The sequence below is a fragment of the Megalobrama amblycephala genome, linkage group LG23 (assembly GCF_018812025.1).
Source record: "Megalobrama amblycephala isolate DHTTF-2021 linkage group LG23, ASM1881202v1, whole genome shotgun sequence".
Classification (NCBI taxonomy): Eukaryota; Metazoa; Chordata; class Actinopteri; order Cypriniformes; family Xenocyprididae; genus Megalobrama; species Megalobrama amblycephala.
In genome coordinates, this window is record NC_063066.1 from 26,435,798 (window position 1) to 26,724,155 (window position 288,358).

The following is a 288,358-nucleotide window of genomic DNA, read 5'->3' on the forward strand; positions in this document are numbered from 1 at the left end:
TGAACTGGACCACCAAATTCGCCAACTAAACATGTCTACTGGTGAACTAGTCCTCATTCACTTTCATTATATTGAGAAGTTTGGCCAGAATATTCTACAGAATTTTGTGTTTCACAGAATAAATTATGGATATGGGTTTGGAACAACATAAGAGTGAGTAAATAATGACAGAATTTTTTTTCCCCCTTAAGAAAACATTTTATAGCAACTTAACTTAATACTGAAGGAATAAACTTTTCTCAGGCATTGGTCGAAAGGTCGTGTTCATTCATGTTTGACACAGTTCAACTCAGTGGGATTCTGGTTCTCAGCATGAATCCATCTTGTGAGAAAGGGAAAAAAACTAAAATCTTTCACTTGAGCCTTAGTGCTCTTAGCTTGAAAGTGTTCCCTTGGACTAATTTAATTTTAAAGCTGTAAAAGTTTCTTTGAAGTGTTATATCACATTATGGTGGCTTCCTGTTGAGGTGTGTGTGTGTGTGTGGCAGGGGACCTTCATGTGAGGCCTGATAATCTCTAAGATTAGTCATTCTCTCTCTTTCTTTCCCTCCATTTTTAACACAAAGCACCACCGAAAGACTTGCATGTACACATTTTACATGATACTTCCATTCTTGTTTTCCTGGTGTTTCAGTCTCATTGCAGGCATTTCATAAAGGGAGTGTTGCTGTAGCAACTGTTACCACCAATCTATTGGTGGTGAAGGACACAAAATATGAAAGTGGCTTCAAACTGGATGTTTTATTGCATTCATATTATACTATTATAGAGATATTTTTGAACCTCTATTTCCATCAGATTTGCAGTGTACAACAATATAAATGTACATGTTCTGCAAAAGGAAGATAAATGTGCAGTCATTATAATTTAATGTAAAATAACTGAAAAGCTCATTAAATGCGATCCATATGGCTCTAAGCCAAAAGATGCAAAATGGTCTGTTCCTCACATTCATATGGTTTCAGAAGACTTTATATATATTTTTTTTTCTGAAGAAAGCAAACATAAATAATAATGAAAACCAAAATATTAAATGTCATGGATGAATATTTATTGAGTAATCCACTATTTTGTGTAGAGAGGGGTTAAAAAAGAAGGAAAACTTGTAGAGGGTGAACATGACTTTAGAAAGATGGCAGCATTATTATTTTATTTTTACACAGAGATTTATATGCCAATGATGACAGTTCAATAATGGGGAAGAAAGCAGTTTTTTCCCAAGGTTTGCATACCTGTAATTCAAGAAGTATTAAAGATATCTCAATATCATTTTAGATTCTGGTTCTTAATAAACTTTTCTTTTGGTATCTTCATTTTAGGCTCTATGTCCTTCAATCCCAGAGATATGGGGATCTCAATACAATACATTTTCACTGGTCAGATGATGTCACTTCTCATACTGCTGATACTTTTTTTTTTTTTTTTCAAAAGAGGAATGTCTATAGAACAAATGATATTGAAACTAGAAATGGATCTGGTTTCCCTCTATGAAAACAATTGCATATAGAACATTTTGTCTGAGTGTCATAAATAATATCTTTTCCAGGTTTGCATACCTGTAACTAAAAAGTATTAAAGAATCTCAATATGATTTTAAATTCTGGTTCTTTGCAAACCTTTCTTTTCCTATGCCAATTTTTAGGTCCCTATATGGTTCAATCCCATAGATATTTGGATCTTAATGTGGCTCCATGTCTAAATAGTTGAATATTATCCATATTCAATGGTCAAAAAACAAATGTGGGTCCCTTTGCATAGAGCTGACACTTATTGTATTTAAAAGGGAATTTTCTGAAGAATAAATAATGTTGAAACTAGAAATGTAGCTTGTTTTGATGACATTTAATGATAACATCATTCTAAAATCATTTTTACCCTCTCTGTAATTTGGCTCCAAATCTCTGGTGAAAATTGTCATTTTCACCTCTGGTTGAGTTGACATGGTTGTTGTGCAGTCTACACGCAAGTAGATTTGGATACTCGAAACATTACCGTTGTAAGAGTCATTTGTTAAATATTTGTATTTTTGGAGCCTTTGTGTGCCGAGTCTTTTTCAGTTTTTTTTTTTTTAACCCTAAAAACTTAGCCTTGGGTAAAGTGACAATCCTCTAAAACCTACTGAATATGGCATCAAAGTGTCAATTTGGTGGTGCAGGATAAAAGTCGCTCAAGTGACATTTTCTAATGAGGGTGTTTTGCTCATTTCAAAGCATGCTGAATTTAAAAGGCATCACGAAATGTCTGTCTCTTTGGAAATGCTAGAACTCCTCAGTTCCTGTGGATAATGAGGTATATTAATGTGTTGTCTGATCTCTGATTCAGAATGCTTATCATGATAAATATTATTAGGCCAACTCTTAGCACCTGATTAAACTAGTGCTGAAGCTATTCTGATATGTCGGATAATCTGATTATCTATAAGATTTAATGGGATAAAGATACGGAGTGTCTATTTACACTAAATGCAAATAGAGTCCCTTGTTGGCAAATGCTATTTACACTAGCTCCGCCCACCAATGTCTGGTTGGGCCACTCAAGTTTTAAAAAAGAAGCATGAAATTCAGTGACTTCAGTGGTGTAGCAGTAGCAAATAAAACTTGCAGACCTGGCTTTTTAACGGAATCAACACGGGTTCGAATCCGCCTTTTGCCAAGCTCGCATTTATTTTCAATAAAACTAAAATAATACTCTAAAAGTGAAAATGAACTGCGAATGAGTGTTTAATAATATTAAAAGTGTTTATTGGAGAGGGTTAGGGGAAGATGTAGTGAGGGTTTTAATTCTCCCAATAAGGCAGCATCCATTTAATAATTTTAATAAATATAACCATTTACACCCTATGATATTATGGCATCCTGTTAATGTACAAAAATACTGCAAATAGTGCAAATAGTATCTGCCAATATAAAATATGGATAGCATCTAATTACTATTTAACCTACTCTTATTGCAAAGAACTGAAAGTTAAGAAAGAAAATAGAAAAAAAGAAAGAAAATGCTGCTATTGTCACAGTGTAATTAGAATATATTGCTATTTGCACCTAGTGCAAATAGCCGCTGCCATAAAGAAATGCATTTTGTATTCTATTTTTATTTTATTTGCAATTTTTTCTCAATTTTTGTAGGCCAAAAAGCTTTAAACTATTTAATATAAGAATACCGACTGCTGTTTTTACAGTGGATTTGCAGCCTTAGATTAAATCAACTCCCACAATTTCATATTCCATCAATTTTCTCCTTTTCCTTTTTTATTGACGTTTGTACATTGCTAATATTTTAAAGTAAGGGTTCTAATCTATAAATGATACAGCAGAGTATTACTTGAACTCTCTTTTGGCTGTGTGGCATATAAAAGCGGAACTCAGTAAGATTTGCGAAGCTCCCCCTACAGGTTCCTTCAGTGAATCACACTGTTGAAATACTCCAAGCGCAGCTCTGGACTACAATGACTACAACGCTCACCAGCGCAGTAGTTTTCCAAACAGTACAAGAAATCTTGATGGAGGTGGGACATTTTCGAAATTGTCTTATAAAGTCGTAATATATACATTGTTTTTGAATTACCGCAAAGCATTTTGTCACTCTCGCGTGAACGTGAACATGAGGCGAGATTGTGTCGGGTCGGCGCAGCTCAACTTGCAAGTGCTGTTTTTTGGCGTAGACGTGCCAGAGGGGGTTAGTGCTTGCCTCAAACACACCACTACAAGTCAATTAACCATCGTAAGGACTTAGAAAACTATTTATGAAGGTAAAAAAGTTACTTAGTTCTGCTTTAAAGGTGCTAAAGAGGATGTTTTGTTTTATACATTTTTGCAATATTACTTGAAACTGTCTTTACTAACTGATAAAAGACTATTTATTAGGTGCACTGAAAGTAATAATATTAATATACAATCATCTGTGCACGAGGTATAGGGCCTTAAAAACATCAGCCAATCGTTTAAACGCGATTGGCCCTCTGGCTTGTCAATCACTGCCGTGACGTTCCTTGTGAGAGACGAGCGCGGCTGCGCGCTCCAGTAACTTTCCACACTCCACAGGCGCCTGCATGCAATGTTTTTGTCAGGAGACAGGAGTAACAACTGCAGATTATGAGTTACCTGCGGTGAGTCCGACATAATGAATCCACTAACACGACACAGCGAATGCCGGTGGTAAACACTCGTGTTCCAATACTCGTGCACGAGTTTTGGGAGGCGTTCCCTTTGAAATGAGCTGTGAAGGAGGGGGGTTGTTCTTACGCATGCGCTCATTTCAAAAACTCACTAACAGTCTTTGGTTTCTCAGTCGACGAAAAATCCTCTCTATCACCTTTAATTTTTATCAAAATTTGATGATATTCATCACTCTATGGGACCGGAAGCATCCAGCGCTGTTTCTTTCAAAGCACATTAGTATCTAACACAAAAGAAATCAATTCCAAGCCTTAAGGAGGTGGTTAAATAAAGATTTACTGATGAATGATGAACATGCCAGAGAGAGGTCAATACATCCTCTCCCTCCAGGACATGACAACATTGCATTGAATATGACCTTGAAGTAAGTGGAGAGATGGCTTTTTTTTGTGTGTCTTTTTCTGAAACTGTGTTCTGAAACTAAAATCTTTTATTTTGTACCTTTCATGCTTTTTTTCAGTTCCCGCTGAGGTGAAGAAGCTCAGGGCTTCATGGGAATTCTTTGTTTTTTCTTTTCTTTTTTTTCCTCCAAATTTCCAAGAAATCTCTGATATCGTGTAACGGTTTTCTCATACAGAGATCTCTAAAGAATATGGAAGGCAAGAAAAATATCTTTCTTATTTGGTGATGATACCCTGTAGCATTTCTGTGGTTGGTGCAAGGACACGCAAAGAGATGCTTTGTGTGGTATTTATTTATTATTTTAATCATTCAGGGTCAGATATTTTAAACTGTTCAATGCAGGCCATTATGTATATACTCTTAATAAGTTTTTAGCCCTTTGATAAAAGGCCTTTATTCAATTTGTTTACTGTTTTGCCTGTGGAAATTGTATGAAACTAATAAACTCAGCTAACTAATTATCGCATCTGAACAGATTCGCCTTAGTCATAGAAGGAAAACAGGATGCAGATGATTTTATCCAATGCTGAAAAACTAGTCATAAATTAGTATGATATTTGCATTACATGTAGGATGATGCAGGGCTTTCGAGATTTATCAGTCAAGTGATTTATGGCTGTGAGTCTAGGGAAGGCTGAAGCAGAACATGATTGAAGTACCGCTTACATTTATAAAGACATTAAAGCATCTCAATATCATCATAATCTTATCAAAGTCTTTGTGTCTGTCCCTAAGTGAATTTGACTATAAAAGGACCACAGGCTGTATTAAATGGATGGGGGCATAGCTTAGCCTCTTGTGATTTTCAATGCATTATGTAATTATGCGTATCATTATGTGTATCTCTTTATATTATATTGTGGTGTAATTCCTAATTGCATTAGAAATCTTTATTCATTTTATAAATGGTTTGGTAAGAAATTTCCAGTTAAAATGGCACAGTGACCAGATCCATGGCCTAACAGATACTATGCAGACTCTAACATGCTGAACCATGAAGATTATGTGGGAAATGTGAGTTTGAATTCCTGATTATGACATTGAAATCCAACAAAAAACAACTAAGAACTAAGAACAGTATATATATATTATAGTAAGTCATTTGTTAAATATGTTTGAGATCAGTACATCAATGACATATTTCAGGCTGGCTACCATTAAAGGGTTAGTTCACCCAAAAAATGTACTTACTCACCCTCATGTCGTTCCACAACTGTAAGACCTTCGTTCATCTTCAGAACACAAATTAAGATATTTTTGATGAAATCTGAGAGGCATATGACTGATCCATAGACAGCAATATAATCAACACTTTCAAGGTCCAGAAAGATACATCGTTAAAACAGTCGATGTAACTGCAGTGTTCACCCTTAAATTTTAAAAATCATAATTTGTGTTCTACTGAAGAAACAAAGTCACCTACATCTTGGATGCTCTGTGGGTAAGCAGATAAACATCAAATTTTCATTTTTGGGTGAACTATCCCTTTAAATAAAGATCATGTTCCATGAAGATATGATGTAAATTTCCAACCATACAGATATCAAATATTGCTAAGGACTTCATTTGGATTTTCTCAATATTTTAATGTTTTTGCACCCTCAGATTCCAGATTTTCAAATAGTTGTATCTCAGCCAAATATTGTCCTTTCCTATAAAGCTTATTTTTTCAGCTTTCAGAAGATGTATAAATCTTATGACCCTTATAACTGGTTTTGTGCTCAAGGATGTTATTTTTATACTTTTTATGTTATGTTCTAAAATGTTAAGTAAGTTTTGTTTATGGTTTATGTCAACATGTGTTGTTGTTAAATGTTATTTAATTATGTTGCTTTATGTTGTTAATACAAAGAATAGGGCTCATGTGATGTCTTCAGAATTACTTAAGTTCTTGGAAAGTCATAAAAGTTCTGAAATGTTTGTAGTCAGATAATAGACCACATTTACAATTATCCATTTAGCAAATGCTTTTACCCAAAGCTGCTTACAATTGAGACTGGCCATTCATGAAGAAGAAAACCCTCTAGTTATTTGCATTCTGGGAAGAATTTGCTATAAAGTTTCCAGAATTTGCTATAAAGTTTCAGGCTATTTATAGGATATTTATATGTTCAACTGGGGAGATGTCTGACTTCATCCTCATGTTCACGAAACACTTTTTAGTTCATCCAGCCATCTTTATGAGGGGATTAACATCCTGGAATAGGGAAACATCATTAAGGAAGAATGTTTACAACTTATGTTGCACCTGGCACTGTAAAATGGCTGTTATGGGATTATACACAGCAATTATAGGACATAATGAGGTTTGTGAAATAGGCTGCCCATATCATTATGAATAAACCATCTAACCATGTGCAACAGTTGATGAGGCAATAGGTGTTGTGAGTTGTCTTCAGATGGATGGACTAAAAGATGAATCTACAGTCTATTACTCTTTTGTCTTCTTTCATATAGTCAAAAGTAATTACATAATAGAATGAATAGATAAATTGTGAAAAGAATCAGTACAGAAATTGTCTATGCATTGAATGTACATTAAATGTTTAATGTGGGAACACTATCAAAATGACAGATAAGAAAAAAAAATCTAAGTAAGTGATTCATATCTACTGAATTCTTCTGAAACTAATAAATGATTGTGAAACTGATGGAATTTAAATAATTTAAAATTCTCCACCATATTTTTCAAATCTCATTATATTTATTTGCAGAAATCCTTTTGTGTTCCAAGAAAGAAAGAAAAATGTACAGTTCTTAAAAAGGATTGATCACCCAAAAATGAAAATTCTGTCATCATTTACTCACCCTCAAGTTGTCCCAAACATGAGGTATGAATTTCTCTCTTCTGCCAAACACAAAAGAAGACATTTTGATGAATATGGGTAACCAAATAGTTGAGTAAATGATGACAGAATTTTCATTTTCGGGTGACTGAACTATCTGTTTAAGTGGTTCGCATTTAGTACAATGTCATGAACCCAGTAATAGTGTGATTGTTTATTTAAAAATATATACCAAAGTGATACAAGAACATGGTTTTACATTCAAATGGTCAAAGACTTTTTTTCTTTTCTTTTTTCAAGTTTATTTTGTACATTTATAGCACATACAAACAAAAGTCTTCAGGACAGTATGGACAGACAAGAAACAGGAGGCAAATGTTAAAACAGTGATCATCAAATATACAGTTTTTCTCCCTGAATAACAAATGACCTAAAATTTTGTCATCTGCCTTTTCTCTGTGACTTCCCTACTAAAAAAGGCATTTGTCAATGTACGCAATAATATATTTTATGAGAAATAATACACAGTTCTTTGTTTGTTTGCCAGGCATCATAACGTGTTGATTGAGGGTGGCAAGACTGAAATGTGACTGGTCACACATAGTTTAAGTGTCACACGTTAACAGTGAACATGACTGTTCTCACTTGGGCCGCAGGGGCTTCTTAGAAAAAAAGGAAAAACAGAACCACATCGAGAATTTCACACTGATATCATTGTGAATTCATGTAATAAAATGCTCAGAATCATCAGGGTTATTTTATGTTGTCCAGTGTTCAAAGTGAAGATTAAACAGACAGCTATACATGCATGACAGCAAGACTTCACATGAGGTCAAAGACATTTAAATGTAAGTTAGGCCAATATCTACACATGTATGAAAGTGAAATTTAAAGCAGAATGCCATATTTATGATCAATTACGCCTGTGTCTTAGAGAAGAATATTTGCTTATTTTACTCACTAATGGACTTCAGCATGATACATACCCACAAAAACACTGCTTTTATTTCATATTACAAAGACATTTTATTTGACATCTGCATACATGACAAGTCTGATGGTTCTCTCATTGTGTCTACCATTCCCCAACAATGCAAACAAAAGCCACCAATACAGTATAACAAAAAAAAAAAAAACTTTAATTGTCTTTACAGTGATAGTTTGCCCAAAAATGAAAATTCTGTGATCATTATGTGGAACACAAAAGAAAAATGTTTTTGCAGAATTGTACTGAATGCTCAATGCCGTGCATTTTCAATGAACAAGTTTACATTAAAAAAAAAAAGCACCATAATAGTATTACAAAAGTGGTCCAAATGACTTTTTGAAGTTATACTATAGCAAAATAAATCTTGTGTATGGATCATTTTGAGTCAGAATGAATAAGTATATGCAATTCACTAAACCAGTCTGAATGATTCATTCACAAACTGAACTGATCTAGTTTAACTCACTAATTCAATGACTCTACTTGTAATGGTTCACTGAATGGGAATTATGAAGATTATCAGTGATATTCACTTGAATTTCAGTTTGTTCCCATGCCTCAATCTCTATTCTTCATAAATGCTTGTAAAATTTTTTAACCTTTTTCCTTGTGTTTCACAGCACAAAATGTCATACAGAACGTGACTCGTGATGACAGAACTTTCGTTTTTGGGTGAACACAACTCATAAATTAACATTATACAACAAATAATAGATAAATTAACAGTAAACATTGAAAACATAATAATCACTTTTTTTCATATAGTCGAGTGCTGATTCACTCCTTCATGCCTCCTGAAAGTTCACTGTGACGTTTAATTTTACACTTTTCCCCTTTGAGAAACAGTCTACCATGCAATTGACACCCGTGCAGCAAGTGTTGCATTGCAGGCCTTCTTGAAGTTTTCCTCAGATAGCACGTCGGGCGAAGTTCGGCGGGCGTTAGATGACAGTGCAACGGTGACTGGTGTCCGGGCTGACGCTAGACCCTCCGTCGGTTTTGACGGTGGTCTTGGATGAGCTGATCTGGGACCGTAGCTCTTTGTGATGGCAGAGGCGATCGCGGTAGTTCTGGGCGAATATCAGCAGCATGAGGGGGTTGATGCAGCTGTGAGAGTAACTTAAGCAGATGCTGATGTTGTACGCGTACACAAAGGCGGTGGTGGGGTGATAGATGCTAAGGTTGATCACCTGGATGACATGGTAGGGAGACCAGCAGACCAGGAACAGGCCGATCACCATCAGAACTGTCTTAGTGGCCCGTTTGGCCCACACCGACTGCTTGCGTTTGACCCGCCGGATGGAGCGGAACACGTGGTACAAAGTGAGAGTGTAAAATGTACTTATTATAATCAGGGGGACAATGAAACCCAGCATGGACTGGTAGAGCGTGTACCAGTACATATCTTGTGGCCCATCCAGGTCAATCATACAGATGTCCATGTTCTTTTTGGAGATGACTTTAGCGTATATCATGACTGGGATGGTCAGAAGGAAGCTGCCCACCCACACCATAATGTTGATGACGATGGTCCACTGAATGGTTCGCTTTTCAGACGTAGGATGTACGATTGCAATGTACCTGGGGAAAAAAAATTGTTCAAAATTATTAATGTCATCCAAACTCAGAGGTTGCTTTTTTTACGGAAGAGGATTAGGGCCAAGCAATAATAAAAAAATAAAATCATCTCGAGATTAAAGTTGTTAAATTTCGAGAAAAAAGTCGAGATAAAATGTTGAGAATAAACTCATTAAATTACGAGAAAAAACTCGTTAAATTTCGAGAAAAAAGTCGAGATAAAATGTTGAGAATAAAGTCCTTAAATTACTAGTACAAATTCGTTAAATTATGAGAAAAATGTCGTTAAATTTCGAGAAAAAGTCTAGATAAAATGTTGAGAATAAAGTCATTAAATTAACGAATTTATTCTCGTAATTTAACGAATTTGTTCTCGTAATTTAACGACTTTTTTCTTGTAATTTAATGAGTTTATTCTCAACATTTTATCTCGACTTTTTTCTTGAAATTTAATGAGTTTGCTCTGGTAATTTAACAACTTTTTTCTCGTAATTTAATTACTTTATTCTCAACATTTTATCGACTTTTTCCTCGAAATTTAACGTCATTTTTCTCATAATTTAATGAATTTGTTCTCGTAATTTAACGACTTTTTTCTCGTAATTTAATGACTTTATTCTCAACATTTTATCTCGACTTTTTTTCTCGAAATTTAACGAGTTTTTTTCTTGTAATTTAATGAGTTTATTCTCAACATTTTATCTCGACCTTTTTCTCGAAATTTAACGAGTTTTTTCTCGTAATTTAACAACTTTAATCTCGAGATGGTTTTATTTTTTTATTATTGCTTGGCCCTAATCCTCTTCCGTACTTTTTTCATAACTCATGAGACTTTTTTTTTTTTTGTTATTTTGGTGAAATACAAATAAAAACAGTTTGAATGAGACTTTATAGCTTTTATGGTAGCTCAGATAATTTGGCCTTGAATTTTTTATTTATTTTTTCTTTGCAGACAATGGTATCTGGGCAAATCTTAGATGTCTTCTATGTACTCTATAGAGTAAGTGTGTTTGATTATTATGATCTTTTTGTCCAGGGAAAAGCTGGAGACTTTAGCAAGAGTAATTTGATCTCCATTTGATCTCACTTTTTAGGAGAAACAACTGAGATATTAAAGGGTTAGTTCACCCTAAAATTAAATTTCTGTCTTTAAGTACTCACCCTCATGCCATAACATACCATACCATTAAGACCTTTGTTCATCTTCGTAACACAAATTAAGATATTTTGATGAAATCCGAGGGTTTCTGAAGCACACATAAGCAACAACGCCATTGCACCTTTTGAGGTCCAGAAAGGTAGTGAAGAGATCATTAAAAACTACAGTGGTTCAACCTTAATGTTTTGAAGTGACGAGAATACTTTTTGTGCACAAAAACAAAAATAACGACCTAATTTGACAATTTGAACTGTTGTCATACACAGTTGATGTAGTGAACGCAGTTCAGCGCTTCTGTGTTTATGTCCAAACGCCAGCTCATTATTGGCTGATGCTGATCATGCGACCAATAATGAGTCGGCATTCTAGTGTAGAACACGGAAGCGCTGAACTGCATTCACTACGCCAACTGTGTATGACAACAGTTCAAATTGTTAAATAAAGTTGTTATTTTTGTTTTGTTTTTGTGCACAATAAGTATTCTCGTTGCTTCATAACATTAATGTTGAACCACTGTAGTCACGTTAACTATTTTAATGATGTCTTTGCTACCTTTCTGGACCTCAAAAGAAGCAATGACATTGCTGCCTGTGTGTGCTTCAGAAACCCTCGGATTTCATCAAAAATATCTTAATTTGTGTTCCGAAGATGAACGAAGGTCTTACGGGTTTGGGACGACATGAGGGTGAGTACTTAAAGACAGAAATTTCATTTTTGGGTGAACTAACCCTTTAAAGAAATTGAATTTCTTTCATGTGTGACTCCATCAGTAAATTCACTTTTTTTTTCAGGAGTAAACTGCTATAAAATGCTCAAGTGCAGGGCTATTATTATACAACACAGAGATCTTGAAACTATAGGCCTATCATATAAAGAACTTTGTGTTTGAATAATCCGAAGCTTTCACTATAGATGATTCAGTAAAGAATCTGAGTTCTTGTTTTGTCCAAATTTTAAAACTACTAACTGCATCCATCCATTTCCCTGGTGGATTCCAGTGCATATAGTCTACATTTCAATAACACATTATTAAATAATATTGTTACATAAACATGTAAATTAAATTATACATATAATGTAGCTTAATTTTTGGCATGTACACTACCAACTTTCAAAACTTTTGGGTTGGTAAGAGTTTTTGAAAGATATCCGATATATTCATCAAGGCTGCATATTAAATAAAAAATGAAGTAAAACTGTAATATTGTGAGATACAGTTTAAAATAATCATTTTCCATTTTTAATATTTTTCAGCAGCCAATTTCAGTGTCACATGATCCATCAGAAATCATTCTAATTATGCTGATTTGGTGCTCAAGGTAATTTTTCTTATTACCAATGTTGAAAACAGTTAATGTTTTTGTGGAAATCATGATACTTTTTTCAGAATTATTTGATTATTTAAAACAGACATATTTTGTAACATTTTAAATGTCACTTTTGATCAGTTTAATACATTCTTGCTTGAAAAAAAAGAGTATTAATCTGCCACAGCTGTCTTTGTCTTACTCACTGGGGGTACAAGTCATTTTTTTAAGGCAGCTTTGTAGCAATATGTAGCTGACTTGTCTTGACTCTCGGAAAGCAAACCGGTCACATGCTACTAGAGCAGCAAAACAGCACAGCAAGTGACAGATTTCTAAGAAATGCATTTGCTCTGTTTGTATCCTAAAATCAGATAAAAGCTTGAGTACAAAATCAACAGATGTGTACTTTTCTCGAGTACAGTCCAAACACATCAGCTTCATTTTTCATCAAGTATAACAGCTCTCTTACTCTAGTCAGACAATATTTGTTTTTCCCCCTTGCAATTCCTTATAAAAGAAAAAGAATGTGTCTGGCTCCATGTATAATGTATTGCTCACAGTAGTAGCAGTGCTGCTCTTTAAACAGAATTTGGGATTATATTGCTTTGCAAAACATAATGAAAATGTGCAGCTAAGATACTTTATCTAAGTATCTCCAAGCATGTGACCAGTAAAAACCCTTTGGGAAAACAGCAACGGCACTATATGAAAAAGTGTTATAGAGGAGCTTTATCATCTAATCATGCAGAGGCTTTCTGGGGGGTTCATATGTCTTTGACACTCACAACTAAGCAAAAACTCTCCTCTGCACTTTATATTTTATGAGGACCTTTTGTATGTTGTGAGATATTGTGTGCTAAAGTGCTTTTCTGTGCCATAAATATAGGCTAAGTAAGAGGGTTTTTCAAAGTCACACACTGTTTATTGCTGAAGTATACAGTCTTGCAGACTTAAGATACAAAAATGATGGATGCAGTTTGCTTAAAAAGTGGATCACACCCTTGAGAGTTGCATTGATTTCTTTTTCTTTTTTTTTCCTTTTGCATACATTCAGTTGATTAACAGTGACGAAGAGCAGGGCTGTAATTTCATATAATTTGGTGAAAATGCTCTATGCTCTGTAATTAGAGTTGTAATTAGAGAATTCTATCCTTTTGACCTCTAAGATGAAAGAAACCTGTCAAGAACACGTCCAGGTCAGAAGTCACAGAAGGAAATTATTAAATTATATTTTACAAAAAAACGAAGCCTATTATTTCACACACAATGCAAAACATTACATTTTCAGTTTTTATAATAACTGCAAATCAAACGAAAAATTAAAGATATCTATTAAAAACTATTGTATTAAAATAATGAGAAATAGTTGAGTTCATAGTGGTACAGGGATGACTAATCCGCCAGTGGTTCCCTCAAGATTTTCCTATTGGTTTTTATAATTAAGTGTTTCAATTTATGAGTAATATAAGGTCTGTGGTAAATATAAGTTCATGATACTTGGATGTTTTGTTCTACAACGTTAAAGAGTTAGTTCACCCAAAAATGAAAATTATGTCATTTATTACTCACCCTCATGTCCTTCTACAACCGTATGACCTTCATTCATCTTCTGAACACAAATTACGGTATTTTTGATTAAATCCGATGGCTCAGCGAGTCCTCTATTGCCAGTAATGTAACTGAACCTCTCAAGATCCAGAAAGGTACTCAAAACATATTTAAAACATTCATGTGAGTTCAGTGGTTCTACCTTAATATTATAATGCGACGGGAATACTTTTTGTGCGCCAAAAAAAACAACAACAACAAAAAAAACACGACTTTTCATCAATATCTAGTGATGGCCGATTTCAAAACACTGCTTCATGAAGCTTCGAAGCTTTACGAAACTTTTGTTTCGAATCAGTGGTTCGGAGCGCCAAAGTCACGTGATCTCAGCACTTTGATACGCGAAACAACTGATTCGAAACAAAAGATTCGTAAAGCAGTGTTTTGAAATCGGCCATCACTAGATATTGTTGAAAAGCCGTTATTTAAAAAAAAATAAAATAAAATTTGGCGCACAAAAAGTACATTATTTTAATTTTTGAGTGAACTAACCCTTTAATTACACACCTCAAACGTTTTTATCTAGTTAGGCCTACTTATTACTAGACATAGCCTACGTTTGTTGTTGTTGTCGTTTTTTTTTTTTAATATTCCTGTTTTCAGTATGGTTGTGTATAATTTATGTAGAACAACACGTTCAAGTATCGTCAGGCCAACTTTGCAAGAGAGGTTAACAAAGTGTGACCAGCAGTAACAGGCTACTGCATTACGATCACTGCATAAATATTCTGGTATTCTCCCAAATGCATGCAACTCTCACCTGTCAATGCAGAGCACAGTCACTATCCCCACTGTTGTAAACTGGTTACTGACGTCCACCACCACCACAGCTTTGCACATGAAGTGCCCAAACACCCACTGTCTGTCCCTGACCAGCTGATGGATGTTGAACGGCATCACCAGCAAGAACAGCAGGTCTGCAATGGCCAGATTGAGAACGTAAACATCAGAGACCATTTTCTTCTTGCATGATGCCACAGCGTAGATGACCAAACTATTGGCCAGAACTCCAACTGAACAAAGAATGCCGTAGATAGTGGGGAATATGTGCATGAAAGACGCGATGTCAATGATGCTGTACGACGGGTCGGTTCGGTTCACACACGAAAAGTTGGACGAATTTGCAAATTCGGAATCGCAAAAAATTCCCGAGGTGTTCATCTTACAAAACTTTTTGCTTTAAAAAGAATAAATAAATATGAAAATGTGTAGTCTTAGTCTGGTCTGCACACGATTACGCAAGTTTTTACGCAGCGTCCTACTTCATATTCAAACAGTTTAAAGTTGTAAAAAGTCTCCCTCGGGTGTCAGTTGTCGTCCCGTTTTCATCTGCTTTGTTTTTCATTCAGTTCGCCGATGCCTCAGTATCTTGAGATATTGTTTTAGTACATATAAGTGCCCAAAAGCAGGAGCTTCTGTGCGTATTGTGCGCGTCTGTCTCTGCCAGTAGCTCTTTGAAGAGATGCGCGTGTCTCCACCCTTTTAGAGCCCTCTCTCCAAGCTCACCCATCACACTCAATATAGAAAATTATTTGATGACTCTTTTATGCACAGTCCTTAACAGCAAGAGCAAACTCCAGAGTCACAATCAATTTCTTTATACGCTATGTGAACCTGTTGCATGCACGTCTTATTAGACCTGTTATATATTGGCAGATGCTTTTATTTTAAGTTACTTTACCTATACATTTTATAATTTCATGACTAGGTGCTGCAAGCACCATGCTCTACTGTTTAAGACACTAATGGATGTTATTATATTCAGATAAGCTGGGCATTATCACTGTTCATTGTGTTGGGTAGATTAATTGTTAAATTGATTTTTCTGCCTAGCCCTTCTATTGATTATGTTCTTGTAACAGGTAAAGTACATATTCATTTGTGCACACTTTAAAACTAAAGTCTTATCTCCCCAACACACATCCTTAATCAAATATCGGCACCACTGCATTCCTGTAAAAACAGGCACTCCATCATCTTGTCTAGATTTTTTAAGGGAACACTTTTCAGGAAAGAACAGAGCATGTCTTTTGAAGATTAGAAACTTCTCCAATGATTAAAAAAAAGTAACTTAAGGTGCTCATCCTCTACCAGCACTGTGATAAAACAGAAAGGATATTGATGAGAAAAGTTTATACCAAAAAACTTTATTGTATACATTTATTGATTTTTATCCACACAGTGCTACAAATGAGATGTGTAATTGTGCGTGCAAAAGAGCAATGTAGCAGTCCAGTTTAGAGATGGTCTGAGTGGGTATATTGAATGCGTATTCGCAATATTATAATTATATACGCTTTTTTGGTATATTTACAATTTTTAAATATATTTTAAAGAAGTCTGTTATGCTCATCAAGGCTGTATTTATTCAAGAAAGAAAATACAGTAAAACAGTAATTTTGTGAAATACAACAATATTAAAAAACTTTTTTTTTAATTTAATATATTTTAAAATGTAATTTATTCCTGAATTTTCAGCATCAGTACTCCAGTCTTCAGTGTCACGTGATCCTTCAGAAATCATTTTCTGATTAGGTGCTCAATTATTTTGAATTATTATTGGTGCTCATTTATTAAAGGGTCAGTTCACCCAAACTAACCCTAACTAACCCTTTAATCATAATTCTTATTATTCTCAATGCTAAAATAATTTTTTTGCTGCTTAATATTTTTGTGGAAAATATTCTTTTTATTACGTTTTATTAACATAGTTCGGGAGGAACAAGTCAAATAAGCTACCCAATTATCATGTCATCTCAACCAGCTGTCAATAATCTGTAATCAACATATCTACCCAATCAGCATGAGTACAGGCCTATATATAATCACAGTCAAACACACCTAAGGATCCTCGACAGTTTTCAGCATCCCTCCACCACCCCGTCTCCTCACACTCACTGGGTCACTTCCAAGCTCGGAGCCCTCTCCCCAGACAGCACACCAAATACGTTTACCAATTAATTTATCTGACTTATTTGTAAGTGTGAACTCGTGAATCAGGTTTCTTTGCTAAATAGAAATCTTTTGTAACATTATAAATGTCTTTACTGTCACATTTTGTCAATTTAAAGGATTAGTCCACTTTTAAATAAACTTTTCCTGATAATTTACTCACCCCCCATGTCATCCAAGATGTCCATGTCTTTCATTCTTTAGTCGAAAAGAAATGAAAGTTTTTGATGAAAACATTCCAGGATTTTTCTCCTTATAGTGGACTTCAATGGGCACCAAACAGTTGAAGGTCAAAATTAGTTTCACTGCAGCTTCAAATTGTTCTACACGATCCCAGATGAGAAATAAGGGTCTTATCTAGTGAAACCATCGCTCATTTTCTGAAAATTAAAAAAAAAAAAAAATGTTTTAGCCATAAATTCTCATCTTGAACTAGCTATCTTCTTCTTCTCTATTAGAATTCCAGGAGTGTAGACACTGCTAAGCGTATTACTGCCCTCCACAGGTCAAAGTTTGAACTAATTGTTATATACTATTGAACTAGCATATTGCATATAAAAATTAGTTCAAATCTTTGACCTGTGGAGGGCAGTAATACACTTAGCAGTGTCTACACTGCCAGAATTCTAATAGAGAAGAAGAAGAGAGCTAGTTCAAGATGAGCTCATGGTTAAAACTTAAATAATTTTCAATTTTTTTTCAGAAAATGAGCGATGGTTTCACTAAGACCCTTATTTCTCATCTGGGATCGTGTAGAACAATTTGAAGCTGCAGTGAAACTAATTTTGACCTTCAACTGTTTGGTGCCCATTGAAGTCCACTATAAGGAGAATAATCCTGGAATGTTTTCATCAAAAACTTTCATTTCTTTTCGACTGAAGAAAGAAAGACATGGACATCTTGGATGACATGGGGCTGAGTAAATTATCAGGAAAAGTTTATTTAAAAGTGGACTAATGTTTTAAGAATAATAGCATTTATTAATTAATTATTAGTCTTTCTTACCTCAAACTTTTGAATGGTAGTGTATCACGGTTTCCATATTAAAATTGTTTTCAACATTGATAATAATAAGAAATGTTTTTGAGCACCAAATCAAGGTATTACAGTTTTTACTGTATTTTTACACCCTTGAGCATAAGCATATATACAACAATTGTAACTGAAACATACAATTCTTTTATTATGAGAGAGAGCACATTCCCGCAGTGTTATTTTAAAGTTTACAGCGCCTTGAATCTCTTTTACTCCACCAGAGAAAATAAAGGTGCTCATGATCTTCTCACACATCGCAGCGCTCTCCCACACTCATTCACTCTCTCTGCACACATTCATTTACTGCTGTCATAAATCCACCATATCAACCTCAAAACTGTTCAAATGTCACAGTTTTCACACTTCATTTTTCACAAGGAGATAATTAAAACTACAATGTGTGGAATCTGAGGGAACAATGTGTGTGTATGTGTGTGTGTGTGTGAGAGAGAGAGCATGTTTATGTTTATGTCTCCATAAAATTAAACTGGCTGAAGCACATTGAATGGTTACGTTGGCTTTAGCCTGAGGTTGACTGCATGTCTCGTGATTTGGATGGGTGACCAAATGATCTTCAGTCTCTCTGACATCTTTAGTCATGGTCTCAGCCTGGAAAAGAGCAATATACAATCATATTCCTATACTGTATGCTATATATTAGGTACTATGTTTATTCTCTTCTAGCATTTACAGTAGATCCATAAAGTATTTGGACACTTATATAATGTAATGCAAAATATAATGTATATATTATTGATCTCAAACTAATTATAGTGGAAAAATTAAAGTTCAGAAGCTAAAATTCAGCTAAATGTTTCATTGTCCCTCCCACAATTAAATGTTTTACAGAAAATGAAATACACAAGTATAACACTCCGACTGAATGATTTGAATAGCTGTGCAATTTAAGAGTCTTAACAAATAATGAAATGATGCTCTGTCTTTCTTTCTACTTTGCCTGTAAACCACTGTTATGGCCTTGTATAATTAAACTGAATCATTGTGGCAAGGTCAGCATTGACCTTGGAATTATTGCGCCCTGAAATAAATAATTAAAATCAATGAGTTTCAAGGTGAAGGTGAAGGCTTCGTTCAAGGAGCAGCGTAATTATGGAAAACTCGTCAAAATCTCCTGCTCAGCTGCCAATTTGTTGAGACTCATTACTTCACAGTTGGTTCATGCTTCTCTTTTCTAAGTCTGCTGATTACGAAAGGTAATTTGCAAATGTTGATACATGTGGATTCATTCATGTTAATAATGCATGTCCTCATTCATATTAATCAGCATAAGTAGATTGGTTTACTTCTGTGTTCCTGCAGAACTGAAAACTCCTTGTGTTCATATTGTTTTTGATACAGTCTTTTATCTCCGAAGCAATTAAAACAGTGTGCAATTTGCATTCCATTTTGTGTCACATGTTTTATTGCGATACTTAGTCAGTCCCTGATGATTATGTCACAAAATGTAACATAAACAGCAAGATTCCTGGTTGATATCCAGATATCCCCCTGAAAGCACTGAGGAATGCATGCTTTCAGGCAAATATTTCTCTAAATCGTCTCAAAAACAAATTCAAAAAGATAACAGAGAAAGCATGGACATGGCACTAAGATAAATGGCCCAAAGGAAAGGGGGTGGAGATGAAATAGACAGTATGGCTGTTTTACTTTGTGGTCACATGCCTACAAAGATCATATGTTTTGTAGTACTGGGAGATGTTTGGCAAGATAGCAATCTGTGTTTCAAGACTACTCATTTCGATCTCCAAACGCAAATCAAACCCAAAATGGTTAAGTAGCTTTGAGTCAAAGCTATTATGAATGAAAACATTAATGGCCAGCAGAGGGCGCTGAAGTGCAGCAGTCAGTCAGTATTCTGAACACAAACCTATTTCACAATCCACACACACACAGGTAGTTGGGGTAAACATACTTCTCCCGCTTTCTTGTCAGTGAGTGGTCGACAGTTTTGATTAATATAAGCTGCTTTAGTTGAACTCGACAGTGAACCTCAACGTTTTAAAATGTTTCTTTAGCCTGACGTGCTTCATCTTCCATTTTAATGAACAACTGAGGTGGTAAATATTGATCCGTGAGAAAAAAAGAAGAGAGAAATTGTACTGTAAATATAGTGTTTCTTGAATAATTAAAAAATATCTTATGTAGAGATTGTATGGAATAGTAAGAACATATCAGCAATGCAAACATTACCATAGTTTACTCTGTACAATCTTTATTCATAATTGTATTATTTTTGATGGTGTCTGTCCCTGTTCATTAGTATTGTATAGGTGCCATTTTTGCATTTTCTAAAAAAGTTGTGAGGCTTTGAATGGCTGCTTACACAAAGAGTATATGTAAATGTGATTGTAAACATGGTTCCCCTTGAGTCATGAAGTTATGGAACATGACACCATTTATCTTTGTTTCATCATCCCTGGGAAATAAATGGAATGTTGGTGATGAATTTCACATTAAAATTCAACAATAATCTCACTCAGACTTCTGACGAAGGCTACAGGAAGTAGCCAAAACTAGTAAAGCAGGTAAACAAACTGTCTGACTAAAAGAAACTTAACACAGAATTTAACTTAAGAAGACAGTGTGTATCTACACAACAGAATAATGTCACTCTATGGTCACTGCCATTGATAAACGGATAAAGCCGAAGTTTCTTAGATTGCTACTGAAGATCTGTGCTTTCACTGACTCTTCGCAAGATACACAAACTCACACGATTAGCCTATTCTGTCAAAAAGACATTATGAAATGGTAATTCTATCATTTTGTCTTTCAGTGGACTTAAGATACCATGTTTGAGCTGGTTTTCATCTCAGGTGTGATTTTTATCATTAAGAGAGAGGAAGGTGCATGTACAACCACTAATCAAGATGTCAAAGGAGATTCAGAGAATATAAAGTGAGTCATGGGCCAGCATTATTTAATTTTATTGATTCAATCGCATGGTTTGCTGTAGCCAAGTTTAATCAATTTAATTGTGGTAGTACTGATGGAAATTTGAATAATACGATCTGACAGGATTTGTGCTTTCACATTAAAGTTTATGAAACAAATGCAGTAACACTGAGAAAAAAAATCTTTGAACCTGTTCACCGTGCACACACACACACACACACACACACACACACACACACACACACACACACACACACACACACACACACACACACACACACACAGTCATTCAATTGTCATTTAGAAGATGATTTTTATCCAAATTAAAAGTACACATACTTTGTTCTAGAGGTTTTCCTATTCGCATTCCCATTCTTCAAAAACTATTCAGCCCACAAAGCATTTCAAAAGCAAAATCACATGAAAACCAACTACAAAAGAAAGCAACTGATTTATAGTCATTGAATTATATATTAAAATATAGTATATTTGAAGTTTATTGCAAAATATTCAGATATATACAAATATTTAAATATTTTATTTATTTATTATTATTTCTTTGAACCTTTTTTATGACTTCTGTATAAGAATATGATTTTTATTTAAAGCACTTTGAATTACCTGTGTATGAATTGAGCTATATAAACTTGCCTTGCCTTGCCAGGTTTGAGAGCATAAGGAGTAACATCATCCACAATGCTTCATGAGTGCTGGATCTCTCTCTCTCCGGGACTGTGAGTTGTGTTTATTAACAGAGTAGTGTGAGTAGTGTGTATTAGCAGCGACTTTGGCTTCTACAGAAACACGTACCATCGATTAACATCCTCAGAGCACACAGTTGGTCTGTCTTGAGAGGTTTATATGTTATCACTAAAAATCAATTTCCATATTTTCACTTCCGGAACCTGACTGGTGAAATTTATTATAGGGTTGAGTGCCTCGCTTAAGGGCACAATGATGATAGTATGGATTGAAGAGCCTGATCCTGGAATTTGTCTATTGCAAGGCCAAATTTTTAACCATTAGATTACCACCACCCAGATGCAGCTTGCCAGGTTCTTGCTAGATATAGTGGTCAATAAATCAGTTAATAAGCATGGTGGAGAGGGGATGCCGGGACAGTACACCATCCAAAACACAATATATCAGTTTATGTACTGTCAAAAAGCAAATGAAGCTTCAGAAACAAACTTAAACATAAGTGAAATGCAGCACTAAGTAAGTTTTGTTCACTAACTGATTGCTCATAATGATTTATTTGTTTGTGTGAAATGCTTGCAGCAACTATGATCTGCTCACTTAACGCATGCAGCATGAGTTCATTTCCGAATTTCATCCAAAACAAGGCATCCACACATAGCAGAGATGAGCATGAGAGTGAATGACACAGAACATTCACTGTACTGCAAACACCACCGCTGATTTATTTGTTTTTGTTGTACCACAGGGAAATGGGCATGAAATAGAAAATATTCAAGTCACACATGCACCTAAAGTTAAAATGAGGTTAAACCAGGGCAGAAATACAGTGTTTTTCACACTAACAGTGTTTCTATGGTGTAAGTTGAGTTGCTACAGCCATATATATATATAACATCTGGGTTATGTAATCAGATTCCAAAGATTAAGTAATTAGTTTATATTATGTTTTAAAATACTTGTAATCAGACTACAGTTACTTTTTAATTGATTATATAATTACATATTATTCTTAAATTAATATAAATTATTCAGAATTCATTGATTCTCCCTACTACTTATTTTTTATATTATAAATTTTCATTTCTAAAAAAGCCTACTGCTTATATATGCACAGAAGATCTTCCAGATTTGTGGAATTACACACAGACCAGCCACTAGTCATGTGAATATCACTAGAAACTGAGACCCAGTTAAGTTAATAAGTTAGGTCAATAATGTCTCCTCTCCACCATTAAGCTGGTGTCTGGTGGGCGTTCTGGTGCAATATGGCTGCCTTCGCATCATCCAGGTTTATATTTAGGTATACGGGTATTGTACAACCTGAATTCTGGGAATGTTGGGATGTTTTTGTTAATAGATAACAACAAATAGATAACAACAAATGTTTAAACTGAGAAATTTTACAATTTTATTTTGAAGACGTCTGGGCATCGGGGTTATGAGTTTCTGGAGTTTTGATGTTGGAATTTGGTCCCATTCTTGCATGATACAGGTTTCCAGCTGCTGAAGAGTTCGTGATATGGCAATATGTTCTCTATAAGTGAAAAATCTGGACTGCAGACAGGCCAATTCAGCACCCGGACTCTTCTACGACGAAGCCATGCTGTTGTAATAGCTGAAGTATGTGGTTTTGCACTGTCCTGCTGAAATACACAAGGTCTTCCCTGAAATAGACGTCATCTGGAGGGGAGGATATGTTGCTCTAAAACCTTTATATACATTTCAGCATTCATAGTGCCTTCCAAAACATGCAAGCTGCCCATACCAGATGCACTTATGCACCCCCATACCATCAGAGATGCTGGCTTTTGAACTGAATGTTGATAACATGCTGGAAGGTCTCCCGGAGGACACAGCGTCCGTGATTTCCAACAAAGATGTCAAATTTGTATTCGTCTGACCACAGAACATTTTTCCACTTTGAAACAATCCATTTTAAATGAGCCTTGGCCCACAGGACACGATGGCACTTCTGGACCATGTTCATATGGCTTCCTTTTTGCATGATAGATCTTTAGTTGGCATCTGCAGATGGCACGGCGGATTGTTTACACCAACAGTGGTTTCTGGAAGTATTCCTGGGCCCATTTAATAATGTCATTCACACAATCATGCCGATGAGTGATGAAGTGTCATCTGAGGGCCCATCTAATAAAGGTCTTCGGCCTTGTCCCTTATGTACAGAGATCTCTGAATCTTTTGATGATTTTATGCACTATAGATGATGAGATTTGCAAAGCCTTTGCAATTTGACGTTGAGGAACATTGTTTTTTAAAGTATTCCACAATCTTTTTATGCACTCTTTCACAGCTCTGCCCATCTTTACTTCTGAGAGACTCTGCCTCTTTAAGACTGCCTCCTTTTATAGCTAATTATGTTACAGACCTGATATCAATTAACTTAATTAGTTGCTAGATGTTCTCCCAGCTGAATCTTTAATTGCTTTTTCAGCCATTTGTTGCCCCGGTGCCAACTTTTTTGAGACCTGTAGCAGGCATCAAATTTGAAATGAGCTCATTTTGTGGATAAAAGTGTAACATTTCTCAGTTTAACCCTTAAATGCATGACTGTTTCGCCAATCATTCTTACATTTTCGGGTCTTTATTGACCCGGATCTATATCTAACACTGATGGATCTCTACCTGTCGTGATAATATAAAACTCCTCTGATATTAAAGTAACAATTACAGAAGACTAAAATAAAGCATATTTTGTTACCTTTTGGAGTTTGAAAGGGCTCAGTTTGAGCAGATGTTTTATGCCATCATCACTGTCCTCGTCAGAGCTCATTTCCCAGTAAATTCAGCAAATAATGGGTTAGTTTTATGTTTGAGGTCACAAATAGGAGCCCATTCATGATCTCAAATGTATTCTCAAAACTATAATTTTCAGCGTCTTCAAAATCAATATTTCGATCACTAACAGCTTCACCAGATCTATCCAGTAACAGTTACAGTCATATTTGATTGCGTTTAATACTTGCTCTGCAGTAAATCGCTGAGCCATTTCATGTTTTTCTTATTCTTTCGTTTTCTGTCTGAATGAGTCGTCACTTCAGCATTGTGTATCAGACATTGCCACCTTGTGGAATAAAGGTGAATTCCACTTATTCCGTCATCTAAGATTTAATTATTGTTGTATAGAAAAAATATATGTACACTCATACACACCTCGGGTCGTTAGCGACCCTATACAATTTTTACAGAAAATGAATACAAAAATAGGCATTCTTTAATAATTTTATGATTTTTTTCTTGTTATATTCTTTATAATGAATTGATTGAGGAATACCAAGAAGGTTGATGTCTAACTTTAAAAAATGAACGAGGAGGAGGGTAGTGAATGACGTCCCGGGTCACTAAAGACCCGAGGTATGCATTTAAGGGTTAAACATTTATGTTATCTATGTTCTATTGTGAATAAAATATTGGCTCATGTCATTTGAAAGTCTTTTAGTTTTCATTTTATTCAAATTTAAAAAACGTCCCAACATGTCCAGAATTTGGGTTGTAATTTATTGTAAAACAACTTACAACTTTGTTTTATTTTTAGGATTAGGCAAGGCATTTGTTGTTTATATTAATGCTTAAGGATTTTTCTTTCTAAATAATGATAATTTTATGCAGATGCATGCATATGAATCAGAACTGTGCTATGCTCAAGGGTCCTTCTAAGTAATCTGACCCGGGTCGTAACCTTCTTATCACTGGCTCCCTCCAACATCCAGAAACATGGTTATCTTGGTTAATATCTGGCTCTTGGCTGACTTTACATCAGTTCATATACTCCCTGAGAAATATTTACATTCTGATATGCTTCAAATTAGACATTTAGATGGCTCTAAAAATATTTGCCGCCATCATTGTGATAATTATCACTGAAATAATGTAGGCTAAATGCGCTTTGTGACATTCCTCTTCAACAAGGGCTATTTAATCAGTGAAAGCTCAGATTTATGGATGTATACGATGTACCACCAGCAAGAAACTGCTTTTTTAATCTCTCTGTGTTCTTTGCATATTTTTTCTTTCATAGTTCTTGATGCATGCAGCAAGCCTTTAAGCCACATGCCAGTAAATTAAAGGGTCATGTTATTGCACATTCATGTTAATAAAAAATGTCCAAAGGCAATGAAAAATAATAGCATACAGTGATTAGGGAATGAGCAGTCTATGAACCAGTGCACATGTGGCTATTTTAGCTTGCAGTGATAATTACCCAAATTGTGAAAATATTGCAGGTCAAAGGGTCTCCAGTGTTACTTGAAAACATACAAAATTATGCCAAAACATCGCTGTTATCATCATAAGAAACATTTTATAATTCTAATAAAATGTTATATTAAATAACAATATTAATTATATTAGTTATATTAATTTACACACAATTGTGTTTTAATCTTTAAATATTTTTTCCACATTATAACATACTATTCTCTTACATGATATATTTTTATAACTTCCATACCCCCTTTCTCTAATGAAAATTTTAAACAAAAGTTCTTTATTGTTATTGTTTTAATTGTTAATCAGTTTAGGTTCAAAATTTAGCTAGTTAGCATTATCCTGTTAGCCCATGCAGGTAGATATTGTAACTACACTGCTGCTCGAGATAAAGATAGCTGCAGGTTGGAGTAATGGGTGTGTTGAAAGGTGAATTCTTCCCCTACACCACAACCTGACAGACAGTTTTCGTGAGCAATGAAAAAGACCTTTCTCCACGCCCCTACCTGTAATTAGTTGCATTTAAAGGGATAGTTCACCCACAAATTGTCAAATTCTGTCATAATTTACTCACCCTCAAGTTGTTCCAAACCTGTATGAATTTCTTTGTTCACCTGAACACAAAGGAAGATATTTGGAAGAATGTCAGTAACCAAACAGATCTTGCCCCCCATTGATTACCATAGTATTTATTTTTCCTACTATGGTAGTAAATGGGCGCGAGATCTGTTACTGACATTCCCTTCAAGGCTCAAAATGGTTCCGAATTAGGGGGTTTCGTGTTGTTATGGTGACCCATCTAAAGATATGTTTATACCTTTTTACAGCTCTGTGTTCTATGCCAGATAATGACTCTCGTGCCAATAGTAGACAACACATGCTAAAACATTCCACAGTTTTAATAGAATAAAAGACTGACGCACTTGCACAGATAGAAATGCCAATACATTGTCAATACACACACAACCCTGAAGTGCCTCTCCTCCCTGCAAGAGAATATCAGTTGAACAAGAATCATCAAAGTGAAATGAGATGAGAAACGATTCTGTATCATACTGAACACACAGAGACAATCAAATCTCACACGAGTGGAATGTGATGTGGAGCTTGTATTAACTTAATATTTGATTTTAAAGCAGGCTTGCACACAGCACAGGTGTTAAATCACATGATTTTAGTGACCCTGGCTCAGCTGGTGCCTTTGTGCACGGGGACGAGGCATGTAATGCGTGGGCAAAGTTATGCTAGACTGTGTCATTAATTTCTCGCTGTGGTCAGGAATTCAGCTGACCGGAAAATTGCAGATACAAGATATGTATGTGGAGTTTTGGGACAAGATAAAAACTGATGATGAATTTCTTCCTTGGTGGTTTGTATACACAGAATTAGCTGTTTGAAAGTCTCAAGAGCTTTACAGCAAATACAAAGCTTGTATTTTGCAAAATGTAACGCTTAATTTAAGTTGCTGTACACCGAGTTTTGTACGCATTAATTATCACCGACATATGGTGAGTTTTACACTTACTGCACTTGAGAGAGGCACATTAGAGAATTGTGCTTAGTTTAATAAGAGTCGGTGCTGCCTTTTCCCTTTGAGCATTTGTCATGCATGGTTGATGTATCTTTCAGTTTTAACTTTTAAATGAGCTTTATTTCATTAGTCTATTTACAAATGAACGTCAAACGTGGTATACAGCTTTCTTTGTCAAGTCCATTCCAACAGAAGTTCATTGTGAAGTCAACAGAAGTCTTCCCAGGAGATTGAAACTTATCTGTTAAATCTGCAAGTTTGGCATGCGTAAGTATTTTCACAGTTGACCAAGCACTGTCTCTTTAGACAGTTCAACACCCTGTCTTGGCAAAGGATGAAGTGAACAGGACTCATTTGCATAGCTGTAGAAGCTAGGCTGCAGGCAACTCCTCCAGGCATTTGGTTTTGTCTCTTGGTAATGTGTGAAACGAGTTTTTGAAACTTTATTAGCAGAGACATAATCTAAAATGTATGAAGATAAGTGTGATAAGTCTCTTTAATTGGTTCCTGGGAGAGTGTTAGTGGTCACAGTGAATACTAGGGCAGCAGTGAGTCTTTTATGCTATTGTTTAGCATTAAGTGGTTCCCAACTGAATTTAATGTTGTAGAGTGAAGAAAAATTATATTTCTGCATGCTTAGTCAATGTAGTTTTAGCCTGAAAACAGATAGGCCCATTTCCCCTCAACCATCTCTGTAATGTCAACACTGTGCCACCTAGAGGATTTTTGCTGGTACTGCAACAATTCCAACAAGTGCAAACTCGGTCCTGGAGGGCCGCTGTCCCTGTAGAGTTTTGCTCCAACCCTAATCAAACACACCTGAACCAGCTAATCAAGGTTTTCAGGATTACACACAGGTGAGTTTTATCAGGGTTGCAGCTAAACTCTGTAGGACAGTGGCCCTCCAGGACCGAGTTTGCCCAGCCCTGTGTTAGAACAAACAGATTCAGTTAAATAAATCATTTACCTGCTATTTCCATCCTTATTGTGTAATTTAATTTAAATTAAACGAGATTTACTTTTGGTTGCCATGGAATCCATTTGTGTGGAAGACATTCAATTAACCCATTGTCCATTGCACTCTTATTTTACCTCATGTTCCTGTCATTCAAAATCATGAGCCTGTTTAACCAAATGTAATGTGACATTTCTAATTCTCTCTTTGTCCTGCATGTGTCGTCGGTCCCTCTGTATATTTACACAGTGTATCAGAGAATAGCAGGCGAGAGGCTCATTTTCTCTGCTCAAACAACTGTGGTTTGTGGGCTGCACGTGAGATGAAGAGATTCTCGTCTGTGGCATGGAGCAATGCGCCGTCATATCTGCAATATAAATGAAGTCTGGGATCTGCTGGCTGATGAGCGCTACAGATATGTATTAAGTATGAGTAGCCTATATTTGAATGGGATTTCTCGATTAAGGATAAATAAGGGAATTAATGAAGAAAATAATTTATGACTTCATTTAATGCGTCTTATGTCGAATCCGCACATTTACTGTACTGCTTTTTTACCCATTTTTGTAGCTTTATAGCCCCTGTTTACAATCAACTTTCATTGGGCAGAGGCAAAATTTTAAGGTAATTGCTGTAATTAAGGCAATTCATACTTTTCTTTTTAAGAAGGTTTGTGTATATTATAACGTTACAGGTTTTCTCAGTTGCTTTGGTGCATTTCTCACATCACTATTTACATTTGCACAACAGTTAGTTCAACCTCCACAACATTTAGTCATTTGTGCACATCATAGTAGCAGTTTCGCATTCCTTCGAACAAATTGCAAATGCTTTTGGACATGCATCAATTGCTTTCATACAACTCTCTGCTGTTTTATAACATTATCATTTGCTTATGTCATGTCAGTCAAAATTAACTATACTTGTGAATGCTGAATAGTCATTCCATATAAAACTAATAGTCCTCATTTCATTGCTTGAGTCATTACATACAAAAATGTTGAACTAGTTGTCAAAATCTGTCAAGCAAATTTTACACATTTTTTTTTAAATCTTTTTTTCCTGAAAATGTCTCCTAAATTGAACAATTTCTCTCAAGTGAATCTCAACTTTCACTGATGAGAAGGGGTGTGTGAAGCATTAGTTGCAACCAATGATAAGCCACTTCTCTACAATCACTGTCAGAGGTGAATCCCATAAACCCCCACTTTACAAGCATATACGAACCAAGCAGGACATAGTGTGTACCATTTCTACAATACTGTGACACAGAAATGGAAGGTCAGCCTCATGGAAGAGGGGTAAGGGTGCGGGGAAGAAGGGGAAGGGGACAAAACAGGGGAAGAGGAAGAAGAGGCCAATAGGCAGATCCCTGATGAAATCAGGGCTACAATTGTGGATCATGTTGTCAATCACGGCCTCACAATGGCTGAGGCTGGTCGAAGGGTGCAGCCAAATGTTGGGAGAACCACTGTAAATTCAATTATTCAAACATTTCGTTGGGAGAACAGGTGTGTATAAACGGACAGTAATTCAGCACTAAACAATCTGCACTGCACTACTGTCATCGTGTCATACATGAAGCTTGCAGTGGGACAAGAACGTGTCACTGTACATTTTACATTTAGACGTACAGCTTTACTGCATCACACATTTAGTGTATTGTAGTGTACAGTAGTGTTACAGTAAAGATTTGCCATATGTACTGCAATATTGTTTACAGTTGTGCACAGCTCTACCCAAAGGGAGTTTATGTTTGTTGCAAATAAGGGTGTATTTTTTCTTTTGCACAATGCTGTGAACAAATTAGAATTGCAAAGAGCATATGCAGTAAAAATGTGAAACATACATATTCAGTGTCTTGTACTCAGTTACCTCACTAAATACAGTAATGTGTAACTTTACTGTATTTTTCAAATGGCTGTGCATTTTCAGGTAGTGTCACCAAGATCTGACTTTTTTGCATTGGAAAACATTGACAGAGTAAACTGTCATAATGAAAACATGACAAAGCCATTTGACTATCTTGTTCATAAACAATGGTGTCAGGACTTTTCATCTTGATGACACCGACACTTTCATTGACATGAATACTTGCTTTTGAGGAATGACCTATCCATTTTGAGAAAGTGACACGCTTTTGCAGGTTATCAACTAGGTTTTGCAGTTTGTACTAATTGTTTTGAGAACTGCATTAACTGTTGTGCAAATGTAAATAGTGATGTGAGAAATGCACCAAAGCGACTGAGAAAAACTGTAACCAGTTTAGATGTTTTAATGTAACATTTGTCCAATTCATTTAAAGTAACCATGAAATTAAAGTGGACTATTCTTAATTTATGGAATATTGAAGTATTTACATAGTTTTCATGTGAGGCCACACCAACACCCACTTGGAGGGCAAAACAAGGCTTTCCTCCATTGCCCACCAGTTATTTTTATAAGGTTTGTAGTAAGTACTAATGTGGTAAAACATAATATAAAACCCAAATTCAACATATACACATTATTAATGATGCATACTATGTACAGGCAAGCAGATGAACCAAGAATATAAACAATGTCCAGTTTCATATTAAGCATTTTTTCCATAGAAAATGCATAACCATTTAGTGTGTTACTAAATTAATTCATATTCTGGGCTCATCTGTTCGCCTGTATATTCATCATCAATATGGTGCATACTGAATTTGATCTTTTAATATCACCGTTTTAGTACATTAAGGCACTTTAAGTGTTTTTCACATTAAATGTTTAGTTCACCCAAAAATGAAAATTCTGTCATTACTCACCTTCATGTTTGTCATGATAGGTGGTTGCAATAAAGCACACAACGAAGGAGATATCTTCTGGAGACATTTAATAGAATAATTCAAACAATAAACTGGAGAAACATACCACCTCACACTAGACAAATAAACAAACCTATATAAAGAACAGACAGAAACGGAGGGCTTATACACACATAGGAAACCGAGGAGCTAACAAGACTTATTAATAAGACACACCTGGACTAATCAAATCTGTAACCTAGGAGACAAACAGGTGGAAAACATGGATGACTGAACTAAATGAACAGAGAAGGTAACTAGAAACAACAGATAACTACCACTTTGACACTTTAAAAAGTTCATAAAGAGATTGTTAAACTAATTCATATGAATTGAGTTGTTTAGTCCAAATTTTCTGAAGAGACTCGATCACTTTTTTTTATGATGAATCATTCTGGTTCGGTTGAGCTTCTGCTTATGTTCGCTGATCAAGGTTTATATGTGAGTAAAAGCCTAAATTAAATCTGTTCATCATAAAAAGTGATTGAGTCTCTTCAGAAAATTTGAACTAAACCACTCAATTCATATGGATTCGTTTTCCGATCTCTTTATGAACTTTTTGAAGCGTCAAAGTGGTAGTTATCTGTTTATGGAGGCACAGAAAACTACGGTGGCCGGGAAGTGCAAAACAACATTACAAAGTGTGAAACACTTTTACGAAGCTCGAGACAAATTTACATTTTGGAAAACATTTTTACCTATAATAAAACACATGAGAAAAACACTTTTACCAAGGACGAAACGAATTTACATTTTAGAAAACAAATTAACAAGACGCAAAACACTTTTACCAGTCCTGAAACAAATTTACAATGACAGATTCTTCACGGAAAGGGAATGTACCATACACCGGAAGTGACGCGGTGAAAGGTGTTGTTGTTGGTGAGCGCGGTAAATTCGTGTTGTGGAGTAAATGACGTAAATAAAGTTTATGGTGACCGAACAGATTTCATTAAAAAAAGATTTTCATTTGCACTTCGAAGATGAACGAAAGTCTTACAGTTAGGAACGACATGAGGGTGAGTAATTAATGACAGAATTTTCATTTTTGGGTGAACTAACCCTTTAAACGTTTTAGAATGTCCCAGTGTTTTTAGTGATTGAAATAAAGCAGCAGGTGCTGTATATCAATCACAATTTTTTTGTTTTTCTGTGGAAAACTGACAAGCTTGTGCTGCAATTCTGTGGATGTTTTGCTCTACCTTTTTTGGTCCCATGCTTTCCACAGATGATACAAATACATATAAATATATTTAGACCACTAAACTTAGTGATTGCTATCAGGATGTGAAGAGATTTTCAACCAGCAAAAATGTTTTTGAAGCAAATCACCTACCCTGCCTTTAAAATGACCATTTTACAGCATTTATGCAGCACCAGGAGGCCCCTCTTGTGGTATATAACAACACTGCAGAAGCACAGTAGTTCACCCATTCTGTGACCACCACACTACATGTTAAGTTTTGCATGCTTGGAATAAAAATGTCCACTGTCTGCTAACTTTGACCATTTCCGCTAGGTACAGAGATGACCTCTGCTAGCAACCCTTTTTCAGTAAATGCCAGAGATGACATAAAGGTCTCGACGAGTGTAAAAGTCAGTATAATGAATCTGATAATGGCTTCCTACCTCCCTACTGAGTCTTCTCATGCATCACATCCAGTCTCACGCTGTGCGGGGGGACAGATTATCTCGTTATCAGTGACCGGCGCTGTGCGGTCAGCCCTTAGATTCTTTCACTGTCAACGTGGAAATCAGAGAGTAGGAAAAATGTCACTCATACACAAAAAAGAGTGAGAGATTAGCAAAATAGTGCAAGTTTATGTTTACTGTTTCTCTCATTTTCTAGAATATGTTTCACCTATAGCTCATTTAGAAGCATCCTCAACCTCTAGATTGACTGGCGGTCTCATGATAGTGGTAAAAATAGCATCGGCCCACTCAGAGTTGATTTAATTTACGAGCCTGGTGTCTCACTGTGAGAAGAGTGTGATGAGAATAGGGAAATGGAGAGTAACTATACGCACACTCTCTTAAGCTGAAATTGAAATCTGTGGATTTTGACTTATTGGATCAGAATGAAAGTGAAACGCGGGGAATGCAATTAGGACAAAAGTGAATTAAAAAAGAATGTTGCAGATGTAAAGAAAACATATTGAGTGATATGTCGGGTGTTACAATACAGACCCCATGACATTGCTGGACGTGCTCAGTTTGCTATCTTGTATTGATGTATTTCATTTCATTGATGTATTTTTACTCCAGTCTTCAGTGTCACATGATCCTTCAGAAATCATTCTAATATGCTGATTTGCTGCTCAATAAACATTTATGATTATTTTCAATGTTGAAAACAGTTGTGTACTTTTTTTTTCAGGATTCCTTGATGAATAGAAAGTTCAAAAGAACAGCATTTATCTGAAATACAAAGCTTCTGTAGCATTATACACTACCGTTCAAAAGTTTGGGGTCAGTAAGAATTTTTATTTTATTTTTTTGAAAAGAAATTAAAGAAATGAATACTTTTATTCAGCAAGGATGCATTAAATCAATCAAAAGTGGCAGTAAAGACATTTATAATGTTACAAAAGATTAGATTTCAGATAAACACTGTTCTTTTGAACTTTCTATTCATCAAATAATCCTGAAAAAAAATATTGTACACAAATATTTTGTACAATTGTACACATTAAATGTTTCTTGAGCAGCAGATCAGCATATTAGAATGATTTCTGAAGGATCATGTGACACTGAAGACTGGAGTAATGATGCTGAAAATACAGCTTTGATCACAGGAATAAATTACATTTTAAAATATTTTCAAATTGAAAACAGTTATTTTAAATTGTAATAATATTTCACAATATTACTGTTTTTTACTGTATTTTTAATTAAATAAATGTAGCCTTGGTGAGCAGACGAAACTTCTTTTAAAAACATTAAAAATCTTAGTGGTTCCAAACTTTTGGACTGTACTGTACATTACTATGTACCCAGAGCACCCCCTTGTGGGTCCCCTGGGGATCCCGGACGCAAGCGGAACTACGCGAGGAACATGAGCATAGATACACAATGAAAGTGAAGGTGTGAAGTGTGAGTGTGAAGATTGAATTAGCAGAGCAGTAGCACAGATGTACATAAAATATTGCAATCCACAAAACATAATGGGAGACATATCAGAGTTGAAAAGAGGACAAATTGTTGGTTTGCATCTCGCTGGCTATTCTGTGACCATGCAGAAAGTCATTGTGGTGTATGTATAGCTATATACCACAAGGGTAATGTTGGCATACCTCCACGAGGGATTAACCACATCCAACAGGAATAACTGTCGATGCCAGAGGAAGCTGTCTAAAAGGGATGTCCAGGTACTAACCCGGATTGTTTCCAAAAAAACATAAAACCGCAGGTGCCCAACTCACTGCAGAATTGAATGCGGACCCCGATTCTCCTGTTTCCACCAAAACTGTTCGTCGGGAGCTTCACAGAGTCAATATTCATGGCCGGGCTGCTATAGCCAAACATTTGGTCACTCGTGCAAATGCCAAATGTCAGTTTCATTGGTGCCAACAATGCAAATCTTGGGATGTGGACAATGTGAAAAATGAATTGTTCTCTGATGAGTCCATCTTCACTGACTTTCCCACATCCGTGGGAGTTACTCTGTGGAGAAGCTCCAAAGAGGCTTAACACCGGACTGTTGCTTCCCAGAGTGAAGCACAGCGGTGGATCAGTAATACTGTACTTGGGCTGCAATATGGCATTCCTTACTGTGCTTGATGGGCACATCACACCCAAGAACCACAGAACCATTCTGGAGGACTATGTGCACCTAATGGTTCAAACTTTGTATCCTGAAGTTGGGGCCATGTATCAGGATGATAATGCACCAATAAACACAGCAAGACTGGTGACAGAGTGTTCTGATGAACATGAAAGGGAAGTTGGAAAGGGAACATCTCCCATGTCCTGCACAGTCACCAGATAGAAATATTTGTGAACCTCTTTAGGGCTTCCCTGATTACCGCTAAATCGCCATCACCTGCTTTCAAATGGAGCGGCATTTAATAGCCAGAGCCGTAGTTCACTAGCCTGACGTGGTCATACTCAATTCTAGTTCGAATATGAGTCTGATACTGCTCCATTGGGCTTTGATTATGGGGGCGTATTTCAACCGATCCAGTAAAGACCTCAATTGGATAGACCTACAACCAATCAGAGCTACAGAGTAAGTGACGTATGTTGAGCGACGCATAGTTGTCAACAGAACTCTTCTTAGCGAGCATCGGGGCCAGCTGATAAATCAAACTTTTGCTGAATCCCGTAGGAAGGACGGCAAAGACATCTTTCCCATCGACAAATGCCTTGATCGCGGTCCTCTGTTCCTTTTTCAAAATTAATGCGCTGTCGATATCTTCTATAACGCACGCGATGGCGGAATCTACACATCTCAGTTCTTCAACAGCCATCATTGTTGTAAACTAATTGACCTTTCGCAAAGACCCGCCCCCCTTAGTTGCTGTTGCTTTGTCCGACAAGCCGTGGCACTGTCACGCCACACAGAGTGGAAAATACATAGCGGAGCAAAGAGGAAACTGACAACACATCGACAGACGAGACAGAGCAGGTTACTTATGATATTAAACAAAGTCCCAGCTTTCAAACTGTGTAGTTATTAAAAAAAATTCAAACAATAAAAACCGTTTTGTGGCTCTTTAATGGGTTGTGACCATGGCCATGACAGATTGCTGTAGCGCCTCAGCTCAAGAGGCTCGTGAACCGATCATCTCTTCCTACTAGTCCATTTATAGCATCAAATAAACATGAATGGACATGAGAATGAATGTTGTTTCAAACGCGGAAAGACGTCAATATGCACAATTTTTCAAGTTTAACTCCACCGAGGTCTCCTGACTGCTTTGTCGGACAAAATGGCGGATGCGGCATTCTGATTGGTTAGATCGCTTGTCAATCAAACTCTCCAAGCGCTCTTTGATGACGTGGATGATTACGTTTCTGGTGATAATCTGTCAATCATCACCCTGACAATGTGATTGGTCCGAACAGTTTCTGTTCGGGCATAATTACTCCTCTACGGATCGAGTCCAGACTGAACTCCCCGACCTCAAAATGTTGTGGGCGGGTCTAAGTTCGGCTGGCATCCAGGCTAGTAGTTCACTGACAAGCTACGCAATATCGCGTTCATTATCGCAGATGAATCGCCTTCGATAATGAACGCGATATTGCGTGGCTTGTCAGTGATCTACGGTTCTGTCTATTAAATGCCGCTCCATTTGAAAGCAGGTGATGGCGATTTAGCGGTAATCAGGGAACCGGCTTTACTGACGAAATGCACGTGACAATCGCATGCGATATATCGTCCAGCCCTAGCAGTAACGTGAATAAAGACAACCTTGGATTCCGTTTACCAGCGGTTTAGAATGACCCAAGGTTAACTATTTCAAGTGCGAAAAGCCCTTTATTTGGGGTATTTTGGAGGAGCAAGTCAAATATTTTTCTTCACCAGCATCACATAGTGACCTGGCCACTGTTCTGGAAGAGGAATCTTCCTGACTGAGCAGGACTATATTACTATATCTGTAATTCCCAAAACTAATTGATGCTGTATTAGCTGCAAAAGGAAGGAGACACTACACCAAATGAACAAATTATTGTGGTCTAAACCATGGTGTTTCAGTTTCATTGTCCAACCCTATATATAGGCTATCTAATAAGCTAAAAAAGTAAAATAAGTAAAAAAAAAAAAAAAAAAAAAAAAAAAAATGATTCCAAGGTTAAGAGGCGTTTATAAATATCCATAAACATCTATATCCATTATATATATATATATATATATATATATATACACAGACACACAGACACACACACACACACATTACATTTTACATTTACTTGTAAGTAATTAATTTAATTAACTGAATGAATTATAAGGATATTTATAAATGCTTCTTATTCTGGGAATCCATTTTTTATTTGGTTTGTTAAAATATATTTTTGTGGTTACCTCAGCTAAGGATTCATGCTGTGCTGCCTTAGAATTTGGCCAAGAGAAAATATGTTATTAGGCTGCATAATTAACATCAGCCAACATCTTAAAACAGCCGTCTCAATGGGAGAGCGCCTATCATGCCTCAAGATGCGGCCTACGGAAGCAGCTCACTAGGTTTTGGAACAGAGCTACAGGGTCTTGAAGCATTGAAATGCACACGCTGCGCTCCACGAAGGCACATGTGTGCATCTGCGTGCGGCTCAATGGGGAATATTAGAAGATAATTTCAAAGAGAAAGAGTGACTGAAAGAAAATGCTGCTGATGGGGCCTGGGAGTACACCCCCCATATAAGCCTTTAATCTACAGGTAGCTCGTTGCGCTCCTGGGCACAGTCAGAGAAGCATAAGTAGCTGTGTGAATTATTCGACGCCTACCGTGAGGGGTAGGAAAACGAAGAGAAAGATATTATGTGCGAGCTGATTAGCAATGAAGAGTTATAACAGCATGGAAAAGCTTGGGCAAACATCTCTGCAGACTGTCATGCCACATAGAGCAGAACTGCTGCCTCCATCTGCTGGAGCTCATGTCCAGTAGCACCAGCATGCTGATGCGAGCGGTAATGGAGATGATGATGGCGTCTGAAATCACTGAGATGGGATGGCTGGCATCTCTCTGGAGGACATTAGTGAACCAGTGTATTTGTGTGGGACCTCGTCTGTGCCTGCGTGAAGTGTGTAGGAGGGAGGGAGAGGACTCGCGGTGAGAGGGGAGGAAATCATTTATTTCGTGACCCATGTGTTCTTTTATGGAGAGACCTTGAGCACTATGTGTGTGTGTGTTTATATTTGTTAGAAGAGAGTTTTTTATAATGTGTGGCTGTGATGAATCAGGGGTGAAAAGGGAAACCAATAATAACGGTCAAAACAACATGATAACAGATTACAGTGAAATAACCTCGTGATGCAGTAGACGGGAAGACCTGTTCCCCTTGCTGCCTTTTTATGAGAATAGATGTGTATGTTTGTCCACTGTTCCATTTGCAGTAGTAAGTAAATATTATACAGTAATGGAGATCTTGTAACAAAGAGCCAGCCCTTAAAGTGAAAGATGTCTTTTACATTTGACTTTATTTGTTAAAGGTGAAGTGTGCGATTTTTGTCCAACTAGCATCACCATACAGGAGTTAAAAATAATCAAAAAGGTTCTCAAGCACTCCCTCTGACTATCTAAACAGATATGCCTGCTTCCAAACGCATGCCATTGGTTGAGCGTGTTGCTGTGTTAGACTGGTTGGGATGCTTAAACAAAGCAATGGTTTAATAGTATTGCAGAGGCCTTCTTTTCTTTTTCTTTTTTGGAAGAAAAAAAACCTACCTATAAATTGCTTAGCCTACTTATAGTTTTTTTTTCTATTCTGAATATTAAGCTGGGAGAAGAAAGTATTTTAACATAATTAATATATATTTGTTGCTTTTAGTTCTTCTATTCACTTCTATTCTATATGCTGTCTTATTGACGCCATCTCCGCGTCACTTTTACAACATTTCGAATCCCTCAGTTTTCACAATCTCCGAAAAAAGTGTAAAGTTAAAGTTACATAACATGTAGCCAAGTATGGTGTCCCATACTTGGAATTTGTGCTCTGCATTTCACCCATCCAACTGCACACACACAGCAGTGAGTATTGAACACACACCGTCAACACACAGCAGTGGGCAGCCATTTTTGCTGTGGCGCCCGGGGAGTGATTGGGGGGGTAGATGCCTTGCTCAAGGGCACCTCAGTTGTGGCTAATGAGAGTGGAAGAGAGCGCTGTTCATTCTCTCCTCCCACCTACAATTCCTGCCAGTACTGAGACTCAAACCCACAACCTTCGGGTTTCAAGACCGACTCTCAAACCATAAGGCCATCAACCAGAGCTCTGCTGCGTTCTCTTTTTGCCAGCAGACTGGGCTCTGTTCAGTGTTTTTTTTTTTTTTTTTTTTTAAATGGGTGATTCTCCAGAGGTTTGAGATTTAACATGCTCCATGTCAACCTTTCTTGCTCGTTGTGACAACTGACATAGTAGTCGCCGAAGCAACTTTACTATGGAGTCAAATTAATGCCTTAAAGTTTTGCACAAAAATAAAGTTTTGCAAAAAAAAAAAAAAAAAAGAATTGAGCAATAAAAAAATGTTTTGCAAACAAAAATAAAGAATTGCAAAGGAAAAATAAAGTATTGAGCGGAAAAAAATAAGTTTTGCAAACAAAAATAATAAATTGCAAAATAAAATGAAGTAGTGTAAAAATTAAAATATAATCAATTACAAAAAACAATGACAGCTGTAATCCTATTTTATCTTTGCCACATATTTTTCATGCTCAAACCTACTAAATCATTTGCAACGCTCATTTTATTCTGCGTTTCAGTCAAGCGTGCGCTCACGATACCGGTTTTCCTTTGTGCTGCACTTTTCTGTGCGGTTCTCTTTATGGCACTGGTTTGACGTGGGGGTGGAGTCAAGAAACGGGGGCACGCCTCCGCGAAATGCATTGGAGGGGAACGTAATCGGCGACAGGTGAAATAATTCTATGACATGCGGTGCGTTCCAAACGGGATATATCGCCCTCCGAAGGGCACTTCGGAGTGAAAATAATCATGGCCGCCATATTGAAGGGTCGTTCCAAACCGAAGTGCTCAAAACTGGCCACTTCAAAGGGCCCTTTGGAATGAAGGATTTCGAAGGGAACAACTGATGGACACTTCTGGCCCCCATGATCCTTTGCACAGGGAAGTTTGACGTCACAGAATGGGTACAGGAGGCTAGGAGTTCGATTTTAACTATAAAGGTATATATAATATTTTTATGTACTACTGTAATATTTATACGAGTTAGATTTGGTACATTATTATGGTCAAAACGACATTGTACTTCAACAAAAAAACTTTACAGCTCCCTTTATCAGTCCATTCAAATGTTTAAAATACATATATACAATATAGCCTACATGCGATAAACCTAAAATAAATAAATAAATAAATAAACTAACGTTAAATAAAGGGCGCAGCTTGCACAATCTACTCCTCCTTGATTGTCTCGTTAAGATGACGCAGAAGTGCGTTCCAAAAAAAGAGTTTTTTTGACCCCTACACCCTTCAGCCCTTCGAAGCTCTCACTCCGGAGGGTAAACCCTTTGAAGGGATTAGGGCATAGGGATGAGCCCTTCCGAATGGAACGCAGGGATGGTTGAAAATAATGGTTTGTTTTTGTTGGTTTGTTTAGCATATGTTGTCGCTGATTACGACCCCCTCCAATGCATTTCTTATAGTAATATGACCCGTATCACTGCCTGTTTCACTGCCTGTATCCACTTTTGTGTCCTTAAACATTCGTTTTTTGGGGTCGACAGCTTATAAAAACTTATTTCTGGGTTTTTTAGCTTGTTAGCTGTACACGTTGTCACACAGCAGCTTTAGGCATTGTTCTGTTTTTTTTTGTAATGAGTCAGAAAAGACGAGAAGGCAGCCTCACGCAATACAAAGTCAATGAGAGGGTTGGATTTTTTTTTTGCAAAACTTTATTTTTGTGCAAAACTTTGAGGCATTAATTTGACTCCATACTTTTCTCAATTTACTGATGACGAAACACACTAGGGTGAGTGATGTGTATGCACACCGTGAAAATCATCCAGACGGGTCAAAAATATAAACATTTAGAGTAAGCTTACCATAGTGAAGCAGGGCAAGACAAAAACGCATTTTGGAAGAAGGACTGATGATGTATTGACTCATTATTTAAAAGTTGTTAATTTTGAACAAAAACTACCTTTACATAATCTTACTGACCACAGTTTTGAATGGTAGTAATATATATATGCTACATATAGGCTATACATATATTCAATCAGTGCTACCAGAAATGATTTTAAATTTGTTTGACATGTTGTTCATTGACCGCATGGCCAACTTTAATGCCCCAATGGTCACATTTCCCATTTCACTTGCTTCATTTATGTCATTCTTAGGCGTGGTGGTGCAGAACTAGTTCTAGCTGATGCAAACCTCAGTTTGTCATCAATAGTACATAGTGCAATATAAAGAAAAGTGAAGTGAAATGTGAACAAAAAAAGAAATACATAAGACCATACTTTTATTCTGTATTTCCGTTTCTGCCATGAACACTTTGACCCTTGAGACAATTTATTTTCTGACCCATTTCAGTGAATGAATATACAGACCACTAGTGAGTGGTAAAAACACAATAACCTTGGAATATGTGACCCATTTTCCTGGTGTCAGCCAATCAAATGCAGAGCTGCAGCATAGCGACATAGAAGCAAAGGAGAGACTGACAGTCAGCCGCTTTATGCTGTGTCACTGTGCATGTTACACTGAGTTTGAGTGGCATTTAGATCTGGATTGCTGATGTTCTCTACTCTCGTTTTTTTCAAACGTATTTATTTTTATTCCCGGAGACATTTACGGCCCTGATTTCTCTGGCTGGCTAAATGCTGCCAATCTCTTGTGCTTTATGTTGTGACTACTGCAAGACAGTTACCCATATTTCTTTGCAGAGCTGCAACCAATTACAGAGCCCAGTCACAGTAGACGGTAGGACAAATGCCAAGAGCGCAGAAGCTGTGTAACTGGCTTCCATGTGGCCTCCCTTTACACAATCAGAGCATGACCCCTTTTCAAATAGAGACATTTCTGGAGTCGGTGTCATATGCAATAAAAACACTTTTCAGATTACTGTACGACATCTGTGTTGAAGATGACCAACCAGAGACTTTCAAAACGCTGTGTACATATGCTCTACATGTGTCACATGTTCAAAAGCATCACATAAGGCATTTGAACCGATTTATTCCTCGCCGTTCAGTTTGAATGCCCGCACACCTTTTGAAGGATGCAAACCTAAACATCTGTTTGCATCAATATTTTATATCAGTGCTTCCCTCATGTGCATGTTGCCTCGAACAGTATATGAAATATTTACTATGGAAAAAAAATGCCAAAGCAATCACAGTGAGGAATGGGCCATGGGAAAGGACCTGGCGTTCATACTATAGCAGGCCAGCTCTGTTAAATTCATAAGTTAAAGGCTCTCAGCCTCTATTATGATATGCCCTTACTTCTCACTGACCTGTCTTTTTTATTCACTCGGTAGAGGGAACATAAAAAAAGGACATTGTAATGAACATTACATCAATAATGAACACTGCTTTATCTGGATCTGCTTTCTGTTTTCTACAATATGGGAAAAGCATTCCTTGATTCAATACTAAAAAAACATAGAAGAAAATAAAATGTGACAGGAAAATAATATTTTTGATTTGTATGAGAGCAAGAGAGTTGCATGGAGCTCAGATGGTGTACCTACATGTAATAGCCACTGAAAAGCCCCCGGCTGATGTTTCAGCACGCTAAACAAGAGAAGACAGTTGAATCAACAATCTATAATCATTTTCCATAATTACGTATATGCAAATAAGAATAAATGTCCTTGTGATCATGTAGAATTTAATGAAAGCATGCCTTCTGAGTTGCGCTTCATAATTGCACAAAATTGATCCCTGTATCAAAACGGGAAGAGCCGGGTAAATTAGACAGTTCAGAGCAAATGTGTTTTCAAATATTTCAATATCTGAGAGAGCAGCAGGGAAGAATGAAATGGCAATGTGTTCTGTGAGAAGGTTAAAATGTTTTTTTTTTTTAACCATTAGAATTGTATTTAATAACCACCGTGGTGTCTGAACTACAGCGTATGCCATCGTTTCTTGGAAAATTGTTTTTCTGTCAATTAGGGAATGCGTGGTGAAAATGCAACATTGTGCAATTTAAATTTTGGCCTTCTTAAAATGCCAAACAATCAGCAGCAGCCTATTTCTACAGACATTTAGACTCAGTTTACATGTGTGTGATAATTACAGAAAACTAATTAACAAAGGGGTCCATGATCGGTGCTGTTGACACTGGCACAGTGCGGCAGAGTTGTTTTTTTTTTCTTCTCTATATTGAAGTCTTAGCAGATTATTAGGCAGTGGAGAGTTTCTCCCATCTTGTGGCATGTCTGAAAATGGAAGCACAACTTTTCGGCAGAATAAAGGATCCATTATTTTATTTTTTTTTAATCCAGTTTGCGTTGTTACTGGCAATAAAAGCCAGGGAAGTTATAGTATTAACCATCTGTTTCCTCTTATTTGGGTGCATTGACAGGCTAAAATAAAACAGCTCTTGACAGTGCATTAAGGTAGTCATTTTGCCAAGATTGAAGATATATCCGACTGTCAAAGAGTCAAGGATTGTTTACAGTGCAGAGCAGGGGCAATGACTGGACGTTTATTGCCATCCAGTCGGGTTGTATTTCACCATTGTACCTCAATCCACTGAGCTGTCATTGCATGCATGAGACCACTGCAGCTAGATATTTCCCAGAAGCCTCTGCTCTTTAACTGTCTCACTGTATTTGTGAGTAGGAATATAAAGTTGCCTTAACATCTCTTGAAAATCATCTAGGCTACTTTGCATCATAAAACTGATTTACTGTTTCTTTGAATTGCTGAGTAGTCACTTTCAGTGTGTGTCTTTGGCTGTTCTCTTTATGTTTGTATTATACAGTATAAAGCAGCATCTGTGGGTCAAATTTGGCTAACCATCGTTGGTACTAAACAAAAACATATTTTATGTACTGTACTATGCAAAAGGCAGTAGATATTGCATGATAATTTGATTGTGGTGCTTGCTTAGACAAGCCATATCTAGGGATGACAATATCATTAAAATTTGAGGTTGAGCTCTTCTGAATTGGGCAGGTGAGTGACCACCTAACAACCACCTAGAATACCTTAGCGACACCCTCACAATGCCTTACCACCCCACTGACAGCTTTTGTACCTTTTTTCTCTTAGAGTGTAACATACTGATATTCAGTGTTGGGGGAAGTTACTTTTAAAAGTAATGCATTACAATATTGCGTTACTCCCTAAAAAAGTAACTAAATGCATTACTTAGTTACTTTTTATGAAAAGTAATGTGTTACATTACTTTTGTGTTACTTTTTCTCACCTGGACTGGTCTTGCTTGTTTGTTTGTCAGCAGCAAAGACATAGGATAATAAAGTGAGATTAAATACATAAAGTATATTTGTGTAATTTAAAGGTGCCCTTGAATGAAAAATTGAATTTATCTTGGCATAGTTGAATAACAAGAGTTCAGTACATGGAAAAGACATACATTGAGTTTCAAACCCCATTGCGTCCTCTTTCTTATTTAAATCTCATTTGTTTAAAAGACTTCCGGAAAACACGCGGATCTCAACATAACACCGACTGTTACGTAACAGTCGGATCACTAATATGTACGCCCCCAATATTTGCATATATGCCAGCCCATGTTCTAGCATTAGACAAGGAAAGGCTGTATTAACGTCTGGATCTGTGCACAGACAAGGTAAGCAAGCAAGAACAACAGCGAAAAATGGCAGATGGAGCAATAATAACTGACATGATCCATGATTACATGATATTTTTAGTGATATTTGTAAATTGTCTATCTAAATGTTTCGTTGTAAAGTTACCATCGTTTCTTACTGTATTCACGGAGAAAAGAGCCGTCGCTATTTTCATTTTTAAACACTTGCAGTCTGTATAATTCATAAACACAACTTCATTCTTTATAAATCTCTCCAACAGTGTAGCAATAGCCGTTAGCCACAGAGCATAGCCTCAAACTCATAGAGAATCAAATTTAAACATCAAAATAAATAATTTACTCACATGATTCGATGTATGCACACAGCATGCATGACGAACATCTTGTAAAGATCCATTTGAGGGTTATATTAGCTGTGTGAACTTTGTAAATGCGCTGTAATATAGTCGAGAGCTTGTGTGGCAGGGAGCACGCAATTTAAAGGGGCGGCGCGCTGAAAAAACCAGTGTATAGTTAATGATGCCCCAAAATAGGCAGTTAAAAAAATTAATTTAAAAAAATCTATGGGGTATTTTGAGCTGAAACTTCACAGACACATTCAGGAGACACCTTAGACTTATATTACATCTTGTGAAAAAGCATTCTTGGGCACCTTTAATGTATTTAATTATTACAAGTTTGCATACAATCCTAAGATAGCATTTCACTGTTTTTATTAATTTTGAGGAATACTGAATGTTTTTGTGCAAGTGAGATGAGTAAATTCACATTTAGTCTAGATCTACAATAACCATCATGTTCACACAGTGCACACAACACCTCTACACTTTATTTCTCTCAACATGGAGACAGGAAAGCGGTCAGTGAATAAATGTGAAAAAGTAACTTGTGTTACTTATTTGAAAAAGAAACTTAGATATTTTGTTTTAAATTGAAAAAGTAATGCATTACTTTACTAGAAAAGTAATCTGATTACGTAACTCAAGTTACTTGATGCGTTACTCCTTGACTGCTGATGTTTGAATTGGAAACACCCCTCATATTTCCTTCAGAAAATAATAAGAAAGTTTTTTTGGTGGATTTGATAATGCTTTCAACAAATGTACATTTTTAAAGGACAAAAGGCTGTTAAGATAAGACAATCTGCTAGCCTACTTATTACACGTGAATAATGCTTTGCATTTGGCTGCCGCTGTTCTGCACTGAGATTCTTAGCAACCAAAGTCTGGTTTAAAAAAAAAAAAAATCTGCTTTTCTTATAGTGTGAAAATCTACTTCTTATTATCTGACATTCGTCTATGCTCTGCTACACATTTTTATCTCTTGTGACTCACTGAACTTCACACTGCTCTGCACCAGTGTGATATATTGACATATAGACAACAACTCTTGATATTTACAGAAGCCAAAAACAAACCACTAGCAAGAGTTGCGGTGTACTTCTCCATTATATGAAGCTTCCTCATCAGAAAGCATGTGTCAAAGTAATGAGGCAGAAATTCAACACTGCATTTTCTCACTGTGGTCCGGGAGAGGTGTGACATTGTGCTGTTCCTACTGACCTATGATTCACACCGTATCGGTGCAGTGAACATGGATGACTGAACTGTGGAAACACTGTTGGTTCTTGCTTCACGTTCTATAAGAGAACATGGAAAGTTCTGAGGCTCTATGAAAGGACTGAGATAGTAAGGCAACTCAAAATGAATACATTTCTATAACAAAAAGTTTATTTATTATGTATACAAATGTCAGTGACAATTTTCACATTGAAATGCTTAAGTTGAGGCTCAGGCATTCTACATTAGTGCAATACAATATACACCAATTAGGCATAACCTTATGACTACCTTCCTAATATTGTGTTGGTCCCCCTTTTGCCTCTGACCCTTCGAGGCATGGACTCCACTAGACCCCTGAAGGTGTGCTGTGGTGTCTGGCAACAAGATGTTAGAAGCAGATCCCTTAAGTCCTGTAAGTTGCGAGGTGGGGCCTCCATGGATCGGACTTGTTTGTTCAGCACATTTCACAGATGCTCGATTGGATTGAGATCTGGGGAATTTGGAGGCCAAGTCAACACCTCAAACTCATTGTTGTGCTCCTCGAACCATTTTTGCTTTGTGGCAGGGCACATTATCCTGCTGAAAGAGGTCACAGCCACCAGGGAATACCGTTTTCATGAAAGGGTGTACATGGTTTGCAACAATGCTTAGGTAGGTGGTACGTGTCAAAGTAACATCCACATGGATGGCAGGACCCAAGTTTTCCCAGCATTGCCCAAAGCATTACACTGCCTCCACCGGCTTGCCTTCTTCCCATAGTGTATCCTGGTGCCATATGATCCCCAGGTAAGCGACGCACACTCACCCAGCCATCCACGTGATGTAAAAGAAAATGTGATTCCTCAGACCAGGCCACCTTCTTCCATTGCTCCTTGGTCCAATTCTGATGTTCACGTCCCCACTGTTGGCGCTTTCGGCAGTGGACAGGGGTCAGCATGGGCACCCTGACTGGTCTGCGGCTATGCAGCCCCACAACAACAAACTGCGACGCACTGTGTATTCTGACACCTTTCTATCAGAACCAGCATTAACTTCTTGAGCAATTTGAGCTACAGTAGCTCGTCTGTTGGATTGGACCACACGGGCCAGCCTTCACTCCTCACATGCATCAATGAGCCTTTGGGCCGCCCATGACCCTGTCGCCGGTTCACCACTGTTCCTTCCTTGGACCACTTTTGACAGATACTGACCACTGCAGACCAGGAACACCCCACAAGAGCTGCAGTTTTGGAGATGCTCTGACCCAGTCATCTAGACATCACAATTAGGCCCTCATCAAACTCGCTCAAATCCTTACGCTTGCCAATTTTTCCTGCTTCTAACACATCAACTTTGAAGGCAAAATGTTCACTTGCTGCCTAATATATCCAACCCACTAACAGGTGCCATGATGAAGAGATAATCAGTGTTATTCACTTCACCTGTCAGTGGTCATAATGTTATGCCTGATCGGTGTAAGTGCAATATATAATCCAATACAATTTAGAAGAGGGAGGAAGAAAAAGTAGATATTTAATGCATCCCGGTTTCCACACAAATATTACACAGCTCAACTGTTTTCAGCACTGAAGACTGGAGTAATGGTTGCTAAAATTTCAGCTTTGCCATCACAGGAAAATTTTACATTTTAAAATATACTAAAATTGTAAACAGTTATTTTAAATTATATTTTTAAATTTTTTACTATAGTTGATCACATAACTGCAGCATTGCTGTTCATAAGAATCTTATTTCAAAAACATAAAAAAAAAAAAAAATGTGGACGCCAAACTTTTGAACAACAGTCGTATGTATTAAAATGTGACAGAAATCACCCATTTGCATGGCTAACTTTGGTCAGTTCAAATAAGTTGCAACTTCTGCAGATGATTTGCTTTAAATTAAATATTTTGTAAATACTTCATATTGCATAAAACTTCATGTTGCATAATTTTGGTTAGTTCAAAATTAATAATAAAAAAATAATATTAGGTCAGGATTTGAACCCATGACCTCCTTGCATGCTACACAGCACCTCCTGCTGGTATTTAAATATATTTTGGTCATGTCTTATCTCACCTAGAACACCGAAAGTGAGCTAAACCATTTAAACCCAGCAAGCTATATTTCAATCTAATAGAGCTCGCACATTCACAGCATACCCGTCCCTTAGATTTGTGAAACCTTTTTAATCCTAAATTTTACAGTGAAAGGGTGTCTTTTGTCTTGAGGTGAATGCTCATAAAGGCCCTATTATTCAAATAATGAACCCATCATCATCACCAGGCTTCTAACAAGTCAGCTTTTGTGTTGATACTCATTGTCATGAGAAATACGCATGACATCATGCTATCGTAATTACAGCATTCTCTGATCCTGTTCAATAATTCTCTGCAGTTCGTGTCAATAATAGGTTGAATGAAGCAGAAGCCCTGTGGAGCAGGTTTGATAGATCTTGATCACACTGGGCTAGTGAGACCTAAATGAACTCAAACTTCAATATATTCACAGCCGCTGTATTAATCCGCACTGACTCACCAGGAGCCTATCAGAAAACCTTGCATTGACCCAGCTCAACAGGAAATGAGTCTCTCTCTCTCTCTCTCTCTCTCTCTTTCTCTCTCCAACTTCAACAATCTCTTTTTTTTCTATAAGCCACTTGACTTCTAAATAGCAAAATACTTTGAATGACAGTTTCTGTGGCAGCCTAGCATGAAATGCGGAAATGTGCAGAAATCTACGACAGTCAGAGACATGCCGGCATTAAAATCAGTCCAATTCCTATACGCAAGTCAATGAGAGGCTCTAGTTCCTATTATCGGAAAATCAGTGAGGACTAGGTCTGGTATTAATTGCTCCATGCTCTATTTGCCTCATCCCCCCATTTCTACGTATGCTTGTGGAAGAGAAAATGGTGTCTGTAACCAATCAAAGACACTTTCTTATCAGGAATGCTGACAATTTACCAACCAGACCTTCACAAGGCAACATGGAAAATATGAAACACTCAATGCATGTGACCCCTCCATAAATAGCTCATTAACTCCTTACTGCTATAAGTCAGGAGGGACATTAAACAACCTGTAAGATCATTATCTAGTGTACAGTCTATCACTGCACACCAGTCAATGCAAAATACAATTATATATCCGCGGCACTGAGCAGGAGTCAATTCGAAATCCTATAATAAGCTAAGCAGTGAAAAATGCTATTACCCCCTAGGGTCTTGTAGGAGGCGCTGCAAAAAAACAAAAAACAAAAAAACGCAATGATGGTTTATTTCAAGTTTCATCACAGTGTTCAAAGTCTCCCACTCACCTACTTCTCAATCTAGCTCCCATGTGGATCTTATAGTAAAATGGAACAGCTCCCAAGTGACGGGCTTTACGAAATAGGGCTGTGCGACAGATGAACCTAATAGCGGAGAGTGCCGGAGGCACGTTAGTGAAGAACAGGCCTCAGTTGATAAGTCATTGAGTGAGAGAATCTTATCCATGCATGAGAAATTATGTCAAATATTACATTTATCTCACGAACCCTAGAACAGACCGGCCAACTTCCATTAAATGTCACAGCTTAAATTGCTCATCACAACACAGTAGAACGGTATTTAAAGAGCCTTTAGTTCTGTTCTGTTCTCATGAATGGATGATTTAAGATACTCAGAAAAGAGCTGAAAAGTTGACATTTTCCCGCTAAACATTTCTCGCTCCAGGTTTAAGTGTGCATAATTTCTCTTGTTGCCTTTGCTTAGGAATGACATTTATATTTGCTGATAAATCTGGCCACTATTATGTAGCCACAAGGTGGCGCTCACTGGACCCCTATCAAAGACTTCAGACATCAGAGCTTGATTCAGAAATGTCAGTTAGGCTAGTTGTTAAATAATGCAAAACCATATCAACATCATTCCCAAAGGTTTGATTGAACCCCCGAAAAAACGCCCAAGCATTGCGTTAGCAGAATAGACTCTCTCCAGGGCCGTGTTTACCAGTCCACAATTGGCCTCATTATGAGAAACATCAAATCTCAGTGCGGACGGGATCACTTTATTATAATCATTAATTCCATAGTACTCTGTGAGCTAGTACTCCCAAGTTTCATTTGTATTTGTGTGTATGTTTGGGATGAAGCCCAGATTTTCTAAGGCTCTTGTTAGTGTGAAAGTCAGTGCTGATCCATGGCTTCAGGGCTGGCTGTGAGTGATGTACTCTCGAACACGGCCGCAAATGTTACTAATCACATAGCAGAGGAATGCTGTGACCATGGAAATGACTGTGCCACGCTGATAACGGCCCTCACTGATGACATCATAGTGGTCTATGTGAAACTGCAGGGATGACTCAGTAGGGTGTGGTGAAGTCGTCATTACAGACATTCTCACACAAACCCCTTCCAGGGAAAAATTCCTCTGAGCCCCCATAAGTAACTTTAAACAGTTGATTGCAATAGAGACACACTTTCTTCAGTATAACAAGGAATAATTTATCACAAGCTTTGCCTTCAAAAATATACCCGTGGATACCTATAACACATATTATGTATGCAGCCTCTTTGTGTGTAGGAATACTTATTATTTTGCATAATAAGATTTATTATTTAACACATGCAATAATTATCACTCCATCTGCAGTTTGGATGTGTTTATACAGCTAAAGTACGGTGGCCCAGTAGTGCACAACACAACGAAATTAAAAAAGCAAAAAGTTCAGAACACAACGAAATTGAGCCACAACACAATGGAATAAAGCCACAACACAACAAAATAAAGCCACAACACAACGGAATAAAGCCACCACACAACGGAAATGCTCCCGACCACTAGGGGGCTCTCAGAGCTCAGTATTGTTATTCCTTGCCAATGTTTTATAGAGTCGGCAGTGATATGAATACCACGATTAGTTTCAACAGTATATAACCACTGTATATCGACATGAAATATTAATTCAAAATCACTTGAGTGCACAATATTCATATTTATACCTGTGAATGATTTGATGCGCTACCACGGCGAATGATGAAGGGAACGTCTGCCAATTCCACCAAGTGGTTAAAACGTATAATTTGTATTCATTAAAATTACTTTTAACATTTAAAAACAGACATGTTCAAATTACAAAGCTTGTCAGTCTTACCAACAGGAACTAACACGCTTTGGAGTTTGAACATGTCTTTTTTTAAATGTTAAACAAAGTCATTGTAATGAATACAAATTATACGTTTTAACCACTTTGTGGAATTGGCAGGCGTTCCCTTCATCCGTGGTAGGGCGTCAAATCATTCACAGGTAAAATATGAAGCTATTGTGCACTCAAGTGATTTTGAATTAATATTTCATGTCGATATACAACGTTTACATACTTACAACTAATCATGGTATTGATATCTTTGTAAGACTGTCGACTTTATAGAACATTGGCAATGAATACTAATATTAACGAGCTCTGAGAGCCCCCTAGTGGTCGGGAGCATTTCCGTTGTGTTGTGGCTTTATTTCATTGTGGTGTGAACTTACGTTTGCTTTTTTAATTTCGTTGTGTTGTGCACTACTGGGCCACCGTACTAATGACTGTGTTTCTCTATTGTTTTTTTTTTTTTATTGTTTTTTTATCGTACAACAGTAAGAAAATGTCCATAAAATCAAACACTGAAAAGTATTAATATCATTATGAACTGCATAGGCCCAAGAATATGCCAAATGATTAACATGACATGCTGAAAAGGAAGCAGACAATTTTGGTTTCTAAAAGGTCTCATGAATTTTGATGGTTTCATGTTCTCGGCAGCCAGTAATTCATTGCAGAATTGTTGTTGGCACAAACCATGTTTATCCTAGCTGCAGGTGAGCCCGTATTTAATGTAATCTGGCTTTTTCTTTAGCTTATATAGTTTTGTGCATGGTTTTTGAGGATGAGGGGATCTGAAGCAACCTGTCCATTTTGGCATCCATCTAATTTGGCTAGCTTTAACCAAGTGACAGATGATTTTGTGCCAAAATACTGTTTGAATGGATGCACAGCCTGTTATATCAAAAAACAAAAAATACGGGAAGCACTATTTCCTAGCTTTTAAAGGCCTATAAGTTTATTTATTTTTCTATCCTAACTAGGCATGATAACATTTGTCTCATTAGCATTTAGCATTGCTTTTCCTATGGTGTCCTTGATCATGTAAGAACAGACCTGCATGCAACCCACCACCTGAGAACCATTAGCTTAATGCCAAAAATCTAAATTATGTCATCATTTTCTGTAACATTTAGGCCTGGTTTCACAGACAGGGCTTAGCTTAAGCCAGGATTAAACCTAAGTTCAATTAGGACATTTAAATAGCTTTTATAAATGTACACCAGAAAAAAAACATTACTGGTGTGCCTCTTGAGATAAAACAATTGAGCTGCTTTCAGTTAAAACAGCTCAAACATGCATTTTAATCTAGGACTAAGCCTTGTCTATGAAACCGGGGGTTATTGTATGAACAAAAACAGTTCAATATAGTTCAGTACAGAATTTTTATTTTAGGGTGAACTATGCCTTTTAGACACAAGCTTTTAGAGCTGAAACTGGAGCTTTATACAGACAAAGAAAGTAAAAAGATAAATTATGCAATGGAAGAAGCAGAGCTCATGGCTCTTCACTTTTGTTAACTTCAGAGGGACATTACTGTTTTAAGCTATACATTTCAACACAGCCCTCTCACCCCTTAATGACCGGTATACGTTTGAATCAGTGCAAGCTGTTTAAGACTCCACGCTGAACACAGAGGTTGTGGAAGTTCTTAATTAATGTCTAGTCCAAGCAACTAATTTAGTGGGCTTTTTCTTCCTCTAGTGCCTGAAGAATAAGAAGTCATTGTTGTTAATGCACTCTCCCTTCTTTAGCTATAGAGTTTAGATTATTGTCTGTGTTCTACCACTAAAACAGTTTCCTCCGTGTATCTAATTGGTATTACGACTACCAATTACCACTTGGCTTCTCCTGATTTGTCAAACATTTATTTATTTATTTTCATTCCAGGGAACTGCAGCGCTTTCCCAACGGGCAACAACCGTGAGATGCGTAACCTGCGTAAAATATGAATTTCTAAGGGCTAAATGAACACAGCTGTCAATTACCCCAATGCTGTTTTATGTTCCCATAAAGAGAAAATTAGAAAATGCCATATGACACAGTAAAAAACAGACAGACTAGTTGCAAAAACAACATATTGAAGAGAATAAAACATTCACTTTCATGCACCGTCATCTTTTTTGTACGGCCATTATAGGTGCGATGCACATGTTTATTTTTTAATACATCTGGCCCCATCCAATAACCTGTTTATTGCTCCTCCACTTCATTAAGCTCCAAGAAAAAAACACTTGGGTATGGCAGATTTGCTCATTATATTTCACATTGGTATTCAGTCTTGTGAAGACAAAGTACTTGTCATCCACATTGCAGCCCCCTCCTCTACCAAAATTGCTTAGCAGTGCATATATAGTCTATGTCATTTTCTCACACATCGGTTCACCCACCCTCCCCCAAGAAGACTATCAAGCACATGAACACAGCCTCGTATGACACGCAGTCATCATAACTATATCATGCATAGATGTAATCATTTCCACTAGAGGTTAAAGTATGATTTTCATGATGGTTGTATTACTCTTTCACTAGAGTGGCCTCTCTCTCTCTCTGTTGACTGATGGAGAGGATAACTTGAGACCACTATTCAAACAGAATCTGAGATTCGTTCTGCTCCAAAGATGAATATTACAGTCTTGCATAAAATATAACTTCATTACGATTCCAGCTAAAATCTAAAACTCAATGCAGCGTTCCATTATGAATTCTTAGAAAATACAAAATAAATTAAATGACTATCATCCACTTGGCTCTATTCTAGAGCACTATGCCCTCACCATATAAACTGCTGAAAATGTAAGATTATTACTATTCATGCTACAGCTCGCCTGGGACTCACATCTCAATAACTTCCTATATGAGTCAGACCCACTTGCGCTGCACTCTGCACTGTTCTGAAGGGAAAAAAATTTCATACCAGCTGCTCATGTATTCACTTTTTTTATTATTTCTTACGCCCTCTTTTTCATATATAGATTTATAAGAAAGGATTAATTTTACCATGAGATTAAATCAAAATTAATAATAAGTCATTTAAACACAAAAAAGAGTTGCTTAAGAAGATATTTTAAACTGCCACAGCCAGGGGTGAGCCTGGTCAGTACCTGGATGGGAGACCTCCTGGCAAAAATTGGTTGCTGCTGGAAGAGGTGTTAGTGAGGCCAGCAGGGGGTGCTCATCCTGTGGTCTGTCTGGGTCCTAAAGCCCCAGTATAGTGACGGGGACACTATACTGTAACAAGCACCGTCCTTCAGATGAGATGTTAAACTGAGGTCCTGACTCTCTATGGTCATTAAAAATCTCATGGCACTTCTTGTAAAAAGTAGGGGTGTAACCCCGGTGTCCTGGCCAAATTCTCTTCATTGGCCCTTACCAATCATGGCCTCCTAATAATCCCCATTCATTGAATTGGCTCTATCACTCTCTCTCCTCTCCATCTACAGCTAGTGTGTGGTGAGCGCACTGGCGCTGTTGCACCGTGGCTGCTGTCGCTTCATCCAAGTGGATGCAGCACACTGGTGGTGGTTGAGGAGAAACCCCCAATATGATTGTAAAGCATTTTGGGTGTACAATTGTACATAAGAAAGTGCTATATAAATGCCTCATTGATTCATTAATTCATAAACTTAACCAAACTGGTGTTGGATGTTGGCAAACTGGCCACCAAGCCTGACCATCTGAAATGTGTTCAAAAAAATCATAAAACAACCAACAGACCAGCCTGGGAGACCAGTGGAGACCGGAAGACCATCTTAGGATAGATAGATAGATAGATAGATAGATAGATAGATAGATAGATAGATAGATAGATAGATAGATAGATAGATAGACAGACGGAGATATAGACAGACAGACAGACAGACAGATAGATAGATAGATAGACAGACAGATATACAGACAGATAGATAGATAGATAGATAGATAAATAGATAGAGATATACAGACAGATAGACAGATAGATAGACATACAGACAGATAGATAAATAGATAGACAGACAGAGATATACAGACAGATAGATAGATAGATAGATAGATAGACATACAGACAGATAGATAAATAGATAGATAGATAGACAGACAGACAGAGATATACAGACAGATAGATAGATAGATAGATAGATAGACATACAGACAGATAGATAGATATAGACAGACAGACAGAGATATACAGACAGATAGACAAACAGACAGACAGATAGATAGATAGATAGATAGATAGATAGATAGATAGATAGATAGATAGATAGATAGATAGATAGATAGATAGATAGATAACAGACTCCGCCCCTGGAGGCCACCGATCAGCCACTCTAAGGATGAGCTCCTGAAAAATTATAAAAGATTAAGCCAAAAAGTAAGACAGAGAGTGAGATAACGACAAAAAAACAAGAAAAAACAGCAGATGAACACCTTGGACTCGGGTAAAGACTGATTTTTTCTCTAGAAAATATATTTTAATAAAACAAAGAAGACTGGAAGCTGTGGATTAGCATCTGGCTGCTGGATCTCCACTATAACGCCTAACTGCAGTTTTCCCTCCAAAACGCTAAAGGATTTTTTAAAGGAGCTACAGCTGAAAAACTTCACACAATTGTTGATCTTCACTTGCTAAACAGAGAGGTGAGCACTTTCTGGCAAAAAACTTTAACAAAAACTGTATATTTTGATTATATTCAAGTGAAAACTCTCATTATTATAAGCTAAAAGCTAAGTTAAGCTGGCTGCAGTTTTGGCTCAGTGCCCAGTCTGATCAGTCTGATCGCCATGGCGACCCCGGCGCAGGCAGAGTGCAGGAAGGTTTCTTACCCAGAGAAGTGCAGAAGTGTGCAGGCCAGAAAAAAAAACACAAAGAGAAAACTCTCAGAGACAATCCTGATCTTCTGTGTGCGGACTACATTCAACTAAATGGGAAAAGAATTAAGAACAACCTCATCTTCTACACCACTCTGATTACGGCATGGAAATCAGCCATCTGTGAGGAATATACGCACATTTTTAAAGAAGGAATCGGTCGAGGTGGAAGATTAACTATATGCAAAGATGAAATGCTGGACACAGACAACCCCATCCTCACCATAACCTACTACACTAAAGGCACCTTCCTTCTTCAAGGCAATGAAGCCAGCCTAAACTCATTCGAGGAGACTTTCCCCCTGCTGAAGGCCAGAGTCGAGGAAGAGAGAGACGAGCCTCAAGCAAACGGCACAGACTCTGAGGAGGAAGACCCAGTCAATCTTTCACCTTCACCATCTGACCGTCGACTGAGAGATAGTTTAGCTTTGCTGGAACTGGACTTCACTGAATTCAGAGAACACACTCAACTCAAACTCTCAAACACACACAACACAAACATGTTCATCCAAGAGCTCAAAGATGAACTCAGGCAGCTGAAGAATGACACCAACTCCTCCATCACTGAACTCACAAGAGCTCTCAGAGAACTGAAAGAAGAAAACCAAACTCTCTGCACACAGATATGCAAGCTAGAGGAGGACAAAGAGAGAAAGGAAGAGAACTTCTCCAGACAGCTGCAAGAAATGAGAGAGCAGTTACAGAAAAACACAGAAGACAACACAATTCACCTCAGCACAGCTCCTACTACAGACTACACAGACAGTGAGCCTGCCACAAACACACAGACACCCGCAGAAACACACACATCACCTGCCCACCCTCCTGAACCTGATCCAGATGTTCTTCTCCTCATGGACTCTAATGGAAAGTTCTTGGACCCACAGAAACTCTTCCCACATCAGAAAGTCACTGCAAAACGATGCAGCACAACAGGCAGCCATCTACATTCCTCCAGCAGAATCCCCTTACCATGATGAGGAATATCTGAGCAACCTCCACACAGAAATCGGCCATTTCCAGGCCCAGGGAAATGTGCTGCTGTGTGGAGACTTCAATGCAAGAACAGGATCTGAACCTGATAACATAGATCCAAAGGGCAATGAATATGTCTTTGGCCAAAAACCCCTGAGCCTCACAAAAAAATCTCCCACCAAGAAACAGCCTTGACCAAACTGTAAATAAAAACGGTAGAGAGTTAGTGCAGCTCTGCCGAGCCTCGGGCCTGTACATTCTTAATGGCAGGATCAGAGGGTACTCTTTAGGGAGGTTCACGTGTTGTTCAGGTCTTGGAGCTAGTGTAGTTGACTATGCCATCACTGACATGGACCCTTCCTCCTTCAGTGCATTTACTGTCAAACAGCAAACTCCACTCTCTGACCATAACCAAACTAACATCTATATCAAAACTCATCACACACTAGAACAAAACAGGCTGGAAACCTGCAAAATGTATCAGGTCCAGCAGAGATACAAATGGGCTCCAGACAGCCCAGACAAATTTATCCAAGCCCTCAATTCGGAAGAACTACAAAATTTAATAAATACATTCATTAATAAGAAATTTGAAACAACTAAAGATGGTGTTAATTTGGCTACAAATGAAATAAATTACATATTTAAAAAAGCAGCACATAGAAGTGAATTGAAAAAGAAAGGCAAAAAATATACTAAAAATACCCCAAAAGATGAAAAATGGTTTGACTCAGACTGCAAAACATTAAGCAAACAACTTATAAAATTATCAAATCTGAAACATAAAGAACCAAACAACACAGACATCAGAACTGAATACTGTTCAAAACTAAAACAATACAAAGACACAATTAGAGTGAAAAAGCAACACCATCTGACCAAAAGTTTACAGGAGATAGAACATTCAATAAATCAGAATCAGTTCTGGGATATGTGGAATAATATGAGCACAACAAAACCACAAGACCTACCAATACAAGATGGAGAAATCTGGACAAAACATTTTGAAAATTTATATAAAGAAATCCCACCAAAACAACTCAATGACAATTATAATCTGATCAACCAAAATCTACAAATTTATGAAGACACAATTAAAAATAATCAAAATCCACTCGACTTCCCAATTACACATGAAGAATTAACAAATAAACTCAAAAGCCAAAAATGTAAGAAATCTTGTGGTGCTGACAGCATTCTGGGTGAAATGCTAAAACACAGCACACCTGAGCTGCAGACGGCTGTGCTCAAATTATTCAACATTGTTACCCCAATTCATAAGAGTGGGAATAAATTGGACCCTAATAATTTCAGAGGCATTTGTGTGAGCAGTAATCTGGGGAAGTTATTTAGCAGTATTTTAAACAATAGAATTGTAAACTTCCTTACCGAACACAATGTGCTGAGTCCGAGTCAGATTGGCTTCCTTCCAAATCACAGAACTACTGACCACATTTACACCCTACACACCCTAATCAATAAACACGTAAAACAGACCAAAAACGGAAAAATATTTGCATGCTTTGTCGATTTCAAAAAATGTAGTTTATAGTTTAAGATTATATTTGGCACGACGGATTATATTACAAACTTTTACAAAGTGGTGTAGGGGGTAAAGCTTACGACATTATTAAATCAATGTATTCGAACAACAAATGTGCAATACGAATTGGCAACAAACATACAGAATTCTTCAGCCAGAAGACAGGAGTGCGGCAGGGCTGTAGCCTGAGTCCAACGCTGTTCAACATTTACATTAATGAACTAGCGGTGCAGCTGGAACGGTCTACAGCTCCCGGACTCACTCTACAAGACAAGAACATCAAGCTCTTGCTGTATGCAGATGATCTGGTGCCAGGGACTACAGCAGCACCTGGACCTGCTGGAAGACTACTGCCAGAACTGGGCCCTGGCAGTGAACCTCAAGAAGACCAACGTTATGGTCTTCCAGAAAAAGCCCAGATGTCAGGAACACAGATACCAGTTCAGTCTAGGCAGCACCGCCCTAGAACACACGATGCAGTACACTTACCTCGGTCTTATCATCACTGCATCGGGGAGTTTCAGTATGGCAGTGAATGCTCTCAAAGATAAAGCTCGAAGATCTCTATATGCCATCAAGAAAAAATTCCAAAACTTTGAGTTACCAATTCCAATCTGGTGTAAAATCTTTGATAGTGTGATTCAGCCCATTGCGCTGTATGGAAGTGAGGTTTGGGGTCCACTCAGTGATCAGAGCTACGCTAGATGGGACAGACATCCAACAGAAGCCCTACACACAGAATTCTGCAAAATGATCCTAAAATTACAAAGAAGAACACCCAACAATGCATGTAGGGCAGAATTAGGCCGATTCCCATTGATTATTAATATGCAAAAAAGATCCCTCAAATTCTGGATGCATCTAAAATCAAGTCCCACAGAATCGCTACATTTTAAAGCATTACAAACCCAAGAACTGAACCCCGAAAAGAGTCCCCTCAGTCAGCTGGTTCTGAGACTTACTAACCTGACTAACTCTACTAACACTAACCAGTCTCAGACCAGCACTGCTTCTCCAAACATCAAAATAAACCAAATTTTCAAACAATCTAAAAATACATATCTGGAACATTGGGATGAGGAAACTAAAACACAAAGTAAATTACAATTCTATCGAACTCTGAAATCAAATTATGAATTAGAAGAATATCTCCAAAGTGTCAAAGACACAAAGCAGAGACGGATCCTGACCAAGTACAGGCTCAGCGAGCACAGTCTAGCCATCGAGACCGGCAGACACAGAAAGAGCTGGTTACCCAGAGAGCAAAGGGTGTGTGTTCACTGCAGGACAGGCGAGATCGAGACAGAGATGCACTTCCTCCTTCACTGTCAAAAATACATATCAATTAGAGATCTCTACTTCACAAAATTTTGTAACGTAATAAAGAACTTTACTGCCATGAGTGAAGTAGAACAAATAAAGTTAATATTAGGAGAGGGACCGACAGCAGCACTGGCTGCGAGATACGTGTGGATGTGCCACAGCCTGAGAGACAGCAGGTGAATGTGTGTAAAGTGTGTGTCTGACCTCAGTGTGTTTCCCTACCGTCCACCACAGTGACCCTCCGTACATGTGTGTGTGTATATATTTGTTTAACCACTGTGGTAACAAATGTTCAGACATGTTCTATTGTGCTACACTGTTAATTTAAGTTTAAGTTATGTTGTAATATTTGATAGCATTATAATATTTGATATTATTTTCTTCTATTATACAGATGTTTTTATTATTGTTTTATGTATGCTTTGGCAATATTGTATTATTTACAGTCATGCCAATAAAGCAATTTTGAATTTGATATAGACAGACAGACAGACAGATAGATATAGACAGACAGACAGACAGACGGATAGATAGATAGATATAGACAGACAGACAGATAGATATAGACAAGACAGATAGATAGATATAGAAAGACAGACAGACAGACAGACAGATATAGACAGACAGACAGAGAGATATAGACAGACAGACAGACAGACAGACAGACAAATAGATATAGACAGACAGACCGATAGATATAGACAGACAGACAGACCGATATATATATATATACAGACAGAGAGATAGATATAGACAGACAGACAGACAAATAGATATAGACAGACAGACCGATAGATATAGACAGACAGACAGACAGACAGAGAGATATAGACAGACAGATAGATATAGACGGACAGACAAACAAACAGATATAGACAGACAGATAGATTGACATCTTTCTGTCTGTCTGACTAGATAGTCTTGTTTGTCTCCTTTTATCACAAACATTTAAATAGCTCATTCTACATTTTTATTTAAAATAATTCTTACTTATGTATTTGTCTTTTTTCTTTATACAGTATTTTATATATTGTCTCTTGATGCTTAATTTATGAAGCTATGATTCAAATATAAAACAAATTTAGCCAACAGTTGTTGCCATGCCAGTAAATAAAGCACAGGAACTGAGCTGAACTGAAATAGTAGAGAAAGAATATGCACATTTCGCATTTTAAATTCAGTCAACAACCATGTAAAAAGTCCCTTCACACCTTTTAATCTTACATCATTGTGTTTTAATGCCCCCCACTGCGCAGTGCTCATTCAGCTGAACTTTTCTCGAGTTCTCGAGCCACTCCCAAACACACCTGATAACAGACTGACTGCTGGGAATCCGCCATCATACTCCTCCTCATTGAACTCACGGGGAAAACCGAAACTCCTCCTAAACACTTCACGAACTCTTCCATTTATCACTCGACCGGCTCTTTTAGTCAAGTTTTAGTGGATTATATCGTTTGGCTTTTGTTTAGCCGCTGGGAGGGATTATAACACACGGAAAAAAAACTTTACCACAGTATTTTAAAGTCTCATCCCTCCATTTTGAATCTGATAGGAATTTCAACAGTCTGGTGAGTAGGTTTTGCTTTTGTCTAGGTAGTTTAAATTGCATTATTTTAATTAATAACTCATAGAAAAGTGAATATACCTCATAATTGGTTCAGTATGTGTCTGTTTTGTGAATACAAGATAGACAGAAATGCGGAAGTGGGGTTTGTGGCTACATTGTTAGCTCGTTTCCCAACTTCATGGAATGTTTGGGATATTTCTCTCTCTATCGTTTCATATTTCACTTAATAAACACCCTGTTTTTTCCTTGTAAACGTCTTGTTAATCACCCTTTGACGAATTTAAAAGCGTCTCGAAAGGACAAAAAAGTCGATAACTTCTTGAAGTATTAAATAGAAACTATCCTGGAAACTTTGGTGGGGAATGCTAGTTAGCCGTTAGCTGCACGTCTCGTATCAGGACAAATGTGTCGGGAGTTTTCATCTTGAAGGCGTTTTATTTAGAAAAAAACGGGACATTGAAATGTTATCGTATGTGTTTTGTGGATTATATAACATTTTTTTTAAAGTCGCCTATGATTATAGGTTAAGGCGTTTGAGAAATATAAAATCCATTCGAGGAGTTTAGGGCTCCGCCTAAACCACAAACTAGGGATCAGGCCCTTCCTGTGAGTTATGCCCTTCGCAGTTTAATAATACAGGATGCAGACACTGTTGTCTACTGAAATAACAATGGTTTGTCTACCAAAAATGCAATACATATCATGAAAACACAGCCTGACAATATTTTTCTCTAAGCCCATTGATATGTAAAAGATAATGTACAGTCAGATTATGGTCATTATGGAAAAGTGAAACTACATCATCCCGTTTATTTCACGGCTACTCACCAAATAATTACTTGGACAGGTTTTTAACATTTTGGACAGATTTTTTTTAAATTTTATTATCTTACCTGTAAATTACCTCAATGTTGTCGCAAAGGAAAAAATATTTAAAATGAAGCAATCGATAACGCAATATAGCGCCAGTTTGAGGGAGTTGGTGGTGTGACGCAAGACATGAAATTAGCACCAGTTTCAGTTACCCGGATGGCTTTTTTGAAAAACAAATTTACCCCCCCCAAAAATAATAAAATAATTAGATAGTATTTAGTCTATTAGGCTCTTTCAGGCCTTAAAATGAATTTAGATAAACCTGTATTGTTTCCCATCAAAGATTGTTCTTTGACAGAAATAGAGAATATTCAAGTTAAACACCAATTAACATCTCTGTGTAGTAATTTTGTAAAAATGAAAAACAAATGAGTCAAAATTGAGCCAATTATTGAGAAAACAAAAAGAAATTTAATTTGTAGTTAATGAGGAAAAGTATCTATATTTAGGAAGGTATTATTGTCAAAGACGAATGGTATATATTCTAGATCTGTATATCTTTATCATTTGATGTGCCTCCTAAGGCGATTAAGGATATAGCTAAGGTAATTTATGACTTAATTTGGAGGAAAAAAGCTGTATTATTTAAAAAAGGAGGTAATTTGTAAGACTAAAGTGGGGACTTGTTCATTTTTCTTGGTACATTTAATGACAATTTCAAAATTAAATGGTTGATAGTTTATGAAGAATAGAGAAAATCTTTGGAATCTATTTCCTAATTATTATTTCATACTCTTGGGGGTATTTGCTTTTTGTGGAAATGTAATTTTGCTGTTGACAAAATTCTTGTTAAATTGGCCAGTTCTCAGAGATGAGACCAACTTGCATGGAAATTGGTATTGCACAATTTCTCACAGTCCAATTATTTCATATGGAGCAACAAAGACACATATTTAAAAACAAATCACTGTTCTGTCATACTTGGTTCAATGAAGGGAATATTTTAATAAGGCAGTTGGTTAATTCCAATGGATGTCTGTTGTAATATGCTAAATTTCTTTAAAGGTGCCCTAGATTATGTTTTTAAAAGATGTAATATAAGTCTAAGGTGTCCCCTGAATGTGTCTGTGAAGTTTCAGCTCAAAATACCCCATAGATTTTTTTTTATAAATTTTTTTAACTGCCTATTTTGGGGCATCATTATAAACGCGCCGATTTTATGCTGCGGCCCCTTTAAATCCCGTGCTATCCGCCCACAGAGCTCGTGCTTGCCTTGAACAGTGCATAAACAAAGTTTACACAGCTAATATAACCCTCAAAATGGATCTTTACAAAGTGTTCGTCATGCATGCGGCATGTATGCGTCGGATTATGTGAGTATTGTTATATTGTTTACTTCTGATTTTGAATGAGTTTGATAGTGTTCCGTGGCTAACGGCTATTGCTACACTGTTGGAGAGATTTATAAAGAATGAAGTTGTGTTTATGCATTATACAGACTGCAAGTGTTTAAAAATGAATATAGCGACGGCTCTCTTGTCTCCGTGAATACAGTAATAACCGATGGTAACTTTAACCACATTTAACAGTACATTAGCAACATGCTAATGAAACATTTAGAAAGACAGTTTACAAATGTCACTAAAAATAATCATGATATCATGGATCATGTCAGTTATTATCGCTCCATCTGCCATTTTTCGCTATTGTTCTTGCTTGCTTACCTAGTCTGATGATTTGGTTGTGCAGCTCCAGACGTTAATACTGGCTGCCCTTGTCTAATGCCTTTTATAATGTTGGAAACGTGGGCTGGCATATGCAAATATTGGGGGCGTACACCCCGACTGTTACGTAACAGTCGGTGTTATGTTGATATTCGCCTGTTCTTCTGAGGTCTTTTAAACAAATGAGATTTATATAAGAAGGAGGAAACAATGGAGTTTGAGACTCACTGTATGATAAATTCAATTTTTCATTCGAGGGCACCTTTAAAAAGTTTCATTTACCGGTTATTGTTCTTGACACAGTTTCAAAGAGTGGTGTTACTTTTAAAGAACTTTTAAAAAACACTGACAATGTTGATATTTTAAAACATCAATGTAACAATAAGCTTATGCTCTTTGTCTTTTCCTGAAGCAAGATTTTTTTGCTCTTCCTTATTTGGTGACATCTCTTGGGACAAAGCATGGAAACTGAAAAATAAGTTTTGTATCAATGAAATTAAGGAAGTGTCTTACAAAACACTTCATACTATATATATATATATATATATATATATATATATATATATATATATATATATATATATATATATATATATATATATATATATATATATATATATATATATATGAAGAGTTTCGTAGCAAAACGAGATAAATCCGTTTTTTTAATTTTTCAAAAATCTTGTTTTTTGGTTGTGCATTCCAATTAATATCAATTCAACTGCAGTTGGTTTGTTTTGATTTAAACCTTCATAACTTAAAAAATACAGCTAAGTAGCACCATAAAACAAAATAATAACATGATAACATAATAATAAACATGTTTTGACAAAAATGTTAAAAACGGATTTATCTCGTTTTGCAACGAAACTCTTCATATATATATATATATATATATAATATATATATATTACACACACATATGTGTATATATAATAAATGTATGTGTATATATTAGGGGTGGGACGGTTCAGATTTCTCACTGTTCGGTTTGTATCACAGTTTTAGGGCACGGTTTCGGTACAGTTATGTGCTATGTTCAGGGAAAATAGGACAATTGTCAAATAAAGATAAATAAAAACATAATCTATAATAAACTACAAGAAACGGCACAAATAAATACATGAGAGCTAAGATACAAATAAAATAAACGATGCTTTTCAGGTTTTTCAGGTATCAAACAGCTTTCAGGTACAGAAATTGAATAAAGTAATCAAATATAAAATAACACTACAGATAAACTTCTTTGAATAGTTATTATTGAATGTCTTACGGTTGTAGAACAACATGAGGGTGAGTAATAAATTACATAATTTTCAATTTTGGGTGAACTAATCCTTTAACAACCTTGTTGCTCACAATAGGTATGTCTTTAACTGTCTTTAACGGAGTAAATGAATGGTATATTTACATCTGGAATCTGACTTATGCACTCTATTGGAATGTAAAGAATGCTAATTGATGTTTTAAAATATACAAGCTTGAGTTCCAAGTTTTTCTGACGGTAACAAACCAATTCTATCTAAATAGCAATATTTTCCACCAAATTGAGCCTGTATATATGGAAATTATTCTTATTCATTTTTAATGTAGTTTTTTATTATAAAAGTACTTATGTATTATTCAGTTTTCTTAGGCCGAAGTTGAATGTCCTAACTTTTTATAGGACACATTTGAATTCAAAGGTTTTATTTTCAATGCATTGGTCATGCAACACTGACATCGCCCACTTTGTCTGCATTCCCTGACCTATATTGCAAACAATGTCCATTTAGTCTGGCTGTCTAGTGCAGACAGACCCCTGCAACAACAGCAGAGCCCTCAGGGTGGGCTGATTATCCCTGTCCTTCAGTGCAAGATTGCTGATTAATACAACTGTGGTCACCGTTTGAATGGAAATTAGATGAGTGGGCAGCAGAGCTACTCCGATAGAATGAGTATGGGTTTTGGTTAACAGTGTGGAATATTTACATCGTTAGTGAATGCAATGACTAAACGGGAGTCTGTCGTGTGACATTTGATTTGATAAAAGACACAGCCCCAGACCACTTATTTGTCTCACCACCCTTCTTAATCCATTGATCTTTTTTTTTTTCTCCTTAGAAACATGACGAGCATTAACACAGCAAACATCAACTTCAAATGGGATCCCAAGAGCCTGGAGATCCGCACACTGGCTGTGGAAAGACTGCTTGAGCCCTTGGTTACCCAGGTCAGCCTGCTTTTTCAGTTTTCACCTTCAGTTGCTGTAGTAATTACCAAAATCAGTTTTCCTTAATTTTTTTTCATCATTTGCAGGTTACCACACTTGTGAACTCCAGCAATAAAGGCCCATCCAACAAGAAGAAGGGGCGCTCCAAGAAGGCTCATGTTCTGGCAGCCTCTGTAGAGACAGCAACCCAGAACTTTCTGGATAAAGGGGAGAAGATTGCTAAAGAGAGCCAGTTCTTAAAGGACGAGCTGACTGCAGCAGTGGAAGATGTCCGTAAGCAAGGTATGCAAAAAAAGAGAAGGCTGCTAACTAGGGCTGGGGTTGACATCAGTTTGATGAACCATCATCAATTTTTAAATTTTAAAGGGATAGTTCACCCAAAAATGAAAATTTGATGTTTATCTGCTTACCCCCAGGGCATCCAAGATTTAGGTGACTTTGTTTCTTCAGTAGAACACAAATTATGATTTTTAACTCCCAACCGTTGATGTCTGTCAGTCTTATAATGCGAGTCAATGGTCACACAATTTATAAGAGTCAATAAACATGCACAGACAAATCCAAATTAAACCCTGCGGCTCGTGACGACACATTGATGTCCTAAGACACAAAACGATCGGTTTGTGCAAGAAACATTATTTATATAATTTTTTTTACCTCAAACACCACAATGTCCAACTGTGTTCAACTGCGGTTAGTGAGGTCTGATCGCGCTCTCACAACGGAAGTGATGTCTCGCGCTTATACATCAATGCGTGCGAGACATCACTTCCGTTGTCAGAGCGCAATCAGACCTCACTAAGCGAATGCTGAACGCAGTTGGACATAGCGGTGTATTAGAGGTAAAAAATTATATAAATACTGTTCGGTTTCTTGCACAAACCGATCGTTTTGTGTCTTAGGACATCAGTGTGTCGTCACGAGCCACAGGGTTTAATTTGGATTTGTCTGTGCATGTTTATTTGACTCTTATAAATTGTGCTACCATTGACACACATTATATGGCTGACAGACGGCAACAGTTGGAGTTAAATCAAAATTTGTGTTCTACTGAAGAAACAAAGTCACCTACATCTTGGATGCCCTGGGGGAAGCAGATAAACATCAAATTTTCATTTTTGGGTGAACTATCCCTTTAAGATCAATCTTTTATTTTATGCTGATTTCTGGTTGTGTAAACAAGTTCACTAAACATTATTTGTAGCGCCTCACCATCTAACAATTGCAATAAGTTTTTTGCTGTTACTTTTGATATGAAACAAAGTTTTGGCTTTCAAATTCTATTTTATAATGAATTTACGGACCATGTGAACTGATCATCCTCACCTCATTGCTACTAGTTATACTAGTATATATGCTAATTTATACCAGTTATAGTACTAGTTATATAACATCAGAAGGTATATTGAAACAAACAGTACAACTTACCGAAATGCATTCTGTCTTGTGTAGTCGCTCAATCAGTTTCAAGCATGTAAAGATGTCAATACAACAGCTTGTAAATAACATGTCACACAACATTACATTTATCTCAGGAAAGCCATTCAATATATATATATATATATATATATATATATATAATATAAAAAAGATAAAATATTTGCATTGTATTACTTAAAATGCAATATTTGACCTGCTAGTGATGTCTTGTATACATTCAATCAAATCATTATCAGATAAAAATTATTTTTTATGAGCTTGTGAATCAGTATCGATTCGTGAAATCTGTGTTAACAGTCTTAGTGTTGACACTATTATAAGTGTTCAAAAGTGACTGCAGCCATTGGAACAATTACAGTAAACGGGTGAATATCCTAATTTAAATAATGGCTTTAATCAGTGGTTTAATTTTCGTGTTTTCATTATCTGTCTGTGCTTATCTGCATGTGTGGATGGATTTTTGAATTAAGAGGGCTTGGCTTGTGCTATCAGAGTTGCTGCTATCATGCAGTGGAGTGTGTACTTCCCCCAAGACTGTTGTCCAGTATATTCCCTCATGTTGTTCGTCCTCATTACAGAACATCACTGGTATCTCTGCCGTGTCTTCTTGCAGAAAGAGGATGGAGAAGGCAGGTTAATAGAAGGGTTTAACCCTGTCAAATTGCACGACTCCTCATTTTTTCATGCCTTGTTTGCCATGCATTTTTTGATTAAAAATCCTGCTGATATTGATACGTGGGCATTGCTGCACTCTAGTTGGACTCATTTCAATATGATGCGATAGCCTCATCATACCAACATGAGATTGGAGGCCTTCAGTTTGCGGTGCAAAGTAAATTTGCCTGGCATTTTTGACACTTATTGCTAACTAATCCTAGGTATATGGCTATGCTCTCTGTGCTAAGGAGGGATTGTCACATTCATTAGTGAACAGCTTGCCTTGACTTGCTGCGCTGATCCATCAAGATATTTTTATTTATGCTCGGTTGCCAAAAATGAGAAAACAAGCTCAAAACAACTTGCATATGTACACGGAGTCTGCCAGTTGTCAAGGGTAATGTCAGATGTGGATAAGGCAACGCTTTACTTGTGCGAGACTTCAGGCCAAGTCTGTTGCCTTCTGTTGGCATGTGACAGAAATAACCTGTAACCATAAAGTCATCACCATACGTTCTCATTCGAAGTGAATGGCTGATGTGAGCTTCCCGACTTGGAATGCCCACTTCTTCTGGAATTAGTGTGGCATTTTGTACTTCTGAGATGCAGAGTGCAGGCTCAACCCACTTGTCACTTGTTGGAATAACATCTTTGTCAGTTTCAGACTCGGCACTCAGTGTTTATTGGCTTAGTTAGGGCTGTAAAATCTGTCAAGCGTTGGCCAGCACACTGCTGTGATGCTGGGGAATGTCACAATGGTTTTGGTATGCTGTCATTGGCTGTGGAATCCAGACACTGTTGCTCGCTGGTGCCGGAGACTGTCAGCTATGCAGTTTTGCTCGACCATGCATGGCTTGACTGATAATGCCACCATTGAGTGGGGTTAAAGCTTTCCTAGATTGAAAAGAGATCCCAGTACCCAGCTGTGTGTGGCTTACCAGCTGTTCTGCAACCAGGGCAAATGTAATCATTGCATAATGCACATTGGAAACCACTGAATCCTTCAACGATTTTCTCCCTAACAGCTCCAGAGTTGTTTGCTGCATGTACATTAGCATGTCTCCTGGGTGGAATGTGCCTTATTTACCGTAGAAACCAATTTTGATTGCTTCACACCTTTCAACGGGACGAAGGTGGCTGGGAATGAGAATGCCATCTACCTACCCTGCAAGGTATCTGGATGTTCTTTGTGCCTTCTGTAGACGTCCGCTTTCAAAATTTCTTCTCAAGCCACTGTGTTCCTCTTGTGAGCGCTACTTTAGAAGTGATAGATGTGAGTTTATTATGGGTGCACTGATCACTATCAGGCCTGTGAAAATGGTCTTATTGATTGCATCCTCTGGAAGGAATGACAGTCCCTGCAGTCCTTAGTTCTCCTGGCTTTTTGTGTGGTCTATGGTCGGATGAATCTATTTTTAAGTGATAGAAAAAAATAGACATGGTCTTAGAGCTACCATTCAACATTTGTGGAAACCAACACTTGCGCAATAACCCAGAAAATTTAGTTTTTCAGTTTGCTGTCATTCTGTGAGACTCGCTTCCTGTTACCAGGGAACACTGCACATTTTTCCATACATCAACAAAAGAAAGAATGAAACCCCCTCCTGAGCACAAGGCTATTACTGCCCCCTCAAATTGATTTTTATCTCTTTTCATTGAGTCAATTTCAGTTCAGGCAAGTTATGAACTTGGCCATTACTTGCACTCTTGACCGCTTTCATTGCAAGCGTTTTTATTTTTATGCTTTACTTGAGTGGCATGCAGAGATCTGCATGATTGTGTTCAGTTTCATTTGCCGACACATTCGACAAAACAACCCGATACTGTGTCGAATGTGAGGTTTGTGGTCGAATGACTGTGCTCATTCATTTCGATATTTTAAGCCGCTGTTACAGAAAAAGATTCATACACAACCGTTGAAACCTTGTCGCATTGAAAAGGTTTCAACATGAGCCAACTGGGTTGTGAAGGCAAGTGATGACACCCTTTCGCAGGCACATCAGATAAGACGTCAGTGTTATCCCGGGGACTCGACCTTCACTGAAAGAACTCATTTGGTGTGCTAGCATGTGTCAGAGAGCTCTGGCTATGAGCAGACTTGAATCGAGCCTTTGCTTTCATCAGTGTTTCACTGCTTCTGACTTTACTCTCCATCTAGCATTTCACAAAATGACATCCTAATGCAATTAACCCGTCACCCCCTAACCACTGGCATTTATCCTTGAACATGAACACCCACTGCCCTGGTGATTAGCTTTATATTTCATCTTGTTAGTTGTTGTTGTATGTAGTGGTTTGCTCTGCTTATGACAGACCATGGGGTGCCTGAATCAGATCTACCACTTGAATTGCTGGTTTAAGTTTTACAGTTCACCATGTAGTTCTTTGTTAAGGGAAACTATTAATGTTTTACCTCTGTCATGCCCATTGTTTACTGTGTTTGTGTGGCAAGGTTGCCACTAAAGAACCTCTGTAGCAACATCTGTACGTCGTGCTGTTATGTGTTCGTGGTCTTCTCGCTAATGACCTTGGACAGTATTATCATTGCCAATTAATGGAGGCAGAATTTAATCAAATAACGGACAATAATTAGGTCTCAGCCTTTAACATTTCAAAGGGCCGCTTTGGAAGTAATTGCATCTTCAGATGTTGAGTTATCTTTTATTTTGTCTTCCACATTGGGAAAAGATCATTTCTTTGCCCTTGCTGCTCTTGCATCATGAGGGCTATGAAAGAACAAATTAAAACTAATAATGAGACTTTGTGTATGAATCTTTTTCTCTAGGAGATTCCATGAAGATGGCCTCAGGAGAGTTTGCAGAGGATCCCTGTTCTTCAGTTAAGAGAGGCAATATGGTCCGTGCTGCACGCGCCCTTCTTTCTGCTGTCACTCATCTGCTTGTACTGGCGGACATGGCTGATGTGTACCAGCTTCTGCTTCAGCTCAAACTGGTGAGACACATGCACAAGTTTTTACTCCTTGAATAGTTGGTTGACTAAAAATTGAAAAACATATTTTTCTAAATCTCATATACACTACTGTTCAAAAGTTTAGGGTCAGGAAGTATTTAAAAAAGAAATTAATACTTTTATTCTGCAAGGATTTAATAAATTGCTCAAAAGTGATAAAGACATTTAACAATATAATAGATTTCTGTTTCAAATAAATGCCGTCCTTTTAAAATTCGAAGCTCCGATGTGGAAAACGGACGGAATCATGGAATCCAGTCAGAAATGGAACTTGTACTTATCACTGTATGAATGCATTTACTAAATTTTGGATGAATAAATCAAAATTAGGGCTGTACAATGAATTCATTTGTTATCTGGACTAGTGTCTGTGAATATCAAAGCTCAAAAAAAATCAGTTTCAATAAAAGCTGTTTTGTAGTAACAAGGAAGTTTTGAGTTTTGAAACTCTGTTCATGACCCCTTTAAAAAATACTGATTTTTGGTCATAACCAACACTGGTCACCTCAAAAACATTAAACGGCACAATTGTTTTCAAAATTTATAATAAGACTTATAAATGTATAATTTTAAAAATAAAATTCTTATTTTATAAATTAAAAAGTTATAAGGGACCAAGCATCAAAAATGCGATGGCACCTATTGCCAAAATACAAACAAATGGACAAAACTTTTCAGGTAAGTAGATATAGCCTACAAAAGAAATCTAATAAAGTAATCAAATTTAAAATAACATGGCATAGTTTTCACTGTATAAATTGATTGATGAATGCTTATTAAAGTTAAAGTTATTCAATCAAGACCAGTGAGTGATTTTCTGTCTTTTGTTGTTTGATTAACATTAATTGAGCAAACTGTGTTTTATTAGACTATTTATTAAACTGCTGTCACTTTAAGACCGAATGCACAGATCTAATATACTGATACACATCATATTTTCTCCTTAGTGTTTACCTCCACTTAATGACTTTTATTATCAAACTCCTTAATAACTCTTTATTATCAAACACTTCCCACAATTTGGCAACATTAGACTGCATTTTACAAAAATCACCAATTTAGCTTATTCCAACATTAAGTTTGGGCTTTTAGAGAGGAATGAATGCACACCGCTGAGAAGGAAATGAAAGGTAGGTGTGCTACATGGAATGTGGCTAGTTTTAAATAGCTTTACCTCAAGTATCTTTTCATAATCCTTGAACAGCTATACAAAAAAAAAAAAATAGATCTGAGCAGTAAATTGGAGACTAAGACTCGCTGTGTGAACGTAGCCTTACTGACCCCAAATCTTTGAACAATAGTGTAGTTCTAGACCTATATGGATTTCCGTGATTCTCACTCTATAATACAAGTTTTCTCAATCCATGTGCTAGCTTTGTCTTAAGTTGTTATATTTACATTTTCCCCTCTGCTGTAGCTCTCAAATCTTATTCACGTGTTGCATATTCATTGCCTTGTCACATTCACTTATGAGAATTGCAAGAACCTTTGGCGTCTGTCAAGAGTAAATTATGACACAGTTTTCATTTTTGGGTGAACGATTCTTTTAACGTTTTGATCACTCTAGACATGCCTGGAGGGGTTTTGTGAAAATCGGCAGAGTATGTGCCCGGCAATTTCCATTTCATTTTGGAGTTGCTCGCATCATGCCAACCAGCAGAAGCTCTCTGGCAAAGTATCAGACTGGTCTTTTTCAAATGCATGACACTTGTTGGAATGCAAGTTTTAAGCTGGAAATTAGCCAAAATGTTCTGTGTATATAACTGGTGTTACCATTTACATTGGAGTCTGCTGATATTTTGAACGTTCATATCTTGCTGTAGCACTTAGACTCTAAGTCCACCACTGATTTCAGATTTCTTTTTATAACCCCCTTCATTATCTCTATCCCTCGTCAGTCTCTGGATCTGAGAAAAAGCTAAAGCCGAAGGGTAGTGCCCCAGGGAACTGGCTTTGGTCCAGAAGGCTGAGTAAAGCATACGCAAAGACACCCGAGTTTTGTCCTATTTACCCCCCTGGTATATAGGCACTGGTCTTAGTGTACTTAGTACTTTTATTGCCCTCAGGCTTTATTGCTCAACTCTTATTGAACTTCTTCCAGCAGTAATTATATGTGCAGCAATTAGTTACTGTGTGTGAATATAAACACTTCATATAAAGAGAACCCTGCATGGAAGCTGCATGTTGCAAGCATTACCGTAGCCTTCACTTTTTCACACACGTCTTGGTTTTATATTAGATTTGTTTGAATTTAGTCTATAGATTGTTGGTACAAACTAGATTATATTCACTTTCTGTTTCTGCAAGCAACATGCTATTGAATCATACTGTGTAGTTCTTTATGCACCGTAGAGCGGTCTTGTCACGTTTGTGTACAAAATGATTTCACCATGTTGGCAGTGCTGTGAAAAACATCCCTCTCAGAGATTTCATTGGAAATGTATGATACAGGTAGATTATTTTTTCAGTGTTACAATTAGATTTTTATGCCAGTGTTTCTCGCTTGAAGTTTATGATGAACGTATGTGCAAGTGGAAGCAGAAGCCTTCTTCCGAAAGAGTAGGCACTGTTTTTCTCACTTTTTTTCTTCATTGAATTGTTCTGGAAGCTCAGCTTGAATGATCAAATGAAGCTTTTCAAGTATGCTTTTGTGACCCTAAAATATTTCTTTTGTCTGATTTTGTCTAATGTACTAAATAATGGTTTGTCTCATGCAATTACTGTATTAATTAGAATATGAAACTATGAAAGAAAATCATGATAGAGTTGGACAGTATTATTTGGCATTTTTCTTTCGCTTTTACTGTTGTGGTTGAATGAGATGCAGTGATTACAGGTGGCATTTTCTGGCTCACTGGTTACATCACTAATAATTTCTGGCTCACTGGTTACATCACTAATAATTTTTCAGTATAATAATTTTATATTGATGCCTTTTCAGTTGTTCTACTTCAAGTTTTTACAAAAATATCACAGGAAAGTATCCAAACATAATTAAAGAAATATTTCTCTTTCTCCCTCTCTCTTTCTCTCTCCAGTCCTAATGTGTCCTTGTATAGTTTATTAAAAAATGTTTCTAGCTGGTGAGGTGTCCCTATTAATAAAAGGTGTAAAATCTGAAAATAAGTTGAAAATATTCATATGTCCCCTAAGGGACCCTAAAATAGTTTTATAGGGTAAACATGAAAATGTCGCACTTAATGTCTCATTAAATTTTTTTTTTTTTTTTAGGCCATAGATTAAGGCTTCTTTTCTATAACGGCTTATCATACTTGACCCACAGGTGGAGGAGAGCCTGGTGAAGGTGCGTAATGCAGGCACTGAGCAGGACCTGGGTATCCAGTACAAAGCTTTGAAACCGGAGGTGGACAAACTGAACCTAATGGCGGCCAAGAGGCAGCAGGTAAAATGCAGCCACTCAATGCACCCAGTGCACCAAATAATCAGAGGAGATCTAATTTCATTCGAGGATGTACTGACTTTGAATAGCATTACATCCTCTGCCCACATGTGGAGCGAGGAGCTATCTAGCTCTGGTTGATGATTTTATGTGTATAACCTAGGGCTGGGAGATACAGCTAAAAAATTGATCACGATATAATGTTTCATATTGTTCGGTATTGATAATTATTGAAGAAAATTTAATACATTTTTTTTTTTTTTTTTTTTTTTCAAAAAAAGAACGGTAGAAAAAAAAAGGGTTGAATTTAACCAATGCATTTTTAATTAAGGCAAACAACAAATAATTTTAAATAAAAAATAAAATAAATAAAATGTAAACAAATCTTTCTTATTTACTTATTTTATATGAAGATTAAATAAATAAGTGTTAAAGAAACTTACAGCTGCACAATTCTGGATAAACTAAGAAACTTTTTTGTTTTGTCAAACTAAGATCACGATTCTGAATGAAACTAAACGAAATAACATAATTTACTAGAGGTTCTGACAAAATATTAATTGCTGCAGTCTATTTTAAAATTTTTAATTTATTTGAATTATTTTTCAAAAATCTGTTTGGATGTATGATTCAATGACTCACTCATAAATACTCTTGTTTCATTACTGGATGAATCAGTGTATTTGAAAGAATATGTTGAACGAAGATTCAACGTCAAATACATTTTTTTAACACTCGCTTGTCTCCACCTGGTGGTGAAACAATAATCGATAAATGCGTCGTTTTCAGAATCAAGTTTTTTTCAGAAGCTGATTTGCTCAATTTTGATCAATAACATAGACATTAGTGTTTATATCTGAACTGTAAAGTTTTATCCCAGTATTTCTGTGATAATTTGAATATTTGTAACAGAAATAAAGATACTGTGTGGTTGAAACAACAAACAATCTTCTTGGGACCACTATGGGAGCAAGATTGGGTTGGAGCAGCTAGAGTGACAAAATCCAAAAAGAATTGGGTCTTTGGGATTTTTTTTTTTTTTTTTGGGTTAATCAGTTTCAGTGGTAGTCAACAGTGATAGATTTCAGGATGAATTTTCCAGGTGAGCTCACTTATTAATAGAATGAACATTGTTTCTCCATTTGAGAGAGATTATAGTATCTTGACAATGCTAATTATTTCTCAGTTCGAATGTGGAGTTGAGCTGTTTATTTTATTTATTCAGTGTGATTTCCCTTCTCATGATACACCCGACCCTTCTAAGTTTATAATTTCGTGAATCAGTCAGCAGATGCTGTGTCCTCACTTTCAAGGTGCAAATTGCTTTGGTATTAAAAGATTTTTAAGTTTTTTTTGCTACCATCTTTGTGGAATGAGGAGTTCCTCAAAGATGGTTATAATAAGGACATAGAAGCACTTTGATAAAACAAAGTACCCACGACAAAAACACTTTAGAGATTAGAGGGCGTTTATGCAGGATACATTTCCTTTTCATACACCTAGACAGAGTGTGAATGGAGCAGGCCATTGATTTTTTTTTTTTTTATAAATTTGACACGTCATCTTAATGTTTCACTTAAGGCATGAAATGCTTAAAAAAAAAAAAAAATCAGTCCGACTCATTTTTACATAGAACGACAATTTAAAAAGTAGACAAAATGACCAAAACGGCCAATGTCTCCGCTAAATGGAAGTGGTAACATGGCATGTGTTTCTATGCTGCAGATTTGCCAGACTTATACGTTCATGATGTGATTATGAGTTGTGTGGGCCCTTAGGGGGGGTTGTACTTTGCTCTATCAGAGTGCTTCAGTGTCCTTATTATGACAAGGCTGTAACATCACCCCTAAATTTTCCTCCTTTGCCCTCTTTGTATGACAGGAACTCAAGGACGTCCATCACAAAGATCAAATGGCGGCAGCTCGCGGCGTCCTTCAGAGGAACGTTCCTATGCTGTACACGGCTTCACGTGCCTGCCTGCAGCACCCAGACGTGGCCGCGTACAAGGCCAACCGGGACCTCATCTACAAGCAGCTGCAGCACGCTGTCTCCGGCATATCTAATGCAGCCCAGGCTACCAGCAGCGAGGACTCCAGCTTCTCCCAGCCTGCAGGTGGAGGAGAGCTAGCCTACGCCCTCAACAACTTTGATGTAAGTCCATGGGCCATTGGATGTCACATTTTTGAGCCAGTTTCTCTGATCCAGACAGAAATAGCCAGCTAATAAGTGGTGTCAGTGGAGAATTGTCATTCAGCATCATGACCAAGACTAAACTGAGAATTGGCCTCCCTCTAATTGAAGGGATCGTGCTCTGTAAGCATTGTCATTTAGGGAATTTTTATTTTTTTTGCCTGTTACATTGGGACAGATTCCGTATTGTATCCTGCAGCGACATGCTTTTCTCAAAGGCAAAAGGGCAGAACAACAGGGAAACTTGTGCACTTTTCTGTAAGGGTGTGAGAAGATGGCTCTATAAAACTTGGTATGGGTTATAGATAGTAAAATATTCAGAATTCACAGAAAAGGTTGCAGTGAAGTGTTATGAAACATGGAGTTCTTTGCAGACTTTAGGCATGGCTTAAAGGGGGGGTATCATACACAGTGTCTGCCAATCTTGAGTACCTGTAGAGTAGTATTGCATCCTTCATATTTCCGAAAAGTCTTTTAGTTTTATCATATTTATAGAAGATGCATACACTGTACTGAGTCTTTCTGAAAAAAGCAGAGCTCCTGGAGACGTGCCTGCCGTGGGCAGAGCTAAAGAGTCATGAGCGCGCGCAGATTTTACGTAGCGATCGTCTGCAAGCTGCGACATTATAAATAAAAAGGGAACAAAAACGTTTGCGTTGTTTACATTTATGCACTTGTGCGCTGATTGCCAACAAAACACAGATATCTAATGCAGCTTTACTCACCACCCACTACAAACATACGTGCACAACTCAGTTGCTGCCACAGAAAAACAAACTTCATCCAGTGTTCCCTTAATGCTGGGTTCTTTGGGAAGCTGAAAAATGTAATCTTTCCATCACAAACAAAAACACACTCCTTCAGTGACGGGAGCTGCATCTCATTTCAGAGGCTGTGTCCTCCGGAGGTCGCATTTGAAGGCTGCATACGTCATCAAGGATGTCTTATTTAAGAAAAGTAACCATAATAAAATTGACTATTCATTGTGAGGTGTAAAATACTGTAATTTCTTTCTTACTTTGTGGTTACTTTTCTTAAATGAGACTGCCTCGATGTGTGCAGCCCCTGAATTGTTTAAAAATCTCTCTGCTTCTGTATCCCGACCGAAGCGCGTTGATGGGTGTGCTATTGCTCTTGCTCTTGGTGGTGTGTGTGTACGCTTATCAGGGAGAAATGCCTATAAAAGGAATTCAGCCCTTTATTACGTGATAAAGGGCCATACTCTGAAGAAAAAAAAAAAAAAACGGCGAAACATGACCACAACTGGAAGTTGTATATTTGGCACAGGAGTACTCTGTCATACGTCCAACTCGTGTTTTGAAACTTTGGCCATGTTTAGCATGAGCATCCAACTTCTTTAACAGTGTAAATAAGTCAGAATGCATGAAATGGCATTAGACCCCCCCCTTTAAATTTATTTTATTATGCCCATTTTTACAAGATGTAATTTAAGTCTCAGGTGTCCCCAGAATGTGTCTGTGAAGTTTCAGCTTAAAATACCTCACAGATCATTTATAAATCCATGTTGTAAATACTAGGGATGCAACAATAGTTAGCCCATGGTTCAATACATACCTCGGTTTTTTTAACCAAGGTTTTTGGTTCGGTTCGGTTCTGATGGCTTGACACATAAGAGTGTTTTTTTGTTATTCTATGCTTAGGCAATAGGAACAGTAAGAGGTTAAGAGGAAAAAATAAAAACGATTTATTGCAATACTCCTTTATTTTACTTAAAAGCAAAGAAAAGTCCACTAGTTCCTAGTGTGTTGTATAATATAAAACAATTTTTTATTTTAAAATTAACACTGACATCTCACAGCTGCTGGTAGCCTATGTACAAACTGGGGAACACATAAATTCCTAAATTTTGAAAATAAACATACATGTGAAGTTAGTAAACATAAATTGACCATTTCAAATAAACATACTTGTACTTCAGTAAACATAAATAAACCATCTTAATTAAACTTAACAGTACTCCAGTACAGTATCCTTCATTCAGAATGTAAAGTGCAATTTCACTTAAGTCAGCTATCTATTCCTATCTATTCAGACAGTGATATTGCTGGCTGATGGTGCCGCAGATGTGCAGTCATGTTGGAAGCGTTTCCATTTGAGTAGGCTACATGTGTAAAACAATGCTTGCAGACAGTCATTTTTTTGTTTACTGTTTTTTCTTCCTTGGCATTATACTCAAAGGCAAAACCGAAATGTCTCCACACCACGGATTTGAAAGATGCCGGCGTTTCATCGTACTGTAGCCTCACTTCACCGCCGCTCGCCATGTTAAAGTGTGGAATGATGGTTCAGCGCCCCCTAACTTTAGAGCATTGAATATATTTACTCGCGGGGAGGAGTTTCCTCATCTCAGCTCGTAGACTTACAGGCACACACAGTCAGTCAATACGTGCATAAATTATTTAAACGTAAAACCGAAAAAAACACAATTCACAAGCACGTATTGAACCGTGGATGTCGTACCGAATGGTTCAATATTATATTGAGAATTGTGGCATCCTTAGTAAATACCCATTTCTGACAACAGAACGAGCTGCTCTGCCCCGTCCCCTCTCTACGATCTTGCCTCAATCGAATTCTCTGCCAAATATTAACAAGACATCTGCTTGGTTTTGATTATCCTCTATATCGTGATCACTCTCACGGATAGCATAGTTCTTTCATCATTAAAGTTTTTTTTCCATGTGTTTTAAAGATATAACAGTTTAAACTTCTAATGGATCATTTTCTGACCACACTTATCTGAAGCACACATAGACAGCTGGCTGTCAGACGTCAAGTCTCGTGAGTAACTTCTTTCACATTTTGTTTTGTTTAAACTGTCAAATACACACAAGGTTCTGTCAAAAACACACAGTTCACATAAACAGTCAGTTATGTCTGTAAACGTAAATAGCAGGCAACGTTACAGAAATCGTATGTGATATTAGATCTGTGGCGCATTTCCTTCAAAAATAAAACTAATCCACTGCATTCAGCGGCTTAGATGTCAGTAAATGAAGACTTATGTTCACTCTTACATCCAACAACAAAACATCTCAATTACTTACCAGACATTGTTGTTGCTGCAGCTGCTCGAGCGTGGAGGAAATGCCAGACAGCGTACGGCTCGCTGAGGGAGGAAACTTTGGTAATGCAGGACTGTCAGTCTGCGGTTGTGGGCGGGGCCTGTGGCTAATATGATGTCACATTAGCACCATGGCTGAAAACATGTTGTTGGGAGACACTGCTTATGATTTATAGGGATTAAAAAAAGGAGTGGGTGGATTTTTATCACTATAGGGGGGTTGTGTACCATGCAAAAGTGAATTTTGCATAATAGGTCCCCTTTAATGTTTTTAAAACCCTTTAATTGCTGAATCAGTAATTCATCATAACAAATGTTTGGAACTGAATTTATCATATTGGCTACAGAAAGATCAGCCTTTGGCTTAAAATGCAAGGCTTGATTTTCAGTTGTGTGGAAAGCACACAAAGTTGTATTGTAGCTAGTGATGAAGAGGTACATATTGTGAGTAGGATCGAACAGCAGTTCCATCACCCTCTACAACTGCTCCACATGGTTTTATCAACAAAAAGCGCAAGAGCAGCAAGTTGTTGACAAATCCGGTGTGTGATTGAACTGTGCTGAGGAGACGGTAATCCACAATTCAATCAGATTATATGTGTATGTCCAAACAAAGCTGAGCTACTGACCTCAGAGAGTCTTTCACAAGTTTGAACTTTTGTTGCAGGGTTGAGTCAGGTCAGCACCAAAAGCTTATAGGGAAATAGCATGCCAGTTTGACTGTCTATGCAATGCATTTATGTTCTGATGTTACTTGTATTAATTCAGATCAGAGTCTCTACATTTAATTTGAGGTTAAGGGTAGCAAGTGATCATTAGCTATCCTTCATTTATTTGCGCTTTGAACAATGAGTTTCCTTCCAGAATAGGATGCGAACCATTAGTCTAACTGTTTTTGGTCTGTTGCACTCTGAACATTTTAAACAATCAGTTAGTGAAATAATAAATTCAAATGATATGCATGAACTGAAATGTTGCCATAGAGATCTTATAAAAGGAAAAAAAAAATGTAGGTTATAATGGCACTAGCTGTGTTTGAGCACTGGGTGTCTGCATACATTTCTTTTGAATTTGTTAGTGTCTAGCAAATGCAACCTGTAATAAGTCATAATAGATAGTTTGTTCCTGATGGACAGGGTGCATCAATGATTGCTAAATGCAGAATTTTATCAGCAATTTTTATTTGTTCGATTAGGACTGCATGATAATGGTTAAACTGATAATCATGATGATTTTGCTCAAATTATAAACATGATCATTAATCATGATCTAATATCCAGATATTCCAGAGAAAGATAAGTTAACGCACACACATGCACATATTACGTAGTATTATATTTACTTTTACTTTTATTATATAATTATCAAAAGGCAGAAATTTAAGGCCATTTCACTTCACCTAATAGGCCTGTAGGTGGTGCTACCAACTATGATAGCTTCATCAAACAGAAAATCAATTAAAAAATGGTGGCTCCTAATTTCAATAATTCCAAATGTCAAATTTTTACAGATGTTGCATTAGTGCAGTTATTCCCCAACCATGATCACAAACAATATGGCTGAGATTCATGTTTGGTTTTATTACAGTTTGTCACAGAGAAGGTTCACTTGCAAATTTAGTAGCAGCAAATCGCAGACGCTGCCTCGTGAAGGATCACAAATTGGCTGTATGACACTTCCATTCGAGCAGAATTTCACAATGGACATTGCTAAACTTTAACATGTTTGTCAGTGTTATCAGATTATCAGCGCTTTTTTGCAGCCCAGAGAGAGCATGTGCGCATGGTTGCCAGTTTGGGAAGATTAAAGGTGCCCTAGAATTAAAAATTGAATTTACCTTGGCATAGTTGAATATCAAGAGTTCAGTTCATGGAAATGATATACAGTGAGTCTCAAACACCATTGTTTCCTCCTTCTTATGTAAATCTCATTTGTTTAAAAGACCTCCAAAGAACAGGCAAATCTCAACATAACATGTTACGTAACAGTCGGGATCATTAATATGTACGCCCCCAATATTTGCATGTGCCAGCTCATGTTCAAGGCATTACACAAGGGCAGGACGTCTGGATGTGCACAGCTGAATCATCAGACTAGGTAAGCAAGCAAGGACAATAGCGGGTTTAAAGAATTTAAAGGGGCCGCAGCCTGAATCGGCGCATATTTAATGATGCCCCAAAATAAGCAGTTAAAAAAGTGAATAAAAAAAAAATCTATGGGGTATTTTGAGCTGAAACTTCAGACACATTCAGAGGACACCTTAGACTTATTTTACATCTTTTAAAAAGACGTTCTACTGCTCCTTTAAGTAAAACATTGTACAGAAAACATATCCTTTTAAGAGAAAAGGTTTGATTGAAGGTCTGATTGGGGGATTTTTTGCTCTTGACGTGGTAACCCCAAGCAGTAAAGATGGAGGCCCGTTACCAATGCAAGATAACGGAAATGTCAGATAGTCAAAAGTTTTCAGGACAAATAACCAGCGGGCCAATATCACAATCACTTTTTTTTGGTTAAAAATTATCCAAAATACTTTTTTGAGCAAGTACATAATCAGCCATTGTTCAAAACTATCTCATCATCTTTGCTCGATTCACAATGGTAAGCTTGTAATAATGTTTTATAATAAGAGCGACATGGTGGATTTCGGCGGGAAATTTGAGCATGCAGCAGTTCCTCTGCGTCATTACGTCACGTCCGTAAACAGAAAGCAAGGAGTCCAGGCTAATCGGTTTTATCACGTGAGGACGCAGCTTGTAGCGGATCATTTATAGCCTGTTCTCACAGCAGCTGAAATAATTAAACTTATCATTTTGATGGTGGATTGTAATCCAGAAAGGTCCAAATGACAATCATCCGTGACAACTGAGATTCATCCGTAGCCAAAAAGCAAAAGACTTTGGACTGTTGAGTGGCTACAGAAATTGAAATCTACAGGTAACGCTAATACACACTAAATACACAGTCATGCAATGCTGATGTTGTTACCATTAACAATTTGAGAACAATATAACAGTAATAATTTGCACGGTTTGACGTGATCCGAGCTAAGCGATCGTTAGATTTAATCATCATTGGCAGCGCAATTTATTGTAGGCCTAATGCCTTTTTCCTCAGTTGGTCAGAACAAAAGTGGCAGACATGTTACTTGTTCAGATGATATTTTCCAGTGAAAATTCTTATATTGGTCATACTTTCAAGACATAGAATCTGTGATTCTGAAGTTCAGTATCCACACTGGTGCAATGACTGACAGCAAGCATTAGATTCATCCGCGCTGACGAGCCATGCTGTTGCACAACGCACATACAGATAACTGTTCCGCATATGACAGCAATTGCAGGTTTCAAACAATAGATGGCGACAAAGAGGAAAAATCGCGATTTAGTGTGTAGTCCTATGTTAAATTCCATATAACTTTATATGTAAAATTGAACAAATGCACAAAGCAATAAATCCTAACAAGCTGTAATTGGGTTAGGATAATTCCTGAAGCTGTTGTGCTAGGTTTCCTTTCCTCCTATTGGCTATTCCTACTATTGGCTCACTACAACCAATTAGGTGCATTTGTTTATCGATTTGAATTTATAACTAAAATATACACTGATCAGGCATAACATTATGACCACAGACAGGTGAAGTGAATAACACTGATTATCTCTTCATCATGGCACCTGTTAGTGGGTGGGATATGGTAGGTAGCAAGTGAACAATTTGTCCTCAAAGTTGATGTGTTAGAAGCAGGAAAAATTGGCAAGCATAAGGATTTGAGCGAGTTTGACAAGGGACAAATTGTGATGTCTAGATGACTGGGTCAGCATCTCCAAAACTGCAGCTCTTGTGGGGTGTTCCTGGTCTGCAGTTTTCAGCATCTATGAAAAGTGGTCCAAGGAAGGAAAGTGGTGAACCGGCGACAGGGTCATGGGCAGCCATGGCTAATTGATGCACTTGGGGGTGAAGGCTGGCCCGTGTGGTCCGATCCAACAGACGAGCTTCTGTAGCTCAAATTGCTCAAGAAGTTAATGCTGGTTCTAATAGAAAGGTGTCAGAATACACAGTGCATCACAGTTTGTTGCGTGAGGGGCTGCATAGCCGCAGACCAATCAGGGTGCCCATGCTGACCCCGTCCACCTCCGAAAGTGCCAATGTGAGCATCAGAACTGGACCACAGAGCAATGGAAGAAGGTGGCTTGGTCTCATGAATCACGTTTTCTTTTACATCACGTGGATGGCTGGGTGCATGTGCGTTGCTTACCTGAGGAACTCGTGGCACCAGGATGCACTATGGGAAGAAGGCAAACCGGCAGAGGCAGTGTGATGCTTTGGTCAGTGTTCTTCTAGGAAACTTTGGGTCCTGCCAACCATGTGGATGTTACTTTGACACATACCACCTACCTAAGCATTGCTGCAGACCGTGTACACCCTTTAATGGAAACGGTATTCCCTGGTGGCTGTGGCCTCTTTCAGCAGGATAATATGCTTTGCCACAAAGCAAAAATGGTTCAGGAATGGTTTGAGGAGCACAACAATGAGTTTGAGGTGTTGACTTGGCCTCCAAATTCCCCAGATCTCAATCCAATCGAGCATCTGTGGGATGTGCTGAACACATAAGTCCGATCCATGGAGGTCCCACCTAGAAACTTACAGGATTTAAAGGATCTACTGTTAATGTCTTGGTGCCAGATACCACAGCACACCTTCAGGGGTCTAGTGGAGTCCATGCCTCGACGGGTCAGAGCTGTTTTGGCAGCAAACGGGGACCAACACAATATTAGGAAGGTGGTCATAATGTTACGCCTGATCGGTTTATGTAATTGCACAAATGTCAAAGTAAATGTAGGTTAATTTCCCACCATTGCTAAACAAAAAAACAACCAAACCAAAAAAACAAACAAAAAACTGCTTTTGGCTGGTAGCGGGTGTTTTCCCTGCTGATGTACAAAAAAAAAAAAAACATCTTAAAACTCTCTACTGATCTGAGTGCAATTCGTTTGTATCTGTAGTTTTTGCGTTGACTGAAGCAGGTGCCTCTAATGAAGCTTGAAGCCGCTAGAGGAGTGTTTACAAACTGTGTTTCTCTTGAAGTGCAGAATATACTGTTTTTATTTGCTGCTTTGAAATGGATGCTTTCCATCATGAAATAATGATGAGAGAAGGCTTTCTGAGATGAGAGATTAGCACAGCACTTAATTTCATCTTTAACTTTCCTAATTAGAGCGTGTCTATTTCAGCTCATGTCCACAATTCTGTTATGATTTGTATACATTTGCCTGGGCAACACAGCTTGATATATAATGTATGAAGTCAATGCACTCAGCATCCTCCTGTTAAATTTGCGAAAAATCAGTCACTGCAGGTATTTGTCTTCGTCTCTTGTGGCAGGAGGGTTTGCTCATCAGATTCCCTCTGCCTTGACTAGCTGTTGAAAGATTTCTCACACAATGGAGTCAGGAGTGGCGTCGCCCTGCTAAAGAGAGAACCAGCACATCAAATCAAAGCATGCCACTCTGTCACCATTTGAATTTTTTTTTTGCAAAAGTGCATTCTCATCCTCAATTCTGGGGGCTTTAATTATTGGAGTTGTTGTGTTTTGTGAGTTTTTGTTCTCCCTTTGTTTCTCCAAACTGTCTCTGGGGTTGTTGGCTCTGAGTTCAGGGACTTTAGAAAGCACTGATCTTCAAAATCTGCTGTCTCTGGGGCTCACATGCTGTGTTACTATATATATAATCTATGTAGATATAGATTGAGAATCTGCTATATATATATATGAAAATTATATATTTATATCTTTCTCTTTCTGCTTCCTCGCTCTCTTAGGATGAAACCAACCATTTTTTTTTTTTTTTTCATCTTGCTCCTTGACTGCAAATACATCTGGATGTTGATTGACTAATGCAGAATTCATTAGTCATCTACAGAGCTGTAGGTGTAGTAGCATGAGTCAATCTCTCTCTGTTCTTGCACTTTCACTCCCCTCCACCCATCATTCGTTCCCTTTTTCCCTTTTACACACTGCAATTATCTACAACAATGAACTGACATCCTTTTTTTCTGCCTCTGACTGGAGCCCAGAATGCATTGTTTGTCACTTTTGTCGATGGACTTATCAACTGTATCTTTCATCTTTGTTTTACGCCCAGGGTTGGATTCCACCGCATTAGGCCTTTTATTGTCATTTGCCAGTCTCTTGTCCTTTTCCTTTTGAGCTCAAAACCATTAGGAAGTGTTAATTTAATCATGTGAAGCCAGACTGCAGGATGCACCGTGAGACAAAATTTAAAGCTGGCAACAAAATTAAGTTGCATGTGGTTCATCAGATTGAGTATCTGAGAGAGGCAATAAATCTGAGCTGTTTTAAATGAATTAAGAGTTTTCAAAACGATTCATTTGTGGTGACCTAAGGCTAATGGTGTAACATGGTTAATTGTAAGTGAAGCAAATGTCCTGATTTTTTTTATTTTTTTTATTCTTGGCCAATCAATACTCGGCACAAAGCACATCGAGATTTCTCGCAGCCTGCAGCTCTATCCGTACCTGCGGCTGCTAGAATTATCTGTACCTTCAGACCTCCATTATATTGATTGTGCTGTACTATGTGATTGGCCCAGTTTTTACTCTTGACCTTGCATGCTGCTTTGGTAGGAATGCTGTATAGAGCTCATCTCGGCAGATCGATCAGTGCACAGTTGAATTATTATTACCATACCACTTTCTCTTTTAATGATTTCCAGTGATAACTCTTATAGTCTTGTTTTAGCCATTTTGAATGATTTAACATCAGCTAACCCTGTGTAGTCATTGCCTTGAATCACTAGATGACAATTTTTTTCCAGACTGTTTCATAGTTGTTGGATCCAACACAAACATCTTTAATAGTCTTTAATCTTAATCTTTAATCTTTGAAATTTATATTAGTAGTTTTAGCTGGTCTCAAATGGATTCAAGAATTGTTAAATTTCACTAGTATCTAAAATATTCGGTGTCATAACCTTATTTATTACAATATAGGTAGGCTATACTAGGCATTTACTATATTTTATTTTATTTATTTATTTTTTTGTGGTGGGGCCAGTGAAAATTTATTGAATTCATTGAATAAAAAAATCGAAATCGAATCAAATTGACACCTTGAAAATCGAATCGAGACATCTGAATCGATACCCAGCCCTAAAATATTATATATATATCATTTTTTATATAACCTGTATAGCAAGGCTCCAGACTCAAACTTCAGCGTTAGCGTCAGTTCTGGCAGGTCACGTCAGTCAAGCTCGCATCAGCTGACTCCCAGGTGACTTACATCTACCTACAGGAATACAACGCCTATCACAGCATCCGTATATAAGCTCTTCAGTATTATCAGCAGCTATTCCATTTCTCAGGAGCAAATTACCCTCCTCCATCCCCAGCTCCTCCTCTCTTCAGTCAGGATTGGCCTTATTATTCCCCTGAATCGGACTAATTCTTGAAATATGTGTACAGTACATGCTAAATTATGACATTTAATGATATCTGCATATGTTGGTCCTGTTCTGTTTACCCTAGGGGTTTATTGCTGCTCTCCCTGCTCTTATCCATGCTAGGCTGCATGGATGCGCAGGGAGTTCTTGCCCAGAACAGAACCATACCGCCAATACAAACTCTATGCATTGTTAATCATATTTGACGATAGTGGTCCTGACAGAATTGCATTTTGCAACTTTTTATCCTGCCGGTGCGACTAAATTTTGTTAAATGTCACGCTGGTTCCACCACCACTTTTGCATATGAGAAACATCAAACGGCAAACCAAACGAAAGTGAAATGAAATGGCGCTACTAATTTGAGCTGAGCTGCACAGACCATTGATCAGCCCTGAGCAGTTAGACAGAGTAGTACGATTGCAGAACGGGCTCGCAGGCCGATCTCGATCATGCGGCACCGTTACTACTCAGCGCATGGAGATCAATGAGAAAGCGGAAAACCAGGAGAAACATTGTGCCATGAGTGAACAAGTTATAGAATAATACATAAACATAACGTATAACCCTCAGATGTGATCCATGACGCCAATAAAAATAAACCATCCACTTGTTTCTGATGCTGGTATCCTTCTGAAGTCTTCACAGAAATGAGCAAATTAGCTGTTGACAGGACAGGATAGGATGCGTTAACAACGAACGTTCCTTTTACACTTCCATTTACTCTTCCGCTTGTCCTCTTGTCGACAGACTCGAGTGCGTGGAGTATGTATGTGGAGTAAACTGAATGCACATTTGTGTGCTGTATCCAGTGTAGACAGCGTCAGCAATTTATAAATGGTTTTATTTGATTTTGACGCAACGCTCCCATCCGGTGTAGGCAAGTGCCAGCCGTTAAGTGTAGGGATGGGAATTTTTCAAAAATATTGTATTAGAATATTTGGACTCAAAAAAAAGAAGAAAAAAAAAGGAATATTCGAATACGTTTATTTAAATGACGTTTAACGAGAGAAGTTTTTTGTTTATTTTTATATTCATTCAAGTTTTTGTAACATTTTGTAAGCTTACAATTAGGCAATATACACAAGCTTATGTTATATCTTAAGGTTTTCTTTTAGTTGGAAACATTAAACGACGTGTAAACAAAAATATATAAAGAAAGCATTTAAGCTCAGAGCAAATGGAAAAAAATGCTAAGAAAGCAGACCGTGCCAATTATCATACGGAATGTACATATACACTTGAGTCGGCTTATGATTATCATGTTTATATTGTTTCACATGTTCATGAGGAGAAAAACAATATCATCCACATGTGGAATGTGTTCTGCTGACAGACGTTTCTAACAGCACTTGTTTTCTGTTCTTAAACCCATCTCCCTCGACATTTTGCTATCTGTTAAGGTATCATCTCTGCTCACTCGGGGTACAGCTGCACTTACCTACAGTCGTGAATGCAGTGATGGACGAAAATCAAAACCTTGATTAATTGAACATTTTACCTCGATTATGGTTAATGAATGATTATTTTATTTATTTATTTATTTATTTTTTGCCCTCATAGTTCACTGACAAGGTTTGCAGCTACTGTAAATATGCTTGACTATTAAAATTGGGATATTTTTTTCCTAATGAAAGAGTGACATAACAGCTCACTTTCAGCAGTTATTTTATCTATGGTTTGTAACATTTCTTACAGATTTCTGCTCGTTGTAAATCAGATAAAGAGAAATTAGCACAGTACCAGTACGTAATGAGAGTGATTGCGTATGTGAATTAGTCATACCGTCTCTCTATTAATTGCGAAGATGTGGATTGTAAATAGTTACTTTAAAAGTAGAAAAATACATGCTATAATAAGTTGAGTTTTTAAACTGAGTGTTCGTGCCGCGATGCAGCTGCGCGAGCACAGTAGCTCGAAATAATATACATCCAGTCGTCTAAAATCGCTTGAATGTCCAAACTGGGAAACCTTAAAACAAATACAACTGACAAAGTTTAGTGAAGACGCAAGGCTCACTGCTCGCGCACCATCAAGTGTTAAACCGGCGTTCACCTTTGTGTTGATTTAATGCCGCTGACTGGATGGGGCAGAGTCACGTGGCTACATGCGGTAGTATGTTTTTTTTGGGGGGAGTATTAACAGGATTAAAAAAACGAAATAACCGACATGGGAAAATAATGTCGGTTAGAGGTTCTGAATTTTGGTGTAGATTACTTTTCGATTAATCGTTCAGCCCTAAGTGATGGACAGTTGTCTTTCCTCAGTTGACTAGTGTTTGGATTTCATGTGATTTCTCATTGTGGTGATGATGATATAACTCTGTTTCATTAATTCATTTGATCAAAAGTTAATTCTTTTGATGCCACCCAGTGCATTTAATTATAACTGCGAGTTTAAGCATGCTTGGGATTTATCATGGATTCACTGCATTTACGGCCAGCAAAGCAACATAGCTAAATTCGAATGGTATCTTTATTTTTGAATAATAATTACAGATCGAATATTTGACTATTTGTGCACATCTATTTGAGCTGGTGCCATGATGTAAAACTATTCATCAATGTATTGTTTTGATGCACCAGTGAGACTTGGTCATTGACTGTTAATCATGCAGACACCTCTGTATATTAAAACTGCTCAAGCTGGAGATGTGGCTGATCTATTCTTAGTAGTAGCTGTTTCAGGAGACTAGACATCCTCACAAAGGAGAGGCGGTCCTCTGCCCAACCAGATGCCATCTGTTTAAATGGCAGGAAAAAGTGGGTGTGAGTGTGTGTGCACATGAGATGGGGAATGCTCAATACCTCAGATCATGTGTGCCTTTAATTTCCTGGTGACCGTGCAGAAACTTCAGCACACATGCACATTTTTTCCACATCACTTCTTGCTGCTTAATTTGAAGCTGGAACAACTTTGCAGTGAGTCAGAGAGAGAGAGAGAGAGGCTTGTTGCCATGCCAACGTGACACGCAAGCAAAGGAGGTCAGATGAGATGAGACTAATAATCTCAGATTCTTACAACTGAATTGTTGAATATTTTACTGTGCAAATGACATCAGATGAAGGGGATTGTCACTTTTTTTGAAGATTGATTCCACCTGCTGCTGTTCTGCCCATTTACTTTCTTTCTTCCTAGGCAGCTATCCCTTTTCTGGCACATTAGTGACTCTTGTCATCGTTTTAATTTCATCAGACGTTGACAAGTTTATTCTTTGAGAGGGGGAGTGTGATGTCCCCAAGTGAATGTACCCAGCAGAGGGCATGTAGGGACATCTAAAATGTCATCCTGGCTCAAAAAGGAAAAATAGCAATGATTTATATGCACAACTGCATTTTGTTGCCCTAGGCTGAACTCCAGTTGCTCTGCTGTTTAGGGTTAGTAGCCTTAAAGATATGCTTTTACTAACTACGGTGTTTACCAAAGCGGTTCTCTCTGTTGAAGACTGGACTCGGTTTACATGTCTGTGATCTTACATAATGTGCAGTTAAGCTTGATTTTTGTCCCATTTGTTTCACTTTTCTTTTTTTTTTTTTTTTTTCTTTTTTTCCTCCTGTTCAGCCCCAGAAGACGGTTCAAATGGCTTTTAAGATGCCGTCTGTTGCATAGAGTTGATTTAAAAGGCATAGAAGTGCACAGGCAAGCTAATGTAGCCTTTGATTGAGCAAAACCCGTTGGCCTGAAATTGCATGAGGAGCCCCAGACCATCATCTCAGATCTTTTGAATTATTGATTCGTCCAATGAATATCACAGCTTGTGCCTCAGCGTCCAGAGAGATAGATTCCAAAGTCCTGTTCAGGCCACACAGCCAATAATGACGGTCGTTTAACTGTCAAACTCTTGTGAAGTTGGACATTTGGTATGTGAAAGCATAAATCTCACTTTTTTTTCTCCCCTCAGTTTGTAAAGAAATGCAGTATTTTAGAGCATAAGATGTTTTTAAAAGTAGAGGGAGCAAGACGATTGAGGAAGATTAAGCACTTTCTCAATATTAATGCACTATTTTCTCTCTTTTTCTCCCCCTGCAGAAGCAGATCATCGTGGACCCGCTGAATTTCAGCGAGGAGAGGTTCCGGCCTTCTCTTGAGGAGCGTCTGGAGAGCATCATAAGTGGCGCCGCCCTCATGGCCGATTCGTCTTGTACGCGTGACGACCGGCGCGAGCGAATCGTGGCTGAATGCAACTCTGTGCGGCAGGCTCTGCAGGATCTGCTCTCTGAGTACATGGGCAATGTAGGTGCACGTCAAATACTGTTTTTCCTTCTCGTTTGCTGCTTTTCCCCCCCTTCTGCAGTCCCAAATCCCTAAATGACGACGACAAGTACCCACCTGCTACCAGAGACAGACGCTCTCCTGCAGGGAAGGAGAGGGGAGTTTTATTTCAGGGACAGTGCACACATCACGTTCGCCGGGCTGTGTTGTATAAAGACCTTCAGTCTCAACACAATTTGTCCTGTGCCGTCTGGCTTTTGAAGAGAGGGGTTCAGCACACACAAGCCCCCTGCTGAGCATTGAATTGTTTGACTGCTGTTGTTTTCAAATAATTCGCTTTGTTTGCTCACCGGTATTGGTTTTATTTGTTTTCTTTTAGCTGCATCATTTATTGTTTTGTAGTAACATTCTTTTTTTTTTTTTCGCTGAAAGTCCTGAGTAGTTTAAAGAAATATTGGTTGAAAGCAACCGTTTTACACCCCTGCGGCATGCAGTGCGGTGGGTGATATGATATGCTTGTGGTCAGGTTGGTAAATGAAGAATTTGTAAGTTCTTTGACACATTTGGTTGTATTTGCCCCAGACTGAGAGAAAATTGGCCACTTTTAGGCCAGGCTGGTGTGGAGTGCTCTATAATTGAAAAAAGAAACACATGCAATCATGTAAAATTTTACTTTAATTCCCTACTTTAAAACCCCTAGCTCATTTCTCATTATCCTTCTCAGGCTGATTTATTCCTCCGATTTCTTAGACGCATTGGATGTCTTGCTTTGTACCATCACTGCTTGTCTCCTTCTATCCTTTCTTACCACATTCTCTCTAAGGCAGATATATATATTTTTTTAACCAACCTCTTGCTCCATCTACATTTTGAAATTGAGTAGCCTTTTTCTTTCAGACCAGTCAATTTTTGTTTTTGTTTTGTTTGTTGGAAATAACTACAGATCTTTTGCTTTCTAAATATCTAGGGAAAGCTCGTAATCTGTATTGCAAAGAGTTTTTCATGCTTGATGGCCCTTTTCAAAGTTCAAATAAGTTCTATGCCCCTAGCACACGGTAACATAATTTTTCTGTCACACGTTAATAGCGGTGTGTGGGCAGCCGAAGTGGTGTTGTGCCACAAACCGCTGAAGATGATGTTCGGGGAGGCGATGTCTCACAGGTGTCAGCGACTATTTATGTCAGTCTTTCAAAACGTCAGCAAGCAGCAGGTCCTCGGCTGTCTGGAAACATGGCAATGTTCTCTGCAACCTGAGCTGACGCGCTCCAGATGGCTCGTTGCTGGTTCTGTGTAACTCCAGACCAGGACCGTGAGCGAGCGCCTCTGTCATTACTGTCCATTTTTAACTCTGCGGAGTGAGAGCCTGAAAATGGCTGTCTGATAACATCTAGCAAAGGGTTTGGCATGGATAAGGCACAAGCATTCAATAAAAGTCAAATTACACATTCGATTTCCAGTGCCATTTCAAGTGATCCTCATGAAGAGTGCTTATGCCTGGAATGGAAAAATCATACCAGATTGATTCCAGCCAGTGATAGTAATCACTAATATGCGGCTATCTGTGTAATAAGCTTGCCATGTCTTCCCATATTAGCGATGTTGCCATGACTGCGTGAGAAATGCTAATATAATTGGACAGGACCTATTGAAGAACCCCATCTTATGTATAGAATTTTTTATGTCCCTGCACAGATAAATGATATAGAGCCATCCTATATGTTCCCACAAAGATAAATGATAGAGAGCTGTCATTTTGAATACACAAGCACCGTCCATGAGACTTTTCTGTGATAGTTTTTTTTTTTTTTTTTTGCTCATCCTTTGTACTGCTGGTTTATTTTAGCTACAGATTCATCCAAGCAGTGTCCAGGATGTTTCAAAACAGGTTTTCTACTTGACTAGGCCTTTGCAGCGTGTCTGCCCCAACACACAAAACACTGCTCCTCAGCCCTGAAGCGCAGCTGACATGACAAGGCTTTGGCTGCTCACTCGTTCAGATAGGAGAAACAGATGAGGGAGATGATATGTCCATTCTTTTCGGCTACTTTTGGAGCAAATCCTCCTGGAGCCTCTGGATGCTTTGGCCGGCACTTTACCTGACAATACCTTTCACAAGCTCTCTTAAAAAACCCAGTGAGCTATTGTTTACATAGGCAGCAAATGACTTTAGTTTTAGCATGTTGCAAAGCTAACCACGCAATACTAAATATAAAATGTAGAGTCTGGAGTGTGCCTGCAATGTTGCCTTTGTAGGCAGCCAAATTCAAAAGAACATTTCTAATGGAAATCTTGTGTAACCAATGTAAAAGTCTGTCACTGTTAATCAATTTAATACATACTAGCTGTATGAATGAAATTAATACTTGCAAATAAAAATATTATTATTATTTTTATTACTATTATTAGAAGTAGTGGTAGTAGTAGTATTATTTTAAGACATTAACTTATCTTTTTTTCATCTTATGGTGTATGGACAGCCATACACTACATTAATTTTTCTCTTTTTGTTAATCTGAGAAAGGGTTATACAATATTTGTAGATGGATTTAAATGTGGATGCAGTCTTTTAAATCTTGAGGTGCTTTCTTTGAAGTCTTTTGCCATATTGCTAACATTTGGGCATCTCTGGAATTTTAATGCAGGAAAAATTTTCTTAACATCTCTTTGTTAGTCTTTCAGGATTTCCTTATCAGGTAGCAAAGATATTTCTCCCTCAATCTCTCACTCTTTTATCCTCTGCTTAATGGAGGAATGTACTGGGTGCAATAGGCTGAAATTTCGATTTGAGTAAGACAGGTGCAGCTCCTCCCCCCTTCTTTTAGAGTTGAATAACTAGTCTCACATCCAATTTGTGCTCTGACTGTGTCGTTAAATTGAACTCAGAAGGTCCGCAATAATACAGAGATTAAATTGGTGTCCTAAATTCAATTTTTAGCCATATGATTTCTCCTGGAATAAAGGAACTGCCTTGTTTTGAAGTGACTTAGTTTGATAGAAGGACATATTGGCCAGACAGCATATGGGCGCTTTGTCGCAGCTGAGACTCTGCAATTGGAGGTCTTTTTAGCTAGCTTTTACCCTCCCTTTTACGTTTTTCAAACCGCCAAATAAAACTCCCAGCTGAAACTTTGTACTTAATAATTTATTAAAGCAAAATTATGTATTGACACAATAGATTTGAAGACAATGTTGCATTTTTTTTTTCTTCAAGACAGGAAGTGCATTTCATTACAGACTCATCAAATTTCTACAAATTTCACTTTTTAGATAGGAGGTTTGATTGCATACGTGCATTTCCCACAAATTGACTGCATAAAGCAGACTTTAATATTCTATAAATTAAATGAGAGGTCTTGAAAGGTTAATCTGAAACCCAAGTTCTGTAGTTATAGCCTAAGGCAGCGGCTTGTTATGAATGTTTATGAAAATTTAATAAAATAGCAGTGTACAGCTGCTCAGGTTCTGGGCATTGTGATGACGAAGCTAAGTGCTTGATGCATTGTTTTCTGACTCTAGCGTTTGAATGCAAATGCTTTAAAGTTGCTTAAATTGGCATTATTTTTTTTTCATCCCATGTTTGTTTAATATCCTCAGTTTGATTCTTGCCTCAGTCACATATTTAAAATGAATTTTTAGAACAGCGCTTCAAAATAATCAAACCTCAATTCATAATTGATGTAATCTTATCATGAATACTAATGTTTTAATCACTGTTTTGCGACCTGAATTTAACAGGTTTCATTATCGTTGAGCAGAAATGCTGCATGTAGGCAGAAAACCAAAGACATAGATTGAATTGTAATGGACTGCCGCATCCTGTTTTTGGCTTAAGCGTTTTTAAGGCCATTCAAAAATAGACTGTAATTAATTGCTGATTAGCACAGAGATTGATCAAGCCTTTGTTAGTTGGGAAAAGATGTGTAATTGTTATGCAGGGTCTTTAAACAGAGTGCCCAGATCTGTGCTGTAAACCCAAACTTGGTCAGTCAATCAGGTTTCGACCTAAAAGTCCAACCCAGACTGATTATCCGGATGATTAACAATGCAGAGCACAGCTAAACAAACAAGCCTCTTCACTTTACAGAGCACGAGCTCATGGTTTTGAGTGCTGCGGTTCAAGCACGTATTTAATTATTCCACCCTCTCGCGACTACTTCACACACTGTGTCTGTTCTGAGTGTTTCTGCTGCATTTTATTAATAATACATTTCAGACCCCCCTAGACTCTTGTTGTAGAGGTGATTGTACACTAGGCGAGATAGAAGTAATAAGGTTTGACGTGTTGAGCTTTTGACATTTAAATTCTTTAAACTTGAAGGCAAACATCTGAAGAATCTGTGAAAAGACAGATGCGAACTCTTCAAGGCCTTACGGAGGAGGAGATGGAACTGGAGACCCACACACACCCACACCTCTCTCTCCGTCTGTTCTCTTTCTCACGTTTTCCTCTTTGCCATGGGCATTCAGGAAGATTGACATCCAGTCTTGTTTTATGACAACTCCCTTCTGTTTTTTTAGAAGCCTCAACTGAGCCTTGTTTCTATCGTTCCTCTACTTGTTCTTTCACCTAACAGTGCTTTTTAAAATGATTTTTGTCTTACCACCCCAGAATAATTTCCCTTTTTCATAAATAGCGATAACATTTGAACAGTAAGTGCAGATCATTACCATTTGACCTTTTCTGCAGCAATTTTCTGCTCTAGGAAATTCAGTATAGGGACACCTGCTTGTTAAAGCCGAGCCTTAATGAGTCCTTGCTAACCTGTTGGCTTTTGGATTTCCCCAAATATGTACCAAAGTTAATTAAGCTGGAGTCAAAAGTTCCTGCAGCTTCTTTAAAAAAAATGTTTAAAAAGCCAGGACACTTTTAAAACATGTTTTTTTTTTTTTCTACCCCAGATTGCAAAAAAGCAAAATTGACTTTGTGCATTTCATTGTAACCTCATCTGAATGCGTAATTAAAGCAAATCTCACCACATGCAGTGCATCAGGGGAGCACTTTACTGTCCCTGAGGCTTTTGCTAAATTTACAGCTCTCCATAAAAACGCAAATCTGTCACACATGGGCTGTCAGATGGTTTCCTGCATACCTGGTCCTTGATCATTTAGCTGTTAAAATCGCATCCCAGTCTTTTCAGAGAGATGGATGAGGTACTTTTTTGTCCAAGCAATTTTAATTGCAGAAATATTGAGACAGTTTGTCCATTTTAGAGGAAGCTTACTGCACTCAATTTAATTTTTTCGCTTAAAGGGATAGTTCATCCAAAATGTGGGCATTTACTCAACCTCATGTCATTCCAAACCTGAATGACTTATCTTTCATGTTCTGCAGAAGAAAGTATTTTGAAAAATGCCTTTTTTCTCCATGCAATGAAAGTCAGTGGGGTCTAATACAAAAGCTAGGGGTTGAGCCGTGATCCATACGGACCCTGATTTGGTACACTTGTGATTTGCGGGTTAATTGCAAGTTTAACCACCATAGAGTGAAAGTTTATCATTTGCACGTGTTGTGTCTTGCCAGTTTATACTTTCAATAGATTATAAACCATTCCAGAAACACAGCAGCACACACAGAGAGAGGCACGTTTCAGAATTCAGAGTGCACACAAATTTGATTCCTCTTTTGTCACCTTTCACTTGGATGGACATAGACAAAAGTACGTCAGAAATACCTGTCTCAGCAAGTATTCTCGTAAACACAGTCAGTTAGTAGTCAATAATTTATAATCCAATTTTTTTTATCCCTTAATTTTATCCCTTAAAACTCATCTTTGATCACCAAGATGACATATTTAAATGATCTTCATGACTTAAAATACCTTGAATGTAAATCTAACACCCTTGCTTAATTTAGTATATGTGGATATATGAATATGCTAATTAGTCCCACCTCCACTCACACGCGAGCTCAGATCCATTCGGTCAACTTACTGACATAAATGCTGCACAATGATATCACTTTTTACAACATCGGACACATAACGGTAATTAATATTAGCCTTTTGCTTGACTACTTATCAAACAGCTAATAATGTGTTGTTAATGTTACACAAACCATGTTCCGTTCATGAGTCAGACAGCTGTCTTCTAACAATGAGTATCCTTAGAAACGCTTTGAACAACTCAGAACGTCAGTGGAGAAAGGCATATAGTTCATCATAACATCTTAATATACATCATACAACCGCTATATTGCTAAATCTACCTGAGTTTTCATAACAGAAAAATATACCGGGATAACCTTCTCTTGAGACTCCTCTGCTTCAGATCGGTCATAGTTAATTTCTTCAAAGTTTTGATACATTTCACGCCAAATTGAGATTAAATGGAAAAAAATTACCCATCCCTAGTAGCAGTTGTTCCCCGACGCTGACCACCAATTTGGGAAAAGTTAGCTAGAATATTACACTAGAATATTATTGTACTATGATTAATGAAAAAACATAAATCTTTGGTATTATTATGGTATGAAAGCCTGTCATATGGGCATTGCTTTTAAACAGTTATCCAGCCATGCGATATACCCTGTAGTCAAATGGCTTTTAGAGTTTGTTGCATGAGATTTATTGTGTGTGTGTGTGTGTGTGTGTGTGTGTGTGTGTGTGTGTGTGTGTGTGTGTGATCATGGTGTTTGGCTATAAATGTTAAAAGCACTTTCTTCTAACTGCTGTAAATATGACGGAAAATAAGAGGGACTTGATAATCTGAATGGATCATTTTAGCAAAAGACTTTAAACGGCACACCTTTATTATTAATAGTTTTAATGATGGTGCCCACATTAAAACCCTTCCGAATACCAAGGTTATGACACACAAATGGCATTTGACCTCTTTACTCACTTTTGGCCTTTTGTGTGTGTGTGTGTGTTGTAGCATGTTGTAGCTGTGTGCGACTTAGCACCTGGGCAGGTCTGGAGCTGATCTGACCTCTTATAAAATTTAAATACGAGTAGATAAAATGCGCGTTTGAGCGACGGAGGCGTGGCACTTAAAGGATTTATGTCCCACTCTTTGCACTCTGTCTCATTGCCCATTACATGCTGGGAGAGGTATGTGTGTGACAGAGAGCACAAACCACTGATGATTCCATTATTTTCATTCATCGCTCTTATCCTCGTGGGTCTTAAACCACTGCTGTCGGCTGCTGCAGAGCTGTGGCATCACTCCGTGACTGACAGTTTCTATTAAGCCCCCTTGAAGTCTTAGATGTGTTGTAGAGCATTTAAACAACAACTCAGACCTGTTTTGAAGGTTATTTTAGTGCCATTTCACCCCTTTCTGCTAAGTGACCTCTGCTGTGTCTTGTCATTTGTCCTTGTTGCATATGTATTTAACAGCTTTGTTTCATCATACGTAGAAGTAAACATTCTTCTTTGTCTGTTCAAAAGATAGTTCAGCGTTTGTGTGCTATGGCAGTTCAGTGCTGTTTTAATGATAACTATAATTATAACTAAATTAGTTATAATGAACTAATTAGTTATAATTATAATTAAAACACCAATAGACACTAAAATTGTTTATTATAAGTTGTTTATAATTGTTCATGTTGTCTGCCACTTTAAATGCAGAAGTTCTTTACAGTCAGGGGGAATCTAACACTGTTTATCATTTATTGTTAAAGTTTTGCTGTGAACTTCCCTATTTTCATAGAATGAGAATGATTAACAATAACTGGAACTATAAAGTGTATATATATATATATATATATATATATATATATATATATATATAATATATATAATAAATATATATATATATATATATATATATATATATATATATATATATATATATATATATATATATATATATATATATATATATATATATATATATATATATATATATATATTGTCCTTGGTGTTAAAGGTGCAGTATGTAAGAATTCTGTCCGCTAGAAGCCTATTCAAAACAAAGGCATAGTTTGATGATGCCAAGTTTGAGAGTGGAATCTTGGGACATATGGTCTCCACCTCAAAGGACGGTGCAAAAGAATAGGGATAGGGCTCAGGAAGAAATCATGTTCATGGATGCATTATTAATGTTACTGTAGAATGAAGCAGAGCAGGACCGAGTGTTGCGGGAGCTGAACGAAGCCGCTTGAACGTTTGCACACGCCTCACGAGCAGCAGAACTTTTATTATGCCACAGTTGCTGGCACTGCTTCTGCTTTTCCAGTCATGAGTATGAGGTAGCGCAGCTCTGTTTATCATATTCGATACATTTGAGAGCGTTGAAAATGATGTTATGACGTTATTCTGTGTGTTCGCTCAGTGGCTGCTATGAGACACTTGTTTGAGAGACACTGCAGTAAGATAGATCAATTTTAGAATATCATATTAAATGCTGGATGGCTTGTTGATAAATGGCATGCGATTCCTTTTCAAAACGTATTGTATGATGGAGAAAATGCTGTATTACTGTTACTAAAAATAAAGCTACATCTGATTATGCTATGTTAGATACTTGACAGAATAGTGTTTTTCTCTGAGGCATGGTAAAGCATGGTCCTCGAAAAAAAAATCAAGAAAATTAGATTTAAACAATAAGACTAAACGTGTAGAGCTATATGACAACAATTAGTTTTCTGTCTATAAATATATCAAAACAGTTGTTCCCTTGTCTATTAAAACGTGTAATTTTAAAGCGTCTTTGGTGTTTCATTGGTTTCTACAAAATAAAACCAGAAACCGTGGCAGACCAAGGGTTAACGCCGGTATTATGCAATTGACAGGCGACTCCTCGCACGTCCCGGAGCCTTGGTTAAAATTGCAATTTTCTCACGATTTACAAATAGTTGGAATCATTTGGGATATTGTAAGTACTCAAGTTAACAAAGTGTATAACACTGGCCTAGTGGTTTTTGGATATTTTACTGCAAAAATATTACATATTGCACCTTTAACAGCCCTTAACACTTTACAATAAGGTTTGTTAACTTAAGGTATTAACTGACACTAGCTAACATGTGCCTTTTTAGCATATATTAATCTTTTATAAATGTTAAAGTCCCCCTGTAGTCAACAGTTTTAACTGTCAACTTAAGGCTGATTTATACTTCAGCGTCGGACCTACGCCGGAGCCTCTGCGCCGTAGGCTATGCGTCTGTTTTCATTTATACTTCTGCGTCGTTGTCCGCGTCGACGTGCATGCAGACCACTAGGAGGCGGTGTCCGTGGTCATGTTGAGTATCAAAACAAAAGCCGAAGAAGCAGCTCATCATGTATGTTGTCAGAGAAGCTTACAAACAGAAACGGCAGAGAAGCGGCAAATAGGTAATGACCCGAGGGAGGGGTTCTAGCAGACCAATCAGAGCGCTTGCGGTCCGCTTAGACTTGACGCGTTGTTACATTTTTGAAGAGGTGCACGTCAGGCTACGTCATAGGCTACGCATGCTACGCACAGCCTACGCCGTTGCTACGGCGTACACTCGACGCAGAAGTATAAATCAGCCTTTACTTAGGCAAACGCTTCACAATGATATCGCTTTTTACAACGTTGGACACATAATGGTAATTAATAGCCTTTTGCTTGATTTAAATTTTCAAACAACTAATAATGTTAATGTTACACAAACCATTCTTGTTCGCAAGTCAGACAGCTACCTTCTAAAAATAAGTATCCCTAGAAAAGCTTTGAACATCTTAGAACGTCAGTGGAGAAAGGCATATAGTTCATCATAACATCGTAATCTACATCCTATACCTGCCGTATTGCTAAATCTACCCGATTTTTCATATCAACAGAAAAATATACTGGGATAACCTTCTCTTGAGACTCCCCTGCTTCAGATCAGTCATAGTTAATGATATGCTAAAGCCCGCCGGCATATTGACGTGATTGGTTACAAGGTAGATTCCACACCACGTTTTTGAAACTGCAGTTTTAAAGAGAAAATATTCTGCAATGGTGTTATGAATTTGCACATGGTTTGACTTAAAAAATATTAAAAACACCACATCGATCTATAAACAACATTTATATACTTGATTTTCACCACAGGGGGACTTTTACACAAATGCAATTGTTCATTTGTTTATTAATTTGTTAGATCACTGCATTAATATTAATAGATACAACTTTATGTACTTAACGTATTAGTAAATGTTGAAATTAAAGATTAGTAAATGCTGCAGAAGCATTGTTCATAGTTAATGTTAACTAATGTAGGTCATATGATGCTTTTTAATGTTTTTCTTTTCCTTGTAGTGTGTAATGTATCTGTTTGTGCATGCATACGATCTGCAAAGTTACAAAGCTCGTAATCTCATACAAAGGGATATATTCTAACAAAGAACACTCATCCAGACCTGCCTAAAATGCCTCGATCGAAATCCAGATATTACTTTCTCAAACATCTGTTACAATGTGAAATGTTAGCATAATGCCTGCCCAAAGGTACAAAGAAAGAAGGTGATGCTTCAGTGAATTGTAATATTGTTGCCATTGCGCAGAAACGCTGTGTTTGGATGCGAAAGCAAAACCACTTTGATTCCTAATTTAATCAATTTTTTGAAGGCCAAACAGAGGTTAAGATTGATTTATAAAGCTGTTCCTGAGCAGTACAACCCAAAAGTTTGCTTGTGCACAGCCGTTTACAGAGGACAGCTTCCTGAACCTGAGAGAGTACAATGCCAGCTATATACAAATACTATTTACCACTGTGAAATGTTCTGCTCAACTTGTGCTTGCAAAGTGGTTCTGATCGATCGGCTTGATCATCCACGTTTTTTAGAGTGTGACTCAGGCTTGAACTGATATGGTAGAGCCAAAGACATTTGTTAACTGTGTTTACAATTGCTTAAAGCCTTGGAAGCTGGAGCTTGTGATTATGGGAAGGGGCGTTACATTTCCGACACAGGTTTGGTCAGTCACAGTTCCCTGGGTCTGCTGGCCAATCAGAGAATTCTGAGTTTTCTGAAGGAGGGGCTTTGTAGCAATCAGTGCATTTCAGACAGACAGAGAATAAAGGTGCTGCAATATTGTACAGTATGTGAAGGTTTTTTTTTTTTTTTAAACAAAGTATGTTTACCTGTTCCGTTAAACCCAATAAACAAAATAATGAACTTATAAAATAGCATCATATGAACCCTTTAACGATAACAAAAAGCTTAGTATAAAGTGTCTCTTTTTGCGGTGTTGAAGCAAAAATGGCAGATGGCAATAAATTGTGCTGGATTAGTGCTCAGATATTTTCTGCTCTATGGGAAAAAAAATCTGTCTTTTCTAATGCAGTTTTGATGAGCTGCAGTCCACATTGTGAACTTTTGACAACCTTTTTTTTTTATCTCCCCCCCATAATGAAATGTCCACTGACATTTCGTTCCTACTCAAGTTGTAGAGCCTGGCAGAGCTGGTATCATAACATACAATAAAGGGGTGCTTTACTCTCTAGCCTCTTTTTCAGTGTAACTTTTTTCATTCTGGGACCGAGAACACTTGAATAAGCTCGATAGACTTCTGGAACTAGGAGTGATAGCTTAGAATGATGGTTATTTTCAGCTGCCTCAGTGATTGGAAAAATGTCCCCATCCTGGTCTCTTACACAATAAATGATTATGCTCACTCAGGTGAATCACGATGTCCCTAATTTACTCCGACTCCTGTTCAATTGAAGGATACATCCTTTAGTTGTTCAGTGCTGTACTACAGTAGGGAGACCAGGCCCATGCCTAGCAGAGACGTGCAATTCGGAAGTGGCTTTGTACTGTGAATTATAGAGTAGATAGTTCCTGTCCTAGGTGCTGATTGATCAGTACAATATGCATTTGTCTTGAAATGGACAATATGGTAAGAGCTATTAAACAGAACACCTAATCAGTTAGCTACTAGGGAAGTTAAGATTTTGGGGATGTTAAAATTTGTTTTTCGAAAATGTCAAGTTGGTGGGTTACCTAAACAACTAGTGAACCTATCTCACTTAAATGAAAGCCTGTATTAGACAGTTTTTTTTGCTCATTGGAAAATATCTAGACTATGTGCAAAAGAGAAAATGTACAAACAAATGTAGGAACAAAGGGTTATCGGTCGATATTGGGAATTGTTCTTGTTTTTTTTTTATATTTAGATTACATTTTCTGTCAGTTAATCTTTAAAAACGCTACTTTTAATAACACTGGTATATGTAATATTTAGCAAATCTCAAAATGAATATCCATTCTTTATCCTGTACATGATGATATTGTGATTCCCAAATTTACTTGTAACATTTAAAAGTCACTGACTGTAATGGTTTATTATTTATTCAGACAGTAGTTTAGTATTTTATTGTTGCCCTTTTCATTGGTTATTGACCATAACACAATAATAGCTCATTAGTATCTGCTAGAATTTCAATTTTCTTGCATCCCTAGTGAATATATATATATATATATATATATATATATATATATATATATATATATATATATATATATATATATATATATATATATATATATATATATATATATATATATATATATATATATATATATATATATATATATATATATATATATATATATATATATATATATATATATATATATATATATATATATATATATATATATATATATATATATATATATATATATATATATATATATATATATATATAAATATGAAATAAAACAATCCTTTGTACTTTAATGCTTAAAGCTGCAGTCCGCGATTTTTGGCCCTCTAGCGGTTAATAAACAGAACTGCACGTGTCTTGCGGAGGAACATTGTAGCCAGAGCTACTTTTCTCCGTGTATGTCTATGGCGAGTCACGCAGTTACTGCGATACTCTGCGGCGGGTCCTGCCAGTCCGGTCTGAAATAGTCTGAATATAAACACTTATTATAAGTGTACCATAATGATTCAGGGTTAGACAAAAACACGGTTTGGAAAATGGATTCATGTTGTACATTCTCTTTATATAATTTTTGTAAATTTTGAACACAAAAGCAGCTTTAAATGAAGATGAATCTTATACAAAAAGCTATGACTAAATTTCAAATTCTTCTTTTGGTCAGGAGGGTGAAAGTAGCTTATATTTCTTTGAAGGGAAATGCCTTTTGATTGGATGATCAGTTTGACAGATGATGCTTTCTGGCCATTTGTTCTCTGTGCTGTGAATTTGGCAATTGAAAGGGACATAACAAATGTTCACACAGCCTAAACTGATAATGGGTGTCTGCATGTGCAGTGTTTTCGATGCAACCCTAATATCTTTCTCACTGTGTCCTCCAAAATGTTTTTAATCCAGTTTTCCTCTCAAGTAGATAAACTGATTTTCCGTCTGGCAAATTTTGTTGTACGTTCACATTGGCCATAATTTGCTTTTTGCTCAGTAAGTGCATGTCACTGTTGCAGTCGCCTTCCTTGTCAGATGTACTTTTCCAGACGGTTAATCATAAGCCTCATTTGAAAGGAACAAATCACTCTTATTTTCCCCTTGTTGAGAGGAAGACAAGCCACTTAGGCTGCAAGGTGAATGTGATCAGTGAAATGGTATGTACTGAATGTGTTTGAGCCCTTTGTTGGGCGCTGGGCCACATCTCAACCTGGTTCAGCACTGGTATGTGTCCATGATCCTGTCCTTGCCAGGAAATTATTCCACTCTGAGAAGTGTTAAACGATTAGTTCACTTTCAAATTAAAATTTCCTGATAATTTACTCACCCCCATGTCATCCAAGATGTTCATGTCTTTCTTTCTTCAGTCGAAAAGAAATGAAGGTTTTTGATGAAAACATTCCAGGATTTTTCTCCATATAGTGGACTTCAATGGAGCCCAAACAGTTGAAGGTCAAAATTTACAGCTTCAGTACAGCTTCAAAGTGTTCTACACGATCCCAGGTGAGAAATAGTGAAACCATCGCTCATTTTCTTAAAAAATAAATAAATAAATTATAAGTTTTAACAATAAATGCTCATCTTGAACTAGCTCTCTTCTTCTTCTCTATTAGAATTCCAGTAGTGTAGACACTGCTAAGTGTATTACTGCCCTCCACAGGTCAAAGTTTGGAATTCAAATAAAGAAGAGGTCTAGTTCAAGATGAGCATTTATGGTTAAAACGTATATAATAAAAAAAAAAAAAAAAAAAAAAAAAAGAAAATGAGCGATGGTTTCTCTAGATAAGACCCTTATTTCTCGTCTGGGATCGCTGTAAACTGTAATTTTGACCTTCAACTGTTTGGGCTCCATTGAAGTCCACTATATGGAGAAAAATCCTGGAATGTTTTCATCAAAAACCTTCATTTCTTTTCGACTGAAGAAAGAAAGACATGAACATCTTGGATGACATGGGGGTGAGTAAATTATCAGGAAATTTTAATTAGAAAGTGAACTAATCCTATAAGGAATGTATTGAAGGAGAGTGTTCAGAGAACTTTTGTGCATATTCCACTTTAGTGATGAGTAGGGCAGTGTATAATGGAGTGTATGCTGGATGCGCATGGTGTGTAACAACGTAATTAGATTGCTCTCATTGCAAGTGCCTAATGCAGCGGTTTGCATTCAGTTGATGGATGTTCTGTTTTTGCAGCATGCTACATAGGACACACCAGACACTATTTTTTCCTTTTGTTATACCAATGAAAGACTTAACATAATTAAATGTACAACAGATAAAAAAAAAAATAAAAAAAAAAATTCTTTTCATAGTTAATTGGCCTACTAATTCCAAACATGTTTACTAGTTTGGTTATTCTAAAATGTTTCATTTTTTTCTAATAAGTCAGTTTTACCTTTAATGAACTATATTTAAGTTGAAGTCAGCTTATATTTAGCATTTTTATTTTAGTGTAACAGTGTAATTCAAAACAATGGTTGAAGAAACCAAGATATTAAAATTCATGAAGGATGTTCCCTTTGTCCTATTTCGTATAAAGATTAAATGACTGTCTACTGCTTAAGGGTGATTGCGTGTGTAAGTGTGACCTTGAGCTGCTTATTTTCTCTGCAGATTGAAAAAAAAAAACATGTTTTCTTTTAGTCCATCAAATGCATTGTGATCTGAACTTTTAAACGATAGTAAAAATCTAAATTATGTATGCAAGCCATGTTTTGGGAAAGTGAACGAAAAGAGTTACTTTAAATGCAAGCCGAGCGCTTTAATGCATTGTCTCTTTCTGGAAAAATGGGGTGGATCATTGAGTGCTCCTTGAGCACAAAGGATGTAGTTGGTTTAGAAGTATTTGAAATGGTTTTTCTACTCTGCTAGAGACTGCAGCTGAGGTTCACCGTTTACGGCTACATTTTTAGACCAACGTTTAGACTTAATCTAGGCGAGGTGGTCCTGGGAATTTGCATTACACACTTCCTGAGATGTCTTGTAATTGCATTTATAAATATCCAGAGGAGCCAAATAAATTGTTTTCTAGCAGATAAATGAGGTTAGGCCAAGATTAATTGCCTCTGAACCCCCCAAAACAAATATTTCAATTAGTTTGACCCAAACACAAATGGTTCTTTCAAAAACCGCCAAGCCCCACGAACCAGGGTGATTTATCTTTTTAAAATGCTTGGCTTTTTCATTTTTAATGACTTCTTTGTAAGTACTTTGCCACCTAATATGTTACGTATCTTTTTTTAAATTTTTTTTTTTTTATATTAATGTCCATAATGATTTGTTTTTTTCTTAATGCTTGAACATTGAGGCAGCTAAAAGAAAAAGGGAAAAGATGTACCGAAATGCTTGTTTTTTTTGTTTTTTTTTCTATTGTTCATTTTACAAGATCTTGCCATGTAAGCTAAGCTGTTTATGAAATGCACACAGACAGCAAGCCTTTGAATGATTCGAAAAGCAAAATCAATGGCTTGCTCAACCTTCAAAGGCAAGCGTAGCTTTTTCGGTTTAGTTTTGATCTAGTGAGCATTTGTTAGAACTAGATAACTGCCTTTTTTTATGCTGGAAAACAATGTTAAGGAAGTTTCCTTGCTCTTTCCCTTCACTTTCACCACAAAATGGAAATATTTTATATTTTTCCAAGGGCAGAATGATGGCAGACTAGTGGCTATTAAATATCACTGTCATGGATAATGGCATTTGCCCACATTCACTTCGGTGATGTAGCATATCTGACTCTAAACTGGGTTACCCTCAGAAGAGGCTTAGGACTTTGCTGTTGTGATTGTCAAGGGCATCACTGGCCTCATAGGTAATATAGAAAAACACATTTCCTCCTGATATATTGTCAAGATCCAAGGAGAAATGGTTCTTTAATGGTCCCACTAGCTTGATTCTTCTCACACTAGCTCTTTTATAGTCTTCTGTAACATTGCATTTTCTTAGAGAGCCGTTACATGTCCATTTAGCTCATGTGTTATATAGATACATGCCCAAGCTCTTGTTGTTCTTACCATTTGGATAAAAAATCTTGTAAGCTGCTTGTTTTATGAGACATTTAAAGCTGTTGACTTTGTAGGACTGTTTTGCAAATGGCATATTAAAAGTTAATAGCCTGTGCTGGTCCTTGTGCGTCTTGAACACATCACAGACGTATCGTGATGTGTGACTCGTTTTCAAGGGTGACTATTTTATATTGGGTTCAGCCCAAGGTCTGTATTATTAGCAGAGGTTTACAGTATCATCGAAGCAGTTTTTTGAAATGAGCACAAAGCTGTATCTGTGCAGCTGAATATTGTTGCTTGGTTAGTGAATGCTAAATTATATTTTGTCAACAAATTATCAGTTCCGTTGGATAAAATTGTCACGGAAAATGGATTCTTCCTATTAATGAATTGTTAGAGATACCTCTGTCTTGGTGTGTAGTTCCTTTAATCCGTGGAGAGATGTTAGGCTTTTTAGTGTAGTTTTTTTCTTCTTTCTTTTGGCCAGAATGGCCTCTAAGGAGCAGTCATAGCATGAATATTAATGAATTAAAAATTGAAAGGGCAGGAGGTGAACATTTTAAGAAATTAGATTTCACCTTGCAAAGCAGAACTTTCTCTCTGTAAGATTTAATAATGATTGAAGCATTAAGTCATGCTCTTGTCTTTTCTCATCGTCATCTGAGATACACTAAAAACTCTTGCAAGGGTGCCACAGTGTCACAGATATGCTCTGGTAGTTTGAGTTATGGGCTTGTATTGAAAGTGGCCAAGGATCATTCCCCAGGTAATTAGGGCGCATGGACGGTTGCATAAATTTGTGTTGAACATTCTTAATAAATCAAAAATCTCATCACCTTTTCCTGGTGACACCGCTTTTTTTATTTTTATAGATCATCAGAGCAGACTGTGCGAAGTACAAGAAAAGATCCCCGCCGTGAACGAGCATTGGTATTCAAACCCTTGAGGTTCAATAACCCACCTTAGAATCGGCCTCATGGCAGACTTCAGCCTAATGTTGACAGTATGAAGACGGATAGCATGCCATGTTTATTAACCGCTCTGTACGATTTGCCAACAGCGACTGGATGCCAAAACTGATTGCTCTGTGAAGACAGATGAACGTTGCAAAGCTTGACATGCCCCATTCTCTGCCCCTCAATCTTGAGCCGAGGCTTGATAACTAGATGTTGTCCAGTTTTGCAGACCTTTTTCTGGGATACTGAAGAATGACTATAATGCACCTCCTCTGGTGCTCGCTGCAGGTGTCTTCATAAGACCTGTGACGTTTTTAGCAGCCGCACTCTAGATGTTGTTCTTTGCCTGTGACAGGTAGGTGTATGAAATGAAAAGGTCACCCTCGTATGCATAATGTACTGAGCTGTTTCTAGTGACACATCACTGTTGAAAAAGTCATGTTTCTAAATAAACTGCAGTGCTATCAGTTTATTCAATTGAATCTAAGGGAAATTAACAAGGCTCATTCATTTTAGCTGAAGTGTTAATTTTTACATTGTTTTGTGTGCTTACAAAAATACCTTAAATTAGTCCATTTCATTTCACATACATAAATAGAAGTCACTTTTACTCTAAAATTGCATGTAGTTTTAGTCAATGGAAATAACATTTTAAATTGCAAGAGTGCAGCGGTGCGCATACTCTTTTGATGCCGAAATTCGTGTCATATGGACTGTACGCTGACCCTCACGTACATGCGTAAAAAGTGAAGTATGCTTCAGGCTTTAGAATTGTTTATTAAAATCTTATACGATAAACTATATATGATGACTAAGAAACTAGTTTGGCCGGTATGGCAAGCGGTGTGGAGCCGTGAGAACGGAGCGAGGCCGGTGGCAGAGTGCAAATGAGCGTCACCTGTGCGCCAAACCAGTCTCGAGTCTCACGGAGGAGATCCATAAAAGGGAGTAGTGATGACCGCGAAGGACGAGAGAGGACCAGGCCTGGACTTTGTTGTTTTATTATGTTTTCTATACGGTGGTCGTCCGTGAGGGGTTATTTATTTATTTTATGATTAAAGTATTATGTTGAACGTTCGCCGGGTCCTGCTGCCTCCGTCCCTTATTAACAAACTTTACTACAGCTGGACTCAAGACAGGGTTTTGGCAGGTCCCTCCACTTCTATATTTCCTTGATATGGGTTTCTGACTGAGCTTAATTGATTCTGTCCAGTCCAGTCCAAGATGTGTTTTTGGGTTTCAGGGAGGAGAAACTTTAAAATGTAGGAAGCAGTAAATGTTACGGCGGTATTTGCTGATGAGAATCCAGATCGATGCGTCCTCCCTGGTAAGCGTTTTTGAGATTAATTGGAAGCTCATAAAAAATGCTTCAAACACACACCGCTCTTGAGTCCTTGAACCCTGTGGGTTGTTGAGTTGCCCAATAGCTTTTCTCTCCCACCTGCAAATTGTTGTCTTTTTGCTTCTGGCCTGGTTGAGAATGCTTGTTTTTGATTGAATAGACATGGAGTGGTACTGGGAGAAATGGGCTATAGTCACAGCATCTGGTTGTTTTATTTTCTCTAAGATCTCGATGTGATCCCTTCGATATATCTGATTGCTTTTCAAGAGCACCTCTCCGGGAGGTTTGAGGCATTAATTGAATTTCCTTAAATTGTGCACATGGTCTCTTGACTGTGTTCAGTGAGTCAATGATGAGTGCAATGCAGATGTTTCACCTGTGGTACTGAGAAATAATAGACAAACGTGATGAAATCCAGATAGGAGTAATTATAGCACACTTGCGTCACATTTGATTATGAAGTCTGTGTGGGTGGCTGTGGCAGGCCTTCTCTGTGCCGCATCAGAGTGCTGTTTTCAGCTCGACTCGATTTCTGATGGTGCGGTATTTTAAGGAAGAAAATGCTTCTCAATTCAGTTGTGTAACTGCTTTTGTTACCAAGCTTTGTAGCATGAAGGTCACCTCTATTGACGAGTCAAAGAACAGTTATGTCAGTGTTATTAGGGCCCTTTTCTTAACCTGCTGCTGTGGATTAGCTCTGACTCACTGCATTAGCTCTGCATGCACCTTGATATCTGGTATTGCTTCTCTCTGATACTTAGATGTGTCAGACATTCTCATGAATAGGGCTGCATAAAGTTACTTCTGGTCAGAACAAGGATAATGAATGTCTTTGTTCGTCACACCCTAGATGGTAATGAACACGAATTCAGTTTGGCTGAACACTGTTTCCTTGGCAACCATGTGAGAGATAAATGGAGCGTTTTGTCATTTAAATCCTGCATGTCCACATCTAGCAACGGTCATCATTATTAACAATGTAGAAATCATATGTAATGGTAGATTAAAATGCGGATTCTGCATCTGTTGCCATGCATTGCATCATGGATATTATAAACTATGGCTGTAAATATAACAAGTCATTAGTTGGCTAATACACACTTTTCTAGATCTTTTAGTTTTCCTTCCCCCCCTTTTAGTTTATTTTTTAACCAAGGAACCAACTAATATATCACACAACAGTGTGCCTAGATATGCAGTGTGTAAAAAACAACAACACAAAAACAGTATCAGCTAAACAAAAACCTGTACATGTGACTTCATGCCCATTTCTTTTTTTTTTGCCTTTGCAGAATAAAGGTTGTGAATTTGACTTTATTCATGCACAGCTAGTAATTAGCACTACAGCATTTGATACCGTGATAAAGTCCAAGGGCAGAAGTGCTTCAGCTGGATCGAAAGAAAAAATGCTTTTATTTTTCGCTACCTAGTTCATTGAGCAGCATTGCGCCTCTTACAATCATTTCCTTTTTGTTGACCGCTTTGATCAGGGAATGGATGAGGGATGACTACCCTTGGTGGCTAATGGAGCTTCGGCCCTTTGCTTTAATATAGTTCATTTTGAGAGACTTGTTTTGAAGAGAGATGTCCATTCATCCTCTGTGGTCCCTGAGAGCTCAGAGCTCCTAGGAAATGGTGCAGAGAGAAAAATAAGACCCTTTTTGTAGACTTAAAAACAGAGGGAGCAAATTAACGTTTGGAGGGACTGTCGTGATACAATAAGAAATCGTCTAAAAGTATTAGCCCGTTTTCATCTGGTCTCGGAGTTGCCTTTTCATGTGTGTGTTCAGTGACTTCCAGCAGGGTTTAAATGAGCCTTCGTAATTGGGTACACGGCATACAGTTCGAGCGCAAAGTTGAGACACACCATATCCTCTCACTTTCTTATGTTCATCTTAGTGTACTTAAATCCCAAGTTAATTCACTTCTGTTTTCATTTCCACAGTTGGGAACAGACCTCTGCCATGCAGGGCTGCAACCAAATTAAAAAATGACCTTTGGAGTTAATAGCTTCCTTTCTCAGTGAGTGAAAAGCCTTAGAAAGCCGCTGCATCTGAAGCCTCTGTAGTCACAAAGCCTCTTCTCTTACAGACTCCGTCTGGCCAAGAAATGCTGTCCTCTATAAATCATGTTCAGCTTCAACCATTCTGCCTCCCCCCACTCCCCAACAACTTTCCTTTTTCTCTGGAGAAAATGCCTATAGGCACAGCATCTGTGAACCAGTGGTCAACAGCTGCCCGGAGGGAGTCGACCAATCGCTTCTCCTGTTTACCTTACTCCTGCAGTAAAATCGTTAAAAACAATTCTGTTGTCTGGGTTACACGATCTTGAGATTTACAAACTATATAAAATCTTTAAACTGTGAGGCAGCAATCATGGATGACACGCCAATATCGTTGTTGAAGTAGCTGGGTAGCTGAATGTATTATTTATATATATAAAAAAAGCATTTAAAATGGCTACATAAAAGCTGATATTCACAGTGCCTGATATATTAGATTTCCAAGGTTAGGCATACAGTAACAGTCGGGGTATTATTTATGTTTTTGGTCCCCTTCATTCTGCACTGGAAATTGGTTTTCTTCCAGCTTTCCCTGCAGTACTTGTGCAGTGCACACTATATAACACAGGCGGGTAGTTACTGTGGCATATGCTTGCTGCCACCCTCACACTTTTGAATCCTCCACAGAGGCTGCAGCTGCTGTGCTATTGAGAAAATCACTGGTTTCAATCATGTCTTTATAATATACCTACACAGTATTTATTTATTTTATTTTTTACTCTATATATTGTCAAGATATTTTCAAACTTAATTTTATTTATGTTTTGCAGTTTCTGTATGGGCACAATTCTTCCTCTTCCTGGCCAAAGCTCAGGTTTTACAGATATGTTTTCTCACAATACTGTTTTGGATGAAAGTCAGTAATGTGGGTTTTAGAGTGACTAACTCACATTTTCATTTAATTTATATTTGGAAGAGTATTTCTAGAGCGTCTGAGACCTCAGTAATTTCCCACTGGTGGTGTCATGCATCAGCACCATTTTACGTTGTCTGCTTACTGAAGAACCTCAGAGGAATGGAGAAAGAAAAACCTGTCCAGACAGAGATATAAACGGCGCTTCATGTGAGAGAAGTAATTGTCACGTAGTTCTCCTGCAAAACTTTTGAGCTGTTTTTCTGCCAACGTCCGTCAACCTACAATTATTTAGATCATATTTAAATCAAGAATCAGTGGGCTAGATAATCATTTTCAACCAATGTCAATCATTCTGTGTTTATAATAGCATTTCTAAGCTGATTTAAACATTATTCTGCCTTGGGCTAGAGTGGAACCTCCGTTGTGTTGTTGCATTTGATACCAGTCATTCAGGCAGGTTATCATCTCGGTTTAGAAGGGCAGGTGAGTGCCGGGTTATGATAATGTTAATGATATCAGAAGCCATTTACTTCAGAAGGGCACCTTGCCTGAAGCCCAGACCAAATACCCTGAGTGCACCATTCTTAAAAGGCTTTCAGCCATCTCTGTATTCAGCACGTTTGATACATGATAGCGTTTCTACAATCCTTTGTGTAGAAGATATTTTAAAGGAACCAACATTGTTTACAGGTAAGAATGACCATTATTTACCTAAAGAGCATATTAGACCAAAACATTTATAAATTGTAACATTTTTTATTTAAAAATATACGTCTTGAGGAAAAAAAAAAAAAGATCTTTTCAGTTGGCCACATCTTTACCCACTATACAGATATGAAATAGTACATATTACAATACAAAAGGAAAAAGCGGGGTTTTGGGGAGAGGAGGGTGAAAAGCATTCATTTTTGCACAAAGAAGTTTTTGGGTTGTGATTTGAAAGGGGCTGTTTTGGCCAGAGTGAGCAGCAGGACTTCAGCGTATGGAAAGATACCCCCCTCAAAAAAAAAAAAAAAAAAAAACAGTTTACAGGAGTGCAAATGGATTCATGTTCAGTGGTTTCGTGATTTGCTTATAAGCTGATAGTTTAAACAGTTTGTCAGTATTTCATTAGAAGGTTGTTCTTCCTCAACCACACACGCCTAAACGTATCATATCAGGATGAGGCTTTTTTTTTTTTTTGCTTTTTTTTTGGGATGGTGGCGATGTGCATGTCAGGTAAACTGTTTTCTTTAAACATGCATGCAAGGTGTTTTTGAGGAACGCATAAAGCAAAGGTCAGCTTCACTAAATCCAAAACAAAACAACACCATTGGTGGATGTTCTTGGCTTAGTAAATGTTAGCTGTAGTTTTCCTTGTTTAGTCCAACAGCATTTGAAAAATGCAGTTTGGAATGCAAGTTCCCAGCTACATCACTGGATGTACAGAAAAGATCAGCTACACAGTCCTGCATTCCCTTTCTATTTATCCTTACCAACATAAAGTTGTGTCTTGCAGGGTTGGAGTTTTGCAGTCATTTCTCATTCATGGTATTTTACAGCACCCTCTAGAGGACAACTTTAACCAGTCTCTTCTGGCATGCTTAATTTCACTATTGGACAGTTACTTTTTTTTTCCTTTTCTGGTAGGTGACCAGAATAGCTTTGATATAGAAACCAATTTCTCAGATTTTGAGCTTTACGCCAACAACATCTGCCAGGATATGACTAAAGCAGTTTTCTTTTAAGCTATATAGCTTGATGACAAATATTTTTTTTCTGCACTGAGGCAATAATTGCGTCTCGACTAGGGTGGCATTCAGTGCTTTCCAGATCTTGCCCAGGGTGTTGTCAGTCACTGTTTTGTCATGCCGTTCTTTTTTCTTGTAATGGTTTCTGTACCCTGATTCAGCCTCACTCAGTGGTTCCTAAGATGCTCATTGACTTCAATTAGATGCTAACTGGTGTTTGTGCTCCCTTTACCCCCCTGTGCATCCCTGCCCCCAACTCTTGATTGCAACACAAAGAGCTACTGCAGCAGCAGCTTCTTTAGTTTGATGCTAATGTCTGTCCTCTCAGTGCTGCATACAAATGTCTCCTGACCCAGCCTCCTGCCGTCTTCTGCCTGCTCTCCTGAGAGCTTCGCTATGCTTTACTTCAGCTTTTCTCTCTGTTTCTGTTTCTTTCGTGTCCTTGGTATGAACCTCCTGGATATTTCCTGCACAGACAAAAAAGGCTTTTTTTTTTTGTATTTATGGACTAAAAGGAGCAAGGCTATGAAGTAATATCGCTCTTCTTTCCATGAAGACAGAAGATCCACCCCCCCCCCCCCCCAATCTCAAGCACTGTCCGAGGAGGCTGAAACATTCAGGGCAGAGGTTTAGGGGGAAAGAATATTAGATTAGTTTTCCCAGGGCTTAATTGACTCAATGTTGAAGCTGTCAGGTGTGATTATGCTCTTTGCTGCATTCGAACAGTGCGACGCCAAGCGTGCACATTTATTTTTAGGAGACAATTGTCAGTGTCCTCTGCATGCCGCCTTTCTTTTTCCTACCCTTCTCACTAGGATGTTCTCGCTGGTGTTTGCTTCATCTAGCTTTCTTTGATGGTCCCTACCATTAATTAATGATGCAGTGATCTAAGCAGCATTGTTTTGTCACAGTGAGGATGTCAGTGTTTTAAGCAATCATATGTAAGAATATATGCACAATGATAATTGAGCAATTGCCTCTGTTAAACATCTAGTAAATCCCTGCTGAAGTCGTAATAGAGGGAGCTTGTTTGGACATTTTGTTAGAACCAGTGTTGAGCCATATTGGACATTAACCTTTTCACACAAAGTGCTAGGCTTTAAGATTTCAAGGAAGTGTACAGAGTTTATTGAATTTAACCAAATGCAGAAATGTGAAGGCTGTTAAGTGTTCTCATTAGTTTGAATTTAAGACTCGATCAAAGTGAAACGATCATTTCTGCCACATGAGGAAGCCAAGTAACATGAGTGGGTTGAATTCCCTGTTCAAATCTAAATTTAATTATGTGGCTCAATTTGTAACAGTACTTGTTCTTAATTTAGAAAAGGTGAGTTAAAAATTCTGCTTTGTATTCATCTTTTTTTTTTTTTTTTTTGTTTCCTCTCCCCAAAAGTGAATATGTGAGTGAGATCTATAGTGTTGCTAACGTGCGCAAAGTCTTTTTTTTATCCTTTTAAATTTGCACTGCTCAGCATATGTAACACTATTTTCCATGTAATAAAATTTCACCATTTATCAGAAGATATGTCATTTTATAAACTGTTTTCTGGAGCACAGGGTTCCAGGCGGTTTGGCTATAGATTTCTCATCTCCTCTGTGCTGCAGAATACATAGTACACAAACTGGTGATGCAGTGACGCATCCAACCTTCCTCTGCTGAGATTGATTACCCCAGCTAGATATGAACCTTTGCATTTGTATTACAAAAATAAACTTCTCTATTTCCTCTTTTTTTTCAAATTCATCCCAGTCATCTCAAGCTTTCATAGATTTCCATAGCTAACAATTTCAAAGAAACTTTCTTTTTTATACAAACTGAAAAGGGAACAAAAAATGTCCAAAAGCAAACCCTGTATCTTTTGAAATGGACAAATGTTTAAACCCATAAACTGCAGGAATAAATAGAGTTTATACTTCACACTCTTTGTAAGGCAGTTGCTGACATTTGCACTGCCCATAGCCATTGATGATCACAAGTGCACCCTCCTCGTGACTGGGATCATACTCGTTATAGGGCACCTGTGTAGCCAGGTCCGCCATTGGCTGCCTCTGCTGGGTCCTCATCTGTCGCCGGTTCTGAATGGCCGAGCAATGGCGGATCCGCCTCAGAGTGGGAGGGCAGCATTTTCGCGATATGTACACTACAAAAATAATGAGAAAGAATGAAAACAACAGAGCCATGGTGCCAATGATGACCCTCTGGGTCAGCACTGTGTTGTCCATAGCAGAGTAGTCCTCGGTAACATCTGCACCCTCCACCGTCATGGTAGTAGCAAGGGCAGTGCGTGGGGGTTGGGTGGTGGTAGTAGTAGTAGTGACAATCGTAAAGCTCCCAAAATCCTCTGCATAGAAGTCTTGCGTAGGGGTCTGCATATTTCCAAACAGAGAGCTTGTGATCTCAGGGAGCATGGCATCCGTGCTTGTACTGGTCAGTATGACCGGGGCTGAGAAATTTTGGCAAAGTTGGAATCCGTAAACGGCATCCAGTATTTCCTCGCCCTGCGCATACTCAGGACTGTGGCAGAGGATAGAATGCTCCCATCGACCCTTAAAGGTGCTCAACCAAGTGGCCAAATTGCAGATTCGTTTGGTACATTCCCAAAGGTTGCTCGACAGCCCGATTGCGGTTAGGGACTTCCACATATCCATGGTTTGGGTATCGAGGTTGGTCAGTTTGTTGTTATCCAGCAGCAAGATCTTGAGGCTGGGCAAAGTCTCAAACACGTCGGGGGTGAGTACACGTATCTCGTTCCCAGTGAGATCCAGTTTCTCCAGAGTTGTCCATTTCCATTCCATGGTGCATGTTAAATTGTTGATCTTGTTCCACTGCAGATAAAGGAACTGGAGGGCAACCAGACGAGGGAAGTGTGCCAAGTTAATCTTGGTCAAGTGATTGTGTTCCAAATGGAGCTCCCGGAGCTTAATTAACCCGGCAAAGCCGTTCCGGGCCAGGCTACGGAGCCGGTTGTTGCTCAGGCCAAGATATTCCAGGCTCCGGCAGTCCCAGAAGGCCCGCACGGGTGTCGTGCGCAGGGAGTTTGACCGCAGGTGAAGGATCTGGAGTTTCCGGAGCCCGTGAAAGAGCTCAGGCTCCAGAGCCGTCATCTGGTTGAAGGAGAGATCTAAGATCTGCAGGTTGATGAGGTGGATGAAGGTTGTGTTTGGCAGCTTGGTGATGCGGTTTGAGCTCAGGTTAAGGTCCTTGAGCTTGTACAGCCCCTGGAAGGCATCCTCATGCACGGTGGTTATTTGGTTGTGGTCCAGATGAAGCCAAGTGAGCTGGGTGAAGCCAAAGAACTGGTCTGAGCTGAGCTCGCTGATGCTGTTGTGTCTGAGCGAAAGTCCAAGGGCCCCTTTATCCACACCGTCTGGGGGCGCCAGGAGCCCCTGCGTGTCGCAGTAAAACTGCAGGTCTTCACATCGGCATTTCTGGGGGCAGGTTGTGCATGACACAGGAGGGAGGCACAGTAGCATGCTGATCACACAAAGTGCCGCTGGTGCTTGTCCCACCAATGGCCACCTTGAATGGAAACCTGGGTGGGTTTAAAGATAAGAAAATAAACCGGGGGGAGGGAAATCTAATCTCTGCAGTACACAATTTTTTTTCTTTTCCCACTATCATGCACACTCTCTCTGTATTTGTCAACATTCAAAGCAATCTGCTTGTTGATCCTAGAATTTTAAGAACATTTATAATGAATGTTCAATGAAATGCACTGATAGTTATGCTGAAGTCATTGATTTATCCATATGTTTGAACTGCAGTATTGCAATATTAACATTTTATTTGCTGGTCCTTTAGTTTTTTTTTTGTTTGTTTGTTTTTTTTCCCCTTCCTCTCTCCATTCCTTAGGATGTGTTTTATCTTTTTTTTTTTTTTTTTTTTCAACCGAGCATGCCTTCATTTTCATTTTAATTGTATTTATTTATTTATTTATTTAATCTGCAGTAATTTAAGTGGCTTGTAAGGCTTTTTCCCCTCTGCTGGAAACCACTTAATAAATATTACAAGCACATGAAAGGAAAGCAGCATTTTAAGTATATAGATGTTTCTAGAGACCCTGACAGCCACTGTCCCCCCTCCTATTCACTACATTGCTTATTCAGGTCCAGACTCTGTGAATAAAAGGGCTAACTTACCCATTCTTTTGTGTACATCGGAGGCTGCATTCAACTGTCTTTTTCCGCAGACTTTTGGAGCAGCCAGATGGAAGAGAAATCCAAAGGGAAAAAAGCCTTTTGGGTAAATACAAAAGGAATCAAGCTCTTCAGAAATAAAGAAGTGCTGAGCCCCCCCAGTTGAACCGAATTCAGGAATTCCATGTCCTGGGATGCTGTTTTCTCTTTTTTTGGGGTCTGTCCTTTTTTCAGTCCTGCTATTCAATTCCCAGATTAAGAAAAGATAAGCATTATTTGCCTTCCAAGAATCCTTAAATTTGAAGTTGATGATTTGCATCCAAAGCAGCACCGCTGAGCAGATCCCTCCGTTCCTTAGCTGCCTCTTTCCTTTTCCACCGCAATGATGTCAGCTCAATTGGTTAATTGAAGATCACGCATTCCTCTTTCAGTACTCAAGGTCCTTCATCCCTAACTTGTTGATGGCAGGCAGAGGCTGCGCTTGCGATGCCAGTTCCGTGTGGCTCTGCTGTGTTGTGTGGAGTTCTCGGCACCGAGGAAAGGAGGATGCAGTGAGGGGAAAAGCAGAGGAGAGGAGCTGAGATGTTATTCTGTGCTTTTGTTGCAGCCACTCACTGCTACAGAGTGGTGGCAGGCTGGCGTCGATCATCAGTGCAGTTTCTCTCTCTCCCTCTCCCTCTCTCTCATGCGTGCTTCGGTTCGCTCCCTGGCTCGCTCACTTTCCGCCTTGCACACTTGCACAGTGCTTTGGCGTTTGATTCAACGCACCCTCCCCCTCCCTTACTTTTTTCCCTCTGGTTCGTCACAGTCAGAATATTGATAACTGCAACGTGTTGCGGCAGTTCACAGCCGAAATGAACAATTACATTAAATCTCTTCGTCTCTTTCCTGTCTGGCAAGGTTGTATATTTTGTGTGTTTATGTATGTATATGTGTGTTATAGTGCTGTTGCTTTTGAGGTGGTGGGGGGGAGGGTATTACCTTTTTGTAGCTGTAAAGTAAAACACAAGCGATTTTCAAATTATTTTGTTTTGGGTTTTTACTTCAATTAAGTGTTGATGAATGAATTTATGTTATAATTAAGTTGGCACAGGAAGCGGATACTTAATTTGATATACAATGACTTGCAATCAGATTGGCCCTTCCCTTCTCTCCCTTTTGCTCGTTCAGGTTTTCTACACAAAACGCGTCACAACCAACCGACGTCACAGAGACCTTTTATACTCCTGTCGATCTGCAGTGGTGGGGACAGAATCTGAATGCTGGACTTAATAGAGCACTGCATAGCCCCGCAGGAAATTTCACTAAACATAAGATTGCACAACTTAGCTGTTGTCTGCATTTTTCTCAGCTCCTCTGTCATTTGGCTGATATTTCTTCCTGTGGGTTTACTGAACTTAATGTAATGGAAATCAAACTGTTTGATGACAGCCTATCGAGTTTACTAGCTAAATGTGAATGACAATGGAAATGGATCTGGACATTTTTATTCCAGATTAACACACACATTTATATTTAATATTTTATCATTTGTGTGTGTGTGTGTAGTAAATGCATTTAAAGTAATAAATGCTTATAATGTGCATTTGAAAAAGCAACATGCGTAATGAGTAATGAGAAGCTTTCATAAACCTGTCCAAAAAAAGATGACATTTAATAACGTTTTTACTCCAAACTCACTTCATAACGTCAGTCGAGTGTTTGAAATAACTTCCTTTTGTGAGCTGATGTGGCTTCATAATAGAATGAGGCAGACAATATATTATTTTATAGTATTTTATATGTTCTATACAGTGATAAAGGCTATGTCGGTTAGCATTGCATTATAAATATACTTCATTATTATGAAAATAGCCGAGAAGGCTCGAAGAACTCAAATACACCATTTATTGCGGCAATCATTTTATTCTGATAGATAGATACTCAACTGTTGTTTGCTGACAAACTCAAAAACAGTGCAAAGACATTTCTAAACATGTCCCTTTACCCTTTTAAAATGATGCTGCTACAGCCATCAATGCACTGCTTTTGTAACACATTTTCCGCTTTCAATAAATTTCAAGACAATTATTTCTGGATGTCAAGTCTCCTGCTGTGAAAAATAATTCCTGTTATGCGTAATTGTTGGTCTGTTGTAGTTGGGAGTTTTTGCATTACATTTTGCATACATTTTTTTTCTTTCCCCTTCAAATATCTCACGGTATAAGTGTTGTATTCAGGACCTCATGTCAAGCTGAAAAATTTAACTTTTTTTTATACTACATGCTGTATTCTAGATGCCATCGGTATCGAGTGAACATGGGTCTGAACCAGCCTATTTATACAAAGCTTTCTTCATTCAAATAAGCCACTGGCTAGTTAATTTTGCAAGTGTGTAGTTTGGAACATCACCAGTTATTTATTTATTTTTTGTCCTTAGCTAAAATAGTTTCCGTGCTATTGTACCTACTGTGCTTAATTTGAACATCTGTGTTTCTTTTTTTGCGGTGGTCACTTTCTAAAATGACCTGACCTTTTTTTTTTTTTTTTTTTTTTTTTTTGCGGATGATTTATTTGTTTGTCATTTTTCTCCATAGGTCATATTACTTTTTTACAAATACTTTTCTCGCTGGTGTGTAATCTGCCCTTAAGGGATGTCTCTGCTGAGGAGGACTGTTTTAAAATATTTTTTTTCCTTCTACCAATTTGTTGGGAGATTTGTTCATGCTGCAAGCACGTCTCTAACTGACCATCTTTAACTATGTGTGAAAACACCACATAAACTAGTGTGAGGAATCAAATGACTGCCCAATTAAGTGGTGCTGCTCGAAGCCAAATCAATATTGAGCGATCCAAGTCATTTCACCCTTTGGGAAAACATGTGATCAAATAGCTAATATCCGTCAAGTTTTCTTAGTTATGCTGTGGATGAATGTACCATCCACACTAATGTAGGAAATTTTTGTTCAATTCAATGAGCAACTCACCTGAAGGTTAGAGATTTAGAATTGACAGTCGCTCACCATTAGTCTACATTGTTCTGAAGTGCTTTCATCCGACTGGCACAAAATCAGGAGGGGATTAAGGCCGATGGCGCTCACTTGCCTCGTACTCTGCACCACACAGTGAGGTGAGGGTAGATGGGTGCTGAACTGCCAGTGACACTGCCATATTTCATTGACTGTCACGCTTTTGCTGCTTGTGCCCCTGTGACGGCCTTCCCCCAGGCTTTTCCCTGTGCTAGAGATTTACCTACCCGCTGCACATGAGCAATTTGTCTGGGGCATGTGAGTGAGATCCACTCTCCCACACTAGCCAACTTGACTGGGAGCACTGGAGAAGAGAACGCCTTTTAAAGTGTGGAAATTGCTCAGATTTATCTCCGACATCAACTATTGCCTATCATTGTGTTGGCTAACATGTGAACTCTACTTGACCAGGTTTACTCCTGCTTACCTTCTGCTGAACTTTGTGTATTGTTAAAAGCTGTCTGTCCCATCTCATTATGGGTTTTATTTGAAGATGTAAGTGCCTTGCTTACATTTTAATCCTTGAAGGTTGGGGCTGGAAGAATCGGACACCAGTTCAAAAGCATGTGTCGCATTTTAACTAATCTTTAAGTGTGCCTTCCCCAACATCCCTTTTTTTTTTTTGTACTTGCACTGCAGGAGAGCTATTTGTGTCATGAATTATTTCACGGACTACTTAAGCCCAGCTCAAGAAAGTGACAGACAAAAACTCTGAATTTTTGAGATGAAAAATGTATCGGTGAAAGAATGTGGGCGGGTGCCTCCTGACAGTACCACAAGTCACGTTAGTCATACGAAACAATCGCCAAAGTGGGGTAAAGGAACCAAAATCCTTTCAAAGTTTTCAAGAATTAAATGAAATGTTTGCCACAGGGGGTTATAACCATTCAAATGACTCATGCTGTTTTACTTTTTTTCTTCCTCTGGAAAATGCATCTTATCCATCATATCTTATAAGTTTGTCTTGTCCTTTCAGATCTCAGCTCTAACTCCCACCTATCATTTTTCTTTTTCTGAGCAAGCCTGACTATAACAAGTTTAAATGAGGCTAAGTATATTTTCCCCTTGTATGTTTTTATCACAGGCTGGACATAAAGAGAAGAGTGATGCCCTCAACATGGCCATCGACAGGATGACTAAGAAGACCCGTGACCTGCGCAGACAGGTCTGTTCACCATGAAGCAGTGCTCATAAACACATTTATTATGATTATAAGTGTCAACAAATATATTTTACGTCTTTCTCCATAATGTATCATGACGGTCCCTCTTTAGATGCATGTTGTTTACATTGCATATTAAAAATGAATACACCAAACCCAGGTGCTCTGAGCTAAGCTAAGGATTTGTGTGTTTGCGTATTTATAATTTCAGCTGCGAAAGGCTGTGATGGACCACGTGTCAGACTCTTTTCTGGAGACCAATGTTCCACTCCTGGTATTGATCGAGGCTGCCAAGAATGGTAATGAAAAGGAGGTGAAGGAATATGCCCAAGTTTTCCGTGAGCACGCCAACAAACTGATTGAGGTAGGCACCTGTTTTCTGCTCTATAAAGTGCCAATTACTGTCCCTCGTCTATGGCGGTTTTTAAATTCTGGAATTGATTCAAAACAAATGATGGAACATTATTTGCACTCATCCAGACTAGCTATTCTTTTGTTCAACATGGCATCTCGAAGAGAGCACACATGAACCACAATTGTAGGTCTGTTGTCTTTGGTTAAGACATTTGTTTGACATTTTAGTATTTTTTTTTTTTTTTTTTTATCACTCAGATAAGCTTTTGAGGGACTCATCATGGCCTAATTAGAAGAGGCGTTTATGTTGAAATGCACAGCCCAGTCAAGACCCAAAGTTGAATTTGTGCGCTCAGTGCCAAAAATTTGGGTATCTGACTTGCTATTGTAGTAGTTGTAACTTGCATGAAACTAAGTGTGAAATGTTTTGCCAGACTAGATTAAAATTGGAGATGAGCCAGAATAGACAGCCCAACCGATTAGGCTGGTCGACCACTGAGTTTATCTGAATTATTATTATTTTTTTTTTAGCTTTTATATTTTAGGATGCTGTGCTTGAAAGGGTATGATTTAAGAGACTCTTCTTCTCTGAGAGGGTTTTAGTATGCTGACAGCAGGCTTGAACGTGCTGCAGAGAAGTTGCATCTCTAAAATCATCCCCATCAAAGCATCGCTTTTGTAACAAATTTGCCGCCTTCAACAGATTTCAAGACAATTACTGTCAGACTTCAAATCGCTTGCTGTGAGCAACATTCCCATTATTATGTATAATCTGTAGATCTTGTGAGGACTATGATAGTTTTGTGCAATAGAAGTTTTTAAATATTTAGCCTTATTTGTTAGATCATTAGATATTTGTAGGATGTCTGTCAGTTACCCTATTGACAGGCTGTGCCTTTCAACGTGAGTCTAAAATGCCCTAATTATACCAGATACTAGGTACGCTCAGCGCGCGATTCGATATGTATCGTGATACTGGGTTCATGATACGATATGTATCACAGTATTTTGAAAAAAATTTAAAAAATGAAATTGAAATTCAAATAAGTTTTATTTCAAAAATATTAACAATTTCCGATAATGTTGTTGTACATACAACTTAAGAATTTACGAATTTCAAGATTTAATTGAACCTTCTGTATGTAAATTAACAATTGACAACACTGTAAGGGGGGGGGGGGGTCATGTTTCTGATCCTGAAAATACAGAATTATACATATACAGTAGTCAACATTTGAAGTGGATCAAAAAAGTTCATCAAAGTTGTCCTAAGAAGAAGTTTTTAAGACAACTTTGATGAAAGGTTTTGATCCACTTCAAATGTTGACTACTGTAAATAATGTAAGACTACTGTAAATAACTACTGTAGATAATGACTACTGTAAATAATGTAAGCCCTATTTTACTGGTAAAATAAGACATTTGGCCTCATCAGGACCCACATACTGTATATTGCCCCATTGCATTATTATACATTATATTCAACAATGAATGTAGTAGCTTAATGTAGTACTGTTACTGAAACTCTGTAAACTTTAATTTTTTTTTCTAATGCAGTACGGTAACACTTTACAATAAGGTTCATTTGTTAACATTAGTTAATGAATTAACTAACATGAACTATCCATGAGTAATACATTTGTTAATGTATTTGTTAATCTTTAACATTAGTTAATAAAAATACAGCAGTTCATTGTTTGTTCATGTTAGTTCAAGGTCTTACTGGTTTTGGAATGATGTGAGGGTGAGTAATTAATGACAAAAATTAAATTTTTGGGTGAACTAACCTTTTAATGCATGAGAATTCTGTGTAGTGAATGTAATGCAGCGCTTCAGTATTTACGTCCGAATGCTGGCTCATTATTGGCCGACGCTGTACCAGTGGCGTAGCCACGGGGGGGGCCTGAGGGGGCCTAGGCCCCCTCATTAACATGCAGGCCCCCCCAGATTTCTGAGCGATTTTTTATTCTTTATGTTGATTTGTTACACTGATGCATATGCTGCGCGATAAAATGCAATAGCTGTTTTTAGACTTATTGGTTTGATTTTTTTTTTTTTTTTTTTTTTTTTTCCCCACGTGTTGCGTGTAGCCTCTGCTGTTATTATCTTTGCGCGTGAGAGTTTGTTATTATGCGGTGAGTGACAATGTGAAGCGGTACCCGAGGCTTCCCGTTTCCAGGACGCGCATCTCAATGCAGTGAAATCCGGTGGGTGCTCGGGCTCCTAACTCTCCATTAATTTTAACCAATAAAAAGTCGTTAGAGAATCAAGAACCTCTGACTGCAGCGCACACAGCTTTCTTCTCGTCATTATAGTTAATTTGAGGCAGTTTCCGTGGCGTTATTTGCTCTCGCTCAGATATATATATTTCCCCTCTTCTGGTCTATGTATCCCTGCCTCTGCTGAATTATTTTTATCCCTGGTGGGGATAAAAAAAAATTCCCTCCCGGGTGTCGCTACTCCACAAACCACCAACAGATCATATAAAATACCAAAAATAAAAATCGTTTTTTTAAAACATCGCAGTAAAACGCTGCGTTTATATAGAACTGTCTCTTTACGACACAACAAACGGGTCACTTTTCAGACGCGCATTCCGACTTCGCCTCAGCGCCAGGCGCAAGTCAAACGAGCGCGGAAAAGGTGCAGATGACGACGAGGGAGCTTCAGTTGAACAACAGTGAACTGCGGTCAGATGAGATGTTGTCAGGCTATGTCGGTAAAACTCAGAAAAATAACACAAATGTCCAATCAGCCGTTATACTGTGCTCGTGGCGCGCACTCAAGAATTGCTTGCGCAAATGCGCCGGCGCGTGCTGCATAATTACTTTATTATAGCTTAAATAAAGCGCAATAGAAACTACGAGCAATGACCGTCGTTTGAAAATGAAATTGCCAAACATGCGATTAAAGCTGCCTCAAAACTGTGCATGCATGTATTTGTTGACATGGTTTTAAAGCTATTGTTATCCAATTTGTTGGTCTTAACGTCTTAAAAATGCACATATGTACACCAAGGAAATCTAAATTTTCTCGGGGGAGCATGCCCCCGTACCCCCTAGCAAACTACATTTTATGACCTCTGTAATTATGAAACTCTGCGTACATGTTCTATAAATTGTCTAATGAAATATGAGGTAAACGTGTATTTCTACAAATGTGCGCACTTTGAGAGTAAAAGTTTGTATGTAGTATGCACTGTAATCAAAAATAAATGGGACCAAACGCGATTGAATGTAAAGGTTTGTGTCTCGTTATTCTATTAATAACTACCGATTTGATTTTGCATTTCTATCAGAAATTAACAATTATTAGAGTCATAGTAGCCATTATTAGTGACACACACACACACACACACACACACACACACACACATATATATATATATATATATATATATATATATATATATATATATATATATATATATATATATATATATATATATATATATATATATATATATATATATATATATATATATATATATATATATATATATATATATATATATATATATATATATATATATATATATATATATATATATATATATATATATATATATATATATATATATATATATATATATATAGCTGCCCCCTCATTTTTAGATGGGCCCCCCCAAAAATAAAATTCTGGCTACGCCACTGCGCTGTACATGCGAGCACCACGACACAGGCGTGTGATGCTGACGCAGGAGCTGGCCAATAATGAGTCGCCATTCTGACATAAACGCGGAAGCACTGCACTGCATTCACCACGTCAGCTGCATAGGAGACTGAAAGGGGAGAGAAGAAATTGTTGAATAAAGTCGTTATTTTTGTTGTCTTTTTGCGCACAAAAAGTATTCTTGTCCCTTCATAACATTAAGTTTGAACCACTGTAGTCACGTGACCTATATATTAGGGATGTCAATTAACACATTCCAATGATCGAACGTCAATTAAACTAACGATCAATTAATCGTTAGCCTTAATACTGCAAAATGTCTACTGCAGTGGCATATAGTCAACAGCATGTCAATGCCATGTTCCTCACCAAATGAATGAGAAGTGTGTTAATCTAAATATAGGGCTAGTAGGATTGTAAAATGATTTGATGTGATTGATCACTATTTTAATAATCAAATATAACGACTAAAATTACGTGTCACAAACTCCATCTCAGATGTGTGTTTGTCAGAATGTGTACTCCTGTTGTGAACGTGCTCTTCCTGGAACAATGCGCTGAAAATGGCAACTAAACCCAATGAATTTGCAACGATTTATTAAAATAGTGCTATAATGTTATGTAATATGTCCCATTCATAATTATTATTAGTTGTGCATTGCTGTTTGAGCTGCACGCACTGTATGAACTCCGGTAAACTGGACTGGAGCACTTTTCAAGCGCGTGAGTTAACTCAAAGATATGTGTCCTATATGAGATTAATCAGATATATACAAAATAAACAAATTGCAAATTATATCTGCACAAAATGACGCAAATATACAAGTGAACTTGAACTTACGTGTTATTCAGAATGTCATGTTGTGGACGTGCTCTTCCTGGAGCAACGCGATGAAACAACTAAACGGCAACTAAACCCAAATAATTCACAATGTTTATTATAGTATTGCTCTCTTTATAATGTTAATCCCAATCATAGTTATTGTTAGTTGTGCATTGCTGTTTGAGCTGCTAAGCTGAAGATGATCGCCGGCACACTTTACTACAGTGTTAATTCTTAATCAGATGCATCCAATATGAAATAAATCAGATATAGTTAAGCCTACACAAAATAAACACAATATTACAACTTACATTTGCACAAAACAAAAGGCTGTGAATGCACACGCAAACTTATAGTCATGATGGTGTAACTCTAGCTGTAAAAGGTTTCAAACATAACTCCGGTACGCTCGCTTCATTTTCCCTCGTGTCTGCTTTACATGTTTTGCGGTTGAGCAGCACACACGCATATGAACCTGCTTAATCATCGTTTGTCGATCGAAGTTTTATCGATTAAATGCATTTAAATGTATTATCGACAATTAATCGATCTAAATGGCTAACTTAGAGGGCCTTATGCCACCCACGAACTAAGAAGAAATGGAAACTGTCACTTCTGCAAGTAGTTAGTATATGCTTGAAGAAGATAAAAACTTTCCATTCTGTTTTCAACATGCAAGCTGGTGTAAAAACAGAATAAATTTTAATCTGTCGCATTCCTGCATGAATAGTGATGGCGCTGGCTATCGAAGTCTCTGTCATGACTGCTTGATCTGAGGGAGCGTGCGTCAGCCCTTTTATCTTTTATGCTTCATATTTTTGTGTGAAGTGTCAGACAGGAGTCAACAAACTTATATTTTATACCATGGGGCAAATGCAGCAAGGCTTCTGGGTTTACAATGCCGCAGCCAAGGAATCGCTGCATTTGTATGGGCAGTCACAACTGTGAATCACATTTTAAGCTCAGCCAAAGAGTGAAACTCCTCCGAGCCCAAGGTTAAGTGCTGCCTCGGTGGGGGAAACTCGAAACAGCTGGATATCCGGTGCCTTATTGATGAACTTCGAGAAATCGGCATTGTTGTGTCTGTTTGCAGTGACCGTATTCATGACCGATAAATAGGTTGCGTCTCTTGTGGCGTTTTATTTTCCAGATAGATGTTTTCATGCAGAATCACTGGGGGTTTTATATCTCATGCTCACATTGGCAGGGCCAGTGACAAGCTGACAGAAATGTTAGCTATCCTCATTAGTTTTTCAAATCTGTTCATCTTAGTCCCCGTGGTAACACGTCATGCAACGGCATTTCAGAATGGCCTCTCCCCCACAGGGGGCAGGCCCAGCCCTGTGTGACATGCTCATACAGGAGAAGGACTGGTGAAGGAAATCAAAGTGAAGGGAAAAGGAGGGGTAATGAGTAAAAGCCTCCGAGTCTCACCAGGGGCTAAAGATAGTCGAAGCACAGCACATCACTAAAAGTCACATCCGTATTCTTCTCTGCTGCTTTTCTCCCTTCCTCCTCTCCCTCACATTGTTTTTCGTTGCTTTGATTTGACACAAGTCTGTGGTCGCACCATATGGATTCCAACCTCAATCCAAACACGGATTACATGAACAAAACATGGGCTCGTTTCGATAATTCCATTTGAGAGGCATTTACAAATGATTGTGGTTTGTGTACTTTCCTCACTTGTGCAGAGGAAAGGTCTGCTTTAGTCTGCAAATATTAAATGCAAGCTGTTATTTATTAATAATGTTAATAATATGAATATTTAGATATTTGAAAAACAAAGTTGTTATAAAAATTATAATAATTATAAAGATAACTGTATTGAACATTGGTGTCTTTATTGATTTTGCTGCCAAAAAATAATCTTAAAAACTTATGTTACTGGTGAGACGACTGTAACACAGCTTCTCATGGGTTATTTCTTTAGTATGAAGTAAATTAATAATGCACAAAGCCCACATTCCAGCTGGGTTAGAGGGTCAGCTGTTGCTTGACCTTGTGTTTGTCAGCTTTGTGTGGTAGAGAGTAGGTAGAGGGGTTTTGAAATATGTAGGTTATGGGGAAAAAAGAACTGCATTGTCTGGAATAGCTGGAGCGTCTCACTCCTGGTTAGTATCCAATCTGTTGGCAAGAAAATATTCTTGTGCATTAGGGATTTTTCCCATATTCATGTAGTTGCCTTCTGTTACAAAATGAACACAGTGGGCTGAAAACGATGTGCCATATATGGGAATTCCTCTGTTTGCCGATGGCTTACATCACTAAGGATGGTCTAATATATTTTTGACAGGCAGTGAAGGCTTGCCTCGCAGCAAGAGATGGTTGAGGGGAATTTATTTTAACCTCTCTAAACTCTTGTCCTTCTATATGGTTAAATAATAACCCCAAACTTTTATTATGCTGAGCTTTTCTTTTTCTTTTTCTTTAAAAAAAAAAAAAAAAAAAAAAAAAAAAAAAATGAAATAGCTGAAAATGAAAGTACTTTTAGTATGCATGTAAAGTTTTTCAGTTCTTGAAGAGATGCCACATTGTCCCACAGATTTGATGAAACATTTTATAAAGCCATCTATTTCATTTATAATACATTTATTAATATCAGAATGCATTATTATCTCTTATACAAATTATAAACTGTAAACCATGCACGCGCGCACACACGTATCTAGAATATAAATCTTTTAAGTATAAATATGGTTTTCTATCTTTTTTGGACATGCACCCCCCCTAAGTTTATCTAATTTCACTTGCGCCCCCTCACCCCCCAACCAATGCCAGTATCATTGATATACACTTCATGCGTTTGAACATCATTGCTATATTATTTAATATGCTGCGTATAGTGTGCAAAACCGTGTCTACAGCTATAGAAGCCATTCACGTCACGCTCAAGATCGTTATTTTAAATGTAGACGCACGACAAGCGTGCTCAAATAGAGAGCGACGGTATTAAGACGCTCGTGGTGTGACGCACTCGTTTTTCCCAGGCGCATCAACGCCACAGTGAGATGAAAAAAAAAATCAACTTTTCATAATGTTGCAAGCGCACATGCAGGCCTTGTGACAAGAACCAACCGATCAGCTTTGCCCCTTTCTGTAACAATATTAAAAGCTTAGCCAAGGAGGATGAACAGCTGATCATAATTGTTCAGGGCGGGTTTATTTCTCATCTCCATAAATGCATCTAGCAATGGTAGAGCTAATATAATGGCTGGAAATCCATTTATCATTTGCTGAAACTTCCTTCGCTTCATGGAGAACGCCAAACGCAGGCACTATAGGAGTGCAAGCTCCCGAGTTCTTTTGAAAGGAGAAAGCGATGCGGCCGTGTTTTTCACACGTTTTTAGACACGAAAATGTTTGCAAAATCCCCACATTTACTTTTTTACTCTAGTGTATGCTTCTGAATTAACAGGTGCTCATGCCCCTCTTAATGGGTGTTGGTGCCCCCCTTGGGCGTTGCGCCCCACAGGTTGAAAACCCCTGGTATATCTCATTTTCAATGTTTTGAAGCACAGCCAGTGATTACTGCATGTTTATATACATTATGTAATTGTGGAATCACAATTTTTTTTCCCCGTTTAAATAGATCATGATTCTCCCACAATTATGAATACACTAAAAAAAAAAATTTTTTTTTTTTAACTAAAATAACAATTTACTAGTGCTGAGTATTGAGACAAATTTTATCTATTTTGCACTGTAACTGGTATTAAAGCGGAAGTAATGATCAGTTCACGTGCGCTTTGCACTGCTGCTTTGCTTGAGCTACCGTGATTTGTCATGCCACGTTAAACAGCGCCAAAACGGTATTTTTTGAATTTCATAATAAAATGGACAGAATTTGAAATCTGAGACTTTATTTCATGTCAAAAGTAACAATGCACAAAGTTTATTGCTATTTATTGGATGCGAGGCACGCTACAATTTTCTGTTCATTCATCAGCTGAAAACAGCATAGACTAATCGATTCTTAGGATTTAAGAATCAGTATCTGTTCATAAAAATGAGAATTGATTAAAATCGGGAAATCTATATAGATTATATTAGATATAGATTGATTGATTGATTGATTGATTGATTGACCCAATTTTAATCATTTTATATATATATATATATATATATTTATATTGCAGAATATACTGCAGAAATTAACATTTTGTCAAACTCTGGTGTATATATACCAGAGTGTATTATTTTTTTATATATATATATATATATATATATATATATATATATATATATATATATATATATATATATATATATATATATAATAAAATACACTCAGCCCTATAATTTACTAGAGTTTGACAAAATGTTAATTTCTGCAGTCTATTTATATAAAAAAAAAAAACAATTAAAAAAATGAATTTGAATTATTTTTTTAATCGGAATGAATGAATGGTTATATGACTCAGTGTTTTTGAATCAGTTTTTTTTTTTTTTTTAATTCTTGAATAAATTATTCAATGACATATATTTTTTACAGTCACTTGTCGCCACCTACTAGTGTAACAACGGAATTGATAGAATATTTATTTGAAGCGTCAAATAAAGTTTCAAAAGGAGACTTGCTCTATTTTGGTTGCTAACATAAACATTTATATTCGAACTATAAACCTTTATCCCAGTAGTTATGCGAAAATTTTAATTTTTGCAACACAGAAATAATGATACTGTGGTTAAAAAGACGTTTGTGAAGCTGTTTCATACCTATACATGAGAACTGCTTTCTCTGGGTCAGCAGCAAGACCAACACAGATTTGAATGTTTGCTGTGATCAGACTTGTCAAAGGTTTAATAGACATCGCTGAATTGCTGTAATTTAGGAATAAGATTGCATTAGTGTTTGAATCGAAATTGTGATCATTTGACAATTGAAAGTCTAATTCCAGAATGTTCATTCTGTGAATAACCTGCTTTTACAAATGTGGCCCACATTCCACAAATAAGTCAGGAGATTTATAGTGTAATGCTATTTTTTTTTTTTTCTCTTACTCTGTTTAGAGTTTAAATATGGATGTGGTTATTGCTGTAGAGATTGCAGTTTAATTTGCAGTACAATGAAGCATCCATGGCTATGACAGAGAAGGAACTGCAGCCAATACTTCCCTCCCCTCATGATATTTTTACTGCTGCAGAAGGCATCATGAAGTCGGCGTAAAATGTGCCAGCTACATATCACCTCATCTCTCTCTCTCTCTCTCTCTCTCTCTCTCTCTCTCTCTCTCTCTCTCTCTCTCTCTCTCTCTCTCTCTCTCTCTCTCTCTCTCTCTCTCTCTGTCTTTCTCAAAATAGCATTCTAAGATACCATCATTCATTCAAATAGTTTTTGTATAGTCCTTTATGTTGTAGTGAGTGCTGGTTGTGGAGACCCTCCTGGCAACCTTCATACATCACAAGAGTACTCCACCTTTATGTATTTGTTAGGTAAACTTATTTGCCTCCACATCCCCCCATCAATCTGAAAGCCACTTGAACTTCTGAAATTGCAGGAAGTACAGCAACTTGGCTCTTGGTCGCAGAAACAGTGGCGGTTCAGTTTTTTTTTATACCGTGAAATGCATCATTCTTGAAGAGGGGTAAAAATAGAACCAGCTTAGTTTTATTGCCTCAAGGCCTTGTTCTCAAAGGTTCCTGGCTGCTCAATGAACACAGAGATTTTAAGGGACTACCATGTGCGACAGGGAGAAAGAAAGCAGAGAGAGAGAGAAGACCAAAGAGGGGCAGGAATTAGTTAGTGTTGCAATTTAATCAACTTCATAGATTTACTTAATTTACTCCAAAATAGTAGTTTATTTGTTTTTATTTTTACTAAGGATGGACATTTTTCAAAAATAGTTTATTCTAATATCTGGGCTCATAAACAAATATTCAAATATTTAATTAAGTTATTTACTCGGTTTAATGATAGTTGTTTTTTCATCAAGTTTTTGTCACCATTTCTGAACAAGCATACGATTAGGCAATATACACAACAAGCTTATGTTATGTCTCAAAGTTTTCTTTTAGTTAAAAACATTGAACAATGTGTAAATAAAAAAATATAAAGAACAAAAGCATTTAAGCTCAAGCAGAGCGAACGGAAAAAAAAACGCTAATAAAGCAGACTGCGCCAATTATTGTACAGGACTTACATATACACTCGAATCAGCATATGATTGTCGTGTTTATATTGTTTTATATGTCCATGTTGAGAGAAACAATATCCACATGCTCGGGTGAGAAAACGTGCTCCGCTGACAGAAGTTGAAGAGACACAAAGATAACAGTGTGCTAAGCAAAATTTCTAAACCCATCTCCCTCGACAACTTCTCTACAGAAATATTTTTTGCACGTTTCATACGGATTATGTATGAAATGTATTCTATAGATTCTATTCTATGTATTCTATAGATATATTTTTTATGTCTGTGAGGCAAGTTTACATGGATTTTCGGGTCTTCCTTTTTTTGGGCACGCTCAAGTTCAAGAGAGAGACGGCAGAGAACAAACCCTGTTTGCTTTCGTTATTTTACAAAAGCACAATGTTTTGTTGTTATTGTGAGTGCATACAAATAAAAGTAGACTCTTCACAGATTCAAAAGATGTATTACTCTTATCTGTTTGACCAAAAATTGAGTGTTTATTGTGCAAGTGATTGCACCGGCACCTCCATGTTAGCTGTCATGCATTAAGCTGCTACTATTCAGCTTTCATACTCCTCACACCCACATTTTCCAGGTTAACATTAAAGTGTGTGGTCATGTAAAGTTGCTACTACTTGCATGTTTCAGATAAGCCGTATGATAAGATAGGCTTCCTGTCCAATGTACTGTAATTACCACATAGGCCAGCTGTTAATGATCTGTCCGTCACAGACTGTGTGACTTTGCCACTTCCTGTGGATTTTTTCCCCCGCGACTAAAACATTTTTGGTCCACTAAGCCTCTTCTCGTTGACTATTATGGGGTAGCCCTAATAAAATGTAAATCTAATCATACAAGCTTTCTAAGTTTTTTACGTTCAGTATTATTGTAATGTAAGTGCTTTGAGACGCTAGGTAGTTTGAAGCTGCCTCTTGTGATGCTTTAATCGTGGATTCACTGCATTTACAGCCAGCAAAGGAATGTAGTAAAATTTTAAGTATTTAAACTTTACGTTTATTTTTCAAATAATAATTACAGATCAAATATTCGATTATTCGTGCAGTCTGCACACCCCTAATTTTTTGCATGCTTATGTTCTATTTTGTCTTCAATGCAAAATTAATGCAGTTACATTTTGAAGGAGCAGTTCACCATTTTTTTTTTTATATATATATATTTTTTTTTTGTATTCAGAAAAACTAGACAGTGTGCAATGAAATTGAAAAAGCAGTATTTTGAAACCATTTTTAACTCTACACTGTTCATCCTAAAGCTGCACGATTAATCATTAAAAGATTGCGATCTTGATTCAAACACCCCACACAATCTCATTCCTAAATGACAGTGATTCCGTGTCTATTTAATCTCTGGACAAAATCACACCGGAACATTTAAATAAGTGTTGGCGCTGCCGCTGACCCAAGAGAAAGCAGTTAGGCTATCTAGATATGAAACATCTTTTCAACCACACAGTACTGTTATTTCAGTGTTACAAATATTCAAATTATCACAGAAGAACTGGGTTAAGTGTATAGTACAAATATAAACACTGATTGTCATTAAAGGTACAGTATGTAAGAATTTTGCAGTAAAATATCCAAAAACCAGTAGGCCCGTATTATATATTTTGTTGACTTGAATACTTACAATGTCCCAAATGTTTGCAACTATTTGTAAATCGTGAGAAAATTCCAATTTTAACCAAGGCTCCGGGACGTGTGAGGAGTCGCCTGTCAATTGCGTCATACCCGCGTTACCCTCGGTTTCTGGTTTTATTTTATAGAAACCATGGAAACACCAAAGATGCTTTAATATTTACATGTTTTAATAGACAAGGGAACAACTGTTTTAATATATTTATAGACACAAAACTAATTATTATGTAGCTCAACACTTTTATTCTTATTGTTTAAATCAATTTTCTTTTTTTCTTTTTTTTTCTTTTTTTGCGAGTACCATGCTTTACCATGCCTCAGAGAAAAAACACTTTTGTCAAGTAGCTAACATAGCATAATCAGATGCAGCTTTATTTTTAGTAACAGTAATACAGCATTTTCTCCATTATGCAATACGTTTTAAAATTAATTGCATGCCATTTATCAACGCAAGCCATCCAGCATTTAATGATATTCTAAAATCGATCTAGCTTACTGCAGTGTGCAACAAGTGTCTCACAGCAGCCACCGAGCGAACGCACAGAGTAACGTCATATCATTTTCAACACACGCAAATGTATCTAATAATAAACAGAGCTGTGTTACCTCATACATGAACATTTTTCCTGAGTCCTATCCCAATTCTTTTCCACCGGAAAATCGTGATCTCTATTTGAAACAAAAAAAAATTGTGATTCTCAATTTATTCAGAATTGTGCAGCTGTAATTTATACCATTTCATTTTGATCAATACGTTGCCTCAAAAACTAAAACAAGACAGAAGAGAAACTGTGAATATGATAGACATTGAGTTGAATGAAAACTTTGAAGGCCTATCATATCATTTAGAGCAATAAATATACATTTTCAGTTCGGTGTCACATAATGTTGAGGCACTGAACTCATTACGTGAGTCATGCTAATGGAACTACATAGACTCTCTGTATATAAAGACTGTGATTTTTCTTCAGGAACCTAAATTGCTGTTGTCGTGAATTTTTTTTTATTTTTTTTGCTCCGAATCTAGAAGAGCACACATTTCCAGTTTATCTGTGTGGGAAGATCTACCAATCAGTGTGATAGGACTCATAATATACCTGAACAGGAAATGAGAATCAGCTCACAATTAACTTTTGTTCCTCATCCTCATTTTGCTTGTTGGTTAGCTGCAAATGTGACCTGCAGAAGTCCTCAGTGAAGTTGTTTTTCAATTCCTTGTTTTGAGTTTTTGCAACACCCGAGTGTATCCGCTCTGCTGCGTGCTGTATGTGGACAAACTCACTTCTCCATTGACCCAGCGGTACCACAGAGGGGTGAAAACCATCTGCACTGATAGGATGTTGCTGAAAGAAAGAACAACCTCAGGAAGAGGATCAGTCCTTGAATGGAAATGACTCTAAAATTATGCAGAGCTGCAAGCTATTGATTGACATTTTTGCAGGTCAAGCTAGTTAGTGTTAGACTTAAATCAGAGATGCTATTAAAATGCCTTTCTTTCTTTCTTTCTTTCTTTCTTTCTTTCTTTCTTTCTTTCTTTCTTTCTTTCTTTCTTTCTTTCTTTCTTTCTTTCTTTCTTTCTTTCTTTCTTTCTTTCTTTCTTTCTTTCTTTCTTTCTTTCTTTCTTTCTTTCTTTCTTTCTTTCTTTCTTTCTTTCTTTCTTTCTTTCTTTCTTTCTTTCTTTCTTTCTTTCTTTCTTTCTTTCTTTCTTTCTTTCTTTCTTTCTTTCTTTCTTTCTCATGCTGACAGAAGTCTAGTGTTAACTGCTTTGCTCTTAGACACCATGGGTAATGGTCAAGGATTTCTCCTCATGGGTATCAAATCAGCAGACGTCTTGTTGCAATCTGACAGAGTGGCCAATAGATATGCAGTTGAGTGGCCCTCAGGACATATTTCCATCAGATGCTTCATGTCAAGTCGAGTGAATATCATGGTGACTGTATTAACAAAAGGTGTGCTTCAGATTCTACCCTGGCCATTGGAGACCCCCTTCCCCCAGCTACTGTAGAGTCTAGTCGGATGAGATTTTAGCCACTAAAGGCTATTGCACATACTGAAGTGCTCCTTGTTCAAACTGTTGGCATGTATACATGTTTTTAATGCTTGAGTAGTGTGTTTGCTAATGGCACCCTGCTGCTTGAGAGATTCCCAGTATGGTGCTTGAGGGAGGGAGAGAGAGCGCGACTGTGGTACTCCTGTAGTCAGTGGGGCGTTTTCTGTGACTACGCTGAGCTCTGTTCACATTTACACTTCACTTATGTTCTGGATTTCCCATTCCTGGCACAGCCAATTCTCGCACATTACGATAAGGTAGAGTAACTCCAAGCAGTCCCACTAAACAAATATGAGTGAAACTCCTCAGTAACATTTAATTAAAATGACTCTCGCCTTAAGTAATGAAGCTACTCGACAACGTGCTGTGCTTATTTCACTTTGTGCCAGTGCTTGCGCAGCCAGAGCTAGGCAGCAGGACCCTAAAATTCTAATTTCTTGCTTCAAAAAATTGGCCGCAAATAACATCTGTTTGCAAAGAATGTTGGTAAGGAGAGAGATTTGTGGGTCAAAATGACAATTTACTCTATAACACTATGAACATTGGCAACAGGCAGTGGGTTTGCTTACCTCAGCACTCTGGATTTCAGCAGCTTGTGGAGTTTCTGAAAGTGTCAGGAATATTTGCCTCTCTCACTTTCCTGAGGTAACAGCAGCCTGGCAGAATGGTGATTTAATCATCTCCAGGAACCACTCCCTGATGCTGTCAGCCATCATCTTGTGAATTATATGAAATATATTCCCCATGTGGGGAGACGACCAGACCTCAATTTCAGGCTTTGCTTTTGTTTTGCCTTAATCCTCTGGGGCACTTTTTTCTTGTGGTATTATTTTACCATTTTATCAAATAATCAGATCAACAGCTGACAGCATGTGTGTGTTAAATTAAAACTGTTTGTATGAGGGAGGGAAAACTTTTTTTTTTTTCTTTTTCATTTGCTGTTCATTTATCATGTCATAAAAAGCTGCATTATTTTCTTTTGTAGGTAGCTAACCTTGCATGCTCCATCTCCAACAATGAGGAGGGAGTGAAGTTGGTGCGGATGGCAGCTTCCCAGCTGGAAACACTGTGCCCTCAGGTACGCAGCATTTCACCGATGCCCCTGTGGCACGTCCAGTCTGCCCTCACTCAACTGCTCAACTGCTTTGACATCTTTTTAATCCGAGCTCCAATTACTCTTCCTTCATCCTGAGGCTTTGACCTATCTTTCCATCAAAATAAACATGGCTTAATCTCGATCTTAATCTTAAACAATTGTACTGTGTTTTGGATGGGGGAGGATGGGCTCAGATAATTAATCTGCATATGTGCAGCCGTGTTTTTGGTTCTCTTACGTCTTAGAAGCGGATTAATGGGTTGTTTATGGTAATTGCAGGTGATTAATGCAGCCTTGGCCCTGGCTGCCAAGCCTAACAGCAAGGTGGCCCAGGATAACATGGATTTGTTTAAGGACCAGTGGGAGAAACAGGTGCGAGTGCTTACTGACGCAGTGGATGACATCACTTCTATTGACGACTTCCTCTGCGTGTCTGGTAAGCCAGTGATACAAAGTGTACAGCTAGATCTTGGCTCTTACACAATGATTTGTTCACCCAAAAAAAATAAAATTCTGTTATTTACTCACCCTCATGTCGTTCCAAACCCGTAAGACAGGGATGGGCAACTTCAGTCCTGGAGGGCCACTGCCCAGCAGAGTTTAGCTCCAACCCTAATCAAACACACCTGAACCAGCTAATCAAGGTCTTCAGGATTAGTAGAAAGCTATAGAGGGTATTCGTCGACGTCACTTTCCCGCCGAAAACGCGCTCCATCAGCTGGACTGAGTGGCAAAAGAACCTGCTGCGTGACTGGATTTAGTAGAGGAAAATGCGAGTAAAACTAACGAATTACACTAAAGGTTGGAATTGAATGTGTTCCTTACAACTTGTCAAATAAAACTAATCCATGGATATCGACATGCAGCCAGGAGTCGTGTTTCATGACATTTACATGTGCCTGATTTCGACGGTGGGGAAATACATAAAGCAAATCTGCATGTGAATATCTTATATAACTACAATATAGCTAGGTTTAAATCCGCGTAATCACTTATATCAATGTTATATCGTCATATTGTCCAGCCCTAAAACATATATATAGTTTTATAGTATAGTTTTTGTCAGTGTTGTTTATTTAAAAACACACAATTATGCAGAATATAAGATCGAAAATATTTAATTGATGAGTTGTCAACATAATATATAACAATACAATATATATGGTATGATTTTACCTCAAAATCCAACATTTTGACACAAAATGATAACTGCAAATCCATGTTTCTCTGCCTGGAGTTCAGATCTTTCTGTGAATTGCAGTGATCCATTTCCTTTTTTCTGTTGCTTTCTGATTTTTTTTTTTTTTTTTAAATATATGCCTTAGGTTTTGTGTCAAAGCTATTTGTACAGTCAATCACAAAGCTCTTTTCCGTTTTGGATGTGTTTTGTGTGTTTTTCGCGACATTCACGCTGAAAACCAATGCTGCCGCTCAGTCTTTTGCCTCTCAGTGGACGTGACCGCAGCCGTAACGGTCGACGGTGACGTCACTTGCATACCCTCTATAGGCAAGTGAGTTTTTATCAGGGATGGAGATAAACTCTGCAGGACACTGGCCCTCCAGGACCGGAGTTGCCCATCCCTGCCATAAGACTTCCGTTCCTCTATTCCATTCCATTCCATTCATCAGGAAACAAAGATAATGTAATCTGATTTCTGTCCACTCATTGACAATCCATTGTCAGTCCATGCAACTACAAATTTGATGCTTTAAAAAGTTCATGAAGAGATTGTAAAACTAATCCATATGAACTGAGCAGTTTAGTACAAATTTTCTGAAAGATACAATTGCTTTATATGCTGATTAAAAAATGGTAAACGGAATTTTACCATTAAAAAATGGTAGACGGAAGCTCAAGTATGATTCTAGTGTGTTACGCTGCATGTTCTCATGCATCAAGCAAGTACGGTTGAGCTTCTGTTTATGTTCACTGATCAATGTTTATGTGTAAATAAAACCCTATATTCAATCTGGTCATCATATAAAGCAATCCAGTTTCTTCAGAAAATTTGGACTAAATGACTCGATTCACGTGGATTAGTTTTATGATCTCTTTATCAACTTTTTGAAATGTCAAAATGGTAGTTGCATGGACTGTCAATGGAGGGACAGAAAACATTACATTTAAAATATCTTCATTTGTGTTTTGAAGATGAACAAATGTTTTATGTGTTTGAAAGGGCATGAGGTTGAGTGATGACTTTTTTCATTTTTGGGTGAACTAACCCTTTAAAGTGATGGTTTACCTACAAATGAAAACTATACTCATCTGCTCTACCCTTGTGACTATATATAAGAGATGCTTAGCAGAATGTTCATGCTGCTGTTTTACTTACAATAAAAGCATAAAGTGAATATTTGCTTTCACACTCCCCAATAACAGAAGCACCAATGCATTCAAATAAATTGAAATAATCTTCTTATCTGGCATAGCTCTCGTATCTATTTTGCACTTCCAAATTCACTACTGTTCAAAAGTGACACTTGCCAAAACTTCCATTATAATCAGTGGCACTCTTACTCTACATAATGAATCTCTTACTGTTTTACATCATGTTTGCATTGTTAGTTATGGTGAAAGCATTTCATGAGATTGCAGAAATTGCGTTGCAATGACGAGATCACTGCATTCATGCGATTAACAGACTGTCTATCATTTTGTCAATGCTCATCACTGCAACCTTCCATGTGATGGGAATGGATCTAAATATAATGCAATAATCAACACTTTTTCACAATTTGTTAATTTTGACAGCTGTAATTGGAAAAATGTAGTAAAAGTATTCGAGAGGATTCCACATGTGATACTTATTTTTCATGTGCAATGATGTCAGCCAATCACAGCAGTGGGTGTTAACACTGAAGTCTCACAGCAGACACACCCCTTCAAACAGAGTGCTCAAATCAGAGGGCTAAAATCAGGGTAGAAAATAGCCATTTATTTCTAAATTGACAGTTTTTTGATGTAAAAATCATATTAACATTATAAGTGCACCTCAGGAAGCATAAAATAAAGTTCGTGACCCCTTTAAAATACCTTTTTTATATATATTTTAAAATGGAATTTATATGGCAAATCTGAATTTGCAGTAGCCATTGATATGCCATTATATGCTCTTTCAGTCTTCAGTGTCACATGATCCTTTAGAAATCATTATAATATGCTGATCAATGTTGAAAACAGTTGTGCTGCTTAATTCTTTTGTGGAAACAATTATTATTATTTTTAATGTTTTTTTTGAATGGAAAGTTCAAGTAACAGCATTTATTTGAAATGGAAATCTTTTGTTACAGTATGCATGTCTCTTACTGTCACTTTTGATTTAATGCATCTTCACTGAATAGTATTAATTCCTTTCACTTCATACATTTCATTTGTAAAAGTGTTTTAAACACCCTTTCTGACAAAGTAGCTAGACTGTTTTCAACCTGCTCTGAATGATAGACTGATTGACTCCTGTCTGTTTGTACCAGACCCATAATAGCCTCATGCAGAAGAGATGAAAAGCATTTACACCTACATATCTTATCAGGAAATGATGACACAGGCCAATCATGGACTGTTCAGTGGCCATGTTTAAAGAAGTTTGTTACGTTTTCGGGAGCAGGCAAAAGCACTTGTCATCTCTCTCTGTGGAATTGTCATTCTTTTGTGTATGTTAAAGACTCACTAGCCAGCTATCAGACTTGGCCTTTAAGAGTTATTGTTGAGATGTAGGCTGACTGACTGCCTTCACCTCCACTCAAGGACGGATTACAGTTTACCATGTTGATTTGCAGTTCCCAGATACCCATTACTAAACTGTCTGAGTGTGTGTTTAATCTTTTTTCATCCGCCCTTGTGGTTCCTGCTAATGTTCTTAAGTCAGGGACAATGTAAATACAGCATGAAGGATGAGGATTTCCTGTCTTCATGCTTTGCATTGTGGTTAGCACTCTATAGATTCTCCAGTGCTGTCTCCTTTATTTATTTTAAACATGGCCTTCTCTCTGAATTTTTTTTCTTTTTGCTTTAGAAAATCACATTCTGGAGGATGTTAACAAGTGTGTCATCGCCCTGCAAGAGAAGGATGTTGACGGGCTTGATCGCACTGCTGGAGCCATTCGAGGTAGAGCTGCCCGTGTGGTCCATGTGGTCACATCTGAGATGGACAACTATGAACCTGGGGTCTACACTGAGAAGGTTCTGGAAGCTACCAAGCTTCTCACTGATACAGGTATAAACCAGAACATTATATATCTGAAATAATTTGTGTTTTGCAGTAAATGTCTGTAGCTACAACAAATGTTTATATAAAAATAGAAAAATAAACCGTAATCTGTTTTGAATTATTGGATTTAGTTTAGCCTTTTACAGTTTGTAACGTGTTATTGGGCACAAGTGAGTTTTTCTCCTTTATAAAATGATGGAAAAGGCAATATGTATCAATATTTAATTCAACTAAATTAGTACAACTAAAATATCCCTAATTTTAGGCTGTTTACAATTGCTGTATTTGTTGCAATAATATAAATGTTATTTTATCAGCATCTAGCAGCTGCTTCGAACATGCTTCATCCAATCGGAACTTAGTCAGAACTATTCACTTAATATTATTTTTTGGTGATGGTGCTTGTCTACATGTGATTAATTTCTATTTAAAATCCATTGTTCTTGTTTAATATCTGAAAATGCTGCACAGGCATCCAAAAATAGCGCTGCTGCCATCTGGGCCAGAATTTCCTTGAGTAGGTTTGTAGGGTGTTTGTACAAGAGTGCTGATTTTAAAATAAAAGTAACTTTGTCTACCTTTCTCACAAGGTAGTATAACATGGCCATGCCTCTGGTGGCCAAAAAATGCTGTCTAGATAGGCAGTTCACTAGCTTTTGAGACAATGCCTGTGACCTGTATCTAAGCTTTATTGGGAAGATGAAACATACTTTTTTTTTCTGGTAGTTAAACATAAAATTGCTTTCATGTGCAGTTACATAATAGCATTCAGGTGTCTTCAGGAACCTTTTTAAGACTGAAATCACAGAGATGGTTCATTCCTCTGGGACACGGCATACAATTTTCCCGTTGGTTTGAGGACTTTCTCTTGGGAAATGCTATGTCACATTTTGTGTACTCTGTTCAGCTTTGCACTAAAACAAATAGCTGGGACATACAGGCAAAGAGGAGGATGTTATATCACTAAAGATTGCTTTAATTACTGTAAAACCAGGAACACACCAAGCCTACTTTTGACTATCGGGCAACATCAGGCCATTTTTCAGCGACACCGTCGGGTCTTTTTTGACCGATTCAACACGTAAAATTGGCATTGGGCCGTCGGTGTGAGAGAGAACTTTTAGCGAAAAGTTATGAAAACGAGAAAGTCATGACGGCACAGACATAAGGCTGTTCTAATTTTACATATTACCTGAGCATTCCACTGCGCGAATATTTTCATAATAACATGAGCGTAGTGGAATAAAGAACGTCATCAGCATGATTGATATTCAAAATGGTAAGCAAGCGCTGCTTTATGGTTTGTATACCTGCAGTCTTAGTTTTACTTTCCCTTTTGAATGAAGAATATATCTGCTTAAATAGAGAGTTATCTCCTTTACACAAGTATGAGAATGTGCGTGCTAGTTGAGTCACCTGTAGTCCTTTTGGTGTGTTCAAGCACAGATTTGTTTTTCCCCTGATGTAGACGATGAAAGGCGACAACACAGTCGGCTTTCAACGGCGCTAGTTCTTTGGCGTCAGTTTGGTGTGTCCCTACCCTTAGACCTCGTACCCATAAGCCTAGAGGCTTACCGAAAACCTCTTGCTCATGCAAATTTCCAAATCCAAATATAAATTTTTTCCTAACATCTTTCCATTCAATCTCTTCCTCACGGTCCTAACAGTACTCCCTAGTGCAGTCTTAAATTGTGAATGAGAATGAGTATTAATGTAGATGTGTTCAGCACCTATGGGGGGAAGTATCATTACTTTATGGCTGAGAGGTGGTGTGTAGCTGGTAGGCCGGCTTCACGAAGTGGTTGAGCAAACTGCTATAGTTCATGCTGAATCAGGTGAATCGCTCAATCAAATTTTATGAGGTTTTGGTCTCAGATGGTCTAGTATGACTGTATCCCCAGCTTACGTTCAGCCCAAAATTTGGCAGTAAATGCCATAGAGGAAGGAACCATATTCTAGCCATGAAAGCTTTTTGCAATCACCACCCGAATCCAGTTAAATTTTTAAACTGCCTATCTGTTTGTTTGGTTTACTGCTTTAAAGAAAAAGAAAAAAAAAATCATTTGGTTCCTTAAGCTATAACTCTCACTAAAACTCTGAGTGTGCGCAACACAAACTAACACCGCGGTTAATGTTATTAAATATCCTCTGCAATTAAATGGGTAAATTTCATCCACAAAACCAAGGAAGCACCCCTCAAAGGGTTTCTGGTTCTATGGTTCCCATAGCCTTTGAATGCACAGAGCATTTGTGTGGCTTTAAGGTCTTGCTGCCACCTGTCTTGTGATTGATTCATATAAGGGTGCCTCTGGATCAAGTGTACTCATCTGCCGTTCTTGCAGTCAAGTAAAGCCTGATTAAAAGTTGCCCTGAGCAGTCATTAAAATCCAGCAACACAGCCACCATGAATTTCTGCGTCTGCTCAGCTCTGTTTCAGGCGTTCCAAGTTAGATTAAGGGGAAAGTGTCGATTCAATTCAAATCTAATTTGAATTATATATTTCTACAGGCACAATGTCTTGATTGAATTGTACTTCAGCTCACTCATATTTGCTAAGTTGAAACAGAATTGTTTCCAGCAAAATTAATCAGTTTTTTTTTTTTTCCTTTTAGTATGCTGCTAAGTGTTTTTGACCTTGCTGTTTGTCCTTTCTCCGTGTGTGTTTGTACGTTTACAGTGATGCCACGTTTCACTGAGCAGGTAGAGGCAGCCGTGGAGGCTCTCAGTGCCAACCCAGGCCAGCCAGTGGATGAGAACGAGTTCATTGATGCTTCACGTCTGGTATATGATGGCGTGAGGGACATCAGGAAGGCGGTGCTTATGATCAGGGTGAGCAGAAGCCTTTAAATAGAAAAGGGAAGATTCTTTTTCAATGATTTAAAAGTTTTATCCAGAAAAATTCTCATCCTCCTGTTGTTGTGAACTTGTTTTCTTTCTCATGTCAAACACTAAAGCAGAAAGTAGGTAGAACATGTAAGCTGTTCTTTTCTGTATCATAAAGGGCAGATTATCACAAAAATTGCACCAAAAACACACAATAATGGTCAACATGACTGAATTTAATGTTTGTTATTTTTGTGCTTTTAAAGCTTGACAGTATGTTCGCCATTCATTTTATACTAAATGGAAAAGATCAGCTTGGGTATTCTGCCTAACCTCTGATATTTAATTGAAGGAGTACAATGTTGGAATGATATGATTGTAAGTAAATGAACATTTTGGGATTAATTTTTACACTTGTTCTTTAGGAGAGCAGTTAGAGTTTTTTTATTACCTTATTTAGCTATGTTAACCACACATGTTGCCAGTACACTCTGAAGTTTGGCTTTCCATGTGTTTTTCAGCACTCTTAGTGAGAGCTTGTAATATATTGAGGTAAACTCCAATTAGGTATTTTGTTCTGTGAGGATATAACTAAGAATAATACTGCTCTTAGACCCTAGTGATTGGGTGAGAGAAAAACTGAAAAGCCAAGCCTGGTGCGCAGATATGTGCCGCCTTATTAGAAACTAATGGTGAATTTGTTTTGGGCAAGTGGTAACCTAATTGAACAGATTTCCCTCTCCATGTGCACTATTACCGGAGCTGTAGTTGTCTGAGGGTTAATGGTCTTTCCCTGAGCTAAACTGTAACATTGGACAGATGGTTGCTAGCTTGCAGTGAAGCGTTAGCTAACAGTCTGACAATGAGCAGACAACAGTCCGCTCCCGCCGTGCAGGGAAACACACATAGCCTCAACTCCACTTCACCAAAGCACGGAGCAACTAAGTTAAAGGCATTAATTAAGGCAAATTTCGTCTTTCCTAGTTTCAGACTAACGAGTTTTCAATTAATTGCAAAGATAATGTACACTGAATTTGAATAATTGGCTCATGAGGATGTGTTAGAATGTATTAGCGCCTTTAGTTAAAGAGTGAAGAGAGCGGTCACGACCTGGATAATGAAGCCAGAGTAGCATACGATTAAAAAGCCTCTAAAGATTGGACATAGACGCACTTGTATATTTGCTATTGATGATTGTGATCGCATTGTATTTCTTTGTAGCCATTGTACGTGCGCACTTTGATTGAATACATCAACCGACCCTCTTTTTTCAAATGTCAGGTAGCAAGACAATTCGCATTGACTCACTAGTTTGATGCAGATGAAACTATCTGACTCGTACTGAAATTTTCATTAATAAAAGAGGGTTTGAATTAGAATACACATAAAATTAGATGGGGGATCCATTATGCTGTATTTGCATTCTAATATGTAATTGATTTTTTTTAGAAAGGGGATTTAATTAGCATTTTCCCTTTTATTTTCAAATCCTAGGAGAGCTGTAGTGCCTAATTCATTTTCCACTCCAGACATCCTCCTCTAGTTATCTAGATTGATTCAATGGTTAAAACAAAAGACGCTCTGGCAGACAGGATCTACTGGTTGTTGGTTTAACATGAGAGTTGAACATGCCCTCGATGCTGAAACGCTTCGTCGAAAGGAGAGGTGTGGTCTTTGCTATCTTGTTTTGTTCCTTTCTGACTGTATAGTTTTTTATTTAAACGCTTCAGGGACCTTGTTCTAAGACGAGTCGTCCGAACCGATAAGAAAACCACCCAAAGGTCTGGCGATCACAGAGGTTTGTTAGAGAGCACTGTTTTAATACACCCTGCAGACATTGAGATAGCACGGAAGAAAAAATTTTACTTTAATGTTTGACTTAAAGTTGCTTCCCTCTACACGCACGCCATGTCAAGCTTACATGTTTAGACAGAACTTGAGCGCTAGCTAATCAGCCAACACTAGTGCCCAGTGGGCATCAACCTCTCTGCCGCACGAGAACTCTTCGATCTGAAGAGACAAGTGTGCAACTTGGGCTACTTAAGATGGACAGAGTCTTTAACCTCGATAAGTACTGCACTCGCAGTCCTCGCCGGCCGGCCGTCACCTAATATTTGACAGGCAGGCAGCCCTCGACTCCTCTGTTGAGGGGATGTCACTGGTACTAATGGCCCTTCCATAGCACAGATCCTCATATCTGCTGAGCGGTTACTGTAGCCTGCAAAGGCACCTCAACTTACCTACACTGCTTCAGGCGTCTCAGGCTGTTTATTCAAATGCCTGCTCACTACTGCCCTAGTTTATAGATGTGATGCATTCTCTTGGATAGCAAGGTAGATATTTTTGAGCTGTTTGCGGTTCCTAACGCTCGGTACCTGGTAAATCTACACTAGCGACCGGGGATGTGCCAAATTTAGAATTCCCAGAATTGGCTTCCTTTCAGTTCATGTTGGGATTTGATTTTAATTGGCGGCAACATGCGTGAAGTTGAATTGGAGTTGACAGAGGAATTTACTGAATTGAAATTCAACACCCGTAATGCATTTTTGGAAATGAAGTGTTGTTCTACCCTGGTCAACAAAGTTAATTTATTAAATGTCATAAAATATATAAACTAAATACAAATTTCAATAGAAGCTTTTACACTAAAATTTAGGGAACAAAAGTTAGGGATCAGCAAGATTTTATAATATCTTTGAAAAGTCTCTTTTATTCACCCAGGCTGCATTTATTTGATCAAACTACAGTATGTGAAATGTGAAATATTATTACAAATTAAAGTCACATTTCTATTCTGATATTCTAAAATGTAATTTATTCTTCTGATGGCAAAGCTGAATTTTCAGCATCATTACTCCAGTCTTCAGTGTGACATGATCCTTCAGAAATCATTCTAATATGCTGATTTGGTGGTCAAGAAATGATTGTGCTGTTTAATATTTGTGGAAACTGTGATACTTTTTCCAGAATTCTTTGAATAGACAGTTCAAAAGAACAGCATTTGTTTGAAATAGAAATCTTTTGTAACATTTATAAACCTTTACCTTAGCTTTTAAATAAAATTCAATGCATCCTTGCTGTATTAATTTTTTGAAAACGTTTTGAAAGGTAGTCTCTCTACCTATTTTTGTTCTCTCTTTCGCTGTATGTGTCGTTTTATCGTTCTCTGTCCTAAAGACCTACAACCCTTTTTAACAAACATAAAAAATATTTAAATCAAGGATTTCTCAAAACTGGCATTCACGTTTGTCATGCTTTTCTAGTTAAATAGAATTTAATACATTTTCGTTCAACTTCCTTGCATTTAATTTCAAGAATTGAATAAATTTAAAAGGCATTTTCAATTGAATGGTGCACAACCCTGCTAGTGACAAGAAGTAGTTTAAAATTTTAGCATTGTTACCCTAAAATCTATTTTATGCTTCAGTGTGATTCTCCAGATACAATGCATTTATGGAATAAACCTGGGCACTAGCAAACACATCTCGTTGACACCTGGACTGACTTTGTTTGGCCTGTGTGGTGTTTTGATGTCATCTTCAGCAGTCAGTGTTTTGGGATGCATGAGGTGTCTATTATTGGAGCAGCTGCTTCTTGAGCCAGTCAGAATCTCCTCATAAATGGATTGTACAGACAGTTGGATAAGCACGGCTTGCAGTACTGGCGAAATAATACATCCGTATCTTCTCAAATCTCGTCCTTTCTCCCATCAAGCTGAAATGCGTTTTCTTGTCAGTGAGGGTTCTTCCCCCCTGCCACCCCTCCCCATTCTCCACCATTTCCCTCTGCAAACAGGTCCCTCTGCTCGCAAGTGCATACTAATAGAGCAGTAGAGTTATAAGAGGCATGTTTGGCATTCAGTGCAGGGATTAGAGAGAAAGAGAGTTAGTTTAGTTCAGTACAGGGAAAACGTGGCATACCTGCTGCAATGGTGCACCAGATCATTCCGTTTCTCTTTACAGCAGACTAGTAGAGACGTGTTACTGTTAAAACTTCCAGCATTACAGTTTACTCTATTACAGCATTACTCTAAAATTGCATAGGCATATATATATATATATATATATATATATAATATAATATAATATAATATAATATAATATAATATAATATTATATATATATATATATATATATATATATATATATATATATATATATATATATATATATATATATATATATAAAATCTTTTTTTTTTCCCCATGCATAGGCTGCTTGCTAAGGAAAGTGTCACTATTACTATTGCTCATACTTGGGTGTTGGTTTATTCAAATCCCTTAAGTATTATACTTCAACACATGACTTTTTGATTCATTGAAGGACATACTGTCTATCAGGCCACATATCAATGTGCTAAAAACCACTAAAGCAAGGGTCTCAAACTCAAATTGGCTGGGGGCCGTTGCTGTGATTGACACCTCATAGGAGGGCCGTTTTAACATTCAAGCGCAAAATTTCTGAAAATGTACTTTCCTTTGCATTATTTCTTAATTTCTTCAGATTTCATTATTAAAATATGTTTGCCATACTTAAATGTAAACAGCAATGTCTCTATCATTGTTACATACAGTATTAGTTTTTAAATTAGTGCAAATATTTTCCCTTACTTTATTTACTGCACTAAAGCAACCTCTTGGCAAAGGCAATCATCCAAATCTTGCTAGTACTAACATTTTATTTGTCTTTGTGTATTTGACCATTTTATCGACATTATAAGAGACGTATTAGAGAGGACAGGAAATAATGTGGAGCACATGGCTAAATGTATCAGAGCCTATGCGTTAACCATTGGACCATAGCCCTGATGGGCAGCAATTATTACTTATTTACAAATGCGTTTAGGGTTTCTACTTTCCCATGGAAGACTACTACTAATAAGCATTTGCCATAGATCATAAATGACTTGAGTTGTTGAAAGAGCTTGCTAACTCTCCGTTTCTCTCCCCATCCCTACCCTTTTCTTCTCCCCTGGCAGACCCCAGAAGAACTGGACGACTCGGACTTTGAGACAGAAGACTTTGATTCTCGCAGCAGGACCAGCGTGCAGACAGAAGACGATCAGCTCATCGCTGGACAGAGCGCTCGGGTGAGAGATTGTGCTTTTGTAGTTTACATCAGAGCTTTGGTTTCATGGCTTGCCAGGAGCCACTTAGGGATGTCAGAAGGTGTCAAACTTGATCCTAAAATTACAAGAGGATTAGATCCCTTTGTACATACTTGGATGGAATCTGTCCAGGGACATACTAATTTCCATTTTTTTCAGTGTTTCTGTAATAAAACTTTATCACAGTCCATTTACAGAGTTGTAGACAGCATTGCAAGGTGCTAAATGTTCTACTCACAGGTCAGATTTGCAGCATCACGGCCAAATCCACTTTTGCTTCACTGTTTAACTCTAATAGCACAGAAACTCTGAATCAGTGTTTTTAAGATTCTGTACTGATTTCGTGTCAACAGCACTCCTGATGTTGCCACCAGCGAAACAGACATCAAACCTCGCCCCCTCTCTACCTCCATTCCTCCTCTCTCTCTCTTTCTCTCACTCTCACCCCCTCCCTTCACATCCTCCTCTGTTGCCTTGGTAATGCTTATGAAAATCCATCCTGACATAGCTGGAAGGAACAGTGAAAAAAAAAAAAAAAAAAAAAAAAAAAAAAAATATATATATATATATATATATATATATATATATATATATATATATATATATATATATATATATATTTTATTATTATTATTATTATTATTATTATTATTATTATTATGTTTTTAGTTTGAATATATTCTGTAGTCCACAGCTGTGGTGATGGTAGACACTGCAGATGATTGGCATCCTGTTTTCTTTTTTAAATTCAGCGTTGTGAGAAAAATAACGGGAACGAAGTTGTGTTTGGGGATCTTGTTAGTGAGAGTGCCAGCTTTTCCTGTGAGCACTTCTTTTGAGTTCCTGATAACAATTTGTGTGACAGCACAAATGGAAGAGAAATATGTGGCCCAAAAATGTTTAAAATAATTTTTTACAAATTTTGCATTTCCTATTGTCAGTTACAATTGTTCCTGGTATTGTAAGGCTGTCATCTATTCATATTTACATCTGTTGTGCAGGTCGCATATTCTTTGTTCCCCAAGCTCGAGTGAATATAATTACAGACCTCTCACACTCCTTTTCCTTACAGTGATGTAAGCATGTTGATGAAAACTAAAAAATAACAGAAAAATATTCAGCCCTTATTGTCTAGGGGATGGCAGGAGACTTAAAGAGCTCAAAACTTGAACAGAAAGCTCTTGTTAAAGATAAAAGCGTTGCAGAAGACTTACAATTTCCATTGAATCTTGTTGCTGGGGAAGCGAGTTGTATTTTTGTTTAGAGAGTTGTAGAAAACAGGCCAATGGAGGTTGTGCTTGAGTGAGAATGTGATTATATAAGTCTGTAATCACTGTCCAGCCTCCTGTTCCACCCCCAAGAGGCTTTTGATTTAGTCCCCAGCTCCAGTGGGAATCCCAGTCAGTCAGCTAATGCACCAATGTATGCCACGAGTGTGCCGGTGCTCCAAATTTAAAGAGAAAATTAAGTTTACGAGGCCGAAAAATAAAATTCTTATTGAGAACTTGCAAGAAAGGTTTATCTCAATTAACGTGGTCTGAATTTTTCATAATCATTTTTCAGTCTGTCCTAACCAGGTGTGATGCAGCATGCATCACACCTAATACAGTAAAGACAGTAATGTGAAATATTACTATAATTTTAAGCAACAGTTTTCTTTTTATTTTCAGTAGTCTTCAGTCACATGATCCTTCAGAAATCATTCTAATATGCTGATTTGGTATCAAGAAACATTTCTTAATATCATCAATGTTGAAAAAATGTTGCAACAATATTTTTGTGGAAACTTTTTTTTTTATATATATAACATTTTAAATGCTTTTACTGTCACTTTTTATCAATAATGTGGCTTATGGAAAAATGTCAGAATTACATGAACAAAAAAGCTTGTTGCTATATATCGCACCTGGTTAGCACACTCACTGTTATTTAATTAAAAATGTTTTTACAGGTTCTCATGCTCTTTTTCAGTTGATCCTTGTGTTGTATGCAGTGGCACATATTCAATAGAAAGCATTGCTCAGCATAGTTCTAAAAGGTTGTGAACCTTTTACAGAATTAGAGGAATGTTTCATAGCCCATACGCCACCAGCCAAAGCTATAAAACCTCTCCTGCTCGCCCAGGCCGGGCCGGTCATGCAAGAAATGAGAGAGGGAGCAAGAGAGGAGGGAAGGACAAAGGAAGGTGTAAGAGAGAGGCAAAGAAAGGAGCAGGAAGGGGGATTGAAGATCAATTTTCTTTTTTAATTGCATATCCTTTGTCATCTCTTTTCCTCATTAACAGTTGTAGATCAGCATATTGTGAGCAAATTTATGCACGGTTTGTTATATATGAGCTTCTCTGTGGAATTGGCAGGCCATCATGGCTCAGCTACCCCAGGAGCAGAAGGCGAAGATTGCAGAGCAGGTGGCCAGTTTCCAGGAGGAGAAGAGCAAGCTGGACGCTGAGGTGTCCAAGTGGGATGACAGCGGAAATGACATCATCGTTTTGGCCAAGCAGATGTGCATGATCATGATGGAGATGACAGACTTCACCAGGTGAGCGCAAACCACAATCTTCCCTGCTCGACTGCCTGTCAAAAACCACACTCGCGCACACACACACACCTCTTTTAAACTCAACTCAATAGACCTCTCTGGCCATGCACTGCTGCTCCGGTTTCACTGCGCCCTGGCTCAGTGCTTCAGCTTTATATAGGTTTGTATGGCAGTTTGCATTGGCAATGAAATGTGCACTAGCGTTTTTAAAGGAAAAACTTTTCCAGTATTGAAAGAGAGACAGGCGAAATCTGTTTTTTATACCTAATTTCCCCTGTCATTTACCTAAATCGGCCATCAATTAGTAAGGTCTAATATTAACTGAGACAAGCACTCGGTTCCATCTCATGGAATCTTTTTTCCCTCTCAGTGGAAGCAAATGAGCTGTGGGCTTTTTTTCCATGGGCTTTTTACCTGCCTCATTTGCCTTGCCTCTTTTTCTTTCCATCATACTTGATCCCAAAAGAAAGGGAAAGAAATCCTTTGCTGTCTTAAAAAAAATTGATTTAAAAACAAAGGGCAGGAGCTGCTAGCACAAGAAAAGCTCACCTGAATTCCTCCCCTGTATGCTGACAGAATCAGGGAAAGGGTCATTTTAGGTGTGACAGCACGCTCGTGGGCCGCACACCTGAGAGTGACTGCCATCTGCTCTCCCAGAGGACACTCTGTGTGTGTGACAGAGTGATAGAAAATGTCTTGGTCTATCGCTTCTCCCTGCCTTTGCTAACCAAGACCCCTTTTTAAAATGGATCATGCTGAGGACACCATTTGCCAATATTGCACACATTGTAAGGACTGTAGGATGGCTGTCACTCAACCTTATCTGGAAAACCTGGGAAAAAGCAGCTTTGTTTGCCTCTTCCTCCTGTTCAAGAACATGTCTCCATTCCTCCCCAGATCAAAAAGTTATATATTTATGTTCATTAAAATGTAAAACTATTAAAGCTGTTTGTTTTATTATTTTTTTAATTTATTGTTTTGCTCCCTAAACATATAGTGTGTGTATTTATTTGAGGTTTTCTGTTTTAGGCAGGAGAATCGTATCATTTCTCGCCAGGTGATATGGAGACGCTCATACCTCTTGTTGAAGGCCCCCAGAAATCTGTCATTGTCTTAAGTAAAAAGCAACAAGGCTGTAGTACATCTGTCAGATTTAGTGGCATTTGCATGAAAAATGGCAATCGGTGCTGATGTGTCACCTGCAGAAATGTGCTGAGTGAAGGTCTCGGCAAGTTAATTCAGTCCACGCCCCAAATTATTGCCCCTCGACCTTGAATGGGTACACAGTCCCATGAAGGTTAATGCTATAAAGAGGAAATTGATTTCGGGAGCCTTTATCCGGCCTCAATATCTGCAGAGAAGTGGCTTGCTACCAATTCTGCTTATGTCCCTTTCTGCTCATGAATAAAGCATGCGTCGCCTGGATTCGTGTCACATATTTTGGAGCCACCTGTCTGTGCATGCTGTGGTCCAGTGCTTGAGCTGCTATATGACACACACACAGACACACACACACACACAATATTGCACTACCCCCATCTGGAACCAGTATCAGTGGCTAATTCATGGGCACTCAGTCAGATTTGCATATCTGAGTGTGGGATTGTCAAGTGAGATGCAGTCTCCCTTGTTCGAGAGTCACCTTGTAGTGACCACCCTCTCACCTAGGGCGGCTTATGGGTGGGCCATCACCAAAGCAACATCAAAATAACCTGTCCTTTGTGTTTCAAAATGTTTGAAGTATTGGTCGCTCTTTGTGGGGTGCATTTTCTTTTTGAGATATTGTCTCTGGTGAATTCCTGTGACTGTTTTGATGGATGCAATGCTGCCAGGAGGACCCTGTCTGAACGGTGCAGAAAGAGAGAGAACCGCAATGGGGAGGGGTGAGTGTAGAGGAAGAGCAAAAACACAAAATTCCATCTGTTGTGGGTTGGATTGTTCAGTTTAGCCTGAAGAGAGCAGCTTTGAATCCAGGTTGTGCCACTTGCCAACTGTGCCCCGCAGTCCCTTGTGGGCACACAGAACTGGCAAATGACCGGATCGTAGCCGGGGAGCTGCGAGGGGTGGGCTGAGATGGCACACTGGGATGGATGAGGCCAATACCATTAAATGAACTGTAGTGACATTGACCCCAGGAAGCTGACCAGACATCACAGAAATGGGTGGGAGCTGCTGCTAGCTCACGCCATCTGTCTTGTCTGCCCAATTCTCATTCATTCTTACCCCCCTCGAAGTCTTCAGGCTACTAGTGAATGGAAGTGTGTTGGAGGGGGATGTTCCTCCTTAATGAGATTAATCAATTGGAAGCAAACTGATCTTGTCTTTCCCAAAAAGCCTTTTTCATGCTGTGCTGTTCCTGAGCGCGAGGCTGTGAAACAAGCCTGCTTCTTTTTTTTTTCTTTAGCCTTGTCAATATGACCAGCCATTCTTATGTCAAACGTGTTGACGTCTTGACGTGCATCATCCATGCTCGCACATACTCGCTAGCGCATGTCACACGAGACTGCACACAGAACAGTAACTGTGAATGAAACTGCTATCTTTTTTTCTCCAGGGGGAAAGGACCACTCAAAAACACCTCTGATGTGATTAGTGCTGCGAAGAAAATTGCTGAAGCCGGATCAAGAATGGACAAGCTGGGCCGCGCTATTGCGGATCAAGTAAGTTGAACTCTCACAAGTCTTTTGCAGGAAAAAACATGATCATCTCTTGGTGAATTATCCATGCTCATGTGTTTTACTTAAGGATCTTAATCCTTATAAAGCACTACAGTGAAACGCAACAGTGCATAATTTATCTCCCAGCCAACTCATATCCCTGGCTTTTTTCCATCACCTTTCGAAAATTGCGACACAGAACGTGATGGTAAAGACAGCGCTATGGGTCTGTAAATTCAATCCCCATAGTCCGACACTTATTTTCCTGGAAAGCTGCTCTTATTCCTTAAGCTGAGTGACAATGACAGGTTCACAGGCTTCATGAAAATAATATGGGAACATTTCCAGTAAACATCAAACCGCCGTATGTGCTGCAAGGGTTCTTTCAGATTTTTCTTGTCTTCTCAATAGTGCAGTTGAAAGGGATATTGTGAGCTCGGGAAGGGGGTTTTGCATAGCAGACTCATCACCCATCACTCATCCCTCCTCGAAGGCCTCTCCTCTCAGTTTGTCATTTAATTAAAAGAGTGTGTCACGCTGTGCTAACATCACCGTGCAGCATGCAGACTACCAGTTGACAGGCCAATAGCACTCGTAGTGTGTGTTTTTAAGAACTACAAGACATTTTTACACTTTGTACTGTTACACTAAAGGGTTAGCGCAGAGAAAAGTTAAAGGGATAGTTCACCCAAAAATGAAAATTATCCCATGATTTACTCACCCTAAAGCCATCCTTGGTGAATATGTCTATCTTCTTTGACAAACACAATCGGAGACGTATTTAAAAATATCCCGGGGGGCCTGTTTTGTACGCATCGATTTGCGGCGGAAGAGTAACCCCTGACCCGACACATGATGCAATGACGAACGCAGAAGCGTAGAGGATGGAGCAAAACGAAACACCGGTCATGAATTATGATTCTAAAACGAGAAATTGTAAAGAGAAACGTTTAGAGGATTTCGATATAAGAGAAGAGGAGCTTGAGTTTGTTGCACAGTCCTATTTGTTTAAACCACGAGAGGCATCTAAGCTTACACTACTCCTACATCCTGCGTAATACATTGCTTCAGGGATACTCATTTGGAGCAAGTTGACTTGTGCAGTGTGTGTACAGTCATCTGGCAGAAGCTGGCTATTTTAATTTATAAAGTTTTAAATATGGATATTTTTCTTACAAAACCCATCGCCTTCACTTCAGAAGGCCTTTTAATAGGCCTTTTAAATGTTATTTAAATAAAATTAACCACCTGGAGCTGTATGGACTATATTTATGATGGATGGATGCATTTTTTTTTTTGGGCTTCAAAACAGGCCCCCTGTTCACTACCATTATAAAGCTTGGTAGAGCAAGGATATTTTTAAATATAACACCGATTGTGTTCGTCTGAAAGAAGATAGTCATATACACCTAGGATGGCTTGAGGGTGAGTAAATCATGGGATAATTTTCATTTTTGGGTGAACTATCCCTTTAATTTCTTGAGTTCATGCATTTGTGGCAAGCACGTTTCGCCCATGCAGCACAGTGCAGCACCTAGGGAGGGATTGTAAAGATATGCGCAGTTATCCTATTTGCCGCATGGCTGTTAATTAGACATGCCTATAAACATCTGCAGTGTGCTTTCAAAAAGATTTCTTTAACATAATCTTGCATAATAAGCAGCCTTCATGCAAACTAAAGCTCTGCACTTTTAATATTTTATTTAGATTGCACTTTGATCCGACGTGAAGCAGCTCCACTTTTCAAGTGTGTAGTAATGCTACCTGCGCTGACCCAATTGGAGAGGAATACTAAATGTCCAGTTCAGAGACGGTGAAAGCTTTCATAGACAGCCACATCCCGCAATGTCTTTGATGTTGCTCATTCAGTGCCGTGAATACAATGATATCCTCTGCAGAAAACAGATGGGTACTGTGCAGGTGCTTGTGTGTCTGTGGATGTGTTTGCTTTTCTGCACACACTGGCACATAAATGAAAATGCATTATGTTCTGTAAATGTTGTTGATTATACTGAACCCACCAATTTGTTGAGTAATAGGATTGATTTGAGTGTAGGACGCATTTAAAATGAACTTCGCCACACGTGCCAATATCAGTCATGATGAAAATTCACCATGCCGTATTTTTTGGCCATATTTTTCTTATTTTTGTTAAATTTTTGTTAAATTTTATATACAAATAAATTGTACTTCTGCTTCTAATAATAATAATAATAGACAGACTTTATTCCATATTATTATATTACACTTTACTATTTGAATATGTAATTTAATAATTATTGAATATAAAATGACATAATGACTAGTGCTGTGCGATATTGGGGAAAAAAAAAGCGATACCTTTTTAAAAAATACGATATTCGATATGCGATACGATATTGCTTTAGGTGTTTAAAATCAATTTAAATTATTTAAAAATATTTTAAAAATGTAGTAACCAATATAATGTGTTTCACATTCTTTCTGGGAAAAGAAATAATCACTGCAACTTCTGAAAGTGACCAGAAGTTTTTTTTTTAGCATTACTTATGTCACATCTGACACAAAAAAAAAAAAAAAAAATATTGTGCCAATATTTAAAACTCTTTGCTCGATAATATAGTTATATCAACCTAAATCTTAAAATCAAGAACATCCAGATAAACAAAAACACCTAAAAACTAGAGGTAAATGATTAGTTATTTTTATTTTCTTTATTAAAAAAGAACTACAAACAATAGGACAAATACAATATGACAAATTCTTACTTGAAATATCATTCAAGTAAGAAACAATACAGAAACTGAATGATCAAATGTAAATCTAAAACACTGCATAGTCTTCACATGAATTAAATATACATTGATTCATAATAAAGCTACGAAGCGAAGACATTATTTAGTCAAGAGTAGTAAGTGAATTTCCCTTTCCCGCAGACAGCAGCAGGTTTACTGTATTAGCTGCTGTCCCTTTAAAACCTAATGTACGGCCACGAATCCTACTGAAACTCATCCGATTTCTTTCCCAACTGATATTTCGAGATTTTCGATATATCGTGCTGCCCTAATAATGACATTAAAGGTCCCGTTTTTCGTGGTTTTTTGAAGCTTTGATTGTGTTTATAGTGTGCAATATAACGTGTTCATGTTTCGCGTGTAAAAAAACACAGTATTTTTCACATAATTTACTTATCTGTATACCGCTGTTTCCACTGTCATAAAAACGGGCTGATGACTTCCTTGTTCTATGAAGTCCCTCCTTCAGAAATACGTAACGAGTTCTGATTGTGCCAGCGGTTCCTATGTTGTGATTCGACAGCAGTTTAGCGCATCTTGCCCGGAAAGGTCACGCCTCTTACCATAACGTGGAGATGCACGCGCTCAGTGTTATTGTAAACATGTCTTTTTATTTATACTCTAACAACAACATTACACACTAACTAAAGTTTGAAACATGGGATCACGAAGAACGGGACCTTTAATTAATTAGAGATGCATCGATGTATCGGACGATTTTTGCTCAATTTACAACCATCGGCATATCGGCTATAGCATGAAAAAGACAAATCGATGGTTTATTAATTGTGTGAAGGCACTGAGCTGTATAATGTCTGTTGCATAATCCTAGCACTGCTGTCTACACTTTAATGTTAATCAAATAACAAAAGACAAAAAAAATCACACACTATTCTATCATAAGTGTAGCGGACCCCATCTGAATGATGGCCATCTGAATCTCTCTACACAAAAGTGAACAGATTTTTGTTCATTATGCTGTGAGAGTGAATACTATGTGCATTAATAAACTAAGTGCATTGATTGTGGGAGAAAATGTGTCTGTCCGAGTGCGACCCCTCCTGCTTTTAAACAGGTGTGAGCAACTCCAGACGGCTGGAGCCCAGTCCCGAATGGTCCCCCCTCCTCTTGTCCTGCCTACGAATAGAGGAATTGAGGGCAGTAGGTGAAGAAAAAATGAAAGGAAAGAGGGATGTGAAGCCTCATATGAGACCTGAATCCATTAAGTGTGATTCGTCTTTAATTAGCAGAGTAATTACCAGGTGGCAGCATGTTTTTATATATTTTTTTTTATATATATATATATATATATATATATATATATATATATATATATATATATATATATATATATATATATATATATATATATAATATGCAAACTATATTTGGACTGCTCCTCACACCTTCTTGTGCAGACGAGGCTGCCAGAGGCTAACTGTTGAAAAATGAACAAAGGGAAGCAGTTCCTTATACAGAGGGATGAATCATCAGATTCAGAGGAGCCTGCGGAGGGATGGAAAGCAAATAATCATGGCACTCCTCCCCCCCCACTCTCTGTCCTTCTTGCTCTTTTTGTCATATCAAAGCCCTGCCACAGAATACACAGTGGTGGGCTATAGCATCACTCCTGTCTGCTTGTCTAGTTTGTCATGTACTTTTGTTACATCTGAGATTGCCAACAGACACCATAGCAGAGCCGCCATGTGTTGATAGGCCAAAAATATCTGTAGAAAGTTGAATATGCCAAAAAAAAAAAAAAGAGGATTCTTTAGAAACCTTGCACAGGTAAACAGGATGAAACAGGATGTGGGGAAAATGATATGAAAAAAAAAATGTTGAAAGCATGAATTGTGTTGCATAACTCTCTTCTAGCTGACAAAATGCGTCCTAGCTGCAAACTTAAACCTAACTATTCAAAATAAGGATGTGACAACACACTCCTCTGCATCTGGAGGCCACCCAAGGACGCAAACAAGACAGCGATACTAAAGCGGATAGTGTGGGTGATCAGTAATGAGTATAGAGAGGCCTTTTACAAAAAATGGATCTTGTTTGAGAATCAGGCTTTCTGAATCCATCTTGTAACATCTAGCTGTTGAATGAGGACAGTTTTTGGATCATTGCAGAGAGCTGCCAGAAATGTTCGGGCAGGTTTAATAATCACTTAAATGGCTGTAACAGAGCTCGATTAAAGTTTAAAGAAATGAGTGTAGTGCATAGATGAGGAGGATGCAGGATTTAGGTCATTGCCACACAAAGGTCTGCACTGCAGTTTATTAAGAATTTACGAGCAGATTCTGCAGGGGCAACTTCTGAGTATTTCGTCTGAGCTCAGTACTGAGCAAATAATGCAGTGTAATTGAGATTTATAATGTAAATGTGTGAGCCACCACACTGCCCATAAATATTCTGCCCTACATGCACGCACATGAAGGCATGAAACCGCCACACACGAACATGATCGCGCAACACCAGGTTTGAATATTTTAGCGAGGCAGAACCTGCGGGCAGCAGCACGTGTGCTTTATCCCAATGATGTATACCGACATACATAGTTTTCCAATTTACATTCAATCAGGGAAGATTTATGGTGATCCATAGGCACCACCACAGGTTGGATTAATCCCAGTTCTGGCCCCTGGCTGCTTAATGGTGACAGGCCTGTAAATTTCCCTCTCTACAGTAGAAGAGCAAAAAACAACAACAAAAAAAAAAAATCAAGAAGCCATCCCACAGATTCTCAACTCAGCACTTCAAGGGTTGGTACCTTACATGAACACCAGTCTAAGCGCTTGGTTTTGTGGCATAATGTTGATTATTAGCAGTGCTCATTTTCATTGGGTAATTTAATCATATTTTTAACATTTTGCATTTAAAATGCCTTGCAGAAGTATTTTTTTCAAAGGTATTCAGACCTTTAGCCAGTTTTCACATTTTACTCAATTACAGGAGCTACATAGAAATAATTAATTTTTTTTTTTTTTTTTTTTTTTTTTGTTAAGAAATGTTTTTAAACTGAAATGTGCAGGTTTTTTTTTTTTTTTTTTTTTTTTTTTTTTTCTTCAGTATTCAGTGTTGTAGCAGCTGTAAATTTGCACAGAAAAACAATTTCTACAATTTTCTTTCTGCCTATGAATAATTACGGTAGCTACAACATTTCCTTAAAATCCCCAAAGTTAGGAATATCCAGGTTTCCTATAGTCATGGAATGAGTGAAGTTATCCAAAACACTTTTTTTTTTTTTTTTTTTTTTTTTTTTTTTGGTAAAAGATTTATCTGCTCTTGCAAGCCATAGTGTTTGATTTGTGAATGAAATGTGAAATGTTCATAGTTGAGTTTTTTCAGTCGGTTAGTCTTCACAAATTAGTTTGTGATTCATTAACAAATTGGTCTGAATCTCAATTCTTTTTTAAAAAAATCCTTATTCTGTGATATTAGAGGTCATTGGGAAATCGTTGGTTAAAAATAGCAATTTGAAGGATTGCTGAAGAGAAAAAAAACTAGAGGGAGTAAGAGAGAGAGAAACAAATCTATAAGTTAAAGTGTTCAAAAGTCTATTCAAAGCTCTCAGTGGACACTGTTGTTTCTAGGAAAAGTTGTCCATCACACTTTGGTCTGCTGAAAAAAGACTTGCGAGAAAGTTAATTTTTCAAGCAGGACAGTGACCCAGACGTGAGGCCAAATAAATAGTGGTGGGACTCGAGAACAAAAAAGCTCTACAGATCCTTAAACATTGTTTTGATCTCAGTCCAGTTCCACGGCACCATTTAACAAGTGGAGTGTGTAGGCGTCATCCAGCTAACCTGAACAATCTTGTCATTTCTGCAAAAGTTGTACATACAGATTATTAGAAAGTATGGAGAGAAAATACATATTTTCTTTATTTTTGAGAATATTAACATTATTTTAATCTAATGAGCTGCATTTTTAGACATGATAACCATGTTTGGAACTCATCCACTCATCCATCAAATAAAATTCAGTAAAATATCACACAGCACAAAATTTCAACGTACCATTTGTAATTTGGTGAAATGACCGAGTTTAATGGTCTCGGTGTAAAGCGTGTGAAATAGGTGCTTGTAAATATGCTTGTGGAGCAGGCAGTCCTATTAATAACTGTTAGGGAAGTGATTGTCTATTTTGGCAGACGTGTTGGCAGCTTTAGCCATGTCATGCTGTGGCTATTCAATTGCTCCAGTGATGCACATATAAGGCACATGATTCATATCTGATATTTCAATAATAAAAAATAAAAAAAAAAACCACATCTTTAAATTTAAGTTGTTGATCTAAGAAAATTTTTCCCTCTGTCATCGTGATTGAGTTTATTACTCTTCACTCTGATCCTAGATCAGGACTGTATTAGACTGAGATAGAATTGTCACTTGCAAATATTAGTCTCTTATTATTTTTCCTTTGGGGTTATTGTTTGGAAAGGAGTAAGATCATCACTCTGTTTAAAATGCCACTTGATTGATTATCATGGTCCATGATGGCTTTCTATTTAGCCGTTCAAAAAAACAAGTGCACCGCCAGACCATTTAAATGCAATATAAAACACATTAGCCACATGAAGGGACGTTCTTCTCTTCAAGTGCATTAGAGTTCGCTCTATTAAAGAAACTACAGATGAATCTTTTATCTCGGTAAAAAATGACTTTGATATTAACAGGTGCTTTTAAAATGAACCTTCGATTTCCTTGGGTACTTTGCCGTTTCTAGTTTGTACGTTGAATACTGATGACTGAGTGGGCTGAATTCCCTGGCCCTCTTTCACCTCTGTAGAAAGATAATTTATGTAAATGTTTTTAATCTATGCAGGATATCAGTTTTATTGCTGTTGTATCCACCACTTCCTCCAGATCTGTATTTCAGCATGCAGCTTGCACAGCCTGTAAATACAATCCGGAATGAGTTCACACATGAGAGATGTGCTGAAAGATCAAGTTTGCAGTCCAGAAACTTTTCTTCTATGGGTCACAGTCAGTACGTCAAATCTCCACCTGCGCTGTTCTCAAACTGTCTCCAGCAGATGTTTATGGAAGATGAAGTTTGCTTACTGCAGACAGTTTTCTTTTTATGAAGATTCAGGTCTTCCTTCAGATGGACTAGGGCAGCAATATGGCAGATACATGTTTTTTTCTATGCATGTTTTTTACGCTTCTGAAGATTTATTTTTATTTATTTATTTATTGCAGCCCACTTGGCACATTTTTTTTTTTTTTTTTTCCCTCTTGAAATTTTTTAAACTCTGGAGATTACTTTTTTTTTTCTTTTTCTACAGAGTGACTTACATTGTTCTTTTTTGAGTTAGTGTGTCCCTCTCCTTCTACTTAATTCTAGATCTTTTAACTTCAGATGCTGGCATAGGCTTGTGGAAAGTCTGTCAGTGCGCAAGACGATGGGTAACTCTTTCTGTGGTTTGGGACAGATATAAACACCAGGTAATCATATCTATGGAAATTCTCTCACAGAAGACCTATGGGTGGGCAGAACGATTTCATCACTGCACTAATCACCTCCATATGTCATCTGCTCTGTTTAGAGAAAACACACACCTCATTCCATCCCCCTCGAGAGGAGTGGAGCAAGCAGTGTATCAATATCTCCTTGGGCTTTAGTGGGCATAACCCACAAAAGAATGCAAAACCCAAGATGTTTCATTTATAATCACGGCTGCTCTACACTGAAATACTGCTATGTCAGTAAACACAGGAAACTGGCATTTCTCTTCCCTGATGTGTTGAGAAAGGTCAGAACCCGGTTCGTGCTGTTCTACTACCGCAGTCCATTTAGAATGGAATTCAGCAGGCCAGATGACATTTTCTGTGATGCGGCCTGACCTTCCTACTCACTTTTATAGCTGGATATTTTTAACATTGAGGTGTGAAATCCGTTATTTTTTCCAACACCCTGCATTCTCTTCCGCTCATCAATCTCAATAGTGGCTGTCCCCGTGTTTTCATTGTTTTGAACTTTTTTTTTTTTTTTTTTAGGGTCTAGTTCACTCTTAACTGTTTATTTTATTCACTCATTGTTCACCTCCATGCCAGAGGACAGCACATTATTTACACAATATAACGTACACATTTGCAGAGAGAGAGAAAACCGTTTTCTGTGTCTCTTTCAACAATTCCATTTTCATGAATGTTTAGAGTGAACTACATCTTGCTCACTACATCTTGATCTTAAAGGAATGGTTCACCCAAAAACAAAAAGTCTGTAATTTACTCACCTCATGTTGTTCCAAACCTGCATAACATATTTTCTTGTGCGGAATACAAAAAAATATGCTTCAACCATTTTTGTCCAAATAATAAAAATCAGTGGGATCCAAAGCAACATTGGTCACCAGAATATCAGAATTTCATCTTTTGTTCAACAGGAGAAATAAAGTCCTGCAGGTTTAGAACAACATGAGGGTGAGTAAATGATGGAAAATGATTACATTTTTCTTTTTTCTTTTAGGATTTTTATTTATTTGTTTTTTAAATGTATGAAGAGCCTGTTAGAGAAACAGTTTTGTCATAGTCTTTTTTTTTTTTTTTTTTTTGTCAGAGGAAAATATATTTTTTAGCTGTAGTGTTTTATCACTTTTATCACTTTCCCAGCACCATAAGTTCTGTAGTACATATTTAAGTTTATCTAGGTCAGTTGATTAGCATTAGTTCAGCTCTTTTTTTGATGGTGCAGGTGAGAGAAACATAATGGCGACACCATTTCTATTGCCTTGTCTACGGTGCTAAGAGTGCCGGAGTTTTCTTTTTAACATTTTGCTGGCAGGTTAATAAAGACTCACTGTCATATTAGAAAAGTGGTGCACTTTAAGCCCATTACTTTTCAACATCCTGTGATATTAGCCAGCATATATGATCAAAAGATGATTTTTCTTTCACTGATACCTGTAAAAAGGAAAAGCAAAAGTCCTCTGGGAACTATTAAAACATGTATTGTTTTGTGTATTTTGGTTGTCCCCTGCCTCAACCAGAATTGGTCTCCTTAAAGTAAATTTTAATAAATGTCCAAAGTCTTTGACCAAGCAAGGTAATATCTCTTAAGTACGTGCATTTACATTTCTTTAAGGGGGTGAATTGAGGCTGAAGTTGAATGTAAGGTTACGCTGTGTACTCTAATGTTATATGAGTTTCCTAAGGAGAACACTCTTCTGAGAAGTTGCTCATTTTTAATGGAGTGATGGGTAAATGCAGAATCAGCTCTTGGGCCAGCCTGATAAGGGACTTACCGGACACTGCAATTCTCAAAAAAAAAAAAAGAAAGAAAGAAAGAAATGCTGTTTTAGCACATCGCCTCACTGAAAATTGGCCTCGTAATCGTAATCTGCATGTGATCTGCATGTGGTCTTCACAGTTGGAGGAAGAAAATGTTTAAAGCAAGCAGGGAGGACTTTTGTTTGACATGTGCATCATGTATTCACATGCGTCTAGGTCAGGGCAGGCAAGCTGCATTTCCTGTTCAACTTGGATGAATTCAGCAGCTGAGCATGCACAAGTGATGCTTTCAAAGGGCCAATTTGAGCTGTCTCAAACAGGAGTCGAGCCTCTAATTGGTATGCTTAGCAGGTTTCATTTTAGCAGGGCTCTGTTCTGATTCACCACCGCCGCCGTCCTCTCTCTCTCTCTCTCTCTCTCTCTCTCTCTCTCTCTCTCTCTCTCTCTCTCTTCCCCCCCCCCTTCATTCTGCTGTTTGTCTGACTTCCTCTGCAGCAAGCTCTCTAGCTCTAAGGAAGAAAAGCAGCTCAGTGATTGATAAAAATTTGGGGTTTTATTAATGACTGCTGGAATAATGGGTGGAATAGTAAAGCAGATGAGAGGCGGACACTCTGGCTTTCTGTGTTCGAAGAAGGACACTGCTGTGCCCCTGCTGGCTCTTTATGATGAACTAGAGAGAGAGAAGTTCTGCCCAGACATGCCCAGACATCCTGACTTCCCACTGGGGAGTGATGATGTGCCCAGCTGGATAATCTTTACTACAAATCCCAGAATGCTTTGAGCCAGCTGGAGTGGAAACTGCGAACGCCAAAGCAGTCAGAGATACACCGCTGAATATTCCAGCAGTGCTGCTGGGGCTCACAGCATAGCCAGACTTGTTGCTGGATCAACATGCCAGATGTAGGGGTGAGAAGCCTGTAAAGGCAAGAGAATGTTTGCTTTGTATAGCTATGAATGTGATCCTCTCCTCCAACCCTTGGCACAAAATGCTTTTACAGTATCCTGCAGTCATAGAGTTAGCAAACACTGTAGGTGAAGCAGACCTCAAAAAATGAAAATTCCTGATGTTTACTATTTTTTTTTTTTTTTGAATACACTTTTTAATACATTACCTAATGTTTAACTAATGTACCTTATTATAAAGTGTTACCATAAAAGTATATAATTGTACACTTTCATTTATATACGTGTGTCTATATAACAATACACATTTGCATTTGTAATTATTTGTTATATTTATTCATTCATTTATTTTTTGAAACTAATGTTTATACACTGCCCAGCCCCCCAAAAAAGCATGTTATATGTTCAACAGTACTTCTAATCCTAATTGGAGTGTGTAGCTTTTCTTTTCTTAAAAAAACATGTAGGAAGACGCATCATGGCCATATTCCAGGACGACAATGTCAAAATTCATCAGGGTCAAATTGTGAAAGAATGAATGGGAGGGAGCATGAAGAATCATTTTCACACTTGAATTGGCACCTCTGTCCAGACCTTAAATTCATTGAAAGTCTTTGGGATGTGCTGGAGTAGACTTTACAGAGTGCTCGACTCTTGCATTGTGAATACAAGATCTCGACCAAAAAAAAGATGCACCATCTAGTCGAAATAAATATTGAATTCTGATGTATATATGTGTGTGTAATTACAAGAAACGTGTATATATAAATTGATATCATTGGAAAAGAGATTGTAACAAAGATGTCCAGAAACCATTAATTCATTGACTGGTAGAAGTGTTTTGGAAAATGGTTTGGATACAATTATTTTTGCATTCCATGTGGTGCTTCTAGTAGCACCTAAAATCTCACACTTAACCTTTAACAAGCAAAAATTCAGGCAAATACTGTGATCAAATGACAGCTAATTCTCAGGCGGTCTTGAAAGATGAGCAGCCTGTTGCCCTCTTCATCACTCTCTTCCTGTTTCTCACCCCTGTTCTTCCTCACATCCCACTCTCTCTTCGCCCACTTGTCTCCCATCTTCCTTTGTCTCCCTGTCGTACTGTCTTGTCTCTAACAGTCTGTTCCTGTCTAACTGCCCTTCTCTCTCAGTGGGGTGTATAGACAGACCGATGATTATTAAAGTACAGTGAAGGTGGCCTGACTCAGACTCTGTATTCAACTGTATCTCCAGTTGAATTTCCCACAGGCACATCTCTGCAAGTTTGGCTTTATATTTTACTTTATCTTGAATTACTGGCCTCAAAAAACATTAGAATGAATGGATGCTGAGAGCTCATTTGGCAAAATGCTCATAGAGGTTTTTGAATTATATTTGAATTTAATGTAAATGTCGAAGATGATTGCCCGATCATCCTTCAATGACTCAGTGTTGTCACTGTATAGACTTCCTCTCTTTTTAATCACAAGGTTTTTTTGGAGAGTTGTTGGGGATTGTAATCAGTTTTTGATTATGTAGACATTGAAGACTCATATTAAATGACCATCTAGATTTAATTCGCATTGCCAACTGGCATCATTTTGTCATGAGTACTTCATGTCTTCTATATTTTCTTGCCCCAGTTTTGTACATTATGGCTAACTAAGCACTATTTTAACTTGGCTGAATAACTGAGGTCTTTCACCAGAATTTTACATAAAATCGTAATTGGTGCATTTTGCTTGACAGAATTATGCATATGACATCTGTGAGTGTCTTTCCAGCCCTAAGCGACTTAAGTATGCATCTAGAGTCTAGCTGTTGTTTAAAATAATGAAAATTTGACATTTTCTCAAATGCTTTACGACATTTGGGGGAGAGTTATTGAGATAAAGGCACTGTAGGGAAGCTGGCTTTGTGTAATTATGTGTAGGCACCAGCAGAGATGTGGGGGCCACTCTTTGAACATTATCACTGTGAAGAAAGTATTGTTACCTTGGAGACTGGTGAAGCAAGGTGAGGTATTGATATTGGATGACCAAACTATGGGGTAAAAAAACAAGCTTTTTACTTAATGGGGCTAGTGATGTATTCAGAGGGTTGGCAGGCTTTTTATTTTTAACTTGTAGAAATGAGCAGGATCATTGTCTAGTTAACTCTTTGATTAGTGAGCTTGACAATTTTTTTATTCCGTATTGTTGTAGCGTCGCTTAAAAGGGAATGAAAAATGCAACTTTTAGAATGTTAAATTCTTGCACTAAAGTCTGGTCAACAAGCTAAAACCTGACCTTCTTCAGATTCAGCCTCAGCCATTGCGTCCATCAAATGAGAACTTTGTAACAAAAGGAGTTTATTGTTGAAGGTATTTAACTTGTCATAAGTTGTTTTTGAGATTTTTCTCTCTCCATTTTTTTTTTTCTATACAATTTTTTTTTTCTTAATTAATCCTTATGGTGTGTCCCTTGTTGTTCAGAGTTTTTAGCACTTAGTGTCAACTTTTCACCCTGAAACTCATCCGTGAAAATAGCTAAATTAGTAAAGCTGGTGAGAAACTGTGGTTGACTTTACACCAAATATTCCCTAAAGTACATACCTCAAGTGCATAGAAGATGCACTGATGGATGCACAGAGATTGATTTCTTTTTTTATTATTATTATTATTTTTGGTTTACTAAAATGATAAAGACAGTTTGGCTGTGAGCCCTCGGAGGGCCAGCTCACCTGCCACGATGGGGAATTGAATGAATTTGACTAGCACATACAGCTGGACAGATGACTGTGGAGCGTTAGGGTATCCGCAGGCAACAGTCAAAGATCCTCAAAACAACCAGCATGTTGAACACGCTTTTCACTTTGGATATGTTGAACTATTTCTGTACAGACGATTGTCTGACTCAGCGTCCGTCTCGCCTTGTTTTCTTGTCAGGTTTATTAAATGGTGCATCCGTATCATTAGGCCCACACAAAGTCTGCGTTTCAAAGCGCCATAAATTTCCACAGCAAATGAATCGAAACGACCCTCTTTCACACACTTCTACATGTTCAATTTTTTTTTAAACTATTTGTTTTCAATCACCAATAACTCTTAAAATAGCACCTTCTGCTCCATTTAGCACATTTTAATGTTTGAATTTTTGAATTATTGAAATGTACATGTTTGACAGTAAGTAACTGATGTGTGTCTTTTTCTGTAGTGTCCAGATTCAGCATGCAAGCAGGATCTGTTGGCCTATCTGCAGCGTATCGCCTTATACTGTCACCAGCTCAATATCTGCAGTAAAGTCAAAGCAGAGGTGCAGAATCTGGGCGGAGAGCTTGTGGTGTCTGGGGTGAGTCATATTTTCTGAGAGGGATAAAAGGACAGAAAGACAGATTTGTCCCTCTCTGGTGAAAAACCTATTTATCTGAAGTAAAATAAAATTACTGTTATTTTCACCCATCCGTACCTCCTCGACAAGAACAGCTCATGCAGATAAGCTAATTTATTTTCCTGTTTTTGTTTTACAGCTCTGTATTATTTGCAGTTTGCCCATTTACAGCCCTTATTTTAAACTGTTTTTTTTTTTTTGTGTGTGTAATTTTAATCAAATACTTGTTTGCAAATATAATAACTGTAATTACACTGCCTTTGATTTTAATTGTACTGTCAATTGTTGTCTTTAAAAAGTTTTTCCTGTAATGATTACCAACATCAATATTTTTTCAAATTAGATGGCTGTAAAATAAAGGGCAGTTTAGGTTTAGGTTTTTAGCTTGAATTTTTTTATGTGCATGTTAATAAAATTCACAAGGTTTCCAAAGTCTTTGAAAACCTGTAAACATCAGATAATTCAATAATGAATATAAATGATAAATATAAAATATTTCCACTAGATATTGTACTTGTGTAGAGTAAAACTTGCCCAAGCTAGACAATTTGTGACATTTTTATATTAAGTATAATCATTTCAATATTTTTATTTGAAATATTGGTGCCTGACATATAAGCTGAAATCTGCACCAGTAATTGCTATCAAACTCTATAAAAGCAAAATGTATAAACAATAATCATAAGTGGCTGTTCTTTGGTGGAAGAGTGTGGAAACTCCTCTAAAGGTCTTTTCAATTTCCTCTCAATTTGCAGGTGGACAGCGCTATGTCTCTGATTCAGGCAGCCAAGAATCTGATGAATTCTGTGGTGTCCACTGTGAAAGCCTCCTATGTGGCCTCCACCAAGTACCAGAAGTCTCAAGGAATGCAAAACCTCAACATGCCCGCCATCTCCTGGAGGATGAAAGCTCCCGAAAAGAAGCCGCTGGTCAAGCGCGAGAAGCAAGACGACGGTCAGACCAACAAAGTGAAGCGGTCCTCTCAAAAGAAGCATGTCAACCCTGTGCAGGCTCTGAGCGAGTTCAAAGCAATGGATAGTATTTAAGCAGCCATTAAGGCATTTCAGTAGATTATGTTTCAGATGTAGATTGAGCCATAAAATCAGTCGGATTTAGCGAGTACACATTTAAACGCATTCCCGCACCTTAGTCACCAATTTGCTGTTTTTCCATAAGCAGTGGCTATATTGAGTGCACTAAGGTCTATAAGACGAATATTATATTTTTACACACGAGTGCATTAATCTGCTTAATCTTTACACAAGATTTCTTCCCGAGGACAGGTAGGGGCATACATTAAATTTCGGGCATTCCCTCAAAGTTTATGTACGTTTCCCTCTTTTTTTTCTAGACGACTATTGTGTATTTTTTTAAACATTTAAGTGTATTTTACAAGAAGACTTTTATATATTTCACACTAAGGGCTTTGATATTGCCCATTACTGGCTGAATTTTTTTTTTTCTTTCAATTCTTCATGCCTATGCAAACTCTCACTGTAACACTTGCAATAATTGTTTTGGTATGAAACTATAAAAGAAAAATAGGCTTTGATTTAGTGTCAGTATCAAGACCAAAGTCATTGTATTTTGCTGTGCCTAATAAACCTTTTGATAACTTTTTGTTTTGCTTTGATTAACTGTAAAATAGTCTAATTTTGGTGAATATTAATGCTTTCTATCTCTAAAAAGTCATGTGTGAAAAACGTGATGTGAAACTCAAAATGCAAAAAAGTCGAACTTGCTCGTCTCGGTGACGAGTTGCCTAAAACAGAGAACAATCTCAATGCCCTCAGTAATCTCAAGGAGCAGCAGGGCAAAACTAAATGCGAATGAGCGGCTGAGAGTGAGCAAGTTCAATCTTCAGCCCTGTATTTAAATTCAGAAGACTGGCCTTAGGCCTCTCTTCTCCTCCTCCTTCCCATCCTCCTACCCCTCCATGACTCAGACACTGATTAAATGAATCAACACACCTCTTATTCGGAGGAGCGCTCGCTAAGAGGTGGAGAACTCTTGGGCTTAATGGGCGTGGATGGACTGGGCCAGAAGTCTATGAGCCGCTGAGCACCACCAACGATAAATGGGATCAAGCGCCCTAAAGGAGCTTCAAAGTCACAGCGATCGATATTTCTCATAAACCCACACTAGTTCATGGGTTCATCGTTATCAGCTCATCTGTTGAATATATCTGTGTGTAGAAAAACATCTCAGCGCTGCTGCATTCATATTAATTACGTTTCTCTCGCGTTGAATAAAGTCTTGATTGTGAAAGTGCAGGATGATGCTTGATTCATTGTGTATGACCTCAAATGCAGTTGGTCTGTGATTTGACTGGTCAACAGTGGAAAAAGATTTTCACATTAGTCATCGCAGTGGGTGGTAAAGTGTTGCTTCTTGAGCTGCGTTCTAGGCATGCATACACATTTCTCTCATGCATGGATGTGTGACGACTTTTGAAGTAGCCGACGCCTCTGTGAAGCTGATCCCAGCGGAAACACATTTACTTGTTTCAGCATTTATAAACCGTGTGTTGGGTCATCGGAGGTTACATGACAGATGCCTTTGGTTTTTATGCTTATTGCAACTTAATTGCGTGTCAGAAGTTCTTGTGGATTTAGTATTGGTTTGGGATTTTTTTATTTTTACTTTCATTTCTGAAAATGACTAGTCAATAGTAGTTTATGTATGTTATGTAATGCTTTGGGTGTTCACTGCTTATTGCTGTTTTACACATTTGCATTCTTGGTTAAAATAAAAATAAATAAAAAAACATGAAAACATCTACATGCATTGTCATTTGTAATCAAATAGGAATTTGTTTTGAAGGTGTGAGAAAGCGGAAGACGCCATTTTAAGGTGTCATTGTTACAGTGTAATTATATATATTTAAGTACAGAGTAATATTAATTAACAACATGTACTTACTATAGGGTTAGGGTAGGATACGGGTTTGTCTGAGGTTTAGTAGCATGTAATTATGCATAATTTACCATTATTACTATGGTAAGTACATGTAACAAGGTCACTGTAAAATAAAGTGTTTCAAAAATTTTATTCAGGGGCCTAAATAAGCAAAAAGATGTAATTTGGTGCAGTTGCTGATATTTATATGGTCAAAAAGATGAAATTCTGAGACACGAGATTGGGTTTCATAAGATGATTTATTGCTCTGTGCTTTTAAGAAATCCTCAGTGACAAAATTCATGACTGGAAAAATGGTCTGCAGGTGCATTTTAAAATGTTTTAACTAATCATCTTGTAATGAATGTCATTTCAGATCTACTTTGAGTATGAATCATCATATGCATTGATAGAAAACAATATACAAGCACTGTAAAAGGTTTTGCCACAAAATCAACAGGCTTCTCTCCTGTATGATTTCACGCGAATCTCAGACTTTATTGTACCTGAATTATGGGCCTCCAGAACTTCTGATTGATGCTTTGTGTGACCTCCTAATTGAACTCCTATCCACAAATTGAACATAGAAATAAAATACAACACAGATAACAGTTTTTTCTTAGTCTTATTAAGTGAAAACATTAAGTGCAACCATAATGAAAATACTCTCAATATTCAAAGTTCAAACAGAGGTGGTTACAACTATGCCCAGCCTTATTGGGAGACTTTTGTATGTAGCCTAAATTGACCACATCAGGGAGTTCGCGTTTTACTTTTGCTTTCAAATTTCGCACATGTTCTGTGTATAGGGAGCGGCAGTGCTAAGCATGCATTCTACAAGATAAGACATTTATCAGATGCTTATCTCTGTTGTGCAACGAATCCTCTGCCACGGTCTTGTCAGTCATCTCATCACATAATCAGTGAATGTGATTCCTACTGCACTGTGTCGACTCTGCAGCTCGTGCTGGATGAGCAGAGCAGACATTTACAATAGTTTACAGCTGAAGGGGTTATCCAACTGAATTAAATGTTTATTTCTTAAAATAAAGCAAAACGACAGTGGGTACCGTAATGTAATTTAAACATAGCAGTGGCATATATGTTAATTTCACCCTCACGCTCCATCATGGTGATATTGCGAGACAGGTTTTCACTCGACGAGAAATCTTGTCAAATTTGTAATGTAAATCAGTGTGATCTTTATAACCGTATTGCATACTAACAATAACTGCATACAAATATCAATTGTCTCTCTGTGTCCTAGTAATATGTTTTAGTAAGATATTTAAATGCTTAGTTTTTTGATCTGCAGTTTTAACCTTAGACATTACTGAAGCATTTTTTTATGAATCTGAATTGCAAGTCGAATGCATGGTCTCTACATATAAATCTAAACTATCTTTAGGCAAACTGATTTCCTTCTGCAGTGTGTCCAAATTAGCTTGCTGCTATGTGGTGAAACGGTTTCATATTTCCAGCATAACTTGAGCCTACACTTTTACAGTATGTTGAATCTTTGATTAATGACATCTGTTATCACACCTGAAGGTGGTCTATATCAAAAGCCTCTATAGCATTTTTTAAGTGTACCCATTTGCATTCACTTGCCATTGTTTAAAATATGCTGTCAGACATCCAACTAGTCCCAGGTTATCGAACGCTTCCCAAATAAACATCTGAAGAATATTTCATTGTAATTGACATGACTCAGAGACCCACAAGTGCAATACTTCCTTTTTTTCCTAAGTGATTATTCAAATCAAACTGCTCCCTGTTGTTAAAGGGTTAGTTCACCCAAAAATGAAAATTCTGTCATTTATTACTCACCCTCATGTCGTTCCACACCCGTAAGACCTTCATTAATCTTCAGAAAGCAAATTGAGATATTTCTGTTGAAATCCGATGGCTCAGTGAGGCCTGCATGGGGAGCGATGACATTTCCTCTCTCAAGATCCATAAAGGTACTAAAAACATATTTAAATCAGTTGATGCGAGTACAGTGGTTCAATATTAATTTTATAAAGTGACGAGAATATTTTTGGTGCGCCAAAAAAACAAAATAGCGACTTGTGTAGTGATGGCCGATTTCAAGCTTCAGGAAGCTTCTGAGCATAATGAATCAGCTTGTCGAATCAGCGGTTCGGAGCGCCAAAGTCACATGATTTCAGCAGTTTGCCGGTTTGACACGCGATCTGAATCATGATTCGATACGCTGATTCATAACGCTCCGAAGCTTCCTGAAGCAGTGTTTTGAAATCCACCATCACTAAATAAGTCAGTATTTTGTTTTTTTGGCGCACCAAAAATATTCTCGTCACTTTATAATATTAATACTGAACCACTGTACTCACATGAACTGATTTAAATATGTTTTTAGTACATTAATGGATCTTGAGAGAGGGAAATGTCATTGCTGGTTTTGGAGGCCTCACTGAGCCATCGGATTTCAACTAAAATATCTTAATTTGTGTTCCAAAGATTAATGAAGGTCTTACGGGTGTGGAACGACATGAGGGTGAGAAATAAATGGCATTATTTTCATTTTTGGGTGAACTACCATCAGGCGGTGCCGTGTGCCGTATTTTACATGGCATGTCTTCTGTCATGCCACATACATGTTTTGTTTAGCCGACAAATCCGCTTTACACTTGCAAAGCTCATCTAAAATGACATGTTTCTGATTTCATTTTGGTGGGGAAAAGTATAGTGTCAAAGCTCTTCTCAGCCACGTAATGCACCTTTTCCTCAACACCGAGATTTTCAGATACAGAGTGATGTCCTCTCGCCCCCCGTTTCTCTCTCACATTACTCATACTGTCTGTGGTTGACCTTTCGCTCCAGACATTATGGTTCTCCAAATAGGAAATGTACTACGGTGAGGGAGGCGGAGTGGACAAGCTCGATACAAGTTCACCGCTGAGAAGAAGTGCATTTACACAGAGTCTCACTGCTAAAACAGCATGAAACCTTGAGTTGAATACATGCTTGTCAGGGGAAGCTCAACTTCTCGAATCATGAGCAGGATTGTATAGTTTGTTATATTTTACAAGATGTAGTTGCTAATTGCTTGAGGAGAACAAAATAAACTTAAGGAAGTTGATTTCCGATTTCCTTTCAGCTTTCACAGGTTCCTAACACCTTCTCTGCACATTTTAGCACCCCACTCTCACATTCAGTCAGGCTTCAGCTGTCAACATTTTTTTTTTTTTTGGAGTATGTTTTGATTTGAGCTTCATTATAATTGCTGCATCTGTCAAGGCTGTGCAGTGTGTTTGACCCGACCTCCTGATTTCCCTCCAGTCCTTCTAACAATGGGCACCCTCAAATATTTCCTTTCTGTGTTAGAAGGTCATCTGGATGTTTCATGCATGCTGTTTGATGCGAAAAACCTCTCCAGTTTTAACAGGGATGCATTTTTTGGAAATCTAGCTAAGGTCAACTTTACCTGCTGCTGGGATGTGGAATTTTTTTTTTTTTTTTTTTTTTTGACAGGTGAGGGCTTTTTTGGCATGAGAGCATATTTTTAACTCTCTTTGGCCCACGTTTCTACGCCAGACAACAGACAATTCAGTCTGATTGCTTAAAAAAAACAACAAAAAAAACCTGTATTTTTAGGGAAATTTAAGTTTTAAACTTGAAGTGTAACAGTATCACCTCGCCTTGAATTCTTGTATTTTCTCTCCCAGGATCTGTCAGCCAACCCGATCGCATCTAAAATTGGCATGACATGATTGGTTGAAATGTGATCAATCAAACAATGTGTTTTTTGACAGTTCAATCAATTGCGAGAGCATTCTCCCGGCTTCCTGTTATGCTACAACAAATGATTCCGAGGCTTGATGCGTATGAAAAGAAATGTCTTAGAGGTATTACCCTTCAGCTAGCCGTGAGAAGACAGGCAGCAAATTTAAATCCAGTCTCTCACACCTGAATTTCAGAGCATTAAATTGACTTAAAGAGATGTCTAAGAGGGTTTGTTTTGTTAGGTTTTATTTTCGACATATCTTTTAAACAACAATGCTGTCTTTCACAGCATTTCCACACTTGAAAAGACTTCACTCTTGAACATTAGACATTGCTAAGGGGGCAAGGTGACAGATGGTAAGCGGTGACTTTAAAGGGTTAGTTCACCCAGAAATGAAAATCCTAAGTGTATATGACTCTCTTCTTTTTGAGACAAACACAATCTGAGATATATTTAAAAATATATATAAAAAATATATATTTAAAAAATCCTCCAAGCTTTATAATGCATAATCCATACGGCTCCAGAGGGGCATTTTTGGGTTTGGCATATCGCATCTTCCTCTTCACAATACCCCATAGATTTTCTATGGGGTTAAGGTCAGGCGAGTTTGCCGGCCAATTAAGAACAGGGATACCATGGTCCTTAAACCAGGTACTGGTAGCTTTGGCACTGTGTGCAGGTGCCAAGTCCTGTTGGAAAATGAAATCTGCATCTCTATAAAGTTGGTCAGCAGCAGGAAGCATGAAGTGCTCTAAAACTTCCTGGTATACGGCTGTGTTGACCTTGGATTTCAGAAAACACAGTGGACCAACACCAGCAGATGACATGGCACCCCAAACCATCTCTGACTGTGGAAACTTTACACTGGACCTCAAGCAACGTGGATTGTGTGCCTCTCCTCTCTTCCTCCAGACTCTGGGACTCTGATTTCCAAAGGAAATGCAAAATTTACTTTCATCAGAGAACATAACTTTGGACCACTCAGCAGCAGTCCAGTCCTTTTTGTCTTTAGCCCAGGCGAGGCGCATCTGATGCTGTCTGTTGTTCAAGAGTGGCTTGACACAAGCAATGCGACAGCTGAAACCCATGTCTTGCATACGTCTGTGCGTAGTGGTTCTTGAAGCACTGACTTCAGCTGCAGTCCACTCTTTGTTAATCTCCCCCACATTTTTGAATGGGTTTTGTTTCACAATCCTCTCCAGGGTGCGGTTATCCCTATTGCTTGTACACTTTTTTTCTACCACATCTTTTCCTTCCCTTCGCCTCTCTATTAATGTGCTTGGACACAGAGCTCTGTGAACAGCCAGCCTCTTTTGCAATGACCTTTTGTGTCTTGCCCGCCTTGTGCAAGGTGTCAATGGTCGTCTTTTGGACAACTGTCAAGTCAGCAGTCTTCCCCATGATTGTGTAGCCTACAGAACTAGACTGAGAGACCATTTAAAGGCCTTTGCAGGTGTTTTGAGTTAGTTAGCTGATTAGAGTGTGGCACCAGGTGTCTTCAATATTGAACCTTTTCACAATATTCTAATTTTCTGAGATACTGAATTTGGGATTTTCCTTAGTTGTCAGTTATAATCATCAAAATTAAAAGAAATAAACATTTGAAATATATCAGTCTGTGTGTAATGAATGAATATAATATACAAGTTTCACTTTTTGAATGGAATTAGCTAAATAAATCAACTTTTTGATGATATTCTAATTATATGACCAGCACCTGTATATGCACACACACACGCAAATACATTTCTTTCTAAAGCTTTTTGTAATGTCTATTTGATGCTTTTCTCATTTAACACAGTAATGATTTTAAATGATCTTTTGGGGGTAATTTCTCAGTCAAATTTGATGTGCGATTAATTAGATTAATTAATTGCCACATTGTGAAATTAGATTTTAATCGCTTCACAGCCCTAGTTCTATTATGTTCTTTTGCCAACGTTCCCAATAAGTTATGAAACATTATTTGGTTATGCAAACATTAAAGAGAACATTCCATCATTCTTTAAACATGGGAATATTACTTTTGAATGTTCTCAAAACATAGTTACATTTAAAAAACTAAAAAAAAAAGTTCCATGAACAATGATTTTATGCTAAAGTTTTGAGAACAAACCAGATAACTTTGAATGAGTGTTCTATTAATGTTACTGGAAGAATGTTTGTTGCCAGAACGTTAGCCAAAGTTCTGAGAATGTTCCCTGTTAGCTGGGTCAGATTAGTTTTGTGAAATGAATTAACTGATCATACTCAAATTGGATGTTGCTACTTCTCTCACTCTTTAGGTGAATAATTATTTAAATGGTCTCTCTCTTTTTTTTCTTTTCTTTTTTTTTTACACAAAGCCATAGTATGAATTGAAATGCAGAAAACAAACCATTTGTATGATTGGAGCTTAACAGCCCAACTCCTCATTCACAAGGGAAAACATTTTAAAGAATTGTATGGGTCATTCTTTTTAATGAAATTACAATGAACTTTCAAGTTTCAAAAAACACCATACAAGTAGACCATATGACTTGTGTAAGTCTAAAGATAACTTTGTGTAAAGACTTGTGAGGCACCTCTATAAGTCTCCTCTAAACAGTTGTTAGCCAGTGATTGAATGAGTCAGTGAGGTAAATTTGAAAGTCCATTCATCAAATTCATGAATGAATCACTCAGACCAGTTTTGTGAACTGAATAAACTTATTCATTGGATTGGGTTGTCAAGGTTTTCAGTGAATAATTGTTTAAATTATGGTCCATTCCTTACATAAGGCTTTGGTATATATTGTAATCATATAGAACACTAATCATTTGGACTATTTATATCAGCCTTTTTTGTTGACTGGATCTGGCCCAGTCCTCATTCACTTTCATTACACTGAAGATATAGTGACCACAATTCAACAATTCAGGTTCAACAATTAAAGTCATACATGTTTGGAATGACATGATGGTGAGTAAAAATCATAGAATTTTCATTTTTATTAATCAAATGACTTGATGGAAATTTTTCGTCGTCTGCTATTCCGTTTCTGAAACGTAAGGTTTAAATGGGGTTCTGCCAAAGGTTGTGCTGAGTCAGACCCACATCTTACTTACAAATCAACACAATTTTTTGTGAAGAGCTTCTCTTCCTGTTTGTGCTCATATTCCTGTAATATGAACGCTGGGAGCAGTGTGGCATTAAATTAAGGGAGTCAGCATCCATAGCATTAGCAATCAAAATGTTCTTACTGATATACTTCAGGGAAAAACAAACATTTGGTCGTGTCTAAGCAAGCTGAGCTTGTGTTTGTGTTGGTTTTTATATCCAATCCCTTTCCCTAATATTGATTTTGCTGAAAAACACTGTGTAATCTATACTATATCAGCTGTACCTTAAACTAAGAGCCTTGTTCTTTCCTGCTGGAGCAACCAGTTAAAAACAGGCTCTCTGTGGTTTGGATGCTGCGCTGTAAATCTGTGGATTAGGATTTCATTTTTAAATATGGTGCTTGTTAGTTTTAAATTGTAGGTACTTTTAATTGGAAAAGTATTAAATTGTGTTGATGAGGGGTTGGCCTTTAAAATGAATCGAAAAAAATCCTCTTAAAGGGGTGGTTGATTATGATTTCACTTTTTTAACTTTAGTTAGTGTGTAATGTTGTAAACAACATCTGCAAAATTATGACGCTCAAAATTCAATGCAAAGGGAGATATTTTCTTTTAAAGAATTCACTGTTTAAGGACTACAAATGGCTGGTAGGGACTACAACGAGGTTCTTCCCAGCTTAGTGACATCACTAACCCTAAAATTTACATAAACCCTGCCCCGAAAACACGCAACAAAGGCAAATGTTAGGCTGCTTTAGAGAAAAGGAACAGTAGAGTGTAGAGTATTTGTAGTAGAGTGTTGTTGCCATGCCGTCATTTTACACCGGACTGCTTCACAAATGCGGGTCAATTCAACACTGGATTTGCACAAAAGATTATCATAATGGCACATGCTAGTTGATGAGTTGAATCAATTCCACAGTAACTACATAAATGTATCCACTAACCATTCAGAAACGTCCAGTTGCATTCTAAAAGTTGTAATTTCTTCCTGAGTCTCTCCATCAGTGTCTGACTCCAGTTTGAACAATGTAAGGCTGAACACCGTTACTGACAATCATCATTTTGGCTGCGTAAGAATCTCCAGCTTTGTTGTTGTTGAGCAACCAAAGTGCGAGCTGGTAAAGCTCCGTCCTCTTTTGGAAAGTGGGCCAGGATCAGCAGCTCATTTGCATTTAAATGGACACACACAAAACTGTGTGTTTGTGCTCACACCCAAATAGGGGCAAATTTGACAAGTTATAATAAATAATCTGTGGTGTATTTTGAGCTGAAACTTAACACATTCTGGCAACACCAGAGACATATTACACCTTGTAAAAGGGGCATTATATGACCCCTTTAAACTTACATCGAATGAGTCTTATTTACAGCAGCACCATCTTTGATTTCTAATGGGAATGAAAGTGAGGCTGTGAGGGATAGACATACATCTCTTCAGTGAGTTGTAGCCTACTATTATTTAATGTGTTTTTGGGTTGTTCTGCTGATGAAACACTGAAAAAATATCTTTCCAAGAAATTTCTGTAGACAGGATAAACTCCAGACAACATGAGCTGTGAAAAATTATAAGTGATCTAAGAGCTTTATTCAGCTTTTTACAGTGGATGGCAATGAAAACATGGCAAGTCTATCCCTCACAGCCTGGCTTCATACCTCTCAAGGCATGGCTCTAAAGAAAAATCTATAGGCGTTTCTCAATACCAAGTACGCAGAGTTCGGACTTATGTCCTTGGTAGTTGGGACAATGAAATGAAATATGCTATAAAACACAACCCTGCCTCTTTTCATTTTCATTCAAACAATTCTTAAACATATAATAGCAAATGTGGCTCAGGCAACTTGTTGATTATCTACACTGCATATATACAGTATTTAAAGGTGCCCTAGAATTAAAAATTGAATTTACCTTTGCATAGTTGAATAACAAGAGGTCAGTACATGGAAATGACATACATTGAGTCTCAAACATCATTGTTTCCTCCTTGTTATGTAAATCTAATTTGTTTAAAAGACCTCCAAAGAACAGGCGAATCTCAACATAACACCGACTGTTACGTAACAGTCGGGATCATTAATATGTATGACACCAATATTTGCATATGCCAGCCCATGTTCAAGGCATTACACAAGGGCAGCCAGTATTAACGTCTGGATCTGCACACAGCTGAATCATCAGACTAGGTAAGCAAACAAGAACAATAGCGAAAAATGGCAGATGGAGCAATAATAACTGAGATGATCCATGATTACATGATATTTTTAGTGATATTTGTAAATTGTCTTTATAAATGTTTCGTTAGCATGTTGCTAATGTACTGTTAAATGTGGTTAACGTTACTATTGTTCCTTACTGTATTCACGGAGACAAGAGAGCTGTCGCTATTTTCATTTTTAAACACTTGCAGTCTGTATAATTCATAAACACAACTTAATTCTTTATAAATCTCTCCAACAGTGTGTAATGTTAGCTTTAGCGACGGAGCATACTATCAAACTCATTCAGTATCAAATGTAAACATCTAAATACATACTATACTCACATGATCTGATGCATACATGCAGTATGCATGATGAACATCTTGTAAAGATCCATTTGAGGGTTATATTAGCTGTGTGAACTTTGTAAATGCATTGTATTATAGACGAGAGCTCGGGGGGTCAGGGAGCGCACGATTTAAAGGGACCGCAGCGTGAATCGGTGCATAGTTAATGATGCCCCAAAATAGGCAGTTAAAAAAATGAATTAAAAAAAATCTATGGGGTATTTTGAGCTGAAACTTCACAGACACATTCAGGAGACACCTTAGACTTATATTACATCTTGTAAAAACTGGTTCTAGGGCACCTTTAACAAAACAAAATATAAAACACAACCCTGCCTCTTTTCATTTACATTAAAAAAAAAAAAAACGTATTAATATGTGGTTCAGGCAATATGTGCATATGTAGGCTACTCTGATTATCTTTACTGTATGTACATGTATAATAAAATGAAATATGACAAAACAAAACCCTGCCTCTTTTGTTAATTATGTGAATTGTAATGATCAATAATAGCCATTATAAAAATATAAGTATAAAGTAAAAGAATATATACAATAAGAAATAAAGACAAGCAAACAATTAGGCCAAAACTCAGTACAACGGTAAAGTTAAATAAATATACACATTTATGAAACTTCGCTTTACCCTCAGCCAAAGCGATTTGCCCGATATTATCAATATAAAACAATATTATCTATTAATAATGTCACAGGATATACCCACTGCCTATCACTCGATAAAATAATCATATTGCTGTGTGTTTTGAAAAATTTGTATTTTGTTTGGTTCATTTAATATTATCTTTACGAGTATGACTCACTCGGCTTGCATAACTTGCATAACATTTGCATAACTTGCACACAGCCACAGCAAAAGCGTTCACAAGCTTCTGGGGAATTGATTTTGGTTGTCATTTGTTGAAATATATAAATTGTCTGTCCACTGAACACATTTTTATTTGGACATTTCTACCATGTGACGGCCGAAGCAGCAGCGATCAAGTGCCTATAGCTAGCCTGTGACAATGTTCAGTTAAAACATAAAATTATCATTCAATGTGATAAAATAACTTCTCTTCCCTGCACGATATGATGAAGAATATGAATATTTAAATTCAAGGCAAAAACAAAACAGAAGGTATGCAGGTATCTGTAAATTTTTCAGTATAAGTAGCAGAGGGCTATCCTCCTAAGATGGCAGCGCCACCCCAGCATCCAACGCAGCGTGATATAGATTCACATTCTCTATCCACCTGTTTCCGCGGGCCGCTACTGTAAAAGAGAACGTGGGTACAACTTCCGGTGAGGCGGCGGAAGTAGCATACCAATGGTATTTAGTGTGCTAATTAGCAAAGAGGCTAAGTGTTTTTTGGATCATTGTTTACTTTGCAAAGTTGCAAATCTTTATGAGAGATGTCGTTACAGCGCTCAGGGACAACATCTCAGTTTAGTACATTTATTAGTTAATAATATCACAATACAATAAACAGTTTTCGTGCCCTTAATTGCACTTTACTTTACTGACCTTCCACAAAAGTGCTGCTGCATGACTAGAGCATCCTGACCCTGCAATACATGAAACAACCCGCTGTCTGTACTTCACCTGTCACTGATGCAAGCACCAAAGCTTTATGATGTTATATTATTGACTCCTAATGTGTCGTGCGTGCCAGAGCCAGTCGCGTTTCCACTGTCATATAGGCTATGCGATGGTTTTGTTAATCGTGGCGATAATAAATACACTCGTTTATGGAAAATATCAGAGACTGCTTGAGGAACGAAGACAATTCTTATATGATTATAATTGTGTATTTATTTGGTTTAATGTTTTATCTGTCTCTTCTCTGTACCTGTTGATTCCTGACAAATGCATATCTTTCACAGATTCACGCACTCCGGTTAACTCGTATAACTCATAACTCCTGTTGTCTTCTCATGAGCTCCCTCTGTTGCTCTGGCTGAAAGGATCAGGATAGATAGACGGAGAGATCGCGCAAACGTCCTCGGATTGCAATCATCGCATAATTTAGAAGAAAATCAATAGAAAGGCTCAGAAAAGTGACGTAAACATAGGGTATGTTATCAATATATTTCTAAATGTATAAGCCTTTGGATTTAAAAGCCTTAGTGGAGTTGTTTTTTGCATTCTCGTGATCGTAAATAAATGGAAACAGGCGCAACTGAATAGGTCTGTGTTTTCTTTTTATGTCAATATAAATATCAGTTAGATTTAGCATGATTGATGTGCACCTCGACATAAATTAATAAATTACTATTACTTTAACTTTTTTTTCTTGTAAAACATTGTTCAAATATTGATGCTGGAATCTTAAAACTATAAGTAAAATACAAACGTTCGCAAGTTTGGATCGTTAAATCTTGAATGACTGTCAAATGTTGAATGAATGAGTGTCACGTCCAGCTTGTTTACTTCGAACCGGAAGACGCTCCCACGTTTGACGCAAGGCCTCATGGGGGTCTGCCATATTGGAACTGTCAAAGCTGTGAACATTTGAGAGAAAGTTGACTGAGCATCTGCAACCATAGTTAGATGCATGTATGAATATCTATATCTGCAATTGACTTTTCATTTTGCTGAACTAACACAATACAAGACAAAGGAGTCAGCTAACATGACAAAAACATTAAAACGTAGTAAAAACCTGTAATATTGAGTTAATACATGTAAAAACAGACCAACACATACTCACCTGTTAAAGTTGACCCAATTTCTTTGGGAATTTAAATGCCTCCCGAAGTGAGACGCAGCTTATGTTTGAAGACAGGTCTGTAGACTTGGACCAGCAGACAACCACTCTGAACACCTTAGCAACCGCATAGCAATGACATGGCAACCACCTAGAACACCTTAGCCTGGTCGCAGTAAGTTTTGCACAGGCGAGCACCAGTCACATTTTTATCTGAGAATCTGAGTGCTGCACTATAATATCTCAAACAATGTTCCCTTTCAGTCGCACAGACCAAAAAAATATTCCACGCAGAAGTCAGACTGAAAAAATGTGTTAGAGATTTTTTTTCAATCAGTGCTACAGGAATGGGCAGCGTTTCAACTGGAGTCCATCTGCATGTCCATTGATTTTCAGTACAGAACGGAAGCTGTGAGCAATCTTGTGCGGAAATACACAGCGCACATTAATTCTCAAGGCATAAGACAATATCCTAGAACAGAAGTTTATAGAGATACCAAACAGAAACTGAAATGAAAACATCCAAACATATAGAAACCAAAAAGACAGCATATGTTATTATTTTTCTGTCTTGTTTTTCAGTGCATGTGACCATGCAAAGGTGTTCTGGGTGGTTGCTGTGGTATCACTATGTTGTTGCTAAGGTTTGTTTAGAGTGATTGCCAAGTATATACAGTATATGTCACTTGTCTGTTTATTCTGAACTCTGTTTTTTCATTTGTCACATGTCCTCCTTTGTTCAGTTTTTCCTGACACTCTTTAGTTGTCATAGTTACAGATTGATTTGAGTTTCAGTCAGTTTTAATTTTGACAGCAAATTTTGATTTAGTTTTAGTCAGTCTTTTGACTAAAATGCCATTTAGTTTTAGTCATATTTTAGTCATTGGGAATTGTTTTAGTTTTAGTCGACTAAATATCGTAAGATTTTAGTTGACAATCTACAGGTTTAGTCGACTAAAATCTAATTTAGATAAATTGTAATGCATTAAGCATTTCTCTAACAATACACAGATCCAATACACTGATAGATCTGATATTCCCCAAACTATTTATGTTCACCCAACTGTACTTTGCCCGCCAAAGCGGACGGTTTTTCACCGTTCAAGTGCAAAAAGACAGAAAGAGCAAAAATCAGGACTTTTCCGGGATTGACACACTTTTCATTGAGGTACTATTATAGTTTTCGTTTAAATTTTTTATTAGATTTCATTTTTAGTTTTTCTGCTTTCATTGTAATTTTAGTTAAAAGTTTTAGTCATTTTTTGTGTTTATGTCTTTTAGTTTTTGCTTTTAAATGTCTATAAGTTTTTATTTCTGTTTGTTATTTTAATACCTCAGGTTAAGCTAAAGCTTAGAAACTAGATGAAATAAAATAAGTTTACATTTTTATATATATATTTATTTTTATTTCAGTTAACGTTTATTGCAAGTAATGACGATTTCTTTGGTTTGAGGTTTAGTTAACTATAATAACCCTTATACTTGTAAAATATATTGAATAATGCGTCAAATAATGTTCTTAGTCTTTCCCTCCTGTCACAGAAGATACAGTAGTTTACTCTGAATTAAATAGAAATTAAATTAAATACAGTTTATTGTGTAAACAAAACATCACTAATGACCAGGAAAAAATAATAATTATAAATGTCTGCAGTCTGCATAAGGGTGATAAAATATTACAACCGTCTAAAACATAGGCTACTAAACATACAAACTTACCGCGGTTAGATCTGCACGTTAAACTTCAAGGGCCCTATTTTAACGATCTGAAACGCAAGTGTCAAAGCGCGAAGCGCAAGTAACTTTGTGGGCGGGTCTCGGCGCTGTTGCTATTTTCCCTGCGGGATAAATGGCTCTTGCGCCCGGCGCAAATCTAAAATGGGTTGGTCTGAAGTAGCTTCATTATTCATAGGTGTGGTTTGGGCGTAACGTGAAATAAACCAATCAGAGTGTCATCTCCCATTCCCTTTAAGAGCGAGATGCGCTCGCGCCATGGCGGATTGCTATTTACATGGCGTACACGCGATGAGTCAGTTAATATATATGTGTGTGTGTGTATTGGCACGATTGTTCAATTAATTAGCCAATTTCGTTCATCATTATAAGTAGTAATAGTCTGAATTGAAAATAGGTAGCCTAATTCTAATACACGCAATGACTATTCATCATTACATTTTTATATTTATGTACACAATAATATTCTTTTACACTGTAATCCTTTTGTTTTTAATATTTGGCATGTTTGTGTGATGCGCATCCCTGTGTGTAATAAGCAAAGTCAACGCGCACTGTGGACGCGCCCAGAGGCGCAGTTTCTACCAACGCGCTCTAACAAAAAAATATTGCGCCATTGACTTTAGACCAGGTTTGAGTTGGTCTATGGCGCAGTCTATTTTCAGCTCCTTAAAATAGCAATGCGCGGGCAATGCGCCTGAACACACCTCCTTTTTTGCGCTGAACCGCCCAGGGAGCGCAAGTTCATTCACTAGTTTAGCGACGTGCTTCTGTGGAGGGAAAAGCGCGCTTTGCGCGGGTGCAAAATAGGAATGACACATGCGTCGGTGTACAAACTCAATTGCGCTGGGTGCAAGATAGGGCCCCAAATGTGCGCATCTTCCACACAGGACAGCAGTCCTGGATATCTTCCCAAATCGTCCCTCTCTTTCATTTAGCCTACGTCTCGTTTTTATTCGTTGACGAAAATTAGAGTAGATTAGTCATAGTTTCAGTCATTCAAATCGCATTTTTATTTAGTCATCGTCTCATTTTCGTCCGTGACAAAATGTCGTTGACGAAAATTATGACGAAAATTATTCGTCAACGAATTAACACTGGTTTCAGTTCAGATGTGTCTTATTAATTAACCTCATTAATTCCTCTGTTTGCCTTGTATATAAGCCCTCAGTTTCAGTCCGGTCTTTGTCCTGTATTGTTTAACGTCAAAGGTGATTTGTGGTACATTTCTCAGTGTACATTTCTCATTTCACATTTTTTTCCTGTTTGATTTCATTATTCCCAGCTTTATTTACAATTTTTTCTTTACAAAAATTGCAAAATTGGCAACAGTTCTTAAAATTAACAATAAAAAAAAAATAAAAAATAACATCTCGGTTACGGATGTCGTTCCCTGAAGGAGGGAACGGAAATGATAGCCTACATCAAAACTGAACTGACGAAATGGGATCTTGCCTGAGAGGTACTGCTACTGCAAAGGCATGACGGCGGTGCTTCTCCACTCTCCTTCATTGGCCTCCCTGCGTTGCCTTTTTTGGTCGATATTAACCGTTTAATTTCAACAAAAATAATATCAAAAGCTTAAAGCCTAAAGAATTACCTACGTGCACATGTCTAAATGTTTAACATGTAAACTGACCTGCTACAACTGATGCTGTTGCCAATATGTTGTTAATCTGTCGTAATCACCTCAGGAGTCACGGTCAAGGGGAAGGAAAATCGAAAGGTTAATGGCTTTTTTTATTTGCATGGATTTTTCATGGTTTAACTACTATTTTTAGTATTTGTTACAATTATTGATAAAATATGCTATTTCCAATTTTATTTTTTTTATTTTTTTTATTTCTGGAAATCATCTCGCGACCCCTCCCTCGCTGTCTCCCCCACTTTGGGAACCACTGCTCTAAGGGCATAGGCGTAATTTGCGGGTGGGACGGGTGGGACATGTCCTCACCACTTTTTGAAAGGGTCGATATTGTCCCCACCACTTTTTGAAACATCTCGCGGATATCTAATACAAAATAAACACCTCTAGTTGATTGTCAATTTGTGTTAATAATAGGCGATTTGGCGCTGGGATGTGTTGTTTTTGAAATCATGTTGAGTGCTCGTTGTCACTGTTATTAGAGGCGCGTGCAACAGGGTTCTCGGCGCTCGTGCACACTGCGCAGTCTTCACACGGATGTGAATCGCTGTTGCGGAGACTCTATTCGTTACGTTGAAATCACAAAACAAAATACACATAAACGTGTCCCTGCTCTTGATATACAATCACTGATGAACATCTTTGGTTTTAATGAGAAAAAAATAAATAAAAAATTATTCATGGTTGGATTAGAACCGAGAACCTCTTGCACCCTAAACGGATTTACTGCCACTAGTCCATCAAGTCATTCAATTATTAGAGGCGGATCCTTGTATTTACATACTATCGAGACTATGACATTGTATTATAGCAGATGTAGGGAAACTATCATATTTTAACACATTTATAATTTTAATATCATATTATTATTATTATTGTAATAATACATACAATTACAATACACCCCCCCCCCACCCACACACACACACATACACATTCTTGTCCCACCCACTTTTTAAAACAAAGTTACGCCACTGTCTAAGGGGCTATTTACACGGCACCTTTTTCAACTAAAAACGGAAAACTTTTTATGCGTTTTGGCTGTTCATTTACACGACAACGCCGTTTTGGTGGCCTGAAAACACAAACGTTTGAAAACGGGTTTCAACGCAAAGTTGTAGAAAACGCTACCGTTCATCCCCGTGTAAACTGCAATGCAAATCTGTGAAAACGTTGACGTCATGCACATGCATATTGTGTTTTATCTATCCACCTTATTTTTCAATGTGAAAGTAAGGTGTTTTTCCGTGAATCTGTGAGACTTCCGATATATTAGCCTCTATAGGGAAATGAGAAGAATATCGAAGCGCAGTAAACTGTAAAAATAAGGTGGATAGGCATGCACAAGGCGAGTGCTCTGTAAAAGATTGCGTGGGTGCGCAGGCACGTAGTCTTTCTTTACAAAGTGACATTGCCAACTAATTGTCTGGCATGTGTAATACAGCGTTTTTAGTCATTTTTGCAGATCTGTGTGAACAGGGATAGTTTTGATAATGTTGTCATCTGTACAAAGAATTTTTTTTTCCATTCTCGTGTACATCGTTGTCGTGTAAATGTACCCTAAGGGACTGATCACTTTTTCCAAACCAGGTATTTCCCTAATTAATTTTTAATTAATTGATTTTTGATTCATTTTTAAGAAAGAAAAACCAAACATTATTACTGTTGCTTGCTTTTCACAGATTGTCACATGCTAGATGATTTAAATGTCTCAGTTTGTGGGGTAATGGGGGCATGGTGAGGTGTTTCCTGAAAATCTGTCAAAACAGCTACACTCTCTGACTGCTCACTGCTGATGTTTATAGTAGGTGGGAAGGGAGACCTGATCTTTGGGATCAGGTGTTAAGATTTCATATGCATATACATAACAGATTTGCATTTCCTAAAGGAAACAAAAATGGTGCAAGCCAAGGTTGAAAAAATAAATAAAAAAAATACAGTCATTGTTTTAGATAAAGATAGTTGGAACTCCGATATAGAGAAAGAGAGAGACTGATTGTAATTTGATACAGATGGCTGAATACAAAAAATATTTAAATAATAATATAAGTCCTTGCCATAGCATTTGATGAAGTAATCTACTATAAACTATATATATATATATATATATATATATATATATATATATATATATATATATATATATATATATATATATATAAACAAATAAATTAATAAATTCCATTGTAATTTATTAGTTCATTGGTTCAGAATTTACTCTGCTTGTACTCGTGGATTATCATGTTTTTCCATAGTTTGCTCCAGCCACCATGTGTTCCTTGACCTTGTGGATTATTTTAATTAATCTTACTACACATGGATCCACTTCCTAACTGCTTCTTTGCCTGCCTGTATGCCCCGTTGTTACAGAACAACTGGCCACATGATGGATCTAGTGGTGAGATTAGTCTGCCCATGCCAAGGTTATCACTCCCTCGAGGATCACATCTGAGATTTTTTTGGACATTGCTAATTTAACTGACCTGCCAGACTGTGCATTTATCGATTTTTCTTCTGTTATGGATTAAACAAACCACTTCAAGATAAATTGGTCTGTGATGATTGATCTGTGATACCCCTAAACATTTTTTGGGAGGGGGCAGTAGGCAGCAAGCTCTGGTGGCCACGGAGCTTGACCAACCATGGATTCCAGCATGCCGTACACTAAGGGTTGCGAGCCCAGCGTTTGTACCGACTTCCACACCAAAGCCTCTCTACAACATGGCCACCATGCGAGAGCTTCCAGCCATCAGGGCCGCCATGTCGGAGTCTGCAGCCATTATGGATATGGTGCCAAAGTCTTCAGCCATCATGGACGCCACACCAGTGTTCTCGGTTGTCGTGAATGTCGCACTTAAAGACACCAAGGCGTTACAAGGGCATCTCAGGTTGATGTCCAGATTGGCAGGTCCACCGCTGATTTCAGCAAGAGCAGCTGGCATCCAAAGGCCTACACCCTCAAGCCTGTCACCCGCAGCGCTGAGTCCGTTCCTTTATCCTTAGTGCTTCCTGTTATGGCAATGGCCGTTTTGTGTGTTTGGGCTACCCATACTGTCTTAGCTCTCATCGAGACAGTAGTACCAGCTATAGAGCCTGTTGCAATCCAAGAATCCACTCCAGAGCCTGCTCTAGAACATAAGTCAGCCCCTGAGCCTGCCCCAGTTCATGAGTCTGTTCCAGAGCCTGCTCCAGTCCATGAGCCCACTCCAGTTGATGAGTACAATCCAGTGTCAGGTCAAGTCTGTCCTGAGGCGAACACTGAGATTGTCCCTGAGTCTCCATGGACCTGGCCCCCCATTCCTCCCCCTGATCTGTCTTTGCTCCACCATCCTTGTGCACTGTGACCATGTTGAGAGCATCTGGAAGTCACTCCTTAGGAGGGGCTTTGCTTTGTTCATGACCACTGAGGTCGTACCGGAGTCTCCTGTCTGCCCTGATGTGACTACGGAGGTCGTCCTTGAGTTTCCTGTCTACCTTGACGTGACCGCATAGGTCGTTCCTGAACTTTCTCTCTGCCTCCACATGACCACAGCGTTCCTTTTATGAACTTCTGTCTGCCCTGAAATGACCACAGAGTTAAACCTGAAATACCCTGCCAGTCCCGCTACAACTATAAAGGATGCCCTTGAGCTCCCTACATGTTTTGACAGCCTCTGAGGCCAACACTAACCTCTCTGTGCTTTGTGGTCCAGTTCCACCAGATCTGCCCTGGGGGTCTTTAGCTCCACCGTAGTTGTCATTAGCTCCATCTGCTCCATCGTGGGGATCTTCACTCCTGTCTACACTGCTGTGGTGGTCTTCTGCTCTACTGTGGGGGTCTTCAGTCTCGTCTGATCTGGTGTGGTGGTCTTCTTATGTGCCGTGGGGATCATCCATACCGCTTGCTGCACTATGGTGGTTTTCTGCTCTGCCGTGGGGATCTTCAGCCCTGTTTGCCCAGCTGTGGTGGTCATCTGCTTCGCCATGGTGGTATCCAGCTCCAGTGACGTGGTCTTCGATCCAGACTGCCACTTGCTCAGCCTACGCTGCCCTGGCCACCTGCACTACCTCCATCTCCAGTCCTTCTTCCACCCCATTGACCTGGCCCTCCACCCCTTCCCCTAATCTGTCTTCGCTCCACCAGCCTCTTGCTCTGTGACCATGTTAGGAGCATCTGGAAGCCGCTCCTTAGGAAGGCGGCTATGTCATGATCCCTGTGTCTGTTATGGACTCTTATTTTGAAGTTAAGTTCTGTGTTGTCTCCATTGTTGCTTTATTCACCTCATGTGTTCCTGCTACTGTTCCCTTATTTGTCCTTGTCAGTTTCCAGAATACTAAAAGATTTAAATAATAATATAAGTCCTCCCCCTAGCATTTGATTAAGTAATCTACTAATACACAAATTATATATACATATAAATAAATAGCATATTAAAAATATTTTATTTTATGTAATTGTCACGATCCCTGCCTGTGTTCCCTGTGTCTGACATGGACTCTTATTTTGAAGTTAAGTTCTGTGTTGTCTCCATTGTTGCTTTGTTCACCTCATGTTTCCCTGCTACTGTTCCCTTGTTTGTTGCCATGGACACTCATTTGACCACACCCATCTCCTTGTCAGTTTCCATAGTAATTTGTTAAATTGGTTTTGCTCAGCATTTATAGCCCTGCTTGTCTCTAGTTTGTTTGTCAGTCGTTGTATGTATAATCATACATTTGTATTCCCAACGTGCTTATAGTGCATTAAAAACATATTGAACTGCATTTTAATATATTTCTTAAAAATATACTAGAAGTACATTGGTAATAAATATATGCTTAGTTACACTTTTAAAAAATATGCTAAACACAAGCATACTTTTAGTGAAGTTAGTGTATTTACAGAAAACATACTTATGTTACTCTTTCATGTATGTTTCATGTGTACATTAAGAACATAGCAAAATGATTAAGCTTTTAGTGGGTTTAAATATACTTTATAACCATGTGTAGGCCTACTGCAATATATTTTAAATATATATTTATAGTTTTAATATTTTCAAAAGAAAGATATTTTGAAAAAACATTTTGTACATTTACAATTTACCAACTTATATATTATTAACATTTGCCAACTGATATGGTAAGGCTTTACAATAAGGTTGATTAGTTAATTTCAACATTTACTAATATTATTAAAATCAAAAGTTGTTTGTTAACATTAGTTAATTCACTGTAAACTAACATGAACAAACAACAACTGTATTTTTATTAACAAAGATTAATAAATACTGTAACAAATGTTTTGTTCATTGTTAGTTCATCACCATGAGTAAAACCAAAGAATATAGATCTGATGTGCAGCAAAAGATTGTTGAGCTTCACAAAATAGAAAGTGGCTGTAAGGAAATACCTAAAACATTGAAAATCCGGTAACACTTTATAATAACTGCACACTATGAAGCATTAGTTAAGCATTAGTTAATAGTTATTTCATCACTTATAAAGCATTAATAGACATTAGTAAGTAGTTTATAAATACAGCTATAATTGCTTTATTCTTGATTTATAAGCATATCTATAATGTGTTTAATAATTGTATTTTCATACTTTATTAATAATCAATTTATAATTTCTAAATTAAGTATTACATTATTTACAAACCAGTTATTTAGGAGTTGTCAGTAGTTCATTTACTAAGTGTAAGTAAATGATTAATAAACTATTTAAACATTCATTTATACATCTTATTATTAAACACATAGTAATAGTTACTTAGTGTGTTAGTAAATGTTTTATTAACACATATTCCTACTGCAATTCATGATTAATTCAGGTAGTTATAAAACATTTAGAAGTAGTCAGTTAACTATTTTTGTGAGCTCATCTAAAGTGAGGACTATTTATGCTTTGTAAAGCTTTTATAAATGAGATTTAAAGGTTCAGTGATCTTCTGCACTGCTGTTCTCTAATGTTTTAAAGTTAGTACCGAGGTAGTTTTGACACTAGGAATATGTTAATAAAGCATTTATTAACACACTGAGTAACTAATACTATATGTCTAAATAATAAGATGCATAAATGTACATTTAAATATTTTATTAATCATTTACTTACACTTCCTAAATGATCTTATGAACCACTGACAACTCCTAAATTACTGGTTTGTGAATAATGTAATACATAATTTAGAAATGATAAATTGATAATTAATAAAGTATGAAAATACAATTATTAAACTCATTATAGATATGCTTATAAATCAAGAACAAAGCATTTATAGCTGTATTTATAAATGGCTTACTAATGTCTATTAATGTTTTATAAATGATGAATTAACTATTTACTAATGCTTAATTAATGCTTCATAGCGTGAGTTATTCTAAAGTGTTACCGAAAATCCCCATTTCCACCATCAGGGCAATAATTAAGAAGTTCCAATCAACTAAAGATGTTACAAATCTGCCTGGAAGAGGATGTGTGTCTAAATCGTCTTAATGCACACTGAGGAGGAAAGTTTGAGTGGACAAAGACTCTCCAAGGATCACAGCTGGAGAATTGCAGAGATTAGTTGAGTCTTGAGTCTAAGAAAGCCTAAAAAAAATGATCAAACAGTATCTACATCACCACAAGTTGTTCGGGAGGGTTTCAAGAAAAATCCTCTGCTCTCATCCAGAAACAATCTCCAGCATATTCAGTTGTCAGACACGACTGGAACTTCAAACAGGACCGGCTTCTATGGTCAGATGAAACTAAAAAAAGAGCTTTTTGGCAGCAAACTCACCAGATGGGTTTTGTGCACACATGGATAAAAAGTATCCCATGCCCACGGTTAAATATACTGCTGGATCTTTAATGTTGTGGGCCTATTTTTGTGCTGGAGGTCCTGGACCTTGTTCAGATTCATGGTATCATGGATTCTATCAAATACCAACAGATAAAAAATCAAAACCTGACCGCTTCTGCTAGAAATCCAATAATAGGCCATGGTTGGATCTACCATCAGGACAATGATCCAAAACAAACATCAAAACCAACACAAAAATGTGTCTCTGAGCACAAAATGAAGCTTCTGCCATGGCCTTCTCAGTCCCCTGACCTGAACCCTAAAGAAAATGAGTGGAGTGAACTGAAGAGAAGAAGCACCAGCATGGAGCTGGAATCTGAAGGTTCTGGAGAGATTCTGCATGAAGGAATGGCCTCTGATTTCTTGTCAGGTGTTCTCCAAACTCATCAGGCATTATAGGTGAAGACTCAGAGCTGTTATCTTGGCAAAAGGAGGTTGCAAAACGTTTTGAATACAAGGGTGCCAATAATTGTGGCCAAAATGTTTTGGAGAAAAACATTTATTTCATAATGTGACCCGTTTGCTGGCCAATTAAGAACAGGGATACCATGGTCCTTAAACCAGGTACTGGTAGCTTTGGCACTGTTTGCAGGTGCCAAGTCCTGCTGGAAAATGAAATCTGCATCTCCATAAAGTTGGTCAGCAGCAGGAAGCATGAAGTGCTCTAAAACTTCCTGGTATACGGCTGCGTTGACCTTGGACCTCAGAAAACACAGTGGACCAACACCAGCAGATGACATGGCACCCCAAACCATCACTGACTGTGGAAACTTTACACTGGACCTCAAGCAACATGGATTGTGTGCCTCTCCTCTCTTCCTCCAGACTCTGGGACCCTGATTTCCAAAGGAAATGCAAAATTTACTTTCATCAGAGAACATAACTTTGGACCACTCAGCAGCAGTCCAGTCCTTTTTGTCTTTAGCCCAGGCGAGACGCTTCTGACGCTGTCTGTTGTTCAAGAGTGGCTTGACACAAGGAATGCGACAGCTGAAACCCATGTCTTGCATGTCTGTGCGTAGTGGCTCTTGAAGCACTGACTCCAGCTGCAGTCCACTCTTTGTGAATCTCACCTACATTTTTGAATGGGTTTTGTTTCACAATCCTCTCCAGGGTGCGGTTATCCCTATTGCTTGTATACTTTTTTGTACCACATCTTTTCCTTCCCTTCGCCTCTCTATTAATGTGCTTGGACACAGAGCTCTGTGAACAGCCAGCCTCTTTTGCAATGACCTTTTATGTCTTGCCCTCCTTGTTCAAGGTGTCAATGGTCGTCTTTTGGACAACTGTCAAGTCAGCAGTCTTCCCCATGATTGTGTAGCCTACAGAACTAGACTGAGAGACCATTTAAAGGCCTTTGCAGGTGTTTTGAGTTAATTAGCTGATTAGAGTGTGGCACCAGGTGTCTTCAATATTGAACCTTTTCACAATATTCTAATTTTCTGAGATACTGAATTTGGGATTTTCCTTAGTTGTCAGTTATAATCATCAAAATTAAAAGAAATAAATAGGGCTGCACGATTAATCGTACGATTTGAAAAAACCCATTGAAATTGTGCTGCGATTATTTTTTTTATGCGTGGCTTGTCAATGAATTACGGCTCCAAATGCTAATCCATCTGAAAACATCTGAAAGTTTGATTCGCTTATAATGTGCATTTGAAAAAGCAACACGCGTCAAACATCTTTTCAGACATGAGAAGCATTTATTATCTTGTCCAACAAAAGAAAACATTTAATAATATGTTTTACTCCAAACTCACTTCATAACGACAGTTGAGCATCCTTCTGTCAGATGAAATGGCTTCTTACACAGAATATGGCAGTCGTGTGTTTATTAATCATGTTTAATCAATCAAAACGTTTCAATCTTCTGTTTATTCAGCTACAGCGATTGTACAGGATTTCCTGGAATGACGCGTGTTCTACTTCGGCAGCAAGGCATATTTGCAGTTTCTGCCCGAGAGCACCCTCTGGCTTTCAGATGGAGAAGCATTTACTACTGATCACAGAGCCGTACAACTCTGACAAGCCATGCATGAAATAATCGCAGCTTTTGCCAAATCGCGTGCGAAATGGCGCGTGCGAAAATGGCGATAAATCGTGCAGCCCTATGAATAAACATTTGAAATATACCAGTCTGTGTGTAATGAATGAATATAATATACAAGTTTCACTTTTTTAATGGAATTAGTGAAATCAACTTTTTGATGATATTCTAATTACATGACCAGCACCTGTACTGTATATAAATGTTATTGATCTAGTGTGAATGTGGAAACTAAAACATATTTTATTTTTACAAAGTCTTGTTGTTAACGGTTGTTGTTTTGCTGTATGGACATGCTAAAATGTTTAAACATGCATAAGAGTTTATATATAAACTCTGTACAAGTGGATATTACTTAATTAGTTTAAATAAAGTATGGTGGATTGGCCTATATTTAGAAATCAAAGTTTCTGGCTGGCATGCAAAATTTAAACAATGTAAAACTTGTAAACATACAGTAATTTGTATCCTAAAGTATCATATATAAAAAAAGGAAGACATATATTTAGATGTACAAAAATCTGACTATGCATTAGTGAAAAACTAAAATGTTCTTGGCCTAGAAGTTAGCACATTTTCTGTCTCTAAAGGGTGGTGATGGTCATATGATTTCTCTATAGTCTTTTAGTGTTTGTGTAGAATTTGTGTTCAGTCCCAGTGGACTGTGATTTTGCTTTATATGAATTTCATACTCCTGCAAAAATATAGATTTTGTGGGCTATTTTATGAAGAGATAAATACAAATGTTTGCTAAGTCTCTTATGTTTTTGTGTGTGTGTGTGTGTGTGTGTGTGGACATAAGAGGACATTTTGAAAGCAGCTCACATCTGACTCACGCATGCTATCTTTATGGACGGGGAAGCAGTTCTAACACTCCAGCGAGCAATATTATTTCATGCTTGTTTTGTGAACCCGTCTTTCTAACACGCATACACATCATGACTGCCTAATTTTTTTTTTTTTTTTTAAACCCACTGTGTAAAAAGTGTAAATAAAAATGTGTGTATATATGAATATATATATATATATATATATATATATATATATATATATATAATTCATATTTTTTCGTTTTGTTTGTAAAAACTAATCTCATTTGAAGGTCATGCTAAAAATCATTTCTAAATGGAACTGGTAGTGAATTGTTTGGCAAAGGCTAAAGGGATGTATTTGTATTTTTAAGCTCTTATGGGGAAGAACACTATAAAAGCCTAAATCATAATGGAATCACAAGTGAGGCTTAGACATTTATTATTATTATTTTCCAGAGACCCGATGCCTCTCTAGCTGTCACTGTAAAGCCGCTGCCAATGTAAAACGTATGCATTTTTTTTTTTCATGTGGTCCTGTATGCGCTCTCTTGTCCGAGTCGATTTGTGTGATGTAATTACAGCTAAAATGCTTTTGAGCAGACTCTTTAATTGCTTTCCTGGATTGATTTGTGGTGATCAAGTGCATGCAAGCATCTTGAGTCAAGGCTTTGTGATTCTTTGTGGCAGTGCTGGGGATCTGAATCTAGGAAACAGACATGTTTGATGGGCCATCAGAACACATGCATTAGGTCTACACATCACGTCTACACATACATATCTTATCACTCTGTCAGCTGTTCCAGTGCACTTAAAGGTGTTTAATGTGAATATAGACTTCCAATGCCATTTGAAAATAAACATGTGCGTCTGCTCCATGCATTTTTGTAATATATGTCATGCTGCCTGTCACATGATATCACAAATACTGTAGGTTTACTTGCTCTCTTTTAAATGCCTGTCATAGCTAGATGGGTTTCAAGTGATTTATATAAAAAAGGCGTTAGTCACCATAATATTTACAGATCTGGATCACCCACAGGGTTCTTTTAATCGCTTTCAATTAAATTATGTTCTTGAAAAAGGTTGATGTTGTCCGAAACTGAAAACGTACTGCACTTCTATGGCTATTTGGAATGTTATGATGCCTTAAGCACATCTTTTGTTATGATCACATTGTATTGTACCACTATACTTTGCTTTAGAGAAGTAGTCTAGTAATTTTTTTTTGTATTATGATTTGTATAATATTAATTTATCATATATACTCTACCGTTCAAACATTTAAAATAATTAAAGGCACAATATATATGATTTTTGGATTAAAATATCCAAAAACCACTAGAACAGTGTTATATATTTTGTTGACTTGTGTATGTGCATTATCCCAAATGTTTCCAAGAATGTTTAAATCCAGAGAAATTAGCAATTTTTAACCAGGACATGGACGTGCAAGTGTCCGTGCGCCGTGCATCAGTGACGTCATACCCATGTTACTGAAATATATTAAGCAAATCTGCCTGTGAATATTTTATATAACTACAATATAGGTAGGTTTAAATCAGAGTAATCACTTATATCAATGTTATATATATCGTCATATTGTCCAACCCTAAAACTTGTATAGTTTTTGTCAGTGTTTATTTAAAAACACCCAATTATGCAGAATAAGATGGTAAATATTTAATTGATGAGTTGTCAACACAATATATAACAATATATAGGTCTACGGTATGATTTTACCTCAAAATACAACATTTTGACACAAAATGACAACTGCAAATACATATTTCTCTTCTGGAGTCCAGTTGTTTCTGTGAATTTCAGTGATCCATTTGCTTCTTTTTTCTGTAGCTTTCGGGCAGTCTTTAAATATATACCTCAGGTTTTGTGTCAAAGCTATTTGTACAGTCAGTCGCAAAGCTCTTTCCCGTTTTGGAAGTGTTTTGTGTGTTTTTCGCGGCATTCACGCTGGAAACCAATGCTGTAACTTTGTGCTCAGTGGGCGTGACCGCAGTCGTAACGGTCGACGGTGACGTCACGTGCATACCCTCTATTTGTGAGCAGAAGAGACTTCTTTAAAAAACATAAAACAATCTTAATTATTCCAAACTTTTGAGTGGTAGTGTAATATAATTGTGCATGTATGTATACACACACACACACACACACACACACACACACACACACACACACACACACACACACACACACACACACACACACACACACACTTATTGTATTTTATATATGATAAATCATTAAACAATAATTTAATTAATTCCAATGAAAATGTATGTCAATGAACTCAAAAATATATATATATTTTTTCTTGCTCCAGTCCTATAAGTTCTATTTTACCTCATCCTATGTGGTGTTGCATTAGCTTTGTATGGTAAATATTTACTGTACTACAGTACAATTGGCAGCTTGTGAGCTGCTATTGTGACACTGGTACACCACAAATTAGACCCAGAGATGCAGGGTCTAATTTGTATCAATTTCCTTGAATTCTTTCTTTCCCACGTTTCTAGTGCTAAACTACTTCTGTTTTTCTGCCTTTACAATTAGATCAGACTGGCAGCTGGGAGATTAATCAAACACCCAGACGATGTTTCTGTGGACATGCCATTCAAGGAATTTGCACTGCATGCGTCTGTCTGTGTTAGCTGTCTGTAAAGACCATGTGACCTGCTTCCTCGCTTTAATTTCCAGCCGAACTGAATCGTGGGGATCTACAGTCAGCATATTTGTGATTGATCTTTTGGCCACTGTAATTGTATGCACAAACAAAATCAAAGTAGATACGTATTATTTTACCCTTATGCTTGGATAACGCTCACTCCCTACAAGGACCAGAAACATCGTGATTTCCGTTTTTTCTTGCTCAGCTCTCTGAATATATTAGTGCTAATATATACAGAGCAATATTAGGATTCAAAACGTTCAAGTTTATTAGCATTCCTTCAAGAGGCTGAAATATGAGCAAATCATTACACCCTGCTGTTCACTCTGAAGCATGAGAGGAGCATTGAATAATCTCACTGTTCTTTAATCAGGGCTGAAACTTCACGTCCCCTTAATACACTGTTGGGTCACGACCTAAAAATGGTCTGTTCTGATAGGGAAAAACAATGCTAAAAGCAATACTAAAATGCAGCTAATCACATAATCATGCATTCTGATAGCATTATAAATAGGCTTTTAAAAGTGAGGAAACACATCCCATATTTTGTGGATGTCAAAGGCTGTGGAACTTGGGGCAAAAAATTATTCTCAACAAACTAGGATTGCAAAACCATTTGAGGACCACTGACTTAAAGCAATGTTGCAGGTCCAATTATAGTTCAAGCTCTCAACTGCATTTGTGACATAATAATTATCACATCAGTTAGGACCTACTAATGGCAATAAATGCTAAAGACTATTTAAGTACAGTAGTCACATCACAGGACTTAAATATTATATCCTACATGCTAACAAAGAGTAGTGTGATAGGATTGCTAACTGATTTGTCTGTGTACACTATACTTTCGAAAGTTTGGGGTCTGTAAAGTTTTTGAAATAAGTCTTTTATGCCCACCATGGCTGCATTTATTAAAAATAAAAACAGTAATGGTATAAAATATTATTACAAATTGAAATAACTTTTTATTTATTTATTAAAATGCATTTTTTTTTCTTTAAATAGCTGAAATTTCAGCCTCATTACTCCGTGAGCATTACTCCATCTTCAGTGTCACATCATCCTTCAGAAATCATTCTAATATGCTGATTTGCTGCTCAAGAAACATTTCTTATTATTATCAGTGTTGAAAATAACTGTTATTTTTGTGGAAGCAGTGATACATTTATTTACAGGATTGTAAATAAATTTAGCCTAAATAAGAAAGTTAAAAAGAACAGAATTTATTTGAATTAGAAATATTTTTTTACATTTAAAAATCACACCAAACTTTTGAACGGTAGTGTGTATTTAACTTTTTTCGTCATGGCGACGTAATGTGGTAAGCCTGGAAATCCAGAGTCAGGAATAATTCAGTTTATGTCAATTACTATTTCAAATTATACAGTGGGTACGGAAAGTATTCAGACCCCCTTAAATTTCTCACTCTTTGTTATATTGCAGCCATTTGCTAAAATCATTTCAGTTCATTTTTTTCCTCATTAATGTACAGAGCAGACAGCACCCCATATTGACAGAAAAACACAGAATTGTTGACATTTTTGCAGATTTATTAAAAAAGAAAAACTGAAATATCACATGGTCCTAAGTATTCAGACCCTTTGCTCAGAATTTAGTAGAAGCACCCTTTTGATCCAATACAGCCATGAGTCTTTTTGGGAAAGATGCAACAAGTTTTTCACACCTGGATTTGGGGATCCTCTGCCATTCCTCCTTGCAGATCCTCTCCAGTTCTGTCAGGTTGGATGGTAAACTTTGGTGGACAGCCATTTTTAGGTCTCTCCAGAGATGCTCAATTGGGTTTAAGTCAGGACCCCCGCAGCATGATGCTGCCACCACCATGCTTCACTGTTGGGACTGTATTGGACAAGTGATGAGCAGTGCCTGGTTTTCTCCACACATACCGCTTAGAATTAAGGCCAAAAAGTTCTATCTTGGTCTCATCAGACCAGAGAATCTTTTTTCTCACCATCTTGGATTCCTTCAGGTGTTTTTTAGCAAACTCCATGCGGGCTTTCATGTGTCTTGCACTGAGGAGAGGCTTCCGTCGGGCCACTCTGCCATAAAGCCCCGACTGGTGGAGGGCTGCAGTGATGGTTGACTTTCTACAACTTTCTCCCATCTCCCGACTGCATCTCTGGAGCTCAGCCACAGTGATCTTTGGGTTCTTCTTTACCTCTCTCACCAAGGCTCTTCTCCCCGATAGCTCAGTTTGGCCAGACGGCCAGCTCCAGGAGATTTCTGGTCATCCCAAACGTCTTCCATTTAAGGATTATGGAGGCCACTGTGCTCTTAGGAACGTGAAGTGCAGCAGAATTTTTTTGTAACCTTGGCCGGATCTGTGCCTTGCAACAATTCTGTCTCTGAGCTCTTCAGGCAGTTCCTTTGACCTCATGATTCTCATTTGCTCTGACATGCACTGTGAGCTGTAAGGTTTTATATAGACAGGTTTGGCTTTCCTAATCAAGTCTAATCAGTATAATCAAACACAGCTGGACTCAAATGAAGGTGTAGAACCATCTCAAGGATGATCAGAAGAAATGGACAGCACCTGAGTTAAAAATATGAGTGTCACAGCAAAGGGTCTGAATACTTAGGACCATGTGATATTTCAGTTTTTATTTTTTAATAAATCTGCAAAAATGTCAACAATTCTGTGTTTTTCTGTCAATATGGGGTGCTGTGTGTACATTAATGAGGAAAAAAAATGAAGCAAATGGCTGCAATATAACAAAGAGTGAAAAATTTAAGGGGGTCTGAATACTTTCCGTACCCACTGTATGTAACATAATAGTATACAACCTGCAAACTAACCACTCAGAATGCTAACTTAGCATACCGCTAGCCGATTTTTTAATCAGGCCTTGCATCGTTGGAAGAAAAATGACTGAATTGACGATTAAGAAAACTTTACAGCTCAAATAATTGACATTTTTGTTTGAAATAAAGAAACTAGGTGTGTGTAGAATGAAGCTAAATGTTTTCGATGCACATTTTTGCCTTTAAAACTTCAGGACGCTAGGAACATTTTTAATTATTTATTTTTAAACCTAAATGATGCAGTGAAACTAGCCTATTCTTAGAGGTAATGAACATTATGCCAGAAATGCTGTCGATTAAGCATAGCATGTATTGAACCCAACACACATCACACATCACACACATTTTCTCAGTGTGTACGTTATAGGTTTATGTACATTTTCAAACCTCCATCTCTCTCCGTCTTCATTTCTCCTTTTCCTACAGCAACATCAGCGGCAAATTCGCTACAATCACGTAATGTACTCGCCTGCCAGCACTTTACATATGAGCTTGAAATGTTTTCCATTGAGGGAATGTTTATTTTTATTGGTGTTCTTTATGGGAAAGGCTGGTGATGATTTTCAAATGCACTTGTGTGATTTGTGGCCAGTGGTTTAGATTACAGCATGTGCCACTGGGTGTGTGCATGTGTGTGTGGTTTAGGTATTTCCTACGTTATGGGGACAAAATGCCCCCACAAGGACAGTAATACCAGAAATGTTTTGGTCCCCATTAGGAAAACAGCTTATAAATCATACTAAATAGTTTTTTTAGGTTTAGGGGTAGGGTTACTATACGGTTTTTACAGTATAAAAATCATTATGTCTAAAGTCCCCATAAAACATGGAAACTCAACATGTGTGTGGAGAGATTTCTGGTGATGGAGAACAGCTTTCCATGAGCACCTCTTGCTTTGGCCTGTAGGTACAGGAGCAACAGACACCTGGAATGTCAGCATGGAGCGGTTGGAGTATGACAGCGTTTGAACCGAAGGCTACATTTGCCTTTCCCTGCATGCAAATTGAGAGAGAGATGTGTCCCTCAGTCGGCATCCATATAAACACATTTTAAAGACTTCTTCTGAAAGCAGAAATGCATTCCAAAAATTTCTTTCATTAACATGCTATTTTTCAGAGTAAACTGCTGGTCTCTTGTGATCTCTATATGAGGACATTAAACATGTATCAAAGCCCAAGAGTTACAGCCTAATAAAAAGTCCATAAAGATTAGGTGCATTAGCATAGTAATATTCATCACAAACTTCCCATTCTCGCTCCATCAGGGAAAACTATCCCGTGGTTCTGTGTCGCGCATGTGTGAGTACCACAGAAAATGTTAACGCAGGTTTTTTTTCCATTCCAAAAACAAAAGGAGCACTCTTTGAGGCCCTTAACAAGACTATCTAGTTGTGTGCCGTTGAAATAACCGCCTCTGTGTCATTAGTCATCGGGCTTGTATTAAAAGGACAAGAGGTGTCCAATTCAGTTTTCAGGCAGGGTTGTTGTTGTTGTTGTTTCAACAATTGTGTGTGTATTTCAATTTTTAATGAGCCGAGAGCCTGGGAGAAAAAAAATGAATTAATACAACGAGGAACATGTGCCCTTCAGAGTTGTGTGTTTTAGGTAAAACCTACTTTATGGGGACAAAATGTCCCCACAAAGATGGTAGTATCTGAAATCCTTGTCCTTGTGGGGACATTTTTGGTCCCCATGAGGGTAAAAGCTTATAAATCATACCTTTTTTTTTTTTTTTTTTTTTTTTTTTTTGAAAATGTATAAATGCAGAATGTTTTCTGTGATTGGAAAATTTAGGGTTAGGAGATAGAATATACAGTTCGTACAGTATAAAAATAATTATGTCTATGGAAAATCTCCATAAAACATGAAGACCCAACATGTGTGCGCATGTTATAGAGAAATAAATAACTGTTGCCACACTACTGTGTCCACCTGGCAGTGAAAGTGATGTAGGATTAGTGCGGGAACCTTGTTATCAGTTTGTCTAACTGCATATCAGTGCTAACAACCTAAAAGTAGCAACAGGACTGACTACTTCAATAGCTTGATTGTTTTAAAAATGAATCAGCCAAGCACCTAGATGCGTAATTTGAAGTGTATCTTGTATTTGGATTTTTTTCATTATTTCTTATGTTCATCTTATCTTACCATTTTATCTACCATTTATATATTTAATGCATAGTCTAAGTAGCTGAACAGATTTACATTTGTACATTATTCTTTATATAATTGTGTATGTGACAAAACAAATATTGAATCTTTAATCTTATATCTGTAACTATCAGCCAAATTGGTTGGGTTACACGATTTAAAATGGGGTCAGATTTTACTGTATGAGATTGTTAGTGGTTAAAAGAATGAGACATAAAACAAAGATAAGTTTAAATAAGAAATACAATATTCACATGAGACTTTAAAACAACACAATAAAACCAGGAAAAGTGCTGATAAGTCCCAATGTGAGTGTCCACCAGTGTATATACAATAGATAAGTGAATCCCAAAAGTCTGTAATTTAGTTGTGAGTGCAGAGGTAAGTCTGCAAAATGAAAACTCCACAATCCAGAAAGGGTTTATGGCTGTTAGTAATTGAATGTTTGTTTGCCATGCTGCTCTCTTTATACAGATGTAGTTCCTGCTTCCTGTCGTGTGACTGGTCATGACAGGCCAACCATTCATTTCTTAAAGACATACACACACTTAACCCTAAAAATGGCAAGACCATAAAGAGACATCAGAAAATTAATTTATTGCTATTTTCCATCTTATTGGGACACAAATAATACAACTTGATCATTTTTTTTCAAAATATGACTGTAACACGGTTAGTAGATGTGGGAAGAAGGAGGCGGGAACCGGCGAACGTTGAACCAAACTTTAATTAGAAATAAACAAAGAACAAAACGAAAGTAATGCCGGCAGACCCTCGCGGACATCTGCCGGCCACACAAACATAATAAAACATAACATAAAGTCCAGGCCTGGTCCTCTCTCGTCCTCCACTGTCGTCGCTCCTCCTTTTATGCTCCCGGAGCTCCTCCGTGAGAGACTCAAGGCCGGTGCGCCTCCCAGGTGATGCTTGTTATCACTTGCGTCACCGGCCTCGCGCCGTTCCCTCACAGCTCTCGCCCGCCCTGGTCGCCACATACCCCCATCGCCCCTCGCAGGCCGGAGGGTACTCCCGAGACTGCGCTCTACTCCCCCCCGGGGCCTGTCTCGACGGCCGCAGCACCTGGGGGTAAGGACAGACGAGACGAGAGAAAGGAGACGGAAGCAAGGGGAGCGACAGGACGAGAGAGGGGAGAGAGGAAAAAGAGAAAAAAAAAATTCTTGGTCTGGTTCCCAGACACACTGCCGCCCGGTCCTCAGCCAGCCGGGAGGCTCTTCTTCGCGGTGCCATGTGGTGGCACTGGACGCTCGGTGGACGGCCCGATCCTCGACCGCTTCCTGGCGGCCGGCAACGGCTCCTCCAACTGAGGGCAGCCGGCAGCGAGTCCCCCGTCCCCTGCTCCTCCCCTTCATGGCGGACGGCAGCAGGCTCCGGCCCACGGCGGACGGCGGCGACTCCTCCGCTCCCTCCAGGTCCAGGACGGCAGCCACCCCACCTCGTCCCAGGAGCACGGCATCCGGGTCTCCGTCCCACCTTCCACAAGGCTCCAGCACCACCGCCTCGGGCAGCCTCTCGCGGTCTACACACACTCCCGCGCTGCCCGAACTCCGCAGCACCGCGATCCCCCTCAGCAGAGAGGGCTCTTCGACAGCATGTCCCTCCTTCCTCCCGGGTTTCGGCACCAATGTAACACGGTTAGTAGATGTGGGAAGAAGGAGGCGAGAACTGGCGAACGTTGAACCAAACTTTAATTAGAAATAAACAAAGAACAAAACGAAAGTAATGCCGGCAGACCCTCGCGGACGTCTGCCGGCCACACAAACATAATAAAACATAACATAAAGTCCAGGCCTGGTCCTCTCTCGTCCTCCACTGTCGTCGCTCCTCCTTTTATGCTCCCGGAGCTCCTCCGTGAGAGACTCAAGGCCGGTGCGCCTCCCAGGTGATGCTTGTTATCACTTGCGTCACCGGCCTTGCGCCGTTCCCTCACAGCTCTCGCCCGCCCTGGTCGCCACAATGACTTTTAAATGTTTGTATCCCACAGGATACGTTGCCAGTTTATGGGTATAAATTGACTGAAAACAGAATTCTTTTTACATTCTACATTTTAAACAATTTCAAAACATGTTATTCTCTAATAACTTATAATAAACATTATTTGTAACATATTCTGATGAACAATAAGTGATAAACAATATCTCTGAATACATTTATATTGAAAACTCATTTAGGTTAATGCAACAAAGATAAATTTCATACTACACCTAAAAGGGCAAAGAGAAATCAGAAAAATTAATTTATTGCTATTTTCCATCTGATTAGGACATAAATAACACATTTTCATGATTTCTTTTAAAAAAAATTACTTTTATTTGTTTATTTTAATATGTATCTCCAGGATACGTCACCCCTTTGGCAGTATAAATTAATTGAAAAAATAATGCTTATTTGGCAATGCAAATTTTAAAACATTTATTCTCTCATAAATTAAAGCAAACATTCTTCGTAAAATTCTGTTGAACAATAAGTATAATGCCTATTTATTAATTTATTTATCTACTGTATCATATTTAATATGCAAAATTCTAGGGCAAATAAATTATCAGTATGAACAAAACTTTGCTGAAAACCCTGTCATACACAATCTCCTTCATGCCTTCCATACTCGGATTGATAGTTCATATAAAGTAAATGTAAGACAAAAATGTACTGTACTGAAGCAATTTGATTATTTATATTTATACACCATTTTTAATGTTAAAAATTACTATTTACAATACTAATAAACTACTTTTTACATTGTTACATGTTAATGTAAATGCCAAATATGACACTTTTGGGTAACATTTATTTGTCCATCTCCTAATTATCATTGATTTGCAAAAAACTGCATATAGGCCTATGAGCTATAAAAGCATGATGTATAAATATGATGCTCAACAACAACAACACAACAAAAAACATGCACATATATTTATATACAAGTTTGTATTTTTTTTTTTTTGTATGATACACACACACACACACACACGCACACACACACACACACACACACATCTGGATCGCTATCTTTCTGGGGACTCTCCATAGGCGTAGACATAATAATTTTTATACTGTACAAACTGTACAGTATAAAATATCATATCACACTGGGATAGATAGATATATGCAAATCAATGATAATTGAGAGATGGACAAACAAATGTTCCCCAAAAGCCTGTTGTGTCATATTTGATATGTATGTTAACATGAAAACAATGTAAAAATATATATTTTTATTTTTAACATAAAAAAATGAGGCATGAATAATCAAGTAAAACCAACTTGCTTCATTCCAGAAAATGTTTATCCTACATTTTTCTTTATAAAAAATATTAAAGATTTATGAGTAAAAAAGAGGTTACTTGAAAAAAAAAACGAACTACCAATCAGAGGACATGGAAGTAGGCATGAAGTAGATTGTGTACGACAGGTTTTCAGCAAAGTTTTGGAGATATTGATAAATTATAGACCCTAGAAATTTGCATATGAATTATTATAAAGTAGGCTAATATATATTCATAAATAGTCCTTATTCTTATTGTTCAACAGAATATTACAAAGAATGTTTGCTTTAAGTTATAAAATAAATGTTTTAAAATAAATGTTTTAAAAATCTGGCTATAATGTTGTAATACGCATTGCCAAACAAGCATTCTGTTTTCAGCTGTTTTGTACCCCTAAACTGGCAACATATCCTGTGGGATACAAACATTTACAGGCAGATTATTAAAAATGTATAAATTAAATTCATAAAATTTCAACATAAACGTAATAAGCTAACACTCAACAACAACTTTTTAAACATGCAAGTCCCCTCCAAATATTGTAAATTTGTGAAATATCACGTTTTATCAGAAGGTTAGTAGATTTCCCACTACAGGTGGTCATGCTGTTTTTAAATGCTGCCTGTAAGGTAAACAAAAAATGTATGAACAAAGTCAATATATCTAAATATTCACAACAAACACCCTTTCAACATGAAACCAAGAAATGAGACCTAAACTTTCCCTGACTCGCTCCATAGCCTCTCAAATGTTTGTATCCCACAGGATACGTTGCCAGTTTTAGGGTTAAGATAGTGAGACTAATAAAAAGGACTAAAAAATTAAATTAAAATTCTATTATACATAAAACATAGTAATAAACTGAGTGGTAAAACATGTGTGATATGTGACAGTGTTACAAATCAATATGACTTAAAGGGATAGTTCACCTAAAAAAATGAAAATTATCCCATGATTTACTCACTCTCAAGCCATCCTAGGTGTATATATCTTCTTTCAGATGAACACAATCAGAGGTATATTTAAAAATACCCTTAGTCCTCCAAGGTTTATAATGGTTGTGAATGGCTACCCAAATTTTGAAGACAAAAAAAAAAAAGCACCCATTCATAAAAAAATGAATCCATATGACTCCAGGGGGTTAATAAAGGCCTTCTGAAGCAAATTGATGCATTTGTGTAAGACAAAAATTCTTATTTAAAGTAAATAACAAGCTTCCAGCACGACAGTCATACGCATTCAACATATGTCCAAAAGCGTTAACTTCCGCGACGTAGTACACAATAACATGACGTACGCGTTATAGTGTAGAATGTCATGGCATTGTGTACTACATTGACAAAAAATCATTTATCCTTAACCTTCCTTTCTAATGAAGCACTGGTAGCACTTTATTTTTACAGTCCTGTTCCCCATGTACATACTATGTACTTATTATAGTAATTGCAATAACTGGGTAATAACTAGGTACTAACCCTGAACCTACCCCTAAACCTAAATTTAACCCATGTAGTTGCTTTATATCGCCCAGTACTGGTAAGTACACGGTAAGTACATGTAAGTGCACGTACTGTAAATAAAGTGCAACTGAAGCATTGCCGTATGTTTCATTGTAGTGAGTTCATTCCTTTACAGTTTTTTCAGGACTTTTTTCCCAAAGTTTTTTTTTTCTTTTAAATATGTAGTAAAAAGTTGTTGTTCACCACTAGTTTTGACTCTGTTAAATAAATTGTTTTTTTTTTTTTTTTTTTTTTTTAGTTTTATTGGTTGTATTTAGTGTAAAAGCACTTGAGAAGATACTGTACAATCTCCAAGAAAGTTTTGTGCTAGATAAACACTGTTCTGATTGCAAAAACAATGTAATCTGATTCAAATTTTTATTTAGTTTTATATAATATTATATAATATAGGCTATTTATTATACAACATATATAGCCACCTTAAAATATAATATTGTTATCTTCTGTCATCTTAGTTACAGTGGCTACTTTTTTAAACAAATAGCTCGACTGTATTTGAACTATTTTAAATGATGAGTAGCTTGTATCTGGGGAAGCTACAGTTTCAAAGAAGCTGCTGCATAATAATGCTATCATGTGGGTTCAATCTATATGAGGGTTCATAGTAAGTTTGACTGGGCACAATCAATGCACCAGCACATAAAAGCGAAAGAGGACTGCTGGGCTAAAATCTGCTGAGAACATCAGGTCTTCATTAAAATGAGCTGTTGCCACACTTAATTAAAAGTGACGTTTGGTAATTTGGGAACTTGATGGGTGCCATGAACCTAGCTCTTATTTAATGACAGTCCGGTGGATTATGCCTCCTGACTTATCCCTGTCCTGTTGTATCTTTCTCTTTGAACAGCAGCACTACGGCATGCTGGGAAAAGCCTTTCAGTCGACCAGGCTGAAACGGAGGAAAAGAAAAAAAAAAACGTTGCCGGAATTTCAGTTGTATTGATTTTGTCTGCTCTATAATAATGTCCTTCCTGGGGCATTAAATCACTCTGATTGTTAGACTGTATATTTTATGAAGGGCACAAAGCCCCATCAGACCATAGGAAGGAGTGTGCACACGTCTGAGTAGTTCAAGATATCACGCTATTTCCCCAGGTTGTCCTGAGCACATACTGTATAGAAGTCTCGAGTTCTGCAGCCCTTTGAATATGAAGGGGAAGTTTCACTATAAAGTCCTAATCCAGGAGGTTATGCCAAAGTGATTTTTGGTTAATTCTCTGCAAGATTAGCCCACCTTAGCCAAAAATATTTAAAGTAGTTGGAAGAAGTGGCTTATATTATTCAGAGCACTATCTGCACTCGAAGGCTCGTGAGCACAAATGTTTTTAACGTATAAATCCGATGGGATTTGTAAACAAAATCAATATGCATCACGCGAATTGGAGGGTACGTGAGCGAGCGATGAGTAAACACTGTGCTCAACTTCCAGAAAATACCAAAGTGCAAAGTTTAATGAAGTAGAAGATAGTTTTTAAATGTACTCAACAGTTATTTGAATTTCTTCTTGCTTTGCAAGATAATTGTGTTTATTTGTGGATGGGAGCGGAAACACTGATGCACATACAGTATTGCTAAATCTAATCATAAATTGTTGAATTTTAATGCTCATAGTGAGACAAATATAGAACTGAATTATTTGACGACACGTCCAACTAGCTTTGTTTCTGTTTGCTCTTCATAATCAGTTGGTGAACTTGTGTTCCCTGACATTCATGTGCCATTTGTTTTTCACACTATGATCTTCAAAAGTTAATTGGGGGTTTTGAATGTTTGATTTTGTTCAGTTTCATAACATCATAGTAGCTGTTCATGTCAAAAAAGGAGTTCAGGTGTTGCAAACAATCACATTCTCAGTTTAGGGCATCTGTGAACAAACGGCAGTTCGTTTGATCCCATTCCTTTAAAATTTTTGCTCTCATTGATAGAAATTGACTGCTGGGCCAGTATAGCAACTCAAACTCAAGCAATCATTTATTCTTTCCTTTGCCAGTCAACCCACCTGACAGCAGTAAATAACTTCAGATAAGGCAAGAACGTGCCTGACCCGTATCAGTGCTGCTTTCTGAGAAAACAGGTCTTTTCCATTCTGGGAGGTCTGAATTAATCAGTCATTTTTCGTGGGTTTTGATATGAAAGTGTACCATAAATCATGCTCCTGAGCAAGTTAGCAATTATCATTATAAAACCTTGTTACTTACACAGAGCCTGATTTCACCAAGTGCAACACGTTCCTGGATCAACATTCTTTGTTGATCCTGGAACAAATCAACCAATCAGATTTGAGGGACAAGTTTAAGTTTATGTCAGGTTTAGGCTTACAACCAGGGATAGGTGCTTCTACATCAGTGTTATTCACCTATCATTTCCCTCTGATTTTAGGGATAACCTATGGGTAGGTATATGAATATGATTACATTTTCAGACAGGAATGTTGTTCCAGGATCAACAAAATTCAAAATCAGGATGTGTGTCACTTAACATAATATAAACAAAGGGCAGGGCATGTAACACAGGGAGTAATGGAGTGAAATACATGACTGCCACCTTTCTAAAGTGTCAGCAGCAGTATTTAGGGATACACTAATATTAATATTCCATGCTAGTTTGAACACTAAATTAAGACACACAAAAAATAATTTGTAAGTATAAAAATTCATGTTCATTTTGAGAATAATGATTACTTTTAACAGTGTTATTATTATTAGTGTTTTTTTTAAGGTTAACCTTAAGTCAGCATTGGATGAAGGCAAAGTTTAAATGTAAAAATAAAGGATATGAACATGAACAAAAAAACACTATGTAACTTTTTTTGTGTGTGTTCAAAATTAACACAATTTGAGTCAATACATCATCAATAATGCTTCTTCCAAAACATGCTCTTGTCCAAACATGATTAACTATGGTAAGCCTATTAGAAGTGTTTATATTTTAGACTTGACGGAATGTTTTCACAGGAAATTGCATACTGTACATATATCACTCACCCACCCGTGTCTCGTCATATCCGGAAATAAAGAAAAGTTGCTCTGGCTACTTTGACCTATAAGTTAGTCATCACAATGAGTGAGAAAGGTTGATATGAAGCACACTAAATCTCGAACCTCCAGGGAATCACCTGTTTTAACAAAACTCCTGCTGGCAGTCTGACAAAAAGAATGTGACGGAGCTTGTAATAAAACAAGAATCAACATTCTTTCATAATTTACTCACCCTCAAGTTGTTCCAAACCTGTATGAATTTCTTAGACCTGTTGTACACAAAGAAAGATATTTGAAAGAATGTCAGTAACCAAACAGATCTCGCCCCCCATTTAAAATTACAATTACATTTAAAAATAAATACTATGGTAGTCAATGACGGGCGAGATCTGTTTGGTTACAAACATTCCTCCAAATATCTTTCTTTGTGTACAGCAGAACAAAGAAATTCATACAACTACTTGAGGGTGAGTAAATGATGACAGAATTTTCATTTTTGGGTGAAATATCCCTTTAAGAACATTCACAATACCTTATGTTTGTTCTGTTGTATTTACCCTACGAGGGTTATCGCTGCTCTTCCTGCTCTTATCCATGCTAGGCTGCATGGATGGGCAGGGAGTTCTTGCCTGGAATGGAACAATACCGCCAATCCAAACTGTATGCTAACTGTCAGTTATCTTTGACGATAGTGGTCCTGACATAATTACAGTTTGGATAAAAGCAGTAAACAGTAAGCAAATGTAATTATAACTTTATGTGATTTTTTTCACAAAAATTAAACATGTCTGTGTTTTCACATAGTGTGCTGTGTAGTGAACAGCACATTCTAGGGCCCAGTTTATGGCCGGGCCCCTCTCTGTCCATAACAGTGGACAAAGGTTTGCTACATTTTGATTGGATCTTGGTGGATTAACACAAACAAACTGTCCAACGCCATCAGATAAAGATGTAAGGACAACATCCAGACCTCTCTTAGAGGGTAAGAAGAAGACCTCTTGTACCAAGCCTGGGAAGGACAAGACTTCTCATTGGTCCACAGGCAGTTATTACCCTTCACCCATCTGGACACTACTTCCTAAGGTTGGCCAGAGACTGCCATAAAAATTCCTCGGGACCTTAGCAGAAATGGGTGAAACAAAGAGAGATCACAAAGATCCATCCAAATCCATTCAAGACTATGTTTGAAAACCTTAGAACTGATGCAAACTACACATCAATTTCATACTTATTCACAGAAATAAGTATTCTCAGTGACAGCCTTTTGTAGTGCAACATCTGATACAAATACAGCTGTTAATGTACAATTGAATGACAGTTCAATCTTTTTTCCATCATGTTTAGTCTCTATTTGTTTAGAATATTGCCAAAGGTATTCTGGTGGTGGTTTGGAAAGTGAGAAATGCATTGGTAAACTTTAAAGACACTGTAAAGACTTCCAACTTTGTACTTTATGCAAATGAGTTCCACAGGGGAGAGAAGGGTGGGCCACACTTTGTGTGTCCCCTCTGATGCCAGCGGCCAATCACAGTACTCAAATGGAGAAGCGCCAAATTGCAATCTCCTCCTCATCAGAAAGGGATAAAGGTACCCTTTCAACAGACACTCCTTGTTCTGAGTCCCGGCTTGCGAAGCTGAGACACAACAGATACGCCGTTCTGAGTCTGTCCTGCACGAGGATAGACACAACAGATACACCGTTCTGAGTCTGCCCTTCAAAGGGGAAGACATTAACAGATATACTGTTCTGAGTCTGCCCGTCAAAGGGGAAATACAGAGCAGATACAACACAGTTCTGAGCCTCTGGTCCATCCAGAAGAGACAACAACAGATCCCGTGATCTGAGCCTATAGCTTGTGAAGCAGCAACAGAGATGACTACGTTCTGAGCCTCTAGCTTGTGAGGAAAGAGACATTAACAAACACTACGTTCAGAGTTTCCTTCCAGCGAGACAGTAACAACATCTGCAACAAGGTTAAGCTCAGGAGAGCAAACCTTCACTTCAAGGTACCTTCGTCTGCGTGTTCCAGATTGTTAAGGACCTTCTGCACCTACACCAGGGCCTCATCTGCGTGTTCCAGATTTTAGGACCCTTTGGTGCTCCAGGAGATCAGCATCCCACAGAGCTTCATGTTCAAGACTGTTGAAACAGATTCTGGCTCCTCTCCCCACTGCACTGTCACCCAGCACAACCAGTGGAAGACGTCACCGTCATCGGACTCGACCACGTGGAACGTAAATATCACTTAACCAAACCTCTTTCCAGAGACCTTGGCATTGTTGTATATTAACAGTATATAATTTCCTAATTTCCATTAGATGTAATATAGCTGATGTTAGTTAATAACAAATAATCTTTCGTTTATTTGTTTGGTGCATAATAAGGTTCTCCACCTTATTATTTTCAGAGAAACAGTTTATCTTTCCATAAGATAGCGTAACTCTTCCATAGCCACACCCAACTTAATCACTTGTATTCTATGTAGCTTATGCACTTTATTCCTTTATCATTCATAGTATTCATTTAGTAGTTGTGTTAGTTATTCTTGTTTATCTTTTTGTTAATAAAATTTATTTTATTACACTTGTGTCTTCCTTGTGCTGATAATACAGAAAAGGTTCTACAAGTTAGCAATATCACCAATCTTTCAGATAAATCAGCTGACCACTTTACATCAATTCTAAATGAATGAAAGCCCCTGTTGGGAGTGTTCTCATACTGCCAAGGTAACAGACCTTGACTGGTGCCCTGAACTAGGGAAAAAGTGGAAAGTGGTCGTCTGATGTACTCATAACCACACCTTAAGAGACGTGTGATCCAAAAATCACAACGTCAGCGGTGACTTGAGTACCAATCCCTATTTTACTTCGCGTCCTTGGATGGACAAAGTAAAAATCAGTACAGCTGCTAACAGTAGCACTCTTTGCACTTGACTTTTATTTATACACTTTAGAGAGAAGTTGTAGATTTCAAAGCAATTTTCATTTTTAGCAGAAAATATGCAAATATCTATATTGTATGGGAATATGGGAATATTATATCAAAGTTTGAGATATACCTTGCAAATAATTCAGACATAAAACTGTATTGATGTCTCCCTGCTGCATGTAATACTGGTTGGTACCAACTTGTACAGTTATCCTTATAACTTTTTGATTTCCTGTCATATTCTTGATCACCCCACCAACTCAACTTCTTTGAATATTACACAGCTATGACAGCATGTTCTTTTTTAGTTAACTAGTTCTCTTGCTTGATACAGTAGCTGGACAACTTCAGTAAGCATTGCAGTATATGTTAACCGAATGTTATTTGTGTAATACCACAATGTATTGCATGTGTTACATCATGTTGTTCAGTCTATGCATTTCTGCAATATGGATTATGGATTGATATCCTGTACATGGTACGAAGCAATGGATGGGAACAGGAATAATATTGATAATACTTCTTATTGATTTTCTGAGACTGATTGGTTCTCCTGGAGGAAGACTGATTTTCCCTTTGAGCCTCCAGTCTTATAGAGTTTTTTTTTTTTTTTTTACAGACTGAGCGAGTTTCCCCTGCTACCTGCTATAGCTCCCTGGCTTTGTGATAATTAATATTGTGAAACATACTCTGACACTCTTTAAGGTGAGATGTCACAGGTGTCTAGTCACCTGCTGTGATATTAGATAATTACTGAGGCTTTGATACTGAAGAAGTAATTTTGTGAAGCCTTAATTTTAAGTACTTAAAGTATATAAAAAAGTTTAAAGTAAAATTAGCTTTTCTAGTTTAAAAGTTATATTCTTTGAATTTCAATTCTACTTTGTTACATTCAAATTTTAATTGGATTTCTGCATCCTGTTTGATACCTCAATTCAAATTTAAATGAAGGAATAAACCTTTGAAAGGTACACTATTTTGCCAAAAGTTTTGGGACGCCTGCTTTTACGTGTGCATGAACTTTAATGAGATCACATTCTCAGGGTTTAATATGGAGTTGGCCTACCCTTTGCAGCTATAACAGCCTAAACTCTTCTGGAAAGGCTTTCCACAAGGTTTAGGAGTGTGTTTATGGGAATTTTTGACCATTCTTCTAGAAGCGCATTTGTGAGGTCAGGCAGTGATGTTGGCGAGGAGGCCTGGCTCACAGTCTCCGCTCTAATTCATCCCAAAGGTGTTCTATAAGGTTGAGGTCAGGACTCTGTGCAGGCCAGTCAAGTTCCTCCACACCAAACTCGCTCATCCATGTCTTTATGGACCTTGCTTTGTGCACTGGTGTGCAGTCATGTTGGAACAGGAAGGGGCCATCCCTAAACTGTTCCCACAAAGTTGGGAGCATGAAATTGTCCAAAATGTCTTGGTATGCTGAATAATTGTAAAAGTTCCTTTCACTGGAACTAAGGGGCCAAGCCCAACCCCTGAAAAACAACCCCACACCATAATCCCCCCTCCACCAAACTTTACACTTGGCACAATACAGTTAGGCAAGTACCGTTCTCCTGGGAACTACCAAACCCAGACCTGTCCATCGGATTGCCAGACAGAGAAGCATAATTCGTCACTCCAGAGAATACGTCTCCACTGCTCTAGAGTCCAGTGCTTTATACCACTGCATCCGACGCTTTGCTTTGCACTTGGTGATGTAAGGCTTGGATGCAGCTGCTCGGCCATGGAAACCCATTCCATGAAGCTCTCTACGCACTGTTCTTGAGCTAATCTGAAGGCCACACGAAGTTTGGAGGTCTGTAGCTACTGACTCTGCAGAAAGTTGGCTATTTCTGCGCACTGTGCATCTCAGCATGCACTGACCCCACTCTGTGTTTTTTCGTGGTCTATCACTTCGAGGCGTAAAACAATTTTAATTTTGTTAGTCATTCTAATGGATAATGATAAATTTTCACTTACTGTCAATTAAAAAAAAAAAAAAAACACTCCAAGGGTGAATAAAGAGCAGATTTTCAGTATTTGATATTTATAGTGTTGGATATATTCTGAGGTCAGGGTCTAACAGTGTGCTCCGGTGGCCAAACTCTGCCAGCACTTTAATCTCGCCTCACACACCGAGTACCCGACCCTCCCTGCTCCTAATTGGTGTTTTGCTCTTTGCCTCTGGCCAACAAATTGACTAACTGACCTGCAAAAAATTGTGGCCACTGGTCTCCAGTTTTTTCAAAAGCGGAAAGTTTCGGGGGGCAGACATCACGTTTATATGTGCAGACAGGAGAAACCCTTGGCCTATTTTCATTTTTCACCCCCGTCAACTCTAATAGTACTCTTGGCCAGCCTTGACGGATGAACATAAGGTTTTCCGGGTATTTATTTAGTGCTTGTTTGTGATTGCCTTCAGATATTAAGTTTAGAGGACATTTTCTGCAATATCTTCTTAAGCGGGATGTCAAAACTTGCACCCAGATGGAAGAAAGCAATTTTATGATCTCACTCCAAATATGAAATACATTTGCCTTACAGCCGCTTTCATCTCCATCTCAATGTCATGGAAGAGCTGTTTGTCCAACAATAGCCACGTGCCTCAGTGTTTGCTGAGATTTGCTTTTTTCCGTCTCCCTACTATGACTTGACACTGATACATTGCTAGTTGCCTGAGGCAGAACCTGCTAGGCAAATATGCAGGAATGTGTATTTATTGATCGACGACCATTAATTTTGTCTTGTCTTTTGTTGTGTGCAGCACTCAAGTAAACAAACATGCATGTCAGATCACACTAATAACAATAAGTTTTAAACAGTACCTTTACATTTGGCAACTTCAAATGTGTGTTCTGGGGTCTGTTTCTGAGTGACTGGAGATCTATCTATCTATCTATCTATCTATATATATATATATATATATATATATATATATATATATATATATATATATATAGACAGGAAAGTGGCAGTAAGAGAGGCTGCATTGCACGTTTCTTAAACTGGGGTCTGTGTCATACAGCCAGGGGGTCTGCTGCAGAAAATTTCACAACAGAGAACAAAAATCTCTCTAGACAACCATGGCGACCAATATGAAACGGTGCCGCTCACTTTTATAGTGGCTTGGGTTCCGGAAATATTTTTCCCATTCTTTTTCATCAAAATTCCTTGAAGGGATAGTTAACCCAAAAAATAAAATTCTTTAAAAGAAGAACTTTTTAGAAAATGTTTTAGTGTTTGAGATGAATCACATTAACATTTGATTAGAAGCAATAAACATTTAAAATTTGAAAAAAAGCACAAGACTATCACAATTTTTTGTTCTCAATCAACTGACACTGTCAATCAGAAACAGACCCAGTTTAAAGGGATAGTTCACCCAAAAATAAAAATGATCCCATGATTTACTCACCCTCAAGCCATCCTAGTGGTATATGACTATTTTCTTTCAGACGAACACAATCAGAGATTTATTTAAAATATTTTGTAATGGTTGTGAATGGGGGGCTGCATTTTGAAGCCAAAAATAATGCATCCATCCATAAAAAAAAGTAATCCATACGACTCCAGGGGGTTAACCCTTTGAGCGGTACAGTCCCACATGTGGGATTTTTATTTCTGTGCCCCTGGGTGTACGGTCAATCATTTATAAAGGTTTTAAAATGACAAAACACACTCACTTACACATAGAGAATCGGAATATCATATAGTTGATGACATGGTAAGCAATTTTGCGAATATTTTAAATAGAAAAGGAAAAACTAAATAATAGCAACCCATCTGTCATGTATGACAATAAGACAATAACAATAAGGGCAAACGTTCTAAAATAACGGTCGCCTTAAAAAAACTCACTCTTGGGGGACAGTTAAAATATTATAAACTCACGCTCGAAAGGGTTAATAAAGGCCTTCTTGAAGCAAGAAAAATATTCATATTTATAACCTTATAAATTCAAATAACTATCGGTGGACAACCGTACGCAGAATGCACAAATGAGTAACCCTCTGATGCGATGTATGACAGGATGTTGGAGTATAAGCTTTTGTAAGGTCCTCTTATATCGAAATCCTCTGACATTTCTCTTTAAAAATTGTAGTTTTAGACTTATAATCTGTGACTGGTGATTTGTTTCACTCTATCCTCTGTGCTTCCGCATTCATCATCACATTGTGTGTCAGGTCAAAGGATACTCTTCCTCCACAAATTGACTTTTTTTAATGGATGGATGCATTATTTTTGGCTTCAGATGCAGCTCCCCATTCACAACCATTATAAACAAAGACTATAGAATAACACAAGACGTGTCACTCGTATTGTTTTGAATGGGAGAAAGTGTAACGCGCAATATGGCGGAATAAGTCCCGCCTTCTAAATAAGAGCCAATCGCCGACTGGTAAAGTCATCGCGTCACTTCAGCGGCCGTTAGAATCACCGGTTTCTATAGACCTTATGTAGCCCCGCCCCTTTTCAGCGCTGCGCTCGTTGTCTTTTGACTTCCGGCTTGTATTTCCACAGCGATCTTATGTATTTATGAATGAACTGCTCATTTTAAAATCTTCCCGTTCTACTGACATTTGTTAAGACACCCGCTTTAAACATTACAATGCTCATGATAACTTTTGTTAACTCTATAACACGTAAATCCACTTCACCAGCTAATTATTCTTCAACAGCGATGCCATAGAAATGTACAGGGCTACGCAAAAATGGAAGTTCAAAGACAATATTCTAAAGATGGCGGCGCGCATGTTTCTCTGGAAAATAAGGTCTATAGAAACAGTCAGACGCGTGCCTCCGAAGAGACGCGCATTTAGGTCTGCGCATGCGCATTAGCTTGATCCAGCCTGAAAAATACAGTTTTTTTTTGTCATGATTCGAGCGTTTAGAAACTAAATCTATGAGCCGGTTGTTGTTTGATTTCATTGGTGATTTCAAATATGAAATTTAATCGTAAGGTTGGCGAACAGTTTTGGAGAATTTGATGTTTCCCTATTCAGAGAGATCGCATGATGCCCAGGATGCCCGAGAGGCGTTTCAAAGATGGCCGCCGAGTGAAATGACTTGTCTTAAAGGGACTTTGTTATAAACCTTGTAAGACTAAGGATATTTTTAAATATATCTCCAATTGTGTTCGTCTGAAAGAAGATAGTCATATACACCTAGGATGGCTTGAGGGTGAGTAAATCATGGGATTTTTGGGTGAACTATCCTTTTAAAAAATGCTGTGGAATCCTTTAATTTTAGGATTCTTAGATAATAGAATATAGAGTCCTTTAAGCTGATAAAGAGTGTGGGGTAACTGATTCGATAATGTCATTGACAATGCTTTATGGGGATCTGTGCACAGTTTGGGCTTAAAAAAGGGGTCCTTTGTTCCAAAACATTTATGAAACCCTAGGCTACTGTAAAAGAAAAAAAAAGATTCAAGAGAAATTCCTATATAGAAAGAAAGTGTGCATGCTTTTTTTTTCCACAAAAAAAAAAAAAGACTCTTTAATGCAGGATCAAGTGAACTGTAAACACATATACATGTCAGACCTCTGGTAACCAATGACTACAAAAAAAAAAAAAAAAAAAAAAAAAAAAAAGGAAAGCTATAGTTAGCTATAGTTTCGTTCACAATAACATCAAATGTAAAAGAAATCCTAAACTCATCCTCTAACCCCAACTGTGTATCTTCCACTCTGCCTTTCCAAAAGCCTCAAGAGGAACCAAAAACCATGAAAGCGGCCTATTCTGGTCTTGGAACAGGGATATATTTGAATGGTATATTCTTGCCAGCTAGACCGAAAGTGCAGCTACACAAACAATGCATTATTTCTTAATTTCCCTTTTCTGTCTGGTTACTTACCAGCTCCCAATGGACACCAATAGTGCTTAGTCACACCCTCATGTAGCCACGCTAATTAGCTTCTTCATAGCAACTGTATCTTAGTGATAACAAACCTCTCATTGAGAACTCCCACAAATTTACAGTTCTCATGTTTTTTTTTAGCTCTATTCTTTCTTCCCGACATTGTAGGAGTTTATATCCGCTGTTCATCAAAACCCAGCATCCCTCTGGGTGTTGTGGGAGAAAATTAACAAATAGTGTGCTTAACGAAGAGTGTGCTTGTATAACATGAAGACTCGTGGAACAGTTAAAAAATATGTTCTTTTATGCATGCATGTTTACAGATTAACCACCATAATATACACTGGATTTATGTTTAATTCTCAATTTAGGTATTCAGAAACATGCTCCTCTATAATCCTTCCTCACTGATTACGAGTAATTCCCAACTCAACTATTCAGGCTTATTTCTTCTGAAATGTGTTGCATTGACATTCTAGCGAAATCTCTGAAGTGCACAAAGCAAAAGAGGCTTGAATGAAGTTATTACTTCATCCAACATCGTGAATAGTTTGTCTCATGGCCGTACCCTGGAATGCTCTGCATCAAACAGTCCCAACACGGAAAACTCAATGCCTGTTATCTGCTCCCAATTTACTGCAGCCTAAGGGATAATTTAGGCAGTGCACACAGAGAGATTTTAAATTATTTAAAAAAAATGATGTCACTTTTACTTTGCTCATGACAACACCAGAGTTCAAACACCCCATGAACACCCCATGATTTTTTCAGTAACTGGACATTGAGTGTTACAGGTGTTTGTATTGGCTGGTTTTCATATAGATGTTGCAAACTCTGGAGAAATATTGTATCCTAATGTCATTGTTGACATACAAATCTGTGAATTAAATCAATTTTAATGTAAAAAATATTTATAATTGAGTTTCTTTTGGTTTCTGAATGAAATACTACTTTACAGCTTACTGAACACTGCAGATTATTGTAGGAAAGAAGGAGACTTGGATGTATTTTCAGCAGGATTCTTTATTGAGAACCTGCTGTTGGTTGCCTCAGTCCTCAGGTCCAATTAAGGCAGTGATACTTTGTAGTTTATGAATTTTAGGAGCAGTGCTAAGAAATGGAGACAAAGCACCTGGGTGACGACCTTAAACAAAGCATGCAAATTAAGTATACAGTTATAACAACCCACCCCAGATTCTAGAGTGTCACCAGTCCTAATCCAGTCATCATAACTATTCAAAGAATGGGACAGGGGCTCCAAGAGCCATTAAAGACAAAAAGTGAGAGTCTAAGTAGTCTGTCTCATTAGACTTACTATTAATATAGAGAACAGGAACTGGTAGAAAACTCTTGCTGGAAACTTTGCTTAACAGAATCATTCATCTGATGTCATCACCTTTAACTTAAAATTCTAAATACAATATACTTTACCTCAATTTTTCATGTGATGTTATGTTAGAATGTAGGATTGGGGACACCACTTACCCTAAAATTTACATAAACCCTGCCCCGGAGAACATGCAACAAAGGGGGTGATGCCATGTTACTGCAATTCAGTTACACAAATGCAATATTATGTCATAAAAGCAAGATGACAACATGACAAGTTATAACCGTAATTAAACTAAACTATACCTGTTCTATCTTCATGCAGCATATATTCTCTGGCTCTGTAGGCATCTTACAGCAGTTCCCACATGAGTGATTTATAGATTATCATGACAGATGATAATGCTAATCAATGACTTTAAGATATCCCACATCAGCTAACCGTTCAGAAATGTCCTGTTGCAGTCTACATGTTGTCACTTCTTCTTGAGTCTCTCCATCATTGTCCGACTCTGGTTTGAACATAAAAGGCTGAACAGTTTCTGACATTTTCAGTGAGTCTTTGTGAGGTAATCGGCGCTGCTAACAGTACTATGTGCTAACAGGAGCTCTTGAAACCCCGCCTTCTGCTTAGCAGCAGCAGCTCATTTGCATTTAAAGGGACACACAAAAACAGACCGGTTTTGCTCACCCTCAAAAAGTGACACATTTAACATGCTATAAAAAATTATCTATGAGGTATTTTGTGCTAAAACTTCACATACACACTCTGGGGACATCAGAGACTTATTTTACATCTTGTAAAAATGGCATTATACCACCCTTTTAAGTCCATTATCTAACCTACAGTACCACAAGACCCATTTTCCAGTCATGTAACTTGAAATAGTTACAGGCACATAAAACTTGTTCTGTGATGTGTCCTAGATTTATGCGAGTGTAATAGTTCTCTTCAAAACCATAACTGTTGACATGTATACGACGCAGGGTGGTAACATGTCATATAAACTACATGATGACACACAAAACCATGTAGCATAAGAGTCCTGAAAGTCCATGGCACCTGTGAATAGCTGTGAAGTCGGTTACACTTTATTTTAAAGTGCTCAGGTTACATTGTAATTACTCAAATAAGTACCGAGTACTATTAATTAACTACATGTATTTACTATAGAGTTACAGTTGGGGTTAGGGTTTGGTTTAGAGTTAGTTACTTGTAATTATGCATAATTTACTGTTATTACTATAGTAAGTACATGTAGTAACGTGTAACTACGGCACTGTAAAATAAAGTGTTACTGTGAAGTCTGTTTCCTGTAGAGTCCATTTCACATGTAGTCACTCAGAATTAGATGCCTCTTTGTTCCTCATGAGGCTTGTTCATGGATGTCTGAAGTGATGCTTTACACCAGGGTGCCGTTTATGAAGACATCCTGGCATATACACCTACCTGCAACACAAGAAACAGCAGACCAGCAGTATTCACGCATAGACTTCAGTATGTTAGACCTCTGATGATTGTGTAGTTTTGTGTCTGACTCTCATCACAATAAACGTATAGTGGTCTGAATTGTATTACATTAAACTTCTGGTGATCGTATAGGGGTTTTGTTGACCTAGTCTTCTGTAATTTGGCACCTATAGACCAGTAAGGTGGGGATAAACTACCAAGAGGGGAAAACCTATGAGGAAGTCTTCACCACAGGCTTACCCCCGATGCCTGTTGCACTTCAGTTGTTCCCTGGGCTCCTCACTGGTCTGTATGTCCTAGTCTGTCTCTAGTTAACTTGCAAACTTTACAGTGTGAGACATCTCCGTCCTCCAATGAAACATCATAGTAGACATCATAACTCAGAGGATGGGTGAGTGACTAGAATGTACTGTAGTATAGCATTTAAGGCTATGAGTGTACTTAACCAGCGTTCCCTCAATGGAAGGAAGCAAAGTCCCTTTAAGACAAGTCATTTCACTTGGCAGCCATCTTTGAAACGCCTCTCGGGCATGCAGGTGCAGCTCCAGAGCTTCTAACGGCAGCTGCAGTGACACGATGACTTTACCAATCGGTGATTGGCTCTTATTTAGAAGGCAGGACTTATTTTGCCATATTGTGAGTTGCACTTTCTCCCATTCATAATAATATGAGTGCACCGCTTTTCTATATTATAAAGTCTTTGAAGGGAGTGACAGCCCCTATTTTTTGTTCTTTTTACAAAAAAGAATCATTGATCTTTGCTGTAAATTACTTGGCACATTAAGCACTCAGAGAACTAACAGCTAGCATCTCAGCAAGCTGCTCCAACAGTTTGGGGTTAAGGGGAAGGGCTGCTTCAGAGTATTAAGTAGAGTAGGAGCTGAGCAAAGCTGTTCATTTCACATAATGTCTTTTTGTTTTTCCTATGCTCTTTCCTCCAATGTCCAGGTTTACCACAGCAATGACATCTGCCCTCCGTCATAGCAAGCACACTCTTTAATTAAAAATAAGGTGGATACACTGTATACTGTGTATATACTATATTGGTAACACTTTATAATAAGGGTATGTGAATAATCATGTACTAATACCTGAATTAATACTTAATTCAACTCGAACTAATGATTACTTAAAGGATTAGTCCACTTTTAAATGAAATTTTCCTGATAATTTACTCACCCCCATGTCATCCAAGATGTTCATGTCTTTCTTTCATCAGTCGAAAAGAAATTAAGGTTTTTGATTAAAATATTCCAGGATTATTCTCCTTATAGTGGACATCAGTGGCCTCCAAACAGTTGAAGGTCAAAATTACAGTTTCAGTGCAGCTTCAAAGAGCTTTAAACGATACCAGACGAGGAATAAGGGTCTTATCTAGCGAAACAATCGGTCATTTTTGAAAAAAAAACACATCTGTATATGCTTTATAAACACAAATTATCGCCTTGCACGTGCTTCCGCTTTCCGTATTCTTAAAAACGCTTACGCTGTATGTCCTACGCCTTCCCTATTCAACTTATGGAATGAACGCGGCGCCAGTTTCGTTTTTTTTCGTAAGTAGAATGGGGAAGGCGCAGGACATACAGCGTAAGCTTTTTGAAGAATACAGAAAGCAGAAGCACGTGCAAGGTGATAAAGCATATACAGTTGTATTTTTTTTCGAAAATGACCAATCGTTTTGCTAGATAAGACCCTTATTCCTCGTCTGGTATCGTTTAAAGCCCTTTGAAGCTGCACTGAAACTGTAATTTTGACCTTCAACCATCTGGAGGCCGTTGAATTCAGGCCATTGAAGTCCACTATAAGGAGAATAATCCTGGAATGTTTTAATCAAAAAACTTAATTTCTTTTCGACTGATGAAAGAAAGACATGAACATCTTGGATGACATGGGGGTGAGTAAATTATCAGGAAAATTTCATTTAAATGTGGACTAATCCTTTAAAGCACTAACTAATCATAAAACAATTAAGACTTAACCTTAACAACAACTGGAGTTATATGGATTCACGCATGAATAACGGCAGCCTTAACTACATGTTAGAACATGTTTGATGGTGGTTAATGCATTAATTAACATTTATGACTAAACCAAATCAAACAGCCCCTTAAGAAACAATAAATACTCTGACTTTGAAACAAATTTAAATAATATTATCATAGTTTGAACTTTTGACTGCAGCTTCGTCATTAACATTATTGAATGGCACAGGATTAGTTGATCCTCCTCATCAAATCCTCCCCAATCAAAAAAAGGTATTTATCTGTTTTGTGTTCTCTTTCCCTTCAAACTCACCCTAATGTGACTTATGCGCAACTAAATAAAAAATAAAAATCCAAAACCCACAAAGAACATTTGTGGAACAGTTAATTAAGAAATGACCAAACTGGAATCATGGTCAGAATGTTTGCAGGGTATCAGTATTAACTATCAAACATGTACTAAAATGTAGTTAAGGCTGCTGTTATTCATACATGAATTCACATGACTCCAGTTGTTGTTAAGGATAACCCTTCATGATTAGTTCATGCCTTCAATAATCATTAGTCCATGCTGAATTAAGTATTAATTCTGGTATTAGTACATAATTATTCATCTACCCAAATTGTAAAGTGTTACCACTATTTCCAACAGAAAAATGCAGTGTGCTTTGTTGTATACTGTGCATTTTAGGAATGTAGTAGGTCTGGGTAATTCATGCACACAGAACATTTTTATTTTTATTTTATATTTTATCTTGTTCTTTTTTTTTTTTTTTTTTCGTATTTTCCTCTTCATTTCCTCGTATTTATTTTTTATTATACCTTAAGCTTTGGAAATATTGTAAATGCTAAACAAAGCATTTTGCCTCCGACTACACTGCAGAAATAAGTGTAGCATGTTAGTGTGCTATTCCGAACATAGGCTTTGTTGCAGGTTATTATGCCAGAAAGACCAGGGGCCTGTACCATGAAGCCGGATTAGCTGGCTATCCAGGTAAGTTTCAGATTAGTTTGCACCAATCCTGGGTTTTAGGTACAATGAAAGTGACTTGGCTTTTAGTGGTGTTCATCACCATAGTAACTTACGCTCCACGGCCTAACCTGCTCCAGGGCAGGTTATGTTCTGGTTTAGAGATCTCAAACCAAAATCAGATGTGAACAAACTGACACTGACACATCCAACGCAATAAAGTCACTCCCCCAGTTTCTCTTCCTCCAAATTAAAGGTCACTATATAGCAAAAAAAAAAAAAAAAAAAAAAAAAAAAAAAAATATATATATATATATATATATTTAATATATATATATATTTAAGTGTTTTCGTCAGTGTAAATGAAATTAAATACTTAATTTTCTTCAATCTCTTAACCTTCAGCAAAAGAGTTTTGAATCGCACGAGAAGTGAATCATAGCTTTTCTCTGTTTCAAAGCATCTGATTGGCTGTTCACCACTGATGTCACACATTCATGTGCACATGCTCCTTCAAATCAGGATCAAAGCCTGAGCTGACAGAGAAAGTTGATGATAAGCATCATGGTACCAACAAAGCCGGATTGGAGCGGTTTGGTTTTGTCAACTCAAAACTAATCCTACAACCATGAGTTTGTTCATCTACCATCATGGTACAAGCCCCAGTGGTGTCAAGGTTTGGCTTTTATCGTTAAGGAGTTCTATAATGCCTGGAGAAAACCATCCATTAGCATTCTCATTCATCTGCCACAGCCTATAATATTATACCAATTAAATATGTGCGATTATATGTTCGACTATTTTTAAATGGTTGTCAGTGGAGAAACAGGCTTTTTTTCATTCACAGATCAGTGCAAATACAGAATCAACCAGTAGGGACTAACTGCTTATTCAGTCTCATACACCAATGAGAGAGATTTTCTAATTATTGCAATCAGTGACTGGCAGCTGCACTGGTGTGGAGGCAAGGTTTTAAAAAGCCACTTGGAGATTCAGATTAGGGAGTGGGAATGCTGCGTGAAGGCTGATGAATTGAATAACTGGCGTTCTGATTGTTGCATTTCCCTCGTCCTCGATTTTTCTTTATCATATTTTATAATTGCTGTTTTCCCTGTCTGCTCACATGCTGCTGCTGCTGCTGCATATGACATATTTGTTTTGAGCGTTATGTAGCTCTGTAGTAGTGGGTGTTGTGCTACTGTGACACCGTAAGACAAAGCTTAATTTATTTTAATGAGCATTTATTTTCTCACTTGTTTTTGATCCTCTGTTGTGAACCACCACAGCGACTGGTGTGCAGGTCATAATAAATGGTCATTTGATGGTAAAACATATTGAACTTTAGTAGCACAAAGACTTTGCTTGGTTCTTGCCCTTTAAACTTTGAAAAATGTGTTTTTACGCCTAGAAGTTTAAGTCTAGGCTATTAGCATGTCTTCAAAGAAAACTGTGACAAAAACAAGCTTATTTTTAGAAAAGATTTATATTTTCCAATCTCAGATGTTAGCCAGATCACATCGGACCAATATACCTCCATAATGGACACTGAGCTTTTATCGAATTCTTATTTAATGTGTCAGACAGGTCCATGTATTACTTCCACAAGTAATTTTCAGAGGATTTCTGGTGGCTCTTTTGTCCTGTTTTACATGGACACCAATTTTGAGCTTTGAATTTGAGGGATGTGTTAATACAAGCTTTTATTGCTGCTCTCAGGTTATTAAATCTAACAAATACTGTAGTCTGATTATTTGGCCATAGCCCCCTGAAGCCAAAATCACATCAGTCGTGCATTACATATTCTTCATCTATTGTTGTCTAAATTTAATAGATTGGAAAAGCTGTCACAATCTGTGGATCCATTAGCAGTGTAATCAAAATTTCAGAGCCATAAAACACAGTTTAAGGATGTGTGAAAGACGGCTAACACACTATTTGTACTATTGTAGATGTTTAAAATGCCTATGTTTTTCCAGTCACCGGCGAAAAATGAATGGTTCTGTTTTTGTCCAACCAGGTGTGAAATTACTGTTGTATTTGGAAGTGGTGTATGTGGGTTAATTTACTCTCTGTAGCTTTCAGACTCCCATAGGTCCTCTCTTACATGTGTTCAGCTGTGGAATAGGCTGACGGTGGTAGAGTTGCAACTTTAATAGTCTTATTGAATATGAGGAGATGTTGTCTGCGATGGGCCAAGGGTGCATCGTTGTGAAGGGAACGCAAAGCTTTTGGTGATAAATGCGTTCATTGGGTTCCTGCGCAACATTATGGACATGCTGGCTGACATGAAAAGGCTAAAATTGCCATATCGAACCATTTCTTCCAGAGCGCAAGTAATCTTTTCCTTAAAGCAAGCTAGTCATTTAACATCCTGCTACAGTGCACCTCTTCTGGGAAGTAATCTCCCTCTGCCTCTCTCTGTACCCGAGACAATTTCAAGTGTTTTTTTGCGAAGCCTTCGGTGCTGGCTTTGTGATGCGCTGTTGAGTTCTGGAACCCTTTTCATCTATAAATCATTTAGTCATTTGCAGGCTGCAGACTTTTGCAAACACCAGGCTAGCATGCAAGGGAAGTAATCAGCGCTAACAGGCATGTTGCCGTGGCTGTCTGTGATAATTGTTTTATGAAATGTGACACTCCCCTTCTTTCTGACAGTCTCCTAAATGCCACCAGAAGAATGAAAAGCGGAAGCTGCCCAGATACCTGGAGCCCTACCAAACACTTTGATCAACCTCCGCAGTCTTAAAGAGAGGGAGATAGGGACTTTGTCTTTCTCAAGAAATAAATGTTAGCATGGCCCCTTAAAGGTGCAGTGTGTAAATTTTAGTGCCATCTAGCAGTGAGGTTGTGAAGGACAAAAATGTCATCATCTGAGACAGCAGAGAAAAGCCAGTCAAGCAAACACGCTCTGTAGAGCAGTTTGTCCATTTAGGGCTACTGTAGAAACATGCTGCCGCAAAATGGCGATTTAACATGTTAGGGGACCCGTGGAGTATATAGATAGAAATGGCTCAAGGTAATAAAATCTTAAAGGTTCATTTTGTAACATCTTTATACTAGGGCTGCACGATTTATCGCACAATACGAAAAATAACATTGAACTTAAGTGCGATTATCGCTTAAATGTGAATCTTAGTGTGATTATGAAATTGCAAAGGCTGCGATTATTATTTTTTTTATCTGCAGCTTGTCAATGAAGTATGGCTCCAAATGCTAAACCATCTGAAAGCACTGTGAGTTTGAATCGCTTATAATGCATATCTGAAAAGGCAGCGCTCATCAGGAGAAGATGGAGAAGCATTTACTACTGATCACAGAGTCATACAGCTCTGACAAGCTGCGCATTAAATAATCGCAGCCTTTGCCAAATCAATTGCGATTTAATCGCGATAAATCATGCAGCCCTACCACACCACTGAAAACATTTATGTATATTATATTGCATTTCTGTCAATAGATCCTCCTAAAGTTTACATGTTGCACCTTTAAAGGGATAGGCATTTTGGCATTTTGTTTCACCCAAAAATGAAAATTTTGTCATCAATTAAGGCCCCGATATACTTCAAATGATATCGAAGAACGAAATGATGTGACGTCATTTCGAACAAAATCAGGCCAAAATGAAGTTTGTTTGGTGTTCTTTTTGGAAGTTCTTAATGGTTTGCCAAAGCGAACTTTCGGGAAAAGTTCGCTCCAGCTGCAAAACACCTTTGTACTACCATTGGTCTATGAATACGCGATAACGTAACAGTAGGTGTGTGTAAGTCTTCTCTGTAGTAGTGCGTGGAAGTCTTCTGACTCATTTCGTCTGTAGAGTTTGTTGAGGTAAGAGCTCCGCGGTTGAAAACATGAACACACTGGATAGCCACTTTATAGTAGGCTACAAAATGAAAAAGTTGTGCTTCTGATGAAATGAGGCACTGACACTGTTTTTCATGTTTGATACTGTAAAGCTGCTTGCTTTAAAGCAATCGATTGAATAAAGTGCTATATAAATAAACATGACGTGACTGGAGTGCTAATTTGCAGAGCTCGTGCTAACATACTAATGTTGTTGTGATCAGACACTTTTCATATGCTTTCTACAGTGGTGTGTCTACTACTCGAAAACCATAGTATAGATATCTTACCAGAAAATAACTTTGGTAGAAGTTAAAGTCACTGTTTAGAATGTTACTTGAGTAAAAGTTTTAAAGTATGTGATATTTTTTGTACTTAAGTACGAAACGTTTTTATATATTAATCGTACTTAAGTATTGAAAGTAAAAGTACAAGTAAATGTAAAATACAAAAGGAGCAAAAAAAATTATTAAAAATAGTTCTATACACAGTTTGAGCAGCAAGATTGTGTTCAGTTTTAACTCTTTCTTACATTTTGTTTCTTTGAATTAAAAAATGTTTATTGTAATTTTTAAATATAAAAAAATACTAATATATTAATTATACATTGATCGTTCATGTTAATTCATAGTGTATTATAACTAATTTAAGAGACAACTTTAAAATGTTAAAATATAAATGTTGAAATTAAAAATGAACAATACTTTTATTAACCTTATTTAATGTTACAAATGGACTCTTATTGTAAAGTGTTACCATTTCATATAAATCCAAACAGTCATGCTTAAAAATGACCATCTTTACACACAAAATCTATATGTATACTTTCAAACATTATTTGCCTCTATTTTAGAAAACGTGATGATTATCTAATCACAATATGTGTTACAGTGCTGATAAAAAAAGAAATGAAATCGAATAAATTTCTGATTTGTTATGTTTCTGTCGCTGCATGATAAGAAATCATCAGTTAAAAAATGCACCTTTGCTGGATAATGAATGCATAACAGCGAACAAATGGATATAAACTAATGCAAATGAATGGTAACAATCGTGGCATTAAACAGTTGGTGTTTTTGTCACATTGTTTTAACCGCTTGAGGTACTACTAATGTTAGCATCCTCTCAGCCTCAACGGCAAACATACTGTTCTCCACTAATGCAGCATCTAGTCAACAAACGAATTACTTTATAATGATATGAAAACATGTACTGTTGTGTACACTGTATAACATAGCGTTTTGTTGTCCATTTTAAATAGGTTTTTAAGTGTCCCGCTCTGTCATGTGTCAAAACAAACTACGAGTCATCAGTAATAGTTTTTATTTCACCTCTAGAGGCCGCTCGTGTACTGTATAATTCATGACAGCGCATTCTTCTCAGCCGCTCCAGCAACGGACGCAACCCAGAAAATAAAATCAACCGCGGTTGTGGAGTACTTGTTTGCACATGCTTGCTTGAAGTCTGTCTTCTTCCTACTTTATTTTGTAGTAAGTAACGAAAATGCTTTGGGAAAATATATCGGAGTAAAAGTAAAAGTTGACAGAAATATAAAAAATCAAGTAAAGTACAGATTCTCCCAAAAAAATACTTAAGTACTTAAGTAATTACACCACTGGCTTTTTATAAAAATGCTTGCAGCTTTCTCATTTTTGTTGTGTTTATTTTATTAATGAGAAGAAAGTGTACATCACGTATTTACATATTCATCTAACCGTCGCTCGCAGTGGTGTGGGCGGTGTCAGATGTTCGATTACAGTTCGATGACATCACTGTATTTTATCGCCGCCATATTTGTGTCCAGTCACAGCTGCGCGAACTGTTTAAGTCTATGGTGAATGGTGACAGCACAACTACCAGAGGAAGGCCAACAAAACACTCTCAGAAAGTTCACAACAAGTTTACAATATATCTATTTTAATATATATATATTGGATTTGTGGTGCTGTTAGCGGTTTTAAACGTTGTCAGAGAAACCACGAACTACAATTTTTTTCGAACCCAAAGGAGTTAGATCGGCGGAATTGCTGGCTTCAATCAGAACCACACCACTGGCAGCCAAACAGCAATGCACAACATTAATAACTACTGGGACTGTAATTTACATAACATTATAATGAGAAAACTATTGTAATAAAATGTTGTGAATTCTCTGTGTTGTTTTTTCAACGTGTTGTTGTGGGAAGAGCGTGTCTGCTGGAGTTAAACATCTGGGGCCGTATTCACAAAACATTTTATCTTACCACTAAGAGTTCTCCTAAATAACAGTAAAAGTTCTTAGCTAAGAGTTTTCTCACAAATCTGCTGAGACAAACTTTTACTAAGGAATAGACAGAAGTCTTAAGCTAAGAGTAAGGGCGGGGTTGACCTCGCTGCTATGGAGAATACACACAGTGATTGGCTGATGGGGGAGGAGTCAGCAATTTAATCATAGAAATATTGTAGAATGAGGTGTCATGTTTCCAAATTAAAATAAAGGTTTTAAAATACAAATGTTGCATTATTCAAATAAATATTTTTAATAAAAATGTTGCCATATTGTTGCCATAAAGGTTTCACTAAAGGTGTCACTAATTAAACTAGTATATACAGTTAATTGTCCACCTCTTGGATGTCTTCATCTCAAGGGAATGCAGAATTCAAGCGACAAATTATATTATATTATTATATATATTTTTTTTACTCTATTCAATCATTTGTAAGTGTGAACTCATGAAAACCATTGCCACAGATAATCAGACAATATTTATTTATTTGTTAAAGTTGCCTCAATGGTGTACAGTGTCTTTAGGTGGATTAGGATTGTTTGTGATTTGGTCTTAGTGACTTAGGAGTCCTCTTGACTACTCCTAATGTTTCACAGATTTAGGAGCTAGTTTTAGTGCTAAAATGCTTTGTAAAATACTCTTAGAGCAAAAATTTAGAACTCCTAAAGTTAGGACTGACACGCCCATTATTTTTAAAGGTTTCTCCTAAATCGGCAAGTTAGGAGCTACTTTTAGCCTTAAGATGTTTTGTGAATACGGCCCCTGATTAGCACATAACTTAAAGAATTAGTCCAATTTTAAATAAACTTTTCCTGATAATTTACTCACCCCCATGTCATCCAAGATGTTCATGTCTTTCTTTCATCAGTCGAAAAGAAATTAAGGTTTTTGAGGAAAACATTCCAGGATTTTTCTCCATATAGTGGATTTCAATGGCTACCAACAAGTTGAAGGTCCAAATTGCAATTTCAGTGCAGCTTCAGAGAGCTCTAAACGATACCAGACGAGGAATAAGGGTCTTATCTAGCGAAACGATCGGTCATTTAAAAAAAAAATAAAAAAATACAACACAACCGTTTATGCTTTATAAACACAAAATTGTCCCTGCGTTCCATTCGGAAGGGCTCATCCCTATGCCCTAATCCCTTCAAAGGGTTTACCCTCCGGAGTGAGAGCTTCGAAGGGATGAAGGGTGTAGGGGTAAAAAAAACTCTTCTTTTGGAACGCACTTCTGCGTCATCTTAACGAGACAATCAAGGAGGAGTAGATTGTGCAAGCTGCGCCCTTTGTTTAACGTTAGTTTATTTATTTATTTAATTTTATTTTACATTTGAATGGACTGATAAAGGGAGCTGTAAAGTATTTTTGTTGAAGTACAATGTCGTTTTGACCATAATAATGTACCAAATCTAACTTGTATAAATATTACAGTAGTATAGAAAAATATTATACATTTATAGTTAAAATCGAACTCCTATAACCTCCTGTACCCATTCTGTGACGTCAAACAACTTCCCTGTGCAAAGGATCATGGGGGCCCGAAGTGTCCATCAGTTGTACCCTTTGAAATCCTTCATTCCGAAGGGCCCTTTGAAGTGGCCAGTTTTGAGCACTTCGGTTTGGAACGACCCTTCAACATGGCGGCCATGATTATTTTCACTCCGAAGTGCCCTTCGGAGGGCGATATATTTGGAACGCACCGATCGCCTTGAACGTACTTTCCATTTCCGCATTCTTCAAAACGCTTACGCTGAATGTCCTACGCCTTCCCTAATCTACTTACGGAAAAAAAACTTGGCGCCGCATTCGTTCCGCGTCGATGTGCATGCAGACCACTAGGAGGCAGTGTCTGTGGTAATGTTGAGTATCAAGGCAAAAGCCAAAGAAGAAGCAACTTGTTATGTACGTTGTCAGAGAAGCTTACAAATAGAAGCGGCAAATAGGTAACAACTTTTGTTGCAGTTTGACTGCATGTGTCCCCTGAAACAGAGTGTTTTTTCATTCATATGTTAGTTGAAAACGCTCACTCTTCTCCGAGTGCTCCGCGACAGTTTTTTGACCCGATCGGGTTCTAGCAGACCAATCACAGCGCTTGCGGTCCGCGTAGAATTGACGCGTTGTTACATTTTTGAAGAGGTGCTGGTCAGGCTACGTCGTAGGCTACACATGGTACAAACAGCCTACGCCGTAGCTACGGCATACACTCGACGCAGAAGTATAAATGAACCTTTAGTTCAAGCTTCACTTGTGTATTCGCATCATTTTGTGCAGATAAAACTCGTAATATTAAATTTATCAAGTATAACAATCTGATTAATCTCATAAAGGAATTGTTTTGTTGAGGTAAATAACCCACAGATTGTTTTTGTTGTACTGATGATCATCTATAGCTTCAGCGCGAGTGCTCAAACAGCAACACAAAATATTAATAACTATAATTGGGACTGTCTTCTTATACATGATATTATAATCATATATACTTGTAATATAACATTGTGAATTCTTTGGGCTTAGTTGCTGTGTTTTGCAGTTACAGGAAGAACGGAACAGGAGCTACATATTGACTAGTTCAAGTTCATCTGTGAGTGATTTTGTGCAAATACAAGTTGTAATGTTATTTTTATTTTGTATAAATATCTGAATTATCTTATATAGAATGTGTTTTGTTGAGTTAATTACGGGTTTTGATTCACTTCAGCGTGCGCAGCTCAAACAGCAATGATTAATAATCATTAAAAATGTACTATTAAAATTGTTTCATATTTTTTCAAAAACATTGCATTATTTTTAATAACTAGCACTTATATTGTTCTCGTATTATTTTCATAAACACATGGTTTGATTAATAATAAGGATCACGAACAATAACAATTTTTTTTTCTCAAATCATCTCATTTTGATAACATTACAGTTTGAGCTACGTACGCTGAATGAACACCCATAAACTGAAGCGCTTTGTTAGAAGGTTAATTAACTCAACGGAACACATCCTATATAGGGTGATTCATATATATTTATACAAGATAAACATAATATTACAACTTATATTTGCACAAAATCATGCATGCATGAACTTGAACTAGTAACATAGTCAGAATAGCTCCTGTTGTGGATGCGTTCTTCCTGCTAAAAACGCTGAAACAGCAACTAGAATTCACAACATTTTAATACAATAGTGTATACAGTTAAAATGTTATTAATATGACAGCCACAATCATAGATAATGTTTTGTGTTGCTGTTTGAGCGCTCGCGCTGAAGCTAAAAATGATCATCAGTTCAATGAAGTGCTGCTGTGTTAGTTGCCATCTTGGACACAAATATGGCGGCGGGCATAGCGGAAGTGACGTCTTTGAAACCCAAGGATATCGCTGGTCACGCGTTTCGAACTTCGTTTTACTCCTAAACGAAGAACAAAAAAGAACTTCGTTTGAAGTAGGCTATATCGGGACCCTTACTCACTCTCATGTCGTTCAAATCAAGACTTTTGTTCATCTTCGGAACAAATGAAGATTTTCCATCCATCCATCCATCCATCCATCCATCCATCCATCCATCCCAATCCCATCCATCCATCCATCCATCCATCTTAAAAACTCTAAAAAGTACTGTATCGATCCCAAATCTTTGAATGGTAGTGAACATAATATATATTTTTTTGCAAACAATTATTATATAGTTAATTCATAGTTAATATATTGTAGTCTATACATTGTTAATATAATAGTCTATATACAAATAGTCAGTCTTCATTAATTTTCACTGCAATTAACCAGATTATTATTGTTTAATTAGCTCATAATTAAATGAGCATATGTTGTTTTTATGCTTTGTTAACAACTTAAGTGTAAATAGTCTAAAATCTAAAAAACACTTTAGATTAGGTCATGGAAAATGTCATATCAAGTGCTTCAAACCAACCTTTATTAGACATTAATTGCATTAGTATTATGTGTTCTTTAAAAAAAACTTCACTGTATATGGTTTAGGAGTAGAGTTAGTGTAAGGGGGTAGAATATACAGTTTGTACAGTATAAAAACCATTACGCCTATGAAAAGTTCCCGAAAAGAACATATGCCAACGTGTGTGTGTGTGTAATGTATTTGTAAATATTTTAAGGAACACTGAAGATGATAGGTGTGTCCCAGTTCGCATACTTATGCACTATTCTATGACTTTTTAAGTATAAATACTGCAAGTAGTGTGTTCCCACTAAAAATTCCAAAGAAAAAGTACACTTTAAATACCCGGATGATGCACTAAATTAACAGATAAACAAAGTGTGGAATGTTGGACACTTCATGCATTCAACTGTCGCAGCTTTAATTACATAGCAGAGGTGGAGGGGGTATCAGACTCTGTTGTTAAATGACAAAATAACCTTATACAATTCACGCACTACATAGATGAGTATATATGCATAAGTACATAGTGTGTAAGTGCATAGTGTATAGTGTGTTGTTTGGGATGCAACTAATGTCTAATAGAGATTGGTTTAAAGCACTTAATGACATTTTTCGTGACCTAAACTAAAGTGAGAACTATTTACTCCTAATAAGCAATTAACAATTCCTTTCCTACGAGCTAATTAAATGATAATTATTTGGTTAATTGTGACAATGAATGAAGAACTTACTATTTGTATATAGCCTATTAATATATTAACAACACTGGCAACATCTAGTATAATTTAGAGTTGAACAGAATTACATTTCTCAGCACAGTTTGGTGGGATTGCTGTATAGTGGCATTTTTGTGTTTGAAAATTAATTTGTGTCCATGAACATGAATGCTAACAAATAGGTTTGTCCATGTATTATAGACCCGCTTGGTATTTCCAGTCAAACACTCACAGAAACACATGCAGGGCACGTCTTGCACAGTGCAGTTATACAATAAATCAAAATCTGCAGCAGGTTCAAAACCACATCCACCCATATCCTCAAATTCTGGAGCGGATAAAGGAGGTCCTGCTTCAGATCAGTAGCATGGTATTTGTTTTCTTCCTGAGTGTTGCTTTTGTGGTGATTCTATTATGAATGCTTGACTGCACAAAATGCTCAGCATACTGTAAATGCCTCCAATATCAGTCTGTGTGGATTGTGTATTGAGATTTCCATTCGGTTGCGTGTTCCTACAGGCGGTATCCCCGGGGAGAGCAAGTCGATTGCAGGGGGTCCCTGGGGCATGAGCTCCAAGCCTCCGGCGCAAGAACAGATTAAGTCCAAGATGGAATTTCTGATTTGTTTACTCTGTCTTTTTTTCCGTTCCGCAAGTGCAAAAGTCCTAACTGCTGTTCCAGTCTTCAGCAGCGCTCTAGGCCATTTAATGCTGCAAAGTGCATTTCAGAACTTTTTATTGGGCATCATTTTCGTTTGTGTTTCATTTTTAGCAGTGAAAGAGGTTGTTGGCAAGTGAATATCGAAGCATCTGCTCTTTTTAACTGAATGTTCATTCACAGATGAGCTAAATGTTTTTTTTTTTTTTTTTTTTTTTTCAGAGATTAAAATACATGGGAAGCCATTCATATTTAGCTAATATTTTAATCTGCAAAGTACAACTAAGAATCCAGTAAATAACCTGCAGAATTAAATTTTAGTATTTTCTCTGTTCTGAACTCTAGTGAGCTGCCAGGCTGCATTTTAAAACATGTTAAGCACACTCCCCAAACCAAGCAGGCAACTTCAATGATTCTGCCTCCTTTTGGCCAAATTCAAAGGCAGCATCACATTAATACTTAATTGAAAAGGGAGTCCCATAATGCACTGCAGTGAACGGAATGAAAACATTCGTCCAAGATGGTGGATGATTTGTTCTGTTAGGAATTCATTCATAGGGTATAAGTATTGATTGAAAAAAACTCTTTTTCCCAATATGTGTGTGTTATTAACTAGTTTTATACTAGAGTATTGCATTGTTAGCTTAATGACAAGCTAACAACATACTCAGCTAAAATCAGAGCACCAGCTTAATGACAAGCTAACACCACACTCAGCTAAAATCAGAGCACCAGCTTAGCGACAAGTTAACAGAACACCAGCTTAGCGACAAGCTAACACCATACTCAGCTAAAATCTGAGCACCATTCAGAGCACCAGCTTAGCAACAAGCTAACAGAACACCACCACCAGCTTAGTGACAAGCTAACACCATACTTAGCTAAAATCAGAGCATTCAGAGCCCCAGCTAACAAGCTAACAGAGCAACAGCACCACCTTAACAACAAGTTAACACCATACTCTGCCAAAATCAGAGCATTCAGAGCCCAAGATAACAGAGCACCAGCACCAGCTTAGCGACAAGCTAACACCATACTCAGCTAAAATCAGAGCACCATTTGTATATAGAGCATTCCAAATCAGTATAATTTTAGTATTACTGAGATACTAATATAATTTTTATTAATATTTTGAATTAGATTTTGTTTATATTTTTCATTTAAATTTTATTTAAACTTTTAATAATTTTGTTGTGTTTTGTCATTTTTACATTTTTTAAAAATATGTATGTAGTTTTTTATTCATTTTTATTACAGTTAGGTTTTTTTTACTTAAAGTTAAACTACATGAAAATGGGAAATTATGAAATAAAGTAAGTTTAAATAAGATACGTTTTTTTCTATATTTATTTTATTTCAGTTAACTTTTATTTTACTTCAAGTAACAGAAAAAAAGTTATTTCTTTTTAGTGGTTTTAGTTTCAGTTTCAGTTAATAACCCTGCTACATATCAGTCATTTATGAGGTTCTATTTCAATTAGTTTGTAGCAGACAGCAAGGCAGCAAGTTTTGGAACAGAGCCATTTTTAGTGTGTACGTGTCAAACCAGACACTCTAGTGCTTTGCATTATAGGGAGGTCTTAAGGGCGTCATTTTGTGTGTGAGACAGACGGAGCAAGAGGATAGGATATGAATATATAATAAAATCTAAAAGTACCTCCTGGGTAAGATGTGCTTAACGCTGTAAAGTCCTTTAAAATGAATGGAACTGCCAAACGTAAGTTCTGACTGCATATATTTGTACCTCTAGCCCTCAATTGGGAGAGAATGCGTAAATGGTAATGCTCCTCCAGCACAGACGCCAGACCGACAGAGCTGGTTTAATAGAGATACGTGCAGTCATGCCGCAATTGTCCCTGTTCAGGCTGACAGGCAGTGGCTATAGTGAGGGCTTAGAGCAGCGACATGAAATCATCTGCTGGATAAACGTTCAGATTAATGCACTCTGTAATTCTGAATCGAGCCAGTGTTACAATGTGATAAAGAGGATTTTGGCAGTAAATGCTTCATTACAAATAGTTGTGGTAAATGAACCGTCTGTTTGTCCCCCCTCCTCTGTTTTTGCGTCTTGTTAGCACGGCGGGCGCCTTCGACTAAAGTATTTGATTATTTTCCCGGCTTAAATTGACAGCCTGAAGGTGACAGCTAATATGAAACTAGCCCACTGTGTCATGCAGTTGCAGATTGTTAGGTGGGCTAGTATCAAATCGTTTATTTGATACATTTAATCTCTTCATTGCGTGTATTGAGCAATTTCTCACAGAGCAGGAATAGAGCCGGGTGGCCATGGAAACATGGAGGTTCTGTGCCAGCATTAGAATTCTGTGAGAGTGTCGAGTATGTTTGTAGTACTACTAAATAAGGCTGCCAGTGTGTTTTTTAATGAAGATGGGCAAGCATTTTTAGTCATTATACCATGATACTCTAATTTTAGTACTCATACTCTTATGAAAGAACTAGGATGCCTGTTCCTGTCTAGAGAAAATGAATGGAGCATGTTTTATTTCCTCAATATAGTTAGCATCCTTGCACTAACTGTGTGTGGTCAGCTGAATTTCAAATGAGTTTGAATAAAATCACAGAGGAGGTAAAGGTCTGAGGCTATATAACCAAAATGAGTCATAAATGCAGAAGTATCCCAGCGGCTTAGCCGGGAGTGATGTTGATGTGGTCAGAACTCGCAGGTTAATAGAATGGGACTGTGCACTAGATTAGGACCATTTACCTTTTAACTGCAATTGTCTCTGCGCCTCTTCTTGGAATAAATCACAGCAGTTGAAATTCATCATTGTAGGAGGAAACCATGACTAAGGGAGAGAAGAAGAAGGAGAAAAAAAGCAAGGGCAGACCTCTTGCAAAATGCAATTTTATGAGGGCTCTGCCACGTTCTATAACTTTGTCACATTACAGCTAAACTGATTCGGCTAAATCGGGATGCAATCAGCACAGCACGTAGAGATCAGAGGCCTCACCGGCTTGGCCTGCCACGGAAAACCTGAGTGAATCAGCGGCCAAGCGTCTTCACGTGTGGAATTGGCATGGAGACCTCGGGTTTCACGCTACACATCCATCATCATGAGGCTGCTCTGGTTCGGTGCTCCAGGGTCACATGTGCCTTTTCTAGTGCCCTGCGCCTGCTTTGACATATTGACTGTGACATTGCAACCTTTTGTGCTGAAATTTCCAGATAAACTTTTAGGGGAGAAGAAGGTCTGGAGCGATGGATGGGAAAAGGTAATTTGCTTAGATGTTGGACGGAAAACAGGAAACGTCAGCTTTGATTCTTCTTCGCTCTTGGTAGAAGTGTTTGTGGCACTGAAAACACTATTACACACTACATTCACACAAAAGCACAATATACTTGTCAGTCCTTTTGATAAACGCAATTCTGTTGTTCACACACAGTTCTGTTATAAACAAGAGCAACACCTGTATTGTATAACCAAAGTAACTCTCAAATTTTCAGCCGAATTAAGAGCGAGTTTGGTTTGCCTGTGCTGTGTGAAAATTTAAAATAAATTACAAATTATGGATACAAAGCTGCTGTTGATTAGTAAAGATTCACAATACATTCTTAAGCCCTTATAAATTCAATAGGCAGTGCTGTTATGACAAAATGAGTGTATTTATTTCTCAGGCAAGTCTCCATCTCTGCACAATGCTTACTGTTAAAATACAGTTTAAAAAAGGGGGTCTTTGATCCCTTTTTTGAAAGCATGAAATATGGTTGGTTGAAAATTTAATTTATGCATTGTTGCTTACCTCATATGTTGTGGATAAACAAGGCAATTTTCTTAAAATTTCTGTTAGAGCACATTAATACAGTATATTACAGACCTAAATGGACAACTTAAAAAATGTTTTGTTCTTTTGGTAAAACCTTTTTTTTTTTTCTTCATGGTAAGGATGACCTTTGCGTGGAATTGCCCATTGATGTCTTTCTGCGGTTAAAACTCTGATTAAGTGATTACATTAGAAATAGATTCATTTCAGTAAGTTGTACTTTATCTTTCAACATACTTTTTTAAGTTCATTCATGTTTATTTCGTGCTGTAATAGAAAAAAAGATGAAGAGATAATAGGCAAAGTCCCTTAAAGACATGCCATTTCACTCGGCGGCCATCTTTGAAACGCCTCTCGGGCATCCTGGGCATCATGCAGCTCCTATATCTTCTCCTGGGCCTCATTTTGGAGGCGCGCGTCTGACGTATATATGTATTTCTATAGACCCCTTAAAAGTTTGTAAACATTGCAACGTTTCCTGGTGGGCGGGGCTTAGCTGGAGGCAAAAAGAGACGCTGGACGCAATGTTGCCAAGCGTAAGCTAGCATGTTTTAGGAGGGATTTATTAAACATAGATGCAGAAGAAGGTTCAGAACTGTCCGAATATGTACAGTCACTGACTCTGCGGGACCGTGACAGCTATTTTTGTAAATTAACTTAAGTTTTGGATATTTCCTAGACAACATATGAATTACTTTCGGGTGGTTCGGGGAATTTTGTCAAGGCTTATTGTCTAATGTAACCTAACGCTGGGCTAACTATGATTATGGCTAGCAATGTGGATTATTTTAAGAGACCATTCAAAGGATGGCACTCATCTATCGCTGTATGTTTGTTTAACATTTAAGCTAGCTAGTGCGCTGAAAGTTGGCGACTTTTCACCTATAAAACAGAAACTTGCTGATTTGTACTAGATAAAACCAACACACCATTACATATGCATTGATTATTTTACCTGATATGAAGTGTGCACTGCAAACACGAGTATTATTTATGATCGTCTCCGTCCAGTCTGTACGCCATATTGCATTCAACCACAATTATCTTTTTGATTTCTGTGAAGGAATGTCTGCCGGGATCTGGTAAAACTTTAGTTTTGAACCAAAAGTCCTGTTCCTTCTATTCTGGCAGCCAAAAACACAACAAGACGACATTTTAAAGTCAAAACCTCAAACTTTTAGCGCGCATGTGAGTTCTTATTTATGTTTTGCCTCCTGCTAGAGCGGTGACGTCACAGTGACGTAGGCGATTAAGGGGTCTATAGAAACCGGTGCTTCTAACGGCCGCTGAGTGACGCGATGACTTTACCAGTCGGCGATTGGCTCTTATTTAGAAGGCGGGACTTATTCCGCCATATTGCGCGTTTCACTTTCTCCCATTCAAAACAATACGAGTGACACGTCTTGTGTTATTCTATAGTCTTTGATAATAGGTTAACGTGCCGCTTGACCTGAGGTGTTACAGCGATCTGTAATGCCACATTAAAAAGCGCCAAAACCACATGTATTGTTTGAATCATGTAGTAAAATTGACAGAATTTAAAAGCCGAGACTGTTTTATATCAAAAGTAACCTGATCTGTCTTATATACAGTACAGTCCAAAAGTTTGGGGTCAGTAAGAATTTTTAATGTTTTAAAAGAAGTATCTTCTGCTCACCAAGCCTGCATTTATTTGATTAAAAATACAAACAAAAACAGTAATATTGTGAAATATTATTCCAATTTAAAACGGCTGTTTTCTATGTACAATATACATTAAAGTGTAATTTATTCCTGTGATGCAAAGCTGAATTTTCAGCATCATTACTCCAGTCTTCAGTGTCACATGATCCTTCAGAAATCAATCTAATATGATGATGTGATGCTCAAGAAACATTTATTATTATTATCAATGTTGAAAACGGTTGTGTACAATTTTTTTTTCAAAATTCTTCGATGAATAGAAAGTTCAAAAGAACAGCATTTATTTAAAATAGAATATTTTCTAACATTATAATTGTCTTTACTGTAACTTTTGATCAGTTTAACTCATCCTTGATGAATAAAAGTATTGATTAATTTTATTTCTATCCCCCAAAAATAAAATTTAAATTCTGACTGACCCCAAACTTTTGAACGGTAGTGTTTAATGCTACAAAAGATTTAGATTTCAGACAAATGCTGTTCTTTTGAACTTTCTATTCATCATAGCATCATGAAATAAAAATGTAAATAACTGTTTTCAACATTGATAATAATCATAAATGTTTCTTGAGCATCAAATCATCATATTAGAATGATTTCTGAAGGATCATGTGACACTGAAGACTGAAGTAATGATGCTGAAAATTCAGCTTTGATCACAGGAATAAATGACACTTTACTGTATATTGACATAGAAAACAGCTGTTTTAAATTGTAATAATATTTCACAATATTACTGTTTTGTTTGTATTTTTAATCAAATAAATGCAGGCTAGGTGAGCAGAAGATACTTCTTTTAAAACATTAAAAAAATCTTACTGACCCCAAACTTTTGGACTGTACTGTATATATATATATATATATATATATATATATATATATATATATATATTAAATAACCCATTAAACATGAAGTATTATGCAAGTCAAGTCAATTATTCAAGACAAAGTCCTTTTAAGGCAAGTCATTTCATTCAGCGGCCATCTTTGAAACTTCTCTCGGGCGGCTATTTCAGCCATGCAAGTACAACTCTTATCTCTGTGAATGGGGAAACATCAAATTCTCCAAAGTTGTTCAACAAGCTTACATGATTAAATTTCATATTTGAAATCACCAATGAAATCTGCAGCCCAGGCTCATTAGAAAAATATACCTGTGTCAACATTTTTGCAAAACGCAAAATATATTGCATTGTGCACGTTTCGCGACCATGTCCAGTGAGTGGCCCTAAAAGCGTGTTTAGTTTTTTTCCTGGAACAGATAAATATGAATATGGCTATGTTTTATTATGTTGGAGTTTGTACATATCACTGCAGTTCTAAATTGAAATGTCCGGTGAGTGGCACTAAAAGCTTAATGCTAGATCGCATTTAATAGACTACACCTACACTAAACCCTAAACCAACTCGATAGTGTTAACAAAAGCAAATGTGACAAAAACGCAAATGTAACCATGGCATTAGCTTGTTTTTGAACTCTTGTCTTTGAGCCCTTTTACCATAACCTATATTTCATGGGATTCGTACCCGAGCTCTTCGCCTCACAAGTACAGTTCTGTAGCAGCTGAGCTACCGAGCAAGCTTGTTATATCAGTAAAACTGAACATCTGGAACTGGGTAAGTGATGCAATCTTTACAAATCATGCACTATTGTAAAAAGTGTTTTGAGGTCATAATTGTGCAAGGAGACGCGTGAAAACAAGTCTTTCTTAATCGATAATCTGGCCCTGTAATCATGTGTGAAAACGATAAAAATGCTTGCTGTTTTACTGCCTCTAGGGTTCATTTCTGTTAGAAACTGCCGTGATATGTTCGTATTAGTACATATTTTGCGTTTTGCAAAAATGTTGACAGAGGTACGTCATAAGTGCACATCTTTATGAGTGAACTAGTTGTCAAATGTAAATTTATACAGTGCTATTATGAGTGCTGCATTTTTTTGTTATTTTATTTTAAAATGTAAAATAAGTAACAAATAATGCATTCAAAGCTGCTTTTGATTTAATAAAGATCCTCCAAAAAAAATCATAAATAAAATCCTCTAATTGTCTGTCAAGTCATACAGTGCAAAAGTGAGGGCTATTTTTTTTTAATTTATTTATATCATAATTTTTTTTTTTTTTTTTTTTTTTTTTTTCAATTTTCAAATTAGAAGTTAGAAATAATGCATTCAAAGCATGTAGATTAATTAAAGATCTACACCAGACAACTAGTTGTTTGGCAAGTCATACCATCATGGGTTTATTAATTAATTTACACATTCAGAGCTGTTGTTAATTAAGAAAATGTAACCGTTGAACTCACATCTCAATTGGACTATTAAAAGATATTGTGCCAAATGTTTTTACAGGCTTTTTAGTGTTTATGGAAGACATATTTTATATTTACTGATATTTAGTTATTTGGTTACAGGCATGGGAAAATGGGTTTGACTTCACTTATTATTTAAGACATTGTTTCAGTAAGCTGTTGTATAGGACAATTCAGTAGTCACTCTTGTTAGTAAATATGGTGGTCAATCCTATAATTAGAGAAACTTTTCAGTCTTGTCCTCATTTTCCAACCATTAAATGCAGTAATTTACTGCCTAACACTCTTTTTTTATTCCATCTTTTACACATTTCCGTTCTTTCCGTATTCTCTGAACATTAACAGCCGAAGGTTTTAATTTCCTCATTGAATATTCCACTGTTGAACAACAATTACACATTCTGTAACATTGAACGACCAGGCTTCAATTGTGGATTCATGCTGATAACTCATGACGGCCTCCAACTTCTTCTGTCACATGCATTTAATTTACTGGTAAAGATTTAATTTTAGATTGAAAGTTCAGGTGGATTCAACCTCCAAAAGTGTCTGTTCTGCCAGGTCCCTTGCGTGAGGGCAAATACAGCAAAAGGGGATTGTGTTTTCATGGGAGTTAGTTACTTAAAGATCAAGACCCCCGCAGGCACAGAGATCCCGCAGGGATTTATGTGCTTTTGGACAGGTGGTTAACTCCTTGTGCAGATTTGTTCCATTATACAGAGAGAACATTGTGTACTCAATAGTGTTATTCCATGGAGATCGCAGACAGCCAATGGGTGGCCTACATGTTCCTGGACGGCAGTGAATGAGAGCGAGTTTGCTGTGGGCACAGAAAGCCAATTCACCCCAGTGGAGACTAAATGCCTCATCACACTCTTTAATTACACTTTGTACCATTAGTCTGTTTTTCTATCAAAGAATTAGCCTCTAAGAGAAACACTCAGCACTGTGTAAACACTGAATGATAATGAAGAGAAGCTTTTAATGATGTCAGTATTGCTTCTGCGGTTTTAACGTGAATATAGCATACTTAATCTTCCATGGTGAGCTCCTTGTGACTAAGACACTGCGCGTCATTGAAGTCATGTGCCTTTGTTCCTGTTTTAATAGTAGCTTGCCTGTCTTAACCCTTTCAGGGCCAGTGAAAACCATTTTTCACTTTTTCCCCTCTCGTTTTGCTCTAGAGTTTCAAATAGTATTCTTTTCATTTTATGAAAACGTTGAAGATTGTGCATTTTTGGTGAGAAACTACAGCTGTCCCATCACCTCCGGTGAACTACGGGCTTCCTACCCTGAACACAGTTATTGTTCGGGTTGATTTTTGCACCCATTACTGTAAGCATAAGTGTTGTCACACTGCAGATCCGGACCATTATTTTAAAGTGAAAAATAATGGTCCAAATCTCTAGTAGTTCTTGAAGAGTCTGACCATATTCAGAGTAAAGAAGTTTTGAAAGAAGTCTTTTATGCTCACCAAGACAGTAAGGCAGTAAAAACAGTAATATTGTAAAATATTACACTTTAAAGGAAATTAGCCCAAACCTTACTCACCCTCAAGCCATCGTAGGTGTATAATGACTTTCTTCTTTCTGATGAACATGATCGGAGAAATATTAATACATTTCCTAACACATCCAAGCTTTATAATGGCAGTGAACGGGACAAATGAGTATGAGCTGAAGAAAGTGATTCCATCCACATCCATCTATCATAAACGTTTGCTCCGGGGGGTTAATAAAGGCCTTCTGAAGTGAAGCAATGTGTTTGTGTAAAAAATTTGAAAAAAGTTATGAAGTCAAATATCTAGCTTCCGCCATATCACCTTCTGTATTCAAATTACGAAGAAAGTGTAAACAGTTACACTTTTTCCGTAAGTTGAATAGGGAAGATGTAGGATGTAGCGTAAACTTTTTGAACTGCTGGAGTTTTACACTTTCTTCATAAGCTGAATACGGAAGGCGGTCTGGTGGAAGCTCGATATTTTACTTCATAACTTGTTAAATATGGATATTTCTTTACACAAATGCATCGCATCACTTCAGAAAGCCTTTATTAACCCACCGGAGCCATGCGGTGTACACGTTTATGATATATGGATGTGGATGGATGCACTTTCTTCAGCTCATACTCACTGATCCTGTTCACTGCCATTATAAAGCTCGGATGTGTCAGGATATTTATTAATATTTCTTCAATTATGTTCATCAGAAAGAAAAAAGTCATATATACATAGAATGGTTTGTGGGTGAGTAAAGCTTGGACTAATTTTCATTTGAAAGTGAACTAATCCTTTAAAATACCTGTTTTCTATTTGAATATATTTTAAAATGTAATTTATTCCTGTGATGGAAAGCTGAATTTTCATCAGCCTTTACTTCAGTCTTCAGTGTCACATGATCCTTCAGAAATCATTCTAATATAGTATGTTGATTTGGTGTTCAAGAAACATTTCTTATCATCAATGTTAAAAACAGTTGTGAAAACTGTGATTCATTTTTTTCAAGATTCTTTGATGAATTGAAAGTTCAAAAGAACTGCATTTATTTGAAATAGAAATCTTTTCCAATATTGTAAATGTCTTACTGTCACTTTTGATAAATTTAATTGGTCCTTGATGAAAAAAAGTATCAATTTCTAAAAAAAAAAAAAAAAAAATCTTACTGACCCCACACCTTTCAATGGTAGCTGCATCTCATCTCTAGGTTCCTGAGGAGAGATGGTAGAGATTTCCTTGATCACCTAGTAATCACTGTAACCAATTCAATCTTGAGTTCAGTTCGACCCTGTGTGAATTTTGCTCGTGCAGCTCAGGTCATTATCATTGTGCTTGGATTAGGGGGGTTTCAAACTGTCAGTTCGTTTCATCTATCTTGGTCTCTAGTGTGTTAAAAAAAATGTGACACGCATTACGCTCTCAACGACTCACTGTTAAAAATTGTGAATCCTCAAGGCCCAATTAAGTGAAATTCAGTGGAAAAGACCGATTTTAATGATTATGACTTATTTCAGGTTTCCAAAGGCAGAGCTTCCTTAGTAATTCCCTGTTGCCTAACTTTGATGTGCAGTGTTGTAAATGAAATACTAGCAAGCATATAATCTAAACTGTTGAAAGGTTTTTGTTTTCATGTAGGAACAGGGACGTGAAATGAATGGTTTGAAAATACATTGGCGTACACAATGTTGAATAATTGTTTGGACTTGTATGTGTCTTTCCTTTGATTGTCCGAGCAGAATAATAATTAGATGTTGTTGTTTCCATTGTTCCACAGTGAAACTGCAGTGCAACGAGAAAGGCAGCAAGCCTGGCATGTTTTCCGCAGAGAATCTGGCATTTCATATATTAATCTCTTAACATGGCCATATCCTTTTGAGACCAGAGAACAGCTTCTAAGCGGTTCAGTGTTGTGTTTCACACCTAATGACCTCAATTTGCAATTAAAACAGTGTCACTGAGCTTTTCTAACAACAAAAAAAAAAAAAAAAGAAGAAGAAGAAAAAAAATGACAATTGAACAGGTCAATTTTGCCATTCTATAGAGAAACTGTGCAGTTCATTACAACCAAGATGACTGGAAACATTTTACGCTGTGATGTAAGTTTCATATAAGTTCAGTCCATTGTTTTATTTCATTCAGAGTGATGTGTATGTTGTGCTACAAATCAGATATTTGAGTGACTCTTTTATTGATTTAATTTATATTATTATGTTGATTCATTTCAGACACCTTGTACTTGTCCACTAATAGTGGACCACTATTAATGTTTGGATTGATGTCAAAAGTGCCCTTGATAGTCATCCGAGGGCACTCCACCCCAGACTATTGTCATTCCATCAGGACTATATTACCCATAACTCATTGCCCGGTCTCATTATCCATGATTGTCTATAGCTGTTTCTCATGACCTTGTTTAGCCCAGCCTGAATGTTCTACGCCTTCCCTATTCTACTTACGGAACGAACGCGGCGCCAGTTTCGTTTTTTTCCGTAACTTGAATAGGGAAGGCGTAGGACATTCAGCGCAAGCGCTATGAAGAATGCGGAAGCGGAAAGTACGTTCAAGGCTATATTTTGTTTATAAAGCATAAACGATTGTATTTTTTTCGAAAATGACCGATCGATTCGCTAGATAAGACCCTTATTACTCATCTGGTATCGTTTAAAGCCCTTGAAGCTGCACTGAAACTGTAATTTTGACCTTCAATCTGTTGGTAGCCATTGAAATCCACTGTAAGGAGAATAATCCTGGAATGTTTTCCTCAAAAACCTTAATTTCTTTTCGACTGAAGAGAGAAAGACATGAACATCTTGGATGACATGGGGGTGAGTAAATTTATCAGGAAAAGTGTATTTAAAAGTGGACTAATCCTTTAATGTTAACATTAGCATTACGTGCTATGTGTATTTAGTGTGTATTAGCGTTAGATTTCAATTTCTGTAGCCACTTTGCATTGTCACGTTTGTTATAAATATTTTTTAAATCAATGTCACCTATGTTATAAATATAAAAAACAGGAACTCTTTAAATGGCCTTATTTATTTATTTATTTTTTACCCATTATATATTTTACTAGTGGGTGCAGGACACTATAGTTCATTTACGTAAGTGAGGATAGCAAAATAAAGTAAACTGTGACATATTATACTCAAAAATTCCTACTAGTAAAATTGATAAAAATTCAGGACCAAAAATTATTCAGACAAATTGACCTGACCATGTTTTGCTTAATCTTAAATATATAAGATAACACTTATTTTTTAAACGATAGTGAATAAACTGCAATAATGAATGAAATGCTCAAGGTGTCTGAATAAATTTTGGTTTGACTGTATTTCTGCCCTGCTATATTTTGATGGCAGTGAGATGGGAGAGAGCGGCCAAAACTCTCCAGATCACATAATTTAGTGGAAAAATAACAGAAATTGTCATTCTATGTAAAAAAATGAGGCGTGCACATATGAGACGCAAAGAATCTGGAGCAGAAATATTAAAATTGGTTATTTGGCGAGGGGCCAGGATGGGCCAAGCTTCTAATTGGGTGGGCCCCATGGAGCTGGGCCTACCCCAAACGATAGATAGATTAGATACAGTTTAGTTTCCTGTGGGCTGTGGCCAATTAATTTCCAATTCTAGTTCATGAATTGAGAAGGACTTTTATTGCATCTGTTACTAGTCATGTGCTCTTGTTTTCCTCAAGGAACTGTCTTCCCAAAGACATTTCATGCTGTGGCTACCACAAACAACATACGACAAGACAGACTAGCACATAGCACAACTGTGAGAAATGTAATAAGCCCCCTGGTCCATTTGTCCTTGTGAGCCTGACGTCAATCAAGTGTAAACATCTTGTGTATTTTACCTGCGGCTGTCTCTGCGGCCCTCCCTCACGTCCAGACACTGTGAGTGTGTGTGTGTGTGTGGTGCCAGTGGTAATTGGAATGCAGCATGTGACTCTGGGCTACAGAGAGAGCTGTCTGATGAGCCCATTTGTCTCAGAGCGCCATAGCAGCTCCGCTCCTCCCCTTGCCACTAATTGCAGTGTTCGGCTGCGTGCATTATCTGCAAATGGAGAGCCGGGACGCCACACTTCACTTTCTCTATCTCATTGATCCTGTAGCAAGAGACAGCTTCTTTCACACTGACTGTTTGATCAATCTCATATTGTGCTTGTATAGTACATTCAAACACAGAGAACAAAGGAGGAAGATCAAGAGAGACAAGACAATACTATAATACCTTTTTTTTTTAAACTAAGGCATAATTTAAAATTGAATTTGCTTGCACTCATATTGATGTCATGGCCTTAGGTGGTATAAAAATGACACCATATAGGTGACTGACATTTAAACAGAGACATGTAAAGAGATAGTATTCCTGGATGGGACTTTGAGAGCTATCGTTAGCATTTCCATTCATCTCTGGCTGTTTGCAACCTGCATGCTTCTATCTTTGCTAATGGACATTCAGTTCAGGAGTCCAATCATCTGAGCCGTAAATGGCATCACCAAGGGGTCAAGGTTTGGCTGGTTAGCATGGACCCTTTAGCCCCAAGCCAAAAGAATAAAAACAATCCCTGACATCTCACTATTAACCATGCTGAGATGTGAAAAGTAGCAGACAGGGGAAAACATAAGTTTGATGTAACATATAATTTTCATTTTGGGGACCAATATTTTATTTTATTCAGCAAGGATGCAGTAAATTGATCAAAAGTGACAAAGACATTGATAATGTTACAAAATATTTCAAAATAAAGGCTGTTCTTTTGAACTTTGGGTAATAACTTTATAACAAGTATACAGTAATAAAGTACTTACAAATCATTTGCAATATATTGTAGTCTCTACATTGTTAATATATTAATAGGCTCTATCCAAATTGAGTCCTTCATTCATTGTCATTGTAATTAAAAAAAATGTAATTAATTAAATAGCAACTTATTAACCTTACAAGTGATGTACAGTATTTTAAACCAGTAGTAAAGGAGTTGTTAATGGTTATTAGGAGTAAATAGTTCTCACTTTAGATGTCACGGAAAATCGGAACATGTCATTAAAGGGACAGCTCACCATAAAATGAAGGCCATCCAAGATTACTGTTTACTGAAGAATAAAGTATTATTAATATATATATTAATATATACTAGACTTAAAACCCTTCTTCTTAGGACAACTTTGAACTTTTTTGATCCACTTCAAATGTTGACTACTATATATATATATATATATATATATATATATATATATATATATATATATATATATATATATATATATATATATATATATATATAAAGTGATAATACATAGTGCATTGCTGTTTGTTGCGTATGGGGCTGCATAGCCGCAGACCAGTTAAGGTACCCATGCTGACCCCTATTCACCGCTGAATGCACCAACAGTGGGCACATGAGCATCAGGACTGGACCACAGAGCAATGGAAGAGGGTGGCCTGGTCTGAGGAATCACGTTTTCTTTTACATCACGTGGATGGCCACTTACCTGGGTTACACATGGTACCAGGATGCACTATGGGGAGAAGGCAGGAGGCGGAGCCAGCAGAGGCAGTGAGATGCTTTGGGCTGGGATGTTCTGCTGGGAAAACTTGGGTCCTCTCATCCATGTGGATGTTACTTTGACACATACCACCTACCTAAGCATTGCTGCAGACCATGTATGCCCTTTCATGGAAACGGTATTCTCTGGTGGCTGTGGCCTCTTTCAGCAGGATAATATGGCCTGCCACAAAGCAAAAATGGTTCAGGAATGGTTTGAGGAGCACAATGAGTTGTGGTGTTGACTTGGCTTCCAAATTTCCCAGATCTCAATCCAATTGAGCATCTGTGGGATGTGCTGTCCATGGAGGCCCCACCTCGCAACTTATAGGACTTCAGGGGTCGAGTCTATGCCTCAACGGGTCAGGGCTATTTTGGGGGACCAACACAATATTAGGAAGGTGGTCATTTTGTTATGCCTGATCGGTATTATATATATATATAGTGTTGTCAAAAGTACCGACTTCGGTACCTAGTTGGTACTGAAATTTTAAAAACGTGACACTTTGAGCGCTGTTGAGTGGATTTGCAAACATCTCTGATTGGCCGTTGTTTTCACGGCTCATCGGATATGTCTGTGATAGGCTTCAATAATCAACGCTGTAAAAACGTTGTAAATAGTCATCAATTAATCTCTTCACTAAGCGCTTACACAGATACACACGGGAGCGTTTGAAAGCAGCCGTCTATCGCGGATCGGTCCACTGTTAGACGCCTGCTTTCAATCGCTCGCGCTCCCACTTTCAAAACGCTTTCAAATTCAAACACTTCCGTGTGCTTTCAAATGCTCCCACGCGTTGATCATTGTAGCCAATCACAGGCATATCCGATGAGCGCGTCAACACAATGGCCAATCAGAGATGTTTATGAATCCGCTCAACAGCGCTCAAAGCGTCACGTTTTTAAAATTTCAGTACCGATAGGTACCGAAGTCGGTACTTTTAAAAACACTATATATATATAATTTGTTATAACATAAAAAAAAACATTATCTAACTCTTTACATGAGCTAATTAGACAATAATGAACTCACATTTTCCACAAAAATAACAAGAACAGCACAACTTTTTTTTTTTTTTTTTAATATATTAGAATAGAAAATTATTAAAATTGAAAAAGTTAAATTGCAACAATTTTAAAGGTTTGTGGCTGTAGAGAGTGCACGGCGAAGAAGTAGTGAAACAAAATAGTCTTTATTTAAATCCACAAGGAAACTTGAGAGATGAAAAAGACAACCATTGACGAGACTAGTCAAAGGAACTATGGAAACAGGACATGAATGCACAGGGGATGATTACTGAAACAAAACAGGTGTGTAGGACTAATTAACAAATGAGGAGCAAATCAAGCAGGCACAACAGGAACAGAACACAGAGAAAACAAAACCATAACAGAGAGTAATTGTGACAGTTATATTTCACAATATTAATGTTTTATTCTATTTTTGATCAAATAAATGCAGCTTTGGTGAACTTAAGAGACTTCTTTCAAAAACATTAAACTTTTGTGCCTTTGTTTTGAACTTTGTCGTTCTTGAGTTTCAACACTCGTTAACAAAAAAAACAAAACAAAACAAAAAAACAAAACAAAAAAAAACAAAACAAAAAACATGATTTTTGTAAGATTTATTTTCCTATTGCATTCTCGGGTCGACAGCTATTTGTTGCAACAAAGAAGTCAGCAATCATTTTTATGTGCATGTTAATCATGTGTTTTCATTTTCTTGTGACACTTGTAAAGAAAATTACATTTTAAAAGGCAATCACAAATAACTAAAAACAAGATAAAACAAGATAGATTGGCACATAGAACACTGTGTGAAACGGAATCAAGCATTGTTCGAATAAACCGAGACTTGGCCCAAGCTCACAACACTGTCTGAATCTGGGGCCTTATTCATAAAACATCTTAAGGTTAAGAGTAGCTCCTAACTTGCTGATTTAGGACAAACTCTTAAAAATAATGGGTGTGTCAGTCCTAAATTTTTGCTCTAAGAGTATTCCCCCCCTAAAACTAGCTCCTAAATCTGTGAAAAGTTAGAAGTAGTCAAGAGGACTCCTAAGTCACTAAGACCAAATCACAAACAAAAATCCTAAAATCCCAAAGACACAATATGCATGCAGACAAATAGGTGGGTGCTAAGCCTTTTTATCATAAATGCAATAAATATTATGATTTATAGATTTTAATCTGTGATGAGATAACATAAAGGTTAATTTATGTTCAGATGTATTGAATGATGGAAAATAAAACATTGTGGTCAAGTTGAAAACAATATCCTATCGTCGACAATGATGGGCTTTGTGGGCAGCTCGAGTGACCCCACTCGAGTTTGAGTTCTGGTTCGTGGACCTCTCTCTAACCCAAACCCATGTACTTCCCTGTATCACTGACTGGGAATAGGAACCAGCCGAGAGTGAGGAGTCGTTGTGGTGGAGGAATGCGGAAAACTGTCGAGGTAACTAGAGCTGCGTCCGAAATCGCATACTGTTGAGTAGGTACTACATTTGAATTTAAATTTACTTCATGACTGTTTAAAAAAGTGCGTTCTATATAGTAGGAATGCGTGTAGTATGAATGAATTCGGACGTACTACATCCGCCATGTTGTTACTGTCACATGACCTACCAGTGTCAGTTACGTCCCTTCAACTCCATTCACAAATCCTCTCCCGTGGCCTCATGGGATTGTAAAGTGTCCATTGTATGCGCACTTCAGAATCTCGCCGGAAGTAGTGAGTCATCCGGGTACTTCCTTGACAAAAGATTACTGCAGTTTTTACATATAGAAAAGTTTTACTGCTGTTTTACTGCTGTTGAACTTCAATGTACTGCAGTTTGTACTACAATGTACTGTGATTATATTTCATTATACAGCAAAGTAGGTTATATAAACTGCTTTTTTGACACAATGAAGTACAACTGCAATACAACTGTAGTTTTACTGTCTGCAGTTGTACTTCAATATACTGTAGTTCTTTTTTGTAAGGGTTTTTCGCCTACTGTTTTTCGAATACTATGAACTCGGACATACTACTCTGTTCACATACTGTTTTTCACGTACTATATAGTAGACAAGTATTCAATTTCGGACGCAGCGCATGTGTGTCAGCTGTGTGTATATATAGCCACCAACCATGATGGTTTTATGTTCTGTCGAGGACAATATGAAACCAAAATGAATCATATCGAATCAAATCATATTCTTTAAAAAAAAAAAAAAGAACAGAACATAAAACTGTCATGGTTGGTGGCTCATTCTTGAAACATAAAAAAGGGATATTTTCTAAAGAAAACACTTTACAATGACATTAATCCCTTAATTAAATGTACTAATTAGGAAAGGTGTGGATTATTTTTATACATGATGTTGACACCTTCTCTGTTAATTATTTTTCTTTTTTTATAAACATGTTTTGTAAAGAAATGTTCCTATGTCACACAAATAGCTTTGCATCACACCATTGGAAAATATTTATTATAAAAATGATATCCAAAAAGCATAACACTAGGACAGCTGCAAAACATTGCTCCTTTCAATAAATCTTCACTCTCTCCAACTTCTCCACGCCTCTCACCTGCCAACATGAATTATGAACATGGGCAATTTATTATTTGAAACTTGGAAATTTGATTTGATTGCAGCAGGTAATGTTAGCTGGGTGAACTATAATTAATCATGGTTTGGAATAATGCCTAATGATGTGGTTTTATTGTTCCAAGTCCATTACAAATCTTCTTTGTTTGTGTATGTGTGTATTTTATTTCATACAACACACACATAATTGAAATTACTTGAGCATTGAAAAGCAACATGGTAAACTGTTATTTCTCTAAGGCCAGACTATATCAGAGACCCATTCTTAATATCTTAAAATTGATTTCTGCTGCACCATGCTCTGAGGAACATGCATTTATTGGATGCTGAAATAATGCTATATGCAGTGGCACGTTTTAAACCAGTGCATTTGTACAAAACACCAGAGACCCTGTAATAAAATACAGCACAAATTAGCATCTATTATTGCTTTATTTGTTCATTGATGAGGAAAATAAGTTTCCATTTCATTTTTCTTTTTTTGTAAAAGTTTCTCAAAAGTCTTTCAAAGATTTGTGTATATTTCTTTATATCCTGTCATAATTTTTCAGCTGCAAGCAACTGGGAAACGTGAGTCAACACTCAATATTAAGAAAAAGGAAAAGAAATTAAGCCATTTGTCTTTGCAAAATAAATTTGTTAGGATGAAAAGCAGTGATTTACATGTTAAGACAGAATAAATGCAGCGTGTCCTTGTATGATGCCTGTTGGGAACTGCGTAATCTATTGTTTATGATTTTTTTTATTACCAAATCACTGATTAGCAGCTTGCAACAGCCACTCATTGAGTATGTTTACACGCACAAGTTTATGCTTAAACCTGTCAATGCATAAGGTCATTCAAACGCCTTAAAGGGATAGTTCTCTTAAATCAAGCATTTCATACAGTGGGCTTAAACAGCTTGTTAGTTCACAAACAAACAACTGTCAGTCGTGACTTAAAGGATTAGTCCACTTTTAAATACACTTTTCCTGATAAATTTACTCACCCCCATGTCATCCAAGATGTTCATGTCTTTCTTTCATCAGTCGAAAAGAAATTAAGGTTTTTGAGGAAAACATTCTAGGATTATTCTCCTTACAGTGGATTTCAATGGCTACCAACAGGTTGAAGGTCAAAATGACAGTTTCAGTGCAGCTTCAATGGCTTTAAACGATACCAGATGAGTAATAAGGGTCTTATCTAGTGAATCGATCGGTCATTTTCGAAAAAAAATACAACCGTTTATGCTTTATAAACAAAATATCGCCTTGAACGTACTTTCCGCTTCCGCATTCTTCATAACGCTTACACTGAATGTCCTACGCCTTCCCTATTCAAGTTAAGATCGATTCGCTAGATAAGACCCTTATTACTCATCTGGTATCGTTTAAAGCCATTGAAGCTGCACTGAAACTGTAATTTTGACCTTCAATCTGTTGGTAGCCATTGAAATCCACTGTAAGGAGAAAAATCCTGGAATGTTTTCCTCAAAAACCTTCATTTCTTTTCGACTGACGAAAGAAAGACATGAACATCTTGGATGACATGGGGGTGAGTAAATTTATCAGGAAAAGTGTATTTAAAAGTGGACTAATCCTTTAAATAAGCTTTTCATTTACAATAATAAATCCTAAAAGTTGACATTAGTAACTTACTTTCCACGCCATCAGGTGTGCACTCAAGCTCAGAGAATCTCCCATTCTTGGCTCATTTTGAGTCAAACTTGTAAATTAACTGGAGACTCCCTATTGAAACATTTGGCCTGTTTACGCCTGGTCACTTCATGCCTTTTCTCTGATCGGATAGCTATCCGATCGTGAAAAGACCAGGTCTAAATGCCCTCCGAGGTGCATTTGAGACGGATTTAAATCTGATCGCTCAAACCACTTCAGGAGGTGGTCTGGGACGCATTCCAGTCAAAACTGAACAAATCTATAAGGGCCTTTTTACACCTGGTCACTTCATGCGTTTTCTCTGTTCAAATAGCTATCTGATTTATCAAAATGATTCCATTTACACTTGGCCACATAAATATGTCTCCGCAAAATGGATATAAGTCTGATCTTGAATTCTCGTGCTATATGCGGATTTCATGGAGTTCACGTCACCAAAAGCAACAAATATGAGCTGCATTTTATTGATCATCACCTAATTTCAAAATCAAAGAGTGTGGAGAGAGTGTGGCTACAGCACTGGTAAGATCATTTAGTCTCATTACTTTTAATGAAGATAATTGTGTTTTGAGCACCTGAGACTTACTTTCAGTTTGATTTGCGGTAGTTTGAACGTTTTGCTGAAGAGATATTCAGCTGCTCATCTGCGGCGATGCGTATATCTGTCATATCTGGGTATAACATTATTTAGCCTATAACATGTTCTCACGCTTTTATTTTTTTGTATTTTTTGGGAGGAGTTAAATGTACATATGTAGTTTCAACAACCAGATGCATTTAGACTTGTTCAGTTTTGACTGGAAAGCGATCAGATTTAAAGGTGCCCTAGAACTTTTTTTTAAAAGATGTAATATAAGTCTAAGGTGTCTCCTGAATGTGTCTGTGAAGTTTCAGCTCAAAATACCCCATAGATTTTTTTTAATTATTTTTTTTTTAACTGCATATTTTGGGGCATAATTACAAACGAGCCGATTTCAGGTTGCAGCCCCTTTAAATCGTGCGCTCTCCGCCCCCTCCCGAGCTCTCGACTCTATCACAGCATAAACAAAGTTTACACAGCTAATATAACCCTCAAAATGGATCTTTACAAAGTGTTCGTCATGCATACTGAATGCATGCGTCGGATTGTGTGAGCATTGTATTTATTTGGGTGTTTACATTTGATATTGAATGAGTTTGAGGCTATACTACAAACACGAGTGAAAAGTGTTAAAAAACTACAAAACATGGCGGATATGCGCGATCGACGCTGAGAGGTTTGAGTGACTAATAATCAGTTTAACCTGATAGAAAATATATATTTCATGTTACCAGTGCTGTTGCCACACTCTCTCCTATTGCGGTCTTTGATTTTGAAATTAGGTGATGATCAATAAAATGCAGCTCATATTTGTTGCTTTCGGTGACGTGAACTCCATGAAATCTGCACATAGAAGATCGGATTTATATCCGTTTTGCGGAGACACGTGTCTAAGTGTAAATGGAATCTTTTTATAAATCAGATGGCTATCTGATCAGAGAAAACACATGAAGTGATCAGGTGTAAACAGGCCCATTGAGTTGTTGACTCGAGAACAGATGCAATCGGATTGGTCCAATTCACGAATGAATCATTCAGTGTGATTTGCGAATCGATTTAACAGGTTAACTGAATTAAAAAAAAAAAAAAAAAAAAAAAAAAAAATCAGCTCATTCACAAATTAGACACCACTGAGGAGTTTCTGAGTGGGCGACGATGTCTTCAGTTCAAAATAATGAGGAACGACATGTTTTAATGGAATGTAGTGGAGTAAAAGTTTCCCAAAATAAAAACATTCAGATAAAGTACAGATAAAAATGCACATAGGGCCCTATTTTAACTTTTACTCCACTGGAATGTAGTGGAGTAAAAGTTTCCCAAAATAAAAACATTCAGATAAAGTACAGATAAAAATGCACATAGGGCCCTATTTTAACGATCTAAACGCAAAGTGTAAAGCGCACGGCGCAGGTGCACTCAGGGCGTGTTCAAATCCACTTTTGCTATTTTAACAACGGAAAAACGGTCCGTGCGCCGGGGCGCATTTTTGAAACGGGTTGCCCCTATTCTCTTAATGAGTAATGGGCGTAACGTTCAATAAACCAATCAGAGTGTCATCTCCCATTCCCTTTAAGAGCGAGATGCGCTCGCGCCATGGCGGATTGCTATTTACATGGCGGAATTTGTTGGTGGAAAAGCTGAACGCTTTTCAAGCGAAGAAACCGCTTGAAAAACATCTACAGGACAAGCAGGAATCCACCAAAGCTTCCCGAGGTGAAGAAGGCGTGGGATGAATTAGCAGTGATTGTGTCCTCGTCTTCTGGCATCAGATGTTTTGCTGAAATTACCTGTTAAGTGGCCAGTCAATCTTTCAGTCGTCTGCGTTGGATGCAGGCTTTCAAATAGCTCCGCGCGATGAGTCAGTGTATATATATATATATATATATATATATATATATATATATATATATATATATATATATATATATATATATATATATGTGTGTGTGTATTGGCACGACTGTTCAATTCATTAGCCAATTTCGTTCATCATTATAAGTAGTAATAGGCTGAATTGAAAATAGGTAGCCTAATTCTAATACACGCAATGACTATTCATCCTTACATTTTTATATTTATGTAGCCTACACAATAATATTCTTTTACACTGTAATCCTTTTGTTTTTAATATTTGGCATGTTTGTGTGATGCGCATCCCTGTGTGTAATAAGCAAAGTCAACGCGCACTGTGGACGCGCCCAGAGGCGCAGTTTCTACCAACGCGCTCTATCAAAAAAAATATTGCGCCATTGATTTTAGACTTTAGACCAGCCCTGCGTTCCAATGTCCATACTATCCATCCTAAATAGTATGTGAGTTTAAAATAAGTGTGTCCCAATTTGGCATAGTATGTTGAAAAGAGTATGCCAAAAGTCCCCGGATGGTCTACTATTTCCGGTAGATTTTCGAAGTGTGGATCCGTGCACACTATAAAGGCTAATATTGCCCACAACCCATTGTGCGTTGAACGAGGATTCAGTTCAGAACTACAAACACGAGTGAAAAGTGTTAAAAAACTACAAAACATGGCGGATACGCGCGATCGACGCTGAGAGGTTTGAGTGACTAATAATCAGTTTAACCTGATAGAAAATATATATTTCATGTTATCCGTGTTATTTTTCATCTGCAAATACCAATGTGGACTTTTATAAAGATCCGAATGGCCATTAACTTTTAAATGCATCATGCATTAATATGAGGAGAGTTCTCCACATGAAAGACTCGCGACTGCATATCAACATGCTGCATTTCTCTCCGATACGGTAGGAAATTAAGTAAATGAAATGTGGAGGATGTAAGATGATTGACAGGCCAGTTTACGGTGACAGGATGCTACAGAGAGAAAAGACGCGATTGTATGACGTGTTAGTATGTACCAAAGCTTGTCTACTCTTTTGCTACACACTCAAAAGTAAGTACTTTTTGTTCACAGAAAGAGTACATACTTTTAGGGCGTAGTATAAGTAGGCGAATTGGGACGCAGCACAGGTTTGAGTTGGTCTATGGCGCAGTCTATTTTCAGCTCCTTAAAATAGCAATGCGCCTGAACACACCTCTTTTTTAGACCAGCACGCCCATGGGCGCACTAACTGGCGCAAATGCATTTACTAATTTAAGGACGTGGCGCTGAACGGGAAAACGCGAACGGCGCCGGACGCAAATTAGCAAACACACTTGCATTGCGCCGGGTGTATTATAGGGCCCTTAAGCACAAAGTAAATATACTTTGTTACTGTCCACCACAGCGTTAGTTTGTCATAGTTGCAAATGAATGAGTCAGCTGACTTGTAGTTGCAAAGTTACTTATAGTTAGAATGTCTAAAGTGGATGACCAAAATAAAATGTGACCGAATTTTATTATCTTTTACTCACCCTCATGTCGTTCCTAACCTTTTGAATGACTTTCTTCTGTGAAACACAAAATATTATCCCCCCCCAATGTGGTCCAATCTTGTTCGGACCCCAATGTTCTTCACAATGTCATCTTTTGTGTTCCACAGAAAAAAACAAAGTCATACAGGCTTAGAATGACTTGAGGGTGAATGTACACCTTTTATAAAAGAAGACTGTGTTGTATGTCCATCCATTCCCAGGTGCATGTGCCTTGCAAGACCACAATCTGTCCTTCCACTGAGGTTATACCAAAGCCATTTCTTTCTATTTTTGATGGAATGAATGAAAGTGAACAGGGCTTCCAACACATCCCAATGGAAATGCTTGGCTCAGACGTGAAATTTCACAGTAAGTCACTTAAAGTTCAGTGACTCTGACAATATTCAAAAGGATGCATTTAAATGCTGATTGCATACTCCGATCAGACTTGGATCTTTTCAACCATTTTAAAGCAACAAGCAGACTGGCTCAAATTCTCTGATGGCAGAGCATAAGCTTTTAAAACATTTTAAAGGCTGCTGTTTCCATCCAGGGATTGACGGCGATGACTGGTGCAGCAACACTGTTGGGTTAAAAGGTCAAAGAGCCCGAATCTAGGACAGTTGCCTTCTTGAAATAAGAGAGAATATAGTTCTTCTGTGTGAATTACCTCTTATCGTCCTTCCTGTCTGTCCCCAGGCTCTTTGGACAGAGCTTTAAGAGCTGAGAATCCATTCAGATAGGGGATGTGCAAGTTTGTTAACCCAAGGAAGTGACCTCTATTTCAGCGACTAGATGTTTATGTTGCTGGATGCTCCAGAGATTGTTTTTCTGCCCCAGCAAAACTTTGCTGCCCCTGTTGTAGCAGAGTTTTTCTTTTCATTGCACTTTGAAAGTGTAGAGTTTGACTCTGCCTTACAGCTGAGTCCTCCCTGCTACCCTTTTTTTTTATTGTTTTCCCTTCAAAAGCATAAGCATGTAAAACCTATTTCCTAGTTTAAATATAGCCTTCTCATTATGAAAAAATTGTGGTTGTGATCGTTTAAAATTTTTGGCAGTGGTATGAAGCGGTTTATGAATCAATCATCACCATTAACATATCACTGCTTTGTTTTATGAATCAAAGGGCAGAGCATGTGCGTTCAAGTGATCGTCATCTCATTAAAGAAGCTTTATTATCAAGCCAAGTTCACAACGACCAAAAGCAGACATATTTAATTCCAGAAAAATGCTTTTAATGATTTCTCTCTTGTTGCACAACACTAGTCCACTCTGATAATACCTTGTATACCAAATTCTCTCATGACATACTTGATTTTTGGTATGTTATGGACATACTAGCCCATGTTTGCACACTGAAATACATCTTCTTTTGTAATTCATCTGACTTTTGTATGTGGAGACTGCATGAAAATGTAGATTTACAGTCTTGGGCATTTATAATTTGCGCTTGCAAAAATCTAAGGTTAAATTCAGTATTGATAGAAACTACTTGCAATCAAAATATGCAAAGAGGGCCAAGTATCTCTAAATGTCACTAGGGAACATTAATATATACTTTTATATTGAAATGGGCCGAAACAAAGAAACAAGGACATTGTTTTTACTTTAAACAACATCTTACGAGATGCAACTGACAAATGCATTGACTAGCGCTGTCATGGGAATGTCTTAAATATTAAAAGGACAAAGACAAATATTTCGCTTTCCTCAGTGTTTTCCTCGCTTTTCCTCAAGTCAATCTGAATTTGTGATTATGATTGACCTGAAGAATATCAGCTAGATGCAGGTAATACACTCGCTCAGGTGATCTCTCTCATAATACTCTACATATTACAATGAGTTTCAATGAAGCGACTCAACGTTCCTTCGTTACTAGTTCTACAGTGACGTTTTAGAATCTGTAACGGAGGCTTGGGATCAACTGTTAAATTACCAACTTGAGATTTGAATCCTTGGCAGAAGGAAGTAGTTCCTCACAAAAGAAGCTTTTAAAGACAATCCATTGTTGTTTCTTATTTATTTACACATTCGTGCTGTTGTATAAACACAATATCACACTTGTAGCCATGCGATATGGCTGTATATCAGCACAGCTGTGATTCAGCCATAGGTAATCACAGCGATATGGCTGTATATCAGCACGCTGTGATTACCTACGGCCGAATCACAGCCGTACTGATATACAGCCATATCACACAGCTATAAGTGTGTGTATATATATATATATATATATATATATATATATATATATATATATATATATATATATATATATATATATATATATATATATATATATATATATATATATATATATATATATTAGTTCTGAAAAACTAGACAAAAATACTAAGATAATGATTTTTTTTGCTCTGTGTTCTTAGAGAGTTTTGGTGCCAAGACCGTGAAAATTCACATTTCCAAAAATGAGTGTGGGTCATGGTAATATCATGTTTGAGGTCTAATAGTGTTTTTCCCAGTTATATACCAGTAATATAACTTTTATTTATGACCTTGGCTTATTCGTAACATTTATTTATTTGCAGCATCTCAAAACTTCATGTTATGTCATCTAGCATTTCAGTGTGTCAGCACAAAAATACAAAGGTTGATGGTCTTGTGACTTCAAAAAATGAAGAACATCTTTATTTTGAATCTTATTCTTGCCATTTTGAGAGCTGGTGAAAATATTCTCTTACCTAATTAACTGATCCTTCCCAAATAGATTGTGATGAATCTGTCAGACCTGAACTCAAGTAGGTTTTTTGCCAATTTTAAAGGTGAACTCAGTAATTTTCCTTAATTTTACACATATGTGAAACATATTTGAAATGATGTACACCCACATAAGCCTTATCAGTAACATAATAAAAGCTGTTTTATTTGACATGCCACCATGTGGCCATCATTTTACCAGCTGAATACTGCTTACTTTATTTCAGTATAAGCCCTTATTTTTAGATATATAACCAATAAATGAATCATGGCTGGAATCAGGATTTGCTCATGCATCAACCTGCAGATCAATGCCAGCACAACATAACACAAAATTACTGAGTGGACCATTAATAAATAATTATTGTTCAGGATTTTCACACAGAAACAAAGTGAGGCTTTAAGGTTTATGCAAAAATGTGATTGGATTTGTGTACATACCAGGACTCTGGAGTCGAAAATCCAACTTTAAATGATAAATTAATAATAAAAAAGGAAAATATTAACATCAAAGAATTTATTTTTAATGAATGAAACTTTTTTTCAAAGACTGTTTCCCCACATAAACAGCTTATTTGCCATATTCCACTGGAATTCAGCCTGAAAACCAAAAATCTCAGTTAGAGTGACACTGTAATCTTGACCTTTACATTGGTGAACATTGTCTGATGATGGAGAAGATCGATCCTAGTGGGGATTTGAGAGCTCTCCACTGCCTTTTCATGAGAGTCACACCAGAAATGTCATTGTAGTTTTTTTTGGCTCCTTCTTTCATGAGTTCATTCTTTATGCCAGTCATGCCAGGCAGCAACATCATGCTTTAGTGAGGCCATTGTGTTGCTTTATGGGCTGGAGATGATAGATTGGACTCTGTGTTTGTTTATAATAGAACGGGGCATTGACTGGGCTCTTGGCCATTGCATCCCACAAGCATGGGCCTATTTTAAGCATCTTGTTTGGATACAGCCATTTGATAATCATCATCAGAGTAGATTCACATACATTACAAATCTTTCAAATGTTCTGACACCTCACAGTGATCTCTCTGCAACGTATTGCAGGTGAGAAAAATGCTCCAAAGATTTCATCATCCAGACAAAAAGATATTGCCCATACATTTACAATTTTGGGATTTTCATCCAGTTTTCTTGTCCTTTCCCCTCGACTGAAACTCTTAACAGGAGTTATGTCTCGCTTACTGAATACACAATACCTGCCATTTTTCATAAGCTGAGAGAGTTTGACAGTCCTAGCATGATAATGATTGACAGCCAAACATACCACGTGAAACATGCTCTTCTGTCATACATATGTCTGTGATGTGACAGACAACTTGTCAACTGCAGTTTCATTCATACAATGCACATCGAGCAAACTGAATTCAGTTGTGAGTCCTGAAACTTTAAAGGGGTGGTTCAGTGTTTTTTTTTTTGTAGGCTCTTTTGAAAATGCTGTATTTTTCATATATTTTACCTTTATTCTACACCTCTGTTTCCATTGTCATATGAACGGCTCGTTTGACTTCCTGGTTCTATGAAGCCGCTTCCTACAAAATATACAGTGTGCTCAGATTGGTTAGCAGGCCCAGTGTATTGTGATTCGCTGAAGCGTACCCCTTACCATTAGTTGTTACATGTGCTTCGGTGGAAATGTAAATAATGGCGTCTATATTGCTGTATCAAATTGAGCCGAATCAGACCCAGATGAAGAAGGTCAAGCAGAACCACTGCAATCGCGGCTTTTAAAGGACGCTTATGAATGGTATTTCATTTTTTTATTTGTGTCAAAGTGTTTAGGTATGCTGTCACTGTTTGTTAGCTTTCGATATACAGTTTTATCCTGATTAAAGCTTTACTGTAGCCGAATACATGACTGAGTAGTTTGAAGGGATAGTTCACCCAAAAATGAAAATTTGATGTTTATCTGCTTACCCCCAGGGCATCCAAGATGTAGGTGACTTTGTTTCTTCAGTAGAACACAAATGATGATTTTTAACTCCAACCGCTGCCGTCTCTCAGTCTTATAATGCGAGTGAATGGTAACACACACGTAGAATGTTTTGAAGCTGCAATGAAACTGTAATTTTGACCTTTAACCGTTTGGGCTCCATTGAAGTCCGCTATATGGAGAAAAATCCTGGAATGTTTTCATCAAAAACCTTCATTTCTTTTTGACTGAAGAAAGGAAAACATGAACATCTTGGATGACACGGGGGTGAGTAAATTATCAGGAAATTTTAATTTGAAAGTGAACTAATCCTTTAAATCATAGAGAGATTTGTAGCTTGTACCTGAGACCTCTACGCCGAACTTGAACACTTCTCGCTGGCTGTTTAATGGTCGTGTGATCGAGACAAGTAAACACATTTGTGAAAAAAAGAAAAAAAAAAAGTAAATATACTCAAGGATGCACTGTTGCTTTCTATACGAGTGTTCTGAAATGTAGATGTCAGTAGAAGAAAAACATTTCACTCAAGTTCTTTAACATTCCTATAACTGACTCTATAAACGAAAAGAAGTCATTAGTTATTGCAGATTTCCAGAAACAAATTAATCCTTGACTGCTTAAGAGATGATTCATCTTCCTTCTTGGAGAATTTAATCTAGGCTGAGTCTCTGAATCACAATACACTGAATCTATGTGTGTGTTCATGTGTATACAGGTGCTGTCTGCAAGCATATCTGATATGGTTGCAACAGACAATATGTATAATGACAAATTTTACGCTGGCTTAATAGCAGTGTTTGATCCACGATTAGTACCGTCATCCCTCTTTATGTGGCTCTTGGTATTTAATACCCAGCGAATCAGTGGAAATGAAAAAAGCTACATACAAATGTGCGTAGCGAAGAGCTTGGAAGCAAGAATGCATATTTTATCTCATCCTCTGATTATGTCACATAGATTTACTGATGCGCTGAATGGGGACACAAAATGAGGACAGGGTTACACTGTTGATATACAGGACTGATATTTTCAAAATGGCCGACTGACTCATCAGTCAGATGGTTTTCTCAGAAGCAGTAAATCGTATGTTCTTATCGTATTCATGTGCATATGAATATTATCCTGCTGTGCTATTCTCTGCTGCCACCTTACAGAGTACAAGAATTATATACCTCTTAAATGACAACAGTTAGTCATTTTTATTTTATTGTGTTTACAGTCAAAAAGCAGAACACCTTCTTATAAGTCAACCTTACAGTAACAAACAGTAAATATCTCCAGGATACATGATCTTGCTGTCAGTCAGACTATGACAGCAAAGTAGCAAAACAGGCTACTGAACTCATAAAGTAGATGTCAATGTTCAGAGGTTTTCATATGTTTAGCGTGCAACTTTTTATCTTTTCTTAAAAAAATAAATAAAGTTTTTTTCCTTCATTCTGTCACTCATTATAAGTTAACTCTGTCAAATATAAAAAATAACTTGTCAAATATAAATTTGGACAAATGTGTAATTATTTTCAATTAATTAATGATTTAAGACAACCAGATGGTTTCAAACTCATTTGCCATTTATATTGCTTGCTATTAATATTAATTAAACAAAAAAAGTCAACACTTTCTCTACAGTTTGTGTGATGGAGCTAATCATGGTTGTGGCACGGAAACAATAAGCACAATTAGTACAATTTACTGTTTTATATAGGTAGTTTTAGGAATATTTAGTGATAACGTAATAATTGTGATTTAAAAAAATGAGAAAATCAAATGCAATGGCACATCTGCTACATTCTCGTCATCATTTGTAATTTCAAAGTAAAAATGTACTTTTGTAATGCTAAAATAACATAAATGAAATTTCAGAGCGGGTAGTGTTCAACAGCAGGCTAGCTTTGAAAGCATTACATTCCATCCTCCCTTCATACATACATATATATATATATATATATATATATATATATATATATATATATATATATATATATATATATATATATATATTTTTTTTTTTTTATTATTATTATTTATTTATTTATTTTTTTTTTTTTAAATATTTGCCTCTTCTATTATTGATTGCTATCAGGATGTGAATGGAGTTTCAGCTAGAATAACATAGTGTTTATATATATAAAAAAATTGCCTATGAAATTGTGGGAGTGTTTTGTCTCATGTCTCAAGAATCTGCTCTATTCCCACATCTTAAAGCGTAATCAGCAGATGTGGGTGTCATGCGCCATAATAGAAAATGCATTTAAAATGGGTCTACTGGAGCTCATTTTATGAATCATTAATAATGAATTGGTGCAATCTATCCCAATGATGACAGCTCCTGCTTCTGTCTGCCTTTAGGAGAATTTGGCTTCAATAGACCCGTTGCTTTTCTTTATATTCAATGGTCTGGGCTTCCATGGGGATATTGTTAACTCAGAGTTTTACATTTATAAGATGTGTTGCAGGTTGTGTATCTGCAGCTGTCATCTCTTTCTGCATCAGATTTTCAGAAAGTACCTACAGTTTATCATTTCTTTGTGCACTCTAAAGTAAGCAAACAATCAAACAAACCCTAGTCTGCATTACTGCACAAACATTAGTTTTACTCTATAGTGGTATTTACTGGAGTGAGTGGCACAGTTTGTGTACACAAACTTGAAATTGAATTTCCTCTGTTTTGATGCAGCATCTCTTGTATTCAAGTCTTCTAGAATGCAGCAAGTGTAGTATTCAATTCATGTGCAGTTTCTATTAAAATGTTATTTTAGTTAAAACAAGATAACAGGAGGTTGTAGACTTGCTGACACACACACACACACACACACACACACACACACACACACACACACACACACACACACACACACACACACACACACACACACACACACACACACACACATATACTGGTTTCCATGTTTTATGGGGACTTTCCATATATATAATGATTTTTATACTGTAGAAGTTGTATATTCTATCCCCCAACCCTAGCTGTCAGAAAACTTACTGCACAAATAAAAAAGATAATATTATAGTCCCACTTTATATTAGGTGGCCTTAACTACAATGTACTTACATCAAAAAATAAGTACAATGTACTTATTGTGTCCATATTGTATTGCAAAACACTTTTGCTGCTATTGAGGTGGGATACGGGTTAGGTTAGGGACGGGTTTGGTGGTATGGGTAGGTTTAAGGGTGGGTTAAAGTATAAGGGATGGGTCAACAGTGTAATTATAAATGTAATTACATCCAGGTATTTTTAAAATATAAGCACAATGTAAAAACATGTATGTACACAATAAGTGCATTGTATTAAATTATTAATTTAAAAGTAAGTACATAGTTGTTAAGGCAGGAACACACCAAACCGACGGTCGGCCGACTAAGTTTTCTCAGTGTGTTCCGCACCGTCAGCTGAAGTTGGTCCTCGTTGGCCTTTTTTCGGCCGATTCGAAATGTTGAATCGGCATTGGAGCTCGTCGGTCGGGCCATCTGATCATTCTGATTGGCTGTTCAGCTACTGCCGCCTGCTGTTTTGGAAAGGTATTTCATATCACGCAGGCGCAGAACTGACGTGCTGCTTGGCCGTCGGCTGTTTAGCGTCGGTTTGGTGTGGCAGGGCAACTTTGGACACAGACGCTGCCGACGTGAGCAAACCTCACAGTCTTCTTTCATCGCCACTAGTTCATCGGCGTCGACTTGGTGTGTTCTGGCCTTTAAGGCCACCTAATATAAAGTGGGACCCATATTATTTATAAGCTGTTTTCCACATGGTGCCCAAAAAATGTCCCCACAAGGTCAAAAATTACCCGTAACATAGGGAATACCAAGTATACACACAAACACACACACACACACACTGACATTCGGACGTAGGGAAATGGCACCCATCTGGAAGTGGTGTCTGCCATACGGTTAAGAGTCTGGGCTGCTAACAACAAAGTCACAGGTCTAATCCCAAGAAAGGGTGACCAGGAACTAGAGTGATAATGAAAACTCATCCGGTCTCTATCACTGTCCCCTTGAGCAGTGTTCAGTACTTCTAGATAGTCCGCAGGGATTATTCGGCTATGTACTGTATGTTATATCTTTTTGGATTAGCATACACTATTACTGTTTAACCACATAGCTAACAGCTAAGACTGAAACCTCTACATTTCTGTACAGGGAGTTTATTAAAAGCTTGGCCTCAAATGGCCATATTTTGCAGACACACAGCACTGGAGAACTGAGATGTATGAATTTCATCTGGTGAATGGAAAAGGTATCATTAAAAGTAAACCTGCTGTCTGCCTCGGAGGTGAGATAGGGATAAAAAGACAGCTTCGTTCTTCCTACATTAACCCTTTTTAATGGTCTATTTAATAAAATATCTTCTTCCCTTTTCATTAATTCTCTTTCAATAGCCAACAGTCTTCAAATGCATCTATGTTACTAAAAAAAGCTAAAATTCAAGTGGTGTTATTACTGTACAATGCAAAATGTTCTCAATTTCAGGGAAAATGTTTGTTAAATAACAGTGGAAAGCAACATGTTCTCCAACCAATACAACCTTATAGGTCGTTTGTCACTTCCCTGAAATACGACCCATAGGAGCGTTTGCTAATGTTGCGCCCCATCAACAACAGGACACTTTCATTTTAATGCATTGTGCCCTTTTATCTGCGTCTTATTTTGGGTTTCGCTTGGCTCAATTGGCAGAGCATTGAAATAACAATATGCAATCATTGTGATCATGCGATCGTGGGTTCGATCCCAGGAAATGCATGTGCTCATAAAGTGTATATACACTATAAATCACTAAGGGTAGAAAAAAATTAGTTTTGCTTAATGGAAATAGGAGAAATGGTGTAAAAAGTCCACACATGAACACGCATTTTGATTGGTAATGACAGTCATACGTCGTGTCATGATGACAGACTTGAAGTGACACTGTCATTCATTTTACGCCCGCTAGAGGGCGCATGACTTTAAAACCTAAATATAGGTCGTAATAAGGTGGTTGAAAAACAATATAAAGGGCCTTTTTTTTTTGGAGGACAGTCTCGTGGAAAGAGTTGTTGAAAGCTTAATGGCTGTCTTCATATCATTAATAGCCTACATTTAGCGTTTTAGGTCTGGTGATTCTATTTAGGCTTCAAAATTCATAAATGTTGTATTAATTTGTGAGAAATTAACATGAATAATTAAAGCTGCAGTCCGTAACCCTATAAATGATCCGCTGCCTGCAGCATCCTCCACATGCTATATAGCCTACTAACTGGGACTCCTTCTCTATGTAAACAGATGTGACGTAATGACACAAAAGCTGCATATTTCTAAATGGTGTTCAGACACATATAACATAAGGTAACTGCCGTTGAAAGCAAAACAACTGCAGCAGGCATCTTTCAATTTTCCATATGTTTTAAACCAAGAAAGATTAACATTAGTTATTCATAAAGTCCATTTAAGTGTTTATGTCTATTCAGATGTGGTAGTGCCGCCATTATTTCAATCTCTTTGATACTCTGAACCATTAACACTCTTAACGTGGCTAACCGCCTGTACAACTCATAATATAGGCCTACAATATGAACAACATCATAAATTAAATATTCTGAGCGCATCTGCTTTCAAACACGAATAGTATGCATATATCAGTGTTAAAATAAATAATAATAATAAAAAATCTTACATGGAGTAAATTGTCATTACTGAATCATAAGATACATTGGGTAGTTGGATATAAAAATTCCAGATCAAAGAAGGTTGAGGTTTTGCATTGTCTCAGTAAAACATATGCTGACATGTTTGAATGAACGTAATAGCCAACTAAATTTTATTTTTTTATGATTTCAGGTCATGTGGAAATACTGTGGAGATCTACAGCAGCATTGCAGTCCAGGTGTGGAAAGAGTATTATTCTTATACAACACATTTTTTATTTACATCTTTTCATGCTGCTGTTCTGTACAGTATTTTTTGTTGTAATTGTAACTAGAATCATTCAAAAACATGGCTTTTCCTATATCACTGCTATCCTGACACACATCTCTACTTTTCATTCCAGCCAGGTCAAGACAGAAGTGCTTGTGGTTTCAGCCATCCATCCTTTGTGTTATAATCGATCAGTTAAACTTCACAGACCACAGTGCTGGAACTGCCCGATCTTACAGATTTGCCCAGTACAACATTGGGAAGATCTGCAAGCCTGTACCTGAACTCTCTGCTTCAGAATTATATGGCCTCCAGAAGCTTGTGCTCTGAAAGTGAACAGCATCTTGTAGTGCCATCCCAAAGGGGCACAAACTCACTTTAACTGACCTTTACCTGGACTGTTCCATGCTGGTGGAATAACCTGACTAACTCAAACCATTTTTGAGAGACTACTAAAGATGTATCTTTTTTGTGAACAATTTACCTGTTAATACTATCTTTCTGTTTAACTGAAAATAATAATAATAATAATAATAATAATAATAATAATAATAATAATTTCTATGCATACTGTGCTAGACTAACTGGAAATTGTCATTGTACTTATTGTTGCTTCCATTGTACTCCTTGTAGTCACATATATGTAAGAGTCATCATATATGTATAAAATAACAGAAATATTACAGTAAAAAAGTATACAGAAATTGTATTTCCTATAATTTAAGTAAGTTGACATACAATGTCATATGTACAATGACTAATACTGTACATGTTCATGTTCCTTTGATTAAATGTATTTGGCACTATTTTTGTTAATTTAACAGAAATTGGTTGTAAAGGTTGCTATTTTTTATGCATTTCTAAGTAATTAATTTATAGATTGATTGAAGTTTTGAGTGGTTCTGTAAAAATAAAGATTAATACTGTAAAATGCAAGCATTTGTTTTTGATTTTAATGCTAATTGCATTTTTATAGATAATTTCTTAGTTACTGTACATGGAAAAATCTATATTTTAAAAGTAAATAACTGTAGATGGACAGAGCAGCTTGATAAAATAACTCGTAAAAACCTTCAATTTGCAGAGATTAACCTGAAAGTTAGTCGTTTTCTATGTTATCTGACATAATTTATCAGTTTTTCCATGGTTTAATAAATGATTATCAACAGTAATATACTGTAATTTAATTAATTTTGACTGTAAAGTCTGTTCTGTATTTTTATAGTTTTTCCATGTTATTTTGTGAAATGGATATTTGCTGTAATTTAATGGGATTTCTCTGGAAACTCTGCTGCCAGACTTTTTACCGTTTTTTTTTACAGGATTTTTTTTTTTTTACAGTGCTGAACTGAGCATTATTTAGTGTACTACTGACTCGTGGTCTGGAATGGTTCGTTTTTGCAGTATTACATGAAGATTTAATTGAAGTCAACCAACATGCCATCCTGATTTTCTTTAAAACCATTCCGCCCCAAACACGAAATGCCGCTTAAAAGCTTTGGTGAACAAGATCTACAGATTCAGCATTAATCCAAGACTTCTAATCAAGAAACATGCAAATGAAATCAGGGCATTTTCTCATTAGGCACACTCGAAACTATAAGATTCCACAGCAATCTCTTTTTAATGTGCACACTAATGAATACAGGACAGCAGAGGACATAATGAAAATTATGAACTTTATTTTTCTTTAAAGTTTACTAGGGATTGCAAAGACAAAAGGAGATGGGGAAAGAAATACCAGACAAATAGCCAACAGGACTGGAAAAAATATCTAGATGGGTGGAAAGACAAGAAAATAGACTGACAGAGCTCCATCAGTGAGATGTATTACACAAGTTAGCCAAGCTGAAGCTGGTTTCTACGAGTAAGACTCATGCCACTTTGACAACACACTCTAAATTTTACATGAACCCATTTTCAGTCCACTTCATTTGACAACTAGCTCAGATGTTTTCTGAAAGTGTAAAAAATTGTGGAAGAGAATAAAATAACATTTACTCCAGATATGAAACTGTAGAAATATCGAGTATTTCTGGTTTTGCGTCAGAATTTCAATTGAACACGATTGGTGGTCCAGCACAGAATTAAAACTGTTGATCAACAAAATAGAAAAGTACATCAAATATCTAAATATTATGTAAATATATAATATGACACAAACCATGATTATCCTTCTTGCAAGTGACCATCATGTTGTCTTGGTCATGTTTTAACTTGCAAGGTGTTTTTGCAAGTTCATCAAGCTATTTCGCACAACACTTGGTTTCTACAGTGGCAGATGAAATTGAACCAAAATTAAGTTTTATTTAACAAAATTTGGTAGATGCACATTCAGGTAATCAACCAATCGGTGCAAGAGGAAGCCGGTATATAAAGCTGTCCCACGACAAGTTTCACAGCATCCCTCCACCACCCCATCACCTCACTCTTGGCTGGTTTCTATCCCAGATAAGGAGGGGGAGTACTCTGGGTTCAGGCCAAATTCCGAGCTCGGAGCCCTCCCCCGGACAGCACGCCAAATACACATAAATTACTATACAAATTACTTTATTTTGATTTCATGTACGTATAAACTCGTGAAATAGCATGGAGTCTGAATGCATGTTTTTAACATCAATATAAGGGAACACATTTAAAAAGCCAATTTATTTTGCTATCCTAACATGATTATATGGTTGGATGCTTTTTATTATTTGCAAATATGTGCATAGGCCTGTGGAGGCTTTGTAAAATGTAAAATGTTCCCAATTTCCTCCATGTCTGTTTTCTCTTTTAACTGTTCAATGAAAATAACAATAGTTTTTTAGAAATACTGTTAAGTATTCTTAACTGAGGGAAATTTGTCTTTATTGAATCATTATTTTTAATTTTACACAAATAATTTACTGGCCAATTAAGTTATTTACTTTTAAGAGACCAATAACTTTTAATTACACACTAATTCAGCAGCTAATGCAGTTTAATTACTCTCTAGTTTGTGTTTTACACACGTTTATAGTCTTTAAGAGAATCATCAGGTGATATCGGTGTCAAGGTAGTAAACATTGTGTTTTCCTTCCTCCCTTTGTTCTATCTGGAGAAACATCATGTCATCTCAATGACTTCGTATAGTTTTTAATTTAAAGCCTTTTTTATTGATGTATTGACTATTTCACCTTTCCCTCTGGATTAGTGAAGCACATGTTGCATGTTGCATCTTCTTTCTGTTGCATGGGCAACAGAAAGAAGACTAATGAAGGGAAAAAAAAAAAAAAAGCATTATTCATTTTGAAAAGTCCTTCAGAACAATAAGGGTAACACTTTACATTAAGGTTCCCTTTGTAAAGGGTTTATAAAGGTGTTTGTTAATGAGTAATAAGTCATTTACAAATGCATTATAAATCATTAATAATGCAGTTATAACTGCATGAATAAAAAGGGCGACTTTATTGCAATACCTGACAAATAGTGAGCAGTTTTTAACTCATGTGTTATAAATGCTTAATAAATGTATTTATTAACTCTTATTTAACTCAAAACCAGATTCCTGGTTTATTTCATGATGCAGCAAAAATTGACTATTATAATTAGACTGAAGGGTGTTGTATTTGTGGTTTTCTTATTAATATCTCATGACTGATACTTTTCTTACTATGTTGCTTACCAGAAGTTTCTGTCTTACCCATAAATGGTTCACAGGTTTTCACTTTACATTAAGGTTCATTTTCATATGTTATTAATGCTTATACCTCATGAATAAATGGTTCACAAGTGTCCACACTACATTATGGTTCACAGTTAACTAATAATGGAATTATTTTTTTCATTATTAATATCCCATCAAGTTATGGTTATTATCTTATGTTTTATTTTCAAAATAAAGTTGGAATTTCATCTTTAAAAAAACAAGAAATCGGTTTTTATACACTGTTGTGGATAGGCATCATGACCTTTTTGGAGAGTATCATAGGCAAGACAGAAACTTTTGGTAAGCAACATAGTAAGAAAAGTGGCAGTCATGAAATATTAATAAGATATTAATAAGAAAACCACAAATACAACACCCTTCAGTCTAATAATCTGATAGTCAATTTTTGCTGCATCATGAAATAAACCAGGAATCTGGTTTTGGGTTAAATAAGTGTTAATAAATACATTTATTAAGCATTTATAACATGTGACTTAAAAACGGCTCACTATTTGGCAGGTATTGCATTAAAGTCGCCTTTTTATTCATGCAGTTATAACTGCATTATTAATGATTTATAATGCATTTGTAAATGACTTATTACTCATTAACAAACACCTTTATAAACCCTTTACAAAGGGAACCTTAATGTGAAGTGTTACCACAATAAGAGTAATAACAACAGATTATTATCCTTCTGCACTAGTACTTGTTTTGAAGTTTTATAGTTACTGATAAAATATGCATCTGTATGGGCACCAGTGCCAACTGCAGATATACTAACCAATAAAATGGCTTGATTGAAAATGGCTTAACCTTAGTACATGTTCTGAAATACATGATGTGAACTATATTAAATTGTCACAGAAAATAAACTCTACTAACCTTACATGTAGATTAAATATCGTCTGTTCAAGAGCTTCAACTGTGCTATTGGGAGTCAAAAGGGAGAGATGTTTTAACTAACATTCAACTTCAATGAAACTGAATGTTCATCCAGTACAAAGTTACTATTTTTGAATTCCTTTTTTTTTTTGTTCCAGTTACAGTTTATATTTTAGAGTTGGGGTACAATTTATTGACGACATTTTAGATTGAGAGTGATTAATTCTAAGGTGCAAAGGACACACATCTTAATCATGTCATGAAAATAACAACCTTTTTACCTACTGTAACTCAAAGGCACAAGCTTCTTTTTTATGCAGTTTAAAACATCTCCATCATGTACAGCAGCAAATCTTGAATATGAAACATCATCTTCTTCATTATGCAAACACCTGTGGCCATTTTGCTAATGAAAACCAGCTGTCCTTTGTAAGTTGTAGAGTGAACATTGACTCATTTAAGAAAGCAATATTGAATTTACCAAGATATGATCTGATTTTTCAAAAGAGCAATATTAATCCACCAAGCAAACATGCTCTTATCCAAACACAAATAAATTAATCATGACTCCCCAGACTATAGGCAGTGCTTTGCCGCAAACATCTGTAGCATAAATTACCACAGTGCGATGGAGTCCTGCCTTTCTTCAAATAAACAGGAAGACTTCATGCCTCCTAGTTTGAAAGAAATGTTGAGTATGAAAAATAAATGCATGTTTGCTGACATGCTATTCACAGGAATGTTGGCAATTTATTTGAATGCTGATTTCTTCTTACTTAGATCTTGCTGGATGTTGTGGAGTCTCTGTGGACAGTGGTGGTCTCCACTTATTGTCCAAATGCATTGACCGCAAGTCCGAGGCAGCAATAATGAGGGAACATGATCAGTATGAAGTATAAAATCAATGTGCTCCAGCTTCTTTTAATCTGAACCTTCTTTGTAATTTCTTTCATTGTGAGGACCTTGATGAAATATGTTAATGGAGTTTGATAAGAGTAATTATGATCCATTAGGGTTCCATGATAGAGAAAAAGACTTTTGAGCAACCGTAAAGTAATATACGCTTTCAAGCATGGCAGCTGAATAAGTCAAGTATTAATGTGAGCAAATTTTTTATTGTTGTCCGTTTCATTAGTTAGAGAAATCTCTCTTGAAAGTGGAAGTAATTGCTTGAAATTGGTTGTTAGTTGCACTAAAACATGAATGTCAACAGACCGTAAAAAGACACCTAAATGGTTCCTTCCACGTTTTCAAACATAATATTACTGCACAAGTGGGGTTTTTGGTAATCACGGAAATTGTACAATGTTTTGCTTTTCACCTCTGAAAACATGGAGATCATAATGCAAGATTACATGCTTCACTGTTCTCTCAAGTGTGTCTTGAGTTTTTTTAAGTGAAGTGACATGTGGCCAAGTATTAAGACTCAGAATTTGTGCTCTGCATTTAACCCATCCAAGTGCACACACACAGCAGTGAACACACACACCGTGAACACACACCCGGAGCAGTGGGCAGCCATTGCTGTGGCACCCGGGGAGCAGTTGGGGGTACGGTGCCTTGCTCAAGGGTCTCACCTCAGTCGTGGTATTGAGGGTGGGGGGAGTGCTGGACATTCACTCCCCTCACTGACAATCCCTGCCGGACATGAGACTCGAACCCATGACCTTTGGTCTGACTCTCTATCCATTAGGCCACGACTGCCCCTGACATATGTACTCCTTATGTCAAATATTTTTGTACAACTGACAGTTCTGGCAACCAATTTCCTGCATTGTGCTCTTACACTCTCTTATAACACTCTTCTCATGTAAACTGAAATCAATATTTCTTGTCCATATATTTATTTTTTTGCCCTGTAGCTGCATAATACTGAATGTGGGATAATTTCAGTCCCATTATCCCAAAATAAACCCTTCCACACTTTGTGTCAGGGTTGTCATAATATTCCGCTGACAGCACATTAAGACTTTTCAAATCTATTTAAGTTCTGACAAAAACTAAGGCTATATAGATATACTATTTTCCACCTGCTTCACGTGCTCCATTAGGAATGTAATTCACGCTGACCTTAAAAATCCAAAATGTCTATTTGCAACATTACAATAGCTATAACAATAAGAAGACATTGTGTAGAGATTCACAGTTTTAATGTCCCTAACGGGGACATCTTATTCCAAAGAAAAACATGTTTACCTTTATAGTCTTTCATCAAAATGTCATAACTTGTTCTATCTCTGAACCCACTTTAATTTTTATCAGATGTCACCAGTCCACATTTGTCAGACTCTTCTCTTTAAACCTGGCACACAGAAAGGTGTAGTTACATATACCAGTAGGGGCTAACTGGTCCATGCCAAAGACTTCAGATATATAAAAATGGTGCACTTATAAATGGGAGAATAAGTGCAACGCGCAATATGGCGTAATAAGTCCTGCCTTACAAATAAAAGAGCCAATCGGCAATTGGGTCACTGCAGCTGGCGTTAGAAGCTCCGGTTGCTATAGAAGCAAGCACGTTGGGTCTCAAATGACACACTATATCCTATGCATGTATACTACGGACTATGTACTCTACCGTGTGGTGTATAAATTTTGTAAGGTAATTTTGTCATTCAACATCGGAATCTAATAGCCCCTCCCTCGATCTGCTACATAAGGAAAGCTGTGACAGTTGAGTGCATGAAGTGTCCAACATTCCACACTTTGGCTGCAATTCACTGCATTTTTCCTAAACACTTCCCCTCGAGGGAATCCCTGCAACCATTTTGAAGTGCATTCAGCTTCAAGTGGAGAAAGGAAGTTTATTTGGACAGACCCTCGACCCCTCGATTTTGACACAGGGAGCAAGTCTACTCATATGTACACTTCAGGCAGATCCATAGACCACAATGCAACATGATTGTGATGTCACAACAGCAACTCCCATAGCAGATTCCAATTGATCAAGGGTGTAGGACATTTCCATTTAAAACCATTGCGACGGTTCTGCCCACTGGTTCCGCCAGTAGTTGGCACTCATGCAACGTAAGCAATGACATACATCCAAGTAAGTGAGATGGAGGGAAGTTAGCGAGGAAAGGGTATAAAAAAGTGGACTTAAACTTTTTTTTAAAGTGCCCCATTTTTAGTCTCTAATATTTACTTTCATGCAATGTGTAATGTAGCTGTCTGTGAAAGTAAGCAATCTGCAAAGTTGTGAAGCCGAAAGTGCATGATGAATAAAGCTATTGACTCTCAAAAGAAAGAATAGACTCTGAACAGCCTAAACATTTCTGTGATGCCTAGATGTCACTGGGTAAAACATTTGCCTAATGCCCGCCTGTTCTTCATTGGCTGCCCGTGAACAACATCTACTTTGACCCACCCGCAAATGCTGTATCTGGTTCGTGTTGGTAGGCATGTTGAGAAGATGCTGTTCTCTGCTCTGCAAAAGCAAATTCTCTTTGTAAACACTTCCAAAGGATGAGGATGTAAAGAGTCAGTGATTAAAATTACCACAGTGATACAACTGCAGTATAATCTTTTGATGATGGCTTCTCAAATCTCAGTGAGGTCTAAATAGGAATTACAAAATGCCATTAAAGATGGCACAGTACCCACTTTATTTGGACCAACTTGCTCCTCAGAATCACAACCTGTAAGTATGATTAATTATTGATATAAGGCCCACTATTACCTAAAATTGTGTCCATCAATGCATTGTCTGTTGTTCTTATTACTTTGAGTGATGATAAAGGATGGAGCAAGATTTATTTGACAAAGTTTAATGATACGTCAGTCATTCATGTTAGTGCTCGGTTAACGTATGCACTATTATTGACACATGATGCAGTTCCCACATGTGCACTGGAATACATGAGAAACATACACATTGGTTTGTTGATGGACATACACCTGTTAATGCTGATGGTGAGGAATTACAGTTGCAACATCTCATATTGTATGACAAACTGAGCAGCGTATCACCGAGAAACGTCCTTGCGATGGAGGCTCAGGTTGAATAACTACTTCTTCTAAAATTTCTATTTAGCTTTAAAGTTGCCAAGACAAGTTTAAGTTTTTCATCTAACATTTATATTTTATTTTAGTTCAGCTATATTCCAATTACTGAAAACTATTTTCAATAGTTTTAGTTAACAATAACACGTTACATTTTACTGGCTCTTTTCTGGTATGTTTCACAATTCATGTTCTTTAATCCAATCAATTCAAGCCAATGTTTGATTCTGCTGAATTTTAATTCCATAATATATAACAGCAGTGTTGTGAAGTTTCTATTAACTTAAAGGGTTAATTCACCCAAAAATGAAATTTCTGTCATTAAGTGAACACGTACAACCTTAGTTCATCTTCGGAACACAAATTAAGATACAGTGGCAAGAAAAAGTATGTGAACCACTTGCAGAATCTGTGAAAATGTGAATAATTTTAATAAAATAAGAGGGATCATACAAAATGCATGTTATTTTTTGTTCAGTACTGTCCTGAGTAAGATATTTTACATAAAAGATGTTTGCATTTAGTTCACAAGACAAAACAATAGCTGAATTTATTAAAATGGCCCCATTCAAAAGTATGTGAACCATTGATTCTCAATACTGTGTGTGGTTACCTGATGATCCACGACTGTTTTTTTGTTTTGTGATGGTTGCTCATGAGTCCCTTGTCTTCAGTTTTCAAGCATTTTTTGCATATTTGAACCCTTTCCAGCAGTGACTGAATGATTTTGAGATCTGTATTTTCACACTGAGGACAACTGAGGGACTCAAACTCAACTATTATAAAAGGTTCAAACACTCACTGATGCTCCAGAAGTAAACACAATGCATTAAGAGCCAGGGGGTGAAAACTTTTGAATTCAAATATCAAGGTAAATTGTACTTAATTTTTCTTTCGGGAAACATGCAAGTATCTTCTGTTGCTTCCGAAGGGCAGTACTAAATGAAAAAACAATGATATTTAAACAAAATAAGAAAAATTGTGACATCTTCATCCTGTTCAAAAGTTTTCACCCCCCGACTCTTAATGCATCATGTTTCCTTCTGGAGCATCAGTGAATGTTTGAACCTTTTTTTAATAGCTGTGTTTGAGTCCCTCAGTTGTCCTCAGTATGAAAACACGGATCTCAAAATCATTCAGTCACTGCTGGAAAGGGTTCAAATATGCAAAAAATGCTTGAAAACTGAAGAATCTGCAGGACCCAGAGGATTTTTCTGAAGAACAGAGCTCAGTTTAACTGCTCAGGACAAACAAGAGACTCATGAAAAACCATCACAAAACAAAATGCCAGCTCATTATTGGCGGGACTCTGTGTCAGCATCATGCATGTGTTTAGGTTCGGCCAATACTGAGTTGGCGTTTGGATGTAAACAAGGAAGCCTGCACTGAGTTCACTACATATGACAACGGTTCAAATTGTTGAATAAAGTTGTTATTTTTGTTTTGTTTTTGCACACAAAAAGTATTCTCATCACTTCATAACATTGCGGTTGAACCACTGTAGCCACGTTGACTATTTTAACCATGTTTTCAACTAGCTTTCTTGCTTCAGAAACCCTCGGATTTCATCAACAATATCTTAATTTGTGTTCCGAAGATGAATGAAGGTCTTACTGGTGTGGAATGACATGAGGGAGATTACTTAATGACAGAATTTCAATTTTTGGGTGAACTAACCCTTTAAAAGTTTATTTTATAAAAAAACAAATATAAATGTCAGGTCATAGGCATAGCAGATGTGATATCCCCTTTTCTGGGGTGTCCACCCTCTCATTCTGTCAGACGGTCTCTCCTCCACCTCTCTGATGGCTCAGAGCACAGAAGTAGGTCAGTGACTGTCCCATCCTCCAGCACGGGGGCGGCAAGCTTATTTGCTTAAGGCGCGGTAATGGTACTGGCAAAGACTGCATTCAAAAACATCCATTCCACGCTAAATTTCAAGGACAAAAATACCAGTGATGGAACACAGAAACTAAGAGAGGTCTTTAGCCTTGAGCAGAGTCCTTATTTACTGCTAGTTTGCACAGATGGGCAAAGTGTGAGCTGGAGAGAGAGAGACTCAGGGGCGAACTGACTAAACAGTTGAGGCAATTTTACACATGCTATTTCAGTGCAAAAACTTGCATCTTATTCACTAACAGCCCAAAATCCTGTTTAACCAACTGTGCTGAAATAGATTGAAGTATTTGAATCATTTTCATAATTGACTTTTAGTGCAAACATGCCTTCTGTTATATTGGAAATAAATATTCTAAACATATTAATTAGACTTATGTTACAGAAATAGTACAGTCCCTGTAAAGCAGATTGTGAGATACTTGCAAGATTAGGAACTGCAGCATGCTAATTACATTCTGCACAGATTTCTTTCTTATTTATTTATTTATTTTTATTTATTTTATTTTATTTATTTTTTTGGTCTTTACTTGATTTGAATAGATCCTACTGAATCAGGTGCTAAAATAATGCAGTCGGCCAATGTTAATCTTTTAAATTTCTTTTAATCTTTCTTTAAAAAAACAACAAAACTGAGTTACTGATGAAAATGTTTGAAACTATAATTTTTTATACATTTCATCAATGACAATGGAGATGATATTTTTCATGATGATATTTTAAAAATCTTTTTAAAATGATTTTAAATCGTTGTCAAATAATATTTAAAATATTTGCATTTTCTTGTCAACTAAAATGTTGACTAATTTGATATGATTTTGACTAAAATTAATTAATATGACATGACAAAATATTAACTACATTTAAACCCAAACCAGGGCCTGCAGGGCAAAGTTGGCCCATGATGATCGCACTGAATGCCAATATTTTTTTTTTTTTTTTTTTTTTTTTTAAGCAAAATGTAGATAATATAAGTGAATTTAGTTTCCATATTATGGAGCTGGATGCAAAATTTACTTTCAGCCTTTTTTTTTTTTTGGCCCCTCGTTGTGCACCTTTGCTATAACTAAAACAAACAAACAGAAAATAGTTTAAAATATAACACTATAGACAAATAATTTTGTCACAATTCATTCTTTCAGAATTCAAAGAATGATGCCATAACATCAGTGCCAGAAATACTGCAGTGTGGATAATTGAGACTAGAGGTAGTATTCATATTCCAGCTACAATCACTTGCTATTATAAATAGGTGCGGCAGGTGGTAGAAAAGGGCACCTAAATGCTCAAAACAAGTGAAGTGCTCTTCACCTAGTCATCTATCTTTATTATTATCTGCTATGACATACCAGAAGCTAATGAAAAAGCCGTGTCAAGCCTTCTGACAGACGGGGAATTAAAATAGTCTTTTTCTTCATCTTCCCACAGATGTTCGATTTACTGACATATTTGCCATGATTTGGATTACCAGTGTTGGCTTGGAAGGACTGTGATTGTGTTGAATTGTAGTGTATCAGATTCAGAATCAGGCACCGGCAAGGCTGACAGAATACTCCCGGTTGGATTCTACATAGGGGTTGTTATGAAGTCTAGCCAACCATGGCTGCGTTGCCAAGATCGGGAAGCATGAGCAACACAGCCCCTCCGTTCCCCCCTCCTCCCCAACAAATTCATCAGCACAGTCATCAACCATTATCAAACAGCTCAGCTGAACCTGAGGGCTGCCTGGGAACAGAACAAAACTGCCAAAAGAATCATCTCATGTACGCGCAGCGCCTGTGATAAAGACCCTCCTCTATCGTTTGAGCGCACCCGTTGCATTTAGCATATCAATTTCATGCATTTCAATGAATTGACGCCTGATGAAGAAGCATGCTGTACTGTACATGATGTTAATTGTCACCAAGATCACAATAAAAGAGCATAGATCGCATCAGACCAAATTGTATAGATTCATCAACGACAAGCTTCATTTTAAACAAAAGACTGTAGTAAATTACCAGCCTGTGTGTGGTGCACCCTTAATAGATTACACTGAGCGGACTGTAATGAGAAGGAACAAAATATTATTAGTGCATGGCGGTGCTTGCTAAGTGTTTCATTTAATATCCTGTGGCTCTGAAAAATGATGACGGAAATAATCAAATTTGAATATTGTTAAATTCTTGACAATTCAGTTCTGTGATTCGTAGACACTGACTTGAATGCTAATTCTGATTCATTTCAGGGCTTAAAGGTACAAAACAGAATTGCATGTTTGGAATGCAGTTTTAATGTTGGTTTACTGTGGTGCATTTTTATTATGTACATCTGAAGACTGTTTTTTGCTTATAAGCAGAATGCATAAGCAGCAACAACATCAGCCCATCACAATCATTTAATAATCATTTGTGGTGTTTGTTTATGCAATAATTAGCCCTCCTACTAGTTTCCACTTGCTTATATAAATAAGGTATAAATAGCACTCATTAATCTATGACTTCACTCTGAGAATGGCAAGGGAGATTGAATTTGTATCTGAGAAGGGTGAAGTATATACTTACAGCACCATTACGCAATTGCAATTGGATTGTTTGAGCAGCCTAACTGAGCCTGACATAACCCTGGCTCAGCCAATGGTGTAACTTTGGGACAAGCGTCCTCTTTGAACAAATAATGCAAGACATTGTGTGCATTTGGAAACAGAGTTTAACCCCTCTGATTAGATGATGGTTCTTACATTAAAAGCAACTGCTTCATACTGTATGCAATGTTCTTGACAGAGTTGACAACCATCAAGTCTCTCATATGGTGGCACAAATAAAGATGCAATTTTGTGATCAAAGTGCACAGATATTAACAGTTTCCATTGTTCTGCCTGTGAGACTTTGTGAGGCAGTGTTGACTGTAGACTGTGGCATGCCCTTTCCATTAAAATGAATAACAGTGAGTTTTAGTTACATAATGAGTATCTGCATCACTTTTTGTTGTCTGGAGAACTAATTTGGCTTTCCTACTGCTTGCAACAAAAATACGTTGAAAAATACTTGCATTCATTATTCAGCTTGTGTTTATGAAACACTACATGTTCTGTGATTTCATAAGCATGCATTCATCCCTGTACGCTTTCTGTAAATCTCATGTGGGAAGTCTAGGAAGAGATATGTTGCTGAGTTGAGAGTAGTTGTGATAGCTAAATTTACCAGAATAAATCTGTATTGCAATGTTTAACACCACTTGATTCGTGCTACTTAATTACATTATTGATTCACACAGTAACAAACAACTATCTGGTTAGATATAACAATGATGAAC

The 288,358-nt window shown here is 37.4% G+C and overlaps 3 protein-coding genes across 3 annotated transcripts; 1 reads left to right on the forward strand and 2 right to left on the reverse strand.

Moving 5' to 3' along the window:
• Nucleotides 1-7,504: 7,504 nt before the first annotated feature.
• Nucleotides 7,505-15,557, reverse strand: LOC125258976 (melanin-concentrating hormone receptor 2). The gene is made up of 2 exons (XM_048176253.1): nt 14,764-15,557; nt 7,505-9,932 (listed from the first exon to the last, which is right to left on the reverse strand). Exons 1-2 carry the CDS (start codon nt 15,162-15,164, stop codon nt 9,293-9,295), a joined length of 1,041 nt encoding a protein of 346 aa, XP_048032210.1. The 5' UTR covers nt 15,165-15,557; the 3' UTR covers nt 7,505-9,292.
• A 45,646-nt stretch (nt 15,558-61,203) lies between these two features.
• On the forward strand, nt 61,204-172,242 carry ctnna1 (catenin (cadherin-associated protein), alpha 1). The gene is made up of 18 exons (XM_048176235.1): nt 61,204-61,504; nt 66,144-66,252; nt 66,339-66,534; nt 71,135-71,301; nt 74,603-74,722; nt 76,601-76,870; nt 91,484-91,687; nt 123,164-123,244; nt 123,453-123,605; nt 138,915-139,007; nt 139,305-139,461; nt 143,042-143,242; nt 145,914-146,065; nt 151,037-151,147; nt 153,522-153,703; nt 156,258-156,363; nt 170,449-170,583; nt 171,378-172,242. Exons 2-18 carry the CDS (start codon nt 66,148-66,150, stop codon nt 171,666-171,668), a joined length of 2,724 nt encoding a protein of 907 aa, XP_048032192.1. The 5' UTR covers nt 61,204-61,504; nt 66,144-66,147; the 3' UTR covers nt 171,669-172,242.
• Nucleotides 116,789-119,204, reverse strand: lrrtm2 (leucine rich repeat transmembrane neuronal 2). The gene is made up of 2 exons (XM_048176236.1): nt 119,075-119,204; nt 116,789-118,467 (listed from the first exon to the last, which is right to left on the reverse strand). The coding sequence occupies exons 1-2, from the start codon at nt 119,076-119,078 to the stop codon at nt 116,843-116,845; spliced, it is 1,629 nt and encodes a 542-aa protein (XP_048032193.1). The 5' UTR covers nt 119,079-119,204; the 3' UTR covers nt 116,789-116,842.
• Nucleotides 172,243-288,358: the final 116,116 nt, after the last annotated feature.

Excerpts from the sequence above, each read along its gene's own strand:
- LOC125258976 (XM_048176253.1), bottom strand. The coding sequence starts at position 15,164 with ATGAACACCTCGGGAATTTTTTGCGATTCCGAATTTGCAAATTCGTCC. Across the intron at positions 9,933-14,763 it reads ACTGTGCTCTGCATTGACAG|GTACATTGCAATCGTACATC; the intron begins GTGAGAGTTGCA and ends TTTTTTCCCCAG.
- ctnna1 (XM_048176235.1), top strand. The coding sequence starts at position 66,148 with ATGACGAGCATTAACACAGCAAACATCAACTTCAAATGGGATCCCAAG. Across the intron at positions 74,723-76,600 it reads TGGCGGCCAAGAGGCAGCAG|GAACTCAAGGACGTCCATCA; the intron begins GTAAAATGCAGC and ends TTTGTATGACAG. Across the intron at positions 123,606-138,914 it reads ACGCCAACAAACTGATTGAG|GTAGCTAACCTTGCATGCTC; the intron begins GTAGGCACCTGT and ends TTTCTTTTGTAG.